At 38.6% G+C, this 288,358-nt stretch overlaps 11 protein-coding genes and 1 pseudogene across 31 annotated transcripts in view; 7 read left to right on the top strand and 5 right to left on the bottom strand.

Annotated features, from left to right (window-relative positions):
* Positions 1 to 7,282: 7,282 nt before the first annotated feature.
* On the bottom strand, positions 7,283 to 11,432 carry OLFML3 (olfactomedin like 3). The gene is made up of 3 exons (XM_027090960.1): positions 9,875 to 11,432; positions 8,883 to 9,168; positions 7,283 to 8,570 (listed from the first exon to the last, which is right to left on the bottom strand). The coding sequence occupies exons 1-3, from the start codon at positions 9,986 to 9,988 to the stop codon at positions 7,750 to 7,752; spliced, it is 1,221 nt and encodes a 406-aa protein (XP_026946761.1). The 5' UTR covers positions 9,989 to 11,432; the 3' UTR covers positions 7,283 to 7,749.
* Positions 11,433 to 11,562: 130 nt separating this feature from the next.
* HIPK1 (homeodomain interacting protein kinase 1) lies at positions 11,563 to 59,553 on the bottom strand. 6 transcript variants are annotated; one of them, XM_027091116.1, is made up of 17 exons: positions 59,003 to 59,306; positions 47,843 to 48,920; positions 40,259 to 40,382; positions 33,973 to 34,092; positions 33,106 to 33,192; positions 32,205 to 32,389; positions 31,699 to 31,861; positions 30,608 to 30,833; positions 26,676 to 26,797; positions 25,596 to 25,730; positions 22,823 to 22,965; positions 22,232 to 22,414; positions 21,533 to 21,739; positions 19,711 to 19,952; positions 17,902 to 18,032; positions 16,327 to 16,818; positions 11,563 to 11,990 (listed from the first exon to the last, which is right to left on the bottom strand). In XM_027091116.1, exons 2-16 carry the CDS (start codon positions 48,916 to 48,918, stop codon positions 16,330 to 16,332), a joined length of 3,633 nt encoding a protein of 1,210 aa, XP_026946917.1. In that variant the 5' UTR covers positions 48,919 to 48,920; positions 59,003 to 59,306; the 3' UTR covers positions 11,563 to 11,990; positions 16,327 to 16,329. The 6 variants fall into 6 exon arrangements, with proteins under 6 accessions (XP_026946917.1, XP_026946916.1, XP_026946918.1 ...); XM_027091115.1 differs by lacking the exons at positions 11,563 to 11,990; positions 59,003 to 59,306 and adding an exon at positions 59,402 to 59,553 and having other exon boundaries at positions 12,020 to 16,818; XM_027091117.1 differs by lacking the exon at positions 11,563 to 11,990 and having other exon boundaries at positions 12,020 to 16,818; positions 22,823 to 22,962; positions 59,003 to 59,308.
* LOC113611700 (basic proline-rich protein-like) lies at positions 56,445 to 59,447 on the top strand. Its single transcript, XM_027091008.1, has 2 exons — positions 56,445 to 56,533; positions 58,565 to 59,447. Exons 1-2 carry the CDS (start codon positions 56,445 to 56,447, stop codon positions 59,445 to 59,447), a joined length of 972 nt encoding a protein of 323 aa, XP_026946809.1.
* Positions 59,554 to 69,893: 10,340 nt separating the features above from the next.
* Positions 69,894 to 75,372, bottom strand: DCLRE1B (DNA cross-link repair 1B). Its single transcript, XM_027090921.1, has 4 exons — positions 75,006 to 75,372; positions 74,221 to 74,386; positions 73,550 to 73,732; positions 69,894 to 71,185 (listed from the first exon to the last, which is right to left on the bottom strand). Exons 1-4 carry the CDS (start codon positions 75,192 to 75,194, stop codon positions 70,104 to 70,106), a joined length of 1,620 nt encoding a protein of 539 aa, XP_026946722.1. The 5' UTR covers positions 75,195 to 75,372; the 3' UTR covers positions 69,894 to 70,103.
* AP4B1 (adaptor related protein complex 4 subunit beta 1) lies at positions 74,466 to 86,465 on the top strand. 5 transcript variants are annotated; one of them, XM_027090916.1, is made up of 11 exons: positions 74,466 to 75,026; positions 76,016 to 76,205; positions 78,462 to 78,686; positions 79,307 to 79,437; positions 80,038 to 80,185; positions 80,728 to 81,224; positions 82,268 to 82,351; positions 83,244 to 83,347; positions 84,088 to 84,295; positions 84,644 to 84,925; positions 85,187 to 86,465. In XM_027090916.1, exons 2-11 carry the CDS (start codon positions 76,093 to 76,095, stop codon positions 85,612 to 85,614), a joined length of 2,220 nt encoding a protein of 739 aa, XP_026946717.1. In that variant the 5' UTR covers positions 74,466 to 75,026; positions 76,016 to 76,092; the 3' UTR covers positions 85,615 to 86,465. The 5 variants fall into 5 exon arrangements, with proteins under 5 accessions (XP_026946717.1, XP_026946720.1, XP_026946716.1 ...); XM_027090919.1 differs by lacking the exon at positions 74,466 to 75,026 and adding an exon at positions 75,587 to 75,695; XM_027090915.1 differs by lacking the exon at positions 74,466 to 75,026 and adding an exon at positions 75,768 to 75,882 and having other exon boundaries at positions 76,015 to 76,205.
* A 2,188-nt stretch (positions 86,466 to 88,653) lies between these two features.
* On the top strand, positions 88,654 to 97,841 carry BCL2L15 (BCL2 like 15). The gene is made up of 4 exons (XM_027090922.1): positions 88,654 to 90,555; positions 90,876 to 90,997; positions 95,144 to 95,368; positions 96,008 to 97,841. Exons 1-4 carry the CDS (start codon positions 90,429 to 90,431, stop codon positions 96,023 to 96,025), a joined length of 492 nt encoding a protein of 163 aa, XP_026946723.1. The 5' UTR covers positions 88,654 to 90,428; the 3' UTR covers positions 96,026 to 97,841.
* A 17,688-nt stretch (positions 97,842 to 115,529) lies between these two features.
* Positions 115,530 to 165,681, top strand: PTPN22 (protein tyrosine phosphatase non-receptor type 22). 3 transcript variants are annotated; one of them, XM_027091001.1, is made up of 21 exons: positions 115,530 to 115,752; positions 128,722 to 128,830; positions 129,096 to 129,172; positions 129,301 to 129,396; positions 129,826 to 129,864; positions 131,016 to 131,087; positions 131,204 to 131,263; positions 131,870 to 132,012; positions 132,512 to 132,578; positions 133,303 to 133,380; positions 135,924 to 136,010; positions 145,887 to 145,963; positions 146,111 to 146,928; positions 148,608 to 148,691; positions 148,841 to 148,887; positions 150,791 to 150,818; positions 153,987 to 154,070; positions 154,338 to 154,453; positions 156,875 to 156,905; positions 160,771 to 160,848; positions 165,215 to 165,681. In XM_027091001.1, exons 1-21 carry the CDS (start codon positions 115,666 to 115,668, stop codon positions 165,277 to 165,279), a joined length of 2,343 nt encoding a protein of 780 aa, XP_026946802.1. In that variant the 5' UTR covers positions 115,530 to 115,665; the 3' UTR covers positions 165,280 to 165,681. The 3 variants fall into 3 exon arrangements, with proteins under 3 accessions (XP_026946802.1, XP_026946804.1, XP_026946803.1); XM_027091002.1 differs by lacking the exon at positions 129,826 to 129,864 and having other exon boundaries at positions 115,557 to 115,752; XM_027091003.1 differs by lacking the exons at positions 154,338 to 154,453; positions 165,215 to 165,681 and having other exon boundaries at positions 115,555 to 115,752; positions 160,771 to 160,836.
* Positions 165,682 to 167,089: 1,408 nt separating this feature from the next.
* Positions 167,090 to 210,141, top strand: RSBN1 (round spermatid basic protein 1). Of its 2 annotated transcripts, XM_027090942.1 has the most exons (8): positions 167,090 to 168,255; positions 179,405 to 179,630; positions 181,168 to 181,285; positions 196,086 to 196,223; positions 196,536 to 196,678; positions 203,334 to 203,501; positions 204,766 to 204,874; positions 205,517 to 210,141. In XM_027090942.1, exons 1-8 carry the CDS (start codon positions 167,571 to 167,573, stop codon positions 205,988 to 205,990), a joined length of 2,061 nt encoding a protein of 686 aa, XP_026946743.1. In that variant the 5' UTR covers positions 167,090 to 167,570; the 3' UTR covers positions 205,991 to 210,141. The 2 variants fall into 2 exon arrangements, with proteins under 2 accessions (XP_026946743.1, XP_026946742.1); XM_027090941.1 differs by lacking the exon at positions 181,168 to 181,285 and having other exon boundaries at positions 179,405 to 180,078.
* LOC113611699 (uncharacterized) lies at positions 208,072 to 212,784 on the bottom strand. The gene is made up of 4 exons (XM_027091007.1): positions 212,491 to 212,784; positions 211,980 to 212,291; positions 210,880 to 210,925; positions 208,072 to 208,183 (listed from the first exon to the last, which is right to left on the bottom strand). The coding sequence occupies exons 1-4, from the start codon at positions 212,782 to 212,784 to the stop codon at positions 208,158 to 208,160; spliced, it is 678 nt and encodes a 225-aa protein (XP_026946808.1). The 3' UTR covers positions 208,072 to 208,157.
* Positions 212,252 to 278,533, top strand: PHTF1 (putative homeodomain transcription factor 1). 7 transcript variants are annotated; one of them, XR_003429540.1, is made up of 20 exons: positions 212,252 to 212,701; positions 213,008 to 213,082; positions 213,715 to 213,771; positions 234,231 to 234,300; positions 234,775 to 234,933; positions 240,568 to 240,724; positions 241,928 to 242,062; positions 243,256 to 243,415; positions 244,297 to 244,470; positions 244,558 to 244,647; positions 246,839 to 247,060; positions 249,909 to 250,037; positions 250,424 to 250,696; positions 251,468 to 251,599; positions 252,115 to 252,201; positions 270,684 to 270,839; positions 271,810 to 271,905; positions 272,606 to 272,731; positions 273,271 to 277,785; positions 278,271 to 278,533. XR_003429540.1 is itself a non-coding variant. In XM_027090943.1 (19 exons), exons 2-19 carry the CDS (start codon positions 213,038 to 213,040, stop codon positions 273,289 to 273,291), a joined length of 2,289 nt encoding a protein of 762 aa, XP_026946744.1. In that variant the 5' UTR covers positions 212,252 to 212,701; positions 213,008 to 213,037; the 3' UTR covers positions 273,292 to 278,533. The 7 variants fall into 7 exon arrangements, 6 of the variants coding, with proteins under 6 accessions (XP_026946744.1, XP_026946745.1, XP_026946746.1 ...); XM_027090943.1 differs by having other exon boundaries at positions 273,271 to 278,533; XM_027090944.1 differs by lacking the exon at positions 271,810 to 271,905 and having other exon boundaries at positions 273,271 to 278,533.
* On the top strand, positions 268,831 to 269,777 carry LOC113611662 (glycine cleavage system H protein, mitochondrial-like; annotated as a pseudogene).
* A 2,513-nt stretch (positions 278,534 to 281,046) lies between the features above and the next one.
* MAGI3 (membrane associated guanylate kinase, WW and PDZ domain containing 3) overlaps positions 281,047 to 288,358 on the bottom strand; it is a 265,111-nt gene continuing 257,799 nt past the window's right edge. For all 3 annotated transcript variants that reach the window (XM_027090938.1, XM_027090939.1, XM_027090940.1), the window contains 2 exons: positions 285,001 to 285,139; positions 281,047 to 283,469 (listed from right to left, as the gene is read on the bottom strand). In XM_027090938.1, the coding sequence (XP_026946739.1) occupies positions 282,373 to 283,469; positions 285,001 to 285,139 (1,236 nt within the window). In that variant the 3' untranslated portion in view covers positions 281,047 to 282,372. The remainder of the gene's footprint in view (positions 283,470 to 285,000; positions 285,140 to 288,358) is intronic.

Below are 288,358 nucleotides of genomic sequence, written 5' to 3'. Positions count from 1 at the left end.
GAGGGCTGGAAAGGACAGAGAGAGGAAGAGAAGGGAATTTCTAGGTCATAATCAGGCATGAGAGGAGAAATCCACATCTGTGTGTTTACCTCCCCTCTGCTGGGAGGGAAAAATGCTCAAGAATCCAGGTCATTGGGTAGAGATTCCAGGGGGTAGAAACCATTGAATCCTCAGTCACTGCCAGCATAAAACATGGAACTGCTTCACAAGTCACTGAGTAAACCGATCACACCATGCTAGAAGGCTCTGGAAGTGTACGGTGAGTTAGAAAACACTTGCATGACTTGAGGGTCCTAGACCAGATGACATTAAGGCCTCTTCCAGGTTAAAACAGGCTATGCTTCTAGTCTGCGGAATACTCTGCCACACTCTTCGTGATGCCAGTAAAGGTACCTGGCCTGTGTGCCAACTTTACGTCTTTCAAAGCCCTTTAACTCTTGTTCTGTCCCAGCCTGAGTGGACAGTCAATTAGAAACAGTGAGGGAGATTTCTCAGAATGGATCCAAAGGCTACAAGGTAAACTGACAGGTGACAGTGCGGGAGGAGAGACAAGACACACAAAGAAGAAAAGCATCATAGCCACATCCTGCACAGCATAATTGGCTCTGAAGGCGCCAGGGCACAGAGGCACAGCACAGTAATTGATGTTGATAACCCTGAGTCATCGAGAGGTTAAATCATAGACATGTCCCTGCGAGCTGATTGCTCAGCTTGTTTACAAAATATTTGTTGGACACCCAGGTTGCGCCTAACTCTGTCTGTATCCCCAGGATAGAGAGATGAATAAGGCATGGTCCCTGCCCTCAAAAGGCTCTCTGGACTTCAATTTCTTCAATTGTGAAATGAGGGAGCTAAACTCAGTGATTCCTAAGATTCCTTCCTGGAGGTCCTAAAAGCTTTATGCATTACGACTTGAACTTCCACAGTCCTACGAGATGGTAATCCAGGTAACATAATCCTATTTTGCAAGTGAGCGCTGAGACTCAGAGAGGTTAGCATCTGACTCAAGGTCACACAGTTAATGAGGAGCAAAGCCAGGACACTCACAGCCACATGAACCAGTCACACTGAAATAGAAAGGTCTTCTTCCTCCCACCCCTGTGCTCTCTCCACACTGTCTTCCTTCCTCCAAAAGGGCAAGCAGAGTAGACGGAGAACAGCTCATGCATTTGACAGCTGCCTGAATTTACAGGCCTGGAATACAATATTCAGCAGCCACAAAACAAAAATCATGTGCAACTGGACACTAATAAATATCTGTAAGACAAAGTGCAACCAAAACGGCATCGAAGGATCTGGCAAAGTCAACAGCAAGATCAACAGCAAGATAAATCCTAAAAGTCAATAGTAATGGCTACTAGGGACACATGCTGAACAACCAGAATATCTCTGAGAGAGAAAACGTGGTAGAAGGAAAAAGGCAGCTTGGGAGCACTATATTTAAAAGAAAAGAAAAGAAAGAAAACCAAACACCAAACACACACAGCACTGCTGGTGGAGTTGGTACAGGCACAGAGAAGAGGTGGGGATGTTCCCACACAGCCTGCTTTCTTCCCTCACCCCTGGCACAGGACACCTGTCAACCCCTCTGTTACTGATAATGTACAGATTACGGTGGGAAACATGTGTCCTGCCTTCTTGTAGACAATGTACAAGTGGAGAGGGAAGGCTGCCAGAGAGCCACTGGATCAAGACAGAGGGTTGATCACCAAACAGAAAGAATCAGCAGCGTACTGTCCAATATGAGACAGCAAGTCACAGTCCTGGGAATGAGCATGTCGTGAGCAACTTTATTGTTCTGGATGCTCTGCTAGATATTTTACACACACTAGTCCACCCATCCCTCACAACAAGTCTTTGACGCTCAGACTCTCAGAGGATTGGTTTGCCCAGGATTACCTGGCCAGCGAGCGGCTGAGCAACCATTTGAACTCAGCTTGTGTTCAGAGCTCCAGTTCTCCCCGCTCCTCCACACAGCCTCCAAGACTAGGTTCTGGCCCTACTACCTTTATTAGCTCTGCAACCTTAGACGAATCATTAAATCTCTTATAATCCTCGGGTTCCTGAGAATTGCCTGTCTCACAGAATTGTTGAAAGGATCCGAGGAGATAAAAAGCATGAGCATTTCTTAATCTGAAAAGACTCCTGCAATCAAGATGATATTGATAACAAGACAATACTTACTGAGCACCTACTATGTGCCAGACACCGGTTTACTGCTTTACAGGGATTACCTCGCTTAATTCTCACAGCAATCTGTGGAATTGGTATTCTCTACATCATACATAGATGAAGAAACCGAGGGTCACAGAGAAGTAACTTGGTAGCAATTGGCAGGGCCAGGGTGGGAACAGACTTAACTACTCCACAACCCCTGCTGTGAACCAGATGCTGAACAACAAAGGTCTTCCCACTGCCTTCCTTCCGTAGTTTTATTGCCTTCCTCCCCCGTGGCCACAGGGCTTAGCTGTGTTGGCCTACTTCTAGACGTTCCCCTTAGATGTAGGAGCTAGAAATCGCCACTGTGGGAAGGCCAACACATTCTGCAGTTGAAGAGAGACTGCTTTCTGTTTTTATTATTTTTTTAATTAATTCATTAATTTTTTTGGCTGTTTGGGTCTTCGTTTCTGTGCGAGGGCTTTCTCTAGTTGTGGCAAGCGGGGGCCACTCTTCATTGCAGTGCGCGGAGCTCTCACTGTTGCGGCCTCTCTTGCTGCGGAGCACAGACTCCAGATGTGCAGGCTCAGTAGTTGTGGCTCACGGGCCCAGTTGCTCCGCGGCATGTGGGATCCTCCCAGACCAGGGCTCGAACCCGTGTCCCCTGCATCGGCAGGCAGACTCAACCACTGTGCCAGGGTAGCCCTGCTTTCTGTTTTTATCTGTAGCTTGTCTTTGTCCAGCTGAATTGAAAAATGCCACCAAGAACATTTACTGCTTGCTGGTCTGAGTTAGGCCCTGAGTTAGGAGACAAATCTGCCCAGAGTTCCAAGGGTTCACAGTCTCCTGGGGGAGCACGATACAAGTATTTACTGAGTCCCCTCTCTGAGCCAGGCTCTGGGTTAGGCTCTGGGGACACAAAGATGAGCAAGACACAACACACTGTGGTATCGGCTCCAACTGGGATGCACACAGGGTAAGTCAGGGCCCAGAGGAAAGGCCCCTGACCCTGCCAGGTGGGATTGAGAACAGCCAGAAAAGCGTCCCAAAGGAAGTGGGGCTTGAGAACTACATTCTGATTGTCTGCACTGCCAAAGAGCTGGCATATACCATCTCTGATCCTCACAGCAACAATCCTGTTGGGCAGATATTATTACCTTATAGATAAGGTATTAAATAACTTGCTCAAGGTATCAGAGCAGTAAGTAGCAGAGGCAGACTCTCACCCCAGGAGCTCTGACTCCAAGCTTGCCGGACCCTAAAGTTATGTCAGGTTGCCTCAGAGAACACTGTGCTACAAGCTACAATGGAGAAAGAAACGCCACACCATGAGACGCCAGAACAGGAGAGGGTAAGTGAGCTGCGGTCTGTGGGGTGTCGCGGAGGATGAGTGGCGTGGCGAGCCGTGGTACAATGATTCAGGACAGGCCTGCACAGATTCTTCATCACTCTAGTGAGTCCTCTAGGTCATGGGCAGGGAGAAACACTCTAAAGGCTGAAGGCCATGTGCCCGGCCGTCCAGCGGATGGGGTGATTTTTTTGGTGGGAAGGTAAGGTGTAGATGAGGAGTTGGATCTGGGTTGTAGGAAACAGAAACCTACTCATATTAACTTGAGCAAAAAAATAAACACGAACAAACAAGAAAAGGGAGTATTTAGTTTAAGGATTCAGGCATTTTGTAGAACCCAAGGGCTAGCAATGTACTGGGACCGCAGGAGAGCTGGTTTGAGATCAGACATGCACACTGGCCCTGATCAGTCACCCCTCACTCCTCTCCTGTCTCTGCTTCTGTCTGGTGTCTCCGTATCCTTTTCCCTCTGCAGTCTGGCTCTCACTGTCTCTCCGTAGCAGGGCAAAAGATGCTTCCAGACACTCTCTCAGACCTAACATCTCTGATCTGCAATTCTAAATCCCCAGGAGAGAGAATCTGATTTGTTCCCATTGGGCCACACGGCTATGGATGGGAAGGAAGGGTGTCCGTTCTCAGAGAAGGTGGAGCTGGGGAGGCTGGAGGTCATGACCCCAGAGGTCAGGCTGGAGTGTTCTGGGGAGATGTGTCCAACTCCAGATATCGTCAGACCCATGTTCTGGAGAGAGGGTGCTGAGAGGTCTTCGTTTTTACCTTCTCATTCTGCCCTCTAAAGTAATACACTGTCTGCCACATTTATAATTCTTCTGTGGAGTTATTAAATCCATAAATAAAGATTTAATCTTTTAAGCTCTGCATTGTGAGAGCAGAAGTTAAAAAGCAGGCAGAGGAAAGCTTACCAGCCTTGGTGGCCGGGGGTAGCAAAGGAAGACGCGTCCAGGCTGCTGGGGCAGAGGATCAGGAGAGGCTGCAGCTGCAGAGCGGGGCGAAGGACGGCCCCTGACCTCTGGCTGAAGGTCGAAAACAGCCCTCCTGGGGCAGAGACCGCATTGCCGAGGCAGCCACAGAGAGGCTCAAGAGACCAATCCTGCAGGCTGGGAGAAATACCAGAACAGTTTCAAGAGCTCTCAAAATGGGCATGTTTTGACCTAACGCAGGTAGAGAAATGTGGAGCAGTAGAAGGGGATGCTTCCAGGCGTCTCGGGGAAGGGCGCCTGTACAAGGAGAGGGATGAGAAGGAATCCAGAAAATCTGAGACTGGAGGAGGAGGAAGAGGGAAAGGCCTCTGCTTCCTGTTTAGCTCAGAGCCCGATTCCAGAGGAAGCACTGTCAGCTGAATCAACAACTTCATTCCTTATATATCTCTGCCCTCTCCCTCCGCCACCATCTGGGGCTCTGACAACACTGGCTCAGGTTCCCTGATGAAAATGACAAGGTGAACACGTTCGTTTCTCTCATGGGCAGACACAAAGACCAGCACCAGGGAGGAAAGGATATTGAGAACAAAGAGGAGAGCTGGGAAGTGAGGGTGGGGAGTTCTGAGGGCAGAATAGGGGTAAAGGGAACCCTCTCAACCCTGCCTTGTGATAGAGAGGCAGTGCCTGGACCAGAGATCTGGCAGACAGCTGTCCCCACAGCAGCGGCCCTTCCTACTTCTTGATGCTACTCCCACAACCCCATCCCTGGCTTTTACTGTCTTAGGGCCGGGTGTTGGGGACACACGTGGAACTTCTCTTTGGACTCTTAGCGCCTTTTTACCCCATAGGGCCTCTGCTTCCCACTGTCTTCCCACTGTCAACTCAAACCAGAGGTCATAACCCGTTTCTGTCAAGTGACATGTTATGGAGGGTCTGAGAAGGAGCAGTGAGGCTGCTTTTTGATGATAGGATTCAGCCACGGAGGCTCTGTCCTTGAGCAGCAGATAATTAAGCTTAATGAATTTGGACAGTTCACTGGATCTGCCCACACAGTTCCACTCACAGTCTAAAACGCTTCCAAAATAGCACTAGCTATTGTACACACGCCAAAAAAGAAAAACAAAAAGGAAAAAGTAGTAAGTGACAAGGCCCCAGAGATTTCTGCCCTTTCAGAAAAGTCTGAGTGAACTTTTCCAAAGAAACTTTAAGCAAGAAAAAAAAAAAAAAAAGCTGCGTCTTCCCTCATTGAGGAACCAGGGAAAAAAAGATGCCACAAAGACAGGCACACACACGTTGTGAGGTGGAAGGACCCGGTGTTGGTACTCACTCCTCACACTGCTGTCATCTACACACAGAGTCTCCGAGCTATTCCCTCCCCAGGGTCGTCAAAAAGCCATTTCTGTATCAAGATGCCTCTACAGACGGGGCCTCACCCTCTCACACAGTGGTGTCACACGAAGGAGATGAGCTCCCCCCATGTGTGCACGTGCCCACACACCCCTCCTCGGGGCCCGGCCCCCACCGAGAACTCCCTCCCTCCTCCACGCCCTCCTCAGCGAACCGCGCGCTGCTAGAGCCAGATGTTCCGTGGGCAGACCCCTCTGTGGGCTGACAGGCGGTGATTACTGCTGCCAGCCCCATATTATAGAGAACTGAATGGGAGCGAGCCTCCGCCCGCCCAGGCTCCCCACAATAGCGTCTTTGTGAGGTGCTTCACTGCCTTTCATTTCCCCTGCCTCGCCAACCTACGTCAGGAGCAGCTCTGCCTGGGGAGGAAAGAAGGCAAAAGGAGGATCACAGGGTCCTGACTGATCCACCCTACCCCGGGGGTGGGGGAGGGGTGGGGGGAGAAGACCGGGTCCCTTTCTCCTCCCCCCGCAAGGGGTAAATAACCAGGAGGACTCCCAGGGCTGCTTGAGGTCAACTTCACAGTCTGAGCAGTGGATCTTGTCCATCAGATGGCCTTGCTCCGGAGAGTTGGACATGGGGATGAGGCTGGAGCGGGGCCTGGTACAGAGCTCAGCAGATGCCTAGAGACTGGAGTCCGAAACCGGGGTCTCCTCCTGTCCTTTCTCCCTTCTCCCTTCCCCAGATGGCCTTCTGCAATTGCAGCCCAGAGGCCAGAGTGCTAGGCAGGAAAGGGTTAAGTTTCCGGGACTTCTGGACAGACTTCAGCCAGGTTCCAGGACTGGGGTAGGTAAGTGGGGGTGAGGAGGGTGGCGGGAGGGATGTGTTGGGAAACTGGTAAGACTAACATCTGGGACGTGGTCACTGCCCCTCCTCCTCGCTCAAACCGCAGACGCCATGGCAGCAGGAAAATCAGAGCGGTTCAGACCAAGCGCGATTGTGCAACCTGGCCCTGGTGATGAGCTTGATGCTGGAGATGGGAGTGGGGTTCCGGTCCTGGGGGCAGAGTCCATTTCAGAGGTGAGGCTTAAAGTTCTTACAGAACCCACACGCATTCAGGGCTCTGGTTTCCACATTCGACTAAACCCCACTGTCTGCATCAAAACCTCGGAGAATTGGAATTGGAAGCTGTGCCCCTGGGCCCCAGTCTCGCAGCCGGAGGCGTGGTGCCGCTGGTGGTTCTGGGAGGGCTGCTGTGGAGGACGGTGGGCACCGGGGGCTTTTGCCCCAGCCTCTGGAAGTGCTGGGATTCTGCCGCCTCCCCAGGCACCTCCCAGTGAAGTCTGAAACTGGAGAAGCCCCTCTCGCTAGGCAAGGGAGCCCAGCCAAGTCCCTAATGCGGCTTAAGGAGCGGGGATGTGGCAGAGGAGAAGATGGACGATCACGGGGAGAAATCTGATCTGAGGACTACCCCAAACAAACACAGGCAAGGAGCAGTGGATTTTCCTTTTAATGCAAAACGCTGCAGTACAGAACGAGTCCCATCCTCTAGGGCACTGAAGGGAGAAGGGAGAGAGGGCAGAGTCTAACATCTCCTCCTAGCCCTCTCTCTCCCCTGACTCGCACTGAGGCGAGAAATATTCTGTTGCCTGTTCACTAGGGTCGCCTCCATATGTATAAGGGTCAGAGCTCTGGAACTGGCTCATCTTTCATCGGCCTGAAATCTGCTGACATGGGGCAAGAGAGGAGTGAACATTTAGGGCTTTCTCTCTTTTAGCTCTAAAAGGATTCCTCGAGATCTGGAGTCCCATGTGAAATGAAGGGGCAATGAGAATTTGGCTTCCATTGGCTGAAAATATGAGATGTGAATCACAACTTGCCCTGAATGACGAGCAGGAAATTTAGTCGGGATATAAATGTATGGAGGTGAAAGAGATTCAAAACACAAGACTAGCTCCCTCAAACTTCTTCCTCTTTCTTCCTCATCTCCAGCTTATAGACAATCTGGTAGCCATCATCCCAGGCATAAAGCTGGCGCTCTCGGGGGTTATAGCGGAGGCTGGCATGGGCACCATATCGGCGGGGGAAATAAGGGAGTGCTGCTCTTTCAGGGGTCAGGGTGCCACTGGCATCAAAGGAGCACTGGATGCGGGCCCGACTGGCAGGGCGGGTATTATAAACAACGTATAAGGTCCCACAGATGACAAAGGCAGCCTCAGCATTCTCTCTGGGACATGGTGTGTCCCACTGCTGCTCTGTGTCCAGTGTCTGCGGGTCTAACTTGGCCAGACACAAGTGCCTGTCGTCCTCCCGGGTGGCATAGACAGCCCAAAGGCCTTCCTCATCAGCCGCCAGGTCTATGTACGTGTCTGCCGTCAGCCCGTACGGGGGGATCAAACCCTCTGCTGGGAATACTGAACTGTCCACCACTGTTCGGTTTGCCAGGTGGAATTTGATGAGCTGCAAAGTGTTCTCCAACTCACCGCCCCCTCCAGGTCCTCCAGGGGGCCTCCGGGCATAGTAAAGAAAGCCACCATATACCAGCTGGCCCGTGCCTACCCAGGGGAAGGGCACCCGGACTCGGGAAGCTTTCCGGGCAGCCATGGCAAGGGTGAAGTCACGCAGCCTTGGGAAGACAAAGGCTGTGTCATTCTGGGTCCCATCTAACACGTAGATCTTCTCTGCTGGCCCCAGTGGATCCTTGGTCCACAGACCAGCTGGGCCACCAAACCGCTTCAGGATCTTCATTGATCTCACCTGAGAGATTGCGTAGCCACAGTCTGGTGGGAAAGGAGAAAAGCACAGGACAAGGAAAAACAGGCAAGAGTTAGATGCTCACTGCAGGAACCCCCCAGGGTGGGCTATCTGGAGAACAGTTGGGCCTTTGCCCAGTGGACGCCTCCACTCTCATGGAGGATTGGGGCAAAGAGCACCACAGAGGCCTGGGTCCCCAGAAACTCTCCTTAATGAATCTGATAGTACAGAGATTTCCCTAAAACAGATTCTAGAAGACAGAGCCAAATGGACTGGGATAAGGAGAAAAAAGGGGAAGAACCAAGGAAGAATACAGGGGTCTGTTTCAGATTGCTTACCTGTCACCATATCGTACTTTTCGTTTCTTCTGCCCTTGCCTTTGGCCCCAGGGCCTCCAGTCACCTTCTCATCAACCTCTACACAGGGTAGGGCTGGGTTCTGGGTCTCCAGATAGTCCACTTCCCGCTCCAGGCGGTCCACTCTCCCAGAGATGGTGTCAGCCTCAGTTCTGAGTGCCTCCCGCTCCTTCTCGGCCACCTCCAACAGCGGCAGCATCTTGTTCTTGAAATCCCGCAGCTCAGCAGCATGCCGACTACTCTGGTCCTGGCACTGGGCCAGCCGTTCCTAAAGGGATGGGGCAGCAGGAAGGAAGGTCGAAGGGTTACAACTCTCAGGCAGGGAGAGGCCCAACCAGGGAGTCAGGAATGGGAAAAAGCAAAACTCAGCCAGGCATCAGCATCCCCTTCAACCTCCACAGAGAGAAAACCAAATGTTCAAGATGCTAAAATGCGCAAAGAGCTCAGCTAAGGTCCATCTAGGCCCCCATCCCGACTTTGCATCCTCCGGCCGTGCTGTGAGCAGTGCCACTGACTTCTCTGAGCCTCTAGGGCAGTCTAAGTGCATGAGGGTGAGAAGGGACCTCTGCTCCATTATACGATCCTCTTCTTGGGAATTAGGATGCTACAGACTCCAAGCTGTTAAAAAGGCAGAAAGTTGCGGATTCTCTGAGAACTTCCAGCTTTTAAAAGAATCATCAGCTCATCCTGAGATGCATTCCCATAATTCTAGCTCTCAATTTCCACTCTCTTTCCTTATCCCATCTAAGCCCAGGGGTGAAACACAAAGGTCTATTTGCTTTGGAATTGCTTTCTGTATGTGGGGAAAGAGGAGGACTTGCAATTTTGAGGATCCTCTTATTAAAAGATGGAGTTTTCTGGAGGTTCTTACGAGAGCCCTAATTTGTCATCCCCATATCCCTGACAAACTGGTTGAATCAACAGGAGATGTGGAATCCTTCCAGGCTGGGCCAGAAGAGAAAGGAGACACCTACCTCTAAGGCAGCTAGTCGGCGTTCCATGTACTCCACAAGGTGGTGCTGCTGTCCTCGAAGGGGTCCCGACCAAGACAAAAGGAACAAGATAAGGAGCGGGGTGCGGGGCCCCATGGCTGCGGGAGAGTAGGGCCAGGGTAGACCAAGTGTGTAGTCGTGTGCACACGGCCTCTTCCACTCAAGCCGGCGGGTTAGCTTCGGAGGCCGGGCTGGGGGCGGTGCCTTCTCTCTTGCAGGATCTCGGGGCTCTCTCACTACTCTGGAATGCTTTCACAGTCTCTTTACGGGCCCCACCCCCTCCTTTCCGCTTGGATTGATCAAACACAGATGGCCCTATTGCAGAGCAGCCAGAAGGCTTAACCGCCTCCCGCCTAGGCCGTGGGCTCCCCAGGAGAGGAGAAGGAGATTGGAAACCCTAGGGCAAAGGCCTTCTGGGCAGTCACCCAGGAAAAGGAGCTAGCAGGGGGAGGCAGAGGCCCCGGAGGAAATTTAACAAACTCTATTCCTGCTTTAGAATGCTTCCAATGCTGACTTAAGAACCATCCTTCGTTAATCCTTTCCTTTCCCAGCAATAACAGCATGGATTGTTTTCTGCCTTTAGTGGAAGCTGGAAGCAGGGGAGATGAGGTTTGAGGGGAAGGGGTGGGAAGAAAGGCCACAGTGGTCAAGTCTGTAGTACCTTCTTCTACAGCTCACTGGCGCCATCTTGTGCTAAGCACCTGGTGTCATCTCAGAATTAATAGGGAAACCAAGTTCACCTCCAGTGGAAAATTTCCCACAAAGCAAGCCAAGTAGATTGAATTTACAGGGGTTTTCATGATTAAAATGCAGCTTTCCCCACGGACTATCCAATTACTTATGGGGCTATCCCAATCTCTCTCTGATTTAGCCTAAGAAAGAGAATGTATCTGAGATTAAAACTAAAAAACAAAAACCAAAAAACCCAAAACAGGTCATTGAGAAATTAGTAAATTAATTCTTGATTATCTGGAAGTGAGACTGACTGCAGTCTTTCTATATACAGTTTTCCTTTGCCTGAAAGTTTCTAGGCATATTCTCTTACCCAAACTGGGGAGTGTTCAGTGAGTTCACACTAATTTTACATTCATTTATTTAGGAAAAAAAAAATGAAAAATATATATGTTGCAGTCTAAATCAAAATAAACGTACTCTGACTTCCCTACTAATGGGAGAGAACAGACTATTGATAACTTCTCTTGGTTATGGCCCAAAAGGATGTTTCTAAATGTTTCTCATTTCCATATCCCAACTATGACTACAGGAGCCCAAAAAATTAATGGCCACTGTAAGACAGACTTGTCCTGAAACACATGCATCAAAAGAAGTCAAATGAGCATAGCATTTATTCAGAGCCCCACAGTGATGAATCTAGACAAATCTCTAATTCTTTATCAGGAGAAATTTTACTTTAATCACTCACTTAAGAGAAATCTGAGCCAAAGTCCTCCTCTAAAGAAAAAAAAAAACTACTCCTTGGACTTGAGGACATGGGGAGGGGGAAGGGTAAGCTGGGATGAAGTGAGAGAGTGGCATGGACATATACACACTACCAAATGTAAAACAGCCAGCTAGTGGAAAGCAGCCGCATAGCACAGGGAGATGCGACCATCTAGAGGGGTGGGATAAGGAGGAGATATGGGGATATATGTATATGTATAGCTGATTCACTTTGTTATACAGCAAAAACTAACACACCATTGTAAAGCAATTATACTCCAATAAAGATGTTATAAGAAGAAAAAAAAAACGATTCTTCTAACAGTGCAGCTTTCTGAAAGGAGGGGAAAATAGCATCGTCTTGTGGTTATTCTTATTTGCATTCTGGTACTTTAGATGTTTGGTGGAACATGCTAGGAAGCAAAGTTTAATTAGCCTGTGTCAGAAGTTTCTGCATCTTTCAAAGGGCCAGATCCAGATGATCTTAAGTTAGGGCCCTGGACACTCCATTCTTGGGAAGTATTCCCTACCGACCCCTATTTATTTCTGGGGCGGAGATTTGTATGAAGAATGAAGTTGTCTCTAACACTCTATTGGCGTTCAGATGCAATGTCTTTAGTCACTCCAAAGATGCCAATTGTTGATCCCCTTTGTACCCCTATAAGAGAAGTCAAAAACAGCCACATGAATCAGAAAATTTACCCATTTTATTGATGCATGGCAATTGCTCTACATTTTACCATATTATGTAGAAAATACTGAAAATACAAGCTACTTTGTAAAACCAAAGACAAACATTGAATCCAAAGATAAACTATGTTTTTACACAATGGACCCTTTTCCCGTAGTTAGTATTAAATTTTAAATATCTATTTCTTTTTGTTAAAATGATTATTTTACATACTCCCTAAGTACATCTGCATTACAAACATAGCTCAGTAATTCTCAGAAACTGTTTCTAGAGGCTTGTCATAAAAGGAAGCGCACAACCAGAAAAGGGAGAAAGCAAAAAAAGTTTAAATCGCACACAATAACTAGCATATCAAATACATTTAATAAACTTGGAATTCCATTGCAATATCAAGGATTCAAAGCAGAAATACTAACGTTACATATAATGTACATAAAATGTACTGCTACATGTAGTGAGATTATTTTTCAAGCTGAATCAAAACCACGTATTATATAAAGTTTAGCAACGAACAACCATGTAGACATGCTGCACCATCCATCAGTTAAAAAAAAAAAAATTGAAACAGGAAGCAGGCTTGGGTCATTCCTGTCACTGAGAGGCAATTTCATTTCCTATCCTAAAACAAACCATCCTAACCAGTGGGTTTTTGCATAATAATGCTGAATAAAACACACACTACTGCGCTTGCCTGGCTAAGGGCAGTCAAGTTTAGCCCCTCTAGTGGAGGACGATGGATGGTCAGAACTGTTTAAATGAAGTTCTCATTCCTGGGGCTGGGATTTTAGCTGAGCACTGACCATAGTATCACTTCCTGGAAGCTACTAAAAACTCCAGAGTGATCAAGTGTCCAGATGAGCCTAGAGTGGCTGTACCTAACCCTTCCCATTTTCTCTCTCACCCTGAAGGGGAGAAGCTGGAAATACAAGTTCTGACAGGACTTAAAGCCTTAAGCTGGTCTGAGGTCAGGCCACTGTGACCTGGGCCAGCTGCTCACTTTATTCTTGGAGCTTCCCCCATCCTGTCAGGGCCAGCAATGTTAAGCCCCAGAGACAGAATCTAAAGCCACACTGAGCACATACACATTCAGCAGACACAGATAGATTTTTATCTTGGTAAATCTGAAATGCCAATTTGCAAAACTAATACTGAAGATCTCTAAAATTCTTAAAGCCACACACTGCTAGTAAGGTGATTATGGTAACAATATAAGCTCTTGGTATTGTCTTCTCCCCGTGAAGACTCCTATCTTAAGTGGTATCCACTTACTGGACTGAGGGTGGGGGGGTAGGGTGAGCAGGAGTGGAGTGTTTTTTTCCTGCATCTCATTTCTTACAAAAACAACAAATCTTATCCCTTGTAAAGATAAGGAACAAAAAATATTTCCATTAGAAACTAGATCTGCCTTTGAGCATGAAAATGAGAATGCGCTTGGCAAAAAGAGACACAAAGATTGCACACACTGACCAGAAAACTGTATAACACTAGTGACAGAAACTATACAAACTGCTTGGGTATCTTGATCAATATAATGCTGAAAACACAAAATAATGATAAAAAAAAAAAAAGTAGAAAACACCAACATGTTCCTGGTAGGCTATACTGACTATCTGCCCCATCTTGAAAGCCCTTCCTCCTTACAATGAAGAAATTCCAAATACCTTGACAGCTCCTCGGTGTTCAACCTGGTACAGAGCTTGCCGACCAGGCTCCATGAAATCTCCCATCTCCATCCTGCACCTCCTTGACACCATCTCTACAAAGAACCAGTCCTAGACTTATCCCTCAAATACATAATTTTCAGTTCAGATGGAACATGTCTACATCTTAGGGTTAACCTTCTTCCCCCAAATCTTTAATGGGCAGGAACTTTGCCATCCCCAGTACTCTCTACTTGACCCAGATCCGTGTAGGAGCTGAGAGTACAAGGACACTTTCACAGTTTGAAGGGCCCCAAGAATACACAAGTTGTTAAAAAGAAACCTCAAAAGCCCGATGGCTCAACAGGCTTTGGTTCCTTCTAAATATTCTTCACCGGCTAAGAAACCTTTCTTTGAGTTCCCTGTCACCAGCGGCTTCACAAAACTCCTCCTCATAGTATTGGGGATGTGGGAAGCAATACAACAGGCTCTTTGGTATAAACACATCTGTTACATGTTTTTTTCAACAAGCAAATATTTTACTAGGAATATCAACTATTTGCAGGAAGGACTGCCACATGGGAAAAGGAAAAAATAAATCTCATCTAAAAGTGATTGCACATACTTAAAAAAAAAAGAAAGAAAAAAAATGCATATTTAATATTGGCTTGACTCCTCTCACCTGCTTCCCGAATTCTCACAGAAGCAAGGTAGCAATGCACAGTGAGAGAGCCACATGGGGAAAATGCTTCTGTGAGAACTCGGCTGAGAATCCAAAATGGAAAGGGGTAGAGGTGGCAGTAAAAAAGAGAAGCTGCTGTTTTTATTTTTCAGTGTCGGCAGGGAAACTGAGAACAATGCATATACACAACACAGCTATTAATCCTGTTCTGATAAATCCCAGTGAACAGCTTAGGGTCCACGGGGGCTTGCTGGTCCGTCCTAAGGCAAGCTCACTGTAAACTCTATTAACCACTACATTATCATATAAGGCACTACAATAAGGGAAGGAGGAGAAAGGGAAGGAAGAGACACACACTGAACAACTCCTCACCAGACACACCTGTGCAAAACAATTCCAAGGGTCTCCTCTCCTTGCAGGCAATGCCCCTGCTCACTCAGCACTACAGTAATATGCTCTAATATAATTGCAATTAGTTCACATACATTCCAACAAGTATCAGTTCATTTTGGTTTAAATACAATGGAGACATCAATTCCATCTCCGGGGTAACACTGGAGGATCAGAAACACACTAAATACACAATTCAAGTGTAATCACTACACATCTGATTACAAATAACATTTTGGGTTAGCAGGAAAAATTGCTTGTTATAGTCTTCTAATCAATATGTACATATTTAATTATGCAAAATATTAAAACACCACCATTACAAAACTTCTAAAATATTTTTAAATTCAGTAATAAATTTTTAAAATATTTTTTGCAATTCCTACATGCACTTATTATATAAGTCTTAATAAGAGAGCATTCAATTTGCTGCTGGCATACAAAGAAAGCTACTTTAAAGTATAAAAGCTATACACAACGTTTCTTATCCGGTTTCAGATCCTTTAGCTTTCTCCCCAAATAAATCACATAGAATGAAGGGAGAGCTGAGGCAAAGAGAGAAAGAGGTGTATTATTGAAAATTCATACTAATATTCAGGCAAAGCTCATCGATGCCAACAACCTTTAGGCAAAGCTCATCAATGCCAGTATCGCATAATACAAAGAGATTTTGCATATAATAAAACAACTACCACCATACAATAATAACCACCTTAATGGCTTTTCCAATAATAAAATTTAAGCTAAATCAGAGAGAGAAGGACTTTTTAAAAATAATTTAAAAAGAATGCACAGGGTTCATTTAGAAAGAATACCTGGTGCTTTCACGGTAGGTATGGATTCTCTCACACTAAGTTACCAGCAAATGGTGAGCTGCCTTTTTAACACTACTTTAATAATAAACACAGGAGCAACTGAGAGAATCCCAACAGTAACAGAGAGTAGTATGTAACCAGTTTTGCAAAAATAACAATTTCCCACTAAATATAACATGACATGAAAACAAAATTGAAACACTGTAAGCTTAAACGTCCCATTAGCAAAGGTAAAATTTTGAGGAGAAATGCAAGATAGTAAAATACAGACTTGTGCAAGCTGCTCTTAAGATAAGCAATTAAGTCTTGGTTTTTAAACAAGCAGAAAGTAATGATTTTTCTTTTCTTGTTATCAGATTTCAAGTCCTTCTATCAGCATTTTTCCTCTGACCAGCAATTACAATAAAATAAAGTTAAATAAAGAGGAACTTCACTTGTTTTTAAAAGCATTTATAGAAATCAAGTCAGAGAGAGAAAATATTTTTCAAAGGTTAACTTCAGAATGATCTCTCTTCCTTGGTAACTGCAGATGATGGGCATCTGAACTCTTCCAAATACCAAAAATGCTGTCACAAAAATAAAGAATTAAAAAATAGGGCAGACTTTGGGAGACTACAACAATGCAGTCAACACTGAGACAGGTTCCCCAGAGAAAAGCCGCCTGCTTCAGTGGGCCCCTGCAGAGCAAGTTGCTGGCTAAGGAGTTTCAGGAGAGGGTGAGGGAGGAGCTCATCACAGCCCATTAAGAACTCTGACCCCTCCTCCCTCATACTCACCAACTACAAGTAAGAATACTGGCTGATCTTGGTAGGGCTCAGTGGGTATCCAGTGTAAATGGTTGAGCCTCGGGAAGACCCAATGTAAGACTGGGTGGCAAATTGGTGTTGGTACTGAGCAGGGGCCACGCTGGCAGAAGTGAGGAGACTGGGCCCAACACTGACAGGGACCTGGTGCACCAGAGTGCTAGGGTGGGTGGTATACGCTGCAGCATGCCTTGAGGAGCCCTGCGGGGAGAAGAGATGAGCAATGGAGCTGGTGGAGCCCAATGCAGCAGCAGAAGTGGGGGCAGCATACGTATACAGGTGAGGCTGGCTTGGCAGGTGAGCAGGGGCTGGGGCCAGGTGTGGGTGCCCAGTCGAATGTAGTGGGCTGCCATGCTGGAAGGCGTAAGGGGCTTGGGAGAGCGGGGCCACAAACGCCTGCTGCCTGCGGGGGGCAGGGTTGCTGCTTCTCTCTTGCGAGGTTGGAGCTGATGATGATTGCTGGTTCTGGAAGGAGGAAGAAGGAAGTGAGGAATCTTGAGGTCACCCTGGCTCAGGGCACCAAAGGCCAATTTGAGAGTTGAGGTTCTAACTCATACTGCTTCTGGGCTGCCATAGCACAGAATCTCCCAGACTGGCAATGCTGTCAGAAGTCAGCCATCCATCCCTCTGCCTCCTGGCAGAATAGATCGTAACCCAGCCCAGACAGCAGCAGTTTGCTCTCAAGTATGACAGAGGAAAGGGGGAAATCAAGAGTTCATAGGGTTACTCACTCCTGCAAGTAAATAACTGTCGACTCAACTCACCCTATTCTGGCATCAGTGACTGAATTTTTCCTAACCTTTCTTCCTTGCCATTGTTTTCTCTTGCTCTCCTCTAAGTTTTTCATATCCCTCTTGAACTGTGGAGCCCAAGACACATGCACTAACTCAAACTTACATTTGCACCTGCATGTGCTCTCTCTCTCTCACACACACACAACCACACAGTTACACCCTCATATTTACACTTTCTCACTACTAGTAGACATCATACAAGCACCAGAATTTCAGCTGAGGAAAAAGTGAACACAAATAGAATAGTGACCCTCCCCACCCCATCAGAGGATCAGATGGGGGAAAAAAGCCCCAAATCCCAGACTCAAGCACCATGTAAGACTAGAACCAGTTGATTAAGTATCCAGAAAGCTTTTTCACTGTCTCTTGCTTCAAGTAAACAGAGTAAGGCTCAGGTTATTTATGACCCAGGAGATAAAGAAAGAGAATCTAGTCTCAATGCATGTGGTGGTGCAGAACGAGGCAAGAACTAAAGCATCCTAGGCACTTTCTAAATTCCACACATTTCTCTCATCTTCCAGGATAGACTACGGAGGTCTGATGGAAAACCTGGAACGTACATTCTGAACACATTTACAGAGGGAATGAAGAGACACAACACATACAGATATGACACAGGCCATGGAACACCAAATTGTTTGACACAAAAGGGACTTCATTTGGCTTTATTCAGCAGTCCAGCCAGAAGCAGGGTTCTCCAGAGAGTAACAATAGCGGGGGCCCCAAACAGAAGGCAGCAGCCCCTAGTGCTTACCTGGCTAAGGTTGAGTGGCTGTGCTGCGCTGGTCCCCCCGCGCTGAGCTCGATAACCTGTGGGGGTGATACAGCATCCAGATGACTGCCCGCTCACTGAAGCCACTGGCTTGGTCTTACTGCTCAGGAGACCTAAGAAAGGGTCAGGCTTTAGTTATGAGCAGACGTGGACTCAGTATCACTGAGCTAAACCTCAGATGGCATCATATTAATCAGTCCATGTTTGTATGAGGTTTGCAAGAGTTAAGGTTTCATGTGTATCTTATTTCCTCAATTACATTTACACTAGAAGAACAAAAACTGTATTATCCATTTCTTTTCTGTCTTTCTACAAAGCTCCATAAAGATCTTCAAAAGGTTCACTTCAGTAAATATTATCTAATCTCCAGTAATGTGAAAGGTACTATTAGAAATATAAACACAAGTAAGACATGGTCCCTGCTCTCAAGGAGCCTAGAGTTTATGTAGGAAGGGATTAAACAAGTACAGAAATGACAATGTGAAGCTGAGTAAGATATTGGTAATATTTAGGAACATTTAGGTGTCAAAGGGTTTAAAGGAAGACAAGATTATATCTTGTTGGGCATTCACTGTCTTCAAATTCTAAGAAACTGCAGAAAGTGCAGCTGAATATAAGCACGATCAATTTTCAAAATTTTGCTTCCTTCTGTGGTCCCACTAGGAAAACTGGAGCATTTATTCAGTGACTTGTGGAGCAACCTATTTTCTTTGGACCCAATAGTGGACAGAGCTCCTAATAATGTTTCTCAGTAGCCTGGCATCAGGAAGTTTTGCCCTGTCTGCAATGGACAGTTGTCTACTTCTCAGGAGGAGAACCACACGTCACCCTCAAACTAGAACACTGTTTATGTCTTCGGCAGTATTATAATTCATGGTAAAACACTAATTCATAAAAGTACGAAGAGATGGCTATATCGATGCCAAAATTTCACAGTCCTCGCCTTTGGTGTATAGAGTTGCCACTGGAAAAGAGCTGCCTAGACAAGGACTACATTTTTCTGGGCCCCCTTGCCTCTAGGTGGGGCCATGTGATGAGTTTTCACTATTTCCGGGGCTAAAGAGGTTAAAAACTGTGTGTGCCTCCTCCATACTTTCCTTCTCCTTCTGATTGGATGCTGAGGATTCCAAGGCTCTGATCCTTAACTCGCTGCCAGGCCCACCAACCAGGAGCACTTGCACTGGGAACTCACGTGACTAAGAAATAAATTTCTATTATGTTAAGCCACGAAAACTGGGGCTTGTTACTGCAGTTAGCATTTCATTACCCAATAACTGAACCCGGGAACCTAAACCCAGCATCTCACAGAGCAAAACAGATGGAGGTAATTTGGTTGACAATACAACCCACAAAAGCATCACTGCTATGCCACTGGGCGAGAAAAGATCTAAAGTACATATTGTTTTCCAAAAAAACTTTTGCAATCACTTTTAATATTATCAGTTCCCATTCATTTCTGGATTGTCAAATCTGAATCACCTGTGGCAAAAAAACCTGCCTGTTAATTCTCCCTGCCATCTAACAAAAGTTGTATCTACCTTCTCCCATCAACAGTGAGTGTATTACTGAGTCTACAAACTCACTTTTATATTGATCCAAGCAAAATAAACACAGGAAGATAAACTGAGGGCCAAAAACAATTTCATATCACAAGGAACTGATTTCTGAACTAGGCAATTTTTAGGAAAATCTACACCACTGGTCTGTACCATTGGCAAAAGCAGATTATAGCAAAATACTAAAGATACACACATCGAAGGAGCATTCAACTCCAGCTGTGAACAAACTCACCTGAGGCCTGGGTTGCTACAGTGCAGTCACCAAGCTGAGTTTTCAGTGGAGGTACAATGATGGTGCGGGTGCCAGCGCCATCCCCCACGACTCTGCCGGGACCCTCCGGAAGGGGTCCACTATTGCCCCGGAGAGCACTCAGGGTATCAGTGGAATATGGGCTGCTCAAGGAAGAGTCAGAGTCTGGAGAATCATTGACAGTGACATAACTGATGACATTAGACCTTGCCTTCAGGCCAGAGCTGAGGAGAAGAAAATACATGAAAATTCAACCCCCTTTTAGCAATGTTTCTTTGCTGGTCTCTGGTCTTCCCATAATAAAAATGATGATAATCATGATGATAGTAATAATAACAACAGTAGCAGCAACAAATTTCTGAGTGCTTATTATGCATCAGGCACTATTCTTACACTCTACACATATCTCACAACACTTCCATGAAGTAGGTACTTTATCCCTGTTTTGCAGATAAGGCAACTGAGGCAGAGGGAGATGGAGATTAAGAAACTTGACCAAGGTCACACAAGTGATAAGTTGTGAAGACAGGATTCAGATCCAGGACAGAATGACTCCAAAGTACACACCTCTAGCAACTATTTTATGTTGCCTCTTAGCCATTCCCATTCGCAGTTATTTCAACAGCATTCTTCAAACACCACTTTATTTTCATATCACCCTGCTAGACTATAAATGGTTCTTTACTGTATCTAATCAAACTTCTCACTATAGGTGTTTTTAAAAAAAGTTTCTTCACAAAATGATCCCTACCTTACTAACTTTACCTTTTCCTTAATTTTTAATAGGCTTGCCTCCAGTCAAAGCAATCCTGCTGGTTATATAATTTTTGCCAGTACTAGGCCCCTTTTCTTCACTGGAAAGTTAACTTTTTTCTTCCCCAAATCAGTTCAATAACCACTTTCAAAACTTAGTTTCAAGTCTATTTACCATTTGTAAATAGCCATTTGTAAATACCATTTGTAAATAGCCCTTTTGAAGTATTTCATTCTAAATTTACTCTTTCAAGTTCATTTAAACTTCATTTACACGTGACTCTGTTAAGTCTCCTAAGTTACTTTCATGCGTGAATCCTTCCTCCTCAGGTAAAAGTAGAGTTATTGCTTCTTCTATATGCCTAACACCAAAAACACAATGAAGAAGAACACAGAACAATCAAGGCAACTGACTATGTTCACACCAAGAGAGGTGTGTATCATAGTTCTTAAATGTATCCTATCTCTCTTAGTTAACTGCCCAATTAAGGACTTGGATTAAGGTGCTGGGATAAGAGGAAATAATCTGGTACTTAAATTCTTAAACTGAATGACCATATAGCAGAGGGGGGAAAAGAAGGTAGCCCTACTTAAAGTTCTACCTCTTCCAAAGAGGTCTGTTCAGATTAAAAAATTACACGAATTTCATATAATCTCATATCTACCAACTTGTTCCAATTAATTGTTTTTTACATGCTTCTGTTACAGTATCTGTTTTCAGACTCTAAAGTTCCTTAAAGGCAGGGGATCATGTCGGTAGTACATAATGTGCATTCCAAGCCAGAACAGCCTGACAACGTAATCTATACCTTCCATCTAATGTATCTGAACGACTGATTTAACTGATGAACATGTATAATATTACAGAAAACTTGACAATGCTCAGTTATGGAAACTTGAGTGTTCTGGCTCACTCATCCACGGCCATGCTTCCTAAATACCCCTTTTTAGTCCTTCCTTTCATAGCCAAAATTGAGCCACTTGTGTGAAGCCAACAGACTAAGACCAAGGGCAGGAGCCCCAGAGCTAGGGAACCATTCACCTGTCTTACCTATTGGGCTTATATTTGTTGTCCTCTTCCTCATCAGTGTCACTGCGGATAGTGATGACACTCACAGGAGGACTGGGAGTATCTGGAATGATGATTGGCTGATGCTGATCTTGTACAGGGACTAGGGAATTATAAGAAGATGTGGTACGGAGGGGGCTGCTCCCAACCAGAGAATAGACTTGAGAAGGCAGAACATCCAGAGAGGACCTGTAGGAAAAGGTCACAAGAAAGATCATTCAGTGCTTGGTCCCCAAAACTAGATATCTTTTCCCCAGAACTCTTTCCAATTTACTCTTTGATTCCTTCTTACCAAATCAATAAGCCAATACACTTAACTATAAAAGTCCCAATAAAAAATAAACTAACCACTCTAGCCAGGGTTTCCAGGACAAGAACACCAAAATTAGAATATAGATTTTATTTTTGTATGCCCTTTACCCCGTGGTTAAATTTCACTCTGTGAAGTGGGCAGAAAACTAAAAACATCAGCCAAAAGAAGGCTGGATTCAAAGTGGCAGCAGAGAGAAAGGATCAGCATAACCAGAACACCTCTGCGTGCATGCCCGAAGGTTAGCTCTTTTCAATTTGGCAGCTTCTTGCTGCTTCATACCGAAAGTGTCTATACTCCAACACTCTAAATGCCAGGCGACATATCTTTCAAACTGGCAATTTTAACTATCAGCCCTAACAGAGACTTACTTAGAAGAGACTGGAGCAGACTGCTTATTCTTCTTTGAAGGGAGGGAACTGGATTGTTGTTGTCTGACAACATGGGCAACGCCAACATTAAGGGGCTGAGCAGTGGCCAATGTCACATGGTTAGTCAGCAAGGATGGCTGCTGCATAATAGTGCTGTACTGGTTGCCATGAGAGTGGGCATTCCTGTATCATCAGAAAGAGAAGTATGAATGCTGAAAACACTGGGAAGTCAGGACCAAATAGGTACTAAAAGCAATTAAAACAACCAAATAAAGCTGTGTTTTATTTTTATAGTTGGGCACCTGGATTATAAGGCTTTAGGGGTTTTCACTGTATGGTTTATTGCATAACACTTTCTTTAAATCTGAAGTAAATAATTTCTGAACTTAGAACCTACTGTTTTCCTGCATTCAAAGTTTTCTTGTAACTCCGTCTCCTAGCCTGATATGGATTCTTTTCTTCAAGGATTTCACACAGAGATAAATCTCTCCTTTCCTTTACCTTCTTCCTGTCTCACCAAATCCTCAAGTGGTCCTTCCCTAAGGGACCTGTCCTTGCAAATTCTCCCAGAGAGGAACACAGGGCACTTGCCTCCAGTCTGTGAGCTGCTGGCCACTGCCCATGGCCTCTGGAATCACTGCAGTGGGCTGGACTGAGTTGTGTAGAGCTACCCCAGGCAACTGTTGCCAAGTTGAAGGCAGGAGAATTTGTTGGGTTCCTCCAGGCCAAGCCTGCTGTAAGGAAACAAACACAAAAAGATCCAGACTTGACTCACTCTTGGCTTTTTCTTCTGTTTTTTAGATGAAAGAAAAATTAATAGCTTAAAAGAAGTTTCTTGTAGATTGTTAACTTGCAGAGATTTAAAAAAGGAAGGTCAGAGGGGCTCAAGGTTACAAGTCTTATGAACGGGGAAAAAGAACACGCTGCCTTCTCTTGGCCACCTCCATAACCTGACCACCAGGGTATTAAAGAAAAGAAGATCCCTGTGGTTAAGAGTTTCTATTATACTGCAGAGTAAAGGAATCTGAAAGTTCAGAAGTAAGCTCTAGTTAAATGCTGGAGTAACATTTTTGCAAAGAGTCTAAAAACATCCCAAGAAAGAGTTAAGACAACTCCCTTGAGATTAAAAATAGGAATTTAAAAATTTGAGTGCCAATCAGATAAAAGACATCAGGTCAATTCAACCCATAAAACAAAGAGGAGAATTGTTCCTTTTTAAAAGGGTAGTCCTTGGAAAATGGAGCCAGATGTGGATGACCAAAGGCCAAAATCCTTTGGCAAACAAGCTTAATGCCAGCAAGAGAAAGCTAACTTCATCATTTATAGCCATGTGATAGCATTTTTAAAAAATGCAATAAGAAAAATATTTAAGAAATAGATGCGGAGAGTACCATATTTTGTTTTTAGTAGTTTCCTAAAGATGCATCATTTGTAGAAACATAACTCGACATAAAAACTAATCACTAAAAGAAAATATATTGTTTGTAGTTCTTAACAAGCCATGCCACTTGCAATAAATAGCAACAAATATGTTTTCTGTACTTCTTACGGAAATTGTGGCATTTCCTAGAAAAATGGGAACAGATTTGAAAGTCTGCTTTTTAAACCTGAATTCCACAGTACAATCACCTACAATGCTTGGGTACATATGGTTCTGTTTCTGGAATTCCAAACTGCAAGGCCATCAACACACTGTTTTAAAAATATTTCTGCAAGTAACAGATCCACTTGTTACAAATACCGGTTCCAAACAAGAAGTCTTCAAATCAGAGAAACTGCAAACATGTCTGCTACCATAAGCAGAATTCAAAACAAAACAAAACAAAACAAAAAATAAGAGAAGTATGTTAAGTCACACCATGCGTCTTTCCATAAGCCAACACCTGCACAAGACAAAGCATGTAGTTTAATACAAAGCAAGAAATAACATTTCAACGTGAGGCAGAAATCTGGCGTTCCAAGCGACGAACTGTTTTGACAGAGGAAGAACAAAAATATGCAAAGCTTAGCAAATGGCTAGTGCAAACTTAAGAGAAGCAGCAAAGGAGAAGTGTCAACTAACATTCCCAACCTCAAAACTACAGGTGTGCAAGTTAAAACCAGTGGCTTGGATCAATCAAGTTGGAAATATATCTGACTCCCTCACACTCAGGGCTTATGCTTATGATGTAATTAATTTGGCAGTGACAAAGACTCTTAAATTGAAAACCAAAGAAATTCCAGCAACTAAAGTATGTATTCTGAAAGTGTTTTTCACTCACACGAGTCCTTGAGAAACAACAAAAGAAATTTAAAGCCACTCTGAAAGATGAACAAATATCAGGGGTCAACAGTATCAATTAGGTTTTCGAATGCTTATCTAATTTTAAATTTTAAATGATAAAATGCCAGATGTCAAATAAATAATTCTAACTCCCCCAAATAAACCAAACACATCCAAAAATCACTATTAAGGTTACAAATGCTGAAATATACCTCGAAGTCCTATTTGTTTGTTTTCCTATCTCTAAAACCCACACTACATTTGCTGCTATATTTAATAAATTTTCCCCATGACTTTTGATAACAAAGATATTCTTACATAAAGTTTTTCAGTATAAATAGGTCTTTTGTATAAAGACCTATTTGTAAAATAATTAATTTCTCCAAAACCCCTATAAACGAGTTCACCTTTGATTTCAACCAACAAATGAAATATGATCTAAAAAGGCTCTAAAGGGAAGATGTTTAAATGGAAGATATTAGCTGTCACTGATTGTAAGTGGCAAAGAGTTATCTTCATGTGTTCAGAGACGGAAAGTTAATGTCAACTAATAAGGAAATAAAGTAAGAGCATCTTAAACACTTCTACATACACAAAAGTTTTAGAAGCTTAAAACAGTCAATAAAGAAGGAAGCTAACTTGCCAAGGAGTTCCAATTTTGGCCATCCGGTACCTGTAGCAGAGCCAAACTAAAGGCCATTTCCTTCATTCTCAAGGTTCACAGGGTAAAAGATAGGGCAGAGAAACAGATAACAGTGTTGAAGCTCTTCTGAGGCTACACCAAGAGCTTTTATCACACTAGGCTGGCAAAGAAGAATCAAGGGGTCTGACCCCTTTCAGAGCCACACTGAACATCAGAGTCAAACAGTGCTTCAGCAAATGTTGGGGAGGAAAACAATGAGACATTAAAGATGTAGCAAGAACACAGCCACAAGATGGCACATGCTTCCATGCCCTCTGTAAAGACTAAGTTAAAAAAATTTTTTTGGAAAAATGAGAAAACCAGAAGAAAACAGAACAAAAACAAACAGGAAAAAGTAAAAAAAAAAAAAAGAAACCAAAGAAACTCCGTTAGTAACACAATCAAGTGAGGGGAATTACCAGTACAGCGGCAGTCTGTTCAACCAGCGCCGGCCGGCCGGCTGCGCAGCTCAGAGTAAAGGGCACCGCATACTGCGGTGTGATGGTGGCTACTTGAGGGTGGAGAGTTGCTACCATTAGTGGTGTACAGCTTCCCTGAAATGTAGATTAGGCAGGTGAGTGAAACAAACACGGAGGCAGGTTATCTGGATTCAGAAGGGTTTTCATTCCCCCCAAGTTATTACCAACAATAAGCAGTAGTTTCATATCACTTAAAATGCATGTACCAAACACAACTTTCCCCTTCAACTCCGCACAGCATTGGACCACTAGGTCAAATGTCAATGGCCTAAAGCAAAAAAGTATGGGAATCCTTCTTGGGCTGGATTCAGAGGATCAGTTCTAAAAAACTCAGTTAACAAAGGCACGTATTAAGAATTCTTCCTCTTCCTACTCACAAAATCAGGGTTTTGGATTTCAGATTTGCTATGTGTCACAGGCCACAAACATTTATACACAGAATTAAAAATATAGTATTTGTTGCTTATATGAATATTTCATGAGTTTCTTGACCATCTTAGCTGCGTTTTGCATGGCAGGGATAAAGTTTTAAACCTTTCTACAGCCTAGTTAAACACAAGGAATGAAGGAATGTAATACTCGAAGAGGCATCCTGATATAATCCAGCCTCTCATCTGTGATGAAATTCTCAAGGAGTGAGTAATGGGGACACTAAGAGAGCAAAAGGGGAACCTTTTACTTTTAGAATCAAAGTGTTGTTACATGTGTCCTATACCTTTAAGAGCATCAAGATAAAAAATTAACTTCATCCCACAAAATTAAGTTTACTCAGTAGACAATTTCTCAAAGTCTGGATATTTATGTCTCCAAGTCTAAGGAAGTCACTGGCAGAGTTGCAATAGTGTTAGGAATGAGTATGTCATTCCATTATAGATGTTTCATTTTAAGTCCACTGAATCGTGACCAAGAAAGATCTTACAGTCAAAGCAAATATCATTTTCTAGGACAAAATATCTGATTCTCAACAGTGCTTCAGAGAACTTCAGCACTATTGAGTATCCAAGCTGCTCTGTCTTTTACCTGTGTAAGAACTCCCGACTGTATCTGTAGTGGCTGAGCAGCTGGTGCCTGGGGTACAATTGGCACAGCATTATCCATCCTCACAGGGAATCCAGAATGCTTTGTTGTTGCTTGTAGTCCAGCTGTAAAAAGTAACATCACAGTTATATTGCTTTGCTAGGTCTGGGGATACTGCTTGTTTGGGGGTTTTTGGGTTTGTTTTTAGCTTTTTGGTTCGAAAAATCTACCACCCAGGTTTTAGTTCTAGACACTTAAGACAAAGGCGTTTCACCAAAGTCTGGGAAGTTAAGAAAAGGGAGACTTGATTCCCTTCAGGTTGGATTAATGGAAAGATGCCTGACAGAGGGAGGGCTGGCTTCAGGAAATTCAAAACTTTTTTTTTTTATCCAACAAAGCTTAAAACACAACACTCATCCCACTCCCATTAACAGCAGAGGCAAAAACAAACAAAAAACCTTCACTTAGTAAGTTATGTTCAGCTTTTAATCCTAGAGGGAAAAAAAACACTTAAGCATTTAAAAAGTGTAATCTATTAAAGGCAAAGACTTTATAACTTCTGGTTAATTAGATAAGAAACATTATGAAAAGCTCAATAATTTATTATCTTGGTTACCCTTTTATTTAGACTATTTTAAGGGGATGTTTTTACCCAACTGCTCAAAAATATATAACCTAGTTCACAATTTAGTCATATATTTTATCTTTAACCAGTATGTGAACTGAAGGAATTATGCCTAGGATAAAAATATTTTAAAAGCAGACATTGTGGTTTACAGAAACACTTTTTTGTACTTATTTTAGAAATCTGCTCTCGTCACTGACAGCTTTCTAAAGCTCTTCTCTAGCTAATGGAAAGCTAGGAAAATTAAGAACTTTTTGCTGCCTTTAGAACAGTGACCATGTCTCTTTATCATTTTATTCATTATCCTCTGGGCACAAATGTTGAATAAATGTTTCCTGCAATCAGGAGTATCTCATTCTGGGGAAAAGAAGGGCTCAAGATAGTTCTCCCTTTTGCCAAGACTTGAGAAGAGAACCTTCAAAACTTTCTTTTAAACCTACCCTATCAAGGCTTTCAACGTAAAGAATTTAAGTTTCTATAATGCCTCTTGATTCACTGATGCTTGCATTTTGTTCAGTGAGGATACAGCCATTTTAATTAGAATATTCCTTCAGTGACACTTTCTAGGCTATCACCAACTAATTTCTCTGAATATTACTATGGAGGTATCAAATGAGCATAACTCATAAACTCTAATATTGTTGTTTTCAGCAAGCTAAGTCTTCCAATTTTGCATTTCAGTAATTTAATTTAGTAACTAATTGTCACATAGGAAAACATAATCCAGAAATGTACAAAGTAAAAGAGACTAGTAAAATCAGAATTACAACACTCTAATAATAACTTTTTTAAAAGTGCTACTTACATAAAAAGAAAAGGAAACAAATCCAGGTATCCAGATTAAAAAAAAAAAAATTGCCAGCCATTCTTCCTAAGGCAATGCTATCTAATCAGAAAGCTAAGTAACATCAAGGATTCTTGTCTATATTTCCATGGCTAACTACAAGACAACATTATTGCAATAGCCTCCTACGGCAAAATTTAGGAAGAAATGTTCACTATAGAAGCTCATCTTTGTGTCCCAGGATGATGAAATAAAAGAGGACAAAATTACAGAATTATAGTTTCCACTGAGCAAAATGTCTATTTTGGTCAACTGGAATACTATAGAAAGTAGTATTTATATACTGACCCACAAATGTGACTCTAAATAAGTATTAGATTGCTATAGTAATTTAGGCTAAGCCACAGCAGTCAAGCTAGTTTAAAACTAGCTTTTGCAGGGAACCCCAAGTGGAAACAAAGAATTAACAAAAGGCAACCCTTTGGGAAGGTTCTCCCTGAACCCTGAACTTGGATTAAAGTTTTGTTTTTATTATTTGTTTTGTTTTTTGTTTTTGTTGAACATAGCCCTTTAAATTAAAAAAAACATGAAAGTATGGCAAGAAGAGTAAAGCTGTCAAATGGATGAGGGTCTATTCTCCTCTAAGTGTAGGCATCTTGTGAAAGAGCAGATGGTGAAAGAAAAGTAGGCAACCTGGTACAGAGGCCTGCTGGGCAGAAACCAGCATATGGCTGTGGTTGGCAAATGAACTGACAACTCCCTACAGCTCTTTGAGTTTAGACACTGAAAGGCAGTACAGAGTATAACACTTCAAGATGTATAAGCTATGGGTCCACTGCCTGGGTTCAAAAGCATGGCCCTACCGCTGACTGGGCATAAAAACTGGGCAAATGAGGGAATCACGATCAGTTTTCTCACCTATAAATTGGGCATAATGACATTATCCACTTCCCAGGGTTGTCTGTGAGTATGAATACATACATGTAAAAGCACTTAGAACATTATCTGGCATGTAGTAACTAATACATATCAGTTTTCATTACTGTCATCACTTTCATTTTAAAACTCCCTTTCATTTGTAAATTTTAAAATTTGCTCTATCTAGCTCCTCAGGTTATTTAGACTTCCTAAATAGGAAAAAAATTTCCAAAGCTTATACTTCCCTAATTATACCAAAAGGGGTTAAACCACTTTCCCCCTCTACCTCTTCTCCTCACATTTTGTTTTGTTAAAGGAACTAAAAGTTCTTCTGCCTCATCTCTTAAATATCATCTGAGAAGAAGCAGAAAACTTCAGTTGCACACCTGAAAAGTATTCCAATGGAACTCACTTTGGGAAAGGTGAAGGGGAGAGGGGTGGCTATTTGCTAAGTTCAGTAGAAGAATCACTCAACATATGACAACCCAAAGTATAGAATTTACTATTATGAAGCATACGAAAAAAATAATTGGGTAAATTAGGCTAAATTTGCATTTACGGGTTTTGAATCTGCTCCTCCTCTCTCCCTGTGGTTTCTCCCTGATTTACATTGCTATCGCTCTCCTGTACTCCCGGTAATCTCTCAATCTCCCCTAGCCCCTCTTTTCCTTCTGTTTGCTCTGACTCTGTCAGAAACCAAACAAATAAGAGTCACAGTCAATAAGTAGCTGAAGTAAAAAGATAAAAATGCTAACTGCTTCTGTGTGAACTGCTATGAGAAGCCTGAATCCTGGTTTATTCCCAGAGGGCATGACATTGACTTTCTATAGGGAAAGTCAAGATGTCATCAGAATATATCCTTAAAATAATTTATTTAACCTTTTAAATAGCTCACCAGATCAATAAACACGGAACAACGAGAAAATGAGGAAGGATGGAAATGTAAAAATTAAAATCTTATTGCAACACATCAGGTGAGAGCCCCCTTCTTCAGCTATTCTGTTCCTCTACTGATAGGAGTTTGCAGGAACAATATAATTCATAAGCTGAAGCAGATAATCTTAATGCCTTACCCACACAAATACCTCAGCTTGTAGAATTTTTCAGTTCAATAATGATCTTTACTTCTGAATGTAACTTAAGAGGTTTCTACATTCTTAAACATGATTTTTACATTTTTTAATAGAATTACCTTTTATTTGGAATACTAATTTTATTTTATAATGGAATGATACAGGGAATAAGATTCAATATATAGCAGTTCTATTTCCAACAAGTTTTTTTCAAGATGTATATACTCTGAACATTGAGAGATACATGTTTATGCTAGATATAGGACATCAGTACAAGGTCTCAATGGGCAAGAAAACTGGTTATCAGGCAGTTCAAATAAGGAAACATTAATTGAATGCCTATGTGTCAGATAGCATCATAATTAGACAAATAACCAACGTAAAAAAGATCAACCTACTTCAGTTATCTTCATAATCAAAGACTGAGTTTAAACTTGTCAAAGATCAAAACTAAACAACTAGATACTTACTTAGGATCTGCCTAAAGCAGGTAGGTCTGATATATACCATATGATATAGGAGTTTCCCCACTTACTTTGAAAAGCAGGTGGACATACTATAAATGTTTGTTGGAATGGATCTGTCTGAGTGCAAATCTGGGTGGTTCCAGGCTGCAAGGAAACACCCTGCTGGGCAACTCCAGGAACTGGTGCTGCAGATGATGGGTACAAAGCCGACTGGTAGTTTAGCAGTGAGACATCTGAATTAGCCAGAGAAAGAGTAGCAGCTGCTGCAGTAGAACTGGAAGCTAGAACACTGGCCTAAAAACAAAAGGATACTGGTATAAACATTTTTACATACATAGATTCTATCCAGAAAAACTAACAATGAAGTTTTAAAATGTAATGTTAACTGTCTTTGAAATAACTCTCTGCTTAAGAAATTCTTCCTATCTGTTAAATTTAAGGTAGATTATAAAGCTGAAAAAGAAAACAAAGAATAAAAAAAAAGTCCTGCTCTGGTTGAGGCTATATAAATAAACCCCTACTTCTTCTTTCTTTGCAAAAAGTTACTGGATGTGAGATCCCACCAAATCTCATATGATCTTCCATTTAGAAAGTAGACCTAGCTAAGAAATTAGGAAACTTCCATCTTCAGAAACAAACTTAAATGTAAATATCACTGTTTGGCAAACAAATGCAAAACCACTCTTAAAGTTAATTATTGGAATTCACAGAAACAAAGAGTAGATCAGTAGTTGGTGGGGCAGGGTAGGAGATGGCTGGAGAGGTGGTCAAAGAGTACAAACTTCCAGTTATCAGATGAGTAAATTCTGAGGACCTAATATACAGCATAGAAAAAAATGATTGGGAACACCTTTCGATACATGTAATGAGAGCTATCTAACAAAAAGAGAGTCATTTGGCTGAAGTCAGTATAATCAACAGCAGTAAGTAGTACAGAAGCCAGGTTCCACTTATTTGGCTATGCTAAGACTATGAGGGCATGGATTAGGCCTTTGTTTTTAATTTTTGTCAGCACATGATGTGTAGGTATTATCAGTCTGAAAATTCTTACGAAGCTACAAGACCACCAAAGCAAAGACTGGTTTCTCTACCTCACCCTGTACTCTTACTAGTTTTTATCCCACTTAGGTCTGAGTTCCCAAAATCATTTACTGAATACCTGATTGTGCACTGTATTGAGTTGGTTGCTGAAGCTCATGGTTAGATTTGTGCTTGTATTTGGGGCAACATGCGTGGTGAACGGACTCTTGATCTGACTCACTGTATCATACATGTGAACCCTCCGTTTGCAGATCTCCATGTTCTGAAAACAAGACTTAACACTGAAAAAAGAGATTAAAAATTCAATGAAAAAAATGCCAAGATTTAAACAGATAGCAAATAACTCAAGATAAATACAGATTAATGGTTTTTTACCCCTGAGTACTTTCAGAGCAAATGAACCAAGAGTTTTTATAACCATAAAAAGGAAAAATACACATCTAATTTTTTTTTACACATCTAATTTTTAATTTCATGATTTTTCAATGAGAAGGAAAAGCATCAGTAAGCCAAATATGCAAGTATCAAAGCCACTACTCTTGTGATACTTCCATTTATCTGTAAGATGGTAACTCAACAGAAAACCACATCATGGCAAAATGCCCCAGACCATACTATACTCACTGATTGCTATGTGGAAAATCCAGAAGGTGAGTCATTGTCACAAACTGATGGTTAAGAGTTTTCAGAGGAGTAATTCTCTTATCCGCATCAATTGTTAGCATTTTTTTTAACAGATCTATGTATTCTCTTCGATCTGCCTTCTCTGCCAACATATCTGTTCCCTCTAAGTCTGTGGACATGTTCACCTTACAAGGAAAATTTAGAAATATTATACTTCATCACTCAACCTTTAATGCTGACATTTAACATGTGCACTATGTATACATATTTATATATATAATATTCATATGTATAATATGTGTGTGTGTGTGTGTGTGTGTGTGTATATATATAGCTCAAGAGAAAAACCTGAGGAAATTTTTTCACAAATGGAAGCTCTTCTTATACTGTCTAATTAAAATCTTCAATTTGGTACAGTTTGTTGGTAGAATAAAGCTGAATAAGCTCTTTTCATTCAAAATCCAGATCAAAGAAGTTAAGTAAAAATGATTGTTATTACTTAAATATAGTTTCTATTGCTGAAAAGATTAAATGACATAGTATGTGTTTAGACAGAGTTTGGAACAAAAGCACTAAATAAATGTTAGCTCTTATGTAAGTATTTATTTAGTAGAAAAAATGGACAAGAAAGGAACCTTCGTAAATAATATTTCAAAATACTGACATGCAAAAGACTAGTTAAGCAAAAGCAAAGGAGAAATATATAAATTCTAAAAATATCCTTTGCTAGGATTCAAACATCCTTTTAATATGTGGAAGAATATTAATGTATTTATGTAAAAAATGAAAACATATATTAGACGATAACAAATTGAATCTATCTTTAATATAACCAATGGAAGTGTATCTCTGATTAAAGAGATACATAAATGTCTGGCTTTCTGAAACTTTCCATGCTTACCTGAGCCATATCATCTAAACAATTAAAAATGTACTTTCGAGCTTCTTTTGATTTGATCCCAGTCTCCAATTCATGTTCTTCAGGTGTCTACAAAATACAGATTTTTAAAAAATTCCATCTGTATGTTTTCACCTCTTATTCTAAATTAAAGTCAGAATACAGAGATACAAGTGTTGTCACCTTGCCAACCAGAGATCACAAACGTGGAAGTAATTTACAACAAGAAAATCTTCCGGTAGAGAGATGGGACCTTGATACCTGGCCACCCTTTCAACAATGATAAAATAAATGTGCAAGCAATGATGTAGCACAGTTCCTGAAGAATGTCAGTTAAGAAGAGACATTACCATTTTTCTCTAAAAGTTACTTTCAAATGAAACAATATTTCAAATACTAACTATTCAATAGGCTCAGAGACAGAGTCACTGGGTTAATCAAATTACTCAGACATCTATTTGTTTTAAGAAAATAAGTAAGGTCTTAATATGGGCAGTTATAAAATTGTGTTGTTTTGTCATATTTATTGAGAATTCTCTAAAAAACAGCCACTACTAAATTACTCTAGTTCTTCCTATCACTTAATGATAAGCACTACTCTCCATACCCCCTTCTTAGCTGCTGATTCAAATATATAAAATAACCTCAGCCAATTGAACTGGCATTTAATGTTTTGTTTTTTTAACTAAGGATAAGGCCATACGGGTACAATGATATAATTTCTCAAAGTATTTGCTCCTGCAAACGAAAATTCCCACTGTCCCCCCTTTTGCCCCCCTCCACCTCAAGAATTTAATAACTAAATTTTGAATTCAAATTGGAATTAAGGAGTACAGGAATGAATAGTATAGTATAGCAAGGGAGTCAGACCTTAAGCCTCCACAGTGGGTACCCCAAATTAGGATCTCTGTTGAAAAACCTGGTTGTTTTTGTTCCGGCACTGAGAAGATATTCAGCTGGCAGGCCTTGTGTTTGTGAAATGTAACGAATCTGAAATGTCAAAACCATCAAAACATTGATTTGGAGTGAAAAGGTAAATTATTAAAAACTTTTACACTAAAATATTATAAATATTAGCTCTAGTCAAAAAAAAAGAAAGGTACTGCAAAGAAATTAACTATTTGATCAATACAAATGAAATTTATCTGTAGATATATATGCTAACCCACTCACAGATAATTCCCAAATATTTATTCAGTAACTTCCTTGTTACTATACCTATTATTTACAAGGAAAACTCAGTTTTGAAAATTTTCTGTGTGACCTTTTTTTTTGGTAGATTTCTGATACAGAGTTCAAAAAACTATAAGAAATTTCTAGGACAGAACAGAATAGTTTCCAACAAACTATTTCATGGATTACCAAGGTTTTGTTTGTTTGTTCATACATTATCAAATTTAAGAGATTAGGAAAAAATTTCCATAAATCTCTTCCTTCCTTGGCTACTCTAGCTCTTGTCAATTGTCCCCACTCTAAATTGCTCATACCATAAAATTAAACAATTTAGTTTCTCTATCCCCCCATCAATAAAAGGCAGGTACTATGTTCATTCATTCAATTTTTATTTTTATTTTTAGTTGCATTAGGTCTTCATTGCTGTGCATGGGCTTTCTCTAGTTGTGGAGAGCAGGGGCTACTCTTTGCTATGGTGCACGGGCTTCTCATTGCGGTGGTTTCTCTTGTTGTGGAGCACAGGCTCTAGGCGCACAGACTTCACTAGCTGTAGCACGCAGGCTCAGTAGTTGTGGCTCGCGGGCTTACTTTCTCCGTGGCCTAGAGAAATGTGGGACCTTCCCGGACCAGGGATCGAACCCGTGTCCCCTGTATTGGCAGGCGATTCTTAACCACTGTGCCACCAGGGAAGTCCCCATTCAATATTTATTGAACACCTACTTTGAACTAGACCAGCAGTTCTCAAAGTGTGGTCTGGGGAACACTTAGGGGTCCCCAAGATCCTTTTAGGGAGTCTATGAAATATAAACTATTTTCATAATAATACTAAGAAGTTATTTGCCTTTTTCATTTCTTTCTCATGGGTATAGAGATTTCCAGAGGTGATGTGTGATGATGTCACTGCTCTGATGGCTAATGAGACATGTGCCTGTATATTCTTGTGTTTTAAAAGTGTCCCAGTTTTGGGACTTCCCTGGTGGCACAGTGGATAATACTCTGCGCTCCCAATGCAGGGGGCCCAGGTTTGACCCCTGGTCAGGGAACTAGATCCAACATGCATGCCACAACTCAGAGTTTGCATACCACGACTAAGGAGCCCACCTCCCGCAACTAAGGAGCCTGTGTGCCACAACTAAGAAGACCACCTCCTGCAACTAAGGAGCCCACGTGCCACAACTAAGGAGCCCACCTGCCGCAGCTAAGACCCAGTACAACCAAATAAATATTTTAAAAAATAAAAATAAAAGTTTCCCAGTTTTATTGTTCACATTTCTGTTTGCTTTCACAATTCTCCCTATCCAAAAAAGCAATCTGCTTCTTTCCTGACCTACTGAAAGTAAAACAAGAGGTAATTTTTTTAACCATCCCCCCCTCCACATAAGAATGGCTATATTTAATGACGAAATTAGAAAGAAACTTTTAAGCAAGGAAATCTTACTTCTCACCTCTCCTCCCCAAAAATTTCAGTTTTAATTTCTAATGCAATATATATTAATAGATATAAGCTACATAAACAGGGCTCTTTGGGGTCCTCAACAATTTTTTAAGAGTGTAAAGCAGAGGTCAGAAAACTATGGCCTACAGGCCAAATCTAGCCGGCCGTCACAAGACAATTTTAGAAAACAGCAGGATATTACTCTGAATCTGTGAGAGGTACCTAACTGGAAGCCAAAATACAGCATTGGCAAAATAGAAAAAAAAAAAAATTGATGTGGATGAGAACATTTTAAATGTGAACTTATTTTCCATACAAAAAGGGAATTTAAAATCCAGGATAAAATCTGTACAATGAAATACTATGCAGACATTTTAAATGATAGGGTAAAAGTATATTTATCGACATTGTAAAGAAAGATATTTCATAATATACTAACTGAAAAAGCAGATTACAAATTAAATATGACCTCACTTAAAAAAATTACACTTCACTGATTCTAAGAGGCACATTTTTTCACATTAACATCTCTGAAATTAGGATATGTCTTAAAACTGATAGCCATGATAAATCATGGTTTAATTGGAAGCATTCTTTCTTAGAGGTACAGAAAAGTAGTTCATCTCTCAATCAACAGTGTCTTAGATTTGATGAAACACAGTATATGTATTCCTCTATGTCCGTAAGTTTATATATGAAACATAACTATATGTAGCACATATTCATTCTTTCAGTAAGTACTTATTAAGCCAGGCAGTGGTGATTGTTAAAATAGACATGGTTCTTGCTCTCATAGACTTTGCAGTCAAGTGAGGGAAACAGACACTGAATGCATAATTCAAACTGAATTGGCATCCTGAAGAAAATAAACAGGCTTCTATAAAAATACATAACAAAGGAACCTGACCTAGACTGGGGACTGGTGAGGAAAACATACTTGAAGAAGTGACACGTTAGCTAATAAATGAGTAGGGACTGACTAAACGAAATGAATGGGTGGTGGAGAAGCATTCCAGACTAAGAGAACAGTATGTGTGAGGGCCTGTGCTAGAAGGAAACATTCTTAACCAGTGCTGAAATGATGCCAGTGGGGCTAGTGCAAGAAAAGCAAGAAGAAATGGTATAAGATCAAATCCTGAAAGGAAGAGAGGAAGAGGAGAACAACCCAGGTAGAGGCTCAGAGGCCATATTAAGGATTTAGCCCTTAATTCTAAATCATGGGAAACCACTAAAGAGCAGGGGAGTGGCATGATCAAATTTGTGTTCTGAAAAAAAAAACACTCTGGAAAAAAGACTAGAGGGAGGCCAGAGTAGGTAAAAGGGAGGTTGTCTAGTAGCCCATGTAAGTGATGAAGACAGCCTGGACGAGGGTAATAGCAATAGGAAAAAATGAGTATAATCACGAGGCATTAGGACATACATGGTCAGGAGATACATGCATGTCCATACATGCATGTGCACACGTGTGCGTGCATGTCCACTCTCTCTCTCTCACACACTCTCTCTCTCTCACACACACACACACACAAACTGCAAAACTACATTTCCCTTCATAGAATTTATCTCAATTGTACTATATTATTATTTGTGTGATTTACTTAATGTCTATTTCCCACCACCAAACTATAGCCTCCATGAGGGCAAGGACAATGTTTTATTCAGCACTGTATCCCCAGTAACCAGAGTACCTATGACAGTAGTCAATAAATACATAAAGAAAATTAATAAATTAAAATATATAAATAAATACAAAATATACCAAAACGTAACAGGTTACCTTTGAGGGGTAGAACCACTAAAGGTTGAAATTTTTGTCTCTTGGCTTACTGCATCTTTTCTAATTTCTCTACAATAATGCACTTACAATATTAAAACATTAAAAATGTTTAATATTATAGAATGAAAAGAGTTAAACTGTGAAAGTAGAATGGGAACTATCATACAGATACTGCTTTTCACATAGCTTAAAATAATGCAACAACAAAGGCCCCACCTTACCTTTATGCAAACAGAAAGTATTATTGTCTTTGTTTGTTTGTTTGTTTTTTGGGGTTTTTTTTTGCGGTACACGGGCCTCTCACTGTTGTGGCCTCTCCCGTTGCGGAGCACAGGCTCCGGACACGCAGGCTCAGCGGCCATGGCTCACGGGCCTAGCCGCTCCGCGGCATGTGGGATCTTTCCAGACCGGGGCACGAACCCATGTCCCCTGCATCGGCAGGCGGACTCTCAACCACCGTGCCACCAGGGAAGCCCTCCCTTGCTGCTTTTAATGTTTTTTCTTTGTGTTTAATTTTTGACAGTTTGATTAATATGTGTCTTGGCGTGTTTCTCCTTGGATTTATCCTGTATGGGACTCTCTGTGCTTCCTGCACCTGCTTGACTATTTCCTTTCCCATGTTAGGGAAGTTTTCAACTATAATCTATTCATATACTTTCTCAGACACTCATAGAATTAGCAAGACACTCAGCGATTCTACTTCTAGCTTTATACCCAAAGAAATGGAAAACAGGGACTTAAACCCTGGTACACCAATATTCATAGCACCATTATTCACAACAGCCAAAAGGTGGTAACACCCCAAGTGTCCATCAACAGATGAGCACATAAAAAAACGTGGCATATATACATATACATACACACACACACACACACACACACACACACACACACTCACACATATACATATAGACATACACACAATGAAACACTGATCAGCCATAAAAAGTAATGAAGTTCTGATACAGGCAACAGCATGGATGAAAAACATCATGCTAAGTAAAAGAAGCCCAGCACAAAAGACCACATATTGTATGTGATGAATATGCTATGCTAGCATAGGCAAATCTATACAGACAGAAAGTAGATTACTGGCTCCCAGCGTGGTGGTGGGGTGGTTAGGGAAGAATGGGTACTGACTGCTAGTAAGTACTGGGTTTCATTTTAGAGTCATGAAAATGTTCTAAACTGATTATGGCTATGGTTCACAACCTGTGAACATACTAAAGACCACTGAGTTGTACACTTTAAATGGCTGAATTATACGGTATGTGAATTATATCTCAATAAAGTTGTTTTTAAAAAAACTCAGCTGTAAGAACAAGGATCCTGCCACAGGAATCTTTCTATATAAGCAAAGATGCATCAAGATAAAGTATTCCCAATCCTGCTCTACAACAGCAACACCCTATTTATTCATTATTAAGCATGGGAAAAAAACAACTTTCTCCTACAACCCATTTTCACATCTGTGCACCAGGCAAAAATTCTCAAAACTACTATATCATTTCTTTACAAGGTAACCCCCCATTGTACCTTAGCTTCTAAATCTAATTTTATTTGGTTCCACTTCCTAGGAATATTTACAATGCAATCTGTTTACTAAGGCTGAAGAGATGCCACAAAACATTTGGCCTAGGAATGGCACTTTAGAGGCTATAGTTGCTCGGAGCAAGTTTTCTTAATCGGGGGGTCCACGAATTCCCTAACTTTGTATATAAAACATTGTGAGCATATTTTTCTGAGAAGATCCATAGCTTCATCAGATTCTCAAGAGTCTAAAACCGAAAGAGGAGAATCAATGGACTGGTTCAAGTAACTGTGGTTTTGCATCATTTAATCTCCCTCACACTTCTTTGTTGTTGTTGTTAAAATAAGGAAGGTGGTTCACGTCTCACAAGGTGGATGAAAGACTGAAAAATTACAAAGCTCAATGTAACTGGTTACTTATCATATGAACAACTCATTTTTTATGTCTCACTCAGAGACAAATCCAAAGAGTCAAATTTTTGGAAGTTGGTAAATGTTACATCTACTGTAAAATGGACTGAGGAGTCAAAATGCCAGGTTGAATAGGGAAAAACACTGTTTTGCTCTTTTCTCTTTTAATGGTTTAAAATAACCATAGAACCATTTTTTTTTAAGAACAAAAAATGAGAATTCACAATTTACTTCCATGGCAAAACTTTTTTCCTTAGGACCAGTTTCTTAGGAAGTTGTAGCATATCTTCTAAAGCTTGTCTGTTTTGAAACATAGATAATTTGTTACAATACTTTTCAACTCATAAGATTTCCCTCCTAAATCCTATGTTACAGAGACCTAATACACATCACAACTTCTAGGGTCCAATGTGTTTCGGTATGCAGATAGTAATTACTTCAGTGTGTGTCATGTATAAAAAGGAATAAATAGCACTAAATGAGCCAAAGTTTGCTCTTAAAATTCCAACTTCACATCCTTACTCTACTTTCATATCCTAATTCACAAGACATATTGGCTGACAAGTTAAGTCTCTAATAAATCATTACAGACCTGGAAAAGTAGCAACCTAAAGTAATATAAAATAAAATCCTTTTTAAAGTTTAGAATTGCAAATATAACTTCAGACTAAGAAGCAGGTAGAGAAAATTCTATTCTTTAAAAAATTATTTTTAATTGGACTATTCTTTCCCTACAACCTAAATAAATACTTCACTAGTACTTCTATTCCTCTAGAACCTTTCATCAGTAACTACTTGCTTTCTATTGCCATCCAAATAAACACTCTTACCTGATCATATTCTGAAGCACCAGGATAAAGAGGCCACCCCAGGAACAGCTCAGCTATCACACAGCCCAATGACCACATATCAATAGCTTCACAAAATGGTAATCCAAGAATAATTTCAGGGGCTCTAGCAAAAACAAAAATAGCAAATTAAAAAAATTACACATTATTTTGGGAAACTAACTATGTTGATTAAGTCTTGTTTTAGTATCAGGTAAAGGTACATTGATTTAATGAAAATGAAAACAATCTTTGGTATAAAATCCATAATTCGAAACTCTTAGCCCCAGATGTGTTTTGAAATTCAGAGCTTTTTGAATTTCAGAAAGGTACTACCCATGCATAAACTACATACTTTATAATAATCCCAATGGAGTGTAGGGAAGCATCCCATAATCAAACACATTAATACTTCTGCAACAAAACATATGAGCAATCACACTAAGTCAGACAAATACTTTAAACAGCCTTACATTGATTCAAGCCAGGTCTTGCCAATAAATAAGTTTATACCAAACTTAGAAAAAGATTTTTAGCTTTGAAAGCTTTCTGAATTTAGAAATTACAGATAAGGGATTATGGACTTAATTCTTTTTATTCTTAGAAACTTTTTAATTACAGAAAAATCAATTAAATGGCCTGATCAATAAATACCCCTTTATGACAGAAATGCCTTCTGTAGAGACACAGTGGTTCAAATCCTAATTCCATTATTTAACATCTGTAGGCAATTAATCTTTCTGAGCCTCAGGTTCTTTTTTTTTTTTAACAACTTTATTGGAGTATAATTGCTTTACAATGGTGTGCTAGTTTCTGCTGTATAACAAAGTGAATCAGCTATACATATACATACATCCCCATATCTCCTCCCTCTTGCATCTCCCTCCTGCCCTCCCTATCCCACCCCTCTAGGTGGTCACAAAGCACTGAGCTGATCTCCCTGTGCTATGCGGCTGATTCCCACTATGAGCCTCAGGTTCCTCATTCATAAAATGGAGATGAGTACCTCTTACTACATAAGGTTGTGGTAAGGTTAAAATAAATAAGTAAAAAATAATGATGATAATGATGTCGTTCAAATATTAAAGCTCTTGACCAGTGCCTGGCACATGGTGTGTTATGTAAGTGTTAGATAAAACAATGACTATTATTATTATACCATCATTCTTTTAAAACTTTGAACTCTCTGTGTGCCTTCAGAAATATTCATTTCCACTAACGCTCCATGTGAGAAACCCAACCCTACGAAACCTTAAAGAGAAAACTATGGTAATACCATAAACTAAGAGCTCTCTCTATATGAATATATCCAAGGCAAAATTATTATCCCCTCTATGTTATACTTATAGAGGAGGAAACAGAGGCAAATAGATTAAGTAATTTGCCCAAAATCACACAGTTAATAAGTGGCAGAGCTAGAATTTGAATCCTGGTAGCCTAGCTCTGAAGTTGAGTACATTATACTGTCTCTAAATAAGTAAAAGTTAAATACATACCTATCTATTTGGCATGGTGGTATACATGGTATTTTTCAAATTGTAACTAAAATTAAGAGATAAATGGATTCAAAAGGGGGATGATAATAATAGGTTATATTAATAATAGATGACATTTATATAGTACTTAGTATGTGCCATGCACTAAGTTCTTTAAAATGTGGGGTTCACTTAATTCTTACAACAATCCTATGAAAGTATATCTTATCACTGTTAAGTCATCAATTATAAGGTACACATTTTTCACATTTTAACATCTCTGAAATTAAGAAGATTCCTGCAAATGATGATATATTTTAGTTTAATGGCAGTGCCTTTACTTTCTTATTGGTACATAAATAATATTATATTTCATCTTACAATCAATGGCACCTTAGATTCTATGTAAGAAAGTATTATTTCCATTTTACAGATGTAGAAACTGGGCACTGGCAGGTTAAGTAACTTGCCCAAGGCTGGAGCCCAGGCAGTCTGGATCCAAGGTCTGAGCTCTGAAACACTTTATCATCTCCAAATAATTTCCTTTTCTTCTTACAAGTCACAGAATTTGAATCTGTAAGGACACTCCAGATCCAGATCCCTCATTAATCAGGAGCTAAATGGAAAAGCAGATCTCTCCATTAGGAACCACTGGCCATGGCTCCTCATGAAGTGCCTAGGTTTCCCAAATTTTATTCTTAAGTAGTATGTGCTTATTGTTGTGTTGTGTGTATGGGGGAGGGGGGCAGACAAAGACTGAGTGGGGAGGGTATAAAGATATTTCCCTAAATAAGAATATCCTCCCAGAGTAATTTTCTAAGTAGCCCCTAGAAAATGGTAAATTAGAGGACTCCAAAGGGTCTAAAAACTTTCCTGATCCTTGCACAGAAACAGCAGAAGATCCAGGCCTGCTGGGACTTACACTATTTGACAGCTAAGGGTGGAACGACTAATACCATCAGTTTTGGGGCTATTTAATGTGAACTGTGGTTCTGTTAGCCAAAGAAAATAAAAAAGTGATATTCCTATTGCAGGTGGCTAGAGCCCCATATTACTGATGGAATTTCAGAGTTCAATTAAATACAACCACTGTGGCATGTTTGATAGCATTAATAAACTAGAGGGTAAGAGTACCCAGAAACATAAAAGCCTTTCTAAAATTGAAAAGGAACACAATTTTTACTTTCACTGAGCAGACTCATTAATTTCTAAGTTCATGACAGTGCCAAAAATAGCTGGCAGGGAGAATGCAAATGGCTTTGTGCCAAAATAAAAACTGGGCTTAGAACATTCCTAAACATCAACTGAAGAGCAGCAGATTGATTTTGCCATTCCTACTATACCAGGAAGACATTTTAAAATCCAAAAGGCAGGTCACAGGGAGGGGCCAGGCCACCCAATAACTTACTTCTTTAAAAAGGTAGCCATAAGATGTGATAACTGTTAGGCTTCTAAGGCTTAAAGTTTAAGGGAAATTAAGAAAAACACTAATTCCATCTCCCAAGCCCACTAAACAAAAAAACCCTGAAGACTGACTGGAATCAGTTTTTCCATTTGGTCTTGCTCTGCTTCTGGAGTAACAAAAGCAGCTAAGTATTTCAAGTAAAAGCTCACCCAAAACAGTTAACTCTACCACATCTACCATGCAAAAAGGTAAGTATCAAAAGAAAAACAAGGAAAGCAGTAAAAATAAAGTAAAATAAAATAAGGCTGCTCAGTCTATTGAGGACTTTTCACTTTCATTAGAGCCTAAAAATGTTAGACTGATGTAAACTCCAGGAAGCAAAAAGACTTAAGTTATCTTCTTTTACTGAACATCATTTAGAGCAGGTTCACCTCTAAAGACTGAATGTTTTAACCTCTGAATTCAAATCAAGATTCTTGATAATATTTTCATTACTATATCATCTTTCCCCTTGGCCTCCAATATTTCTCAATCCCTCAATATAAACTATACACTGAAATTCTGGTTCTACTTCATCTATATAATAAGTTAATTACTCTTCTAGGTCCCTTTCCAGCTCTGACATCCTAACAACTGGGCAGTAAAAAAGATTACCTATTAAAGCACAGGAAAAAGGAAAACAAAACTAGCAGTCTTCCCTTTAGTAGGAAAATGGCATTAATTGTACTTTGGACATGGTGACTCTCCTCTTTGAAGATACATCCCATCCTTTGAGAACAAATACTAAACAGGCTCTCACTGCTATAACCAGGAGGTAGAAATAGCAATCCTTGCATTTTGATTTCCCAACTTCAAACTCCTTTAAATTGAAAACTTCCACCTAAGTCATAAAGCTCTATTTCACTGGAACCCAGAGCAAGCTAAGGTTGGAATCACTTAACAGCACAAATCATTCTCTGCTCATCTTCATGAACACTCTTGTTTCTTCCCACCCATCTCAGAGGCATCAAACCAAATAAGAGATGTTACATAAAGTCTAACTTCCTACATCTGTGGCTTAGGTGTTAACTGTGGTTTCAGTGTCAGATGAAACTGGATTGTTTGTTTGTCTAGGATAAACTGAAAATATGTTTTCCTTATCTAGATCTTGTCCTTCTGTACATAACAAAGTGACCTCAGCTTTAAGGCCAGCTAGCCTGTTCAGAATGGAAAAGCATTGAGCTTGTAAGCATGACAAACCTTTGTGCCTAAAACTCAAGCCCCAAAGACAGCAACTTTTCTTGGAATTAGTCTACATTTACATTTACAGTGGGCTAGGAAATAAAGTACTTTATTTTAACTGCTTGAATCATTTAGCTGTGCCCATGGCCAACAGAGACAGCATGGTGGCAAAAATTTACGTCAACTGATAGTACTTTGGCATGTTATCAGCAAGATGAAGCAATGTAAACAATGCAATGTAAAAAGGAGGGTAAGAGGAAGGCTGGCTCTGGAGCCAGAATGCTTCAATGGTCAAAAGGATTTCAGAGAGGTTTTCTGAAAGACAAGAGGGTGAGGATTTAATGGACTCTAATAAAGCAACAATGCAACATGCACAGGACCACTGTGGATAAAATTTATATAAAGAAGGAATGCCTGAGCTGCTATTCCACTTGCCTTAGGCTCATCAAGTATTACTGTGATAGAGCTTTAGAAAACTATAAAAAGAATAGATAAAAACAGATTAGGGTGGATTGGAAGACAATGTTGTTAAGACGTCAACACTGCGCAAAGTGATGTGCAGACTCAGTGAAATCGCTATAAACACCAATGATGTTTTTTTCAGAAATAGAAAAGTCCATCCTAAAACTCATATAGAATTTCAGGAGACTCCAAAACAGCCAAAACAATCTTGAAAGAAAATAAAACTAGAGGTCTCACACTTCCTGATTTCAAAATTTATTACAAAGCTACAGTAATCAAAAAAGCATGGTACTGGCATAAAGACAGACATTTAGAACAATGGAACAGAAGGGAGACCCCAGAAATGAACCCTCATATATATGGCCAAAGGATTCTGACAAGAGTGTCAAGACCATTCAATGGAGAAAGGACAGTCTTTTCAGCAAATGGTGCTGGGAAAACTGAATATCCACATGCAAAAGAATGAAATTGGACCCATACTTTATACCATACAAAAATTAATTCAAAATGGATCAAAAACCTAAATATAAGAGCTAAAGCTATTTGAAGAAAACATGGGGAAAAGCTTCATGACATTTGTTTGACAACGATTTCTTTTTTTTTTTTTTTGCAGTATGCGGGCCTCTCACTGTTGTGGCCTCTCCCGTTGCGGAGCACAGGCTCGGACGCGCAGGCTCAGCGGCCATGGCTCACGGGCCCAGCTGCTCCGTGGCATGTGGGATCTTCCCGGACCGGGGCACGAACCCATGTCCCCTGCATCGGCAGGCGGACTCTCAACCACTGCGCCACCAGGGGAGCCCTGACAACGATTTCTTGAATATACCAAAAGTATAAGCAACAACAAAAAAGACAAATAGGACTTCATCAAAATTTAAAACTTTTGTGCTAACAACACTATCAATATAGTGAAAAGGCAACCCCATGGAATGGGAGAAAATATCTGCAAATCATATATCTGACCAGGGATTAATACTCAGAATATATAAAGAACTCCTACAACTCAGCAACAACAAAAAACAATCCAATTCAAAGATGGACAAAGGACTTAAGACACTGCTCCAGAGAAGACATACAGATGGCCAATAAGCACATGAAATGATGCTCACCATCACTAAACATTAGGGAAATGCAAATCAAAACTATATGAGATATCATTTCACATACATAAGGATGGCTATTATCCAAAAAAAAAACAGAAAAAAAAGAGAGAGAAAGAAAATAACAAGTGTTGGTGTATTGGTGAGGATATGGAGAAATTGGAATCCTCATGCATTGCTGGTGGGAATATAAGATCATGCAATGGCTGAGAAAAAACAGTTTGGTGGTTCCTCAAAAAGTTAAAGAATTACCATATGACCCAGCAACTCTACTTCTAGTTTTATACCCAAAAGAATTGAAAACAGGGACTCAAACACTTGAATGCCAATGTTCATATTACATCATTATTCACAATAGCCAAAAATGTGGAAACAACCCAAGTGTCCATCAACAGATGAATAGATAAATAAAATGTGGTATATACATGCAATAGAATATTATTCAGTCCTGAAAAGGAATGAAATTCTGATACATGCTACAGAATTTCAGAGATTAACCTTGAAAACATTAGGCTAAGTGAAGTAAGTCAGACCCAAAAGGAGAAATATTGTATGATTCCACTTATATGCAATATCTAGAATAGGCAATTTCATAGAGACAGAAAGTCAAATAGAGGTAACAGGGGTAGGGGGGTAGGAGGGTGGAGTAGTTACTGCTTAATGGTTACAGAGTTTCTGTTTTGGGTGATAAAAAACATTTGGAAATAGTGGTGAAGGCTATACAACACTATGAAGATACTTCACAACACTGAATGGTACATGTTAATGGTAAACTTCATGTTAGGTAGGTTTTATCACAATTAGAAAAACAAAAATATGTAGATGGCATATTTTCTGAGTCCCTATACAGGTTAAAATGTCCTTACATTATTTTCACACATAATATAAAATTCTTAGTTCAGAATTTCTATTTCCTCAAAATTTATTATAGGCATTTGGCATGTTGGACATATCTCTTGATAAAACTTATTTTGTGGGTTATCTTTTTTTATTGTTTCACTTCGTGATTGGGTGAGTGTACAATCTGTGTTTAATGCATGACCATTAAAATAAGTATCAGATTCTTTAAAATTAATAACTAGACAGATAAATGACGTACTGAGAAATAAAAGCTCATTTAAAGACTTTCCCGTCTTCTCTTTCAGTAATACTCCTTGATTACAGTACAGACAAAATTCTACATACCAGCATTTAAGTTCTGTCCCAATAAATATTATATATTGAAAAGGTAGCTTTATTAGAAGTATCAATATGGAAATATAAATCACTAAAGTATAAGGTGTTTGGGTCAAGGCCATTTTAGGATAACCAAATAAGTTCATATGCAAATAAGTTCAAAGGACTATGGAACCAAATAAGTTCATATGCAAATAAGTTCAAAGGACTATGGAGAATATTAAAACGAGAAGAGACCTTAGCAATCATCTAATCCAATTCTCTCTATTATGCAAGAAAGAAAATGTAAAATAATAAAACGTTGCTAGAGTTAAACTTGGAATTATTCCCAAGGCATCTTACCTGCCAAGAGAGGAACCTGGGAAAAATAGCAGCATATGCCCAAATTCATCACATATAAGTAAACATCTTATATATTTAAAGATACTTTAAAATGGGAAAATTAGGTATAACGGTAGTAAAGAAGGAACCAGATGCTACTATAACTCAACTAGGAACAACCTTCAGAATCAGACTGAATTAATTTTTCTAGAGTTAAAATTTCAGAAATAAAATAATGTTACGTATAGGAATGCCACACACATGGAATATTAAATACTAAATATATTTAGGATAATACTAAAGTATATTATCCTATTCTGTGTTGAAATCTGTAAATAAATTCATTGTTATACGTAGCCCTTTGTAATATATGTTAAATATAAAGACAGATCTCTAGTTGAAGACATGCTCTTTAGCATTTGCCACTTGCCTGTAGTAACGTGACTGTAAGTAGGTTGAGCACACAGCTTTGGAAACGTGACTAGCAGAACCAAAGTCAATGACCTTCACTCGGTAGGGTTGGCGCACTGGATCGACCAGCATTATGTTTTCAGGCTTAAGGTCAGCGTGAATTAGACCAAGGCTCTTGAGCTTCATCAGGGCTGTGGCCACCTGCTGCAAGATTGGTCTGATGTACTTGAGTGGCAGTGGGCTAAACTTGTTCTGCTTTAGAAAATCATATAAGTTCTGCTCCAGCATCTCAAACACAAGGCAGGTATGATTCTTATGCTGAAAGCACTCATAAGAACGGACAAAATTATACTCATCGGCATTTTCACTGCTTAGGCGGGAAAGGATGCTCACTTCAATCTGTCCTTGTCTGGCATAGGAGGGGTGGTTCTTCAAGATTTTAATAGCCACAATTTCCTTGGTGCTCCGCTTCCAGCACTTAGCCACCTGTCCAAATGTTCCCCGGCCTAAGAACTCCAAGACTTCATAGCTGTTTGTCATAGAGCAAAGGATCTCATGCTGGACCAGCTGGTAATCCCCTTCTCCACTGGAACTGCTACTCTTTGTGGTCACAGTGGTGGTCGTGGCAGCGGCACCCACCACAGTCCTGTTTTGCAGCATGAGAGGGGGATGTTCTTCTATGATTTGCACGCTACCGTTGCTGTCAACTTCCTCACTTTTTCTTTTCAATCCACATTTTTGATATGGCTCAAGCAAAGAAACGTTGCTTCTGTGAGTCAGGGTCTGGCTGCTTTGGAAGGTTGATGTAGCAGCACTGGCAGAGCTATCAGCAGCTGTTACAACAATATGCTCCACTGCAGGAGCTGGGAGGAGGAGGCCCTGGTCGTAAGCAGGGATGTTGAAATTTGCTACCTGGTGAGAAGAGTTGGCTTGCCCTTGTGTGGCTGGGAGGGTTTTGCTGTGGGTATAGTATTTGTCGTTGCTGCTCTGTCCAGAAACATCCCAACCAGAAGGCTCTATTTTCAGTTTCTTTGCACTGCAGAAGGCACTCGACGACACTGATGGGGGGGAAAACACCTGCAGCTGTGATGCCATACCTACATCAAGAAAGAGGAAGAATTAGGCCCTCAATTTTATACAACCCCTCAATTAGTATATCAGAAAACTTTCAGTTTAGAAAAAAACAAGTAAACGTATATCTGGCTGAGGTTTTATTTTATACATTTTCCAAAACATGTTTCCTATTATAGAAGGATAAACTTTTTGGTCTAATTACACATCCTGAATCACTTTTTTGAGACTCAGCAATAATAGGACATACTGTTAAAAGAGTATGAACATCTAAGATGGTTTATAAGATAAAAACAACAACAATAGCTTAGATGATTGACCACTTAGTATGTGTCAAGTGGTAGTCTAAGCACTTCATACACATAACTCATTTAATTCTCACAACCTTTTGAAAAACATACTATCATTATTTCCATTCTACAGATGAGGAAACTAAGACACAGACTGGTTAAAAGAATTTGCCCAAAATAACACAGTTCTTAAGTGGCAGCACTAGAATTCAAACCCAAGCTCTTTGGCCCCAGAGTTCATTCCACAGCTGTCTTCATTCCTGCCCTGATTAGCTCTTAAATCAATTATTTAAAAGTAGACATAGATGACATGCTTATAAAATTCATAGATGAACCAAATTTGGGCAGGATACTCAATATTGCTAAGTAACAGGTCCAAAAAGATCACAAAGAGCAGAAACCATAAGGTAAATCTAGCTGATGACATTTAACACAAATATTGACTTCCTACTTAGGTCCAAAATCTGGCTAGCACAAAGCACAAGGATAAGAGATACAAGGTTTCACAGGATCATATATGAAAAACACTTTGTTAGCAAGAGAAACATTATGTAATAATGTTCCCCTCCCCTCAAAAGCTAATTCAATCTTAAACTATATTCACAGAAAAAGCAGTGTCCAGAATGTAGCAAAGTGAAGGCAACCCACTCTGCTCAGATCACAAATAAAACAGTGTCTAGCTCTGCCCACTATGTTGTAAAAGGACCATTGATAAACTGACCAGAAGAAAGTAATCAGGATGAGGCAAAGCCCAGATGGGATCTTCTGAAGAACCTAGGGAAGTCATCCTTAGAAAAATATGGGGAAAAGTAATAAGAACTGCCCACCTTTCTGTCCCTGAATGTCCCACAGACACCTCAAGCTCAATAAGCCCAAAGACTAATCCCAAAGCTAATATTTTCAGAATAAAGTCCAAACATTTGACCTAGCATACAAGCCATTTCATATTTATCTTCTTCCTTCTGAATCACATAACCCTCAGGTGCCTCGGGCCTCCACACTAATCCCTCTTCTCTTGCTCCACATGTTCCCTCTTTTCACTACTTCCCAGCATTAGTCATCTGCGAAAAAGTAACAAATTTCCCTCTCTAACCCAGACTTCTCTCTTGAACTCCAAATCCTTATTTTCAAATAACCACTCCACACTTCAACTTGGATATCTCAGAGACATCTCAAATTCAAGATGTCCAGAATTAAACTTCTGAGCCTCCACCCCACGCCCAGTTTTTTACCTCAATTATGAGACACCATCATGCATCTAACACCTCAAGCTAAAAAATCAGGGAGGCAATGAGTCTCAGTTTCCTCATCTATAAAATGGTGAATTAAATGATTTAATACACATGACATGCTTAGTGCCAAAAATTCACTTAATATTATTATCCTGACTCATTCCCCTCCCTTGTTTCCCTCTCTTAATCCCCATATCTAACCTATAACAAATCTTATCTACTTCCTAAGCATATTTCAAATCAGCCATTTTTTCTCTACCCTTATTGGAACCTTTCTAGTTCAAACTGCCAGGAGCCTCCAAACTCATCCTGAATGCACTCACGGGACCTTTGCTTTTAAACTATGTATTATATATTGGAGGACTGCTCTTTGTTAACCATCTCCCTCCTTCTGCCTCCAGGGTCTTTCATTGCTTTAGGGATAAAATCCAAAATCCTCAACTTGCTTTAATAAGCTCCCCACAAATCTAGTTGCTGTCTTCCAAAATCTCCCCACCTCGATTCTTCCACCACTCCAGTCATACTGCCCCTTCTTTCAGTTCTTGGGAGGCCCTCTATGTTGGAGACTCTCTGCTAGGAAAACTGTTTCTTCCCTCCCTCCCTCCCTCTCTCTCTCTCTCTCTCACACACACACACACACACACTCTCCCCACAATCATCACCACCACTGCATTCCCACAACACCCTGTACCTATCTTATAACATTATTTATTTAATGTTACATCCCCAGATACTGTAAAGGTTCCATGAGAGCAGGTACCATATCTGTCTTGTTCTTTTGCTTTTATCACCAGAACCTACCACAGACTCTGACAATATACAGACACTCAGTATTTGCTGGGTGATTTGACCCCTGCCTACCAACTTCATTTCTACTCCCTACTACTCATGTTAAACTGCAGGATTCTCAAATGCTTCTTTTGTTTTGGTTTTTTGACGTCCCTCTCTTTTATCTGTGCAGTCCTTGAGATATGGGGGAAGCCTCCACTCTAGTACACACAGTGTAATTTTATTAGTCATAAGAGAATAAACACACACAACTAGAAAGGAAGGAAACATGACAAGGGATGTTACAGAACATAAAAAAACAAAGTGTACGTTTCTTTGTGCTTGAATGCAACTAAAAACCATCTGCACTGGACAAGATAGCTAGAAGAAAGAACAAACCCTCAACCTTCAATTTCTAAAATGCTGTCTGGATTTACTTTAAACAAGAGTTTCTATAATTTATATGAACCTTGAAGAGAAAAAAAGTATAAATTAAAAGAATGTTATTGCGGGACTTCCCTGGTGGCGCAGTGGATAAGACTAAGTGCTCCCAATGCAGGGGGCCCAGGTTCGATCCCTGGTCAGGGAACTAGATCCTACATGCATGTCACAACTAAGAGTTCACATGCCACAAGTAAGGAGCCCACGTGTCGCAACTAAGGAGCTCTGGAGCCACAACTAAGACCTGGAGCAACCAAAATAAATAAATATTTTTTTAAAATGTTATTGCAATTTAACTCCTAGGTTACAGATTTACAAATCATCTTATTCTACCTATATCACTGACATAATACCAAACTATAATGAGAGAAAAACTGAAATCAAGTAGTGCCTTTACAAAATTTACCTATTAATATATGCAAAAATATTTCTTGTCATAATATCAAACCAATTTCTGAACAACGAAAAGGAAGCAAATGTTTGAAATTTGTTTTCCATCGTATATTTGTTGAGTTACTACTTTTAACAATCTATCAAAATACATAAGCACAACCTTCATGTACCTAAAAGTATTTAGTAAAAAATTTGAATACTATACAAAATTTGCAGTTTGTAGCTATGTATAGGAATATGGGGGCTTATACTGAAAAGAATTCATGAAATGTAGCTCCAAGTTTTTAAAAGTATGATGATCATAACTGGACACTTTTCAAAAGTATTCTGTTTACCAGAGGAATGTTAATGACAACCTTTCACCCAGTGAACAAAATAACAGATACTGATGGCTTCAAATTCACACTGAGTACTGCAAAAAGCACAAGTTCTAGGAAACTGCTCCAAAAGTTTAAGTATATAAATAAATATAATAATTCTTACTCAGTAAGACAAACTTAAGTCCACCCATAGGGAAATAACAACCCAGAATTTCACTGGCCTTCCCCCCAGCAAGGGTGTATGGTACTGAAGTCAATGTCATGCCACCAGGACTCTTACAGTGTGGCTGAGACTCAGCCTGACCTCAACAAGCACTAGGTGAGAAGCAAATACAGAATCAAAATTGCCCAGAAAAATCTATACTCTTATTTATATAACACTCTGAAATTCCGCTAAAAACAGCCATTTCTAAACACGAAATAAAGATACTATGTCCCCCCAAAATTTTTTCTTTTTTTTTTTTTTTTTTTTTTGGGGGGGGGGGGGGGGGGGGGGTGAGAGACAGTTTTCTCCCTAGGCTGAGACTTCCCAAACAAAACCATGGAATAGAATTAACATCTGTGGGAAATTTACAATGTATCACACTCCGTTAAGCACATTACACTATTTTCAATTCACATGAGAACAGCTCCCAATAAATTAAAAGCTAACTTCCTGAAAATGTTTCCCCTCTTGACTCTAGCAATAAACTAGTCTTTTCATTTCAAACCTGACTTTCCAAGGATTTAACCGTCTAAATATAATGACAAACTTTCCCACTGCATTAATCCCAAACTAGAACAAAAGGCAAAAGGCTACTGGTACTTGTACGTATTGCTAAAAAGAGAATTGAGTCTTGCTAGACTCCAAGGCTTTCAAAAACAATCAAACTAACAGCTTCTCCACTCCCTGCCATGGGCACATCTATTTAACAACATTTACTGGGTGCCCCATCCTCTGGGCACTACAGTTAGATAATCTTACCATAAAGAATTCAAATATTATAACTATGAATGAAATAGCTGAGTATGACAATGGAGGTAATCATTTATCAGTGTTTTGCCCTTAGTCTTGACTCACTTCCATCTTTTCCTGGACATACCAATAATAAATTCCTAATGCTTTTGCTTGGAGTCATCTTTGACTTTTTGATACAATTTAACAATTGATGATCTAAATAACCTACCATCAGTACTGCATATTGATTTCTTCCTCTAGCACTTGTCCTCAGCTGACATGTACACAGATGTACGTATTCTCCAGCACACTGATATATAAAGAGTATTCATATCATTAAAGTGGGTAAATAAGAATACACATTCTGGAAAAAGATAAGATTGGGAAGAAAACTCTCACTGGAACACCAAATATCTCCCACCTACCGCACAATCCTGCACTACTTAGTTCAACAGCCTAACTTTCCCCAAATGGTACTCTCTAGCCCTTCTCAATTCATTCTTCACCTTACAATTGAAGGGTTTTTTTAAAGGTCCCTTCTCAATTCATTCTTCACCTTACAACTGAAGCTTTTAAAAATGCATTATCTATCCCTCATTTAAAACTTTAGGATAGGGACTTCCCTGGTGGCCCAGTGGTTAAGAATCCGCCTGCCAATGCAGGGGACACGGGTTCGAGCCCTGGTCCAGAAAGATCCCACATTCCACAGAGCAACTAAGCCCCTGCACCACAACTACTGAGCCTGCGCTCTAGAGCCCACGAGCCACAACTACTGAGCCCACACGCCCCAACTACTGAAGCCCGCACACCTAGAGCCCGTGCTCCACAACAAGAAGCCACCGTGATGAGAAGCCTGTGCACCACAACAAAGAGTAGCCCTCGCTCGCAGCAACTAGAGAAAGCCCGCGTGCAGCAACGAAGACGCGACGCAGCCAAAAATAAATAAATAAAATAGCAAAATAAAATAAAAACTTTAAGATAAAGTCCAAAATCTCTAATTTGGATTGTCAAGCTTTATAAGATCTGGACCCTGATTATTTTTGTAGCCTCGTTTCACTGACTCTTTCCCCCAGGCACTCTCTTTTCTAGTAATTCGAAATGTTTCTCCTGCCCCAGTTCCTTCATACATAACATTTTCTCTCTGAACTTCATTTTACCCTGTCTTCTCTTCTTTTAACTACTACTTATCCTTTTAGCCTTTACTTAAAGCTCACTTTTTCAATGTGGCACAGGCTGTTGGTCTGGACCACAATCTACTTTCTCCTTCATCCCAGGCACAAGGCTAGACAACATTTTACCAGTCCCTCCCTCCAATAAAAAGTGACGTATGAGCCTTTAGTGTTCCACTCCCTTTCCACCAGGAGGAACCCATGGAGATCCAGTTTCTGCCCTGAGACAACACTCAAGGGTTGGCAGAGCAGCAAGATGGAAAGAACATGGGTACCTGAATGATCATGTAGAGCAGAGTAACCTGCCCAGCAGGAATGCTCACTTCAACCTGGAACATTTACTTGAGGCTGTTACATGAGAGAAAAACAACTTTCCTTCAGCAAGACTGTTTAGCCAGCCCTACGCTGACAAATACATTCAGGAAAGCCTTCTCCAGACCACTAGGTTAGATTTCCTGATAAAGGCTCCCACAGGATCCTCTACTACAGAAGTAGTAGCACTTACCACACTTGTACTTATTTATTTCATTTATTCGTTGAACAAACATATTTTGAGCATCTAGTATGTCTGCTGGCACTGTTCTAGATCCCAGGGATAACAGTGGTTCCAGATGGACAAGATCCCTTATCTCCTGGAGTTTACTTTCTACTGGGGAGATAAACACCTCTTCTCCAAGAAAATGGCAGCTAGTGATAAATGTTATGATGAAAACAAACACAATGACATGATCGAGATGGTGGGAGGGGGAGAGATACTCTTTGGTGGTCAGGGAAGGCACTGTAGGATGGTGGCACTTAAAGCTGAGACCTAATTGACAAGAAGAAGCCATCCCAGTGAGAGAACAGTTAGTGCCAAGATACATTCTTGGTCTATCTGAAGAAGAGACCAGAATGGATGGAACGGAACAAGGGAAAAAATAGTAGAAGCAGAACACAAAAAGGCAGACAAGGGCCAGAATACATACTGACTTGCGGTCGCTCTGGATTTTTATTCTAAGTATGACTATTTGTAGTCATACTTAGAATAAATAAATAAATACTTATTTAGAAGTTGACTTCTCTTCTAAACTGCAAGTTCCATGATGGCAATTCCCAACAGCAGAATAGGTATCTTCTTCTTTTGTATCATCGGCATCAATCACAATGGCTGGCACACAGCGTGTGTCAAATGTTTGCTAGAATGAATGACTATAAAGAGATCACATTACTGCTCCATATATAAATGTAAGGGGATCTCAGAAGTCATTCTGGCTAAATTAGAGAAATACTCACATGAGATAGAAATTATAGTCTGTTGTCTACAAGAGAATACTTATTCTAAGTATAGTGATACAGAAGGAAAAAATAAGCTTGAAACCCTGATGACCGCATTTGAATCAAAGTTCCCCACCCCCTTTCCTGTAGCACTTCCTTCACATGGAACCATGTGAAAGAGCCAGTTCCTCAACTAGTATGCAAAAATAGGGTGTGGAATAGGTGGTGGTAGCTGACAAAGAAGGAACTCTACAATTCTATGTAATTTACAGCCATTTAAACCAATTCTGTAATATTTTGGTAAACTGGCTGAGTGGCGTTTTCCTTCTAGGCAGGATATTTTTTCCTAAATTTCAATTGCTCTCTTAGATTTATTTGGAATGAAGAATCTATAGCAACAGAACAAAAGAAAAGTGTTTTTTGTATTTGGTAAAATGGCACTATCTTAGTATGTGCACAGGACAGTCTATAAGGTCTATAAAGTTTAGAATAAAGAAAACTATACCTCGGAGTTTCAATCATAAGAAAAATGACAAATTAACAAAAATGACAAATTAGCAAATCAATATGAAACATAAACACTAAGATAGAACCCTGTTTGGATCAGCCAGAAAAGGCCTAAGGAAAACAGGACTCAACTAAGGTAACGACAGTTTGGCAGATGGAAGGTAGAAGATCTTAGATGAATGAGATAACTTTTGCCAGTATGCCAGGGGATATGGAAAAATGAAAAACCATTTAGAGTAATGCATTTGATTGGAGCAGAAGACACTGGCAAAAAAAGTACAGGGATTCTAACGGCTAAAATGGACCTTAAAAGACTTTCTAAAACCCTGTAATTCCAAGATGAGAAAAAGTAGACCCAAGAAAGCCAAACAAGTTTTACACAGAGCTAATGAGTAGTAATGCTGGCAAAGAATTCAGGTTTTCTGATTCTTTTTCATTAAGTATGGTGGGAAAGCACTGTACAAGGCGCTCTTAAAGAATCCAAAAGAAATACACCTAAGTTTCCCTATCTTCAAAGAACTTAAAATGTTGCTTAGGTGATATGACACACAAAATATATATATAAAAACAGGATGTAAAAATTTTTAAGTGCCAAATTATGCTCTACAAAAATACATAAGGCATTTAGGGAGATAGGAGATTAGGAACAAAAACTAAAAAGCAAAAAAGGAAGCGAAAAGCAAATCAGTGATTGTTGAAGTGGTACTTGAGAGAAAAATTATTTTGATGACTTGTGTTCAGAATGGCATAACATTTAAGGGAAGAAACTGGGGAAGAATTAATAACTGTAACTTTTTAAAAAATGGATTGCTTTATATAGTCATGAAAATGAAAATAAAGGGCCAATCAGGAAGTTCATGTTTGCAAAATTACTTCAAATTACAAAAGAACCAGTTACGATATATAACTAACAACAAGCTGCACAAGTTCCAACTGTAAGAAGTTTATAAGGCAGTTTTGGCTCACTGATTTCTACCAACACAACCACTGACTAAGCTGTGCTTATGAAAACAAAACCAGAGAATAAAAGAAGTCTATTTTCCAGAGAATTGTGAATATTGAGATTATCTTTTTTTCTTTTAGGAGAGAGTTCTGGCTTGGTTTTCAATCTCAAATTACCAATCAACTTGCTCTGCAATCCATAAAACTACAATGTCCAAAGACAGGATAAACTATTCATGAAGATATCGCCAGCAAAAGTCCTACTTACTAATCAGACTCAGTATGTTTACAACATCTCATTCACCATTCTACTGGTAAGATGTTTTACTGGCGTGGCTGCCTCCAGTTCCAGCCACAAGTACTTTACCAAAATATCCTTCAAGCCTGGAACAGTGTCTTAAAGTCAGTGATATCTTTCATCATACCATCGTACCAGTTTTATAATACAGAACCCTGAGATTATTACAGGTATCTCCAAAATCACCAGCTGAATTAACAACTATTATATGACTTGTTAGTAGATTTTTAGATGTTTTACAGAAAGCTTTAGACCTACATATGAAAAAGAGCTGGTAAAGATTTGCATTCTCTATAATCTTAAAAAAAAAAAAAAAAAGAACCCACTACAGACCAGGAATCAAAAATAGCTTTACACACAAACAAGAGCAAAACTGTAGGTTCTACTGAGGGCATCAGCCACTTAATTTAAACCCCACTTCATCAGAAGAAGGAAGCCATGCTGCTGTTTTCATCAGTTACCAGGAAACAAATAAGATAAAGGATAGATTGGGCAGAAGATTCTACAGCTGAAATTAGTATTTTGATGCAATGACTGAAAATTCCCAAAGTGTCACTAAGAAAAAGCATCTAGGGCTGCCTCAAAGAGTATCTACAACTGAGTCAGGGGGTTAAGTGGAGTAAAGACACTGGAGTTTGGGGTGGTTTTTTTTTTTCCCCTCCTCTAGCCCCTCCTCCCTTCCCCCACCTAAACAGAAAAGAAAGCGCGCCGAGCGTAAACACAGGCCAGAGCTCACGGTTTGTCACCACAACAAATTGGAGGTTAGACCAGCGCTCTTGGAGACCGAGCCCCAAGTCTTGGTTGCTAGGCACAAAAAACGGCCTCTTTCCCACAGACCTGTGAACAGCGGGGGGCCTTACCAAGAGTTTTGGTTGTTTCCCCGCCCCCCTCCCTTTTTTTTTTTTTTTTTAAACGAAAGCTTTGGGAAAGTGGCGTCAAACAGCAAAAGTTTCCCTTTGAGCCAGACATCTAGATCTGCCTTGCATAGATATACATTAGGTGGGCCGGTCCCACGCAGTCTCCACCATCATTACAATTTACCAACCTAACGATTAAATGACAGCAGTGGAGAGGATAGGAGGACTCCCACACCCACATCTCCGCGGCCGTCCGTTCCAGACACCGCTTCCTGGTCCCCAACAGCACAAATAACCCCAAACACGGCACTAAGCAGAGCTGTGAAATTCACACGCACAAGCCACACACTGGGAACCGGCCACGACAGCCGAGAAAAAACCGGCCGGGTGAGAAAACGCCAGGCGGTCCCCTGTCATCTGAGGACAACAACACGCCCAGGAGAGAAGTGGCAGGACACGGGGGAGTTGCCCCGAAAACAAGCCCGCAGCCTCCCCACTTTCCTGGGAACGCTATCCCCTCCGCGGCCGTCACCGGCCGGGGCGCAGGGCTCGGCGCCTGGTCCCGGGTGGGGGCCGCTGAGGGAGGCTCCCCCCGCAGGCCGGGCGCCCCGGAGAGCCCGTGGCCGGCCCGGCCCCGCCGCGGGAAGCCGATGGGAGGTCGCTCCCTGCCAAGGCCACTGCCCCCCCCGCCTCGACTCACCGCCGGTGTGTCTGGTTCTCAGCCGCGAGCTGGGGCTGCAGTGAGGAGGCGGCGGAGGAGACGAGATCCGGGGCCCCGCCGCCGGATCATCATACCCCCCGCGCGAGCCGGCCCGGGCCCCGGCCCCCGCCCCCCGGAGCCGTCCCCGCGCCCGTCCCACGGGGGGAGCCCCCTCAGCCTCCCCCCAGCTCCGCCGCCCGGCCTCTCGCCGCCGCCGCCGCCTCAGCACCGCGCGCTCCCGCCTCAGCCTCCCGCTGCCGTCCGGGGCCACCGCCGGGCCCCTGACTCCGCAGCCGCCGTTGTCGCCAGACTCGACGAGCTGAGCGCCGAGCGGCCGCCCCCATCCGGCCGGCCCCTCCTCGCGGGAACTAGTCCCCAGCCCCGCGCCATGACACCTACTGAGGCGGAAGTGTCGGAGAGCGGGCGGGTTAGGATGACTTCATAGTACTGGTGGGAGGGGGAGGGGAGTGGGAGTGGGAGTGGGGGGGCCTCCGTGGGGAGCCAGCGTGGATCGAGTGCGGGGATCGGCTCCCCGCCCCCTCCTCACGGCCGACTCCGCGGTGATTTAAAGGTGCTTGGTGGCGGTGTGGCGGTCCAGCTTTAAAATGTCATCCCCGCCAGTGTGACATCACCACCGCCTAGCGTGACACCCCCAGAGATTGGACAGCGCGCGGGGAGGCAGTGCTTACCGAGGAAGCCCCCTGCTGGTGAGGAATTACCTCAGTTTAGGCTTTGATGTATCGTTGCAATCTAGGGACGTTCTAGCTGCTTGACAGCGGTGTATAGGATCTGTAAGCCTCCACACGCATTAGGAGCCCCTGAGCGGGCTCTAACCTTGCCTCCTTGGGAACCTGGATTTGCATTAGGAGGTGAGAAAGAATAGCTGTGCTCTGAACCCAACCCCCTCAAATCCTGCAGTGAGCTAATACATAATTTTCTCTCCTCTACCAGGAGATAGCAAAACCGGGTATTCAGGAAACGGAATGCGTTGGGCACACAACATTCTGGAAAAATAAACACTGCGTGAAAACTAGGTTATCCTAATAGAAAGACAGTTGCCATCTCCCTGGGCCAAGAAATTCTGGAAAACTTCAGATATACCTCTTGCTGATTCCTAAAGAGTGGGACATTTCTAGGGAGATGGTAATATATTTTTTTCCATCCCGCAAGTGCTGGAGGCGACAAGGATCTGTGCCCTAGAAAGTGGCTGTGCAGCACCATGGGTATTTATTTGCATATACGCTTTAAGGAGAGGGCAGATGTGGCTAAGACAAGATTCTGCTATCAGGTTATATTTCTCAGATGTCATTCATTATACATCCTTGACCTCTTTGGATGGAAGACATAATTTTTGTGAAGATGTGCTAAAGTGGTTATGCTACCTTTGGGTTTCTCTCCTGGCTTAACAGCACTGGGAGCAGTTCTGTTTTGTTGGGAACAGGGAACTTTATTTCCCTAGAAGACCAGGGTTAGCAAGAGTATTCAATCCCACAGGGCAGGTTTGTTTGCTTATTTTCACAGAAACTTAGAGAGCATGAAGTCCTACGATGGACTGACCTGGGAAACCTCAAGACATGGAGAGTTGGTGAACGTGCCTGCTTGGGGAGCTAGGAAAAAGGCAGAACTTGAGCTCTGGGGTAGAACAGATCCTGCTTGAAAAGCAGGCTTCCAAAACATTAATTGCTTACCATGCCTTGGTTCAACCCAACTCCATGACAGGCCTCTAAGCTCCTACTCTCCCACATTATGTCCCTTTCCTCTTTTCAAACACATCTCAAAATTTGCCTTTAGGAAGACTTTCCTCTTTGACTCCCACTTGATTCTGGTTATTCAGTTCTGCATCATCATTTGACTACTTCATTTACTTCTTGTACCTTATTTATTTTACTTGTTGATCTCTATTTTCATTGTTCTTTGGTCATTTCCTCAGTCTGTCTCACTACATTGAGACCTTCTTAAAATCTAGTATTTTCCTCTCTCCAGTATTCGTATATCCATCCAACAAACTCTCCCTGCTTGATGCCAGGTACTCTCCTACACATTGAGTCAGATGCAAGATGAATAAGTCATGATCTTTTCCCTCAGAAAGCTTACAGTACAGTCTAGTGAGGAAAAAAAAATGCATGGGGACATATATCTAAGATTTGAATGACAGAGTCAGGGAACGTCTTCAGAGAAGGAGATGTTTAAACATGGTACGCTTAAAGAAATTTCAGAGTTTAGTGTAACTAGAGTTCATTTGTTAATTCAGCAAGTATCTATTGAGTATCTTCTGTATGCCAGATACTGTGTTAGAATTAAAGATAACAAAGAAGAAAAGGGTATGGTCTGTGCCCTGAAGGAGCATACAGTTCAGCAGAGAAGTGGCAGAATATGGAAACAGTAAGGTAGGCCAAGTCAGATTTTGAAAGGCAATGCGGAGCTAGTGGAGGTTTAATCAGACAGGTAATATGAAGGAATCTGTGCTTTAAAGAGAGAACTGGTAGCAGTGAGGAGGATGGCAGGCTGGAGTGGGCAAAGACTGGACAAAGAGAGTCTAATTAGAAAACTGTGATGAGGGTTTGATCAAGCAGGGAACATGGAGAGAAGGGAGAAGATATGTGAACTATTTCCTCCCAAAGTCGGGCAGCTGGAGAGGGAGATGGAGCTGTTGCCAGTTGGAAGCATTGATGTGTCATCTAGGGTGTGATATCCCTCTAGGGCCTAGATTCAGCGTTGTAGACTAGAAGTCACTGAGGAGCTGAAGTGTTTAAGGCCAAGTAGGAGAAGCTGACCAAAAGGCTGTGTCTTGAGAGAAACTGAGTCCGAAAGCTAGGCAAACTATCCAAACAAGTAGTAAATCCAAGGGACCCAGAAGAAAAAGAGAATTCAAGTAGAAACCAACAGTTCTAAAACTGGGAAAACCAGATGAGAGTGAAGGCCTGAAGTAAAGAATAGGAGGCAGAACGTGGGCAAATCCTTTGAATCAACAAGAGAGAATCCTCACTGATTTTTCAAATCTAGACTCCAGGAAACTTTTTATTTGGAAAAGATTTCACACTCATAGAAAAGTTGCAAGAATAGTAAAAGGAGCACCCATATACCCTTTACTCAGATTTACTTATTAACATTTTGAGCCTGTTGCTTTAACGTTTGCATTCTCAGCCAAATAGATTACACACACATTTTTATCTGACCGTTTGCAAGTAAATCGCATACGTCATGCCCCTTTATCCCTTAATATTTGAATGTCCTGAGAATAAATACATTCTTTTACAGACACAATATGTACAATTATCAATTCCAGGAAACTTAACATTGATAAAATACTTTTATCTCATCTACCATCTGTATTCCAAATTTGTCAATCCAATAATGTCTTTCTTACCATCTTTTCCTCTTCCAGCACAAGATCCAGTTTAGAATCAAATATTCCACTTAATTGTCAGTCTCTTCAGTCTCTGTTAATCTGAAAGAGATCCTTAGCCTTTCTTTGTCTTTGATATTTTTGAAGAATACAGAATCCTTCTTTAAAATAACACAATGCTCCTCATTTTAGGTTTGTCATTTATGTTTATCTCATGTTTCTTCATTACTAGGTTCAAGTTATCCATTTCCGGCCAGAATAATGACACTGCGTTCTTCTCAGGGTATCACACCCAAAGTTAGATGAATGTCTCTGTCCCTCATTGGGTGATAATATTTTTTTTAATTGAAGTGTAGTTGATTTACAATACTGTGTTAGTTTTCAGGTGTACAGCAAAGTGATTAGGTTATATATATATATTTTTTCAGATTATCTTCTATTATAGGTTGTTACAAGATATTGAATATAGTTCCCTGTGATATACGGTAAATCCTTGATTCTTATCTATTTTATGTATAGTAGTTTATATCTGTTAATTCCATACTCCTAATTTATCCCTTCCCCCTGCTCTATTTCCCCTTTGTTAAACATGTTTGTTTTCTATGTCTGTGAGTCTGTTTCTATTCTATTCCACAGGGACACTTCCTTGACCTTTATCTGAACTGCACTTTACCCCCATTAGCCAGTCTTATTTTCTTCTTAACACGTATCACTATCTGATATTTATTCATGTATACTGCCTGTCTCTCTCTTTTAGAATTTAAGTTCCATGTGGGCAGGACATTTTCTGTCTTGTTCACTGTTTTATATCCTCAATGTCTGGAACACATGCCTGGCACATAGTAGGCATTCAATAAATATTTGTTGAATGAACAAATGAATGAAGGGATTTATGGACACTAGTTTTCACATAGGGTAGTTGCCAGTTATAGAGATAATATTTATACAGCATCTGCCGAACTAAGCATTCAATGGTTGTCAGCCCCTTGAGGGCTATGAACTCTGCTTTATTCCCTCTTGGAGAGAAATAGTATTTATTGAGGAAGGATTGCCTAAAGGATGTGCAATCCATCCATTCCTTCAGATTGATTCATTTATTCATTCACCCGATGTTTATCATTAAGAACGTGCTATGTGTTCTAGACAGTAGGGATGAAATAGTGAACAAAACAGACAAAAAAAAAAGAGTCCTGGAGTTTACATTCTAGTACAGTGAGGCACACACTAACCTCAATAGGTAAATGATATCATGTGAAGTGCTCTATGGAGAAAAAGCAAGGCAGGGAAAGAGGGAGTGGCAGGCAAGGTGGTTGTAATTTTAAATACGATGACCAGGAATAGCCTCACTGAGCAAAACCTTGAAGGAGGTGAGGGAGCCATGTGGGTATCCTGGGTGGAAAAGATGGTAGGGAGAGGGAAGAAGTGAGGTGAGTGCTTACCGGGCACATTGCAGTAACTGCAAGGAGGTCAGTGTGCCTGGAGCAGAGTCAATGAAGTGTGGGAGACGAGGAGGAGAGGAACCGGCAGATGGTGGGCACCATTCAGACCACCAGGAGAACTTTGGTTTTTATTCTGAGTGAGCTGGAAAACCATTGGAGGATTTGAGCAGAGAAGTAACATGCTATGATTTATGTCATGGCTGCTGTGGGGACTCTACTTGTGTATTTGGAGAGGAGGGGGGCAGTGTTGGAAGCAGGGAGAACATTTAAGAGGCTATTGAAGAACTCGGACAAGAGACAAAGGTTGCTTGGACAAGGGTGATAGCGGTGAAGATGGTGAAAAGAAATAAGATTCAGGATATGTTTCAAGGTACAGTCAACAGGATATACTGACAGATGATAGTGTGGGTAGGAGGGGAAAGCAACAGGAAAGGGAGAATAGGAAACCAAGCTTACTAGAGACACATAATAGGGTTACTCAGCAGTATGGAACGCCATTCTGGTGTATGAGATCATGACTTTAAAATGAAACCAGTCAGCCTGGTTGAATGATTTCTCCAGCAACATCTAGCTGCTCTAGTGCAGGCAAAGAGTAGATAGATATTATGATTTATCCAGAATTGGAGTTTTTCGAGGCAAGTTTGAGTGAAAGAGAGCAAGGGAGTGATATTATATTGATGGATTGTAGCATACAGTCCAGTCAAGGTAGGAAGTGAAGCTCAGAGAGAGCTTATGAACAGTAAAACATTGGCAATGAGGGTACTTGAGCAGATAAGCTGGGAGAAAAGAGGGTTTAAATTTGAGATTTCAGATGTAGTACAACTTATGATAATGACAGGGTGGTAAGGTAGAGAGAGGGAAATAAGGTCTTTGGAGATGAGGAGGTCAAAGAAACTGAGAGGCCAGAATGTTGAAGTCATCCAGGATGAAGACAGAGTTCTGAAGGAGGAAGTGAACAGGTGGAGATATGGGGAGAGTGGCACTCAGAGTGGGTGGAAACTCCTGGCCCTTTCCCACATCCTTTGCCCTATGCATCGCTTCCATCTGGCTCTTCCTGAGTTACATCCTTTTATAATAAACTGATGATCTAGTGAGTAAAATGTTTCTCTGAGTTCTGTGAGTTGCTCTCGCAAATTAATCAAACCCAAAGAGGGGGTCATTGAAACCTCCAATCTATAGTGATCGGTCAGAAGCACAGATGATAACCTGGACTTGTGATGATGGGCATCTCAAGTGGTGGCGGGGGCAGGCTTGTGAGACTGAAGCCTTAGTCTGTGAGATCTGATGTCCTCTCCGAGTAGATAGTGTCAGAACTGAGTTGAATTATAGGACACCCAACTGGTGTTAGAGCATTGTTGGCTGGCAGGGGAACCCCTGCTTGCAATTTTGGGTGCTCAGACCTTTTAGCAGGTTTTCTCCAAACCTTATATTCCTGACTCCCTAAGCACCAGGTGTCTGGTCTCACCCTCATGCTTTGTTTCTACAGAGCCTGGTTAGTAGGGTGAGTGAGCCTGACCCAATTTTCTTGGCTTCTTAGAAGCACACCTTTCAGTGAGCACATTAAGGATGCGGTTGTAGCACTGGAGACAGACTTCATCCTCCACTCCCCAAAGTTATTATAAATTGATGGGAGGAGTTAGGACTGATTAGATAGCCCTAATACAATAGTGTTTTAAATATGTGGATACTGCAAGGGAAACACTAACCCAAGGCTAACCAGAAGTTTTGTGTGATTGAAAGATGATTCAATAAGCTATCCGTTTAGGGAAAGAACCAAGCCCAAGAATCTGGGAGCTTTCTGTGATCTGGTGGGTCCAGGATGTGGTCAAAGAAGAGAAAGTTACCCAGGAATGAGATAGTCAAGGTGGAAGGGTGTATCTAAATAAAAGCATTGTGGCCAAAATAAAGACAAGCTTAACCATTCTGAGGATGAGAATCCCCCACGGGCAGCTGTAGATACAGATACTAATAAGGGCAAGCAGAATCATTCTGTAGTGATGTAGGTGGGATACCTTATGGAAGAGAAAGGGAGAAGTGCCATGAACCCAAGACAAAACAGCTTGTGGTGGTGGTGGTTAGAGAGGGTGAGAGGTGGGAACAGGTTACGGACTGACAGTTACTCACTAGTGATAGCATCGGAAATATGTGCACATACAGGGAACTATATTCAGTATCCTGTGATAAACCATAATGGAAAAGAATATGAAAAAGAATGTATATATATATGTGTATATATATATATGTGTGTGTATATATATATATACACACACATATATGTACATATATATGTATATATACATATATATATGTATAACTGAACCACTTTGCTCTACAGTAGAAATTCACACAACATTGAAAATCAGTTATAGTTCAGTAAAATAATTTTTCTTTTAAATGGACCTCCAGATGGAATTTCTCCTGCTTATGAACCACTCCAAGAATGCAGAGAGAACTGTCTCTTTGGGGGTGGACTTGAGATAGAGAACCCAGGTCTAAATCCCTTTTCTTGAACAAGTGGATTCACTTATCTTCTATTTCCTACCACAAAGGGTAGTCTGGATCAGGAGTAAGAGATGGTTCCCCAAGGCCAGTCAGGCAGATTTTCTTCCCTAAAGGGACTTAAATCACTTTCAGTCTCCTTGTGGAAAAGTACAAGTTTTCCCACAGATCATGAAGCAAATAACTAATTGATCTCTAGGGAACTTCTTGTCTCCCAGTAACTTCAAGCTTCATTGCAAGATCTTCATAGATCTATGGGGTCATCCTTAAATTCTAAAAATAAATTAAATTGGCTTCTTAAAGTTGTAGCAAAGCAGCATGTTTATATGAGGGAGTGTTGAGAAATGAAACAAATAAGACAACTGCCAATCTCTATTATAAACCAGACAAATTTAATTTAGAATAGTATGAAATCTTCCCATTATTTTTTTTTTAAATTTTATTTATTTATTTATTTATGGCTGCATTGGGTCTTCGTTGCTATGCGTGGACTTTCTCTAGTTGCAGTGAGTGGGGGCTACTCTTCGTCGTGGTGTGCAGGCTTCTCATTGCAGTGGCTTCTCGTTGCAGAGCACGGGCTCTAGGAGTGCGGGCTTCAGTAGTTGTGGCATGCGGGCTCAGTAGTTATGGCTCGCGGGCTCTAGAGCGCAGGCTCAGTAGTTGTGGCGCACGGGTTTAGTTGCTCCGCGGCATGTGGGATCCTCCGCGGCATGTGGGATCTTCCCGGACAAGGGCTCGAACCCATGTTCCCTGCATTGGCAGGGGGATTCTTAACCACTGCGCCACCAGGGAAGTCCCTTCCCATTATTAATACAAAAACATGCCACCAACAACTAAATTCCTCAAAGCCCTTTGCTTCTACCTCCCACCCCCCCATCTGAATTCATATAGATCCCGCTTCTATATGGAAGGTATTCTATAGGAATACGTGTGACACAGCATGTGCCAAGAGTTGACAGGTTTCCTTGTTGCTAGAAGATAACTCCCATCTGGGGGCCCTTGTACTGAAGCCTACCTTATCTCTCCCAGCCACCTTCGAGTAGCACAGAAGTGAGACAGCTAGAGGCTCCCAGGTGAAGTCAGGCTAAGCCTTGCCCACACAGCTTAGTAAATATTAATGTAGCACACAAGATGATTTTCTACGTACCATTCTAATGACACCATTTGAACTTAATGAGTCTTCAAGGTATTTTAATGCTATCCTCTTCTGCAGAAAGGATAGTAAGGAAACCTTTCTGGAGGGCACTGGGCACTATTTGCATCAAGAACTTAAGACTGTTGGGATTAGCAGATACAAACTACTATATAGAGAATGGATAAACAAGGTCCTACTATATAGCACAGGGAACTATATTCAACCTAATGGAAAAGAATGTACATATATTTATAACAGAATCGCTCTGCTGTACAGTAGAGATTAACACAACACTGGAAATCAACTATACTTCAATAAAATAAATTTTAAAAACTTAAAACTGTTATCCCACTTCCAGTAATTTACTCCAAGAAAATAAACACAAATGCCATGATATATGCATAAGAATGTCCATTGTAATATGTGTAATTGTGAAAAAAAGAGCACACAAAATGTTGAATAAAACAGAAATAGTTTTAATTAAGGTATACCCATATGATACGGTATTATACAACTATTAAAATGACATTTTGAATAATATTTAATGATATGAGAAAATGCTTAAAATATTAAGAGTAAAATGCAGGATATAAAACTATATACAGTATTACCCCAATTTGGAAAAAAAATTATATATTTAATATATTTACATGCACAGAAAAAGACTAGAAGAAAATAATTGATCTACATGGAGGAATTCTGATTTTTTCTTTATATTTTGTATGACTTCCAAAGTTTCTTATTTTATATAGAGAATAATTTTTTTTTAAAGAACCAGAGGCTGAGAGAACCAATATTTAAAATATCCATCATGTGATAGGCACTGAGCTAGGAATTTTACCAATTCTCTAACCTCCAAAGCAATCAGGAGAGTCCCTGGTTTACAGATGAGAAACTGAGGCTCTGCTATGGAAGCCTGATATCTCTATTTGCCCAGGTACCCTGGATTCAAGCCCAGGACAGTGCCCATGTCCCCTGCTACCCCACATGCCTCACCTGCTATTGCTCCTAGTGGGCCCATGGGAGGCTTACAGTGAAGGTCACTGACAAAACAGAGCTGTATACAGCTTGCCCAAGAGAAAGGCCTTATTTTGCTTTCTAAACTCTTTATATCTTCCTCCAGAAGTAGACAATTTCCAGCCCCCTGGACAAGAATCAGAGGCTTCTTCATTGTTTTTATCCATGTGCCCAGCTCCACATGCCTGTGCCCCCTGTGACTGTGGTATCTGCTGTCCCTCATATTGGTTTGGCATTTTGTCAGGCTGTGAGCAGAAGGTCAGGGCAGAACTGCACACCCTCACCCCTTCCACCAGCTGGCTCCTTCGTCTCTGCCCTGGTTACTGAAACAAACAGGCTATGTCCTCCAGCTCCCTACTCAACCCAAGGATGGAAGGGGGGGATACTGGGTGGAGGGGGGCAGCAAATATCCCAGCTGTGTGAACAATCAAGACGATCTGGCAGCACATTTGATCTTTTGTAACCTTATTTCAGCCAAATAGTCAGGGCCTCTAGGCAGCTGGGAGGCCCATCTTACTCTAAGCCTAATGTTTGGCTGGGTTCCAGATACTGCCTTGGTGAGGGGTGCCCAGTCCCCCAGCTGGCTGTCTTCCAGGTAGGTCCTCAGGGACACTAACTGCAAACTCTCACGGAGGCAGAGGTCGAAATTTTCTCCAGTTTTTCAAGGATCTTCATCACTTCCTGTTCCCTCCCAGAGGCAGAGACAGGAAGTGACTTGGATGGGGTCACAGCAAATCAGTGACCTTCAGGATTGGAACGTGCTGCCTGGGTCACTTTATCCTCCTGCACCACAGTTCCTAAATTAAAAAACAGAACTACCTAGGGACTTTTATCTAGGAAGAGACAGAAGGGGACATGGGGAATGACACATGACACACAAAACAATGGGAATAAACTGGTCCTTTTTGATCAGACTCTATCTCTTTCTGCAGCCACACAAGAGAACTACATGTTCACAAAGTCTGCAGAGTGGTTAGGACTCTGCTTCCACTGCAGGGGGCGCGGGTTCGACCCCTGATCAGGGAACTAAGATCCCGCATGCCACACAGCCAAAAAAAAAAAAGTTTGGAGAAATACTGGGTTAAACAAAGTTAAACAGATTAAATTACTGCAGGACTTCCCAGAACATTTAATGTGCTCACATATACTGTAAAGGGGTTATAATGTAAAGTGTTTCTTAAACACAAGTCAATTATAGAACTAAGGATTCCATAGACGCTAGGATTCCAATGAACACGCTTTGAGAAGTCTTGTTACAGGGTGGGCATGTACCACAGAAAAGTAAGGCCCCAAATAAGCCATCAGCCACTATCTTCAAAAGTGCAGTGTTGGGCTTCCCTGGTGGTGCAGTGGTTGAGAGTCTGCCTGCTGATGCAGGGGACACGGGTTCGTGCCCTGGTCCGGGAAGATCCCACATGCCGCGGAACGGTTGGGCCCGTGAGCCATGGCCGTTGAGCCTGCGCGTCCGGAGCCTGTGCTCCACAATGGGAGAGGCCACAACACTGAGAGGCCCGTGTACCGCAAAAAAAAAAAAAAAAAAGTGCAGTGTTGATGTGGCACTGCCCATTTGTTAGTGGTAGAAATACAAAGAGTGCTAACTTTGAAAATAAACAACTCTTGATGAATTTTTTTTAAAAAAGTGCAGTGTTGGATCAAACAAGGTTGTCATTCTGTACTCTCCTGTCTGTACTTGAGCAAGAGTTGATGGTATTTTTCCGCTTGCTGGTCAAAGCCCCTGGAAGAGAACCCTACCTGGAGAAAGTTCACTGGAGTCAGAAGGTATTTGAGTGCCAGGCCCCTGTACTCAGGAGCCAGAAGAGGGGTAGCCTTGCTGCTGTGAGACTGGGGAGAATCCTGGCCCATCCAGGCTCTCTGGTTCCCTGTGGCTGCTGAGCCCGCATTGTCTCCCCTGGGTACCAAGTAGGGCCCTACACTGATTTCCTCCCCAGTTTCCGGAGAGGAAAATTCTTTATCTGTAGACCCTAAGTGCACTGAAAAACCCGAGGGGGCAGTCAATACAGTCACCATCTTCTGGGACTCGGAGGAAGGGACTGCACCCTCCCATTCTTTGTTGCGGATGTCCGGGAACGGCTGCTTCTTGATCTTCAGAGGATGGTGGGAGGTCCGCTTCTCAAGCTCCCCAGAAAGGTTCTCATTCTTGGTCTTCTTCAAGTCCCTGTCAGCTTGCGAGTGATCAGCATTTTCCTCAAGGGATTCAAACACGACACCCTGGGTTCTCAGTCTCTTTAGCTTCCTTTCTAACAATAGCCAGAGAAAACTTGGATTTCTAGAGGAGGAACTCATGTATTGCTGTACAGAGTCTGGAATCAGAGGCACAGAGAGCCTGGGGCTCAGGCTGTCCTGAAAGTAGTCCCTACAGGGTTGTCGCCTGACAATGGGCACCACCTGGCAAGGCCTCAGTGCTTCGACAAAGGCACGGAGCTCAGGGTAGGAGGAGTGGTCAGAGTAAGGGATGATGTGGATATCGGGGTGGGAACGGTAGATTTTCCGGCTGGTGGGGAGGATAGCAATGGTAGGGTGGGTCTGGTTCCAACGCAGCATAGCCGAATGGCAGATCTCCATGTGGTCCACGGCATGGATGCGGCCAGCCTTCTCCTCCACTGTGAACACATCTGCCAGGCCCAGTAGCTGCACTAACTCCAGGCGCCGAGGACTCAATACCACCCAGGTCCGAAACTCCAGGGCCAGCTGCTCCAGCAGTGACTCTTTTCCCAGGCTATAGAGTCCTGAATAATGTTCAAGGGATTGGGGAAAGTAAGAGAAGGAAGAGGATGAAGCTAATAAGTCAACCAAATGTTTAATAGAAATACACAAAATTAATGGGACTACCCCCTGACTGTCTATCGGGAAGGAGGTGGCATTTGAGCTGAGGTATATGGAGGGTGGGGTAGGGAGAAGTTTAACACAGAATCCACTCATTCATTCAGTTCAACAAAGGAAAGCATCTATCAGGTGTTAGGCACCGTGAAAGCAAACAAAAATCTCAGTCCTCAAGGAGTGTAATCTATTTGGGGACCCAGAAACAATGCATGCTACAGACATGCACAGAGTATTATGAGGGCACAGAAAAACATCTACCAGTTGATAGAGTTAGGGATAGCTTCCTGAAAATGACAACTTAGATAAATCCTAAATGATGGGTGCAAGTTAATCTGGCAAGGGAAGGGGATGGTAGAGAACATTTTAAGAGAGGTCATTTCAGGGTTACTAAGGTACAAAGAAACTGGTAAGAAATGACACTAGAGAGGTGAGAAAGGGCCATATAATAGGGGGCTTTGTATGTACTGCTAGGGAGCTTGTTTTTAATTCTGTAAATGAAGGTGTCATTAAGGAGTTGCAAGCAGGAAAATGGCTAATTCTAATTATAGGATTCATAGGATCAGAGCAGGGCTTTCGAAAAAAAAGTGGCAGCAGTATTATTCAAAGACCTGCATGAGAATATACTGAAAGCAGAAGTACCAGTTAGAAGGCCCAAACAGTACGTATAGAGAAAGAAATGGAGACCTGAATTTGGGTAATGGTTATGGTAACAGATATGGGAGATGTTGTTTAAGTAGTTGTTCTCAGACCTTTTCTGAAGGTGTATTTCAAGTCTACAACCAGACTGTGAACGCCTTTAAAGAATCTATATTTCCTTTATATCCACCTTATTCCTCATCATGGTTCAAAATCTCACTCTTTGGGCACAAAGGTAGCTGATTTTCTTTTCTCTCTCCCTATCCTTCCCCCTTTTATTTTACCTCTTCTAGGCCCTTTACTACTAGACTGTAAGCCCTCATATTTTATTCATTTTTTTCTATTCCCACTGCCTATCAGAATACTTGGCACACAGTAGGGGATTATTGTATATCTGCAAAATTAATCAAGCCCTACTACAGTACCCTACTCGCCAGCTGTGCTTCTCTGGGAAAACTCTGCATTGAAAACTCCAAGAATAGTTAGCACTGATATTTCTTCATGCGTAGTCAAGCAATCCTGAAGGGGAAAATCTCTCCATCAACTTGATAGTCACTCTGGAAGGTACATAATTTTTTTTTTTCAATGCCTTTGTTTAAACCTATTTTGAAACTCCTTTCAGAGTTGGGGCATATCCTTTTAAAATGTTCATCATGGTGGCAAATTTTTTTCCTTTTGTGGATTTACTACAATTTTGGAAACAATCAAAAAAAATCATTTGGAACTAAATCTATTACATTTTAAAAAATAAAAATGGATTTTCATCAACTATCCCAAAAGGCAATTTCAAGAAGCCCAAAATGTTTTGTACTGTTGTGGAGTCACTAGAACAAGCAGACAGCTGGGTTTTCAATGTATCTAACTGCAAGAACAACACTCACCTGAATATCTACATTCTGATAAACTTCATTCACTTGCTAACAAATATTTACCGGATGCCTCTATCAGACATTAACCTAGGCATCTGGGATATATCCATAAGTGAAACAAAGAGCCTGTTTATTGTGAAATTTACATTCTAGCACAGGGAGACAGATAATAAAAACTAAATACAATAAATACATAAATTATGGAATACACTGTAAGGTGCTAAGGGCAATAGTGTCCCTCTCCACTTAAAACCCTTCAATAGCTCTTTGTCCTAAGAGCAGTGGTTGCATTTAGGATCAAGTTCAAAATGGCCTATGGGCACTTCAGCCCCTCCAGCCTTTCCAGCCTCCTCAACCACTGTGCACCTGTCATACTGCCACTTCTCTGTTCCACAAACACATAAGACTTCTTCCCACCTCCATCCACACCCTCAAGGAATGTGTGTGTGTGTGTGTGTGTGTGTGTGTCAGAGAAAGTGGAGCTAGACAATCAACAATAAGCAACAGTATATTAAAACATATGGAGTATATGGGAAGTTGATGAGTGCTATGAAAAAATGAAAAAGTTGAATCGGTTTAGGAGATCAGGAGTTGGGAATGTGGGAGTGCAGATGGTGGGCAGATTGTAATTTTAAATAAAAAGGTCAGGGTAGATTTCATGGAGAAAAGGACATCTGCACAAAGACCTGAAAGATGTGAGACACTCCAAAGAACCTAGATTCACTACCTCCATGAGTGAGAAAAAAAGGAAAGGAAAGCCCTCACCAATCTTTATGTTATGTTGTGGGTGCTTTCGAATGAGCTCAACAATCTGGCGGGCAGCTTCTTCTTGGGAAGGAAGAACCAGGGCTGGGTTGCAATTGGTGTTGTCTAGGTATAAGGTATGGATCTGTTTCCCCAGTCTCAGGGCTGGCTCCTTCAGCATGGACGGTGTATACCGAAAATCCCCTGGAAGAAGAATATATGGGAGGCAGACAGTCAGAGACAAAAGTATAGAAGACAAGCCTCTCCCATTTCCAACAATGGGCATTTGCCTACTGGCCTGTTGGAAAAAAATAGAGTCTAGCAATGATGAATGTAGTACAGCTTCTTTGTGGAAACGTCTCCATCGTGCTCCTGTTTTTTCATGATTCTCTGCAAAGTTCATACCCTTAAAGAGTGGGAAATCAGTTGAGAAAGGGTCACTGTGCTCATGTGGCATGAAGCTAGGAGGTCTCCAGACTTCTACCATAAGTCAAAGATGCTCAAGAAAAGTCGTGTTGGGAATTCCCTGGCGGTCCAGTGGTTAGGACCCCGCGCTTTCACTGCTGAGGGGGCAGGTTCCACCCTGGTTGGGGAACTAAGATCCCGCAAACCGCGGGGCTTGCCCCCCCACACACACACAAAAAAGTAGTGTCTAGGCTGGGAAAGTGGAAAGGACCCCTCCGGAAGCCCACCTGTGTAGAGAATGGTTCCAAAGTATCCTTCAAACAGAAACATGACAGAGCCAGGGCAGTGATTGGCATCGATGAGGGTTACAGTCATGGTCTCTCGCCCAACTTCATCTAGAGGCAGGACATGGCTCTCACCAACCTCCAGGGCTCGGATCCACTGCTTAGATACCTGAGGAAACAGTTGGTCATACCAGGGAACACTGACTCCCCTCCCTGATACCTCCCTGGATCAGAAGCTGTGATGGGGATTCCCAAACAATCCTCCCTTCCTCTTCCCACCCTCTACCTCACCCTTCGTACAAGTTTAAATTAAGAGTGCAGAAAACAAGTCTGGTCAGCGATTCTCAAACTTTCCAAATCATAATAATTCTTTGGGGGGCACCTGTTAAAAAAAATTCCAACCAGATTTCCACAACCTGTGCTAGCTATGTCTACTGAATCAGATGGGGGAGAAGGGAGGCGCTGGAGAATCTGTATTTTACTCAGCACATTGGGTGGATTCTTATGATGAGGCAAGTTTGGGAAACACTGGCCTAGCTTATGTGAAGAGGTAGGAACAATTTCCTTGGCTGGACTAAAAGTCCTCCCCAATTTATCACTGAAACATCCCAAGCCAGCCAGTTAGAAACCACACTCCTATTCTGGGCTAAAGATGCATTCTGGGTTCTCGCTTTTGTAAAAATCAGTCTCCCTGGCCCCAACTCTATGACTCCAAGGCTGTGACAGATCGTAAGTCCCCACCCAGCTGCCGGGACCAACTCTCGGAGGCCGACTCCAGCCGCCCATACCTGTCGGTGACGGTGCAAGAGGTAAGCGGTGATTGGGGAGCAGTAGAGGGGCCGGGTCCAGGTGCTAGAGAGACCCACGGTGTGGTCCGAGTGCATGTGGGACAAGAAGAAGAGCCGGGCGGAGGCAGCCCGGCGCAGGCTCCAAAAGTCCACAGCGATGGGCGTTTGAGGGATCAAGACCCCGTTCATGGTGGCGGGGTTGGAGAGTCACCAGTGGGATCTTCATGGGAACAGAGCTCCTGCGGGAGGCTCCTACAACGGCGCCCTGAAAAAAGTCATGCTGGGGCAAGAACAGGGCCAGGGGCCGTAAGGAAAGCCAGCTCAGTGGGGAATGAGTGACTAGACTGGGCAGAAAGAAGGAAGTGACCGTGCTGTGGGAGTCTCGGGGTGGAATCGCAAACCACAGAAGGCGCCCAAAGGAGCGCCACTCCCCCAAGCGCGCGGGACCAGGGGCCGAGGCCCTGGTCTCAAAGCGCGCGCTGCTGGGCGGAGACAGGCGGAAGTAGCCGATTTCCGATTGCCCGCCACCGCTCTGCCTGAGGTAGCCGCGCGGCGGCGCCGGGAGGTGAGAGGTTGGGGGAAGGGCACGCTAAGGTCGTGATCCGGGCTGCGCTCGGCGCTCACTGGGAGAGGGTGATTGGCAGCTGCTCTGCGTGGTCCCCCTGGAGGAGGCGGGACTTCCGCAGAAAGGTTGATTGGGCCTCTTGGTGACGGCAACCGCGTGGAGGCGCAAGAAAGGCTGGAACTGGAGAGGGAGGGGTCCACGGACTGTTGGCTGCCGGGCTGGAAGTCGGGCCGAGGGCCTAGAGGTTGCGGGAGAGCTCTGTGGGCGGAGCGAAGCAGCCTGCAGGTCCCCGGAAGGATCCGCAGAGCCTAGGCTGGGCCTCGCCAGGGAGCGAGAGGGTTGAAGTTCGAGTGTGGTAGGGCCCGGATGGCGGCCCTGGGGGAAGCCAAGGCTGGGCCAGATCGCGCCTGTAGTCTCTTCACTGACTGACGTTTCCTTTACCCAGGTCCCCACATCAGGGCTAGAAGGAGCCCACGAGTTACCTAGGGATCTCTGGGAACTGCCCCGTGACTGTTCGAGAAGATGCCGTACCTGGGCTCCGAGGACGAGGTGAAGGAGCTGAAGAAGGCTCTGTGTAACCCTCACATTCAGGCTGATAGGCTGCGCTATCGGAATGTCATCCAGCGAGTGATTAGGTATCGCCTAACGCTCTAACTCCCCCATTGCCATCCCCATCAGGGCTCTCTACCCCTGGCCGCTTAGAAAGATTAAGTGAACTTGCACCCATGGCAGTTGTATGATTTGGTCTTCCTGCTTCTCTGGACTGCCGTCTAAGTCTCCTTTGTGGGACATATTTTGCTTCTTTTACTCAGCTGGGTGGTTTCATCCATGTCTTGAACTTGTACTGCTGACTTCCAGATCTATGTCTAGCACAGACCTCCTTTTTTTTATCGTCAGACCCACAGATCCTACTGCCTGCTTGGCATTTCCACCTGGATATTTCTTCAAAGACATGCAAAATAGTACCTACATCCTTCCGCCCTCCCCAAACCTGCTCTTCCACTTGTATTTGTGTTGATGAACGTCACCACCCAGCTGAGCAAATGTGGGAGTCAGTCTTGGTGACACCTGATTGTCACTGTTCAAGTCAGATGGTATGGATTCATGGTTCTAAGTATCCATCCTCTTTTTCTTTTTTTAGCATCTTTATTGGAGTATAATTGCTTTACAATGGTGTGTTAGTTTCTGCTTTATAACAAAGTGAATCAGCTATACATATATCCCCATATCCCTTCCCTCTTGCGTCTCCCTCCCATCCTCCCTATCCCACCCCTCTAGGTGGTCACAAAGCACTGAGCTGATCTCCCTGTGCTATGCGGCTGCTTCCCACTAGCTATCTATTTTACATTTGGTAGTGTATATATGTCCATGCCACTCTCTCACTTCGTCCCGTGTCCTCAAGTCCATTCTCTATGTCTGCATCTTTATTCCTGTTCTACCCCTAGGTTCTTCAGAACCTTTTTTTTTTTTTTTAGATTCCATATATATGTGTTAGCATACGGTATTTGTTTTTCTCTTTCTGACTTACTTCACTCTGTATGACAGACTCTGGGTCCATCCACCTCACTACAAATAACTCAGTTTCGTTTCTTTTTATGGCTGAGTAATATTCCATTGTATATATGTGCCACATCTTCTTTATCCATTCATCTGTGGATGGACACTTAGGTTGCTTCCATGTCCTGGCTATTGTAAATAGAGCTGCAATGAATATTGTGGTCCATCTTCTTTTTTTTTGATTGGCACTGCTGTTCTGGTTCCCTTTTTAAAGCAATTGCAGTAGCTTAGTAGTAGGTCGCCTTAGGCCCTCATTTCAGCCAGATTGATTTTCCAGCATATGAATTTGACAATATAACTCTTGTGTATAGCTGTGGATCACAAACTTCAGTATGCACAAAAGTCCCTTGGGGTGCTTTGTTTGTTTGTTTGTTTGTTTTTGCGGTACGCTGGCCTCTCACTGCTGTGGCCTCTCCCGTTGCGGAGCACAGGCTCCGGACGCGCAGGCTCAGTGGCCATGGCTCACGGGCCCAGCCGCTCCGCGGCATGTGGGATCCTCCCGGACCGGGGCACGAACCCGCGTCCCCTGCATCAGCAGGCGGACTCTCAACCACTGTGCCACCAGGGAAGCCCCCTTGGGGTGCTTTTTTAGAAAATGTAAATTTTTCATCCAATTCAGTAATTCTGATTTCAGTAGGGTGGGATGGAACCCAGGAATCTGCATTTTAAACAGACATCCCCTCTAATTGCTATAGGAGATCACAGTTTGAGAAACAGTGATCTACAGAATAAAGTCCAAATTTCTTATCATAGCACCCAAGGAACACCCAGTTAACTACCGGCATACTCTGAAAAGAATGTACCATTCTTGCTCATGTCCACATGCATCACAGTGTGTATCGTTACCTATCTACTACACCTGCCTGGAGCTCCTGCTCATTCCGCTCAAGTATTTCTTCCTCTGTGGAAACATTTTATGACTTTTTGGCAGTGTTAGACCTCCTGATCCTCACTGCACCTTGTCTGTTACTTCTGTTATAACACCAATCTATCATTCTGTAATTAGCGGTGTTCTTGTCTGCCTCCTTGGTAGACTTTTGAGTTCCTTGAGATCTGAGACCATGCCTTCTTCAAGATTATTCCCCAGAACATATCCCTGGAATGTAAAATCTGAATGTGACTGGAATGTACTAGTTTGTTGAATGAATAGAAGAATGTTTATTGCAGGCCCGTTGTGAAGTATTGTGTGATATGATAGACAAAGTAGACCTGGTTGCTCCGCTCTAAGAGATCACAATCTAGTTGGATATCCAGGGCATATAAGTAAAAGGCTTTCTGTTGTAGGTTGGGGATTATGTATTTTACTTTTTTCCTGCTGTGTGTGTTGGTTTCAGGCACATGACTCAGGGCTCGGACATGTCTGGTGTTTTCATGGAAATGGTGAAGGCCAGTGCCACTATAGATATTGTTCAGAAGAAGTTGGTTTATCTCTACATGTGTACCTATGCCCCCCTGAAACCAGATCTGGCTCTCCTGGCCATCAATACACTGTGCAAAGACTGTTCGGACCCCAACCCGATGGTGCGAGGGTTGGCACTACGGAGCATGTGTAGCCTCAGGTAAGCACTCTCCTCCCTTCCTGTATCTCAGTGGCTGATAAGTTCATGTGGTCATGGGGCAGGTTTTTAATGACGACAATTTATTTGAGCTCCTTAATAATGGGGAAGACACTGTTGTAACCTGAACTCAGGTTTTCGGCCATTGCTTTGGTTTAAAAAACTATATATGTGATTTCATTAAGGAATTTTTCTATCCTTACTCTCAGTGAAATAGTTAAATATTTATTTATTCATTTATTTGGCTGCTCTGGGTCTTAGTTGTGGCACATGGGATCTAGTTCCCTGACCAGGGATCGAACCCAGACCCCCTGCATTAGGAGCGCGGAGTCTTAACTGCTGGACTACCAGGGAAGTCCCTGAAATAGTTAAAGATTTCTAAATGTGTGTGTGTGTGTGTGCGTGTGCGTGTGTGTTTTTTAACCTGCCTATGTGGCATTATTCCACGTGAAAAGTCAAGTGAGGCTTTTTATGTTTGGCAGCAGCTTTCTCCAGTTTGTTGGAGAAGAATCTGACCAATGCGTATTCAAACATCTACTAAACCCTCTGTTAAGTGAATAGGGGCTAAATTATGTCAAAACTAGTACCCTGGGATCTGACTGACTCTAGGATGTGTTGCTTAGGTTGCCTGGTGTGCAGGAATATATCCAACAGCCAGTTCTCAACGGTCTGCATGATAAGGCTTCATATGTCAGGAGGGTAGCAGTCCTTGGCTGTGCCAAGATGCATACTCTTCATGGAGACTCTGAAGTGGGTAAGTTTCAGTGTAATCTACCATGATCAGTATTTATTTGTACTTCCATTATATGACTTTGTAGAAGAGTATGTAGCTTTGGTAGAAAATAATAATGTGACCCTACTTCTGCATGTCGCTTTTTTTTTTTTTTTTTTTTTTTTTGTGTTACGCGGGCCTCTCACTGTTGTGGCCTCTCCCGTTGCGGAGCACAGGCTCCGGACGCGCAGACTCAGCGGCCATGGCTCACGGGCCCAGCCACTCCGCGGCATGTGAGATCTTCCCGGACCGGGGCACGAACCCGTGTCCCCTGCATTGGCAGGCGGACTCTCAACCACTGCGCCACCAGGGAAGCCCTGTATGTCTCTTTTAAGTAGGATGCAGGGCTTGGTATTTTCTGAGATTAGAGAAGTCCTTTCTTTGGGGCCCACGTGAGATCCTTTGCCTTAGCTGCTTAGAACAGTCTGGAAATGGCCATTGTTTTGGCCTTGCACTTTGTTACTGCCTTTGTTATTTTTGTGGCAGAGAAGTTCAGCTTTGTCTGCCTGGAACTGTTATTCTGGCTCTATCACCTTGACTCTGAAACTTTTCTTTATGTGAGATCTTTGTTCCGTTTTATAGATGGTGCCCTGGTAAACGAATTATATAGTTTGCTGCGTGACCAGGATCCAATTGTGGTTGTGAACTGCCTGAGGTCTCTGGAGGAAATTTTGAAACAGGAAGGAGGTGTTGTCATCAATAAGCCCATCGCCCACCATCTCTTAAATCGGTTTGGATGCCTCTGTGCTCTTTTATCATGATCAAATCTACATCCTAATGGGATCTTGTTGATGTATTGAATGAAGGAGAGGTCTTGAACAACTTCTGTAGAGTAGTAAAGAAAGTTAACTGTAACTATTAACTTCCTCATGTTTCATTGAGAGAATTTTTTTTTAATTTGTCTTAGTTTCTTTTGGTGATATAGAGAGATGGCAGAAGGATCCTTCAGGGTTCTGTCCTCTGCAGTCGTTATGTCCTCCAAACTAAGCCATTCATACTATCTTAAAATGTAGAGAATCTGGATCTAGGATATGGTGATCTTGTCTTTGGCCTTCGATGAGTGTGCATTTGTACCGTAAACTCATCTTGGAATTTAAAGCCTTATTTTGTGTAAACTTTCGTACATCAGAAGAATAATTTGATTATGGCACAACCTATTTTCAAGAATTCTCCCCTTGTTGTGATGAACAGATGACTGGTGACATGGCAGTAGCATGGAGGTGGTCCTAATTTTGTTGCTAGGATAGCACTTCTGTTTTCTTTTTTGGATAGAATGTCAAAACTGGACCAGTGGGGCCAGGCTGAAGTATTGAACTTTCTGCTACGCTACCAACCCCGCAGTGAGGAGGAGCTGTTTGACATTCTCAACCTGTTGGACAGTTTTCTCAAGAGCAGTAGCCCAGGTGTGGTGATGGGAGCCACCAAACTCTTTCTGATCTTGGCAAAAAACTTCCCCCATGTGCAAACTGACGTGCTCATGCAAGTCAAGGGAACTTTGCTGGCTGCCTGTTCTTCAGAGAGCCGCGAGCTCTGTTTTGCTGCCCTCTGCCATGTGCGCCAGGTCCTGCACAGTTTGCCGGGTCACTTTAGCAGCCACTACAAGAAGTTTTTTTGCTCCTACTCGGAGCCCCACTACATCAAGCTCCAGAAGGTGGAGGTGCTGTGTGAGCTGGTGAACGACGAGAACGTGCAGCAGGTGCTGGAGGAGCTTCGCGGGTACTGCACTGATGTGTCCGCCGACTTTGCGCAGGCTGCCATCTTTGCCATAGGTAGGTATCTGTTGCTTTTCCTTTGTGAGAGCCTAGACCAACCAGCTAGAAAGCTGTGGAACCACAGAGAGGAAAGGGAGTGAATCTTGCTTCAGAGGCAAAGTATCTTGCACCAAACAGTTAGGTCAGTGACTACAAACAAGGTGGGGAGAAAGGTTTTTTTGGTCAACATATCTTCTTCTATCTTCTAGGTGTTTCCATATCTTCTAGGATATAGACTATAGGTGATGCAAACTGTAACACAATTTATATTGCCTTTTGTCGTCTGTTATCCAAAATGCTTTTCTGTATATCATCTTCCCACAGCCTTGTGAGGCAGTCAAGAAGAGTGGACAAGTGTTATTATTAACTTCGTTTCAAAGGTGAAGAAACTCAGGCACAAAAAGTTTCTTAAATTGCCCAAAGGTCATATAGTTCCTGAACTGGGACTGGAACCCAGCCTTCCTGACTCAAAGTCCTTTGAAAATTTAGCAATCTTTTATCAAGCTTCTGCTCCGGGCTACGCATTATGATGAGTGGACCAGCACAGAGTAAAACATAAGACTTACAGACCTTTTCATGCTACTCTGTCTGGAATTTAAAGGGCTAGAGTGAGTCAAATGCAAGCAGCTGGGGAGCTAAGTTTTGGAGGACTTCAAGTAGAGGAGGAGAAGGAACCCTCGGATGTAGAATAAAGTATGGTTATTTTTAGAGGCAGAGAAGAGGGCACAAAGAGGGGAGTAGAAAGCCTGCAGTCTGGAGGCTGTTGCACAGTGTTCCCAGCAGGAATATTCCTGTACAGGTGTGCTGCAACAAACTGGTTGCCACATAAATACCTTTGTGACTAAAAGTTTTCAACCTTGTTCAATGGGAAATTCATTTTACCAAAGTTCCCTTTATAGTAAACTTAGATTCTTATTTCCTCAAGCAAGGGGTGATTTTCTTTTTCTTTTTCTTAGATATTTCTGGTCCTCTTGGTCTTTCTTTGGCTGGTGGGAAATTATTTTAGAATGAGGTGCTAGTATCTGACCTAACACATTTTTCTGCTTTCCCTTCCTCTGTAGGTAGCATCGCCAGGACCTACACGGATCAATGTGTGCAGATTCTAACAGAGCTGCTGGGGCTTCGACAAGAGCACATTACCACAGGTAATGGCTACCTTTCTAGGATTTTTTTTTTTTTTTGGTCAATTTCCCGACCTATAGTATTTGCTCAAAACATATTTGTTGTTCAATAACAGAGGTTTAAACTCTTCTTTGCATCATCATCTGTTGCCATCAGAGAAACATATAGATCTAACAGAGTAGGGAGTCTTCAGGTTGCCATGAGTCTACAAGGCTGTTGTATAGATCATGAAGGGTGCGAGGGTGACCTTGCTTGTTATTTGCCCACCTTTACCCCTCTTTTTGCTTTATGGCAGCATACTGTAAGCAGTGACTTCCAAGACTGGGACTAGGGAGAGGCAAGCGAATCGCCTAGGATGCAAACATTTAAAGAGGCACTCACTTTTATATAGAGAATGGATAAACAACAGTGTGCTACTGCATAGCACAGGGAGGTATATTCAATATCCAATGATAAACCAGAATGGAAAAGAATATATATTTTAAAAAAAGAATATATATAAAGAGGCACTCGCTCTCAAGTTTGTGCAAATGCTAACTCTGTGAGTCTTCTTAAATTTTACACCCTGGCACCTTGCTTGCTTCACCGTAGCTCCAGCCCTGGTGGCTCCTTTTATACTGTCCTCAGAGCATCATTCGACAGCAGCACTCCCCCACATTTGTATATGCTTTCTGGTTTGCCAAGTGCTTTCACATACGTTAACTCATTTATCCTCATGGCAATCTGATGAGCAACACTTATTAAGAAATTGTTGCCCATGTCAGACATTTCTCAGATAATTATTGACCACCCCACCAAACACCCATTTTACAGAAATTGCCCCAGTAATCTAGCCTGAATATGTGACTTTTCTTAAGATTCTTTCCCGTGCGGAGGCTCTAATCCTGTGCTCTTGTGTCCTGAGCTGTGCTCTAGTGGTTGTGCAGACTTTCCGAGACCTGGTTTGGTTGTGTCCTCAGTGTACAGAAGCTGTGTGTCAGGCCCTGCCCGGCTGTGAGGAGAGCATTCAGGATAGCGAGGTAGGCTGTAATTCTCCTTTACTTCTAGGCAGAGGGGGAGTGCTTGGGACCCTGCTCTGTGAAATGGAATCTAATTATTCTTTCCACCCAGTGTCTGAAGTGGAATTCTTAGAATTGATTGCCACCTCAGATTCTGTTTTGGGTGTAGGTGGGATATAAATTATAAAAACATTAGGATTTAGCTATGGTTTTCTTACAAATATTTTGATACCATTGTTCTTGTGAACAGTTTTGGGTCAGAGATTTAGACCATAGGGTTTTCAGCTGGCATGAAAATCAGACTCGTCTGTGAAATTTTTACAAATATTTGGGCTTCCCGTATCTATTCAAATATTCAAGAGTGGAAGCCCTAGACACACAGAGTTTTAAGAAACTTTGCAGGTGACTCTGATGTGCACACTAGGTTCCCCTAACTTAGGGGAATCTTCCAATAGCTTCCACTGAAGCATTAAACCCCAAATTGGGGAAGAAGCCTCAAAGGTGAGGAAGCCTTATTGCTTAAGCAACATAGGCTGTGAGAGTCTTAAGTCTCCTTTTGTGTGGTAGAATTTCATTCCTATTTGTTGTAGAGAGTTTAGTAGGGGGTGAATTAATAAATGCAAGTGGAAGTAAATAAAATATTATACCTTTTCTACTGACTCTAGGGGAAAAGCAAAACCTGCTGCTATCTACTGCCTGCTCTGGCCTGTGTTCTGGACAGCCAAATGTTGAGCACCTGTTCTTACTCCCTTCTTACCTAGGGGAAGCAGGCGCTTATTTGGCTACTCGGTGTCCACGGGAAGAGAATCCCCAACGCTCCTTATGTGTTGGAGGACTTCGTAGAGAATGTGAAGTCGGAGACATTTCCAGCTGTCAAGATGGAGCTGCTCACGGCTCTGCTGCGCCTTTTCCTCTCTCGACCCGCCGAGTGCCAGGACACGCTGGGCCGTTTATTATACTACTGCATAGGTAGGCTCTTCAGAAGGAAACGGTTGAATTGGGAGATTGGGATTGACATGTATACACTAATAAGTATAAAATGGGTAACTAATGAGGACAGGACCTGCTGTATAAAAAAATAAATAAAATCAAATTTAAAAAAAAAAAAAGAAGGAAATGGTACTTGCCATGACCAGTCATACAGGTTCTCACAGCTTTCATTGTTTGGTGAGCCATCTGGGACCGAAGAAGAAAATGTCAACGTTTTCCAGGGTTTCCTCCCTCCTTCATTTTGTTCTCCTATTCTGGTGGGCACAGGGGTAGAAAGAGTGTTTTCATTTTTGTTTTTAATTAACTTAGTCTGTTATCTTACCTCAGAGGAAGAAAAGGATATGGCAGTACGGGACCGAGGTCTCTTCTACTATCGCCTCCTCTTAGCTGGCATCGATGAAGTGAAGCGGATCCTACGGAGCCCTCAATCTGACCCTTCTCTCAGACTTTTGGAGGATCAGGCAGAAAGACCTGTGAACAGCTGGGCCTCGGACTTCAACACACTGGTGCCAGTATATGGCAAAGCCCGCTGGGCAACCATCTCTAAATGCCAGGGTGTGGAACGTCATGGCCCAGAGCTTCCTAACACTGCATCTTTTGCCACATCAGGTAAAAATAGTCCTTACTTTATACCTTGTCATGAAAAATCTTTATCTTTTGCAATGACTGGTAGAGAGTAGAGTACCCTAGCTAAACCTCAGACTGTTGCCCGAATTTTGTCTCTGTGAGCAAGAAGGAAGTTCATCATTGGTTATTTAAGCCATTTCTCTGAAGATGAGAGTCACATTGTGTACTGCTGGAAATCTAGATTTAAAAATGTAGTTCTACAGATTAAGAGCATCTCTTACACAAGCTTTCTGACTCTTGTAGGACCCCTGATTCCTGAAGAGAACAAGGAGAGGGTCCAAGAGCTCCCTGATTCCAGAGCCCTCATGCTAGTCCCCAATCACCAGCTTACTGCTGAGTGTTTTGAGAAAACTTGGCTGAGCCTCAAAGTTGCTCATCAGCAGGTGTTCCCGTGGCAGGGAGCAGTCCATCCTGACACCCTCCAGATGGCCCTGCAAGTCGTGAACATCCAGACCATCGCGATGAACAGGGCTGGGGCTCAGCCGTGGAAAGCCTACCTCAGCGCTCAGGATGACACTGGCTGTCTGTTCCTGACAGAACTGCTGTTGGAGCCCGAGAACTTGCACATGCAGATCTCAGTAAAACAAAACAAGGCGAGGACAGAGACACTGAACAGTTTTATTTCTGTATTAGAAACTGTGATTGGAACAATTGGAGACATGAAATCATAACAGCTTCTTGCCTATCCTGAGTGAGATGAATAGCTCTCAGAGTTCCTTAGTTTTTCTTATTATAGCTGCTTGTAAGTCCAGATAATATCAAATGCAAAGGAGAATGGGAATCTGGGAATGAGAATTCTTACATTCTTGTCCAAAGATCATTGGTGAATGACCCCATTTTTCCAGGTGATGTGGTAAAGGTTAATGTTGTTGGTAAGGGGGTGGGAATGGGGTGAGAGTAGGATTTGGATTCTTTCCTAATCAGTTTAAAGGATTATTTTACTCATTAAAGATGCCTGATGTGTCTGGAAACTGACTGGGTCATCATTTGTGGGGGTCATCTTTTCTTCCCTGGATTATTGCAGTGAATTCCTGACTGTTCTCATATTTCTAATCATGGTTTTTAGGCCAGAGTTCAGAGTCCTTAGCCTGGCGTCTCAAGTACCTCTTCGGTGCCATGTCTCAGCACCCCCCAGGATACCCTCTGTTCTGGCACAAGCAAACCACTTGCAGTTCCCTGAATACGCTCGGCTCTCTCTCACCTCTGTGCCTTGGCACCTGCTTTTGCTTCTCGCCTAGACCATTTCCTCACCCTCATGTCTTCTTTAAGTAACACCTAGTCTATCTTTCAATGTTCAGCTCAGGCATGAGCTCTTTCAGGAAGTTTTCTGTGACCCTCCTGCCTTCATCAGGGGTCTCATTCAAGCTGTGAAAGCAGTCAGTGCACATTTCTAGCAGCACTGTTGTAATTGTTTTCTTGTCGCTCTTTCTCACGTTTAATTTTATTCATACCTGACCACGTTTTAATCACTGAGACAACTTATGGCAAAAACAGATGTAATAAAATGATGGTAAAGTATAAATAACCAGATAATCCAGCACAGGAAAAATAAAAATACCTGTGAAAACCAGCTGGGTCAGGGATGGGAGCACATACAAATGTTCAGGCTGAAAGGGCCTACATAGTTGATATCGTTGCGCCTCAGATTTAGCTCTGTAAGTGATTTGGCAGTCAGAATAAAGAGGAACGGTCGTATAGTTGTTACCAGAGAGGAAGAAACATTTCAATTCTAATTTCGAAGAGAAATTTACATGTAGTTTCACATGGATGGCGCTGAGTGATACGCAGAAGATTCCTATGGGAAGTTAGTAAAGAGTTTCACATGGTTTTCTTATGGTGTTCTTCAATACAAACAGAGAGCATAGCTTTAGTATAGAGCTTAGTGAGGGCATTTCTTCAAGGACTACAGATACTGTGACCCAAATATCATCCAGCTTAATTTAAGGACTTCTACCTAGATACATATATGGACTGCATATCCTTCAAATAATGCTTCACCATCATTTCTCTCAACCAAGCTTTTAATAAGAGTAGATAACATTGCTGAGTTTTCTGGCAAGGGCCTGGGTTTGTGAGTTGTCTGTCTCAACCAGACAGTTTCTAAGGACAGTGATTATCTTTCTTTCCTTCTATCTCTACAGTGCCGACCACATAGTGATTACTCAATAAATAGCATTGAATGAATGGCTGTAAGTAATTAGATTCTGATGGTGTTTGGGGGTTGGTGTTTGAAGTGTGTTTTATTATGTTGTGTTGACCACATAGAGGACAATAGATGGAATTCCATCTAGACTAGGGTTTCTCAAAAGTGGTACTACTGACATTTGGGGCCGTATAATTCTTTGCTGTAGGAGGTTTTCCTATGCACTGTAGGATAATCATTAGCCATATCTCTGATCTATACCATTAGATGCCAGTAGAACCCCTAGTTGTGACAACTAAAACTGTCTTCAGACATTGCCAAGTCAAAATCACCCCCAGTTGAAAAAGTCTGATCTAGACCATGGATCCCCAGGGACTGGAAGTAGGGGGATCAGAATAGCTTCAGAACTGCTTTCCATGTTTTGACTTGTTCAGTTAAACTGTGAATGTTTAATTAGGTATTAAAACAAAATCGAAGTGCTAAGTGCTGCCAGTTTTAAGTGTTACAAGGGAACAGAATGTAAGTGGTAGAAACTGAGTAAATTGATTGACTTTTTAAAAAATTAAAGACTATAATTGAAATATTGACCTAAAGAAAATTAGGTACAGCTCAGCAATTGAATGTTGCTAAAGTGATCCCAACTATTGGAGCCTTTAGAAGATTAAGCCCCACCTGGTTGCTTTTCTGTAAAGTAGGGGCATAGCAGAATATACAACTGTTGCTTTTGAAAAGTGTAATTTTAAAATGATCTCAATGAAGAACTGATTTCTCTTAACTGTAGTCTGGTTTTACTAATTTACAAGCAAAATGACTAAAGCTTAAGTATACCATGAAGTTAATTATTTAATATTCCTTCTCCCTAGGATCTCTCTAGCTTCTGCAGATATATGGTTTGATGATATAAGTGGATGCTTATCTTTAAAATCCATGAGGGTAGTTGATACTCTGCTTTTAGAAAAATGGCCTTCTAATGTCTGTCTTAGTTGGTAAATAGTAACACATACGATGAGTGCCCGCCAATGACAGTGGTGCTTTGGAACATTACAGAGGCAATCATTTGCATAGTTCCTGATGATCATTTTACTGCTATGGACCAGCGACTGTTAAATGTCTCCATTCCCTCCTCCTTTTTGAATGGGAGTTCTGTTACAATTATTTTGTCCCTTTCTCATATATTGGGTGTTTGGGGGAGGGGAGACAACTTTTTTTCTTAGTTATAGGTCTTCATGTTGAGAGGAGCTGTACCCCAGGATACTCATTCACATGCGGACCTGGTGCAGATGACAAGATCCTGGATTTTGAGCCAATGATATAATGAGATGAGGCTTTGGGAAAGGGATATTAGTTGTTATCGCCAGAACAGCAAGAGAAGCAAGTGATAGTGAAAAAATTCTGGCCTCATTTTTCAGTAATAATTAAGAGTACAATATTTGAACTGTAAGAGTGAAGGGTATGTGGGCTGGTAGGGAGGGGAAGGGGTAGTTGGGAGGGTGCTACATTGAAGGCCCAGAGAGAAATAAACAAAGGAGGAAATTTTACCCCACATTGCTCATAAAGGGTATACTCTGTTTCTGTAGCCTTACAACATTGATTGTACAGATAATGCAAAGGATAGATAAGATTATGCAAAGATTAGATTCCCAAGATGGCATTTGCCCATAAGCATATCAGTAGTGAAATGAGGAAGGTGGTTTATTATTGTGGGAAAAGGTTTATTGTTAATGGTAAGACACACTTGGTTTTAAATTTCTATTCTGCCACTTACTGATGCCACTTACCTTGGGCAAGCTATTTAACACCAGTTGGATAGTATCTTATAATTTTTTGTTTTTGTTTTTTTGTATATTATTTTGGGAGTATGTCATAAATGTACTTGTTGGAATCCTTAAGTTGTCAGTGGCTCACTCTAGTGTGAAAGGAGGTTGACCTAGAATTATCTCTGACATTAGAGGTCTGAAGGCTGTTTAGTAGAAACTGAAGTTTCAGCCCTAATGACTGATAATGACAAATAAAAATGGCCCTTCAGCTACATAATTCCTGTTCCTAGTCTGAAAGGAATTTATGATTTTTTTTTTTTAGAATGGAATAGAAAGCAGAAGATTGGCTCTGATTATCTTGCAAGCTAGAAATTCCACTTTGAACAACTAACTTACTGTTTATGCTTGAATCTCTTACTAGTTCACTAGTTCTGGAAGGGCTGATAGGTTTGAGTGCTGCTTCTGAGATACAAACCCAGAATCTAGGTGTAGTTACATTAAGAAGGCAGCCACTATGAAGTGTCCAATCCTGAGAACCTGTAAAACGACAATGGAGTCCAACCCTATTAGGAAAATCCCAATTAATTCTATTAGAGATATCCCAGATCCCTTTTAATCCTGGTCGTTAGACCTTGGGCTAAAAGGAAGATATTTAACACTTGCTGTGTGTCAGATACTCTTGGGTCATTCCACATAACATTATCTTATTTAATCCTTGTTATTTCCCTGTGAAATACTTTGTGTTGTCCCCATTTACAATTCCTCAAATGCCCAAATTTTTATTCATCTTTTCAGCTTTTATATATCTTATACCCTCCATCTGGAATGGTCTTATTCCTACTCTTTGCCTAATGAATCCCTGCTTGTCCTTCAGAGCTCATCTCAGATGTTACTACTCAAGGAAGCCTTCCTTACCCCCAGGTTTGTTTCCTTATTATACACTGTAGTAACACACTATATCTTAATAAGCACAAGAAATTATATGATTAGTCATTTAATATCTGTCATTCATGCTGAAGTATGACCCCATGAGGATGGGAACTGTATCTGTGTCGTTTTTCTGGGTTATTTATAGTGCCAAGTATGTGTAGTTTCTTACACACTGGTACTCAGTAAGTAATCGGTGTGTGATAGTGGCAAACGAATGCCATAGTCAGGAGTTGAATGCTTGTGTAATAGAACTTCAAAATTTCTTTCTTTAAATTACACCATACCCAGAACCCAGCAGGAAGTTTCTCAGTGTTGCCCAAGAGCTCTTCCTTGACTCTTTCAGTTCTAGATTGGCTATCTAACTATTAAAGTTATTCATTAACCCTAGGTACTGGCTTGGGTGTGGCTCTGAGATAAGGAACTGAAAGTCTTCAACAAACCTCCCTAGCTGTGTGTGGGTGAGCTCTTCAGAGAAGTCCCATCTTTCTGAGCAGCTGTTTTGTAGACAGGTGGTGGGAAAGGCTCCAGGACTCCACGTCCCATTAAGAAACTTTACAAGAGAGACACATCTGGTTTACCAGTGTTTCTGACTTCCTTCTGAGCTGAAAACTGCTTTGTTTTGTAGAAAAGCAAAACTTGGCCATAAACACCTAAAATGAAGAGCCCCCAAACCTTTGAGGAGCAAACGGAATGCATTATAGACTCTCTACTCACAGACTTCTTAGGTCCCACTTGTCAGGTTGCTAACCGGACCCTACGTTGTGCAGACGAAGTAGATTCAGGTAAGGCTCCTGGCCTGAGGTGGTAATTGCAGGTCAACAGGAGAATCTGAATATTCTTACTTATTTCTTCTTAAGTTTCAAAAGGTAAGCTCTAAGCTTTCAGCAATATCTGAAGTCTTTATAGAAGGGAAAGAGATTCTCAGTGAAGGGAGATTTTCTGTCTTCTATTGGTGTTGACAGAATATTGAAGATTTTCTTGGGAGAGAATGATGCCCAAATTGTTTAAAAAGTCTAGAGAACTTTTTTCAACGCCCAGATTCCTGGGACTTGCCATCCCTTCAAGCATTGTGACGAATGTGCCTGTGTTCCCTCTGTTTTAGGAGAGGTCTGCTCTTTTGATGTGGCCATCATTGCTGGTCGCCTTCGGATGTTGGGTGACAAGTTCAATGGAGAATTGGAAGCTTCTGCCAAAAACATCATCGCAGAAACCATTCAGGGACAGGTCAAGTTTCTGCTACTTCCTTCTATTGTTTGCTGCTTTTTTTCTATTTCAGATATCCTTCTCTTACTACTCCTATATGACTGTGACTAGAAATGTTCTGTGAAAGATTTGGGGGCTTAATGCATCCAAGGAGATACAGCAGGAATTCTTCAACTGCCGATTCTTTAGCAGTTAATCAAAGCCTAGGTGGTATTGAGGTGGAGAGCTTTTGGCATAGGCTGATCAGCCTTCAGATTGTTTCTATTTGTTTTTCATCAGAGCTGTGCTTAATGGCATAGAGCATATATATAGCATTTTATTCTTGGTAAAGCATTTTATTCTTTTATGCACCTGTTTTAGTATTTATTTTGCTGGTAGTGGACATCTTTTTTTCCTCAAGGTCCAGCAATAAAATTATATACAGGAAGGATAGGCATTTGACAAATCCGACGCAACGAAGGATAAGTACAGCAGCCACTAGGGCGTATCTGGCTTTTCATCAGTGTCCTGATTCCTGGACTTTGTATGGGATATAAATACCATAGGCAGTGTTCTAGAAGAGGTTGCTGATTAATATCAATAATGACAGCTAATATTAACTCATCACTTACCATGTGCCAGACAGTATTCTAAATGCTTTACATTTATTATCTCATTTAATCCTTACACCACTCTATGAGACATTATAGAAACTGTTATCCACAGTGCAACCTCTCTCATCTGTGTGTAACACTGTGAGAGCAAACATTTAACCCATTTTGTCCACTGCTATATTCACACAACCTAGAACAGAACATGATATACAATAGGCCCTCAAAAAGTATTTTCTGACTTAGTATCCATTTAAGCTGATAAGGAAACTGAAGAATAGGGAAATAAGTAATTAGATTATTTAGTAAGTGTTGAAGTTAGGACTTGAACCCAGACTGATTCCAGAATCACAATTTTTTTTTAAATTGAGGTAGCATTGCTTTATAACTTTACATAAGTTTCATGTGTACAACATTATAATTCCACTTTTGTATACACCACAGCATGCTTGCCACCAAAAGTCTAGTTTCTCTCTGTCACCATAAAATTGACCCCCTTTACCCATTTTGGTTCTTTTTGGTTTTCTAAATTAATTAATTAATATTTTATTTTTGGTTGCGTTGGGTTCTTCGTTGCTGTACGTGGGCTTTCTCTAGTTGTGGTGAGTGGGGGCTACCCTTCGTGGTGGTGCGCAGGCTTCTCATTGCAGTGGCTTCTCTTTGTTGTGGAGCACGGGCTCTAGGCGTGCGGGCTTCAGTAGTTGTGGCCCACAGGCTTTGTTGCTCCGTGGCATGTGGGACCTTCCTGGACCAGGGCTCGAACCCATGTCCCCTGCGTTGGCAGGTGGATTCTTAATCACTGTGCCACCAGGGAAGTCCCCCCTTTACCCATTTTGACCTCGCCCTATCTCCTGGTCACCACCAATCTATTCTCTATATCTCTGTGCTGAACCACACCCTTATGCTTTATCTTCCTACTGAATGCAGCTCAGGCAGAACTGGACTTATCACACCTAATTGCTTGCACTGAAGCTTTCCTAGGTAGCTGGTAGCTGGATCTACTTTTACTTTTTAATTAAAAAAAATTATTTTGGGGCTTCCCTGGTGGCACAGTGGTTGAGAGTCTGCCTGCCGATGCAGGGGACACGGGTTCGTGCCCCGGTCTGGGAAGGTCCCACATGCCGCGGAGCGGCTGGGCCCATGAGCCGTGGCCACCGGGCCTGTGTGTCCGGAGCCTGTGCTCTGCAACGGGAGAGGCCACAACAGTGAGAGGCCCGCGTACCACAAAAAAAAAAAAAAAACCCCAAACAAACAAACAAATTATTTTGGCAACAGCTTCAAACTCACAGAAAAGTTGAATCGTTTGAGAGTAAGTAGCCAACATGTTGTTCCATCACCCCCTTCAAACAAGGACATTCTCTTATATAACCACAGTCTAACCATCAAAACCAGGAATTTAGCATTGATACATTATCATCTCATCCTCAGATCCCACTCAGATTTTCTCAGACTTTCACTTACAGCTGGCCCTTGAACAACACAGGTTTGAACTGCATGGGTCCACTTATATGCATTTTTTTTCAATAAATAGCACAGTACTACACGATCTGCACTTGGTTGAATCTGCAGATGTGGAACCGCGATACGGAGGGCCAACCATAAAGTTATATGTAGGTTTTCAACTATGCAGGGGATTGTTTCCCCTAACCTCTGAGTTGTTCAAGGGTCACCTGCATAGCAGAAGGATCTAGGTCAGAATCAGATATTGCACTTAGTTGTCATGTCTCTTTCATCTCCTTCAATTTGGAATAGTTCCTCAGTCTTTCCTTGATTTTCATGACCTTGACCCTTGACGATTATGGGCCAATTATTTTGAAGAATGTCCCTTAACTTGGGTTTGTTTGATATTTCCTCTTGAATCGATACAGGATATGTACCTTTGGTAGGAATTGCACAGAAGTGTTGCTGTGTTCATTTCACTGCATCCTATCAAGTGGTGCAGATTTCAATTTGTCCCAGTACTGGTGTTAACTTTAATCACTTAAAATAGTGTCTGCAAGGCTTCTTCACTGTCAAGTTAATCTTTTCACCTTTAATTAGTAAGTGTCTTGTAGGGAAGTCCTTTGAAACCATGTAAATGCCCCATTTCTCACTAAAATTTTAATCTATTCATTTATTTATTTTTTATACCAACGTGGACCCATGAATTCCTACTTTATTCAGTGGGTTGTAATCTGTTACTATTATTATTTATCTGTATGCTCAAATTGCCCTAGCTTCCACCTTTCAACCTGGACTGTGTCTTTTTGGCATGTCCCTATCATTCTCTGAGCACTTCTTTAATTTCTGACAGAAGATCTTGTATTTTCCAAGCCCCAGCCTGAAATTAGCCATTCGCCAGGGAGCTCTAGTTTCTTTTAATGGAGAATGCTATTTGGAAACCAGGATCTAGGTACTCTCACCGTGGATGCCCTTCTCGGCTTGTTTAGGTTCTGACACCCTGCTTTGACCACCATGGGTCCCCTACACTACACCACAATAGACCTTACTCAGCCCCATCTAATGACTCTTGGATCGAACTTTTGGGGAAGGAAAGAGAAAGAGGAAAAGCTAATCTATTTTTTACTTTAGAGTTTCCCAGACTTCAGTCATTCAAGCCATACCTTTAGAATTTGACCAACTCTGCTATGATGTACTTGGTATTTTTCTTTCAAATCATTTTGTTTTTCCTTTAATCATTTTGTTCATCCTGAGCAAATCATGGGTTTGATTGGCTGCTTAGGTTTTTTCTAATACCCATTACAATCAATTAAAAATACAAAAGTAAGAAAAGTTTATCCATCTACTTCTTTTTTTCTTCTGTTCTTTTTTTTTTAACATCTTCATTGGAGTATAATTGCTTTACAATGGTGTGTTAGTTTCTGCTTTATAACAAAGTGAATCAGCTATACATATACATACATCCCCATATCTCCTCCCTCTTGCGTCTCGCTCCCACCCCTCTAGGTGGTCACAAAGCACCGAGCTGATCTCCCTGTGCTATGAGGCTGCTTCCCACTAGCTATCAGTTTTACATTTGGTAGTGTATATATGTCCATGCCACTCTCTCACTTTGTCCCAGCTTACCCTTCCCCCTCCCCATGTCCTCAAGTCCATTCTCTAGTAGGTCTGTGTCTTTATTCCTGTCCTGCCCCTAGGTTCTTCATGACCATTTTTTTCTCTTTAGATTCCATATATATGTGTTACCATATGGTATTTGTTTTTCTCTTTCTGACTTACTTTACTCTGTATGACAGACTCTAGGTCCGTCCACCTCACTACAAATAACTCAATTTCGTTTCTTTTTATGGCTGAGTAATATTCCATTGTATATATGTGCCACATCTTTATCCTTTCATCTGTGGATGGACGCTTAGGTTGCTTCCATGTCCTGGCTATTGTAAATAGAGCTGCAATGAACATTGTGGTACATGACACTTTTTGAATTATATCCATCTACTTCTTAAGATTACCTTAGATACAACCAATGTGCACTTGCCACTCTTTGAGAAACACTTGTTTTATTGGATTCCTACACCTGCAGCCTACTGTACTTTTTCAGTGATACTCCACTGATAGATCTCGTATCTTACCCCAGGCAGGAGCTATACTTCAGGACACAGTTAATTCTCTCAGCAAGGCCTGGTGTGCCCAGGATTCCAGCTTGGCTTATGAGAGAGCCTTTCTGGCAGTGTCAGTGAAACTTCTTGAATGTGTGGTCCGTATGACTCCTGAGATGGCAAGACAGGTGGCTACGCCCATGACAAATATGATCATTGGGAACACTGCCATCCGAGAGTATATCCAGGGCCAGGGAGGTTGGGTAAGTATTTTGGGGCCCCTGGCTTTGCTAGACATTTGCATTGTTTTTGTACTAATCTCTGGGACTCCAATTCGTGGTTCTTTCCATCAGTTGGAAACCATGCAGGGAAACTGGCCTTCCAACTTTGCTGAAAATACCGGGATTTTTTTGCCATGGAAAAGGGGAGGAGTCAGAAGCTCAGCCAGTGGGTCTTGGACCCCAGAGCCAGGCTGCCTAAAATGTTGACTGCTTACTTTGTCAAGCTAATTTCCACTTCCTGTACATAATCATCTATGAAGTATATTAGTGGTGGAGTTCTAATCTCAGTGTGACTTTGCTCTACTGGTAAATTTCTGGGTCTTTTTTCCCTAACATCTTTTGGGTGTGTGTTGAGGAAGTTCAGAATCATCTTACTATTATCTAACAAAAAAACAGTTAGTGACATCTGCTGTAGTGGTAACAGTAGGAGGCATTCTAAGTCCATGTCTTAGTAATCATTAGAACATCTGCTCTCTTAGAGCACTCCCCTTCATTTCCAAGATCAGCAGAAGCCTTAGTAAGAGCTCTCTTCCCTGGAGTTATCTGTGGGTCATTCTGGCTTCTTTAGGGAGTTCCTGAAGACCATTCCTTTGACTGTAGGATATTCATTGTCCTTCCTAGGAAAATCTGGAGAGCTGAAGAAGAGGTGGAGCTGTTTTCCAGCCTGAAAAACTTTGATCTTCTTTGACTGATCGGGTGATAGATCTCTGGCAATTAAAACAGAAACAACCAAATCAAAACCTTCTTTCTCTTGGACAGAACTGAACTTAGCTGAATAACCTGTTTTCTACTGATTGTTAAAGTTAGGAGCAGCTCCCAGAGGTCTGTAGAGATTTTATACTTTCTGTTTTTACATGAGTTTTAATGAGGTTTTGTTGAAGCAAAGACCTCCAGACTTAAAGTAGTGACTCATCAGTAGTGGAATTCCAGGCAACAGGGCAGGCATTTGCTGGAGATACTGTGGGGAAAAGGGAACACACAGTAAACCATTCCTTCAGATTTAGTCCTGTCCTCTGGTAAGGATCTTGTCTACTAATTTTGCAGTCTAAAGGGTTTCAGGGAGATCTTTGGTTAGAAAACCTTGTTATTTTAAGTTGAGGATTTTCTTTTAAATTCATAACCTAAATCTCATATTAATTTCACCTGAGCCAACTTATTTTATGTATTTTCAAGGCTGGAAGCAAAAAAAATAGCACTTTGTTCATCTGCTCTTCTACTAGGAAGGCCAAAGAGCAATAAAACAGTTGCTGCATTTTTATTGCCACAGGATGCAGGAAGTGCTGGCCCACTTCTGGGACAGTAGGGCCATCCCAGCTTAGATGAGGCTAGCTACATACCACAGTGTTTTTCAAAGTACAGTTTACATACCACTTGCATGTGACCTTATATGTTGCTGATTTCCAGGCCCCATCCGCTAGAGATTCTGATTCTGTAGGGGAGGGCTGGGGCTCAGGTTCCTAACTTTTTAATCAGATCCACTGGTGATTCTAATATACACATAAATTTTGAGAACTGTCACTTTAGAGCAAGGGTTGGGAAATTAGAGCCCACAGGCCCAATCAGCCCACCGCTTTTAAAATTTTTTTTTGTAAAGAAAGTTTTATTGGAATGCAGCTACACTCACTTGTTTACATATTATTTATGGCTGTTTTAGCATCGCAGCAGCAGAGTTGAGTAGTTATAGCAGACACCATATAGCCTGTCCTGTAAAGCTTAAAATATTTACCATCTGGCCCTTCAAGTTTGCAGACCCCTGCTCTAGAGCTAAATGAACATTTCTCCTTGTGTAATTTAAACTCTGTTGCAATCATGATAATTCCAAACAGAGCTGTAGATAGGGTAACTCCTTTTTCAGAATTTAGTCTGAGTGTTTGTTAGTTTTTGCATAGTCCACACTTTCTTTAGAACCTTTGGCAAAAGGAGCTCTGTGACTCCTGAGAATTCGATAGAAGGTATACATTTCCCTGGCCCTGCCACAAGTGATTGGAGGTAAAACATATGGTTTCTACGGTCTGTGTATCTCATAGCAGTTCTTAATAATCTCATAGATTAGTAAGCAGTCATCAAATAGAGACTTCTTCATCTCTAAGTCCCCAAACCAGACGATTTACCTGAACATCAAGAAGAAAATCACTACTAAAGCATTACTATACCTATTTTTCTAAGAGAGGCGTTAATGGCTTTGGCTAAAGTTTAACAAAGTTAACCACATCCCCTCCCTTCACCCAGCCAGCCATCTGGCTCCCCTAGATACACAGAAATAAAGCTGTAGTGCTGTTAATGTATTCTGACTTTTTCAAGTTATGCTATTTCCTCTATTCTTCGATAAATCACAATTAGGTTAGTAATCCAGAAATGAGATTTCATGTTTCTCTTTAGTAGAAATTATCTGTTTTTGCTACCAATTTAAGACACTTGATGTATTCCTTTGTCCCTTACATTACTGTAAACTCAGCATGGTGAGTTTTGTGGTATTTGACCTCTTAAGTGAAATCATTATTTTCACTTTGACTAATGCTGTTCTGTTCCTGAAATAAAATTCTTCTCTCTATGCATTTGAACTAATTCTCAGCAAGTGTAATCTAAATTGAATGGTATAGAAATAAGGAGCAGATCGGTGGTTGCCAGGGGCAGGGGGGGGGGGGGGGGTGGGGTAGAGGAAACAGGTGAAGGTCGTCAAAGGATACAAACTTCCTATGAGATGAAAAGTTCTGGGGATGTAACGTACAGCATGGTGACTATAGTTAACAATACTGTAATGTATATTTAGAAGTCGCTTAGAGAGTAGATTTTTAAAGTTCTCACCGTACACACAAATTGTAACTATGTGAGGTGATGGATATGTTAACTTTGTTATGGTGATCATTTTACTATATATGTATATCAAATCATTACACTGTATACTTTAAACTTACACAATGTTATAGCTCAATAAAACTGGAAAAAAATAAATTGTAGTATTTTTTTTTTCTGGCCATGCCACACAGCTTGCGGGATCTTAGTTCCCCAGTCAGGGATTGAACCCAGGCCACAGCAGTGAAAGCACAGAGTCTAACCACTGGACCACCAGGGAACTCCCCTATACTGTAGTATCTTGAGATAGAGGATATGGTGCCCCTGGGGAGTATACCAGGCAAATGGGTAAAGCAGCTCTGGCCTGGGTGTTGTGTTTGTTGTTAGGCCACCCTTTATCCTAGGAATGCTGAAGTGATTTGGGCTGCAAGAAGAAGACACTGTAGCCCAGAGATCAAGAAGGCATTTAGGTTGTCTGATTTTAACAACTTAGTTTCACCATAGACAAATCATGTGACATTGGGCAAGTAATCCAATTTCTTTGTGCCTATGTTTCCATAATAGGGTTATTGTGAGGGACAAAAGATACAGTACACTTTGTCAAGGGCTTAGCCCAGTGCCTGGAATATTTTAAGCACTGCTTAAACAATTTGGAGCCCCTGTGGTTTGGAATTCATAAAGTTCTAGCTTGACTTTTTTCTCTCCATTAACTCTGTCTCCCACAAAGGCAAGCCAATCTTACTTTACCTTTCACCTCAATGTGAGTGATTCCTATGTCTGACTTATTTTCCTTCTTGCTAAATCCATATCCACAAACTCTAATTCTTTATTTCTATCAACCTTTCTTATCCCCACACTTTCCCAGATTGCCATCCAACTAGCTCAAATCCTGTCATTTTTCCCTTCTCCCTCCCTCCAGTCCTACTCCCCCAGTTAGTCTTTCTCACTTATTCCTTCCTTTTTGTCCTGACTCTCCCTACAAGAGTTTATAGGGACTCTTGTCCCTGCTTGGACTACTGGCGAAGCCTTCTAGTTGTGCTTTCAACTGATTGTCCTGTTGCAAACTTGCCCCATTCCAGTCTGTCCCATATACTGCCACCAAATTGGCCAAAGCTGTGATTTCTTTGTCCCTTGTTCTGATTCAGTTTTCGATATGGTATAGTTCATTTTGAAATTTTACATGCCACTGAAGGAGATTTTGAGACTTAAAAAAAATGTATCAGAAGGAGGCATTTACTTTTTAAAAACTATCATTTTCCCAAAGCATTGCTTTATCATTCTCTTAAAATCTTTCAGTGGAACTTTTGAAGATAATTGGATATATTCATTACCTTGATGGTGGCAATGGTGTCATGACTGTGTACGCGTGCCAAAGCTTATCAAACCTACACTTTGAAATGTGTAGTTTATTGTATGTCAATACTACCTAAATAAAGTTGTCTTAAAAAAGCAATGGTTTTCCATTTCCCATCAAATACAGCCTGACTTTTCAGCCTGGTATTCAAGTTCCCCCAGGGTCTGGCCCCAACTGCCCTTTCTATTGTTATGGCTCTACATGTGTGTTGAGCATTTTTCTCAGGCTCTACTCACATCTTCAAGACCCAACTCAAGTGGGTTTTTCAAGATGGTGGAGGAGTAGAAGGATGTGGAGTTTCTGCCTCTCCACAAATGCAACAAGAATACATCTACAGGGCTTCCCTGGTGGCGCAGTGGTTGAGAGTCCGCCTGCCAATGCAGGGGACACGGGTTCATGCCCCGGTTCGGGAAGATCCCACATGCCGCGGGGCAGCTGGACCCGTGAGCCATGGCCGCTGAGCCTGCGCGTCCGGAGCCTGTGCTCCGCAACGGGAGAAGCCACAATGGTGAAAGGCCCGCGTACCGCCAAAAAAAAAAAAAAAATACATCTACAGGCTCCCGACGTGCGCAGCGCAGAGGGCGGACTGGAAGGCCTGCAGGTTTGGGCCTGCCCGGCTGCATCGAGGCTCCAAGGGGCGCTGTGAACCACAGAAGTTTCTCGGCTGCTCTGCGCTGCATCTCGGGCACGCTGGCCTCAGCCTCCCCCTGCTCCTGCACTGGCCGCAAGGCCTTGTCGGGCCCGGGGGTGCCTCGCTCCTGCAGTCCTGGGCCCACCTCGAGGCTCGTATCCGGGAAGCACAGCACGAGGAAGCACGGCACGTATCCGGGAAGCACGGCACGAGGCCAGCGAACGAGTCGCAGCACGGCGGGCTCTCCTCCTGCACCGGGCAGCCCACCGGCTCCCCCGTGCCGCTGCCCAGCCCCACCGGACCCTCCTGCGAGTTCTGACTGACGTAGACCACGATGATGTTGCCCTTGAAATTCATCACCTGCCCGCTGGAAATAAACGTGGAGTTACTGTTTCCAGTCACATTTCCTACAAAGGGAGAGGAAGAGAGAACACGCAGAGGACATGATCCAGCAATCCCACTTCTGGGCATATATCCAGAGAAAACTATGGTTGGAAAGGATACATGTCTCCCAATGTTCACTGCAGTGCTGTTTACAAGAGCCAAGACATGGAAACAACCTAAATATCCATCAACAGATGAATGGATAACGAAAATCCATTGTGGTACGTATATACAATGGAATATTACTCAGCCATTAAAAAGAATGAAATAATGCCATTTACAGCAACATGGATGGACCTAGAGATTATCATACTAAGTGAAGTTAAGTCAGACAGAGAAAGACAAATACCATATGATATCACTTAAATGTGGAATGTAAAAAAAATGATACAAGTGAACTTGTTTACAAAACAGAAACAGACTCAGAGACTTAGAAAACAAACTTATGGTTACCGAAGGGGAAAGGTGGAGGGGGGGATAAATTGGGGGTTTGGGATTGACATATACACACTACTATATTTTAAATAGATAACCAAAAGAGACCTACTGTATGGCATATGTAACTCTACTCAATGTTTGCAATAACCTAAATTGGGAAAGAATTTGAAAAAGAATAGATATGTGTATATGCATAACTGAATCACTTTGCTCTACACCTGAAACTAACACAACATTGTGAATCAACTATCCTCAAATATAAAATAAAAATTTAAAAAAAAACATAGACAGGTGCTCATAACATCGAGCGTACTCTACACTACAGGTCTACTCTCTATTATGCCTATGTCTTTCTGCTCTCACCAGTTACCAAGTTAGTTCTAAAGTCTGTTTTTAACTAGTTGAACCTATTAGGAAATCTAATGAAATACAAGCGTAGCTCATTTTCTTGCTCTTGAATTTATTGTGCTTTGAAAATACTGCGTTTTTTACAAGTTGAAGGTCTGTGGCAACCCTGCATTGTCAGATGATGGTTAGCATTTTTGGCAATAAAGTATTTTTAAACTGAAAAAAAAAAAAAGAATACATCTACAGATGGAACAATTCTCACAGAGCACCGGCTGAACACCATCAGAAGACCTTGGACACTGGAAAGGACAGGAAAGATCCCCACATAACCAGGTAGGACGAAAGAAAAAGGAAGGGAAAAAGAGGAGAGGAAGCAGCATGGGGCCTGTGCCCCTTGGTGGGGAGCTGAGGAAGAGGAGAGGTTCCTACATCTGGGGAAGGCCCCTCACCAACATGGAAATCAGTTGGGACAGAAGGGGAACATCTGAGGCTGTCAGAGGAGGGTGAAATGGCTGGTCTGTGGCAGCCAGGACAGGACAGAGTGTGACCTACACAGATGATCTGTGCCACATCCCTGCGTGCCCCAGACTGGGACATGTGTCTGCTGGTGTGCACAAGGGCTGGGAGCTGGAATGTGGGTATTGGAGAGCAAACCCAGGGAGAAGATTGCTGTTGGCTGTGAGGAGACAGCCTGAGGGGACGGGAGGGAGGCAATTGCAACCGGAATGCTTATGGAGGAAACCTGGACTGCCACAGAAGCCAGGTGCCACTGTTGAGTGACATGCAGGGGGTGGAGCCGCCATTGCAGCTTCTCTCTTCCCATGCGCCACCCCCTGTCCCCCCAAGTGCGAGGAAAGGTCCCCACAGAGGCTGCACGCACACACCTGCCACCAGGTGCTAGGAGAAGCCCCTACTGTGGCTGGCTTTCTCGTGCCTACCCCTAGGGCACTAGGAAGGGCCTCCACCAGGGCTGATCCTCTCACAATGGCCACTGAGTGCTGGGAAAGGCTCCTACTAGGGCCAGATCTCTCATGCCCATGGCCACCGGCTTCCCTGGGCACCTCCTCACTGACAGAACTGGGTCTCTCACAGCTGCCAACCCCCCAAACCCTGCGCACCTGTCACTGTCGGGGCTCCCACAACCCCAGCAGCCATGCCACCTCTACATCTTGTCGTCACCAGGGCAGTCCCGAGTGCTCCAGGGCAGCTTCGGGAGCAGACCCCTGTGGGTGGCGCATGTGCAGAGCTGGGACTAAAATCACAGCTGAGCCCAAGGGGCGGGGCACCTAAGGAAGAGGAATGAAAATCTTTACATGCAGCTGCACAAGTCACAGGTTAAATCCCCGCAATCAGCTTGGTAAACCCTGCATATATGAAATATCTGAATGGACAGTGAGTGTTCCCACAACTGAGACTGGGGGCAAATACAAGCGACAGTTGGGCCAGGTCAGAGTCTGAGCTACTGACACAGTGCCCAGAGTGGGTCCAGAGACCTACCCAGAGGTACTGGAGGCCTCCTAGGGAAGTGGAGGTTGCCTGTGACTCACGGTGGGGGCAAGGACACTGACAGCTGAGACCCCAGGAAAATACTATTATTACTATTTTTTTAATGTTTTGTTCTGTTTTTTAAAATTATTATTTTATTTTTTATTAAAATTTTTTTATTATGTTTTTTACTTTTCTGCTTTTACTTTTCTGTTTTGGTGTTTTCTGTTTTTTCCTTGTTATGTTTTGTTTTTAATCTTTTTAAAATCATTTTTGTGTTTGTTTCATGTTTTCTTTGCTTTTTGTGTGTGTGTGTGCATTTGCTTTTGTTTTGTTTCTTGTTTTTTGTTTTTGTTAGTTTTGTTTTTAATTGTTTGATCTCGTTTTTTGGGTTCTCTTATTTGTCTGGTTGTTCTCTTGTGTTTTGTTTCCTTTGTTTTTGTTCCGTTTTTTGTATGTGTGTGTGCTTCTAGTTTTTGTTTTTGTTTGTTTGGTTTCGCTTTTACCATTTGTCTTGGGTTTTATTTGTTCCTTTGTTTCCTTTTTTTTAAACTGTTGTTGTTACTGTTTGTTTGTTTTTGTCTTTGCTATTTGTCTTGGGTTTTGTTAGTCTGTTTTCTTCCCCCCACCTTATTTAATTTATTTTTTTGCCTTGCAGCTTGCAGCATCTTGGTTCCCTAGCCAGGGGTTGGGCCTGAGCCTCTGGGGTGGGAGCACCCGAGTCCAGGACGCTGGACTGCCAGAGAATTCCTGGCCCCAGGGAATATTAATCAGCAACAGCTCTCCAGGAAGTCTCCATCTCAACTCCAAGACCTGTACCCACCTAACTGCCTGCAGGCTCCAGTGTTGGATGCCTCATGCCAAACAACAAGCAAGACAGGAACACAAACCCACCCATCAGCAGACAGGCCTAAAGTCATATTAAGCTCATAGACCCACCAAAACACACCACCTGATGTGACCCTGCCCATCAGAAGGACAAGATCCAGCTCCACCCACCAGAGCACAGGCACCAGGAAGCCTACACAAGCCACTGGACCAACCTCAACCACCGGGGGCAGACACCAGAAGCAAGAGGAACAATGACATTGAAGCCTGTGGGAAGGAGACATCAAAAACAGTAAGTTAGACAAAATGAGAAGACAGGGAAATATGTTGCAGACGAAGGAGCAAGGTAAAAACTGACAAGACCAAATAAATGAAGAGGAAATAGGCAGTCTACCTGAAAAAGAATTCAGAGTAATGGTAATAAAGATGATCCAGGATCTTGGAAATAGAATGGAGGCATGGATCGAGAAAATACAAGCAATGTTTAACAAGGACCTAGAAGAACTAAAGAGCAAACAAACAGTGATGAACAACACAATAACTGAAATTTAAAATACAGTGGAAGGAATCAATACCAGAATAACTGAGGCAGAAGAACAGATAAGTGAACTGGAAGATAGAATAGTGGAAATAACTGCCATGGAGCAAAATGAAGAAAAAAGAATGAAAAGAAATGAAGACAATCTGAGAGACCTGTCTCTAAGATTATAATCGAAAACTTTCCTAACATGGGAAAGGAAATAGCCACCGAAGTTCAGGAAGCACAGAGAGTCCCATACAAGTTAAACCCAAGGAGAAACATGCTGAGACACATATTAATTAAGCTAACAAAAATTAAATACAAAGAAAAAATATTAAAAGCAGCAAGGGAAAAGCAACAAATAACATACAAGGGAATCCCCATAAGGTAATCACAGATTTTTCACCAGAAACTCTGCAGGCCAGAATAGAGTGGCAGGATATATTCAAAGTGATGAAAGGGAAAAACCTACAACCAAGATTACTCTACCCAGCAAGGATCTAATTCAGATTCAACAGGGAAATCAAAAGCTTTACAGACAAGCAAAAGCTAAGAGAATTCAGCACCACTAAACCAGTTTTACAACAAATGCTAAAGGAATTTATCTAGCTGGGAAACACAAGAGAAGGAAAAGGATCTACAAAAACAAACCCAAAACAATTAAGAAAATGATAATAGGAACATACATATTGACAATTACCTTAAATATAAATGGATTAAATGCTCCAACCAAAAGACACAGACTGGCTGAATGGATACAAAAACAAGACCCATATATAAGCTATCTACAAGAGACTGACTTCAGACCTAGGGACACATACAGACTGAAAGTGAGGGGATAGAAAAAGATATTCCATGCAAATGGAAATCAAAAGAAAGCTGGAGTAGCAATTCTTGTATCAGACAAAATAGACTTTAAAATAAAGACTATTAGAAGAGACAAAGAAGGACACTACATAATGATCAAGGGATCAATCCAAGAAGAAGATATAACAATTGTAAATATTATGTACCCGACATAGGAACACCTCAATACATAAGGCGAATGCTAACAGCCATAAAAGGGGAAATCGACAGTAACACAATTATATTTGGGGACTTTAACACCCCACTTTCACCAATGAACAGATCATCCAAAATGAAAATAAATAAGGAAACACAAGCTTTAAATGACAGATTAAACAAGATGGACTTCACTGATATTTATAGGACATTCCATCCAAAAACAGCAGAATACACTTTCTTAAGTGCACACAGTACATTCTTCAGGATAGATCACATCTTCTGTCACAAATCAAGCCTTGGTAAACTTAAGAAAACTGAAGTCATATCAAGCATATTTTCTGACCGCAACACTAGGAGATTAGAAATCAATTACAGAAAAAAAAAAACAACTGGAAAAAACGCAAACACATGGAGGCTAAACAATATGCTACTAAATAACCGAGACATCACTGAAGAAGTCAAAGAGGAAATAAAAAAATACCAAGAAACAAATGACAAGGAAAACACGACAACCCAAAACCTATGGGATGCAGCAAAAGCAGTTCTAAGAGGGAAGTTTATAGCAATACAATCCTACCTCAAGAAACAAGAAAAATCTCAAACAACCTAATCTTACACCTAAAGCAACTAGAGAAAGAAGAAGAAGAACAACAAAAAAATTAGTAGAAGGAAAGAAATCATAAACATCAGAGCAGAAATAAATGAAATTGAAACAAAGAAAACAACAGTAAAGGTCAATATAACTAAAAGCTGGTTTTTTGAGAAGGTAAACAAAATTGATAAACCTTTAGCCAGACTCATCAGAAAAAAAAGGGAGAGGACTCAAATCAATAAAATTAGAAATGAAAAAGGAGAAGTTAAAACTGACCCCACAGAAATACAAAGGATCATAAGAGAATACTATGAGCAACTATATGCCAATAAAATGGACAACCTGGAAGAAATAGACAAATTCTTAGAAAAGTACAACCTTCCAAGACTGAACCAGGAAGAAATAGAAAATATAAACAGACCAATCACAAGTAATGCAATTGAAACTGTTTAAAAATCTTCCAGCAGGGACTTCCCTGGTGATGCAGTCGTTGAGAATTCCCCTGCCAATTCAGGGGACAAGGGTTGAATCCCTAGGCTGGGAAGATCCCACAGGCCATGGAGCAACTAAGCCCGTAACAGCCCATGGAGCCTGTTCCTAGAGCCCGTGTGTCACAACTACTGAGCCCACGAGCCACAACTACTGAAGCCCATGCACCTTAGAGCCCGTGCACCACAACTACTGAGCCCACACACTGCAACTACTGAAGCTGGCATGCTCTAGGTCCCACATGTCACAACTACTGAGACTGCATGCTGCAACTACTGAGACTGCATGCTGCAACTACTGAAGCTGCCGTGCCTAGAGCCCATGCTTGCAACAAGAGAAGCCACCGCAATGAGAAACCCATGCACCACAACAAAGAGTAGCCCCACTCGCCGCAACTAGAGAAAGCCTGCACACATAAATGAAGACCCAACGCAGCCAAAAATAAGAAAACAAAAAACAAAGAGTTGAGTCCTTTAAAAAAAAAATTTTCCAACAATCAAAAGTCCAGGACCAGACAGCTTCACAGCCATATTCTGTCAAACATTTAGAGAAGAGCTAACACCTATCCTTCTCAAGATCTTCCAAAAAATTGCAGAGGGAGGAACACTCCCAAACTCATTCTATGAGGCCACCATCACCCTGATACAAAAACCAGACAAAGATATCACAAAAAAAGAAAATTACAGACTAATATCACTGATGAACATAGACGCAAAAATCCTCAATGAAATACTAGCAAACCAAATCCAACAACACATTAAAAGCATCATACACCATGATCAAGTGGGATTTATCCCAGTGATGCAAGGATTCTTCAATATACGCAAATCAATCAATGTGAGACACCATATTAATAAATTGAAGAATAAAATCCACATGATCTGACTTCCCTGGTGGCACAGTGGTTAAGAATCCACCTGCCAATGCAGGGGACACAGGTTCAAGCCCTGGTCCCAGAAGATCCCACATGCTGCAGAGCAACTAAGCCCGTGCACCACAACTACTAAGCCTGTGCTCTACAGCCTGTGAGCCACAACTACTGAGCCCACATACCACAGCTACTAAAGCCCATGTGCCTAGAGCCTGTGCTCCACAACAAGAGAAGCCACCATGATGAGAAGCCCGTGCACCACAACAAAGAGTAGCCCCCACTCACTGCAATTAGAGAAGGCCCATGCACAGCAACAAAGATGCAGTGCAACCAAAAATAAGTAAATTAAAAAAAAAAACAAACCACATGATCATCCCAATAGATGCAGAAAAAGCTTTCGACAAAATTCAACACCCATTTATGGTAAAAACTCTCCAGAAGGTGGGCATAGAGGGGAACCTACCTCACCATAATAAAGGCCATATATGACAAACCAACAGCAAACTTTATTCTCAATGGTGAAAAACTGAAAGCATTTCCTCTAAGATCAGGAGCAAGACAAGGGTGTCCACTCTCACCACTATTATTCAACACAGTCTTGGAAGTCTTAGCCACAGCAATCAGAGAAGAAAAAGAAATAAAAAGAATCCAAATCGGAAAAGAAGATGTAAAACTGTCACTCTTTGCAGATGACGTGATACTATACACAGAAAATCCTAAATATGCCACCAGAAAACTACTGGAGCCAATCAGTGAATTTAGTAAAGTCGCAGGATACAAAATTAATCACAGAAATCTCTTGCATTCCTATACACTAACAATGAAAGATCAGAAAGAGAAATTAAGGAAACAATCCCACTTACCACTGCAACAAGAAAGAATAAAATACCTAGGAATAAACCTATCTAAGGAGGCGAAATACCTGTATGCAGAAAACTGTAAGATGCTGATGAAAGAAATCAAAGATGACACAAACAGATGGAGAGATATACCATGTTCTTGGATTGGAAGAATCAATACTGTGAAAATGACTATACTACCCAAAGCAATCTACAGATACAATGCAATCCTTATCAAACTACCAATGGCATCTTTCATGGAACTAGAACAGAAAATTTTACAATTTGTTTAGAAGCACAAAAGACCCCGAATAGCCTAAGCAATCTTGAGAAAGAAAAATGGAGCTGGAAGAATCAGGTTCCCTGACTTCAGACTATACTACAAAGCTACAGTAATCAAGACAATATGGTACTGGCACAAAAACAGAAATATAGATCAATGGAACAGGATAGAAAGCCCGGAGATAAACCCACACACATATGGTCACCTAATCTATGACGAAGGAGGCAAGAATATACAATGGAGAAGAGACAGCCTCTTCAATAAGTGGTGCTGGGAAAACTGGACAGCTACATGTAAAAGGATGAAATTAGAACACTCTCTAACACCATTCAGAAAAATAAACTCAAAATGCATTAAAGACCTGAATGTAAGGCCAGACACTATAAAACTCTTAGAGGAAAACATAGGCAGAACACTCTTTGACATAAATCACAGCAGGATCTTTTTTGACCCACCTCTTAGAGTAATTACAATAAAAACAAAAATTAACAAATGGGACCTAATGAAACTTAAAGGCTTTTGCACAGCAAAGGAAACTGTAAACAAGACAAAAAGACAGCCCCCAGAATGGGATAAATTATTTGCAAATGAAGCAATGGACAAAGGATTAATCTCCAAAATATACAAACAGCCCACACAGCTCAATATCCAAAAAACAAACAACCCAATCAAAAAATGGGCAGAAGACCCAAATAGACTTTTCTCCAAAGAAGACCTACAGATGGCCAACAAGCTCATGAAACAATGCTCAACATCACTAATTATTAGAGAAATTCAAATCAAAACTACCATGAAGTATCACCTCACACCTGTCAGAATGGCCACCATTTAAAAATCTAGAAACAATAAATGCTGGAGAGGGTGTGGAGAAAAGGGAACTCTCTTGCACTTTTGGTGGAAATGTAAATTGATACAGCCACTATGGAGAACAGTATGGAGCTTCCTTAAAAAATTAAAAATAGAACTACCATATGACCCAGCAATCCCACTACTGGGCATATACCCAGAGAAAGCCATAATTCTAAAAGATGCATGTACCCCGGTGTTCACTGCAGCACTATTTACAATAGCCAGGACACGAACACAACCTAAATATCCATCAACAGGAATGGATAAAGAAGATGTGATACATCACATTGTATGGAATATTACCCAGCCATAAAAAGGAACGAAATTCGGTCATTGGTAGAGATGTGGATGGACCTAGAGACTGTCATACAGAGTGAAGTAAGTCAGAAAGAGAAAAACAAATATCGTGTATTAACGCATATATGTGGAATCTAGAAAAATGGTACAGATGATCTTATTTGCAAATCAGAAACAGAGACACAGACAGAGAACAAACGTATGGATACCAAGGGGGGAAGGGAGGGGGCGGAATTAATTGGGAGATTGGAGTTGACATATATACACTGTTGATATAATGTATAAAATAGATAACTAATGAGAACCTACTGTATAGCTCAGGGAACTCTACTCAGTGCTCTGTGGTGACCTAAATGTGAAGGAAATCCAAAAAAGAGGGGATATATGTATACGTACAGCTGATTCACTTTGCTTTACAGTAGAAACTAACACAACATTGTAAAGCAACTATACTCTAATAGAAATTAATTAAAAAACAAAACAAAACAAAAACCAAACAAACAGGACTTCCCTGGTGGCGCAGTGGTTGAGAGTCCGCCTGCCGATGCAGGGGATACGGGTTCGTGCCCCGGTCTGGGAGGATCCCACATGCCGTGGGGCAGCTGGACCTGTGGGCCATGGCCGCTGGGCCTGCGCGTCCGGAGCCTGTGCTCCGCGATGGGAGAGGCCTCAGCAGTGAGAGGCCCGCGTACCAAAAAAAAAACAAAAAGCAAACAAACAAAAAAACAAACAAAAACCAAAAGTGGAGTGGAGCTTTAGTGACTAGCTTCTTTCAACACTCACATTGTGTTACAAACTTAAACTGTGTTTCCTACTTTAGCATTCTAATCATTCCATGAGATGAGTCCTTTTATATTTTGTTTGGGGAAAAATAAATTAAAAATTTAAAGTGTAAAGAAACAGGCATAAGGATTAAAAAGAAAGCAAAATATATGGAAATACAGTTGTTGAAGTATTTTTAAATATTTGTGATATAAAAATGCATAGAATTCCCTATTAACAAGTTAATATTAAACCTAAAAAAAAAAAAGACCCAACTCAAATGTCACTTCCTCCATGAAGACTAACCAGGTAATCCAAGTAAGAAGTGATCTTTGCCTTCTCGTTGTTTTGTTTTTCTGACCCTGACCCTGACCCTGACTGCCTTCTCATAATTTTGGTTGCACCACATTTATGGTCTTATCACAAATGGTCTTCAATTATAGTTTTTTGTTTACTTACCTTCCCTGCTAGAATAAAGGATCCTTGAATGAGGACAATTTGTTGTTCAGTACTGTATCTTCCCTCTTCCCCATTCTCTTGCATGTATACAGACCTCATAAATATTCATTAAATGAACAAATGAAGGAAAACTAAATAAACAATCAAATGAAAGATGAGACTTCAGGTTTGATTATATTTTGAACAAGACTCCAAGCCTCACTAAGAGCTCCAACTCTCTATTTAAAAAAAAAAAAAAGGTAAATTGCAAGTATCAGTTGACCTTTGCCTCTTGAGGACTGTTTCTGAAACCAAAGGCAGAGTGTGATTCCCTGTGTGGTATGTGGGAAGCTGACTATGAAGCTCACGACGGGTGGATTGAAGAGCATGATGAGGTCTCAGAATGCTGTAGTGACAAGAAGCCGATTGGAAAATGGGTAGGGGATTTTCCTGTTGTGGATGATGTGAAAACATGAGCAAAGCAAACAAGCTGTGTTAGAAGTGTTTTATAAGCCTCCTCTGTGTCCATTTCTAAAAGGACAAGCAGTCGATTCTGGAGATAAAGGAGGTCATTTTTTCCCAGCCATTGCAGCCCTTTGGGGATGGACTCTGCTTCAGTAATAGCACCATTCCTTTTGTAATAATAGCCCTGCTGCTTGGGCAGCAGCATTCAGGGAAGTACTGTTTGCCAGGTTCCTAGTCCTCCTCGTAGGAAAGGACCATCTGCTCCTGGCATAGCAAAGGTGCCCAGCCAGAGACGAGCAGAGACTGTGCCAGGCGGGAGACCTGGAGTAACTGATGGAGTGAGTCAGAGTGGCTCTCACACCAAGGCCTAACCACAATAGTTATTTATCACAGTAGAGCTATTTTAGGTATGCGCAAAACCATGCGAAGCACTGTGGGTTACACAAATGTTTAGAAGACACTATCATTGCCCTGGATAAGCTTAAAACTGTGGGGGGCATTTTATATGCTTTCTTTTGAATAAATTCCTCTTTTATATAAACTTACGAGAGACAATGAACATGTGAAGAAACTAAGAAAACTTCTATAGCGGAATATAAATATTTATATTGAAGGGATTCAGGTCATAGTGAGATGGAGTTAGGGGCAGGATTTTTGAAGAAAAGAGTAACTAGCTTTTATGGCTTTATCCTGGTGAAAATTGGGGAAATGACGAGGAGTGGCCAAAGAAAAAAGTTCTTAAGAACTTTTATCCAGCCTTAGTTACCAGGAGAGGCTAGATTGGAAGGTACATAGATAGGAAGATGACTAAGAGCTTATCACTGCACGAATCCAGCTGTAAAATGGGGATGGTGGTTAACATGGGAACGGAAAAGACAGGTTGAATTTGAGAGTCATTGAAGAGAAAGGACCAAGAGACCTTGGTAACCAAGGGGATGCTTACAAAGTACTGACTGTTTCACAGATAATACACAAAGGCCACATCAAATCAATGACCGTGGGGATGTAGGGGAAGGCAGGAGTAGTGAAACTGAGGCAAAGATTGGTAAGTGGCTTTCCAAGGGTAAAACGTGCCTCCGCAGGAAGAAGGATGTTCTGAGAAAATTGAATGTCGTTCCTATTAACTAGTTTATGTTGTCCTAATAATCCCCCCACGTTCTTTTTGGTTAAAGATTCTTTGTCATCGAACTCCCAACCTCCATGACACTGATCTTTCCTCTTAAACTGGCACATTTCCCTCTTGCTGGAACAGGTGACAGTGTAATCAGCACTCCTCCCTGTTGTCATCTTCCTCCTGAACAAACACCATAGCCAGATGAGGAAGCAGTGAGATGTTCCTTCCTCACTCTTCTTCAGGTACTACAGTTTTACTTTCCAGTAGAACTCACCCTTGATGGTTCTGATAAAGTGTTTATGAGTCTTTTACTGCATGGAATTGTTGTGTTCACTTAGGGTTTATGTCAGACTGGTTTAAATGGTTCACTGTAAATTCTTCAGTTCTTTTAGGTTTTTGCTAGTCTTTGCTGAATGACTTGTTTCCCTTCCCCAGCTCTTGATCTTCCCACAAGACACAAATGAGTCAACAGAATCTTCATCAAAAAGAAAGAGAAAGACAAATACCGTATGCTAACACGTATATATGGAATTTAAGAAAAAAAAATGTCTTGAAGAACCTAGGCGTAAGACAGGAATAAAGACACAGACGTACTAGAGAATGGACTTGAGGATATGGGGAGGGGGGAGGGTAAGCTGTGACAAAGTGAGAGAGAGGCATGGACATATATACACTACCAAATGTAAGGTAGACAGCTAGTGGGAAGCAACCACATAGCACAGGGAGATCAGCTCGGTGCTTTGTGACAGCCTGGAGGGGTGGGATAGGGAGGGTGGGAGGTTGGGACACACAAGAGGGAAGAGATATGGGAACATATGTATATGTATAACTGATTCACTTTGTTATAAAGCAGAAACTAACACACCATTGTAAAGCAATTATACTCCAATAAAGATGTAAAAAAAAAAAAGAAAAAAAGAAAAAAAAGAATTATGCTCCTATTGTCCTCCAGTATCTGTAGAAAGAAGTGTGAAAAATTAAGTGGTAATTAAACATAAAACAAGTGTTTTGTTTTCACCCTCAATTTGTTTTTTGCTTGCTTGAGTCGTCTGCTCAGGAAATGGCCTTTCAGCTAAGTGGGTTTTTGAGGTTTGGTTATTTCACGGTTTTTCTATATCCTTTGGGTTTAGAGTGGAACAGAATCCTAAGCATTGCTGCTTGCTTTTAAAGAAGATCTGCACTTCTGCTAAGACACTATTTTCAGATCCTCATATGTTGTATCTCAGCAAGTTTTTCTTTCTTACCTAATATCTATCTCCATCTTATCCCTCCCTAAGTTGAGAATAAACTTAGAGAGAGATTGTTCTGAAATATAGGCTTGAGGAAAGTAGACTTGAATTTTATTTTATTAGCTATCTTTTTGTTTATTCATTAGTCAATTTCTTGTTTTGATGGAAGTGAAGACATTCTAAGGTGACAGATTATGAAACTATATGTCTTTTAGTTGTCCAAATATAGAAAATCACTTTCCTTTTAGGGTTATGCTTTGCTACTTTGCAAATAAGTTTGGAATATTTTAATTTTTATCAGTAATTAAGTCTATATCTTAGTTCTGAGATGCTTTATAAACTGGTTAAGAGTGTTTTTCACCATGTTCTGGCTTGTTCATTATTGTATATGCGGCCCCTAACATAGTACTTAGCATTCAGGGGGGACTCAATAAATTTGTTGAACAAACGAACGAATTATTGTAGGTCTTTTTCTAATTAAAAATGGCATAATAATTTTAAAAGAAGAACTTAAAAAATCTTTAATCCCAACCCTTCTGCAATTGATTCTGTTTTGCATCTTTTAGTCTTCATTTAACAATGTGCATACTTTTACATGGTTTTAGTTATTGTGAACTTGAAATTTTGTCTTCAAAAATTTTTTCCCATATTTTGTGCTTTTAAAAAGCCAAATGAAATTGCATTATTTAGAGCAGCAAGAAAATCTCCTAAATTTCATGATAGTTAGGAATAGTTTGAGAACTACTATTCTACTCTCATCAAATATTGTTGAGAATATGGTTCATTTTAATTTATTATGTGGATCGGGATTGAAATTCTTCATTGGCTTCACACTGCCTATAAGCAAGATACCTCATGACCTTCCCTTCCCTGTGGTAAGGTTCAATGAAGTAGATGCAGCCAAAGAGTTCAGAATCATTTCCTAAAGGAAGTTTGAATAATGTTGCAAAACAGAAAGGATTGCTAATAGCAAATAGAGGAAGTTCTAATAGCACATTTCCAAATTTTCTTCATGACCATCTTAGACTAATTTTGTTCTCATATTTATTGAACTTCTGTCCTCGAACAGAGGTGTTATGCTGATTTTTGTCTCGTTCTCACACCAAATGAGACACGCTTGGGTAGGTTTGTACCCATTGAGGAGGGAACTTATGCAAGCTGAGATTTGCAAGCTTTTTCTAGAACAGCCTCCCTATCAGGGCCCAAACGCTACATGCACAGTGTGGCTTCCAGAAACAATGGCCTTTCCTGAGGCTTTGGTTGAAGAGTAGAAATACCTTCTCTAGAAATAGTTCTTCAGGCTTTCTGCCCTAAAAGGTGTATTGTTGCCAGCTAGGTGGTTGATTTTACTCTTTTTCTGTTCCTCCATATTTTACTAGCATTACATACAGGGGATTTTATGCCAGATTCCTGGTCAGGTGCTCTTCTTGGGGGCCACCGTGCCCCTGGATCCCCTATAGACCAAGTGCTCTCAGTCTTTATAGCCAGAACCCAAATGAAGCTCAAAAAGTACTGGAAGGTGGGGGTGGGGTCCTGAAATCACACTTCCCTTAATGGAGGTTAGCACTTCCCGAGCTCTGGGAGAAACCCAGACTCTCAGAAGCAGCTGACTTTGCTTCATCCAAAAGAGAGTTAGGTCTATATGGCAGAATCAAAAGTTCTAAATAAAAATGCCTTCTCTGACGAACAGAAGTTTGCCACCGATCACACTGACAAGAAACCTTTTAGAAGATGTCTTAACTCCAAACAGTGTCTCCAAACTGGGCCTAAATGAACTTTTACAGAGTTCATTTGGGACATGAGGAAACAGAAGGTGTCAACAGGGCCTTTGTGCTCATTGGGGATATGGGGAGAGGCAGAACCATCCATGAGACCTGTAATTCTGCCTTTTCTCTAGGAAGCAAGAAAAATTGTGAACTTTGCTTAAGGGCGACGGAGTGGAATAGTCTCAGAGCTAAGCAGCCCACACACACATTACATTCTGGCTAGCCTCTTGTTTGTTAAAAACTTGAATTGCAACCAGGTTCCTTTCTTGACAAGGAAGGCGCTAGGGCCCAGGAGTGAGGTGCTGGCTTTGTTGTGTGACCACAGAGTCTGGTTACGTACTAATTTCCTCTAGGGCTTGAGATGAAGTCAGTAAACCACAACCTTCAACATGCTCTGCTCAGGTGGCAGCAGTGGCTTCTCGGTGCTGTCTCGGCCATGACACACATCTAATATGCCCTCCCTTAAACCACTTGTAGACTGTCTGTCTTGCCCTGCAGCATGGACCAAAGAGAGATTCTGCAGAAGTTCCTGGATGAGGCCCAAAACAAGAAAAGTAACAAAGAGGAGTTTGCCAATGAATTTCTGGTAAGTCCGATGTGTGACCTTCTCAGGGTAGTTACATAGACTGTTTGATGACAGTGGTCCAACTCTGCTAGACCAACTTGCTCTTGGGATAAACTGACCTTTCAGGGGAAGAAGGTAACCTAAAAGTTTAACTTCTCTAAGTGTTTTTTGTGTATTTTAGAAGTTCTCTCCAAAATATAGTTTTAAATATTTTGTTTGCTAGTTCTTAGAGTTTGACTAGGAATCCTACAGATGATATACAAAATTCCAGTTGTATAAATCTAATATTAATTGAATATCTGTAGTTCCCAGGTATCTGAGTTGTGGTTTAGGCTTCAAATGACTAATTTTAATTAATATCAAGAGGAAAGAGATCAAGATTAACTTTTTATGCTTTTAGCCTCCCGTGGGTTCCATTTGGATAACAAAAACTCTTGAAGAGCACCGAAACTACTTTCCGCCATATTTCTTTTTTCTTTTTTTTTTTTTATGAAGAAAAAAATATGAGAACATGAGTGTTTGCAGTAACAGGGTTTCCTTAATCTTCTTTTGCTTGGAGGGGTGGAATGGCTAGGATGGGGAGTAGAGAAAAGTGAGGGATGGAAAGAAACATAAGCACAAGGTAGCCTGGGGTCAACTGGATTTGATTACCCAGAGGAACACTGCATCTCCTCTGGGGGAACGGTGCTTACTGATGCAGTGGCAGCTGGGTAGGACTCACTCATCCTATAACCCAGCACATCAGATGACGTAGGATGTCTGATAGTACCTATCATGTATTTGGGAATACTTCCAGCTGGTGTTTCAGAGTTATAAGAACTTCAAACTTTACCTTTTCAGCTATGAGGAAATGGGAAAAATAAGGGAATTTAAATATAAAATCTGAAATTAAATCATGACAGTGTCATCAACCAAATTATCAACTACTTGCCATGTTCCTTCATCTCACCAAGTCTCTGTTTCCTGACTTCTGAAATGGGGATCGTAATGAATTTCCTACCTCTCTGCACAAGATTATTGTGATGGTTAAATATCAATAATAATAATACTTAAATGTGGTCATTCATTCAGTAATATTTATTGAGCACCTTCTATGTACCAAGTTTAGTTTTAGGCACTGAGGATATAGCAGTGAACAAAATAAGAACCTTTTTGCCCTCATGGAGCCAACATTCTGGTACCAGATAGTAGATGTGAAAACACTCTGTAAAGTCCCGAGTGATTAGATGTTATGATTGAGTGATTGCATATTATGGTAGAAACCCCTGTGTCAGCTCAACTTGGATAATGCCGTGGTGTCATGAAAAATGCACTCTAGTTGCCACTAGCCAGGCAGTCTTAGTCCTTCTAAGTAGAGTTAGCAGGGAGGGAGGGAAGGTAGAAAGCATGGCCTATGTGTCTTAGACATGTGCCTTCCCCTGGGCTATATCTCCTGAGCCAAATTCCCCCAATGCAGAGAGGTAAAAAGTGAGGTGAGGGGGCAGTGGCAGCCTCTGTTATTTTGGTTGTGTTTTTAAAAATAATATAGACTACATCCCTAATATTTTACCTTTTCTTAGCTCAGTCATTATAGTCTTTCACCAAAATATAGCAGCTACCTCACCTCCTGTTTTCTCTGCCTCTAGCCTTGCCCCACCTTCAATCAATTTTCTGTTTAACACCCAAGTGATCTTTTAATACTACAGGTCTGGTTATTTTTTCCCTGCTTAAAAACCTTTCATAGTTTGTATTTTTTCCAGCTGTTTAAAACTGTGAACTATAATACGCATTGAGAAAAGTACATAAAATGTAAGTGTAACTGTAAAGCAGCCATCATCCAGGTCAAGGGATAGAACCTTATCAGCCCCAGAAGACCTCTACATGTTTCTTTCCCATCAGGTCCTCATCCCCACACCCACCCTGTCCTGCCCTGCCGAGAAATGATCACTATCCTGACTTTTATATTAATCACTTCCTTGCTTTTCTAGCTCCTAATTCTACGGACCTTGTTTTTGGGTGGTGATTAAGTGGAACCTCACTGTTCACTGACTCATGTCCTCCAGTGGAAAAACAGAGTCTTTCCCTCAGCCCCACCTAAAGGTTCAGCTGAAATACAAGAGAGAGTAGCTTTGGGGGAGTTGGGGAGCAGTGAATGAGGCCAGGCTACTTGCTTGGTATTCACAAGGTGAATACCACCCTTAAACTGGAAGGCTTTCCACCTGGTCATATACCACATTCCACCTTCAGCCCTTAACATCTTCTCCCAGGATTTGATGTTTCTGAGGTTTGAGGGCTGATTCTGTGACACAAGGCCACTGCTGGCCTGAATGGTGGTGCCTCTGAGGGAATTATCAAAAGTCATCTCTACTTACAGGTAGACATTCTGTACACCCTGCCCCGCCACTGAGTCCATGGCTTAGATTTCAGTCCTCACTTCCCCCTTGGCCAAGTATCTTTGTGCAGAGCACAAAGCCCTACTATGATAGCTAGAGCCAATACCATGCTGCTTTGGTCTTTTCCCAATGCCAAGACTAAACTCAATAATTCTTCTGTAGTTGAAACTGCCACTGACCACTCCTATAAGGTTTTCATGCATTCATTCAAGTATTTATTGAGTGCTTCCTGTGTGCAAAGCATTGTGCTAGATGCTGGTTCTGCAGTGCAATACTCCATGCTTTGGTGGAGCTTATCTTCTAAGACATTAGAGGACGTCTTAGAGAGACAGACATTAAACAACCAATTACTCTATTAAATATTTAATTATAACTGTGATAGTCTTGGTGGGGTGTCAAGGAAGCATCACATTCATTATCTTATTTATTACTCATTTAAAAAAAACCCTAGGGCTTCTCTGGTGGCGCAGTGGTTGAGAGTCCGCCTGCCGATGCAGGGGACATGGGTTCGTGCCCCGGTCCGGGAAGATCCCACACATGCCGTGGAGCGGCTGAGCCCGTGAGCCATGGCCGCTGAGCCTGCACGTCCAGAGCCTGTGCTCTGCAACGGGAGAGGCCACAAGAGTGAGAGGCCCGCCTACCGCAAAAAAAACCCCAAAAAACAAAAAAACAAAAAACCCTATGAGGTAGTTCTGATCTCTGACTTACAGATAAGGAAACTGAGGCTCTGAGAGGGTAAATAATTGGCCTAAGCTCACTCAGCTGTTCAGCCATAGACATGAAATTTAACCTGGATCTGTCATATCAGAGCCTGTGAAATTAATCCCAATGCAATAGTGTCTTGCTTAAGCCACTAACCGTAGTCCCTCAAAGGGCCTAGCATGAGGGTAAGTCTCTAGATAGCATAGTTTCTATACAGCAGAAATAGCAGTGTGCAACCACACTATTGAAAATTTCTTAAAGTACTTAAAAAAAATAAAGCCTTATTGTTTTTTTTTATAAAATAATATTATTGCAAGGTAAAATAAAATAAATTCACCATAGTACCAACATCCCAATAAATACAGTTTTGGGGGGTGTAGAAATTCTAGTTTTTGTCCATTTATATTGATAGGATGCCTTTTATATTACTGTAATTATAAGCATAGCTAAAATTTTGTATTCTCATATTTTCACTTAGCATTGTAACAAAACTATCATGTTGGTTAAAATCGATATTAATGACTTTTAATGCAGGATAGTATGATGAAAATATAATAATCAAAGTAATAGCTAACACTTCTGTATCTCTTATAGAAACTGTTCTAAACCCTTTTGTATGTCAACTCATTTAATCTATTGAGGAAGGCACTGTTATTATTTCCATTTTATGGATGAGGAAAATGAGACACAGAGAAGTTAACTGACTCACTCAGGGTCACATAACCAGTAAGTGGTGGAACTGAGTTTCCAGTTCCGGCAGTCTGGCTTTACCATCTGTACTTGTAACAACTTTGGAATCATATAAATCTGGGTTTAAATTTTCCTTCTGCCTATAATTAGCTATGTGACCTTGAACAAAGTAACTAAAAGGTGGTAACAAATAATATTCACTTTGTAGAATTGCTGTGAAGATAAAAGAATGAATATATAAAATGCCTGACATGTAGTAGGCACCCAAATAAGTTAATTATTTCTCTAGTTTTGGAAACTGAGGTTATTTCTCATTTTTCCTGATTATTGATAAAACTGCAATGAATGTTTGTCCATGTGGTTTCCCCCTTCGTTTGGGATTATATCCTGGGGCTAGATCCCCACAAGTGTTTGTTATTATTCCTGGACCAAAGAGTATTAGCATCTAATTGGTTAAGGTTTGCCAAATATATTTCCAACAGAGTTTTTAAAACTTGCGATATCTGAATTTATCATCTTCTTTACCACCTTGATAGACTCAATTTAATATCTAAAAAAGATAGTAATAGGTAAAATTTTTGACTGCTTATCATATCCTAGGCAATCTAAGTGGTTTACCATATATGATCTTAATCACTACAACAACCCCAAGAGGAAAGCATTATCTTCATTTTACCCATGAAGTGGCAAAACCAGGATTTGAAACTCCAGTATGTTTGATTCCAAAGCCTCTTAGTCACTATACTTAAACTGCATCGAGTGAAATCATAGCATGTTTTATTTTTCTAATTTAATTAGTGTCAAATTGTACTTTGTTATGTTAATTTGATTTATTTTATTTCTGAGCCTGAAAATTTTCCATGACTATTTTCAATCTGCATTTCCTCATATGAACTTTCGGTTCATGTACTTTCCACAATAGCTAATCATGGAACCATGTTCCAGACTCTGTGCTTGAGTGCTTCACGAACAGAGCCTCATCTAATTCCCAAAGAGCCCTTTTTAATGAATGGCTAACAAAGTCCCACACGGACCAGCAGCTGAGTGCTTCTCCAGCTTCTTACAGCATGTTCATTTTCTTGTCCTTGTCATGCTTCCTCTGCCACAGGACTTTGCACACATGCTGTTACCTCTACCTTGAATATTCCCCCATACTCCTCTTCACCTAGTTAACACTTCATAATTCTTCAGATAACAGTTTGGTGGTCGCTTTCCCAGAGAAGCCTTCCTTGACCTCCTTAAATATATCGAGTAAGTTCTCAGCACCATGTTTCATTTTTTAAAAGCTTCTTCTTCCCCCAACCTCACCCAAGCTGAATTGAAGGTATTCATAGCACTCATTACAATTCCAGTTTTACATTTATTTGTCTGATTATTTGATTAATGTCTGCTTTCCCATTGGATTGTAGCTCCACAAAGGCAAGGCTCAGATTTAGTTCTTATCTTGACATCCTCAGCGTCCAGCATAGTATTTGCTGTGTAGTAGACACTGAGGGTCAGAGAAATTAAACAACTTACCTAAGGTCATGGATTTCATAAGTGGTAGAACTCAGATTTGAAATAAAGCTGTTTAACTTTTGAGCTTGTGCTCTTGTCCCCTCCTGCCACCCCGCTCTATTGCTTCCAATTTATCCATTGGTCTTAACTTCTTAAACTTAAAAAAAATCATAGAATATAACATATACACAGAAAAGTGCTTTAAACGCAAACATAAAATTTAACAATTAGTAATAAAGCAGGCATCTATATAAGCATCACTCAGATCAAGAAGTAGAACATTGCCCACACCCCAGAAATCCCTTGGGTGTCCTTCCAGATCACAACCACCCCCAACACCCACCTGACTAGAGGTAAACACTATCATGAGATTATTTTTTTCTTTGTTTTTCAGCATAGCTTCAAGACATATATATCACTAAGCAAAAGAGATTCATTTTACGTGTTTTTGAATTCTATGTAAATAAAATCATGTTATATATACATTTTTAATATCTTCCTTCTTTCACTCTACGTTGTGTTTCTAAAATTCATTTGGTTGCATGTAGCTGGGTCTTAATTCTTTCTAATTATTTTTATGAATTCTGTCAAGGTTCAATATAAGCAATTACTGTTGTGATCACAGAGCGCATGGAGAGAGGCCAAGCAGTCGCTTAGGGTGGTATTAACTATTTTGGATCACCATAGTCCCGTGTCTTGACTTTAGCTTTGCTGATCTAAAAATTCAATTTTGTCAGTATGCTGAGAGTGATCAGGATCAGGCAAACACATAAGAAATTCCAGAGGGCTTCCCTGGTGGCTCAGTGGTTGAGAGTCCGCCTGCCGATGCAGGGGACACGGGTTCGTGCCCCAGTCTGGGAAGATCCCACATGCAGTGGAGCGGCTGGGCCCGTAAGCCATGGCCGCTGGGCCTGCGCGTCGGGAGCCTGTGCTCCGCAACGGGAGAGGCCACAGCAGTGAGAGGCCCGCGTACCACAAAACAAACAAACAAACAACAACAACAACAACAAAAGAAATTCACCAGAAACAAGAATGCCAATTTATTAATTTTGGGCAGAGAAAAATCACTATCAAACAGAGTAGAAGTTTACATTGGCTGGCCAGCATATTCTCTAAATTTGGAGAGAAACTTACATGAGAAGCCAATGATAATCAGAAAGTTGCTTGAAGAGCATAGTGATTTTAATGGCCTCAACTGTGATGGTATGAAGTCTTCATCTCCCTGTTTGAACCCTCAGGCTGGTGGCCACCACTCTTTTCTGGACAACACTAGGGACTTTACTTTCCTTCTTCTAAGCTTAATGAGGGCCATCCTCTTCCATTAGTGTATTTTTTTTATCCGATTGATGATAATTTACAGAGGAATAGGTATTCACTTTGGTCAACTACAGCAACCGATTGTGGTTTTATGACATGTACATTTTAGCCACTGTATTAAATATGGGTTAAGGCTTGGTTATGTGTTTTTATGCTGGTCAATTTGCTGCATGTCTTTATGTTTAAAACTCCTCAGATGTTTTGTTTTCTTTTCTACATTGGAGGTAGTTGAGGCATCTTGATTTAGAAAGCATGTGTAGAAGTATGAATTGTGTAGAAAAAGTGAGAGCTTAGCTGATGACAAGTGTGCTAAATATGCATGTATGAGCTCGTTGGATGTCTATATGTATGTGTTCAAATGCTGGCTATGAATACAGAGATATGAACACAGCTTCATGTAGGTAGGGTAATTTGAGTACGGTGTATTTTCTTCCTTCTAAAAAATGTTTTGGAGTGAAGAAACCACAAAGGGAAATACAAATAAGAAAAATATCACTAATAACACTTTACTTATCAAAGGCACCTATACTTAAAACATTATAATCCTAATGTTGACCAGCATTCAAAAATATGCCATCTCCTACATTGCTGGTATACCAGTCTCATATATTGCTGGTATAACTTTCTGGAGGCAAAATTTGTAGATGGGTTCTGATATGTATTTAGTAATATGGATCAAAAGCCTTTAAAATGAGCAAGTTCTTTGATCACTCCAAAAAATTCATCTGAAGGAAATAATGAAAGATATTTATATAGATTTTGGCCACCTATTGTAATATTGTTCATAATTATTGTTTAGGAAGATTGGAAGCAACTCAAATGTCCAATAGTATAAAGGAGCAGGTTAAGTAACTCATGTTGCATCTCATACAATAGAATACTCTGCCACCATTAAAAATTATGTAGAATAATACAAATTGATAAGTAAAGAGAGCAAGTTACAAAACCCTATATGCAGTGTGATTCCATCTTCATTACGCATGTATAGATAAAAGTTGAAATGTAATGTTTTGAAATATTAAGAATGATTAACTGAGTAGTGGGGCTATAGGTGATTTTTAATCATCTTTTCTGGGTTCTCTATATTCTAAAATTTCTCCAATTAATATGCATTATTAAAAAATATGTATTACTTTTTAATTTAAAAATCTATATCAAATTTTTCCTTTAGTGTTGTTGGAATCCATTTAAATAATAAAAAGCCAAAAAAAGAAAGGAATTTTATGTTTCCTGGAGATGAGGTGCTTTTGTAGAAAAGGTAAATATCGTATTAATTAAATACAAAGACATATTTATTAAATATGAAGGATTCAATGAACCCTAATAGAAAGAAGGTATCCAGTTGTGAAGGTCAAGTACTAATGACGGTTTATAATGCACTAGAAGTCAGATTGGTATTATAGCAACTTCTGGAGACTTATCATAGACAGACCAGAGAAGACCTGGATACATCTTAGTTCTATAGAGAAGATCTAGATACATCTTGGTTCTATATTTATTTATGGTAACAACACTAGCCAAGCAGTCACGAACACAGTACCTCCTGCCTAGCAAGTGCCCAAACATCTGTTGAATTGAAGTGACTCATTTATGTGAATCAGTCTATCACTTGAACATACTTATCAGCATTTCCTGACTTTTGTGCCCATTAATGTATAGTTTTTTGCTGCTTCCACTGGAATAAATATATCACATTACCTCTAAAGCTAATTTCTCCCAACTGCATCTCCAGTCTTTCACTAGGGACCACCCAGGCCCACATTTTCAGTTATTCACAGGACATTTAAAATACATTTTAAATACATGTCTTGCCATATCCTCACATTGTATTTATCTAAAGCTGAACCTCTTGGTTTACTCACCCCAGTTTAGCTATTGCTACCCACCTGCTCACTTACCTGACTATTGGATGGCCGCCCAATCCCCATAAGTTTGCCTGTCTAGCTGGAGATGATTGTATGCACACTCAGGGCCAGTTCAGTCTTGTCCCGCATTCCTACTAGTGGTACCCTTGTTTACTGGATGTAGAGGCCTGAGCTCCTAATTCCATTTCTTAGCATGTGTAAAAGTATCCCGTCGGAAGCTTGGAATAGATAGTACTGACCTGCAGTTGTAAGGCATTGAGGAACTATCTTGAGAAACTCTGGAGACAGCCCAGCTTTGAGTCCCCTCTTCCGCCTGGCACAGGAGGGCCAAGACTGATTTTTCCCACACCCAAATGTAACTTATGCTGTTTTCTATACAATAGTGTAGTCCTCCAAGGCAAAGGTATTGTGGTATTGTGCTTCCTTTTTCCTTTCTGTTCTCTTTTGGGAGTGACCTTAGTTCATTTACTAGTAATTACTTTTCTAGTCAATAAGATGAACATGCAATAGGTTCAGTCCTGATTCCTAGAGATTCATGGCCAGGACCTCGGTTCTGTTTTCCTATCTTGAAAGGAAAGGGGTAGCATAGCCCACAAACCAAATCAGCTTACTGTTAGCTTATCAAGCATGAACAGAGTCTGGTTTCTCATACATTCCAACTTATCGGGGGCTCAGGAGGCCCCTTTTCTTTATTCCCTCAGCAACTTTTCCTTATTCCCCAATTGTTCTTGTTGGTGCTGCCTCTAGGGAACTCACACCCACTTGGTTGGTAGAGAAATACTTTCTCCCTTTAACCTATCCTTTCTCCCCCAATCCCAGCCCACCCCACATAGCCCTACTTTCTCTTCTATACCGTTTTGCTTCCTACCCTCAGAGTTTCTCTTTTTCTGGTGAGGTTTATCAGTTCTCTGCCCTAAGTTGGCTCTGATTTTTTCTCTGTTGGGGTGTTGGAGCCTGGGGGGTGTAGCAGGGAGAGAAGGGGAATGAGAAAAAGATCTTCACAGTGGTTTGACCTCTAGGTAAGATATCTGAAAAAAAAATCTTTCACGCTTTCCAAATTAACAATCCTACAGGCATTTCCTATGTGATGTTCTGCTAAAAGAATGTCCCCATTTGACATCCAGCCAGATAACTCTGGAAGAAGGAACAGAGTAGGAAATAAAAAGCCATTCTCTCCCATTGCTGAAGGTGGCAGTGAAGACAGCTAAACAAACTTAGGTTAAACACACACACACACACACACACACACACACACACACACACACACAACTTTTATCTGTGAAATTTTACCCAATTAATTTAGGCACATCTTTCAAAAAGAGCTTTGCCTATGGCATTCTCCCTGGAAAGCATTCCGCAAGCAAGCAAAGCAAAACAGATAAAAACAGTGTAACAGGGAGTATGCACGAGGCTCTGTTCCGGAAATTTTTAGAATGAACTGCTTTGGGAGTTGACATCTTTTCAGCTGCCCTGGAATCAATGGCAACCTGAAAATTATCATTCTGAAGGTGCACAAGAGCAGAGAGAGCTGAGAAATTGGTATAACTTGGAAATTGATACCAACTGGAAATATTTTATATTCTTTCGTGTATTTGTGCCACATCCTTAAATTTCCAAACTAGTCCACTTACATCCATCTTGGTGTAAAAATATGTTGTATAATGATCATTTCAGCATCTCTCCTCCTAAATCCAATTCTGAAAACCCACAAGAATTCAAACCATGGTAAGAAATTAGGATTTAAGAACTAACAGTATACCTGTTTTTAAATAGGTTGCCTGTGTCTGATCTAACTCTACAAACACAAAAAAAAAGGTCATTAGAACAATACATGCTGGCATTTGTGGTCCAGCAGATAAACAGGCAGTGGCTGTCTGTTCCATTTGTCATCATTAGTTGGAAAAAGCTTACACTCCTATACTTTGAATTGTTATAATAATTAATGATCTATTTATTATTTGGAAAGTATCACTTTAATTAGATTCTAGATATTTGATAATTCTTTGTATTTTGGACTCCCAGCTAACAAATCTTTCATGACCCCAACTTTTTTTCTCTCCTTGCAGACTCAGTTATCAGGTTATCCTGAGGTAATTTTGAAATCTAATGATGAGTTTAGATGATTTGTTGGAAAAAATTTCTATTCTCAACTACCTCTTTTATCTCTCTGTCTCTCTGTGTCATCATTCCTTTATTTTAGGCTCTCCCTTCCTCACCCATTTTTTTTTATGAGTGTCCTTAAGTAAACTCCTACAGATAGACATACATCCTAATTATGTGAAAACTCTATATGAAATATAAACAACTAAGTAAAATAATCAACAATTCCCTTCTTTTTAAGTTTTTCTTGTTGCCAGTCACATGAGAAAAGTTCTTTTTCTATTTCCTTATTTCTCTCTATTAGTTTACCCTGTGGAACAAAATAGATCATAATTATGGGTGAGAAAAGCAAAAACAGTACCAGGTATATATTTATGAGAAAGGAAAAGGGACCCATAGTTTTAAAGAAGCCATGTTACATATAATTGTCAGTGACATCAGTTTGTACAATCTTGAAAGAACTTAGAAATCAATCTTTGGAAGGCTCATAATTGTGGGACAGTAGCAAATATGGGGAAATTAGCTTGGGTCCAACTGGGGAGAATCTTAAGTACCTGACTAAGGAGTTTTGACTTTTTCCTGGTAGCAAGGGGGATTCACTGAAGTAGTTTTTAGCATGAGAGAGATAAGAAAAGCAATACTTTAGTAAGATTAAGCTAGCATAATTACGCCTAATGGATTTGAATGGGGAAAGAGAAAAGTATGAAGATGAGTTAAGAAGCAACTGTAACAGTTCAAGCTTTAAGGGAAAGGGCCTGAATTAAAGTATCTGTAGGGGTATAGGAAGGAAAGTTGATGCAAAATATTGCATGGGAAGAATCAGTTACACTTGCTGACTGAGTTAGAGGTGGGAATTGTGGGAAGTGGGGAACCTAAAGTAACTCTCAGTTTCTAGAGTATGGTTGCCTGGGGTAAAGATAGTGCCATTGGCATTAACTGTAGGGACGGTGATAATTTTCGTTTTAGATGTGCTGAGTTTGAGGCTGAAGTAAGGCACCCAGGTGGAAATGTCTAGGGTATGGTTGGAAATTCAGGAATGGCACTTAATAGTCAAATCTTAATGAAGAAATTTGAGAGTTATCTGATAGGAGTTGGAATTATAATTCAATTTGAATTAGTTAAATAAATTTTAAAAAACTGGTATGCCTTCTATAAGAGATGATATCTCTGAGCAAATGTATTTAGTGAGAAGAGCAGAGAGTTGAGGACTTAACTTTGGAACCTTGGTTAATTCACAATTAGAAGATAGAAGCAGACATAGAGGCAGTAAGAAAGAATGAGAAGAGGGAAAGAGAAGTCAGAGAAGAAAGAGGAGAACCAAAATAATGTAGACTAATAAGGGCAAAGAGAGGAGGAAATTTCAAGAAGGAAGTTAAGTTAAAGAGAATGAAGACTGAGAAGATGCTGAGGCATCTGACCAATAGGAAGTAATTAATGATCTTCATGTGACCAAGTCACTATTAAATAGTGGGCAAATAATGAAAAATATTTTCCGTAGTTCAGTTCAATAAATATTTATTAGCTATCAGAGATGTTTTTCCCTTATCTTTCTCAAATTGAGTAAGGGTCGATAAAGGTCAGATCTACTAAATGCAGTTTCTTCGAATGATAAGGGAGTTGAAATCTAGGACAAGGTTGATTTATCAGAAGGAGCTAAAGAGGAACCTGAAATTTTGCTCTATACTATAATGTTGGCAAGTGAGAATAATTTTATTTATTTATTGTTTTATATAGTAACAATACCTTTTCTTTATTAAACATGTACTCTGTACCAGTGCTTCACACACGATAACTCACTTAATTCACTCACAACTCTAAGGTAACTATCCCCCCATTTTACTTACAAAGCAACTGAGACACAGAAAGATTAAATAACTTGCCCAGCTTCATTCAGCCAGTAACTGTGGGAGTCAGAATTCAAACCCTAGTTTATCCAACTCAAAAATATACATCAGAATAAACCACAGAGCTGGTTAACAATACAGATGCCCACCCACCTCCAGTGACTGCCATTGACTAAGTCATGGGGTGCTGATCACGGTACAGGTTAAGCCCCACCTCAGGTTCTAGACTACCTCAGTGTAGTTTAAAATAGCCCTGTAATAGCTGTAAAGAAAGTAAGTCAAACTTTTAATATCTGACTCTTTGGGTGGAACACAGGGTGTGTTCAGAAGATGTTATTTTTAAAATATTCACTGGTTTTACCTCTAAGTTTTAGCTATTTGCAACTCAGCTGCATTAAGTATGACCTTTTCACTTCTCCAAATGTCACTAAACTCTGTTGTCCTTATGCTCTGAGGCTCTGTTCTGAATGCAACCAGCCCTAGAGGATACTAAAACAGCTGAAGTGGAATGTTTGGACAGTGGAGAAGGAAAGCTCTCTGGAGATAGCTTCTTACCTCTTTTCTCTAGGATGATTTGATTTAATTACTGTAATTTTATTACAGACGCTGAAAAAACTATCCACCAAGTATAAGGCAGATAAAACCTATCCCACAACTGAGGCTGAGAGGCCCAAGAATATCAAGAAAAACAGATATAAAGATATCTTGCCCTGTAAGTTTCATTTCTCCCTTTAAACTTGTTCCTTCTCTCAAATTCAATCATCTTATCTCTTTTTACCCATTGGTTGCTGTTCCTAATCCTAGACCATGGCTTTGACAAATTAGTTGTACTGTATATGACTACAAAAGAACATTCGTTCATTCATTCAGTCTTCAAACACTAATGAGCCTCCACTATTCACAGTGCTCCTTCCTGACTTACAGAAAGCCCTCTAACCAAACCCTCTTAATTAGTCTGTCTTTCTTTTATATTATAGATGACCACAGTCTAGTAGAGCTGTCCATGATAACCTCTGATGAGGATTCCAGCTACATCAATGCCAACTTCATTAAGGTACACCCAATATTCCATATTTCTCTAGGTACCTAAAAAAATGGGGTAGAGGGAGAAGGGAGGGATACTGGACAAGAAGGAGAGTATGTTATTTGTAGTCACCCCATGTAATTTCTGTTCCCCTTTAGGGAGTTTTGGGACCCAAGGCTTATATTGCCACCCAGGGACCTTTGCCTACAACTGTCCTGGACTTCTGGCGGATGATTTGGGAATACAGCGTCCTGGTTAGTGCAGAGTTACTTTTGTTACTATATTCTCTAGTTTTTAGGAATGAAGGGGATAGGGTGTCAGGATATGTGACTGAAGTTTCCTATGTGCATTAAAATCAGTGCTTTTTGGGGTCAGTCACTAGAATTTTGGTGTTCAGTCACCTTTTAGTCAAAATCACAATGTCACTATTGTTCAAGAAAATAAAAGTTCTCAACTTGACAGTCTCATTCGTTAACAAGAATTTACTGATTTGAATAGAGAAAAGGGAAGTGAGGACAGAGAGAAGGAAGGGTAGGAGCAACATTTTATAATCTATTAGGATTTCTTTTTTGGTTATAAAACAATAAAAGAATAAATAACACTTTTTGACTCTGGGACCCATGTATTAGCTGCTTTTTTAAACTATATCAGTGTTTAAGTTTCCATGTATTTCATCCCCCCAGATCATTGTTATGGCATGCATGGAGTTTGAAATGGGGAAGGTGAGTTGCTTTCTAGTAAACCTAAAGGTAAAGGAAAGAAGAAAAAGAAGAGGGAGACTTGGTAGCAGAACTTTCCTTAACTTAAGTGACTTGGTAAACATTTATGCTCATCTTCCTAGTTTTCAGTTTGGGAATGCCAAATGACTCTCAAGGCTTTTTTTTTAAACCTCTGAGAACCTCTTTCGCCCATTTTCCCAGTAGACTCTGTGTTTTAAAATAAAAAGAAGGTATACTTTTTAAAGTAACAATTCATTTTCCTGTTGTTTTTAATCAGACATTTTAAACTGCCAGTCAGAGCTTCTTTTGTGCCGCCCAGAATGGCCTTTACTAGCCACGTGTGGCTAGTGAACACTTGAAATATGGCTGGTGTGACTGAGGAACTCAATTATTTTATTTTAATAAATTTAAATTTAAAGACTGATATTCAATTCAGTTATTGGAAAACCTTGTTTGGAACAACTTGGGTATGTGAATCTTTTTCAACCATCAATTTTATGAAATCTAAATGGAAATTAAATATTTCCAGTTAAAGTTTAGCATATTAATTGAAATGTGCTGTAAATATAAAATGCATACTAGATATTGATGACAGTTTAAAAATTTCAAATATCTATATTGATATTTGAGTTTTATATTGAGTACATGTTGAAAAAATTTTTAATGTATTTGGCTAAGTAAGATATATTATTAAAATTAATTAAAATTAATTCCACCTTTTAACATTTTTGAATGTGGCTCTTAGAAAAATTTTAATTACATATGTAGCTCGTATTATATTTCTATTGAACAATGCTCTTCAAACCTACTGTTGCCATTCTGAGTTGATACAATTCCAGTTAAAACCAAGGGAACTTGGGGTCTCAGTTAGCTTGTGAGGCTTTGTTTTAATCTTTTTGAAACACTGAAAATGTCAGATCCCTATTTCTACTTTGTCGGACTTCCAGGAAGTCTGCAATTTGTATATCCTTTAGTGTTTGTTTTCCCATCTTTGGAGAATCCAGACATGGGTTGAAGCCCAAGGGGGTTAGAAATTCCTAACCTAAGGAGAAGGATACAGCTGAATTTGCTTCTGAATGAGGCAGGGGGTTTTCTTACCCAGAAAAGACTAGCATATATGGAGGGAAATCACTACATTCTGCTTTGTGCAACAGAAAAAATGTGAGCGCTACTGGGCTGAGCCAGGAGAAATGCAACTGCAACTTGGCCCTTTCTCCATATCCTGTGTAAGTATGATGTCTATTTCCATTATGGCTGAGCAAATGCTCCAGGACCTACTTTATAGAGAGAAGTCTTTGAATGTTAGTCTTTGAAATAACTAATATTTTAATTTACTTCTTAGGAAGCTGAAAATAAAAAATCTGATTATACAATCAGGACTCTACAAGTCAAATTCAATTGTGTAAGTATAGAACGCCAAAGGTAACCTCAAAGCCTACAGAGATCAGGCAAGTAAATATATATGTATGTGATGCAGTCTGGGCATAAGATAATAGGAAGTGGTAGGCCCTTTGATGTTCTGGATAAATCATCATAACCAAAAGAGACCTTTGGTGTAATCTGTGTTCCCCAACCTACTCCACACCAATGGCACAATATGAAATGACAATATTTCTAGGATGAATAGAGGCTGTGTATAGTGTGTAGAGGCTGGGAACCAACTTGAGAGCTCAAGCTGCTTGGTTTCTCTAAGGCAAAGGGATTAGTACATCAACGCACCTGTGACCCATTTGAAGCACACCAGTTGGGTAGTTCTGGTTTGGACCATTTTCATATCTGCATTCTCTTGTGAGTGGGGCAGATAGAGACAGGCCAATAGTAAGTGACCTGAAATTACTTGTAATCGTTCTTAGAGGGCATATGGTCCCAGAGGCCTATAGGGAAGAAATCTCCATAAATTGCAAAAAATATATAGATAGATGCTACTTTGTAGGTCAGAGTAATCTTGTGATAGAATGAGGTGAAGCCCTAATCTTGAACTCTCCTTTTATTCTGGCTATTTTTATAGGAAACTCGAACCATCTACCAGTTCCATTACAAGAACTGGCCAGACCACGATGTGCCTTCATCTATAGACCCTATTCTTGAGCTCATCTGGGATGTGCGTTGTTACCAAGAGGATAACAGTGTTCCCATATGCATTCACTGCAGGTATGATGCTGTTGGATGAACCTTCTACCCAGAATAAACCAAATGTCACCGTCTGGCCAAGACTCCTGCTTTAACTGAAGGAAGACTGACTTTGTTGGAATTTAAAGTCTGCATAAGATGTAGGCTCCTAATTCTAGGCTCACTTCTTCCAGTCAGTCAGAAAGGAATGAAGCTTAAAATTAGAATGATTGAAAGAGAAAAGTCAATAGCAGAAACTATAATAAATTCAACCTGAGCATTAAATTAATATCTTTTCTGATAAATTACTTGTGAACAGCACAGCTCTGGAGACTTTTTTGCTGTGAGAAGTTGCCTAGGATCTGTCCTGAGGCTCGGTGTAGCATGTGGCAACTGAAGTATGTTCTGAGAAATGGTAGGGTTTAGAAAGTTTCATGGGCTCTAGATTTCTTCTTCCTCAAATCTGCCAGTGAAATTTTCCAGCTACTGTCAAAGATCCACTCTCTGCAAATATACATGCTACTGTGATCTTTCATTTCAGTGCTGGTTGTGGAAGGACTGGTGTTATCTGTGCTATTGATTATACGTGGATGTTACTAAAAGATGGGGTGAGTTTCTCTCAACAGGCACTCGTCATTTTCTTAACCTTGCTACTTTTAGACTTAGAAATTGTTTGGTTCTTCAAAACATCTATCTCCACCATTCATCTTTTCTAGAATATTCACTTGTAGATTTGCTTTGTCAGACGATTAATTTAGTTCCTAAGTTGGTGGTCTCAAAATGTGGTCCCCAGACAAGAAGCTTCAGTATCACCCGAGAACTTGTTAGAAATGCAAAATTTGGGGCCCCACCTCGGATGAACTGAGCAAAAACTCTTGTGGGGGGGTGGGCAGGGATGGCCCAGCAAGCTCTTCAGGTGCTTCTGGAGAGAAGTAGTTTTGAGAACCACAGCCCTGAATCACGGTTACCCTTCCTTTAGACACGCTCCTTTAGCAGATGAACTCAATTTACTGCAAATTTTGTGTTCCAACCTGTAAATTTTTTTTTTAAGTCTAACAAGAAATGAGAAGTTTAAAATATGGGCTTTAGACCTATTTGCAAACTTCTTTTAGTTCATTAAATTCTCATACTTACCTACTGAGATTTCTCCCTCATATTTTTAACTTCAGACATTTGATCACCTCATGTGAAATCATTTTGAAGAGTTTCTTCAGTATTTTGTAGGCTCTAAATCATGGTGCAAGTGATGAGAAACCCCATTAGTTTAAAAAATGCATTCGTTTTTCTAGATAGCAATAAAGGAGTAAGATATTTTTTCCTTTTATTTGGTAGATAATTCCTGAGAACTTCAGTGTTTTTAGTTTGATCCAGGAAATGCGAACACAGAGGCCTTCATTAGTTCAAACTCAGGTATGGACTGTGGTGAATAATATAACATGTCTGAGTCTGGTTTCGTCTCTCTGCTTAATAATAATAAGGCATCCAAAAACAGCTGACTACTTTACTATCAAGGGTTTTAGTCCATTTCCATTTCCTCTAACTCTGAATATCCCAATATTTTTCCTGTATCCCTTGCTCTGGACCAAATTCCTTTCATTCCTTATATTTTATAGCCTGTTCAGAAAATATTAAGAAAACAATATAATATTTCTTACAAAGGATGTTGAAAAAATTCAACAAGCTGTTTGACTTATTAGAAAGAAATAGCTGGGTCAGGTTTACTTGAAATTTTGTAGTGGTACTTCATTTCTGAAACCATAGAAAATCAGAGATCTGTAATTTCTTCTTCAGGAGGTGGTAACAGAATCTGCAGAATGAAGTCTATATGCTCATTTTAGAAAATGATAAAAAATTTAAAAAATCATCCATAATCCTGTCGCCTAGAGGGAGTCACTGTTACTATTTTTCTGTAGTTTCTCCTGATCTTTATTCTTTGTATATTAAAAAATATTACCAAAAAAACCATAATTACAATCATACTATATATGTGATTATATAAATGTATCACAGTATTTTAACCTACCCCAGATTGCTCACACTTTTATTCCATTGGAAATGCTTTTCCCCTGTTCTCTCCTCTCCAGCTCACGTTCTACCTCCTAGGTAAAACATTCCCAGCCCAAATCTCTCACTTTCTACAGTATTAATTCCACCCATATTTCTACACCAATAATTTTACCTATATTTCTAAATGGTCTCCATCTTTAGGATAGAGTTTAACATTCACCCATTCATTCTTTCATCAAACATTTATAGGTATTTATTAGGTAAGAGGCATTTTTGCATAATTTGTTAGAACTACTTCGTATTGCTTAAACAGCAAGAAATTAAAGTGTTTAAAGCACTTACAAATGAACTTGCACATAAGTTTAGAAGTAAAACAATTGACAATGGCAGTTCAGATATTTTCATCTAGAAGTTGTAAATTGAGGGGAAAAAATTATGAGCTATTATAATATAAAGCTTCTGTTTGGCCCACACAGGTTTTCCACTAATAGTTAGTGGAAAAAAAGAATTCTTTTTCATCTGTTGCCTGTAGGTGTTTTCTATATTCAATGTGTAGGGGGGAAAGTTTATGTGAAATGAAAGTATTGGCTGGTTTAGTGCTGTCAGACTTAAAAGAAGCCCGATCCATGTAGATGTATAAAGATTCCAGGAAGTATGCAACCTAGTTGTATAACATTAAATTATAATACTGAATCAATAAATAAAGCCATACTCCATTTCAGAAAAAGTCCATTTCAGACCTACTTTTAAGAGTTGGAAGACAGCTGAAACAATTTTAAGTTAGCCTTCACATTTTGGCATTAGCAACAACTATTTGAACAAATCTACCAGCTATAGCTGCTTTTTATGACACTGCTCTAGCCAGGAGATAGATAACACTGTAACCAGATGAGTGCTTCCTGTCTGATTTTTCTCTCGTCTTAAAAAAATTGAAGAGTGTACCAATGGCTGTGTTGGGTGATATAGACTCTGCATTGTTCTCCTCATACGATTATTTTTGGAAAAAATTATATTTTGTTTGTATAAGATTGTGTGAAGTGTCATAGAAGACCCTGAATAGGCCCATTCAGATGAAAAGTAGATCCAAAATCAAGTGCTCAAGCAGGTACAGAGGCAAAAACAGAGTGGTAAAAACCCATGAACCTTGTAGAGGTCTCGTTTCTCTACAGTGAAATCCCTTTATAACCACAAATTTCCAAACTCTATTTGGGGGTCTACTTTTTTTGGGTATCTTTGCTAAGACAGAATTTCAGCAGCTTGATATAAGTGCACTAAAGTAAGAGTCAAAAGATTGAGGTTCTAACCGAAGACATGGAAATTACTTCTGAATGATCTCGGACAAATTGTAAACAGGGATAACAACCTAGCTACTTTATAGATCGATCGTGAGCCATGTTAAATAATACATCTTGAAGCTATCTATTTAGCCATCAACCACGTCTATCTACCTTTTCCCGCAAGAGGTGAATTACAAAAAAAAAAAAATGCATCCAGGATGGAATAAAAAACAATTTTTTTTTTTGGCTCCATGGCATGTGGGATCTTAGTTCCCCAGCCAGGCATCAAACCCGTTCCCCTTGCAATGGAAGCACAGAGTCTTAACTACTGGACCACCAAGGAAGTTCCTGAAATAAAGATTTTAAAGTGTGAGCGAATTAGAGAGATTATGGGTGGAAGGAGAGCTAAGTAAGAAAGTGGGGTTAGAGCATAAAAAGCATGCTGCAAGGTCATTGTATATTAGCTAGAGGTAGATAAAATAGTTAGCTGTTTCTAGCAGCCTAAAAATGCTTTGAAATCTGACATGGGCTACACAGACATAAGGCACTGTAATTAAACTAATGTTTCAGATCTGCTATACTATGATTTGATTGGTGTTTATATTCCTGAAATCTGGTTAGTTCACGAAGTTTTTGTTTTTGTTTGTTCCGGTTTGCAATGCTCTTCAGGAACAGTATGAACTGGTCTACAATGCTGTATTAGAACTATTTAAGAGACAGATGGATGTTATCAGGGATGAACACTCTGGAACAGAGGTACATTTTAAATTTGATATTTTGTAAAACAGTTTTTTTCATGTTTGATTTTGGTCAAGGGATTTCAGATTAGTTGCAGGACAACTTATACTTTATCATCACAACTAAATTGGAGTGTCAGGTGTGCATGGGGCTGCACTATAAATCTCCTGTGGAGGACAATTTAATTGAAGTACTTTAACTTAGAAAATTAATCTCTTGGTTAACCTATTGCATACCATTTTCAGCTAAATTTAGAAACAATAGGAGTGGGTTAAAGGGTAAGCATATATTCTGTTTCCATGTTTTAAACAGTTGTGTGGCAATTTAGAAGTGAGAGTGACAATTACAAAGTGAAATTATAGTTGAGTACTGACGTGATTTTTCAGGTTACTCTAGCCTCATTTTGATTGCATATGTGTCATCAAATTTTGAGAATATTTTAGAATAGCTAAAGGATTCTTAGCTGAAAATGTTAGGTATAAAAACAATTATGATTTGACCAAATTCTAATTTAAAAATATTGAGCATTCTAGATATGTTATTTTGATCTCATCACAAAAATTGATGTCAAATATTTACTGTATAATCACAAAGTATTAGATTCTGAGCAAACCTTAATAAGACAAAATTATTGGTTTACCTTCCAGGGTGTATGTAACATATACAAATTAATTTAATTTTTAATATCTCATTTTTGTATTATGAATCTGAAAATATTCACTGAGAACCTACTGTTTCCACAACATTAGGAATACAAAGTATATAAGACATAACCCTAATATCATAACTCCTATCACTTGAATGATGAAGCACAGGGAGTGAAAGAAAGCCAAAAAACTGTTGAGGTTAGGGAATGAACTAAGCAATCCTATAGTTAATGTCAACTCCGGAGAAACAATGTAGGGGAAGGAGATGGAAACAAGAATATAGTTGCCAGACATTGTTACTTATATCCTGTTCATGCCTGCTTCATTGGCTAGTACTCCCAGAACAAGTTTAAATAATAGAGGTGATATGCATGACCTAATTTTAATGGGAGAGATGCTCATGTTTCACTACTAAGTGTGATGCTGATTTGATTGGAGATATAGTTTTTAATTGTTTAAGAAAGTATTCATTGACTTCTATTTTATTAAGAATTTTTTTTGGAAAGAATGTTGAGTTCTGTCAACTGCATATCTTTGCATTTATAGAATGATCACATGGATTTTCTCCTGTGACATACTGAAACAGTCATATCCTTGGATTTGTTAATATCAAGCCATCCTTGCTCTTAGAATAAAACCTTCTTGAACAAAGAATATTCTCTTAATGTGCTGCTGGAGTACATGGGTTAATATTTTATTTAGGTTCCAGGAAATGTCAGTACTCAGATTTAGCCCAGTAGTAGTGCCATGGCTCCAGGCAGTTGAGTTGTTTGGAGTGTGCCCTTAGTCAATAAATGGGAACATAGGAACATGGTTCAACCTCCCACATAGGGAATTGATTAACACCAGCCAAGGAGGACTTCTGCTTCTGGGAAGATCGAGTAGACATATTTTCCCTATTCCTTCTACTAAATACAACTAGAAACCCTGGACAATATATACAAAACAAATATAAGAAGGCTCTGAAAGATGGAGAGAAGACAGACCACTAGGGACCTTGAGACCTGAGGAATGACATGATGGTGAGTTCTTTTTCCTCATATATCATGGATATGGAACTGAAGGAACCAACAACTTGGAAATGCCAAAAGTGCAGACAAAAAAACCTCAACAAAATCCTGCTCTCTCTAGCCAAAGGACCAGGAAAGGGACAGCCCAGCAAGCCAGAAAATTTTTAGATAATAATTACTCTACTTCAGTCAACACCAAAGAAAAAAATGGCCCCCAACCCTACCTATGCCAGCAAAGTGGAGAACCTAGATTCCCACCCTCACAAAGACTGTGATAAAGAGAAGGTCAGTGGGTCAGATATGTGTATTCTCTGTCACATCAGAAGGACAGTGCTAATGTGTCATTCTTGTGAGCATTCTAATAAAGAAATACATATATCTGTTTAAAAAAAAAAAAGAGAAAAGGTCCAGTAAAGAGCTAGGAATTTCATCCCCACTGGCCTGAAATGAGGTTTCCCTGCAGTGTCAGTAGAGACCATGTGGGGAGCCTGACTTTCCACCTGGCAGTAACCCAGTGCCCCCATGCCACTCCACTGATGGAGTGCCAGAAGAGACCTAGTGGAGAGTCAGGACTTTCACCATCATCCAGCAGTAATGAGGCCACCCCAACCACAGTGTCAGTAGAGACCACATGGAGAGCCTCTCCCAAGGTGTCTCCCTTCAGGTGTCAACAGAGACTGTGAGGAAACTGGTGGAGGTAGAATCTACTTGGCAATAGCAAGGCACTAATGAGGCAGCCTCCCCTCCCTCCTCTTTCCCCTGTCAGAATGGATTTAAAAAGGAGAAGCTAAAAGGGAAGGTTTAACTGAGATCCAGGGATTTATAACAATACAAAAATATCTAGGTTTCATGTGAAAATCACTTGTCATACCAAGAACCAGGAGGATTGTAAACCAAATGAGTAAAAGACAGTCAATAGATGACAACACTGAGATGACAGAGGTGTAAGATTATCTGACAAAGATTCTAAAGTAGCCATGATTAAAATGCTTCAGTAAACAATTACAAGCATGCTTAAAACAATAGAAAGGCTCATCAAAGAAAGATAAAGACCTGCCAAAGAAACAGAAGATATAAAGAAGAAACAAAAGGAAATTTTAGAGTTGAAAAATAACAGTAATGGAAATAAAATAGCTCAGTAGATGGGCTCAACAGCAGAATACAGGGTACAAGGAAAGAATTAATGAACTGAAAGACAAAACAATAGAAATTGCCCAATCTGAACAACAGAAATAAAATAGACTAAAAAATAAAATAAAATAAAAATAAAAAGTAGACAGAGCCACAGGAAACTAAGTGACTGTAACAAAAACCCTAGCATTAGTGTCATCGATGTCCAAGAAGGAAAGGAGAAAAAAGACGTGTCTAAAAAATTACTGAAAGAATCATCATAATTAAACTTCTGAAAACTAAATACAAAAATTCTAGGAAGCAGCCAAAGAAAAATGATCTTAACTCTAGGGGAAAAACAATTAGAATGAAAGTGAATTTGTCATCAGAAACCATGGAGGCCAGAAGGAAGTGGCACAGTATTTTACAAGTGCTGAAGGAAAAAAGCTGTCAACAGAATCCAATACCCAGTAAAAAAAAATCCTTCAGGAATGAAGGGGAAATCAAGACAGTCTCAGATGAAGAAAAACTAAGAGAATTTGTTGCCAGTAGACCTACCCTAAAAAAAAAAAAAAAAAAGTCAGAGGAATTTTTTTTTTTTTTTCAGAAAGGAAATGATGAAAAAAGGAAGAACATGGTAAGCAACATGGGTAAATATAATAGGTTTTCCTTCTCCTCTTGAGTTTTCTAAATTGCTTAATAATTGAAGCAAAAATTATAACGCTGATGTGGTTCTAAATGTATTGGAGGAAATATTTAAGACAATTATACTGTAAAAAAAAGGAAGGGTTAGGCATGTAAAGGGAGGTAACACTTCTGTATTGAACTAGTAAAATGATAACACGTATAGGCTTTGATAAGTTATGAATATATAATATAATAACTAGAGCGACCCCTACAAAAACTGTACAAAGATATATCTTAAAAAACACTATAGGTAAATCAAAATGAAATTCCAAAGATGCAGGAAAGAGAAAAAGGCAGGAAAAAGAAAAGAGAAATGAGAAACAGAGAGAAAAAACAGAAAACAAAATATAAAGTTGGAGACTTAAGCCCTACCATATTAATAATTAAATTAAATGTAAATGGTACAAATACACCAATTAACAGATTGTTAGAGTGTATTGAAAACATGACCCAACTATATGATGTCTATAAGAAACACACTTCAAATATATAGGTTGGTTTAAAATAAAGGATTGAAAAAAAGATATATCCTGTAAACATTAATAAAAGGAAAGCAGAAGTAGCTATATTAATACCAGATAGACTTCAGAGTAAAGAAAATTATCACAGTTAGGGAGGGAAGTTGTATAATGATAAAAGGGTCAATCCCCCAATAAGATGTAGCAATCCTAAGTGTGTATGGACCAAACAGAGCTGCAAGATATGTGAAGCAAAAACTGATAGAACTAAAAGGAGCAATAGAAAACCCCACAGTTATAGTTGGAGACTTCAAAACTGCTCTCTCAAGAACTGATAGAAAACTCAACAGAAAGTCAGCAAGAATATATGAGAACTTAACACCATCGACTAACAGGATCAAATAGATTATTTATAGGACGCTCCACCCAACAATACAAGGATATACATTCTTTTCAAGTGCTGATTGAACATATACCAAGATGGATCATATCCTGGGCCATTAAACAATCTCAAAAATATAAAGAACTGATATCATATAGAATGTATTCTCTGACTACTATGGAATCAAACTAGAAGTCAATAGCAGAAGATAACAAGAAAAGATCCAAACACTTGGAAACTACACCAGACTCTTCTAAATAATTCATTGAATCAGAAAGGAAGTTTCAAAGGAAATTTCTAAAAAACACATTGAACTGAATAAAAATGAGAATACCACATATCGAAATTTGTTGGACAGAGCTCCAGTAGTGCTGGGAGGGAAGTTTATAGCCACCTACATGCATACATTAGAAAACAGTAAATGTCTCAAATCAATAATCTGAGCTCCCACTTTATGAATCTAGGGAAAAAAAAAGAGTGAAATAAACCCAAGAGAAACAGAAGGAAGGAAATAGTAAAGAGTATAAATCAATGAAATTGAAAACAGGAAAACAAAAAAGAAAAATCAGTGAACCAATGATCTGGTTCTTTGAAAAGATCAGCAAAATTGACAAACTTCTAGGAAGAATATAAAGGAAAAAAGGGAAAAAAATAAAAATTACCAATATCAGGAATGCAAAAGGGGCTATTTCTACAGATTTTGCAGATATCAAAAGGATAATAAAGGATATAGTATGAACAACTCAACACATACACATATGACAGCTTAGATAAAATAATGTATTACTTCCTCAAAAAACACAAACTACCACAGCTCACTCAACATGAAATAATTTGAATAGCCTCATAATGATAAAGAAAACTGAATTCATAATTTAAAAATTTCCCAAAAAGAAATATCCAGGCTCACATAGTTTCACTTGAGAATTCTACCAAATCTTTAAGAAAGAATTAACACCAATTTTACACAATCTTTACCAGAAAATAGATGAGGAGGAGACAATTCTCCATTCATATTTTTTATTGTGGTAAAACTACAGTATTTTTACCACTATGGAAAAAATTACCATTTTAACCATTTTAAAATATGAGTGGCATTTAGTACCTTCACAATGTGTGTGACCATCATTACTGTTTATTTCTAGAAATTTTTCATCATTCTAAACAGAAACTCTCCATCCCCTGTACCTGAACCCCTAATAGTTTCTATTCTTTCTGTCTCTATGAATTTGCCTATTCTAGGTACATGATATAAGTGTAGTCATATATTTACTCTTTTTATCTGGATTATTTCATGTAACATAATGTTTCAAGGTTCATCCATTTTGTAACATATATCAGAATTTCATTCCTTTTTATGGCTTTATAATATTCCATTGTGTATAATACCACATTTTACTTACCCATTCATCTGTTGATGGACACTTGGGTTGTTTCCACCTTTTGGCTATTGTGAATAATGCTCTTATAAAAATTGGTGTACAAATACTTGTTCAAGTCTCTATTTTAAATTCTTTTGGGTATATACCCAGAAGTGGAATTGCTGGATCATGCAGTAATTCTATATTTAATTTTTTAAGGTACTGCCACACTGTTTTTCACAGTGGCTGCAAAATTTTACATCCCCACCAGCATTGCACAAAGGTTCCAATTCCTCCACCTTCTTGCTAATGCTGGGTATTTTCTGGGTTTTGTTTGTTTGGTTGGTTTTGGTTTTTAAGATAATAGCCATCCTAATGAGTGTGAAGTGGTATTTATGACCTTGATTTTCATTTCTCTAATGATTAGTGATGTTGAACAGCTTTTCATGTGCTTACTGGCCTTTTGTACATTTTCTTTGGACAAATATCTATCCAAGTCCTTTTGCTCTTTTTTTCTCTAGGTTTTCTTTGTGGTAAAATATACATAAAATTTACTACCTTAACCAATTTTAGGTGTATAGTTCAGTGATATTATGTACATTCATATTATTGTGCAACCATCACCACCATCCATTTCCAGAACTCCTTTCATCTTGCAAAACTGAAACTTTATACCCATTAAACACTAACTCCCCATTCCTCCCTAAGCCCAGCCCTTAGCAACCACCATTCTGCTTTCTCTCCCTATGAATTTGACTACTCTAGGTACCTCACCAGTACTTGTTAGTTTTTGCTTTTGTTTGTTTTTTAGATAATAGCCACCCTAATGGGTGTAAAGTAGTATCTCATTGTGGTTCTGGTTTACATTTTCCTGGTTAGTGATGTTAAGCGGACTCTCAACCACTGCGCCACCAGGGAAGCCCTCTCTGCATGAATTTTAAGATGAGGTTTTCTATTTCTGCAGAAGCACCTTTGGAATTTTTATAGGGATTGCATTGAATCTGTAGATCACTTTGGGTAATGTTATCATAACAATATAATGTCTTCCACTTCATGAACATCGAATGTCTCTCTATTTATTTTATTTGTCAGCAATGGTTTGTAGTTTTCAGTATATAAGTCTTTCACTTCCTTGGTTAAGTTTATTCCTTAGTATATATATATATATATATATATATATATATATATATATATATTAGAATTGCTTTCCTAATTTCCTTTTCAGAATGTTTATTGCTAATAAACAATAATAAACAGTATAGTAGTGCAACTGGCTTTTGTGTGTTGATTATATATTCTGCAATTTTGCTGAATTGGTTTATTAGCTCTAGCATTTTTTTTTTGTGGGTGTGTGTGGAATCTTTCAACATATAAAATTATGTCATCTGCAAATGAAGATAACTTTACTTCCTCCTTTCCCATTTTGATTACTTTATTTGTTTGTTTGTTTGTTTTCTTACCTAATTGCTCTGGCTAGAACTTCTGGTATTATGTTGAATAAAAATGGCAAAAATTGGCATCCTTGTCTTATGCCTGATCTTGGGGGAAAGCTTTCAGTCCTTCACCTTTGAGTATGATATTAGCTGTGGGGTTTTCATATATGGCCTTTATCATGTTGAGGAAGTTCCCTTATATTCCCAGTTTATTAAGTATTTTATCATGAATTTGTCAAATTTTTTTCTGCATCAATCGATATGATCATGTGGGTTTCTTCTCCTTATTTCTATTAATATGATATATTACACTGATTAATTTTTGAATGTTGAACCATCCTTGCACTCTGGAAATAAATCTCACTCGGTCATGGTGTGTAATACTTTTACTATGCTGAACTCAGTTTGCTAGTATTTTATTGAGGACTTTTGCCTCAATATTCATAAAGAATATTGGTCTGTGGTTTTCTTTTGCCTGTAGCATCTTTGTCTGGCTTTGGCAACAGGGAATTACTGTCCTCATTGAATGACTTAGGAGTGTCATTCAAGTTTTAGGAAGAGTTTGTGCAGGATTGGTGTTTATTCTTCCTTAAATGTTTGGTAAAATTCACCAATGAAGCCATCTGGTCCTGGACTTTTCTTTGTTGGGAAAATATTTGATTACGGATTCAGCCTACTTACTAGTTGTAGGTGTATTTAGATTTTCCATTTCTTTCTGAGTCAGTTTTGGTTGATCATATGTTTTTAGGAATTTGTCCATTTAATCCAGGTTATACAATTTGTTGGCATACAATTATTCATATTATTATCTTATAATTTTTGTTTCTGTGAAATTAGTAGAAATGTCCCCACTTTTATTTCTGTAATTTGAGATTTTAGCAATTTCAGTCTTCTCTTTTTCCCTTAGTCAGTCTCTAGCTAAAGGTTTGTGAATTTTATAGATCTTTACAAAGGATCAAATTTTGGTTTTGTTGGTTTTCTCCATTGTTTTCTCTATTTCATTTATCTCTGCTCTAATCTTTTAATATTTCCTTCCTTCTGCTAGCTTTGGGTTTAGTTTTTTCTTATTCTAGTTCCTTAAGGTATAAAGTTAGGTAATTAATTTGAAATCTTTCTTCCAGGCATTCACAGTTGTAAATTTACCTCTAAGCACTGCTTTCACTGTATTCCATACGTTTTGGTATGATGTATTTTCATTCATTTCTAAGTATTCTCTAATTTCTATTGTGATTTCTCCTTTGACCCATTGGTTGTTTAAGAGTGTTTAATTTACACATACTTGTGAATTTTCCAGGTTTCCTTCTGTTATTGATTTCTAGTTTCAATCCATTATGATTGAAAAAGATACTTTGTATGACTTCTCTCTTTTAAAATTTATTAAAGCTTGTTTTGTGGCCTAACATCTGGTCTATCCTGGAGAATGTTCCATATATGTTTGAGAAGAATGTATGTTTTGTTGGGTAGAGTGTTCTATGAGTGTTTATTAGTTCTTATTTGTTTACATGATTGTTCATGTCTGTCCTCTGTCTCCTTGTTGATCTGATTTTTCTATTCATTATTGAATGTGGAGTATTAAAGTCTCTGTATCAGTTTACTAGGCTTGCTGTAACAAGTACCACAAACTAAGGAGGGCTTAAAACAACAAATTAATCTTCTCACAGTTCTGGAGTCACAAAGTCTAAAATTGATGTGTCAGTAAGGCCATACTCTCTCTCATAGCTCTAGGGGAAGAATCTTCCTTGCCTATTGCTATTTTTTGGTTTTTCCAGCAATCCTTGCTGTTCTTTGGCTTGCAGATACATTACTGCAGTCCAGTCTCTGCCTCCATCATCACACCACATTCTCCCTGTGTGTCTCTGAGTCTCTCTTTTCTCTTTTTGTAAGGACACAAGTCATTGCATTAGGGCCCACCCTAATCCAATATGACCTCATCTTAACTAATTACATCTGCAAAGACCCTATTTCCAAATAAGGTCACATTCACAGATTTCAGGGATTAGATTTCACCATATCTTTTTGAGAGTCACAATTAAACCCACTGCAGGTGGAATCTTATAATTGCTGACTTTTAAAAAAAACATATTGAAACATCCCCAAAGGCCAGATATATTGTACAATTGATGGTAGCTTGGAGCCATAGTAACAAATTTCATAATGTGATAATTCCTATGAAGAAAATAAAGATTGAGAATGTTTGGGCAAGTGGGTGGGAGTGTGATTTTAGGTTGAGTGGTCAGGGAAGTTTTCCTTATGTAGGTGACATTTAAGTAGAGAATAATTACTTAGAAAGAGCCAGCCATGCAAAATCTGGAGCAAAAAGTATTTCAATCAGAGGGAATAGTAAGAGTAAAAGCCTCAAATTGGTAACGAGTTTGGTATGCTTATGGAATGGCAAGAAAACCAGTATAGCTGGAGCACAGTAAGGAAGAAAAATGTAGAACAAGATAAGTATGAGGACATAACATAAAAGGTTGAGATGATGAAAGTTCTGAAAGTAAAGTGTTCTTGAGAATAAAGTTATATTTTAAATAAACAACATTTTAGAACTTCCACATATGAAAAGATGATGCTATAAGCAAATCCTTCTTAATTTCTATAACATTGTTTAATCCTTTATTTTGATCCTTTTGATTTCAGTATGTGACTAAGTTATTGCTGGGTTCAATATTTTGGAAACTCACATGACTCTTTCATGAATTATTTTAAATCTTTATATTTTCTGAAAAATAACTTTTTAGTCTTATGAATGTTAAAATCTCTCATGGTCATTGCTTCACTAAAAAACAATCTCTTACTTCTCTTGAAGATTCAAGCAAAGTATTCAGTTTCTAAGCAAAATCCCAATCTAGAAGCAGATTCTTATTCTCCTAATTTACCAAAAAGGTGAGTATAATTTTACACATCTAAATGTTGTCTAATTGTGTCTGGGAGGAAAATCTCATGCGTATGTCTCATTGTGATGCTGAGAAGAGGATATGGGAAGAGACCTCTTTGGGATATGGTATCATCATTACTTTCTTTTTGTTTCAGCATCGTAAAAGAAGCAAAAGTGATGAACCAGCAGAGCAAAGGAAGGATAAGGGTGAAAAGTGCAGAAGCTTCTTCCTTTGACCTCAGGATTTCTGAAATAAATGAAAAGGAAGGGTTAGTAATGCACCCTTCTAAACAGAGCAGTTCTTTAGAGTTTTTGGAGCTAAATTGTGGTTGTAACAAAAATGCTGACACAATCATGAAATGGGAGAGAAAGGTATTCCCAATAGCTGGGGAGCCTCTTCAGAAGCATCAAAGTTTGGACTTGAGCTCCATTTTGTTTGGAGCACGTCCTAACTCTAAACCTGTAAATGCAGCAGGAAGATGTTTTAATTTAAAGAGGCCAATAATGCGGACCAAATCAACTCCCTTTGAATTGATGCAACAGAGAGACACCCAAGAGTTGGACGTCGAGGAAGATTTTTATTTGGAATCTCACCCACACAATTCTTGTCTTGAGCAGGCTCAAAAAGTGATGCATGTTTCTTCAGCAGAACTGAATTATTCACCATCATATGACTCTAAGCATCAAATGTGCAATGCCTCTAAAGCAAAGCAGCATGACTCTGGTGCTTTTAAAGTACTTTCTTACATGTCTTTAGTAGAAAATCCTTATTTTTCATCATTGTCTCCAAGTAGTGCTGGTTCTAAGATGTCTCTTGATTTACCTGAGAAGCAAGATAAAACTGTTTTACCTTGTTCTTCACTGCCAAAATCTTCTACAGCCCTCTTTCCTTATTACAATTCACATGATTCTTCAGCACTGAATCCTCCGACCAATTTCCCCCCACCACTGAACCAAGAGACAGCAGTAGTAGGTAAGTTATTTTAAAAGGTTTGTACAGCATTTTAGATTTGACTTTGTTTCTGTAAGATTTGGTTTTGTCTTACCCCCTCTCACCCTCTTATCCTTCTCTGCTTCCTTCTCCTTTTTCTCCTCAAAAAAAATAAATTCCATGAGTGTTTTGATGATGTGATGAGTTGAAAATAGCAATAACAAATACATAACATTCCATGAAACAAGCAATAGTGGAGGCAATCAGATCTGGTACAGGACCTATGCCAGCCGGCGTGCTTCTAAAGGCAGCAGTCCTCATTCCTAGAAGTGTCTATCAAATGTCCACAATTTTGTTATACAGCAGAAACTAACACAACATTGTAAAGCAATTATACTTCAGTAAAGATGTTAAAAAAAAAAAGTCCACAATTTATCCTTAGCATGCAGAAGCAACTTCCAAAAGAACATCAGAAAAGATTTGATCAACAGCACCACATGGTCACTCAGAATTTTTGTTGGAGAATCATGTGTCTATACTAAATTGAACAGATTGCTAAGAATTGAATTCTCTTCCCGCAGGAGTTGGAAGAGGAGGACTTGATTTCCTCTTGTCCTTTTATAATAACTTTATAGATGAGGATACATGTTCAGTATTCTGTATGATATTTTAATCTTATATGACTTTAATTTCATATTTTATCTCTTATAGTTCTGTATTTTTGCATATTATGCATATTGTTTCATATTACTGAGTGGTTTGAAAGTAGGAGTAAATATTTGGTTAGATAATTATAATAGTTTGATATGAAAGAAGATGCTGTGAAAGAAGAGTTAAAGCAAGTTTAACTGTCTTAGATATGTCATCAGAAATTTATAAAGAACGGTCCACCTAGGTAGGAAGTAGAGAAAGCTTTTTCTCTATGACATTATTTACTGTACAGAGTTCCTCAATAGATACGTAGATGCATAGTTTTGTTATAAAAATATTCCATCTGGATCTAGTTTCTTCTTTGGTTAGAAGGAAGGATTACATACTTTGATCTTGTTTTATGATTTAAAGAAATTTTATTTTTCTAGATACCTATAGTTCCTTAAACTTCCCTGAGTGTCAGCATTAGGAACCAAATCCTTATCTTCAAGGATTGTAGCAACATTGACATGTGTGCCATCTGGTGGCAGTCTCTCATAATAGCATTTAAATTCTATAAAAATTCTGAATACTTCTATAGAAATACAGAAAACCTTGTTATACCATTTTTTTGTAAACAGGAAAAATATCAATATTCTTAATTCTATAAGAATGAAGAAGAGATACTAAAACCTTTGTGATTTTTACCTGCTCTGTAATTGAATCTTTGGCACGTCAACGTGCTTTATGATGTTGTATATTCAAACAAAAGGCAAGAGTTACGGAGAAAACAATCCAAAGCTTCCTAAATTAATATAAGATGTTACATTATGTTAACTGATACTCAGTGACTTAATCAAAATACCTTTGAGCTTTTAAAAGAAACAATAAATCTTGAAGAAGAATCAAAATCCTCCTGGGTTTCCAATTTAGGATTAGAGAATTTATGTTGTTTTCTCCTTGAGTGAACAGATACCAGCTTAAATATATTAATGATGCTTGACATAATTTGTATCAAGATTAGAATATAAGAATTTTCTTTGGATTTTTCTAATTAAACATTTTGATTATATTTCGGGCATTTTGGATAGCAACTTCTCCAAGAATAGATGATGAAATTCCCCCTCCACTTCCTGAACGGACACCTGAATCTTTTATTGTGGTAGAGGAAGCTGGTGAGTACAGTTCAGTAAGTGTAAAATAAAGTGTGAATTAACTATATTACTTCTTAGGTCCTCTCAATATTCTGTGTGCTATTGCTGAGTAACAATTGCTCTCTAAAACTACAGCACTAAAATTGAAACATATTTACTTTTTTTTACAGGAGAATTCCCCCTGGATATTCCCAACTCTTTAACTTCAGCTGTGAAGGTAAAAATTGGAACATCACTAGAATGTAGTAGAACATCTGAATCAAAGAAATTTGATGATTTGGTAAGACTTAGACCAAGCAAGGTCAATAACATTTTTCTGATTCTACTCACTTGGATTCAACGGACTATAGTCCTATTCCTTATATATATATATTTTTTCATAAATTTACTTATTTATTTATTTTTGGCTGCATTGGGTCTTTGTTGCTGCGCGCAGGCTTTTCTCTAGCTGCGCTGCGGTGAGCGGGGGCTACTCTTCGTTGCGGTGCGCGGGCTTCTCATTGCAGTGGCTTCTCTTGTTGCAGAGCGTGGGCTCTAGGCACACGGGCTTCAGTAGTTGTGACACTCAGGCTCAGCAGTTGTGGCTTGCGGCCTCTAGAGTGCAGGCTCAGTAGTTGTGGAGCACGGGCTTAGTTGCTCCACGGCATGTGGGATCTTCCTGGACCAGGGCTCGAACTCATGTCTCCTGCACTGGCAGGCAGATTCTTTACCACTGCGCCACCAGGGAAGCCCCTTCCTTTTATTTTAAACACCTATCACTTAGTAAATCCTAAGCGGATACTATTTATAAAACAATGTGCTAGAGGATGTGGGGGATAAAAAGATGTATAAGACACAATTATTGCCCTTAAGAAACTTATAGTTCAGTAATGGGGATATAGCATGTGTACACAAGTCTTTATTTTTGTCTGTATTTATTATAACAAGGCAAATATAATCAGTGCCATATGGAAGATAAGAACTTTGAAACTGTGAGAGATCCCTTCAGGTTGGAAGTGATCAAGGAAGACAGTGAAAGAAGAAACATTTGACTTTATTCTTTAAGGACAGTTAAGGCAAAAATAATTGTTTCATAAGTAGATTGCTTGTTCATAGCAGTCATCTGGTAGGCTGTTTCTTGTGAGCTGTGATAACACAGAGAGTAGTTTTTTAAAAAAAATAACAGATGTCTATATTATTTAAGATAAACCTTTTGGAATAATGTTCCCTGCTTCTAGAAGAAAAACCTATACCTTTAACAATCTGTTATTCATTAGTATATAATTCTGTGAACCAACTATCTTAAAATTTCAGAGATCAGAAAAGTAATTAACTAAAACATTTAAACACGCTTACAATTGCAGTGCTGGTGGGCAAATATTCCCTGCCTTTTAAATTACACATTTAAAAAAATTATTTTATTTATTTATCTTTAGCTGTGTTGGGTCTTTGTTGCTGCATGCGGGCTTTTTCTAGGTGCGGCGAGCAAAGGCTACTCTTCGTTGTGGTGCATGGGCTTCTCATTGCGGTGGCTTCTCTTGTTGCAGGGCATGGGCTCTAGGCGCACGGGCTCAGTAGTTGTGGCTTGCAAGCTCTAGAGCGCAGGCTCAGTAGTTGTAGCCACACGGTCTTAGTTGCTCCGTGGCATGTGGGATCTTCCTGGACAAGGGCTCAAACTCATGTCCTCTGCATTGATAGGTGGATTCTTAACCACTGCGCCACCAGGGAAGCCCTTAAATTACACTTTTAATGTGCTAGTAACTGTTACTATTATCGCTAATGGTCTTTATCTTAACAACTCCCAGAGTAAAGAACAATCACTACTTTTTCAGTGTCATGAAGTAATTTCAGTGGCAACAACCTTACCTGGAATTAAATTTTCAGGGAAATGTTCTGAGTAGGAAGGAAATAACTATAAAAAGGATCAATTTAGGACCAATATTCATGACATATACAAATCACTGTAGGAGTGGATGATTCTTCACAGTTCAGCACATTTATAAATTAGGAAAATTAGGGTCAACATTTCATAACTCTCTCTATTGGTATATGAAATATAATTTTAAAATGCTATTTATTGCTTTGAGTTTATAGATTTCTATACATGTTCTTCTTTCACTTTGACTTTCTTTCTTTTTCAGAGTGTAAAACCCCAGAGTCCTAAATCAGGTAAAAAATTTTCTTTGGCTTTAGATGACATTTAGCCCTAAGAATTTGTACTGCAAGAATGGCTCATTAAGTTTAGAGTAATTCACCTCAGGAGATGGCTTGGTTTCCATAATAGCTTCCACTATTTATTGATTTATTTCTGGTTTTCCTAGGCTAGTAGTTTTGTTTTGTCAAGGGCAAAAGGAAGACAGGATTTTAGAATTCTGCTCCTTGATATATAGCCCTGAAAAAAAAAAAAAAAAACCCGAACTATTTTAGATACAATCTCTTAAAACTTTACAGCAGTTCCATTTTACTGGTTTTGTCATTGCTAACAGTGTGATTCTAAAAAGTTATTTCTGGTCACTTAGGTCTTTAACTTGTCACTGCTTCTTAGTACTTTCTTGCTTGTTTTATACATTGAATAACAGCATCAACAGCAAACATCCTTTGAACACTGATAGGTACTTTACATACATTATAACAGGTAGTAGTTGCCCTTAACACATTTATTCATATTAACATATTGCTCAAATACGTAAATAAGCAGTATAACATAGAGGTTAAAAAGCATGAGCTTTGGTGTCAGGTAGACTTTCATTCAAATCCCCAGCCTACCAATAGTTATCAAAATCTATGACCTTGGTTACATTATATACTTTATCGATTTTTCTCACTTATAAAATGAGGATAATAGAACCCCCCTTCTAAGAGGATTTTTGTGAGGATCTAGTGAGATAAAGCATATAAAGCTTTTAGCACAGTGGTTGTCAAATAATAAGCTCTCATTAAATGTTACTTATTATAATTTTTATTAGGTAATTATTAAATGAACATTTCCTAAGCAAGTTCCGTGTGCCTTATACAGTGTTAGAATAGGCAGAATATTTAAGAAAGGGCGCTGCTTAATGATTCTATATGTATTCAAATTGGGTAGACAAAATTAACACTCACTTGGAACCATTCAGTGACAATCTATGTGGCACTGATTATCATCACCAGGAATCTGGAATAAAGAAAGGTATCACTGGAGTGGTTAGGAAAGGCTTGAGTAGGTGAAAGAAATTTAAGAATATGGATAGAGGAAAAAAGAGGGAATTCCAGGAGAGGGATCCGAGTAACAGTGACTCAAAGGTAAAAATAAGCATGATGGGTACAGAGAAATGGTAAGTAGGTTAATTTAATTGCAACAGAGGTTCTATTATAGGGAAATAAGGAAAATAAATTTGGATAGATAAAATGTGGGAAAATTCCAAAGGACTTAAAAGCTAGGCAGATGAAATGTCCACAACAGACAAATCTCTGTATAGAGAAAGCAGATTTGTGGTTGCCAATCTAATCTGGAGGGAATGGGGAGAGACTGCTAAATGAGTGTGGAGTTTCTTTTCAGGACAATTAAAATTTTGGAACTAGATTGTGGTGATGATTGCACATCACTGTGAATGTACTAAATGTCATTAACGGCAAATTTTGTTACGTGTATTTTATCACACACGAAGCTTGGCAGAAGAATATAAATTTAATTCAGTAAGTAATAAACATTGTAGGTTCTTCGTCAGGGAGTATTAAGATGAAAATGGTGTTTTGGGAAGGTATTTGGCAGGATATCGTTACCTGAAAGTTATAGTCTCATAATATTTCCTAAAATCAAACGGGAAGGTGATAAGCTACTTCAGAGTAGTTATCAAATATTTATCAAATGCCTACTATATGCCAGTTATTGTATTAGGTGATGGAAATAAGTATTGCACTTAATTTTTGCATATTACCCAGCATATAAGGAATAAACAAGAGAACTTTCTTTATAGGTAAGTCCTAAGACGTGAAAAACCCAATGACCAAAGACAGATAAAACTCTAGCACTTAACCACATACTCATTTTCAAAAGACATTAATAGGGACTTCTCTGGCAGTCCAGTGGTTACAACTTTGCGCTGCCAATGCAGGGGGTGCGGGTTCGATTCCTGGTCAGGGAACTAAGATGGCACCTGCCACACGGTGTGGCCAAAAAATTAAAAAAAATAAAAGACATTAATAAAGTATATAATTATACTTAGCGCTGTATAACGAGAAGCATACAGCAATAGAACACCATTTGTGTCTTAGGACTTACATTATGGGAAAATAGCTCCATTATTTAAAATTCTTTATCATGGAAATTTTCAAACACACAGTTTAAATCTACCATAATAACAGTAATCACACTAATAAAATTAATAATAATTCCTTAATATTATCTAATATCCAGACTTTGTTCAATTTTCTCAAACTGTCTCAAACATGTCTTTTTACAGTTGGTTTACGTGAAGCTGGATTCAAACAAAGTCTGCACATTGCCTTTGGTTTATATGTTTCTTAAGCCTTTTAAAGTTTGTAACGGTTCTTCTTTTTATGTTTTCTCATGCCATTTATTTGTTGAGGGAATGGGCCATTTGTCCTTAAGATTGCTAATATTCTGGATTTAGCTGTTTGTATCCTCATGGTTTTATTTAACATGTTCCTTTATCTCCAGGATTCTCTGTAAAATTGTAGTAAGATTAGAAGCTTGACTAAATTCAGGTTCAATTTCTTTTGAAGAATACTTTTGTAAGTGAGCTACAAGTTTGTGATGAAGCATAGGCTCATTGGTGAAAGAGCTAGAATAACAAAGTTCTTGAGGCTCCAGTCAATGTTCAGATAATTTTTTATTTGGCTGTTGTAGGTTAATATTGAAAAATTGGAAAGGTTATACAAAACCAAAAAGGGATTTTTAAAAATAATTTTTATTGGAGTATAGTTGATTTACAATGTTGTGTTAGTTTCAGGAATACAGCAAAGTGAATCAGTTATACATATACATATATCCACTCTTTTTTAGATTCTTTTCCCATATAGGCCATTATAGAGTATTGAGTAGAGTTCCCTGTGCTATACAGTAGGTCCTTATTAGTTATCTATTCTATATATAGTAATGTGTATATGTCAATCCCAGTCTCCCAATTTATCCCTCCCCCAACTTCCCCTTTGGTGACCATAAATTTGTTTTCTACATCTGTGATTCTGTATTTTGTGAATAAGTTGATTTGCACCATTTTTTAGATTCCATGTATAAGCAATATCATATGATATTTGTCTCAAAAAGGGATGTTGACTTAGGACTTTTAATTGATGAATTATTTTTTTTTGCTTTGTTGTATACTCTTTTCATAGATAGACACCAAGATCCTTCTTCTTCCCTGCCACCTCCACTGCCAGAAAGAACCTTAGAGTCCTTCCTTGTTGCTGATGAAGATTGTAAGTGGCAGTGCTTTCTCTCAAAAAAGTTATAAAAATGAGACCATTAAAGGTTAACAATAAAGTAGGATCTAAATGGAAAAGGTACAAAGAATGATTAAATAACATAAAAATAATACATTTAAAAATCCCATAATGCATTGCAAAATGCATAAACTAATGCATAAAAATAATGCATAAAAAAGTCAAGCAAAGAATTACTGAATATATACCTGTATACAATCTGAAGGCTTAAGAAGCTATGCAACAAAACACGTTTTTTTTTAGGTATGCAGACTCAACCTATAGAGACTTATTCTACTAGCTGTCCTAACACCATGGAAAATTCAACATCTTCAAAACAGACATTGAAGACTCCTGGAAAATGTTTCACAAGGAGTAAGGTAAAGAAGATAAGAGTTTATGGAAATATGCCAGAGGCTTTCCATTACTGAAAGTGTCCCTACCCCTGCCACTCCAACCCCAGGCCACCAGCATTAAGATGAAAAATTAGACTAAATATTTTCATTGATATTCACTGTTGGTCTCACAACGATCAAAATTAATGGAGGGAAACCAAAAATTTAAAATAACCCAACAACTTAAAGCAGACCCAATAAAACTACCAACTTTTTTTCCCTGAAACTAGACAAATTGATTCCAAAGTTCATATGGGGGGAAAAAAGAGCAAGAATAGTCAGTAAACCGAAAAAAAAAAAAAGTAAAAGCAATGAAAGAAGGGTAGCTTTATCAGATATTAAAACATCGTAAAGCCTCAATAATTAAAATGGTATGATATTGGTGTATGAAAAGAAACACATACCAACAGAGCAGAAGGAAAACTTCAGAAATAGATCCAAAAATGTATAGGAATTTAGTATATGATGAAGGGAACCTTTCAAGTCAGGGAATAAAGATGGATGTTTTAATCACTGTTGTTGGTTCAACTGGATAACAACCTAAAGGGATAAAAAGGTAGGATCCATACCTCACAGCTATACCAGGATATATTCTAGTTGGATAAAAGATTTAAATGCTAAAAAACAAAAAACCAACCCATCAAAGTACTAAAAAAACCTGGAAAGATTACTTTACAACCTGGGAGTGGGAATGAGCTTTATAACTATGATTCAAAATCCAGAAGCCATAAGAAGGGAGATTTATAAACTTAACTAAATAAAACAGAAAATTTCTGCATGGTAAAACAACAACAAAAAAATTACCTTAAAAATCAAAAGACAAAGAACAAATTGGAGAAAAAAATATCTGCAACTGGCATCATAGTCAAAGGACTATATTTCTTTAATATTATATATTTCTTTAGCAATTCATAGAAAATAATAACCCTAAATGTGAGCAAAAATACATGATCTGATAATTCAAAGTAAATGTGCATGATCTGACTTTTAAACATTTGATATGTTCGACCTCACTCATAATAAAAGAAATACGAATTAAAACCAGTCACATACTGTGTTTCATGTTTCAGAAGGGCAAATTCCAAAGTCTGACTACATTCTCTGTTAGGCAGGCTATGGGAAAATAAGCACACACTTGCAATCTTGGTGGTAATGTAAGTGGTATAACTTCTATGGAGGACAATTTAGCAATACCTATCAAAATTACCAATGCATATATCTTTTGACCCAACAATTCCACATTTAGGAATTTATCCCACAAATATGCTTGCTCATACGTGAAATGAAATGTATACCAGGTTATTCATTATACCATTATTTATAAGGGTAGACAATTGGGAACGTAAATGTTAATCATTAGGGGAACTGATTAAATAAATCATAAATAATGGTATATGCATACAATGGAATTCTATGCAGCTGAAAAAAGAATGAGGACTCTCTCAATATACTTTTATATATTTTATTAAATTTTGCTTAAAAGGGTGAAAATATGATCTATATTTATATTATATATTCATAAGTAACTTTGGAAGGATACATAAAAACTAACAACAATGGTTACCTGCAGGGGGAGGGTCAGAAACTAGGTAGATGGAGAACAAAGATGGGAGCATTTTTACTAGGATATTTTGAATTATAAATAATCTATATTTAAAAACTAAATAAAATTTTTCAAAAAAAATTATTAAATACCTATTATATAGAAGATTACATTTCTAAGTATTAGGAAAATAGAAATGTCATAAAGGACATCTAAATGTCCTTGAGAAGAGTACAGTTGATCTACTAGAATGCCTATATACGAAACAACGTGAAAATTATCAAAAAGTAAAATACTATGGAACAAACTGAAAACATACACCCTGAGGAAATGTGAAGAAAAGGAGAAATCTGGGTAGATTCCTAGAAGAGGTTAAGTTAGAGACTTCACCATAAAGGAGGCAGAAGACATGGGTTTGCTGAAAGAGGGAGAAGAAAGTAGCATGGTTAACAGTATCAAGTGAACCTCAGTAAACTGAGTACAGAAAATGACTGGCAAAATTTTTTGGCCTGAATGGGAACGGCAATGTATCACAGCTATCTTCAGAAGCCATTGTGGGTCCTGGAATGGTCGCCTAGTAAAGAAGACAAGTAGGAACTCCATCTTTCCCCCTGACACAACAAGAGCACTATTTCTAAATAAATAGTGTGATTCTTATATGGGTGGAAAATGTAGCAAGATAAGATCAAGTGGAGACTTTGCACTGAATTAAAAAATGGCAAGATAGAAAAATAATTTTGTACATTTGATATCCATTTTTAAAGAAATTAATCCTTTTGACTGAAATCTATATTTCTAGTTGATTAAAGTATTTTGGATTTCACAGGGAAAAAACTCACTTTTTCCTTTTCTTCATTTTGTAGAGTTTGAAAATTTTGCGAAACATGAAAAAGAGTAAGTTTCTTTTACTTATTTTTGGAATACACATTCCACTTTCAATATTATGTAATTTTTCCTTATATAACCACTCTGAAAAAATGAACAATATTATTCCTAAACAGAACCTTGTTACAGTCCTACGTATCAGAACAATCACCCCTAGGCCTTGTACTCTGCTAGGTTCCACAATGCTAATACTAGGTAGGGAGTAAGGGGAAAGTTTGTCTGATACACAGGAATAATAGTATGACGTTTGGCATTTTCTACCCATGCTAAGATGCTGTCATACAAGTGTGTTATTTGAAATTCCCAGCAGTCTAACCTCAGATGTACTTTCTTTGAAAGTAGTCATAGCAAAGCATATTGTGAAACAAATGTGTTGATTTAATAAAATAAGCAAAGTATTGACACATTTCCATTTTTACCAAGTATTATTAGCAATAAAAGTCTGTTGCTTACTGTTTTTCCTATATTGTAATGAAAACAAAACCCAGACTCCTGAAACTGTGGGAAACTGATTATCTTAGAAATCCTATTTATAACTACAAAGTATATAAAACGTGGTGGTATAGTTTTTACAAATTTGATCCATTGGGTTAGTCATCAAGGACCAAACAGCTATTTGGTACTATACTGGTATTGTAGGGAGAAACAAAGAGCACTGAGAAAACTTGATTTAAGGTATAATCTAAGTAAGAAGGTTTATAGCTGAATCTTACTCTTTTCACTCTATCTCCCTTTCCATAAACTTGTGCTAGTCTCCTTTCATTGCCACCACACCTGATCTCTGAAGTGAACTAATTTCTTACTTATGATGGGCTAAAGCATGACTGGAAAATATACTCTTTCCTCTAAAGTCAGTCAAAAGAGAATTTAAACACTGCAAGAAGAAATTATAGTATATAACATAAGAAATAAAACAGCTAAAAGCAAAGAAATGAGTGACTTGAATAGCTAGCCAAAGATTGATTTGATCAGCTTAGCTTATGAAACACCCAGTTTTCTTTTTTATTTTCAAATTATTTATTTATTTTTGTCTGTGTTGGGTCTTTGTTGCTGCATATGGGCTTTCTCTAGTTGCGGCGAGCGGGGGCTACTCTTGGTTGCCGTGCGCAGGCTTCTCATTGTGGTGGCTTCTCTTGTTGCGGAGAACAGGCTCTAGGTGCGTGGGCTTCAGTAGTTGTGGCACACGGGCTTAGTTGCTCCTCAGCATGTGGGATCTTCCCGGACCAGGGATGGAACCTGTGTCCCCTGCATTGGCAGGCGGATTCTTAACCACTGCTCCACCAGGGAAGTCCCTACAGTTTTCTTTCTCTAAAAAAAAAGCAGAAAACAAACCCAAAAAAGTTTCTTTCTCTAGCTCCAACTCTGTCTTGGGGATATCAAACAAAGATACAGAAACTTCAGGAAGATTTAGGTTGGCATAGATGTGAGATATGTTATGACTGTCTGAGACTCTGAGACTTATTTCTAATTTCTATTTCTCAGTTGCCTTCACCCTCTGGTCTTCTGTCCTTAAATTAAGAACAAAATCTGGCCCCCAAAGTTGATCCTGAAGCTTTAGACTTATCTGCCTTTACTTGCATGTGTTCTCTTCCCCTTCTAGATGGTCCATGCCTCCTGGGTTCTATATGTTCTCCCTTTAGCCTGGATGCCTTACTGGTCCTACTTTTAAGGAAATTAGGATTCTTCACCTGTTGTTTTAAGTTAGCATCTAAGCCTGGTGTCAGGCTCTTTCATTCATTCATTCATTCAATGAATATGTGTTGAGTGCCTCCTATGTGCCAGGCATTCTTCAAGGCAGTGGGCATGTGATGGTGAACAGAACAGTGTGAATTTGGTGTGTTGTAGGCACTCAAGGAAAAGGAAGCCATCATAGCTGCAGGGTATTAAGAGGAGAAAGGAGTAAGGTGTGTCCAAAAGATGGTAGAGATGAGAGGTAGTTAGATCCTTATGGGTCATGTTAATGGCCCAATGGAAAGTCACAGAAGAGTTTTAGACAGAGATGTTACATGACCTGTCTTTTGAAAAGATCATTCTGGCTGCTGGTGACAAGAGTTGAAGCTGTCAGCTATGACACCTGATGCCTACTTTTGGTGGGAAACTTTAGCTGCTAGGAAATCTTTCATTTGCAAGTGACAGAAAACCCAACTTTAGCTTAAGCAGAAAAGGGGAATTTATCAGCTTATGACCAAGAGTTCAAATGATGGAATTAAAGATGTAAAGTCTCATTCCATATCTCCTTTGTTTCACTCTGTTAGCTCACTCATAGGCAGGCTTTTACCATGTGATTTCAGGCTTATGATGAAAAAAATGAGCTCTTTCCTGGTTGCTCAAGCAACAGCCTGACTGATGACTAGTGTTGACTGGGCCTGATTGTCTTGGCTAAACCTAAACCAATTATTGCCAGTATATTTAATGCTTGGATTAAGAAGATAGTGTCATACCTAACATTCGACAATTGTTACATGTGGACGCTGACCAATAAGGAATGAGGTCAGACCTAAACAACTGGTGTGACCATGGCAAAGTACCAACTGACAGCCCTAGTCATAGGTCAGCTCCTTCATCTAAGGGTTGAATGAGCTCCACGAGAAGTATGGCCATTGAACATTGGAGAGGGATGGTTTCTTAAAGGAAAATTCAAGTTCTGTTATCAGAAGAAGGAATTAATGCTGAGCAGACAGCATAAAAGTATCTATGACAAGCTAGATGCAGAATAGTAGTTCACTATACATATATGCAAAATCTTTGTCTCCAGTTATAAAAAACCAGTATTCCCTTTTGGGACAATTGTTTTCTTTCTGAAGGATGTATATACCTCTTAGCTCATGTGCAGTATAGAGATGATTGCTATCTCCTGAACTTTCTCACCTTCACCCACTTGTTTTCCATGTCTCTATCATCAGTGGCTAGCCCAATGCTTGCCACATAGTAGGTATTCAATAAATATATATTTTAACTGAATCTGATTGAAATTCATGATTTACTCTAGTGATTCATACTCAAGTAACTCCAGGAAGGGGGAGGTCTTTCTAGAATCTTAGTATTAGGTATGTGTGTACAAACATAGATGCAGTCCTCACACTACATTCTGAAAATGATGAGAACAAAAAAAAGGTGAATATTTAGTAATTTCTCCCCAATTATGTACTGCTTCTTAGAAAGTTTATACAAGCCTGAAATTATCCTTTTTTGCTGCTAGACAGTGCTTGTGCAAAATATGGACCATGTTTTCAATGGATTGTTTTCAGAATTGGGCAGATACTGATACGTGAATATATTAAGGTGCTGGGAAGAGAAATATATTTTTAAGTCTGCCTATAGGTAGGTAAAATAGCAAAACAAAGCAACATAACAGTGCTTTTGGGGAGATTCTGGGCCTAACTAGAATCACCCATAATGGGAAAAAAGTAGGCTGGAAAGTGAAGAAAGATATTCCAGGCGTAGAGGATGGTGGAAGAACTATCACCGACTTGCCACGGTTGAGCTAATGTGGAGAATAAATTATTTAAAAGTGTACTTAAGAGCGATCAGAGTGCAAAGTAAGATGCAGTTGAAAGCCAAAAATGTAAATCCCAGAAAAAGTTGATTCACAATAAAATGGATTGTATTCCTGAATCCTTTGGTGATTCTCTCTAGTGTTGGGTTTATTATACAATCTGTTTGCAAAGAAAAGAAAACTTAAAAAAAATATGCACAAAAAAATGAGAAAATTATAGTGTCAACCCATTTGTAAACATCTATATTTTGTTACATTTGATAGTGATATGTTTATCTGGAAGTATTAATTAATTTGGAGGGAATGTGTAATCTCAACAATTATGTGGTCTGAGTCTGTATCCATTCTTTCCCTTACATTTTTTTCTTTTGATTCTAGGTATCTGTAATTCTTCCCCATCAAACAATCCTGCAGACTCTGTTCGGTCAAATAACTCCAGCTCCTTTTTGAATTTTGGTATGTGTGTTACTTCCCAGAGTTAAAAAAATATTTATCTTAATTATTCATTTACAGTATAAGAGATACAACTTTAATATGATTTAAGTTTGCATGTATAAGTCCTTATGTGTATATTCTTTTTCATGCCATTTATCTTTTTATTTTTTACCTCAGCTAACTCTTACATCTTACATAGGCCTGAATTGCCTAGCATATATGGAAAATAAAACTAGGTACCAAATGATCATGTTGGCATGTAGTAAATGAATGTGAAAGCCAAATGAAGAAATTCTGAAATGCCATAATACTCTAGTTCACATCTAAGCAAAGTTATAAAAAATATACAAGTGTGATGAAAAGAACGGAAGATGCTGCTATCTAATCTTGTGCAACTCATGCAACATTAGGCGCTGAAGCACAATTCTGACAGTTTAAAGGAACTGTTTGCCCAACTGCTCTTTAGTATAAGCTATAAATTTAAAATAATTTTATATTAAGCATTCTATTATTCTATATAACATAAATTCATGATACTATTTAAGGTAGTATTATGTATACTATAATTTTTGTAAGGAGTATAGCAAATAATGTAGGATATTACTACTAAAAATTATTATTAACCAAAAAGCAGACCCCCTGAAAAGGTCTGGGGGACCTCCAGTGGTCCCAGGGACCACATCCTGAGAACAGTTGCTCTATGGTATTGTCCTTATCTGAATGATCAGAATTGTTGCTGCCACGTTCAGATTGCAGGTGGCAAGAAGATGAGAGAAAAATGTGGAAGAGGTGTGGCCTCCTTTTCTGGTCTTAAGGCACTGGCCTGGAAGAGGCAACATTATGCCAGCTCACATTCCCTTGAAAAGAACTTATACATGTGCTATATCCAAACTGTAAAAGACACTGGGAAATGCAATAATGCTGGGCAGACAGTTTCCCATATACTATTCTATTCCTGAAGAAGCAGCAAGGAAAAATTTTAGTGGACAGGTAGCAATCTCTGCCACATTGGGGTTATGGTTCCTATCTCACCATGGCAAAGTATTCAACTAGACTCTCTGGATCTGTTTCTTGGGCTTTAAAATTTTACTTGGATTACATTAACTCTAAGGTTTAAAATGTTATAATTAGAAAAAAGTTATTCTTATGAAATCATTTAGTTAAAAAGTTCATGTAGAATATTATATAACCTATGAAAAAAGCACCAAACTTCACCTAGAACACAAATGTTCCTTGCTTCCTTCTTTTCTCTCAGTCAGAGACACCACTTGAATAACTCATGGCCCATCTAACTTTACAACAGTCTGTGATATAATACGAGGATAAAATATTGTACAGCTGCCTCCATGTTGTTTCTTCTCAAAGTTGAATATTTTATCTACTTAAAAAGCAGCACCTAATTTTTTCATTGGTTCTCTTTTATAAAAGAGGCATTATAAGGGTATTTTACTCAAAAAGTACTTAAATGTGAATGAAAAAATTTTGTGGTTTATAAACATTTTTATTTTTATTTTTCCTGAATTGTCCTACATGCAAAAAAGGTAGCTCACTACTGTTCTAAACTATTGAGTATTGATCAGTGAAAAACACTGAGTGTAGCTATTCCTCAAATTTCAGATACCTAGTACTTATGTGTTATGTTCTTACTTCTATTCTCAGTCCACTTCGGTTACAATCAAGCTATCTGGACTGAATGGATAATTTTGTGACTATTGTGTGAAACTATTGAACCTGGAATATATTTCCTTCTATCTTCTTATTTACAACTCAGAGGAATGAAATGTGCAGGAACTAGGCTGTGTGCCCCCTCCCCCTAATTTTTTTTTTTTTTACCACCACTATTAATAAATTTTAGAGGATTTCTTGTTTTTATCTTCTTTTCATTCCCTCTTCCCTAATCTCCTTGTCTTCCAGTTCTGGCATAGTTTTTGGTGTTTCAGATTTAGGCAGTACTTGAGTAGTTACTATGTGCCAGGCATTGAGCTGGGTGCTTTAACAAATATCTGATCATTTTCATCAGTTCTATAAGGTATATAATTCCCACAATTTTATAAGATGATGAAATTAATCATCTTTGAGTTTTCCATTCTCTGTTTTCCCTTTGTATTTTGATTCTTTCATTGCTCAATTTGAGCCCTTAAAGTTGCTAAGTGTAAGAGTACCTTGAAAATATAGCGCTATCAAAGAAAAGTCATATGCTGCTAAAGTGATTAAGAACCTACGTCATCAACCTGCATATATTCTGAAGGCATCCAGAAATAGCCTTCATTGGTTATGCAAAATTTCCTCATCCTCCTTCTGTGTGTGTGTGGGGGGCGGGCCCGGAGGGGAGTGTTTGAGGAGAGAGAGAAATAAAAATAATTAACCACTTAGTTTTATTATTAGTTTTTCAGGATTGTTTAATAATTTATTTTTTCTAATCTTTTCAAACGTAATCTCTGAGTAAATTGAGGGCTTTCTGGGTCAAAGTAGAAGTACAACTGAATTTAATACAATAATTTTCTAAAGCAATAGCGCTTATTTTTCTGAAATTTAAATTCGCCAGTTTTGTTTTTCTGACAAATGGGTGGTGGGTGAAAAGACATAGATAAAGGATATTATTAAACAACCCACCCCAACAATCAGCTTAAAAAATGGGCAAAGGAGTTGAATAGATATTTTTCCAGAGAAGGTATATAAATGGTCAACAGGTATATGAAAGGATGCTTGACATCAGTAATCATAAGGGAAATGCAAACCAAACCCACGAGATATCACATCATACCTATTAGAATGGCCATTATCAAAAAGACAAGAGACAAGTGTTGGTGAGGCTGTGGAGAAAGGGGAGCCTTATGTACTGTGGTGGAAATGTAAATTGGTACAACCGCTATGGAAAATGGTCTGGAAGTTCCTCAAAAAATTAAAGATAGAACTACCATATGATCCAGCAATCCCACTTCCAAATATATATCTGAAGGAAATGAAATTATCTCAGAAGAGATATTTGCACCCCATGTTCATTTCAACATTATTTACAATAGCCAATTCATGGAAACAACCTATGGATCCACTGACAGATGAATGGATAGAAAAGATGTGAGAGATATATGTATACGGTTGACTCTTGAACAACACATGGGGTTAGCGGTGCAACCCCCTGCACAGTGAAAAATCCTCGTAGAGTCGTACCGGTCCTAAAGGGGATTGGTCCCAGGACCCCCGTGGATACTAAAATCGAAGGATGCTCAAGTCCTTTACATAAAATGTCTTAGTATTTGCATATAACCTACCTACATCTTCCTGTTTACTCTAAATCATCTCTAGATTACTTATAATACCCAGTATAATGTAAATGCTATTTAAATAGTTGCTGATGTGTGGCAAATTCAAGTTTTGTTTTTTGGAACTTTTTGTAACTTTTTTTTCAAATATTTTTGATCCACTGTTGGTCCAATCCACAGATGTGGAATCTGTGGATGCAGAATCTGAGGATAGGGAGGGCTGACTCTATATATACATACATTACTATCCGAATTATTATGTATATGACTGTGTGTGTGTGTATATATATATATGAATATTATTCATTCACAAAAAAGAAGAAAATCCTGTCTTTTGGGACAACATGGATGTACCTTGGGGGAACTACCCTAAGTGAAATAAATCAGACAGAGAAAGACAAATACTATATGTTCTCACTTACATGTGGAATCTAAAGAAGTTTAGCTCATAGAAATACAGAGTAGAATGGTGGTTGCCAGGGGCTGGGAGGTGGGGGAAATGGGGAAATGTTGGTCAAAGGGTACAAACTTCCAGTTATAAGATGAATAAATTCTGGAGATCTAATGTACAGCATGGCAACTGTAATTAACAGTACTGTATTATATACTTGAAAGCTGTTAAAAGTAAAATCTTATATTGAAAAGAAAAATCTTAAAAAATCACCACACACATTAGTAGACAATTATGTGAGGGGATGTAGGTGTTAACTAACCTTAATGTGGTAATCATTTCACAATATATACATGTATCAAATCACCATGCTGTACACCTTAAACTTACATGTCACATGTAAACAAACATATGTCAATAATATTTCGATAAACCTGGGAAAAAAGAATACTATATGCTGAATTACCAAAGGCTATTACAATCATCTAATTATTACTATTATTAAATTTGTAAGTGTTCTACAAATTTAAAATGTTATTAGTATTCTATTGTTATCATTTAAGCACTAACATAATTACCAGAATGCTTTTACAAAAAAATTACTAAATTGATCAAAGATGCTGTGAAAAAAAATCCATGTATTTGCACATATTATAATACACTCTAAAATCCAAGTGTTCATTTCTGTATAAGAAATCTTTCTTTTTTCATTCAATTTTATTTTTGTTCCCAGGTTTTGCAAATCGTTTTTCAAAACCCAAAGGACCAAGGAACCCACCATCAACTTGGAATATTTAACACAACTTTGGAAAATCAGCTGCAAGTGAATCTGCAAATGAAACTACTAGAATACTGCTAGCTAGAATAAGTGCTGTATATTCATAATATCTACCATGAAAATATGGTAATGTGTTAATAGCATTTAAAAGCAATATGCAAATAAATGTCAGAAGTTTTACATTTTCATCTCATTTACACTGGGTTGGAAAGCACAAATAGGAGTTTGTCATTTAAGCTATGTATAGAGAATGCTGTATGAGAAAGTTTTACAATGGACTTATTTTTCATTTTTGGAAGTTATTTTTAGTCTACTTTACTTTCCTACATAAATATAAACTTTAAAAGATTTGTAAAAATTGGATCTCAATTAAATGTCTATATTGTCAGAAGTTATCATAAAAAATGTTTTGAAAAATCTTACCTTGTGGTTACAGTACAAAATTATTGCTTGTGACAATGATTATTCCCTGGGAATTATTTTTGCCTAAACGGAGATACATCTTTCCAAGTGTTGTGGGAAACAAGAGTAGTAAGAAAAAGAAGTTATATTTAAAGAGAATACAATATATATGTAATGACAGGGCTTCCCTGGTGGTGCAGTGGTTGAGAGTCCGCCTGCCGATGCAGGGGACATGGGTTTGTGCCCCGGTCCAGGAAGATCCTACATGCCGCGGAGCGGCTGGGCCCGTGAGCCATGGCCGCTGAGCCTGCGCGTCCGGAGCCTGTGCTCCACAACGGGAGAGGCCCCAGCAGTGAGAAGGCCGCGTACCGCCAAAAAAAAAATAAATAAAAATAAAATAATAAATATATGTAATGACAGTAATCAGTTTTTCGTTTGGATATACCAAATAACAAGATATTCAAGCACATTCTTGACAAGCTTTAGCCAATATTATTCATTTACCAAATCTAGAAGAATAATCAACAAAGTAGCTATCTTTTGGTGGCATTTTTTTTCATTTCAAAGGTCCTATATAAACATGTACAATTTATATCCAACTAACTAAAGGCACTACTAGTTAAAATTTTTTTTCTATATGAATATGGATCTGCCTTATCTTAAAGTTGATCTTTCAAATCTAATTTTATGTAACAAGTTAGTAGGTAATTATTACAAAGGATTCCTCTGACTTATCCTAATGACTTCACTTAAGAGTTCATAACTTTCTAAAAAATGAAATACTTAAGCAGCATTTGTTCTTCAATATTTTTCATTAGGAATCCCAATGAAGGCACACACTGGATGAAATATTACCTGTTTATTGTAGTGTAATGTACACAAGAGGTGCTCAATAAACTTTTTGGTTTTTAAACTAACTTTATAGTATTCATCGAGCTGAGTACTTTTCCAGGTACTAGTGTCATCAAACCACAGAGATTTTATCTGAGTACTTCATTGTAAACAATTATTTCCAAATATCTTTATCAAGGCGGTAAAATGTAAAGTGACGATCAAATTGTAAATAAATTTCTGGGCGGAAACCTTGGTGAGTAGTGACGATTTCTGGAGTGTTCTCTGGTAGACACACTTCTCAAATTTATGCAATCGTATACATACGATTTGAAAAAAATCTTATTAAGAAATTTCAAAACATGTTTTTCCATCTAGAATTTTCCCGTAATTGTAGGGAAGGATTCAAAATAATGGATGAACTCTATACATTTCCAGGCACTAGAGGGGATGTGGCTCGACGGCGAGGTGGGCGGCGCTCACCAGGCTCCCAGGCAGTTCTTGCACCTGCCTTGTCGCGCCTATACTTGTAACCATGGCAATCAGTGGCCAGGAAGAGGTTCAGAAATGTCTGATTTGCAGCTCCGTTCGATTTTAAAGCAAAATCGCCCTCATTTGACATATTACCAAGTTCCTTTTTCCTCTGCATCTCATCGTTTGTCCAGGGGTAAAAGGCCGGGGATTCTTGTACCTCACAAAGGTTATGAGAGGAATAGGAAATTGAAAAGTAACTATGGAGACCAACTCCTCCGTGTAAAATGACGAAGGGGCACACGGAGACGATAATGGGAACGCGCCGACAGACTGAAAGCCATTAACATTGTTTCGGCCGTTAAGGCGGTTGGCGGCAACTCTCCGCCCAGGGGCGGTTGCGTCGCAGCCCGAAGCGTGACTCGGCGCACGCTCCCTTTCGGCTCCTCTGCTCACCGAGCCAGCGACGCGGCGGGGGCACGGAGAACTACCGCTCCCGTGAGGCTCTGCGCGGCCCAGAGTGCTTTACAATAGAGCTCGGTTGGAGGGCCCTGCGGAGAAGCTCCGGTAAGTACTGCTTCCGGCCATATTCAGCGCTGGACGAAGAATGGCCGAGAAGTGGAGAGTAGGGGAGAGACTCCAATGCCCAGCGGGCCGTGCGCGGGCGGCGCTTGCGCGGTACGCGGACGGGGGGGCGGTCGGGCCATTTAAATGTGTGTTTGTGGGTGAAATGGCTGCGCAGGTCGGAGCGGTCCGCATAGTACGGGCGGTGGCGGGGCAGGAGGAGCCGGACAAAGAGGGGAAGGAGAAACCCCACGCTGGGGTCTCGCCGCGGGGAGTGAAGCGGCAGCGCCGAGCGAGCAGTGGGGGGTCTCAGGAGAAGCGGGGGCGGCCGAGCCAGGACCCCCCTCTCGCTCCCCCTCACCGGCGGCGTCGCAGCCGCCAACATCCCGGGCCGCTGCCGCCTACGAATGCAGCCCCAGCCGTCCCAGGCCCTGTTGAGCCTCTGCTCCTGCCTCCTCCGCCGCCACCTTCGCTGGCACCCGCCGGGCCCGCTGTTGCTGCCCCGCTCCCGGCCCCGGGCACTTCGGCCCTCTTCACCTTCTCGCCCCTGACGGTGAGCGCGGCCGGGCCCAAGCATAAGGGCCACAAGGAGCGGCACAAGCACCATCACCACCGCGGCTCTGATGGTGACCCCGGCTCCTGCGTTCCGGGAGAGCTCAAGCACAAGGACAAGCAGGAAAACGGCGAGAGGACTGGAGGGGTGCCTCTAATCAAGGCCCCCAAGAGAGGTGAGAGCAGCCGAACTGCCCCGAGCTTGGGCTCTATCTAGGTCTCTCTCTGTTGCGATATCCCGCCCCTTTAGCCCTGAAAGACTCCAGCTCCCTGCTTACCTCCTGCTGCTCTACTCCCCTAAGCCCACTGGGGTGGATCCTGGATTTCAAACCGTTGACACCGTCTGACCTACTTGAAGCTTCTCGCTTCGAGGCCGAGCTGTCAGTTACTAACCCCCTTACCAGTTCCCCCTCCCCGAGCCTTTACCAACGTTTGTTTTCAAATTCGCTAGGGTTTCCGCGCCGCGCGGTCCTTGGCGTGGGATTAGTAGGTGGGGTATTGAAAACTGCCTGTCTAAAGTAAAGGCTTGTCGGTGAAATCCCTTTTTTCCTTGTTTTCTTTGATGGAAAGCTTGAATATTCACTCTCCTCTGCTCCACAATATTCACGAGTATGGTTTGGGGCTTTAAGGAGTTTGAATTTGTACCGAGATTAGGCTCGACTCACTGGTTGCCTTAGCTTCTTCAAGGTGAGATATCAAACGCAGTTTATCTTGGTTCTTTTTTTATGTGGAAGTAAAACTCATTTTTAATTTTCATATGAAATCTTAATTTTCAGAAAAGGGATGGGGAAGGTTTTCTCTCCCCTTTGATCCTAGAAAATAGGACCAACCAAGCCTCTGAAAAGTTCAGTAGGAGATAGTAGAGACAAGAATTCCAGTTGCTTTTTCATCTGCCCGGTGCAACAGATTGAGAATTTATTTATTTCCAGTAAACTCACTAAAGTCAAGAATATTTAGCCCAGAAAATGTAGGACTATCTGAGTGTGGGTTCTAGAGAAGTTAGGTTGACCAAAATTGCAGTTTTCATATTCCCAAGTACCTGTAGCATTTATTTACTTTCTCTTTAGAAGAAGGGTATGGTGGGGGGAGGGATAAGAATTTTGATTATGCCATGTGTTTGTATTTTGTATATGATTTTATATAATTTGTTAGAGTTGTCTCCTCAAGAAGAGTTTAAAATACTTTTATGTTTCTTAGTACTGGGGCAGTTATTACGTGTTAATGAACTAGTCTTTCAATCTCAAGTTTGGTGAGTCTTGGATTTCTTCAACATATTTGGTCTTAACCTAGGCCTAATTAATTTGTGTGTGTGTGTGGGGGGGCTACTTCCAGATAGTGCAGTTTGTTGCAAATAATTGCTCAGTAATTTTTTTATTGAATTGAACTAAATCTTTCTTCCTTTGGTGGTATCCAAGTCTTATCCTCAGGAGTAGAATTTGTGCCAAACTGACAGGAATGCCAATTTCCACCACTAATATGCAATGATCTTGCTCTCTTTTATTTGTGCTTTTATTTCTCACCTTCTCATTTCATGTGTGTATGTGTTTTTGTGTGTTTCAACTGTACAGAGCTAGAGGGAATCTTAGAGATCATCTAAGTCAAATTTGTATTGTTGAAGAGTGAAAACTGAGGCCTAAAGTAGTGAAGAGACTTGTCTAGTCACAGTTAATTAGTAACAGGTACCAAAAAAAAAAAAAAAGATCATTGATCTAATAGGGAGTAGAACCCAGGTCTCCTGAATCCAAGTTCAAGCTTCATCCTCCAGCTGCATGATGTTGCTTTCTCTGTTTGCTATTCATGTTTTCCACTTTTTTGCTTATCTTTTCCCTGTGCCTTGGCATCAGAGTGACAGTAGCCAGTCCTATTAAGAATTTCTGTCCTAGCCCCCTTTTATGGGAGGATAGCGGCAAATACATGTATAATAGTTCATAACACAGTGTGCGTCTCTGAAAATTGCAGAGGCCATGTCTTTAAAAAACAAACAAAAACAAACTTTTAACCCAGTGCTGCCTGACAGAACTTTCTATGATGATGAAAATGTTTTCTATAAATGTGTTGTCCAGTATGGTAGCCATTAGTCATATGTGGCCCTTGAACAAATCTTGAAGACTTGAAATGTGGCTAGTGTGACTGAGGAACTGAATTTTTAATTTTATTTCTAATTAATTTATAATTAAATAGTCCTTTTGGCTCTTGGCTACCACAGTGGACAGTGCAGTCCAAACATTTGTGGTTTGCTAGTATGTGAAGGAGGAAAGTGGGTTAAGATTAGGTCATTTAAACATTTTAACTTTTACAAAAATTGAGATATAATTGACACATATTATTTTTAATATTATAATGATTCATTATTTGTATATATTGCAAAATGATCACCACAATAACTCCAGTGTAAACATTTTGACTTTTGAATGAGAGACTGTTGGATTATATATTCTGGAGGGAAAGATTCCCTTGCCAAATATGTTGGGGAAAAAACAATAGCCTCCTAGCTCTATGACACACACTGGCATTTTAAAAGTTCTGAGAATCTTACAGAAAATAAACTGGTTTAACCTTTGTTTAATCCACGGTTTTGCACTACACTTTGATGGATACCTTTTGTTTTTCCACTAAATATCTTTATACTTATTATAGTGATGTGCTGGAGGCATGCCTCTGGAGTCAATCTGAGTTTAAATCGTGGCTCTACCACTTACTGTGTGACCATGGACAAATTACTTTAAGCTCCCTCAGTTCCAGTTTTCCTGTCTGTAAAATGGGGTTGTGGTATTTCTTTTATAAGATTGTTTATGGCTTAAGTGAGACAATATGTGGAAAGCACTTAAGTGTCTGGCTGTTATTAAGTACTGTTAAAACTGCTTTTTGTTATTTTATCATGCTTGATCCTTGAAACAACTCTAAGATTAATAAGGAGAGTGGCTAGACCCTTGTTATTTACAGAACTATGTCTTCCCTTTCCTTATCCGCAGGTTTTCAGAAACTCTTTTAACTTTTTATTTTGAGATAATTATATATTCACAGGAAATGGCAAAAATAGTACAGGGAGGTCTTTACTCTTCACTAATTTCCTCCGAAGGTTACATTTTACATAACTATTGTATAATATCAACACCAGAAAATTAACAAATTAACATTGGTACAATGGTGTGTGTATAATTTTGTGCCATTTTAACACCTGTAGATTAGTTTAACTACCACTGCAGTCAAGGTACACAACTATTCCATCACCACAAAGATGCCCCTTGTGCTATCTCTTTGTAATCTTAGAACTTCCTGTGTCTCCCCACCCTCCCCAACCCCTAGAAACCACTAATTTGTTCTCCAACCCATAATTTAGTCATTCTGAGGATGTTACATAAATGGAATATATATGGTATGTGATCTTTTGAGATTTTTTTCCCGCTCAGAATGTCCTTGAGATCTATTCAAGTTGTATGTATCAATAGCTCATTTTTTTTTCATTACTGAGTAGTGTTCTATGGTATCACAGTATAGTCACATTTTAGTCACCTGTTGAAGGACATTTTGGTTGTTTCCAATTTGGCCATTATGAATAAAGCTTCTATGAACATTCATGTTCAGGTTTTTGTGTGGATGTAAATTTTCATTTTTCTGTGAATGCAATTGCTGGGTCATGTGGTTAAGTATATGTTTTTTTTAAATTTTTTATTTTTGGAAGATATCGCCAGACTATTTTCTGGAATATCTGTACCACTTTACATTCCCACCAGCAATATATGAGAGATCCACTTTCTCCACATCCTTGCCAGTGTCTGGTATTGTTACTATTTTTATTTTATCTGTTTTAATAATGTGTAATGATACCTCATCGTGGACTTAAGTTGCATCTCCCCAATGGCTAGTGATATTTAACATCTTTTCATGCCATCATTTGCTGTCCATATAGTCTCATCAGTAAAATGTCTCTTTAGTTTTTTGCCCATTTTCTAATTGAATTGTTTGCTTTTTTACTATTGAGTTTTGAGAATTCTTGATATATTACAGATATGTATATTCTTTATCAGAATAATGGTTTGCAAATATTTTCTCCCACTCTGTTGTTTGTCTTTCCATCCTCTTAACAGGGTCTTTCAGAGAGCAAACATTTTAATTTTGTTAAAGTCTAATTTGTTGATTTTCTTTTATAGATTATGTTTTTGGTGTCATGTCTGAGGTCCCAAGACCTAGGTCCCATAGATTTTCTCCTGTTGTTTTCCCAAAAGTTTTATTTAACTTTAACTTTTACATTTGAATCTCTGATCCATTTGAGTTAATTTTGTATAATGTGTGTGGTTTAGGTTCTTTTTTTTTTTTTTTGCCTATGATATCCAACTGCTCCAGCTCCTTTTGTTGAAAAGACCATCCTTCCTCCATCGAATTACTTTTGTACCTTTTTCAAAAATCAAGTTCCACTACCTATTTTTGTACAACCTTTGAGCTAAGAATGGTTTTTACATTTTAAATGGTTGGAAAAAACCCATGACATATGAAATCATATGAAATTCAAGTTCAGTGTCCAGAAATAAAGTTTTATTGGGACACCACTCCACTCATTCAATTGTATTGTCTCTGGGAGTTTTTGCACTACAGCAGTATAGCCAGTAGTTGGGTGGGATAGACGATATGGCCTGCAAAGCTTATGATCTGGCTCTTCGTAGAAGAAGTTTGCTGATCCCTGAGATAGATCATTCAGCTGAGAGACCTGTTCCTGCACACCAGCCCGACAGTACTCAATCCAAATTCATGTATAGGTTAATTATAAATTTTGATTCCAGACATTTGGAGTTGCTCATAAATAGTTGAAACAAAAATTTAATCTGTAAATGCTAAGGTAAACTTGCTTTGTATGTAAAATGGGAAGTATAGTGACTTTTGAAGAGCTGAAGTGTCACACTTTAGCTTTTCTAGTTAGTATATCATAGAACTGAATCTAGAACCCAGTTTTTTTGACTCATGGTCCAGTTAGCTTTTCACTTTCCACTAAGTACATTTGCATCGTTAATAAAGAGATACTAAAATATTGATTGATTCTTGCAAGCAACAGGCTTGAATCTTAATTAAATGATAGTTACCTGTGTCTTTTGAAATCTTAATTTTTTCTGTCCCTCTTATTGCTCATAAAAGCCTAGAACAAACTTCCTCAAAAAAAACTCCATCAAAAAAAGTAATGCTTCTTCTTAATTATTCTTGGCTAATAAATTAATGATTTTAGTAGTATTTTAATATTTTTTTAAAAAAGGAAAGGAGGAAGTTGATTTCCATAGCTCTCTTCTCCACTGTCATTAAAATGACAGGATTGCTCTTATATACTCTAGTGAGGCAGGCTTCCTTTCTCACATTTTTCATCTTTGACCAACTGCCCAACTGCTCTCACAGGGAAAGAGTCCCTAAGTCACACAACAAATTGAAATTTTCTGTGATGTCAAAAAGCTATTGGCAGGAATTTTAATTTAGAAATAGTTTATTGTTTTCAGTGATAGGAGTGGGGAATTATTGGGGGATTATACAGAGGACTGAGATAAACAGATAATCTCATTTATCAGAGCAACACCTTCAGGGACTGATATTTTACTTTACCTGCCTAGAGAGAGGCAAACAGGCCTTTAAGGACATTTTTTGCATAACCTAAATAATGTTATTTTTGTGATTATGTAGGATTATCTTGTCGTGGGCACTCAGTAAAATATTTGTTGAATGTAGTGATGCTCCATTTATTGGAGGTTTTTCCAAGCCACCTCAAGTCCATTAGTTGTAATTAGATAATTTTAGTTGATCATCTAAGGGGAGTAGATAGAGAAGGCAGAAAGAAGAGTTTTGGAGTCAGGTAAGAGTTTGAATCTAGGTTGTCACCTGTTACCTTTGTGACCTAATATAGGTAACATATCTTGTTTCAAGCTCTGTTTTTTTCTCCGTAAAAAGGATTTATATATCTACTTCACTGGTTTGTTTGGAGATTAAAATGAGATAACATACATGATCCCTAGCAGACACTTGATGAATAATAGTTTTCTTCCCTCTTTCAGAGATTTTTCCCCTTTTAATGTGATTCTCTGTGGTCCACCTCATTGTACTCTAGGTTGATAATTTCTAGCTCTAGTTTTTTTTTTTAATTAATTAATTAATTTGGCTGTGTCGGGTGTTAGTTGTGGCATACGGGATCTTCCTTGCGGGGTGTGGGCTTCTCTCCAGTTGTGGCATGCAGGCTTAGTTGCCCCGCGGCATATGGGATCTTAGCTCCCCGACCAGGGATCGACTGAACCTGCGTCCCTTGCATTGGAAGGCGGATTCTTTTCTTTTTCCTTTTTCTTTCTTTTTTTTTTTTTAACGGTACGCGGGTCTCTCATTATTGCGGCCTCTCCCGTTGCGGAGCACAGGCTCCGGACGCGCAGGCTCAGCGGCCATGGCTCACGGGCCCAGCCGCTCCGCGGCGTGTGGGATCCTCCCGGACCGGGGCACGAACCCGTGTCCCCTGCATCGGCAGGCGGACTCTCAACCACTGCGCCGCCAGGGAAGCCCTCTTTTTTCTTTTTTTAAAAAAAATTAATTTATTTTTGGCTGCGTTGGGTCTTCGTTGCTGCGTGTGGGCTTTCTCTAGTTGCGGTGAGTGGGGGCTACTCTTCGTTGCTGTGTGCGGGCTTCTCATTGCGGTGGCTTCTTGTTGCGGAGCACGGGCTCTAGGCACACAGGCTTCAGTAGTTGTGGCACGTGGGCTCAGTAGTTGTGGCTTGTGGGCTCTAGAGCGCAGGCTCAGTAGTTGTGGCACACGGGCCTAGTTGCCCTGTGGCATGTGGGATCTTCCTGGACCAGGGCTCGAACCCGTGTCCCCTGCATTGGCAGGCAGATTGTTAACCACTGCGCCACCAGGGAAGTCCCTGGAAGGCAGATTCTTAACCACTGGACCACCAGGGAAGTCCCTCTAGCTCTAGTTTTGATATCCCAGAATTATTGCCAATTATTTCAAGAAATGTTATCAAATATTATTATTATGAAAATGATAAAAATGGTGAGGGAGGACTTAGTTGTGTGTCAAATACTGAGATGAGGGCTTTATATTCATTGTCTCATTTAATTCTTACAATAACTCTGAAATAGATACTAGCATTAATAACATTTTAGATGGTAAAAGTTTAAGGAGATTTATGCGCTTGCCCAGAGGTCTTAGTGAGTAGTGGAGCTGGGACATTAACCTGGGTGTGTCTAACTGTAAAAGCATCTGCTCTTCAATAACATACTCTACTGCCTCTACAATTAAACTTTTTGCAGTAATAATAGCAGTTAACATGTGTTGAGTATTTGTCATGTTCCGGGACTATTCTAGATACTTAAATGCTTTGTTTCATTTACTCTGCACACTGATTTTATGAGGAGGTACTGTTGTTTTCCCCCATTTTACTAATGAGAAACAAGGTACAAAGAAATTAACTTGCAAAAGGTAATACTGCTAGGAAGGGGTAGGACAGGGATTCAAATCTAGCCAATCACTCTTAAACACCATAATTAGAGGGGTGGCAGGTAAAGTAAGGCAGTGTTGTAACTGTACAGTGATTTACTAAAATGATGGCTTCCAGATCTGCAGTTTTTTGTTTTTCCTTTTTAGTCAGGATGTTATGTGGAGCTGGAAGAACTTTTAATAAGACCAAAGAGAATTTACTTTCAGAAAATAAAACTTTAGCCTTTATTCTTTATTATGATTAATAAAATATAAAAAATTATAATTGTTTTGCTTTTGCTCATCCACCATAATTTTTAGGAAGTGAGGATATTACATATTTTTCAGTTCTAAGCTGTAATTCAAACATAAGAATGGTGTTAATGAACTTAAGTTTTGTAATGTGGAAAGGTAATTTCTTTTTCATTAATGAAAGCTTTCAATAGTGATGTTAAATAAATGATACTATTTAATAGCTGATAATATTAATGGTATTAGCACATATGAGGATTTTATTGATAGTGTCATGTATTAATCTATAGTTATAATGACCTTTTTTAAGACAGCCAACAATTTATCTCTCAGATGTTTGTATCTTCCTCTGTAGAGTTACATACTTCTTTTTATATTTAATTTCACAGTTTGATATGTGAAAGCTTTTCTTAATCACAGATACAGTGTATCTTGGCTCTTTTTCTATAAAAGAACTGGTGTCAATAAATATTCACTTCTGCACTGTAGGGAAATACTCAAATTATTACTTCCTGAATACATTCTCTGGAAAGCTAAAAACACTCTACCAGAAATGGAAAGATTGTGAAGACTTGAGACATTGATTTTTTTAAAAAATTGATATATAATTGACATACAACATTATGTAAGTTTAAGGTATACAACATTGATTTGAAATATTTATGGCAAAAACTTTCTTTTAAATAACATTTTTAATGCTAGGAAAGACAACCCCAGTATCATTCTTCTAAAGCACCGGTGACTAACTTACTGTAATAACCTTTAACAACTTTGTGTATGTATGCCATTCTCAATTAGTTGCCATCACAATAATTCAAAAATAAATTTTGTTTATTCATGGAAATTCATTAGCTAGTGTGATACAAGTAGTCTCAAATTTCTGTATAAACAAAGGCAAGTTTTATCTCAGCCTTAGATAAGAATCAAAATTTGAAAAATAGGATTAGTGAGGAGATTGAAATTTATTTCGTATTTTAGACTTTTATGTTGAAATATGAGATTACAATCAATTTAAGGCCCTTTTCATTTCCTTGTGCAGTGTGTTTTTTGAGATGGGTTGTGTTAGACTAATTAAATCGTTCTCATATAAATGAGTTTTGGAATGAAACCCACAGAGCCTTGGCCATGATAGAAATACCATTGGTAAGCTGATAGTAGTATAGAAAATGTGTTACAATCAAGGCAGCTCCTTCTTGGTGTTAATTTCAGTGGCAGATCTAGGTCACAATTCATCTTCTGCATACCAAATACCTCCTCTGAAGCTTAAAATAACCTATCTATTCATAGGTATTTTTTCTTTTTCTTTCTCTTTCTTTTTCTTTGCTTTTTTTTTTTTTTCCCCTGTGAAATTGCCAAAACATTTAGCAGAGGGTAATTAGATGACTATTTTAAAATTGGTCTAACCTTTATATTTAATGGCATTAACATTTAGTTGCTTGGGAGAATTGCCCAAATTACTGATTTGATATATGGGAAAAGTATTTAGATTAATTTTATCTGGTAAGAAATACAAATTACTGTTACTACGTATTTTAAGAATTCTCAAAGATTTAGTTACATATAAAATAAAAGATTGCTTTTCCTCTTGCCACTTTAAACAATCTAATTACATTATATTTTGGTATATGATTTCAGTTTACCTATAAGTGATGCTTGCAAATGAAGGGCTTTCTTTTTGTTGTTTAAAATCAAATATTAAACAGAATGAAAGTCATTTGGTATCTGTACACTCACTTTAAAGTCTGACTTGTACATTTAAATATTTTCCTTAGAAGGTTTTATAACTTCTGTAATATCTGGTGACTTGGAATGATTTTGTATTGAGTGGTGCAATTTGTCATATATTTACACATTATACCAAGTAAATTCTTTACTGTAAAAGTTATTGAACTTGTTCTTCCCAGATGTAGTAATAGGATTAATTGGAGTATCTGTCTTAACACTGAATTACTTGAATCATGTCAGAAGTACTGTTTATGGGTGGATAAATTCTATACAATAAATACCACACCAAGCTTGAAGGTTGGTCAGGACTATACCTGTTATTTAATCCTGAATATTTCTTGCTGGGACTATTTCCCAACTAGTAAATAAAGATGCTGTTCTATTTTTGGTTTATCAATCTGTGATACTCCTTTAAAAATTAAAAGTAATATTTTAAATTATAAAAGTAATGTATGTTTATTGTAGAAATTAGAAAATATAGGTAAGCAAAAAAGAAGAAAGCTAGACATTTATAATCCTATACCGGCCTAGATAACTAGCATTAATACCTTGGTGTATATTTTTCCAGATAGTTTTCTGTGTTGTGTATATATGAAATATATATAGATAAGTCATACGTTTTTCTCTTTAGGTCCTTTGCTTCTCTCTAGAATATTTTTCCCTAGAAAACATTGCCTGGCTTGTCTTATTATTTAGGACTCAGCCTAAATGTCATCTCCTAAAGAGAGCTTCCCCAGCATCTAGAGTAGCATACTGATACTTTCTCTTTGAAGTCCAAATAGATTATAAGGTCCAAGAGGGTAGGGATCATATCTGTCTCAGTCAACACTGTATCTCTAGTGCTCAGCAGTGTCTCTGGCATATAGTAGGTACTTAATAAATGTTTGAATGAATATTTAATATTATAAAAATAAGATCAGATTATACATATGTTAGATGCTCTGGAAAGAAAGGTAAGATACATACCACTGACCTTAGATTGCTTACAGTCTAGAGGAAAGGTGGAAAATTAATGTGTTAAGTGCTGTAATAGGGGAAGTACAGTATTAAGGAAGCACATAGTAGGAGTAGCTATCCAAATTGGGTGGGAAAGAGTTGTTAGAGAAGGCTTTCTGGAAGCGTGACAATGTAAACATTTCATAACCTTGTAATTTGTCAGTTCTTTTTACCTATAATATAATTTAGAATGGCTGGGTAGTATTTTATCAGTATGTAAGTACCAGAGTTTAATCCATATTCTGTTTTTAGTCATTTAGGGGATTCCCTAAATAACACTGTCGTGGATATCTTTATGTTAACTTTTCTTAGTTATTTTCTTGGGTAATTTTTACTTGGGGGTGGAATTTATGGGACCAAGAATTATAAATATTTCCAAGGCTTTGGTGCATATTCATTTTGGGGGCACCAAATTGCCCTCCATGAAGGTTGTACCAGTTAATATTTCTAGCAACAGTGTATAAGAATTCCCTCCCACCCCCAGTCTTGCCAATTTGTTAGGCAAAATGGTGTCTTAACAGCTTAATTTGTCTTTGATTCGCCTGTATATATCATAGTAACTTGTAGACAAACAGCAAAATATGGCGAGCTTTAATTTAGATTTTACAGTGGTTCCTGAACAGATATTCCATACAGTATGGCATATGTGAAATTATTTGGATATTATCTTTAGTTTTGATTGTAAGTCATATTAAGTTATATGCTTACCTTTGCATTACCTACTTTTTAGCATAATTTTCAATCCAGAATATTTTTGTATTTTAAGATCTTTGTCTCATTCATTTTATAAACATGTAAATTATAGTGGCAAATTCAGAGAAACTGAGAATAGGCTATTTAATTTGAGATTGCATACCTTAAGAAGCTTGTATGTTGACATTAGGCCTAGCAACTAACTTCTTTTTAATTATTGTGGCCAGAAACACCAGATGAAAATGGTAAAACCCAGAGAGCTGATGATTTTGTCTTGAAGAAAATAAAGAAGAAAAAGAAAAAGAAACACCGAGAAGATATGCGAGGAAGACGCCTTAAAATGTACAATAAGGAAGTACAAACCATCTGTGCTGGCCTGACCCGCATCAGTAAGGAAATCCTCACCCAAGGACAAATAAATAGCACTTCAGGAGTTAATAAGGAGTCCTTCAGGTATCTGAAAGATGAACAGCTGTGTCGATTAAATTTGGGCATGCAAGAATATCGGGTACCCCAGGGAGTACAAACACCTTTTATGACTCACCAGGAACATTCTATTCGTAGAAATTTCTTAAAAACAGGTACTAAATTTAGCAACTTTATTCATGAGGAACACCAGTCCAATGGTGGTGCTCTTGTCCTTCATGCTTACATGGATGAACTCTCATTTTTGTCTCCAATGGAGATGGAGAGATTTTCTGAGGAGTTTCTTGCTTTGACATTCAGTGAAAATGAGAAAAATGCTGCTTACTATGCTTTAGCAATAGTGCATGGAGCGGCCGCTTATCTCCCAGACTTCTTGGACTACTTTGCTTTTAATTTCCCCAACACTCCAGTGAAAATGGAAATTCTGGGCAAGAAAGATATTGAAACAACCACCATTTCAAATTTTCACACTCAGGTAAGGTAAAATCATTGTTAAATTATTTAGTAAATACAGGTTACAGTATCTCAAAAGTTTTAACTTCATTCTGTTGCATAGCACATACCAGAACACTTTTGATTAAAATTCATGGTGGTAAAAGTGGTTAAAATTGTTTTTTTATAACTCTGATTGAAAAATCTTAATTCCTGAAGTTCTTTGGGATGTAGCTTCTTACTTGCTTGGTCTAAGAAATGTTTTATACATGTTTTATGTCATTTTTTGTGAAACAAATTTTTGTGGAAAATCAGCTTGAAAACCAATTCAGTTTTTCACAATTTGGATAATGTTTAGTATGGAGGATGTGATTTCGATCTGATAGCCTCAAGGTAACTTTAGTTAAGACTTACCTTTTATGTCATAATAAAACACATGAGGGCATTGGCCTGTTTATTTGTCAGGTTTTTGCTGTTCTTGTTTCTCTTCTTTCAGTAACTTGTTGGCAGTCTGTCCCAGAAACATACCCCATTTATGTGACTTGGAAGTGTCACTAGGAAGACCGCCATAGCCTCTGCTCCTTCTGCCTTTGCACTGTTGTAGGTGAAGACATTTTCTAAAGCCTTGCTTAGGCAGCTAGGCTTAAGTCAGCAGGGAAACCTCTCCTTCCTAACCAGTGGTTTTTAACCAATCATTTTTTCAATGAAGTTATTTTAGGGCATGAAAAGTGGTTGATAATGTGTCCTAGTTTTTTTCTTGCTTGCTTTTCTCATAAGGATTATGAACATGAATGGTCAGCTGTAAGTTTGTATTATAGATATAAATTCTACACAGGTTTAGTGGAGAATATTTCCTCTTTAGAGATTTATGATTATATAACCTATTTTTTCAGGTTACCTAATAATTTGCTGCCATTCTTTTCCTTAAGATTTTTTTTTTAGGTGAATAGACTTGCATAATAAGACTCTCAGCTGCCTGCATTATAGTGGTTTCAAGCCACTTAGATATATATGAAACCTTCTCTAATTTGAATCTTTTTAGTGATTCTTACCATCCTTACCTCCAATGAGGGGAGTATCCAGTTTAGATTTACGAGCTTCAGAATTTCTCTAATTGAAGTTCTCTCTGCAGTAGAGAGAGCAGGAGCAGCCAATCTGGAGAGGTCGCAAGATGGGGCTGCCCAAGATGTTGGAACACGATGTGCAATAAAGGGCTTCGTCTTGGATTTTGGCCTTGTTACCACAATCAGGTACCGAAGTGCTGACTTTTGTAGTAGATTTTGTTTTTTCTTTTTTTTTTTTTTTTAAAGGAGTTTTGCCCTTTGAAAGTTAAGGAATCCTATTTTTATAAATATTGGAAAAGGGACTGAAAACAGTGCTTTTATTATAGTCCATAATCCTCCTAAGTCCCTATTTAACAAAGAAAGATACTGCTGAGAGCAGAATTAACGTGCTCTATCATTTTTTTAGTTTAGAAAAATGCAGCAAATTTTCTCTTCTAATTGATAGACCAGCAAGCATATCTGAGAAATAAGCCAGAAACTTGGGGGGAAAGAAAGTCTTGGTTTTGTAATGGTGACTTTTTAACTTTCATATTAGTCTCTAGAGGATCAAGCTTATATGTCAATAGACAGTACCCAGTCTAAATAGTTAATAGAAGAAAATATCTCTAAATATTCCCTGCTGATTTTTGTCCTCCAATTAATTTTTTTAATGGAGCTGAAATTTAAATGACTGTACCAACAACTTACCTTGAGATTTACTTTGAGATTTATAAAATAACCACTTTTTAAGAACATATCAGTTTATTATTAAGTTAAATATCATTAATTACTTCAACCACATAAGAATATTGAGGACTATTAAGTAAGTCTTGTGCTCTGGTGATCCGGTAACTTAATTTTATTTATGAATTTTCAGTCATTGGAGAGACATACGGGGTGCGTATAGGAGGTTGTCGTAGCCCACGAAACTATTTTGCAACCAGAATCTTCGGCATACGTTGGGATGGAAGCTAATACAGTAGTTCAAATTTGTTTAGCACTTCATGGTTTATAGAAATGCTTTCACATTCATATCTTAATATTTGAAATAATCTGTGGGGGTAGGTATGCAATTTTTATCTGTTTTCCATTGAAGAAACTGAGGCTTGGAGATGTTCATTGTTATACAGGGTCACGTAGCTAGTATATAGAAATGGGGAATTCCCTGGCGGTCCGGTGGTTAGGACTCAGAGCTTTCACTGCCAAGGGCCTGGGTTCAATCCCCAGTTGGGGAACTAAGATCCCACAAGCCGTGGGGGTACACCCACCCCCCAAAAAGAAAAAGAAATAGTATGCAAACCTAAGCCACCTGAAAATTGATACATTGTTTTACCATACTCCTTCCCTCATTGGAATATGAGACTAGTGCTTTTATTTGTCTAAACATTGGAGAAGAGACTGATGTTTTATTTGTCTAAACATTCTGGTCAGTGAAATTAAAATAACTCAGTTTAACACAATATTCAGAAAGCTATTCTATTATTTTTCACAAATAACTTTAGATTGTTGGGAATTAAGTGAATACGTTAGGAATTCTGTGTTTTGTGAAGTCTTATGAAGTTCTGTTAAGCCTATAAATAAAGCGAGGTAAGTTTATTACGTTATAGACACAGTTAATAGAAGTTATTTATAGTTTAAATATGTAGCCATGATAATTATTCATGACTATAGTTCAAGACAGTTTATTCAGCAAACATGTATTGAGAGCCTACCATGTACTGCACAATATGTTCTTAAAAGGACTAATTGATGAGCTCAGTCTAGTGGAAGAGATGAATAAACCAGCAATTATAATATAGTTTGATAAATACTAGAATAGAGGTATATACAGGCAAAACCCTATAATAGAGGGAGCAGTTTGTGGTGTTACCTAACTCAGACTTGAAGTGATTGGAAAAGGCATTTTAAAGATTGTGATGCTTGAGTAGAGTCTTTAAAGAAGATTACTTAGCATAATAAGTGCATTTTAAGCAAAGCAAATAATGGCCTATGCAAACACATGGAGTCATTAGAGAATATGGCACTTTCAAGGAGCTGCAAATAGCTTGACATGCCAAGAGTACATGCTGACTGTTAAGGGGAGTTAACACGGGAGAGATAGACAAAATCAGAATTGTGAAGAGCTTTGTATGATGTGCTAAAAAAGTTATTACTTTTTCCCAAAGGTAATGGGGAATCATTGGTGAATTTTAATAGGGAAAAGCTATCAAGTTATGTTTGCAAAGATTACACAGTAGTCTGAAGGGTGAAATTGAGGAGGAAAATGAGATTGGAAGCAAGAAGACTGGTTAAACCAGTTACTGTGGTAACTAGATCGGAAATGATCCATGTCCAGACTGATATTGACATTAGAGAGGAAGAAATGAAATTTGAGAAATAATTAGAACATGGGATTAATTGCACTTGATGAGAGAGAAGGATGGAGTCTTAAAAAAATGTGGTTTGGACAAATGGGTGGATGGTGGTGCTGGTCACAAAGTCAATACAGGGTTGAAAAAGTTGGTTTCTAGGAGTGTAAGGTATTGATGAGTTCATGAGATATTTTATGTTGAGGTACTTGTGAAGACTAACAGAAATGTCTGTCAGGTAGTTGAGTAAATGGATCTAAGACTGGGAGACATCTAGGCCGGAGATGCAGAAGTTGGACCATTAGCACGTAGGTGGTCCAGGGACCGCGTTAGAAATGGAAGAGATGAAGCTATGAATGGAATTCTGTGATGCACCCACATGCATGGGAAAAGATCAAAAAGAAAGAGAGGTAGAAGGAAGGTTACGGATAAGTTTTCTAGATATTAAGAATGATGGAGGGCTTAAATATCATGTCCGTATTACGGGTCAAGTAAGATAAGGACAGAAAAGTGTTAGGTTGCTTAATTAGGAATTTAATTGGACACATTATCAAGACTGGTGCTTTGCAAACAATGACCATCTAAATACTGTAAGTTACGCTTTTTTTTTTTAGAAGCTTGCTACTTGCTCTATGAATAAATTTGATATCACTAGGGAGCTTACTAGAAATGCAGACTCTCAGACCCCTACCCAGATCTTCTGAATCAGAATCTGCATTTTAACAAGCTCCTCAGGTGATTCATATGCATATTAAGGTTTGAGGAGTACTACTTGAGAACTCACCTGTTCTATCTGGAGGAAGTAAAATGTAAGTTTGTTTTGTGAAAGAAAAATTACAGTTTCTGTTACTTTTATATTTTTAAATTATTGTAGTGACAAAGCTAGGATGCACATAGAGGTGGTTTTTTTTCTTCTTTTACCGTTCTATAAAACTCAGTTGTTTTAACACCAAAAGAGGTAAGTTCATGATAAATAGCAATTGAAGCACCGAGCTGATCCTCAAATTTGATTTCTTCTCTCTCAGCAGTTGATACAGGATAACTTTGTAAAGTTGTTTCCAATCTAAAGGACTACATATGTATTGATACAGTATGGTATTTTTATAATTCTGTAGGATTATTCAGGTCTAATTAAGTTTTAAATAGTCATTGGTTAATAACAATTTTGACCAAAAAGTTTTAAGTGTTTGTGGAATCTTTTGGTCAGTTAATAGAGAAAAATTAGTGTTCACTTAGAAATTTTTTTTTTTTTGCTTAGCTGTTATATCTTGTAATTATTGGCTACTTGAAAACTTTTTTTAATGGTTTTCAACTTTGAAGTGTGATAGTTCTGCAATAAGTATGCAATCCTTAGCTCTCCTTATAAAAATGCTGTGGCAGCTGATAAACGGATTGAAAATTCAGATATTCTTCTGGTGATTTTATGGACTAAAAGGATTTTAGAGCAAGTGGGGGCCATTTCCAAGCCTTTGTTTTATAGATGAGGAAGGTCACATTTTGGTTGACCTTTCCCAAGGTTAAATAGTGGCAGATCTTCAAAGAGGAATTGTTTTTTCCTCTGTCTCTGGATGGTGTTTAATCCTGTAGGTGAGGGTTTAGCAAATTTTAACGTGCCTATAAAATGCACATTTTGATTTTGTAGGTCTGGATTGGGGCTTTAGAGTCTGCATTTCTAACAAGCTCCCGGATGATGTTGCTGGTCCAAGACTCAGCAAGGCTATAAGTGTTAGATTCTATACATGAATTGCAAATAGAAGCAACAAACGACACTAAAATATATGTGAAGTTAAATGGGGAGTTGTTTTAAGTATCACCATCTGAGACTTATTTCACCTTATAGTATCTTAAGTAATTGAAGGTCGTATATGGAGATGAAGGGTATGTGGTAGGGGAGGGAGGGGATTGATTTTACAAATATGTCTAGCATAATAGGATTTTGTTCTCTTTATCTGGCAGATGTGCGTATTTTAAGTTCTGCTTTTTTTAAAAAAAAATTTCTCCATATGTATAATATTGAAGTCTTTTACCGAGGATCATACTCTTAACTTCAGGTGGTAGTTGAAGTTCTTACAACTGTTACTGTTACCGCTATAAAATGGTAATGTCTACTGTTCCAGAGAAAATCAGCAAATGTTATTTCTTCATTGTGTGTTGTGGTAAGGCTTAAAACGGGCTTATTAGGTGTTCCCCATCTTTGAGTATCATAATTAACATGTTATAGTGTACTGCTACTACTAATTAAGAGAGTAGAACTAGTAGATGCTTTGTAGCTTGGTAAATAACTTCGAAACTCTTAAGGAGCTGCACATCAGTGTGTTACATAAAAGGAGAAATAAATATTTTAGGTAGCTGACTTTATAAAGCAGTATAAAAATGGTAGGTTCTGGGTTTTTATTTCTCATTCTAAGTACAGCTTATAATAAACTCATTTTGACTCACACTGCTATATTTTTAAAGTGGGAATGTCTTTCTGTTCACAGGTCACAAGGTTAGGAAGATTGCTGGCTAGCTTTTTCCTTTCTGTTTTTTAAACAATCAGCCCGAAAAGCCTTCTTCCTGAAACATGAGTTCTGCGCAATAATTACTAACCCCCCACCCCCACCCCCGCCACCTGCCACTCCCGCTCCAGGGTTTTTCCGTATTGTGTATTTCTAGCTTGGTGTTCTTCTAAGTTTTTCTTTTTTAAAAAGAAGTTTTGTTTGTTTGTTTTCTAGAGCAGTTTTTGGGTCACTGCAAAATTGAGAGGAAGGTATGGAGATTTCCCATATACTCCCTGCTCCCACATATGCATAGTTCCTCCCACTATCAACATACCCCCCCTGCCAGAGTGGTACATACATTACAATTGCTGAACCTACACCGACACATCGTAATCACCCAAAGTTCATAGTTTACATTACAATTCACTCTTGGTATTGTACAATCTATGGGTCTGGACTAACGTATAGTGATAATGTGTCCATCATTATACTAACATAAAGAGTATTTTTACTGCCCTAAAAATCCTCTGTACTCTGCCTAATTCTTGTCTTTCTCCCCTTCTCCCAACCCTTGGCAACCACCGATGTTTTTAGTGTCTCCATTGTTTCAACTCTAAAAGAATGTCATATGGTTGGAATCATATGATATGTAGCCTTTACAGATTGGTTTCTTCCACTTAGTAATACACATTTAAGGTTCCTGCATGTCTTTTCGTGGCTTGATAGCTCATTTCTTTTTAGGGCTGAATAATATCTCATTGTCTGGATGTACCACAGTTTATTTATCCATTCACTTACTAAAGGACATGTTGGTTGATTCCAAGTTTTTTCAATTGTCAGCAGAGTGGCTATCTTAACTGATTTATGGCTATCCTTATTAAAAGGTGTATTATTGGGAGCACAGCTGAGCTTATTTAACACTCAGCAATTGTTACAGGATAACTTTGTAAAGTTGAGTTTCTAATCTAAAGGACTACATATGTATGGACACAGAGCAATATATATATTTAAATTTTAAACTTTTATAGATATTATAAATAAATTTAAAAATTTAACACATGCAAAGCTAATGACTATTTTCTTACAGGCATTATCCCCTTATGTACAAATTGTCCTCCCCTACCCACTGTACCTTTTGATTTTACTCAAGATTGAGTTTTCCCTGTTTGGCATTATGTCTCTTGCTTCCACAGCAGCCTTACTTTTTTTGTTTTTTGGTCTCTACTTACTTCCCTCCAATCCTCATTACACTTACTTCTTCCTCCACTGTGCCCCCAACGCATTCTTTGGGAAGTGGTAGAACTCAATTTGTTCTTTGCTTTCAGTGCCATTTCCAGGCCAGAGTTTCTCAAATATGCCAGATCCTAAGAATAATCTGGGGTTGCTAGTTCCAAACACATATTTAGAATCTCAGGTTCCATTCCTGGAAATTTTGATTCATTAAGTCTGGAGTGACGCCTGAGATAAATACCTCAAGTGATTCAATTCCTCTGATCAGGCAAGTTTAAGAAACACTGTTTTAAGCTGTATGCCATCTACCAATACTCACATTCCCTTCATTTGACCAGTAGATACAGTCCTCTTAGAATTTCATAGAATCATAAACCAAGGGCTTTTGGAGATAATCTTGTCTAACTTTTACCTAGTGCAAATGTTTTTGAAAATCAGTTTTGGATTGATATTTATTCAGGAGCTTGTCTCTTCATAACGTTTCATAAGGCCTCCAGTGGGCCCTCAACATTGTGTAGGAAACTTCTTTTCTTTGGTCAACTTGCTTGCCTTTTCTTCATGATGATTGTTTAGACTTTTTGTCTGTATACATGTTTTCTGCATTCCCTCCTGTTAACGGTAGAGAAGCTATCTCACCTCCTCCTCAGAAGTTAATCCTTCTGCCTGTGTTCTGGATTCTATCCCTCACCTTGTTTAGGATTTTAAAAAAATTGTCACAAAGTATACATAGCATGAAATTGACTATTTAACTATTTTAAAGTATTCACGGGCATTAAATACTTTTGCAGTGTTGTGCAACCATCATGACTATCCATTTCTAGGACTTTTTCATCATCCCAAACAGAAACTCTATACCCATTTGCTTAGGACCTTAACTCACCCCCATCCCATCTTTACCCCTTCCATTCCCATACAAAGAAAATTGCACATGATTTTAAGTGAATTCCTGCTTTGTATGTTTCCTTTATTTTTATTAAAAGAATGGTTTTTTTCTCCCCAGAAGTCAGTCTTTATTCTGAATATGAGGTTTATCATTTCTATATATCTTCTAATAGTTTGCTATGCATCTATGAATGTATAAACTGTATATAACAATTTTGTGTGATTTAACACTTTATAAATAGTATACTGCATGTATCATTCTACAGATTGCTTTGGTTCAACATTGCTTTTGAGAATTATGTTGATACATGTAATTCTAGTTAGTTCATTCATTTTAACCACTATATTTTTTTTGTTGTTTGACTATATCACTTTATTCTCCTGTATTTGGACATTTAACATGTTTACAGTTTTGTAATATTACTGCGTTGAAGTAAGAATATATCTAGAGGTCTATCCTGAGATGTATTGGTATATCTTGTATATATCCCACGTATCCTATACATGTATATCCTGGGATTTCTGTTTGCCTTTTTCTCCTCTTCTGGGATTCCATGACTATTCTGTTGCCTCATTTCAGTGACTCAGATGAGACCTCACATGTCTGAAAAGACTTTCTTCTACCATTACATTTGATTGGTCGTTCAGATAGGTGTGGAATTCTAGGTTGGAGGTCATTTTTCTGCAGATAAAAGGTGTTACTCCACTGTCTTTATTTAAGCTTCTAGTGCTGCTACTGAGAAATCCAATGTCAAGTTGTCCTGTTTTTTTCTCTCTGGAAGTTTCAAAATCTCTTTCCTATAAAATTTCAAAACACTGAGAATAATGTGTCTTTAAATGGGTCTTTTTTTTGTTGTTTTTTAATTTATGAAATATTTCAGACATATAAAGAGGGGTAAAGAATAATAACAAAAACCTGTGTTCTTGCCTCCTGGCCCAAGGTATAAAGCATCACCAGTGTAGTTGAAAGCAACTTGCAACCTCTGTGATTTTCTCAGATCTCATTGGAATGAGTCCTTTTTTAATTCACTCTGTTGAACGTTTAGGTTTTTTCAACGTGGGAATGCATATCCTTCCATTTGGGTAAATTTTCTATTATTTCTTTGTTAATTTCCTTACCTCAGTTTTCCTGTCTTCTTTTTCTAAAACTTTTGAGTTGGGTGTTAGGCCTCCTGGCTAAACCTTTAATTTTCTTATCGTTCCTTTTATTTTTCTTTGTCTTTTTATTCTACTTTCTGGGGAGATTTTACTATCTTCTTTTTCTCCTGTTGATTTATTTCAGCTGTAATACTTTGAATTTAAGAGCTTGTTCTTATTTTTTGTTTTTTCATTAAAAAAAGTAACTTTCCTGTTTTTATTTCATGGATGCAATGTCTTCTTTGATCTCTCTGATGATATTAATTATTCTTGTTTTGAAATTTTCTTTTATGCTCTAAGGTGTCTCTGTTTCATCAAGTTTGTTTTTGCTTGTCTTAATCTTCTGTTTATGTTAGTTATTTTCTTCAAACATCTGGTGATCTGTTTATATTTAGATATGAGTCAGTACAAAACTGATTAGAAACTCTGTAGGACTTACAATAGGACTTATCATTTGATGACTGGGTAGGGAATCTGGCCATATCATTGTAGAAAAGCTCCCAATATCAGCATTTAGAGGTCTTTTCTTTGGGGCTTTTAATTTTTTACAGCTGAGAGTCCACCACATTTTTGCCAGAGGAGCAGAGTAGCTTATATCCTTGTCTGCTAGAATTCTTGGAGCTGAACTATGAAAGTAGGTAGGTGATTTCATCGTTAAAATATATGGAATTTTAATTCCCTCTTTTCAGTATACTGGGTCTCTTCCATACTTGTGCCTGGTATTTTTGTTTCTATAGTCTTCTGGTTAACTTTCTCCACAAAATAGGTAGGATAAGAAAGAGTATAGGAGGGGGAGGTGGAAGGTAAGTAAGTGGAGGGGTCTGACTGACTCTTAAACAGATTTCAAACCCATCTCCTTTGTTTTAGTTCTGTGCCTGGTTACCCACCTTCTGTGATACTTAGCCTTTCCATGATTTTGCAGCACGAACTTGCTTTTTGGGTATCTTCTATACAGGTACTCAGTGTTCAAAGTTCTCCATCTGCTAATTCCCCTGTACGTTTTTTTAACCTTCAAAAAATGTTTTGATAGCTTGTATCTATCATTTTTGCTTCTGTTCTGTTTGAGCTTCTGGAATTTATAGGCTTTCTATTTTACTCTCACTTGAGTGGGGTTTTGATAAGGAATATAAATAAATCATATGTTCCGTCTGCCTTGTTTAACTAGCAGTCTTCTTCACCTTTACCAAACTCTTTGTGTTAGCATTAAAACATCACACAAGAGAATACATAAATGGAAAGATATAGCACATTCTTGGACTAAGAAGAACCAACATCAAAATGACGATTTCCCCTAAATTATAAATTGAACATAATCCCAATAAAAATACCAGTAGTTGTTTTGTTCTGGGACAGTCACCTGACTTGGAAGTTTGTATGAAAAAATAAACAGACAAGAACAGCCAGGAAAACTTTGAAAAAGAAAAGCAATGATGGAGGAGTGCCCTATCAGATACCAATACATTCTAAAGATTTAATTATTAAATAAGTGTATACTAATTAATGAACATTGTTCAGTGAAGCAGAAAAGTCCAGAAATAGACCCAAATACATATAGGCATGTGATATATAAAAATGATAGCATCTCAAATCATTGGTGGCAAGAGAAGGTAGTGTTGGGACATCAGGATATCTAGAATTTATCTTAGTATTCATATCACTGTATACCGCAGTAAATTCCAAATGGGATCAAAGATTTAAATGTAGAAAATGGAGACATAAATGTAAGAAAACATGAAGGAATTCTTTTACAACTTTTAAGTGGCAAAGGTCTTTCTAACTATGACCAAAACAAAAACAAAAATCACTGTAAACAAGGTCAAAAGATAAATTCATATCACCTGACAGATAATTAACCTTCCTAAACTGTAAAGAGCTCTAGAAATAGATAAGAGAAATACTAGCAACACAGTATAAAAATGAGCAAGCATTGTAAATGGACATTTCACAGAAAAAGAAATACAAATGGCCCTTTAATCCTCTTATCTGAAAAGACATACAACTTCATTCCTAAGAAAATGAAATTAAAACTACTAAGATGCCAGTTTTTACTTATTTGTTAAACTCCAAAAATTTTATAACATCCTGTCAATGGGGTTATGGGGCAATACATACTTTCTTATATTGCTGGTGAAAGCTTATACAACCTATGGAGGGTTGCACAGTCTTTCCATCTTAATTCTCCCTTGATCCTATTTCCCCCTCTAACTACAAACTCTTCTTACTTTCACAGCCAAACTTCTTGAAAGAATTGTCTACACTTGCTGTCTCCATTGCCTCATATCTCCACATCAGTTTGGTTTCTGCCCTCATAATTTATCTGAAACATCTCTTGCTAAGGTCACCAGTGGGCATTTTATATCTGCATCATAGTAGAAGTCTCAGCAGCATTTTGACCAAATTCCTCCTGAGGTATTTTCTTACTTTGACTTTCATGATACTGCGCTCTCTTGGTTTTCTTCGAACCTCTCTGACCACTTAACAACTCCTTTACATTGCTTTTTTGTCAACTTTTCTTTCCCTTTTTTTTTTTTTTTTTAATTTGGAGCTTTCCAAGACCCCTGTTCTTTGGACTCCATATTTTCTCTAGTCAGGTCTCTCTTAAGAGTAAAGTTCCGATTACTGACAATGACTAGGATTTGTAACCTCAGTACCCATCTCTTCTGATTTCAGCAAATTACCACAAACATAGTACCTTAAGACAACAAAAATTTAGTCTCTTACAGTTCTGAAGGAGAATCTTTTTGTTTGTTTGTTTGCTTGCTTTTTTGTTTTGTGGGGTTTTTGTTTGTTTGTCCCCCCCCCCCCCCCACTTCTAGTGGCCATCTTTATTTCCTGGCTTGTGTTCCCTTCCTCCATCTTCAAAGTGCATCAATACAGTCTCAGCTTTTATCACCAAGTCACCTTCTCTCTGTGGTGAAATCTCCCTCTGCTTCCTTATGACAACTGTGATTACGTTTGGGCTCACCTGGATAACCCAGGATATCTTGCCATCTCCAGATTCTTAATTTATTCACAGCTGAAAAGTCCTTTTGCCGTATAAGGTAACAGTCACAGGTTCTAGGGATTAAGACCTGGATATCTTTGGGAGCCGTTATTTCGCCTACTACACACTTCAAGCTCATTATGTCCCAAACTGAAGATACCCCCTCCCCACCCAAACTGGTCCTCTCCTCTAGTAGGAAGAGTGCTTTCTCTATGTGGTTACAAAGGGCAGAACCTGCAAGACATCCTTGACACTCCTTTCTTTTCTCTATCATATCTAACTTTCTCCAAGTCCTTACAATTTTATCTTATAGTTATTTTTCAAATCTTTAAAAAATCAACTCCACCGTTATTAGCTTAGTTGGTTGTTTCTTATTTGGAATATTACAGAAACCTCCTAACTAGTCATTTCTCTTTCAGTGTCCTGTTGAGAAAACAAAAACAACTCCCAAGCCCCCCACCCCCCCTAAAAAAACAAAGGCAAATCTATTAACTTTCCTTTTACTACTTTAGATCCTTCAGTGATTCCCCCAATTCTTAATGTGGTCTTCAAGGCTTTCCATAATCCAGCCACAGCTTGTTTCTCCAGTCTCATCTTCGTTTTTCTCTTTTGTTTTCTGTGTTTAGCATCACTAGCTTTTTTCTAGACCCTGGAAAGGGTGATGCTTAAGGGATTTTATTTCTGTTAAACTTGTTCTACAAATTTTAATTCAGTGTTACTTTGAGGAACAGTTTATCCCCTAGATCAGCATCCCGTGTTCTCTTTTATAGTGTCCTACAAGTGCCTGAAGACTTGTCACAGTTTATAATTAAGTATTTGTTTAGTATATGCCTCTCTCTACTAGACTGTAAATTTCCAGGGGCCAAGGATGGGTCTGGTTTGCTGTATCTGTGTTTAGGACAGTGTCTGCATATAATATACAGTAAACTTTTATTAAATGAATGATACTGGCTTTCCTGTAATTCTTGTTCTTTATTTAAGGCTATATAAGTCTACTCTTCTGTGATAAGCTTCCAAGTATTTGAAGATTATTGTGTCCCCACTTTAATCATTTCAAGTCAAATACTTTTGAAATATTTTTAATTTCATCACTCTTCCTCCAATCTGTATGATTTCCAAGTCACTAATCATCTTGATTGTTCTCTTTCGGGTGTGCTCTTGTAATAGACTTTTTTTTTTAGCCCAGAGCAGGAGATAATGCTCCAGGTGTCATCTGTGCAATATGGAGTATTGCCTCCCTTAGTACAAAGTATACAAGATATAGGCTAAACCACTGTAACAAAGAGATCACACATACAGTAGCTAGGACAAAATAAGTTTCTCTCAAGTAACAAGCCCAGAGGTAAGCAGCTCTGTTCCATGATGTCATCTTGGATTCTCCTTTCCTTCTGTCTTTAAGTTTTGCCATTTCCTTTGGTGTTGTCATGTGCATGGTTGAACTTGGCCCTCAGAAGAGAGAAAGAGGAAATGGAGAGCAAGCCACTTAATTACATATGCTCTAGAAATTGCATATGTGACTTGTGCTAACATCTCATTGGCCAGAACTTAGTCATAGACCACACTTAGTTGCCAAGCAGCTATATGCCCAAGAAGTTCTGTTACTTAAAAAAAAAGAGGGGGGGTAGAATAGATACTGGGGATAGTTAGTAATTTGCTTGTTTGGCATTAGTGTCACACAGTTGGTACATGTTGAATTTCTGGCCATAAATGTTGTCCATCTTCTAACTTGTGCTGTTAGTTTTTTAAATATATCACAAACATTAACATTTGTTAAATTATTTTATACAAGTGATAGATACTGTTAATCAGCTTTACTACTATTACCTTTTTTTTGGCCACAATTGAATGGCTGATTATTTCTAGACTCAGCAAACATAAATTCAGCAGTTTCTCCTCTTCAGGTTTACTTTCTCTTTCCAAATAGGAAAGGATGCTTTATGTTTATTCATGTCACATATTAATTATCCTAGGTGTTTGCATTTTTACGTTGTCTTCGAGTTCAGTGCTATTGAATTTAGTGGTACTTAAATTAGGTAATCTCAGAGTACTGTATAAAAATGCTTATTCAGTCTCACTTTGTGTGCAGAATTTAATGTGAATTCCTTCAAATTAATAATGCATTAAGAGTTGTATAGTCTCAAAGCTAGTAGGCCACATAAGTTGGTGAAAACTACCACATGGCAGTGTACTTCTTAAAGATTGGTCTCTTAAGTTATGTGAGATTTAAATTGTGACACATCTTTAGGACATTTACCACATAGCTTGAAAGCCTTTGTTGGAAGGAATTTCTGATAATTGGGAATAGTTGGGGGGAGCTATTTGGAGGAGAGTGGTATTTCTTTTATTAGCCCTGAAAGCATACTATTCCTAGAACTTGTACTAAAGTTAAATTCTGCTTGTTTTAGGGTGCTTGGCTTAGAAAGGTTACAATAATGCTTACTTAGAAAAGCTTCCTTATCTCTGTATCCCATAATCATCCTCTTTCCCAGACTGCCTCCCCTGGCTTTTAACAGCATGATGATCATACAAACAAATGGAAGGTAATTCATACAAATATATGCAAGGTAATTCTGGCCTGGGCGGTTGCTGTTTAAGGATCACCTAAAGAGATTTTTGGGGAAAAATTTGTAAGGAATTAAGAAATCTCTGCTATTTGATAACAAGATCTCAGACCTCTTTTTGGTGTGAGTGTATGTGTGGGATGACATTAAATTGTCTATGGAAAAAAAAAAAAACAGTGGGATGATTCTGAAAATGCTGCTAAAAAACTAGCACTAAAGAACTGTGTAAGAAATACTAGACAGTCATTTATGCTTTCTATTGAGGCAAAAGAGGTGATATTTGAAACAATAAGAAGTGATTCTTAAAAAAAATTTTTTTTTGACTCTTCAATAGAAACCCATCATTTAAATGTATAATTGTATGTTAGGCTTTTCAACCTAATCTGCATCTTACCTGAGGTAGAAAATGCTAGGTTACTGATCCAAGGTGGAAATCCTGGTTAGAATCCAGCATTTTTAGTCTAGTCATCTGTATGCACAGGATCTGTCTCTACATTTGAGAAACATTCATTCCGAATTGGAGGTAGGAATATTAAGAACATACATGAAAATGACTAGAAGAATAATATCAGCTTGTATTGAATCACTTGGTAGATTCTGTTTGAAAGTTAAGATTCCCTGGGCTGCAAACTTGTATAGAATATGCCCTAAGTTTACTAGAGTTGGTACAGAGAAAATGTCTATGCTTGCAGGTAACATTAGATTATCAAGGGAGATCAGGAAGGCTTTCAGAAGAAAAATCTTGAACTCATCTTTGAAAGTTAAGATTTAGGTTGACAGAAAAGAGGACATTCCAAGAAGGGCAGATTCAGGAGAAAAATCACTACAGATAGATACAAGTATGGCATAAGTTGGTTAGAGAAAAATATCAGCCTGCCTAGGGTGGAGGATCTTATATGGAAGTACTGGGAGATTGGATTTAATAACAGTCAACCTGGTATCTGGCCTGATGTGAAGGCTTTCAAGCTAGGGAGTACAAAATGAATATGGAAGATTAATTTGACAATAGTCTATTTTTTTCCCCTGCCCTGTCAGTTTAACTGTTTATTTACTGATTTTTTTTCCTTATAAAGATCACTTGAAAGTGTTTACAAAGTTCAAAAATCATCATTCTCAGAGAAGTTTATCTTAATGTTTTCAGTATTTCCTTGAGACGTTGGACCATGGACTAACTTTCACCTTGAAATTTCTGTTTATGGTTCATATATCAATGTATTTGTCAGTGTGCTAGGGTGCCTTTCTGTAACTATTGACTTTATCCAAGGTACTGACCGTTGAATTCTTAGTATGTAGAAGAAATAGCAACATTGGAAATAATACCCTATCCTGATTCTTATGTTATAGTGTACTTCAGTCCTTTCTCCCCCCTCTTTCATTTTATCTCAGGTCAACAGGACATACTGCTGTGGCACCTACCGAGCAGGTCCTATGCGGCAGATAAGTCTTGTTGGAGCAGTAGATGAAGAAGTTGGTGATTATTTCCCAGAGTTCCTTGATATGTTAGAAGAATCACCATTTCTGAAAGTGAGTGTTTTTCAGGTTATTAAAGTTCTGATCGTTACTTAAATGGACACTTTCCATTAAAAAGTTTTAAGCTAATCTTATCTATTAAAATTTTTTTATCCAATGTTTTGAGTAGAAATGTTTAGAAAATTATTGGTATTAAATACTTAACTTCAATTATTCTTTTTTACATATAAATTACTGTCTAATACATTTTTTTCTTCATACACACACACAAAATAACCTCCTTAGAGCTTTCTTTTGGGTGTGAGGGGTTAACTTGTAAATAGTCTAAAAATTTTTTTTAACGTGACTTATTCTTCTGACTTCCAGATGACTTTGCCCTGGGGTACGCTTTCTAGCCTTCGACTCCAGTGTAGGTCCCAGAGTGATGATGGGCCTATCATGTGGGTAAGGCCAGGAGAGCAGATGATCCCTACAGCAGATATGCCAAAGTCACCCTTCAAAAGACGACGGTAAACATTTATTTTTCTCAAATAAACAGAAGCACTTTTTTTTAGTTGGTTGCTTATAGAGATGATTGAGACTTGAGCACAGTTTCAAAACCATTTTTCTAAATTATTTGAAGAGCTATCTTAAGTAAATCTTCCAGCCGTCAGTTCCTTAGTCCAGTGAACTCATTACACAGTTACCAGAGTGAGGCAACTTTCCAAAAAAACAAATTTAATTTTCACTTCTTTTCTTAAAACCTGGGTCCTAACTGCCTGTAAGATAAAGGTCTAAACTCCTTTGTGTGGATTACAAGGATCTTTTCTAATCTGGCCCTGACAGTATCTCTTCTAGGTATATCTGCTTTTAGTCTGGTCCAGTCATGCTGAACTCAGTTTCCAAACCATGGTCTTTCACAACTCTGTGCTTTTGCACTGCTCTTTTTACTTGGAATGGCATCCCCTCCTCCATCTTCCTCTCTACCTGGCAAACTCTTAACGAATTTTCAGAACTTATCTTGGATGTCACTTCCTTTGTGAAGCTTTTCTTTGTTCCCTTAGACTTAGTCATTCTCTTCTCTGTGCTCACACATCATTCTGTTCATTAATGATCTGTTTACATGTTTTTGGTTTTTACTATAAATTTTAACCTTTTTGAGGACAGTCTAATTCTCCTCTGTCTTCATTAACATAGCAAGTGATCAGTATTTACTGAATGAAACCAATGATGTATTCTCCTACAGCAATTCATATTGGCCTAACATTGTTTCAGACAAATTTATTTTGTTTAAACAAATGTAGATTAACTTATTCTAGGACTATGAAAAAAATCTCAATTTAATGGGACTGAAAATTAGCAACTCAAAAAATAGCAACTCACAATAAGTACCCAAAAGTGAGTTTTAATGGACTAGGCTAGACCTTACCTTAAAGCTCATAGGAGAATAAATACTAGAGCTAAGTATGGAATAACCTTAGGTACTTGAGATAATCATGAAAATACTTTGTAAAAACTATTTATGAATGCAAGGTGGTGGCATGGTAGAACATGGCAGTAAACCAAAACTTCTGTACATTGCTAGACCATAACAGTTTTTGTACATCATGATGATGAATGTTGATATTCTAAATTCTTAAGTATTGCATACATTTTTTATTCTATAATCCTTTCCAAAAGGAAATGACCATTGTTTGTTTCCTGATTATTATAAACTTAAAAAAAAGATAATAGAAAAAAGTAAAAAGGCAAAAAATATCTATAATCCCACCCATTTAGGCACATTAACCTTTCCAATTTTGGTCCATATATACTCATAAATTTTCTTTTTACACAGATTAACTCATTCTTTATGTGATGTTTACTTTAAAACTTGTTTTTTTTCCCCCCTTAGGTTTACATGTTATATTAAGATGCAGCCATATCATCATTTCTAAATGACTATGTAGTTTTGACTGTATGGTTGTATCAAGATTTATTTAACCAATTCTTTATTTTTTTTAAATAAATTTATTTATTTTTGGCTGTTTTGGGTCTTCATTGCTGCATGTGGGCTTTCTCTAGTTGCAGCGAGCGGGGGCTCCTCTTCTTTGCGGTGCATGGGCTTCTCATTGTGGTGGCTCCTGTTGCAGAGCATGGGCTCTAGGCATGCAGGCTTCAGTAGTTGTGGTGCGTGGGCTCTAGAGCGCGGGCTCAGTAGTTGTGGCGCAGGGCTTAGTTGCTCTGTGACATGTGGGATCTTCCTGGACCAGGGCTCAAACCTGTGTCCCCTGCGTTGGCAGGCGGATTCTTAACCACTGCGCCACCAGGGAAGCCCTAACAAATTCTTTATTAGTGTAAATTGTTTGCATTTTTTTCAGTATAAATGGTGTTTTGACAGACATGACAGTGGTATGCTGGAGCCAGTTTGTACCAGCTTACAGGGCATTATTAGCCTCGCAATTCCACATTGAGTGAGGTCACATTAGTAACTTGAAATTGGCCATGTTGTGAGTATTTATACCACACAAATCAGCGTATCAGCTACAAATGAGCCATCTCCTCTGCTAAAGCCAATTGTTAAACATGTATGGCACATCATTGATTGTGGCCAGCTGGGTGGTTGGTTGATAGGTAGGTAGGTAGATAATATCTTTGTGCCATGTGCATGTTTATTTCTTAGTGGAAATTACTAAAGGCTCAAAGTGTATATACATTTCTAATTGACTTCCAGAAATGTACCAATTTATATTCCCACCCATATAGTAAAATAGTACCCTTTCCCCCATACTCTCCACTAACATTCTCTTTAACTTTGTTGATCTGATTGGACAAAAATGTGTTATTCTAATTTGTTTTTCTTTGAGGCGTTTGTATTTCTTCTTTTGTGATTCCCTCTTAATTTTCTTTACTCATATTTCTGTTGGGATATTTTTCATTTGTAAAAATCCCTATGTATTGTAACTATTAACTATTTTTTTCTTACGTTATAGGTTTTTCTCATTTTTTTCTTTTAGCTTATGTTTTTTCTTTACTCATAATTTTTTTCAGTTTCTTTCTTCTTTACTCACAGAGTTTTATTTATGTGTTGTCAGATCTGTCTTTTCCTCTGAGGTTTCTTTTTTAGTGGCAAACTTAGAAGAGCCTTCTCTCATTTAGTGTTATAAAATACCTACATTTTCTCCTAGTACATCTGTGATTTCAGTATTTACATATTTTATCTACCTGGTATTGATTTCAGTATAGAGGGAGAAATTTAGTTTAACATTCTTTCCAAGTAATTAGGCGGTTGTAGCAACATCGTTTGTTTAATAATTTATTATTTCTCAACTAATCTGAGGTGCTATCAAATTTTATTTCTGTTGGGATTAAATGTTCTTAAGAGGGGCATTCAAAAGCACTTTGAATTAGAGTGAATACATCAAAACTTAAAAAGTAATGTCATCTTTTTGCATTAATGAGAATGCCCTGTTGCTGAAAATGATGGAATTAATGTGAGAAGCTGTCTATTTATCCAGGGCACTGCTAATGAAGATGATCTTTAAATTTATGAACTCTAGAGTTAAAGAAATACATGCACAGGGTTTTAAAACATCAAACAGTATAGTAGGGTTTATAATGAAAAATCCTGGCCACCTTTCTCTCCAGAAGCAAACACCTTTTTACCAGAGGCAAAAACAATTTCTGTTTTTAATGCCTTTTTTGGTTTTGTTTTAAGGGTTTGACAGGAAATTTGTCAGTTTCTTGGTATAATAGATAGGGATTTATTCCCTTTATGGGTTCTCCAAATAGTTAAATGAGCCTTACTTTATCCTCTTCCTCTCCCTTCTACTTTTTGTCAGCTGTGCTTATACATTGTTGAGGCTAATTCATATTCTGCTTTAAAACCATAATTAGGCTTTATATGCTTTGTCAATAGATGTATTCTAATATTTGAAAGCCAACAGATGGCATTTAAAATATTATGGGTAGGTAAGTTTATTGCAGATCCATCTAGTAGGCTAATATTCATATTCTAAGGTTCCAGTGGTTTGTTATCACTCAAAGGAATAATATACAAAAGGATATTTCTTTTCTGTATTTCACCTAGATACTGAAAATCATGCCACTTTTTAGCTTCGTTCATATTTGGATCATGCTGATTTTTTTTTTTAATTCTGTTTTTCCTGTAGTTTCCTTTGTTTTTTTCAATATAAATTTATTTATTTATTTTTGGCTACATTGGGTCTTCGTTGCTGCGCGCGGGCTTTCTCTAGTTTGCGGCAAGCGGGGGCTACTTTTCGTTGCAGTGCGCGGGCTTCTCATTGCAGTGGCTTCTCTTGTTGCAGAGCATGGGCTCAAGGGACGCGGGCTTCAGTGGCTGTGGCATGTGGGCTCAGTAGTTGTGGCTCGCGGGCTCTAGAGTGCAGGCTCAGTAGTTGTGGCGCACAGGCTTAGTTGCTCTGTGGCATGTGGGTTCTTCCCAGACCAGGGCTCAAACCCATGTTCCTTGCATTGGCAGGCGGATTCTTAACCACTGTGACCAGGGAAGTCCTTCCTGTAGTTTCTGATTGCCTTTTTTTTGAGGTGATACCATACACTTCTCTTGACCATATCCCTAATTATCTTCTATTCTGTTTATTGCTTAAGATACATTACTTTTTTCTAGAATCACACTGACCTTCTCCTCTATGACTTTGGCGATTGCTTTTTTTTTTTTTTGGCTGTTGCTTTTTTATATAGCCTCCTTTTGGGGAGAATGTTGGTAGTTACATTGCATTCTTTGCTTTTATCATACCCTCAAGAATGCAGAATTTCAATCATACTGTCTGCTCTAACTCATCACTTTTTACCTGGAAATCTTTTGGAGCTCTGTGTTTTCTTACTTCAGTGTGAAAAGCTTATTTCACAGTTATCTACCATTTGATGTTTTTTCTGCCTTAACCTGTGGTTGTCTTCTTTCTGGGTTTATTTCTTTACCTTGCTTGACCACATACTCAAGTTATATTCTACGAAAAGGAAGGTATTGAGTCATCATATGTCTGAAAATATCTTTTTCTGTCATTAAATATGATTGATAGTTTAGCTGTAGTCCAGAGGATGTATTTTCTCTTAGGATTTTTTTTAGCATTGCCCTAGTGTCTTCTGGTATCTAATATTGTTTATGAGAAGTCTTAATGCCAGTGTAATTATTCTTCTTTTGTAAGTAACCTATTTTCTTTTCCTCTCTGGAAGCTTAATTTCATAATGATACGTCTTTGGGCCTTTAATTCTTATTTTTTAATCCTTTTTGTTGTTTGGTGGGTACCTTAAACTGAAAGATTCACATCTCCTTTCATTTCTGGGAATTTTTCTTGCTTAGTTGCTTCAGTAATCTCTTCATTTTCACTATTATTTCTTTATGAAACTACTGTTGGCTGAATAATAGATCCCTCAGTTTGATTATCCTCATATTTCTTATTTTTGCTTTCAGTTTCGGGACATTTACTTGACTTTTGTCTTCTGACAAAAGCCTTACATTTCAGCATTGCATTTTTTGGTCTTTGTCAGGCTGCTGTAGGCTGTTTTCACATATCTGGTGATTCTTGGTTGACCCGTTCGAATTTAGGAACACAGCATTGGGCTTACTGGGCATTCTATTTATATTTCAGTGAGGCTTGTCAATAGATAGGTTTCACTTCAGAGTTAACAGGCATAGAAGTGGGCATTAAAGGATATGTCCAAATACCAGAGGATTACGTTAGTACTATTCATATATGGTAAGTTCAATGTGTTTAGAGAAGAACATGCAGGATTTTTTTGGCTGAAAGTTTATCAGGATGCTTTTGGTTACAGGCAACAAAATTGATTCAGACTGGTTCATAAAATAAAATGTTATCCTGTATTTCAAGAAGTTCAGAGGGGTTGACTCTAGGCACCATATAGTCAAATGGTTGAGTGCTGTCATCAAGGAAACATCTTTTCCTTTTCTCTCCTCTGTCATTCTCTTTCCTAGGCTTTGTATTTACAGTGGCTTTCATTATGGTTGCTGGATGGCTATAGCAGTTCTAGGTATCACATCTGGATCTGGTTATATCTAAAAGAAGAAGAGATTGTCCTTTACTTCTTTTTTAGGAGCCAGGAAGCTTTGCAGAATTCTTAGCAGATTTCCTCTCATATTGCTAGCCAGAATCGATCAGTTCATGCTCATTCCTAAATCATTCACTGGCAAGGGGAATGAGTTTAGTGTAGTTTGCCAGAACTCATCAGGATCTACCTCTGGAGCTTGTGAATGAGGTTCCATATAGGGTAGGAGCAGATACCTAATAAAAATCAGAGTTCTTTCAGAGAAATTAAGATGAGAGATGGATGCTGGTGGGTCACCCACAGTCTTCTGCATGAGGGTAAATGCCTGACTGTCCAAATTTCTACCACTAGGGTGGCACGTGACAGGTTTATGTGCAGATTTCACTTTATTTGCTCCCTTCTCAACCTTACTTCCTTTCTGTCCATTATCATCATACTAGCCTCTTTAGCTGCCATTCCCTTCTTGTATAGTCTAGGCCTGTGGCTTTCTCTGCTCAGTTTCATTAGTCCAAGACACTTTTAATCATTTTTTCACCTTCCAGAAATGTGTTGCTCTTGTTCATTCACTAATGCCTTTCATTTGTTGCTTCATATTCATATTATATTTGAGCACATAAAAAAGCAGAAGACAATATAATAAACTCCCATGTATTCAGTATCAACAGTTATCAATTCATAGCCAGTTCTGTTTCACCTATACTCCCACCCATTCTCCTACTATTCTCCCCCACCCCTACCACATTAGTTTGAAGCCTTTTACTTCTCTTTTAACGTGAAAGGAGATCATGTAGATGCTCAGGTTGCCATCTTGAATTAAGTCTAGTAGAATGTTTTGAGACTTAAAAATGACTCAGGGTAAAGAGACATACAGCCTTGAACTCTGAGTTGTATTTTCTGTTGCTAGACAACTAAATTTTATATATTCAAACACTACAATTGTGCCAAATCAAAGATACAGCTTCTATATTATTGTGACATACTGAGAGAAGAAGGTAATCACATTCAGCATTACACTATAGCATGTTAAATGCTGATGATCGAAATCATTGAACCCTTTTCAGCCCTCATCTTATTTAAAATTTGGCATTTTAGTAGACTTCTTGCCTTACTGCTGTTAATACTTCTTTTCCCCTCTTTGCTTCAAAACCAAATCAACTACAGATCAATGAATGAAATTAAAAATCTCCAGTACCTACCTCGGACCAGTGAACCCCGTGAAGTCCTCTTTGAAGATAGGACAAGAGCTCATGCTGATCATGTAGGTCAGGGGTTTGACTGGCAGAGTACGGCTGCTGTTGGGGTTTTGAAAGCTGTACAGTTTGGTGAATGGTAAGTTAATGGAACTCAGCTGCAAGATTGGTTAATGTCTTAAGAAAATGTGGACTCAATTTGAAAGGTTGGGGACAGTTTTTAAAAAATTACGGTAAAATGCACATAAAATAAAATTAAAATCTTAACCATTTTTAAATGTACAGTTCAGTAATGTTAAGTATATTCATGTTGTTGTGAAACAGATCTCTAGAACTTTCTCATCTTGCAAAACTGTAACTCTGTACCCATTAATCAATAACTCCCTTTCTCCTCTCCCCTAGTTCCTGGTAAACATCATTCTACTTTCTGTTTCTATGAATTTGACTACTTTAAATACCTCATATAAGTGGAATCAAACAGTTGTTGTCTTTTTGTGATTGACTTATTTCAGTTAGCATGATATCCTCAAGGTTCATCCATATTGTACCATGTACACATGTACCATGTGTCATAATTTCCTTTTTAAGGCTGAATAGTATTCCATTATATGTATATGCCACATTTTGTTTGTCCGTTTATCTGTCAGTGGACACTTGGGTTGCTTCCACCTTTTGGCTGCTATGAACAAATATCTCTTCACGTCCATGCTTTCATTCTTTTGGATATATACCCAGAAGTGGAATTGCTAGATCATATGGTAATTTGTTTTTTAATTTGGGGAGGAACTGCTATACTGTTTTTCATAGAGGTTGCACCCTTTTACACTCAGTTGGGGCCCGGTTTAAACAAGGCTCAGAACATATTTAAAAACTGTATTTTACTTTGTTTTTATGCCTTCAGGGCCTTCAATATTACTGTAGAGTTTGATCTGACGTTAGAGTTTGATTGAATTATAGTTCAATCACAGGTTAAGTATTTCAAGTTAATGATCATTTAGCTTTTTTCCCCCTCTCTACTTTGAAAGCTGGAAGGTGTGACAGTTGTGTGGCTGAGATGTATTCTGTCCATTTCTTTCCATCCTGATAATGACATTATAGGGTGGCATGGAGATGGTGGGGCAAAGTGGTTAGAGGATTCAAATGCATCTAGTTTAGAATAAAACTGTTTTTAGTCATCGATGTTTTAGTTTTATAACAACTAATTTTAATTTTGAAAAAAAATGCTTTATTGGTGTTTTATTTTTTTTTAAATTGACTAAAGAAACAAATGTATACTTTGTCCTTAGGAGTTATGCATCTATTTCTTTGCTAGTATAGCAGTTCCAGGAACGGGAAGATTGAAATTTGTCACCTTTTCCCATTATGAGATGCTTGTTTCTAAAGCTTAATTTTGTTAATCTTAGGAGTGACCAACCTCGCATAACCAAAGATGTGATTTGTTTTCATGCTGAGGATTTTACTGATGTTGTACAGAGACTTCAGTTGGACCTTCATGAACCTCCAGTTTCCCAGGTAATAACGTTTGCTTTTTTATTTCTCTTTGAGTGAGATTTTGGAAATAAGTATCCGTACCTATTTAATTTTGCATTTTATCTTATAGTTGGATACATGGGATAGTGAATTTAATTTTATTACTATTAAAGGCTGTTTGTGGAGGGTGTTGAAAATCATTGAAACGGAGCTTCCCAAGCAGAATGCTTAAGATCCTTCAGTCTTTGGGATGCCAGGTGGGCCTGGGATGGTCAGAGGGCCCAGGATAACTCAGTTCTGGCCATGAGCAGTCTCAGCTGTTAATCCCATTGCCCTGCGTGTCCTCACCTGCAAAAGGTTGAAAGACACTGAAGGAGCAGACAAATGTTGCCCTTATGTGGGTCAAAGAATATTGATATTTAGTTGCATTTTGAAATACTTACTTAAATGATTCCCTAGGCCATCCTAATTTTAACCTGTACTTTTTTTACTAGAAATGTAGTAAAATATGAGGAAAAATGTGTCTCAAGAATTGTAGGAAATTTTAGAAAGTTGTATATCATACAGTGTTGTTTAGCTTTAATTTGATCCTACTGTTCTCCTGTGCTAATTATAATGTTTTATTTGACTGCATCTTTACATATTTTACTTTAAAATCTCATGCAACTTTTTTCCTCTCTTCAGTGTGTGCAGTGGGTGGATGAAGCGAAACTAAACCAAATGAGGCGGGAAGGCATTCGTTATGCTAGAATTCAGCTGTGCGACAATGATATCTACTTCATCCCTAGAAATGTCATTCATCAGTTCAAAACAGTGTCAGCAGTGTGCAGCTTAGCCTGGCATATAAGGCTTAAACAGTACCACCCTGTTGTGGAAGCCTCTCAAAACACAGAAAGCAGCTCTAACGTGGACTATGATTTAACTGGAAAGAGAGAATTAGAAGTTGACTCCCAGTGTGTGAGAATAAAAACTGAATCTGAGGAAACATGCACAGAGATGCAACTTTTGACAACTGCTTCATCATCCTTCCCACCTTCATCTGAACTTAATCTACAGCAAGATCAGATGACTCAGCCTATTCCAGTTTTAAAGGTGGAAAGTAGACTGGACTCTGACCAGCAACACAATCTACAGGAACATTCAAGCACTCCTGTGTGATATGTACATATTCAAACACATTTTTTAACTTTTTTAAATTTTGATGTGAAGTTATAGTTTTATAACTGGCTTAAGTTAAGTTTTATTGGAGAAATCTTGCCTATAATTCTATAAAGAGAAATGACATTCCACAAATGTCAAGCATATCTTTTTTACACAGATTATGCAAAGTTAAGAGTTGTATCTTATCCCGTTAGTACAGTATGTAATAGTGGGTCTGCTGCTACTTTCTGTTTTAAGGTGTGAGGTAACAATTCAATCTCTTCTTCAAATCAAAATGAGAATTCTCTGGAATAACAGATTCTTATTTGGTAAATAATTCACTTCCTTTCATTTTATCTTGCCTTGTCTCTTGCCATATTTGCTGTTTTTATGATAGAAGATCAGATTTATGGTTTAGTACTTGTGCTTTTATGGCACAGATTCAGTTTCTACAGTAAAAAATGGCATAGGTCGCAGGAAAGAATTCCTGCATCTTGTACATGGGCAAGTCAGTTATTTAGTTCCAACCATAAAGAACAGATAGTTTCTAAGGAATTCAGTGGCTCTCTGATTTCTTAACAAAAGAGAAAGCACAGCACTTTCTGATCCAAACTGTCTTTTTTTGTATCTGTTATTTAAAGCCCAGTGGATATTTCAATTAAAAATATCTAAAGATGAATAGTCCTTGGTCATTCATTCTCCATGGTTCATTAATCTCTTCTAGAATACATGGTAACTGTGGAAGATATTTTGGGTAAAATAGATAATGTTGACATGATACTCTATTGTTCTGCTTCCTAGCATCCTCACATTCTGTGTGGATACTTTTGCTTCCTAAACTGATCACGAGTATCAAACTTAGAGAATGATACCTATCTTTCAGATGAGGCTGCCATATTTTGTGCATGAAACTTAGGAAAAACTATTTTTGTCACTTGGCATCAACCTCTTCATCATAAAGATCTGTTGAGATACTTCAGTTCAGAGTTTCAACTGGTGAATACCTGGGTTTATTTATTATTACTCTGTGTTGCTACTGTCTAATAAAGAATATGGCACTAGACTTCATCCTAGAGTTTCAGGTAGCCTAATCCTTATTAGTGCCTGAGTATTTAACCATTTTTTTTCGAACAGGCACAGTTCATATAGCTAGTGTAGTCTTAACTTTCTATTATTTTAGAATGTTAATGGGATACACATTTCACTTTCTCTTAGTTAATAATACAATAGGCCTTTTGTTTATTAAAGGAAGAGTACTCCCCACACCTAAGACCAGATTCTTGTATCTACCTGGTTATAGTGCAATTTGGAGATTTTTTTTTCTGGAGGTTGAGATTTGGAATATTTACATTAACATAGGCAAAAAAAGATGCTGCTTTATTATGTCTGTCACCATGAAAACTTAGCTGCATCTTTTGAAATATCAAATATGAATTTTCTCTAAAATATTCTGAAATAGGTTAAATCTTATATAAATATTACTTTGTGCAATATTGTTGTGTAGTTAAATGCATATTAGCAAAGTATAGAGGTCACTGTGTAAACCGATAGAAAAGTAACCATCAGCAAATACTGCAGTGATTAGTTAGAATCTGTATTATTCCTTATATATATGTATATGTATGTATTCTCTGTTAAAAAGGATGAAGACAAATAGAGAAACATTTCAATGTAAACCATTTATGAATTGGAAATGATGTTGGTTTTAGTTATCTTTGTAAATAAGGTAATTAGAATGGTATGAACAGTAATGTGATTATTGCAGGGGTGTTTTAAAATCTTGGGTATAAATTTTAGGGTAAATTCTGGTTTATCAAGGCTAATTTTTAAGGGACCTGCCTTTGAGGGTGTTTTTTGTTATTTTGTTATTTTAGGGGGAAGGGGTTAATCACAAAGTATGTGGGTTTGGGTTATTTCTTATTTTTGTTTTTCTGTCCAGAAGAATTTCATAGAGCTTTACCAGGCTGTGCAAAGTAAAATTCTTCTCAGGCAACATTTGCTTTTTAAAATAATCATGAAGAACAAGGTTGTTAAAGCAAAAACTTTTAATTTTTTTTCTTGTCTTCCAAGATCCGATTTCCCCATCTCCCACTTGCCATCCAGCAGATGCCATCTGTCATCTAAGCTGGTCATTGCTAATAAACAAGGAGACTGTCTCCTGACAGCCATCACTGTGTATAATCACTCAGGAACCAGCGGATCTGCAAAGACCTACAATCAAAAGCAAATCCCCATTTTCTTTTTATAAAACATTCTACCCTCAACTCCAATATAACATATATTAAAAGAATATAAAAATGTTTAAAATCATGTACTAATAAATTCATTGTATGTTAGAATTGCAATAGAACTGAGAGAGAAACATTTAGCTAGTAATGTATCTGGAAACTGAATGTCTTATGTGAGTATTAGATTTTAATAGCATGCTTTAAAGACTGATGAATATAAAAGCGCAAGTTTTGAGTTTCTTACTTCTTTAAAGCTGTATCCTAGTTTAGTGATACAAATGATAGCAACTTTTCTAAAATCATTAAATTATTTGGTTTGGTGGAGTGAGGCATGGAACAATCTGGCGTCTTCTGACTTGTAAAGTAGTGATGGCAGTGAAGTTGTAACTGAAATGTAAGCTGATCTTCCTTTTTTGGTATGTTACCTGTTGTGCCAGCTCTTTGAGATTACTTGCAGAATGTGGCTATAAGTTTTAGTATTTTGTGGAGCAGAGGGATATTTTTTAAATGTGCTTATGGAAAGGACCCAGTAAATGAGTAAACTTAGTAACTAGAACGATTTTATGGTATTCACTAATCAGGAGAAAAGTCTTCCCCCTGCCCCAGAAGTCATTCTATAATTACCAAGATACACTAGGAGTAGGATTATGAAGTATCCCAAATTCATAAAGCAATAATAATAAAAACTACATATTTCTTTCCCCTCCAAAGTTTTTAACTCTTTAAAAATGAATTCCTAGGCTTAATTGTACTTCTAATTTGCTAATTTAGTACTTAGAATTTGTTTCACTGGTACTTTATTATTTTGAATTTAAAGACTTTTGAAAGGTACCCTTTCCCCTTAGAGATAGTTGGAATTACAGTAGACTAATATTAAAAGCTCTTGTAGGGGGAAAACGGGGCTTATCATATAAAATTATTTACTAAACCTTAGGAAAAGGTGTCTTGCATCAGTCTTAATAGGCATAAAGTTCATGCTTAATGACTGGAGAAACCTTTGCTTATTGCCTTTCCCTCTATAATTATCGTCTAGAATGAAAGCTAATTTAGGAACAAGATACCAAAATTCAAAAAACCCCTTAGTGCATGTATTCTTTATTATTATTAGTTCATTATTAGATCATTTATTTTCATCTATATTTGCCATTAAAAATTTATTTGCATTTATAGCTTTAGAATAATTGAGTTTGTGTCTGTAAATCTGTTTTATCATTGCTACAAGTTTTTTAAAAAAAACTTTCACTAGTACATGCCAGAGGTTCATATTTCTGCTAAGTATTATTTTTTAAAAAACAGGTTGTAGCTGTATTTATTGGTCATGCAGTAAGTAGAGGAAATGTACAAGACAGATGTTTTTCTTTAGCACATAAGGGACCTATCCTCATCCTGAAAGTTTGTTGCTTTAAAAGCAAGTATCTCTCCATAAATATTATGGCCTTCCATTTTCTTCATACATCTTTTAGGATTCACTTGTGCATGTAGTTGAGACCACTGTCTCTTAATATAGCACTTTTCAATTCTCTCTAAAGAAATACTTAATGTACTACTTCTATCACATGTTGTAAATTTTCATGTAATAGTGTTTTCTGTGACTAAACTCCATTTTGATTGGCAGCTAAGACTTTTTTTCCTGTGGCTTTAATTTATCTAAGAGGTCTTTGCATATAGATGAAATGTATAATTTGCCTGGCGGACTATTTGCGTTTTGTGGCCTTAGTTTGTTTATTGACATTAATGAGTGTTTTAAAAAGGTTTTTAATGAATAGTCTTAAATCTAAATTTGTGTGAATAATAATCCTTTTAACACAGTGCTTTTTTGTAGCTGTCTAAGTGTGTTAAATTGTTAAGCTATTTCTTTGTAAAATAGGACAATGGAATGCATAGAGTTTTTTTTTTCCTGTAAAGTATTTTTTTAATAAACAAAGTCTGATTTGTCCTTTACTGATGTTTCATGACAAAATGAATAGCACATGTGAATTCTAGCTACCTGGAACCTGTTTTTAAAGTATTTGTCCCTCCCTTCTCTGTCCCCTATTATTTTTTACTATTAGAGATTACAAAATTAGAAAATCTTGACTTTCCTAAAGAAAGTTCATAGATACTGGGGGAAAATTTCATCCATATTGAGAGGCAGTTAGTTTGAGGGAAGAAGAAAAACTATGCTTGGCATTTGTGGCAGTTAACTCCTCGCTGCATAAATTGATTTATGCCTATGAGAATAATCTTAAATTTTTGTTCTGGGGATGCCGATATTTTTGAAAGTACATGCATACAGTGTTAGTTAATGAAGGTGGTTTATAGACGTTTCAGATACCATTGATGTATTAAGTGACATAACTCACTGGATTTTTTCCTCATCAGTTTTTATTTGTGTGAACTCTTTAATTGAGGTACCTGTCCTAAGCACTGATAGCTCTTGTTTATGATTAGGAAAGGAAGAGGGAAGGAACGAATGTTTTTTGAGTAACTGTTGAGGGCCAGGTGCTTTTTATGAAGGTAGCTCATTTAATTCTCACAGCCTTGAGTAGGAAGGTAACAATACAATCTCCATAATACAAGTGAGAAAACAGGCTTGTTAGGTTGAATAAATTACCCGAAATCACATAGCTTTTAGTGGGAGCAGGGATTTGAATGCAGTTCTGGGTTCAAAGCCCACACTTTGCTCAGTGAGAGCCTTACCTGATTTCAGTTCTTCCAGGAACTCCCCCCAAGGCCTCTTTGTGTGCTAAGCAATGAAGTAAAATGTTTAATTAGTGTTATTTACGTCTTAAAGCAAATATTTAGATATACAAAAAATGACTTTTTCATTTTTCCAGTGTTGTTTTTGTTTTTGTGTGTGTGTGTGTGTTTTAAAGTCAGCCATTTGTGTTGAAACCAAACAGAATTGTCATGTTCAGCTCTAAGGATGGGAAAAGCTGTCAAGAAGCAAAAGCAGAAAGGAAACCACTGCCAATGTGTGGAATATAAAAATCAAGCCTGGGTGAAATAATTTTAAATTAGTTCTATGGGAGTTACTTTTATCTTAGTCGATTTTCCTCATCGGTAAAACGGGGATAATAACTTCCACCTTATGTCGATTTGGTAGATAATCAAAAATAATGATGTAAAACATTTAGAACTGCATTTAGGCTTTCTGCAGTGGTCTAATCGTTATCTCATTAGCTTTAACTGACCCAAATGCTACAGTGCTGGGCAAGCAAGGTCAATGCTTCAAGTGAGGTGAGAATGGCCGTTAGGGGTGTTCCAGTAATGGCCACAAAAGTATAGAGGAGGAAAGAGGCCTAAAACCTTCTTAATGTATCTTTAAATATTCATTTGAGGTCGCTACCGTTCCTTTCTCCTGACCTCTATCAGCCTGCTTGAATTTTTAACCTAGAAACAGTTCTTCCCGCCGCTACCTTCCCCTACCCTAATTTGGGAAAGTGTCCTGGAACCTGCCCCCCAAGCCTTGGCCCTCTTCTTCCTTTACCCTTGAGCACCCAGAAGGCTTAAGTCCCAGAGCTGCTGAGGGACGGGAGAGGAAAGGAATTAATAAGGCGCAGCCTGCCAGGACTTTCGTCCCAGGACGGCATAAATTCATGAAAACATTCGTTCATTAAGCAAAGGTTGAGAACCTGTGTGCCAGGCTCCTGCCAGGCCCTAGTCTCTGACCTCATGGAGTCTCCAGCCCATTGAGGAAGACCGATAGGATATAATGAAGCACAAAGAAACAGAAAACACAAGGAAAGATAAGCGTTGCAAAGAAATGAACGGGGAACTATTGGAATATCTGGACCGACCTCCTTTAGATGAAGGGCTGGGAAAGTCATTTGTGAGAAAGTGACCTGAAAGGTGATCTGGGGGAGCTGCTCTTGGCCTTGATCTCCGTGTAGCTCCCCAGCCTCTCGGTCCCGAAGCCTGGCGGAGGCTCGGCGGGAAGGCCCCGGGCCGGGGGCGGAGCCAACTTCACAGCGAAACACGGAAAGCGGAAGCCGCGGCCCCGCTGCACCGTGGTCTGCGGAGCTGCTGTTGCTTAGCTCTCGGCCGGCTGAGTCACGGCCCTTCCAGGCCCGGCCTAGCGAGGACGCGTGCCCGCCGCCCCGAAGCAGCTGCTACCCGGGCCTTGGGACCTCTGCACTTGACTTTTTTCAGCGGAACAAAGCCGTTTGCCGTTGCCGTAGCGACTGGCAGCCTAGCTAATACCGCCTTCACTTTCTATCCCCCTCCTTTCCTAGCTCATTCTTTGCTTATTTTAGGGTCTGTCCGATGACCCTATAGGTCGGGCTTGGAGGGCGCCGGCTCTCTGGCAACAGACTGCCCTCCTCTGGGCGCTGGGCGGCCGGCTGCCTCCGAGGCTGGGGCGGCCTCCGCAGTCTCCATGGTAACGGCCCAGACGGCGTCTCCGCCTCGGGGGGAAGATGAGGCCTGCGTGGCCCGCCGCCTCGCCCCCGGCCTCATGGCCGGGCCGGGGCCACTGAGGAGGAAGGTCCCGGCCACCGGACTGCGGGGCAGCGTGCACCAGGTGAGAGCAGGACTCCTGGGAGCGGAGGAGGTGGGGTGCAGGTCAACTCCAGCGACCTCCCCTCCTCTCCCAGTTCCCTGCATCCCTGAACACACTCGCACAAAATTTCGCAGAGAGGCTTCTCCGGTCGCCACTGCGCCAGAGTTTTTTTGGTATGCTTTTGTTTTTTTCCCTGGCAAACAGCAGGGGAACGAGACGGTCAGCAGCGCATGGAGAGGCTGAGAGAAGCGTTTTCTGAGTTCTACCCAAACTGGGAGAGTACCTTTCAGCAACTGGACTCACTGACTGGTTTTCCTTCATTTTCAGTGAAATCCCATTCTCTGGCTGGAGACACAGATGGCCTCAAATGAGAGAGATGCTATATCGTGGTACCAAAAGAAGGTAATATCAATGTATTTTTATTTGTAAAGCATGCTTCCTGCAAAAAGGTCCCACAAAGAATACCTATCATGTTAGTTTTCCCTGAGCTTGGTAGTGCAGGTATTCTTACATGATATCTCTCAACATAAATGGAAAAACTGATGGACAAGGTCATTAGGTCTTTTGAACTCAGTTCTAGGTCCCCGAATAAGATTTTCAACCTCCCATCTCCAGGCTGCATTCACAGTGTCACAGCAATGCTTTGAGAGTTTGCTTCTAATCAAACTGCTGCTTTTTCAGGCATAAAACTTTATCTGCACAGCTCAGATTGGTACTGTCAATTTTAATGAGCTGTCCATTACCTTTTATTTCTCTAGTTTCCTACTGATGTTTTTCTTAAGTGGAAGTATCTTTTAAGGTGATATTTAATTTGAAATATTTTGGACATTGCTTTTCAACTTACTTTTAGATCCAGCTAACTTGAATTTTGAAGGAAATAGTCCTAGGAAATAATAATTTATTCTAGCCTCAGAGAAGCACAGAAATTTCCCAGGTATCATATGGATACTTAATAGTTTCATGACTTTTGTGAGACTTGACTGAAATAAAAGGATTTCCTTTGCATCACTTAAATAGCCTGCTTCCTATTTCAGATTGGAGCATATGATCAGCAGATATGGGAAAAGTCAATCGAACAGACTCAGATTAAGGTAAATTGATTTCTTTGGTTTTTTCGCTTTGTTTTACTGCTTTAATATGAAGAGTGAATTGTATTTACTTTTTAAAAATTCTGCACTTATCCACGAAATATGGCGTTCTTTGTTCTTTGAAGTGAATAATGAAAACAACACTGCAAATGGGATGATAAATGACAATTGACATTTGGCCTCTGTATCAGGGAAATAGAAAGGGGTGGTTGGTCTATGATGAATTTGAAAGCAAATGTCCCATATAAATGGGGCTATGGCTAACTCTGGCGGTAGAGTTAGTTGTGGTAACACAGGCCCAGTATTGCCACAGCTTCAGGGTTCTCAAGAGAAGCTGTGAATATGCATTTTTATGTGAAATATCCAGGTTTTTTAGAGCATCTCCTCCTCCTCCTTCCCCCCTCTACTTCCTATTCTCCCCCTCCCTCTCCTCCCCCCTCCTCCCCTATCTCCTCTTCCTCTTTTTCTTCCCTGCAAGTCAAATAAAATCCATTTGTTGCCTGAATCTCTTTTTCAATTACTGGTTTAGAGTATGGGCCTAAGTATTTCAGGTTCTTAAACTTTTTTCTACACTGCTTTTGGAACTGAGCAGATTCTTGGAGTTATTGCATGCTAGCCAGGCAACCAAAAATTGATGTGTAATTCAGAATGCCAGGTTATTAATTTATAATAGGGGAGGGGAGGGTTAAATAATCTAATGTTCCAAAATCAAGGTTGTGGGATCAACATGTTTGGGGGGGGATGCAAATTAGTCATGGAAAGGTTGCTTGGTAGCCAAATGTAATTGCCTAGTCTTGAGAGATGGGGAAAATCCTAAAGAGCATCCTGCCCTTACAGAATGTCTCTCTATTGACATTAATACTTAGATCTACAGATTCCAGGGTCTTACCTCCTTGGAAAGTACTGAATAATGGCTGGCAGATTTTTGTTTTTGGACCTTTCTTTTTTAAAGATTTTTCCATAGACCCTCTATTAACATTAAAAAAAAATGTATGTATGGGTGTAATACAACTTAATAGTTCTATTTATCTCCAAGTCAGATTGATTGGACTGGGATGTTTAAATCTCGGGTGAAATACTTTTAGGGCAAATTCTTTTTGTAAGCCACTCAATTAGAAAGTTGTTTGAACTGCATGGTACTTGGCTAGCTTTTCATAATTTTGTACAGTCCTTGACGTTTTATATTAATAGGAGATGGGATTAGGATGAATAAATACCCCAATTTTATTTTGTAACTCTCTAAATCCTGTCCTGTTATTTTTTTGTGAGCTCTGAAAAGTATGGGTAGTAGTAAGTCTGGTGTAATGGAAAGAGCACAGAACTGGGCATTGGATCTCCTTTTGTGACCTCTGTCTAGCCTTGTGATCTTGAACAAGCACTGTAGTTTGTCTGGGTTTTGGTTTATTTATCCTTAAAAGGATTTTACTTCCTGCTATAGAATTTCATTACCTACCTCCTTCCCGTACCCAATTTAAATATTTCCTCAACCCTTATTTCCATGCCATTTTATACATACCTTCCTTTTGGTACACCATCTCCTGTGTTACTTGTTAACCTGTGTGTTTTCATGGACCTCAAGGGCAGGCATTGCATTTGTATCCCACTCTTAGAACATTCTGAGTCATACTAGGAACTCAGTGTTTCTGTATTTGATTAAACTCCAACTATTATGTATATTTTTATTCATTGTTTTCTCAAAAGGTAATCTATCTAATACCTCCTTAATGTATACTTTTTAATTTAGCAGTGGAAAGAATAAAATTAAAGAGAACTCTAAAAATTTACTGAGTTAATGTACCAAGGCCTCCCAGGTGCGAAGGATACAGTCAACAAGACACACATGGTTCTTGCCTTCATGAATTTTACAGTCTAATGGTAGTGGGAGAAAAGCCAAGTTATCTTTTTAAGTATGTTTAAGTCTTAGATGGAAGCTGACCAAAGTATAGGACACAAAGAAGTATTTAATGCAATTTAAAACAGATTACACAAATATACATGTTTTTGAAAACAAATTTAAAAAGAAAAGGAAAGAAAATTAAAAAAACAAAATGAATAACAATATTAACATCAGATCACAATACAATAAAATTAGAAATTACATAATAAAAATATAATTCAAAATTATAAAAAATATAAATTAAAAAAATCTTAACTTGGATCATGAAAAGTGGTAGGAACTGTTCTACAAACATTTACTGAGCTACTATGTTTAAGACATTTTGCTTGGTGCTGAGCACAGAAGTAGAACGCTTGTATAAGGGAAGATAAGTAGCCCAATCCGGTTGGGGTATAAGGTAAGCAGATGAGATGATAGGTCATAAATCAGTTTAGAGCTGAGCTGACTGCTTTACTAAGAACTTTAGATACTGTACTATATAAAATGAAAAAATTTGTATTGTTTTTAAGTAGAGGGAACACATCATATCTGTTTTTTTGAAGGATAGAAATAAAAACGTAGATATAACAAAATTTGTAGAATGCTTCCAAAATAATACTTGATGAAATTATATCACTCTAAATGTCTATATTAACAAAAAATGTCTAGATTGACTAGGAAGAAAGAGTTACAATGATTCAAGTTAACATACGAAGAATCTGAGAAATAAAACAATAATAAGTCAAAGTAAAGAAGGGGAAGAAATATCAAAAATAAAACTAAAACAGAGACTTCCCTGGTGGCACAGTGGTTAATAATCCGCCTGCCCATGTGGGGGACACGGGTTCGATCCCTGGTTGGAGAAGATCCCACATGCCCTGGAACAATGAAGCCCATGCGCCACAACTACTGAGCCTGCACTCTAGAGCCCGTGCGCCACAACTACTGAGCGCACGCACCGCAACTACTGAAGCCTGTGTGCTCTAGGGCCTGTGCTCCACAACAAGAGAAGCCACCGCAATGAGAAACCTGCACACTGCAAGGAAGAGTAGCCCCTGCTCACTGCGACTAGAGAAAGCCGCGCACAGCAACGAAGACCCAGCACAGCCAAAAAAAAAAACCCCAAAAAACAAAAAAACCTAAAACAGTGTTCATGTATTCTTCATTTAACAAATATTTGTTGAGCACTTACCTACCACGTGTCAGGCAGTAGGATGGGCACTATATCTATATAATGATGAGCAGAAACACTCAACATTTTTTGGAGCTTATGATAAAGTGGGAGACAAACAATAATAAAATTAATCCTACTAATGAATAAAAATTACTTTGTGATAAATGCTAAGAAGGAGAGCTACTATTTGCAAGCTATTATAACAGGGAAATGGACCTAGTCAAGGAGGTCAGAGAAGCCTTCCCTGAAGAACTGATGCTTCAAGTGAGATCTGAAGGATGAATAGCAGTTAATTAGGTCAAGAACAAATATACTTATCTGACAAAAACTCTTTCAGAAAGCAGAGGAGGAAGTATGCTTCCCAGCTCATCTTTTGAGACCAGTATTACCCTGATTCCAAAGCCAGACAAAGACAGCACAAGAAAATTTGTCATAACTGTACTACAAAGCTACAGTAATCCAAACAGTATGGTATTTGCACAAAACAGACACATAGATCAGTGGAACAGAATAGACCACCCAGAAATGGGCAGTGTATTATATGGGCAATTAATCTACAACAAAGGAGGTGAGAATATACAGTAGGGAAAGGACAGCCTCTTCAGAAATGCTGTTGGAAAAGCTGGAAAACTACATGCAAAAAAATCAAACTGGACTACTCTCTCACATGATGCACAAAAATAAATTCAAAATAGATTAAAAATTTTAAATGTAAGACCTGAAGCTGTAAAACTTCTAGAAGAAAACATAGGTTGTGCACTCTTTGACATTGGTCATAGTAATATTTTTGGATATGTCTCTTCAGTCAAGGGAAACAAAACCAAAAATAAACAAATAGGACTATGTCAAACTAAAAGACTTTTGCACAGCGAAGGAAACTATCAATAAAATGAAAAGACTGCCTACTGAATGGGAGAAGATATTTGCAAATGGAATATCCAATAAGGGGTTAATATTCAAAACATACAAAAAATTCATACAACTCAACATCAAAAAAGCCAAACAACCCAATTAAAAAATGGGCAGAGGACCTGAATAGACATTTTTCCAAAGAAGACATACAGATGGCCAGTGGGCACATGAAAAGATGCTCAACATACTAATCATCAGGGAAATACAAATCCAAACCACAATGAAATATCACCTCACACCTGGCAGAACAAATTACAAGCATTGGTGAGAATGTGGAGAAAAGGGAACCCTTTTGCACTATTGGTGGGAATGTAAATTGGTGCAGCCATTATGGAAAACAGTATGAAGATTCCTCAAAAAGTTAAAAATAGAACTACCATATGATCCAGCAATTCTACCGCTGGTTATTTATCTGAAGAAAACAAAAACACTAATTAGAAAAGACATATGCACCCCTATGTTCATTGCAGTATTATTTACAATAGGCAAGATATGGAAGCAACCTAAGTGCCCATCAACAGATGAATGGATAAAGAGGATGTGGTATCTATATACAATGGAATATTACTCAGCCATAAAAGCATGAAATCTTGTTGTTTGCAGCAACATGGATGGCCTTAGAGGATATTATTCTAAGTGAACTAAGTCAGACGGAGAAAGACAAATACTCTATGATTTCACTTATATGTGGAATCTAAAAAAATAGATGAACAAACATAACAAAACAGAAAGAGTTACAGATAGAACAAACAGGTGGTTGCCAGAGAGGAGTGGTGAGGGGAAGAAATAGGTGAGGGAGATTAAGAGGTACAAACTTCCAGTTGCAGAATAAATGAGTCACCAGTATGAAATGTACAGTGTGGGGAGTATGGTCAGTAATTACGTAATATCTTTGCATGGACAGATTATATCTAGACTTATATTAGTGGTCATTTTGAAATGTATAGAAATATGGAATCACTATGTTGTATAACAGGAACTAACAGACTATTTTAGATCAATTGAATTTCAAAAACAAACTTATAGAAAAAGAGATCAGATTTATGGTTAGCAGGCGGGGGGTTTGGAGGAGGGGGAATTGGATGAAGGCAGTCAAAAGGTACAAACTTCCAATTATAAGATAAATAAGTACTAGGACTGTAATGTACAACATGAATATAAATAACGCTGCTGCATGTTATATATGAAAGTTGTTGAGAGTAAATCCTAAGAGTTCTTATCACAAGGAAAAAAAATTTTTTTTCTCTTTCTTTAATTTTGTATCTATGAGATGGTGGATGTTCACTAAACTTATTGTGGTAATCATTTCATAATGTATGTAAGTCAAATCATTATGCCATATACCTTAAACTTATACAGTGCTATATGTCAATTATATCTCAATAAAACTGGAAGAAAAAAATCCTACCTGAGGCATAATATGGAGCTTTTAATAAACTATCATACTGATTTATTAAAAAGAAAGAAAATTTGTCCTAAACATAACTGTAAAAATCTTTAATAAAATATTAACAAACCAAATTCAACAACATGTAAAATGGATTATCTACCATGACCAAGTGGGATATCTGAGAAATATGTTGTTGGTTTAAGATAAATTAATGTAATATATCATATTAATAAGGGATAAAATGCATGGTTTTTTCAGTAGAGACAGGAAAACCATTTGACAAAATTCAATGCCCATTACTGATAAACTGGTAATTTCTTCAATCTGTCAAAGGGTGTCTATTAAAAAACCTGTCATTGGGATTGACATATATACACTAATATGTATAAAATAGATGACTAATAAGAACCTGCTGTATAGCAAATAATAATAATAAGTTATCATGTATTTAAAAAAAAACAAAAAACCTACAGCTTACACTATAGTTAGGAATTAAAGACTGAGTGCTTTGTCCCTCAAATCAGGAATAAAGCAAGGATGTCTGCTCTCACCACGTCCATTTAACGTTGTACTAGGGATTCTAGCCAGTGCAGTAAGACAAGGAAAAAGAAATAAAAGGCATTGAGAAAAGAAAATGAAAATTGCTTTTATTCATGGTGACATGATCCCATATTTAGAAATTCCTAAGGCATTACTAACAATAAATGAGTTTAGCAAGGCCTCTAGATTTAAGATCAATATACAAAAATTATTTGTATTTCTATATACCAGCCATGAGTATTCCAAAAATGAAATTAAGAAAACAATTCATTCACAATACATCACAAAGAGTAAAATACTTAGGAATAAGTTTAACATAGTATGTATAACCCCTGTATACTGAAAACTACAAACATTGCTAAGAGAAATTAAAAATCTGAAGAAATGGAGTAGCATTTCACACTTGTGATCTGAAAGACTTAACATTGTTAAGATGGCAGTTCTCTCCAAATGTATCTATAGATTCACTATAATCCCTTTAAAGTTCCAGCAGACTCTTTTCTTTTGGTAGAAATTGATAAGCTAATTCTAAAGTTGATAAGGAATGTAAAAGACCTAAAATATTCAAAATAAGTTTAAAAGGAATAGAGTTAGAGGACTTACTGGATCTCACAATTTACTGTAAAGCTGTAAGTAATTCAGATAGTGTAGTATTGGCATGAGTAATAGATCAATGGAACAGAATAGAAAATCTAGAAATAAATCCTTACAGTTTTGATAAATTGATTTTGACAAAGATGCCAAAATAATTCAATGAAGAAATGATAGTCTTGTCAACAAATGGTGCTGGAACAATTGGATAGCTACATGTATAAAAATGAACTTTGATTCTTACCTCACACTGTACACAAAAATTACTTAAAAAGGATCATGGACTTAAGTGTAAGAACTAAAAGTCTAAGGTTTTCTAGAAGAAAATGTAGAAGATCTTTGTTAGTCAGGATATGGAGGAACCAGAACTCTCATACACTGCTGGTGGGAATGGAAAGTAGAAACATTTAAATATATATACTTCTCATATGACCCAGCATTTCCACCCCTAGTTATCTACCTAAGAGAAATAAAAACATATGGGCACATGCAAATATTCATAGCAATACTATTCATAATTGCCAAAAACTAGAAAAAAAATCCAAATATCTATCAACTGGTGAGTAGGTAAACAAATGTGTTATATCCATACAATGGCACATGACTCAGCAATAAAAACTATTAATACATGCTACAACATGGATGAACCTCAAAAATGTTATGCTAAGTGAAAGGGACCAGACACAAAAGACTATATTCTGTGATCCAGTTTATATGAAATTTCTAGGAAAGGCAGGTTTATAGAAATAGAAAGCAGATCAGTGTTTGCCTACAGCTGGGGGATAGGAACAGAGATTTATTGCCATTCTTGTTTTTCTGGTGATGGAAATGTACTAAAATTTGAGTGTGATGATGGTTGCACAACTCTATAAATTTACCAGAAATCCACCAAATTAACTACTAAAACTACACTAAAAATAAGTGAGTTTTACAAAGTATTAATTATACCTCAATATAGCTATTTTCTTAAATCACATCAATAGAAAAAAATAGGAGAAATCATAATGTAGTACACAACAAATTCATATATATTCCCAATGAAAATTGTCTTCTAAAATTTCTTAATTGAGAAAATATATTAAATCTAAGGTCTAACATTATTTTCAGTAATGAAGCTCAACTTAGTCCCCCCCCACAAAAGAATAAAACAAGAATAACCCCTATTACTATTATTTAACATGCTGTTTGAGATATATTTGCTAAGATGAGCAAAACATTCTAATTAATATTATCTTTGCTTTTAAAATATTTGTTCTTTTATTTTTCTAATTAATATTAGAATAACAAAAATCAGTGTTTGAAAATGATATGATTTTACACCTAGGAAATTTTAAATGGCTAATCATAAACACACAGGTGATTTCAGCTGTATTTGTAACCTTTTATTTCTTGAACTGGATAGTGGGTACATGATAGATGAGACACCTCATTAAAGATGACAGTTGGAATATGTGCATTAATCTCCATCTGATTTCTTCTGAAAATTCTCTAAAATTATAATAAATAAGAAAAGAAATCAGCCTACAATAGGAGTGAAAGAATGCGAGAGAAGACTACTGTAAAAGAGAGCTGTTAACACAATTTTGAAAGTTGGAAAATGGATGTAAAGAAAGTAAAAATGTTAAGTGTCTATAGTAGGGGATGCCAGTGGGAAACAAGTGAATTCCCTGTTTTAAAACACCTGTATTTAGTGGTTACCAGTGGGGAGAGGGAAGTGGGGAGGGACAATATAGTGGTAGGGAATTAAGAGGTGCAAAGTATTATCTATGAAATAAGCTACAAGGATATATTGTACAACACAAGGAATATAGCCAATATTTTATAAATAACTATAAATGGAGTATAACCTTTAAAAATTGTGAATCACTATATTGTACACCTGTAGCTTTTATAATATTGTACATCAACTATTCTTAAATTTAAAAAAGATTAGAGGAAAAAGACCCCTGTATTTAATTTCTGAAAGACTCAGGAATTAGATGCATCAGGTATATCTGCAGATATGAGGTAGAACTGGAAATAGGATTGTTTGAGCATATGTATAAGGGGCAATAGACCTGCCCCCAGATCCTCCACCTTATTCTACACAGCCTCATAGTTACCTTATCTTCCACTGACAGAAGATTGAAGTTTGCTCTCTGGAGAGGCTGAAACAGAGAAGTTCTGGATTCTGGAATACCATACACAAATGAGAATGGGGTGAAATACTGTACTCATAAAGGAGATTAAGTAAAAGTCTGGTGGCCAGGCTTATAATCTCTAAACAGAAGACTGGAATTTCTTTTTGCACAAGCTGACTGAAAAGACCTAAGGATACTGGAAGTGAAATGGCTGGCTACTCTCTACAACGAGACCACTGTTCAATAAGCTTCCCCTACTGCACACTGAATGGGCATTCAGCATGTTAGTGCCTCACTCTTAAGTATAAATGGATAATTGAAGATGCTCAAATATTTGAGACCTAGAGAAAAGGAAGGAAAGAGATTTTAAAAAATGATACAGGAATTATAAGAATACTATTTTAAAGATATAATTAATATATTTAAAGAACTGTGTACTATTTTTTAAAAAGTCTATAGATGAAAAAGTAAGAGAACCAGAAAATAAAAATAACCAAAGTAAATTCAGTAGGAAAGTTGGAAGATAAAGTTGAGGCCATTTCCCAGAAAAATAATATGAAAGAATGAGGAAAAAAAAATAGAGGGCTTCCCTGGTGGCGCAGTGGTTGAGAGTCCGCCTGCCGATGCAGGGGACGCGGGTTCGTGCCCCGGTCCGGGAAGATCCCACATGCCGCGGAGTGGCTGGGCCCGTGAGCCATGGCCGCTGAGCCTGCGCCTCCAGAGCCTGTGCTCCACAACGGGAGAGGCCACAGCAGTGGGAGGCCCGTGTACCAGAAAAAAAAAAAAAAAAAAAAAATAGAAAAGTGAGTGCAGTTCATGTAGGAAGCCTAAAATCCAACTAATAGGTGTTCCAGGAAACGGAAATATGTGGAGAAGAAATTATCAAATAAATAATATTTTAAAATTTCCCAGAGCTGAAATACACACATTTACAGATCAAAAGGATCTTTTGAGTGATCAGCATTATTATGAAATTTCAGAACTAAATTTTAGAAAGATTCACTTCAGTCTGCCTCTTGTGTTTCTCCTGTGAGTCTCCTTTATTCACACAAAACACCACTTCTGGTCACTAAATGTGTGGAGATTTTTCCCTACACCAGGCAGTTCTCTGTGACACCAGCTGGGTATCCTACAATTCAACTCATTTCTGACACTGTGTACCTGGAGGTAGTGTCAGCTCACACAGGTTAAGGGCTTGGTCCCACAAGACTGCTCCTTATCCCACTTTGGATGCCAACTGCAAGAAGTAGGTCCTAGGTTACCCCCAACTTCTGTCCAATTCGGCTACAAGTCAGAATTTCTCACAACCTTCTCCTCAGGTTTGATTAATTTCCTAGGGTGGTTCATAGAACTCAGGGAAACACTTCCTTAAACATTTACCAGTTTATTAAGGAATATGATAAAAGATGCAGATGAATAGTCAGATGAAGAGGTACATAGGGTGAGGTCTGGAAGGGTCCAGAGCACAGGAGCTTTTGTCCCTGTGCAGTTTGGGGTATGTCACCCTACTGGAGTGGATGTATTCACAAAGCTGGAAGCTCTCTGAACTTCATGGAGGCTTCATCTAGTAGGCATGATCAATCATTAACTCTGTTTTCAGCCCTTCTCCCTTTGCAAGAGAATGGGGGAGAGGGAGGGCCTGAAAATTCCAAGCTTCTAATCATAGTTTGTTCCTTCTGGTGACCAGCCCTCATGCAGGAGCCCACCTAGAGTTGCCTCATTAGAACAAAAGGCACTCTTGTCACCCAGGAAATTACAAGGGTTTCAGGAGCCCTGTGTCAGGAACTGGGGACAGAGACCAAAATAAATTTCTTTTTACAAATCACAACATCACAATAACATTTGAAATCAGAGCCTGTGTTAAGCAGGGAATAGAGAGAAGGATCAAAACAGATCTTATACAAGATTGGGAGTCAGAATGACATTGGGCCTCTCAGCAGCAACTTCTGGCTCATTGGAAGTTAGAAGACGATGGAACCTTCAAAGTTCTCAGAGAAAATGGCTTTCAATCTAAAACTTTATGCCCAGTCTAACTATTAACCAAGTATAAAGGCATCACATGAAGATATATTCAAACCCTCAAAGTCTAAAAAGTGTGTCACTCATGTCTCCCCTCAGAGGAGGACATGTACTGTATACGAGTGAGTAAACCAAAAAAGAGGAATCCATAGTATCAGGAGACAGGATGGCTGACGCAGAGAGAGGTAAAAAGAATTCTGGATTCTTAAGAGATGTCCCAAGATGAAGTTCATTTATTAGGCTAGAAAATAACAAGACCAGAAAGGAGCAGGCAGACAGGAAACTGTGGTATGTAGACATCTTCAAGGAGGAAAAAAAAGAAACCAGTGTTTGTTGTGTTTGAGCACACTGGGAGCAGATTTGTAACACTTATAGGGAGTTTCAAAATGAATTAGTAATCTATATGTAGAAAGTTAAGTGAATGAAAAAAATGAAGCTTGTCATATATGGCCTTTCTTATGTTGAGTTTCTTTCCCTCTATAGTCACTTTGCTGAGTTTTTATCATAAATGGGTGTTGAATTTAGTCAAATGCTTTTTCTGCATTTATTGAGATAATAATATGATTTTTATCCTTCGTCTGGATAATGTGGTGTATTCAATTGATTTGTGGATGTTGAACAGTCCTTACATCCCAACATAGGAGCACCTAAATATATAAAGCAAATATAAACAGACCTAAGGGGAGACATAGAGAGCAATGCAGTACTAGTAGGGGACTTCAGTATCCAACTTTCAACAATGGATAGATCATCCAGACAGAAAATCAATAAGGAAACGTTTGGCTTGAACTGCACTTTAGACTAAATGAACCTAACAGACATATACAGAACATTCCATCCATCAGCAGCACAATACACATTCTCCTCAAGTGCACATGAAACCTGCTTCAGGATAGATCATATGTTAGGCCATGAAACAAAGTCTTAACAAATTTAAGAAGATTGAATTTATATCAGATAACTTTTGACCAGTGTTATTAAACTAGAAATCAATAACAGGAGGAAAACTGGAAAATTCAAAAATATGTGGAAATTAAACAGTATAATCTTGAACAACCAATGGGTCAAAGAGTCAATTAAAAATTTTGAGACAAGTGAAAAGGAAAAATTTTATACACTTACAATGAACTGTCTGCAAAAGAAATTAAGAAAGCAGTTCCATTTACAATAGCATCGAAAAGAATAAAGTGCTTAGGAATAAATTAAACAAGGAGGTGAAAGATCTGTACACTGAAAAATATGGAACATTGATGAAAGAAATTGAAGAAGACACAAATGAAAGATAGCTCATGTTCATGGATTGGAAGAATTCCTACTGTTAAAATGTAATGTACAACATGATAAATGTAATCAACACTGCTGTATGTTATATATGAAAGTTGTTAAGAGAGTAAATCCTAAGAGTTCTCATCACAAGGAAAAACTTTTTTTTCTATTTTGTTTATTTTGTATCTATGTGAGATATTGGATGTTCTCTAAACTTGTAATTATTTCATGATGTATGTAAGTCGAATCACTGTGCTGTACACCTTAAACTTATACAGTGCTCTATGTCTTTATATTTCAATAAAACGGGAAGAGAAAACAAAATCTATTATTTGGAAAAGGAAAAAAATATTGTTAAAATGTCCATACTACCCAAAGCAATCTACAGATTCAAAGCAATCTCTATCAAAAGTCCAATGGCATTTTTAACTGATACAGAAAAAATAATCTTAAGATTCATATGGAACCACAGAGGGACCCCAAATAGCTAAAGCAATCTTGAACAAGAAGACCAAAGCTGGAGACATCTCATTTCACTTTCTGATTTCAAATTATATTACAAAGCTATAGTAATAAAAACAGTATGGTACTGGCATAAAAGACACATAGAGCAGTGGGACAGAATAGAGAGCCCAGAAGTAAACCCATGCACATAGGGTCAACTAATCTTTGGCAAAGGCACCAAGGATACACAATGGAGAAATGACAGTCTCTTCAATAAATGGTGTTGGGAAACTGGATATCTTCATGCAAAAGAATGATATCAGACCCTTATTTTACACCAAACACAAAAATAAACTAAAAATGGATTAAAGACTTAAATGTAAGACCTGAAACTGTATAACTCCTAGAAGAAAACATAGGGAAAAATCTCTTTGACATTGGTCTTGGAAATGATTTTTTTGAATTTGACACCAAAAGCACAGGCAACAAAAGCAAAAATAAACAAATGTGACTATATCAAACTAAGAAGTTTTTGCACAGCAAAGGAAACATCAACAATATAAAATGCAACCTGATCCAATTAAAAAATAGGCAAAGGGCCTGTATAGACATTTTTCTAAAAAGGACATACAAGTGGCCAGCAGGTATATGAATACGTGCTCAGCATCTCTAATCATTAAGGAAATGTAAATCAAAACGACAGTGAAACATCACCTCATTCCTGTTAGGATGACAATTATCAGAGAAGTCAAAAGATAATAAGCATTAGTGAGGATACAGAGAAAAGGAAACCGTTGTATACTGTTGGTGGGAATGTAAATTGGTACAGCTGTTATGGAAAAGAGTATGGAGGCTCCTCAAAAAAATAAAAATAGAACTACCTTATGATCCAACAATCCCTCTTCCTGGATATTTATCCAAAGGAAGTAAAATTACTTTCTTGAAGAGATATATGCACTTCATATTCATTGCAGCATTATTCATGGTAGTCAAGATATGGAAACAACTTAAGTGTCTGTTGACAGATGAATAGGTAAAGAAAATGTGCCCTATTTCTCTGTCTATCTTATGAGGTGGAATATTATTCAGCCTTTAAAAAGAAGGAAATCCTACCATTTGTTACAACACAGATGGATCTGGAGGGTATCACACTAAGTGAAATAAAACAAGCACAGAAAGCAAATACTGCAAAATCTCACTTATAAGTGGAATCTAAAAGAGTCAAACTCATAGAAGCAGAGAGTAGAATGGTTACCAGGGGCTGAGGTGTGGGGGAAATGGGGAGATGTTGGTCAAAGGTAATAGACTTGCAGTTATAAGATGAATAAATTTGGGAGATCTAATATACAGCATGGTGACTATAGTTTATAATACTGTATTGTATACTTGAAATTTGCTAAGAGAGTAGATTTTAAATGTATGCAACACACAAAAATGCAAAAAAATGCTAACAATATGAGGTGATGGATATGTTAATTAGCTTGATTGTGGTAATCATTTCACAATGTATATGTATATCAAAGCCTCACATTGTATATCTTAAATATATACAAGTCCTATTTATAAAGGTAGGGGGGAAAATGAGGCAATTAACAGTTTCAGGGCAAACAGCATTTCCAAGAAAGGAAATATAATCATTGGTTACTACTTGACTTAGGTGGGAACATGTTTTACGTAATCATAATACTCTAAACATCAAATATTGATTTAACTAAAATTGTGAGAAAACTATATGGGGGAAACTATAGTGCATGCAGGAGGGCATGTGTATGTGTTTTTGGTGGTGTAATAATAATAATGATAATGAGTATTTAGAATGTGTCTTGTATTATTTTAAGAACTTCTCTTTCTCTGTCTCTGTCTCTCTCGCTTTCTTAATCCTTACAACAATTCCATGAGGTAGATGTATTATCATTCTCATTTTACAGGTGAAGTAACTGAAGTGCAGAAAGGCTAAGTTAGAAGGCTATCTCCTCATCTTCAACTGTTAAGAAGATTGTTATGTCTTCACCTTTTGTCATGTGACTCGCAGTGCCTTCCTGTGGGAGGAGAGTCCTTCCTTGCCCCACAGGTTTCCAGCTTGGCCAGAGGACTGAGCAGAATGTGAGCTCCCCTACTTTGACCAGCCCTGTGCCTTCTCTCACCTTTCCTACTCAGTGAGCAGTTAGAGTGCTCAAGTTGGGGTTTGGAATTCTTCTGTGGCCTCACTTTCACACTGATCCCACATTTTTAATTACCAAGACTTCTGGATTCTACCTTCTTGTATTTTTTGACTATGCATACTTTTCCTAGGTCATGCTTCTGATGGTCTGGACTGACCTGTTGTCTGCACTCATCTGGTCCACAAACTATTGCCTGCAGCCAGACTCGCTGGAGCACTGCAGGCTTCATGTTTTACATGTTTATTGTCTGTGTCTAAGTCAGCCTTCGTGCAACAGTGGCTGGGTTGAGTACTAGCACACACGTGGTACAGCTCACAAACCCTAAAATACCACATGCCCTTTACAGACAAAGTTTGTCCACTCCTGATCTAGGTTACTGGAGTCACTTTTTTAACTTTCTGTTTTCTCTGCCCCCGTTTCCCCCTCACCCCTCAATAATCACTGAAGCCAGCTTATTGTTATTTTCTTTTTGTTTTAACACAAATCTGACTTTTTCTCATATTTAAAACTGTTCTCTGACTTCCTGTTATCCTTATGATAAATGCACACTCTTAGCATGATTATAGTCTTCAAAATCTGGCTTCTGCTTACCTCTCCAGTTTCTCTCTTTCATACCTTAACCCCTTTTTCACTTTCACTCTGCTTTAGGTCTTCTTGAACTTTAGTTTTTGTCATGCTATCTCTTATTTCGAGGTCTTCTCATATACTTTTCTGGGTTTTTTTTTGTTTGTTTGTTTTTTTGCGGTACGCAGGCCTCTCACTGTTGTGGCCTCTCCCGTTGCGGAGCACAGGCTCCGGACGTGCAGGCTCAGTGGCCATGGCTCACGGGCCTAGCCGCTTCACGGCATGTGGGATCTTCCCGGACCGGGTCACGAACCCGTGTCCCCTGTATCGGCAGGTGGACTCTCAACCACTGCGCCACCAGGGAAGCCCTCATATACTTTTCTTAATTTCCCCTTTTGCTACAGCCCATGTCCTTCTTTGCAAATTCTTATACACCCTTCAGGTCTTGGATCAGGTATTATTTTCCTTTGGAAATCTTTCTTTGACTTCTTAAATCTGAGTTAGGTGTCCTTCACACATATTCCTATAGTGCTGTACTTGCCTTGTAATTGTTGTTTTGTTGTTCATCATCTGCTCTAAATCAGGTGACTTCTCTCTTTGTGCCCGACTACTATACAGTAGTATAGAATCAGTGGCATTAAAATGGACATTTCAGCACACTAAGAGAGAGAGATGTGTTACAGGGTTTCCCTTGTCTTTTATTCCCTTTTAAACATGGAGTCCAACAGTACTGCAGCAGTATTTCCAGTGCTTTAGTCCCTTTACCTAAAAGTAGGAACTACATCAGTCAGGTGGTTCTGAGCTTTGAAGATATTACACAGCTCTGTGGGGAGCAAACATTAGAGAGGGCTGAATACAGCCAGTAGCTGGGCTCTGCAGAAAATTTCCAGACCACTGCTCTAGCAACTAGTGCAGGGGTATCCCACTTTTCTCCTACAGTTTTATTGTGGGCTGCTAGGTTGTGGCCCTGGGTTGTGGCCAATAAGGAAATTCACTCACAGCTCCCAGGGTTTATTAATCCCATGGAACCTTTCAGAGGCATGCAATCTTGTTTATCTCAAAATCTCTCCCTACATTGATTAGGAATGCATTTTGTACTGTATAGTGAGAGACAGGATGTGTAGTGGTTTGTAGTGAGAATGAACGAGTTAGAGTCTCTGTGCCTTGTTTTCCTCATCTGCAAAGTGAAGATAATAAAGGTGCCTGTCTCACAGGACAGTTGTGAGGACTAAATGAGTTAAACAAATTAATGTAAGTTTATGTAAAGTGCTTAGAGTAGTGCTGTGCACATTTTGCCTCTTACTATACATACTGTAGAATATGTAGGATCAAGCAGAAGGATCCTAAAACAAAAGCATGGCATGTGTTTTTTATTCTTCCTCAGCACAGACACATATAAAAGTATCTAGCGACTGTCTTATCTGGCTCAAGAACGGTGGTCATAAATTTCTTAATGATTTTTGTCCAAAAAATGGTGAGGGAAGTTCAGGGGGTGTTTTCCTGAGGAACCCTCAAACATTTGGCTTTATTGTCTGTTTTCCCTTCTGTGCGTGCACACTCTGAAGATAGAGCCGTGCTTTGACTTCCTTAGTGCTCTGTGCTTAGCTCAAGTAGCTTATCTGGCATACGGAAGAAACGTATTGCATATTTGTTGACTAAGTGAATGAATGAATGTGTTTCTATTGCTGAGGGAGGTTTTCCTAATTTGGTGTTTACCTTTAGATAATGCTAATTCTGATTCTGTAACATTGTAGGTGAAAAGTCTAGAAAGCAAAGAAAGTAGAAAAATTAATGTGGCTTTAAAGTTAAGGCACTTTAAGCTTCTTTAGTTAGAATAGTACTGCTGCAAATGTCCACAAGGCCTATGCCTGTTAGAATATAATACAGTGATATCTTTACTTTTAAAATTTTCATTTCTGATTTCAAATGTAGTACAAGATCATTGTTATTTCCATGAATATTATGCATATTTCAAAAATTAGTGCACATATTTTTTCCAAAGGGTTATTTTTGCCCCTGAAATGTCTAATTATCAAAATTTGATTCCTTCTTAGATTTAATTTTATTACATTTAGAGTTTTAAAACTTTTTTTTTGTTTTTGTTAAAATCTACAGTTTGTAGTTAATTGGATAGAAACATAGGGTTCACTTTAAAGAAATTGTTTGGCTGCATCTTTTAGTTAAACAGAACCAAAGATCAATAGTGCCTCAATATCTAGACTAGAGAAATAGCAAATTACTCTAACGTTTAATTTTTACAATAATTTTAATGGTTAAATATCTAATTTTAAAAACTTGATCAGGAACTAGCATGTACAAGTGGTGATTGAGCACGAAATTAAAATTCATCTTTTAAAACAGTTATACTTATTAATCGTAATGAAACAAAACTGTTAGGCAAACCAGGATTTTTAAACACAAAAGATAATTCACAAATTTGCTTTTGAGTCATAATATACAGCAAGGTTATCATGACTTTCAAATCCCGAGTTTTTCCTGTAAAACCATTGTCTATGTGTTAATAAAATAAAACATATTCAGTGAATATGAGTTACCAGGTTTCCCCCATTATCCAAAAGTAGAGTGTTCCTATGAAACTTTTCGTAAGCTGAAATGGCAATTGTGAAGAAGCAATTACCATAGGACACATCTTGCTAACAGATGCACAAAATACATCAAAATGCAGCACAGATGCTCACAGACACCTTTCAAAGCTATGGGGGCTTGATGCTGAGATGCTGAGTGTGTTCCTGGGGAAGGAGCCTGATGGTGCTGCTCTCCCTGCTCGGGTGTGTGCTGCCTCTGTAAGAGCTCCCTGAGATCACTGAACATTGTTTATGCTCTTCATCTTTGTTTGGAAAAGTAAAAATCCTCTTTGGATTTTTTTCGGTTAGCGAAGACAGATACTAATGTAGGTCTTTTGTAAAAACGAAATGGTGTAAAGCAAACTTTTGAAAAGTGGGGGACTTCTACTCACACCCACCCACCCCAGAATTATAAGAGTACAGCTTGAGGAATTTTCACAAACTGAACATAACCATGTGATAAACACTCAGATCAAGAAATAGAACATTAGGAGTAACACAGAAGCTCCCCATCACATGCTCTTCCAGTCACTGCTACCAACAGAGGTAACCTGTATCCTTACTACTATAGCAGCACCATAGGTTAAGTTTTGCCTATTTTGAGGCTTACATAAATGAAATTATACAATACATACACTTTTGAGTCTAATTTCTTTTGTTCAATGTTACGTTTCTTTTGTTCAATATTATGTATGTGAGATCCAGTCATGTTGTTGCATAATTGCAGTTTATTCACTATAGCACCACAATTATTATCTGTTCTACTACCGCTGGGCAATTTCTAATTGTTGTTGATAGGTAGTTTCCAATTTGGGGCTTTTATAAATAATTCCTCTAGGAACATTTTGTACACATTATTTAGTGAAATTTATATATCTTTCTCTTGGGTATATACCTTGAAATAAAATGTCCATCAGGTTTTAACTCCTCATTCTAATATATAAGTGGACAGCCAATGATTACTAGATATTTGAAGAAATCTTCCAGGATGAAAGAGAAGAGAAAGGAATGAACCCAAAGAATCAAAATGAAAAATGTAATAGAAGAATTTGAAGAAATTTCTAGAAAGCAGAACAGAAAGACAAAAGAGGTAGAAAATAGGAGAGAAAAGTCAAAAGTCTTAAAAGGGAAGAAATTTAAATATAAATTATGAGAAAACTTCCCTAAAACTGAAAGACATGTATTTCTATATGGAAGGGATTCTCAGCACAATAGGTGATAAAAGACTCATAATCAAGGCATATAATTATGTGATAAAACAAAATACATGTTTTATCATAAATGTCACTTCTGTCAAAAAAAAAGGCACATCATTCTGAACACCATGAATAAAGTGAGGATTAAGAGGAAGGAAACAATTCACATTCAAAGGATCAGGAATCAGAATGGCATTGGAGTTTGCAACAGCTACATTGGAAGCTAGAAAACCATGGAACAGTGTCTCAATTCCTGAGGGAAAATTATTAACAACTTAGAATTCTGCATCTAGGGTAACTTTTAATCAAGTATAAGGGTAGAATGAAATCATTTTCAGACATGCAAGGATTGAAAACACTGTCTTCTGTGACCCCTTTCTCAGGAAACTACGGAAGGAATGTGCTCCCAGAAGATACGGATACAGCAAATAAGGACTTACCACAGAGAGGGGGGAAGGGGATTGTCAGGATGAGAGTGAGCAGTTCTGGGATTATAGCCATGCAACAGGCCCAGAGAGCAGCTAGTCCAATTCCAGCAGCAAGATAGAAAGAGGGTCCTGGGAAGGGGGTTTCCAGGATTTTTTTTTCTTTAAGGAAAAAAAAAGGACTTTGATTAATTTTCTGGCATTTGAGTATTTGGAAACTGATAAATATTTTCACTGACCTCATAGAATAAAAGGAAGCATATAAAAGGAAGCATATAAATAGAGTGAACAAGGAATGATATATTTCATAGTGATCATACTCTACTGATTATTATTATATTATTATTGTCACAAATTAATTGACTGTATTGTGAGGATATATGTTTTTGGGGTGGAAGTGAGGAGGTGAGAAATAGTAGTGTAAGAAAGCTAAATTCTCATATACTATATTAGGAGTTCATAGGTGATTTTTTTTTTTTTTTTTAAAGAAGATGTTGGGGGTAGGAGTTTATTAATTAATTAATTTTTGCCGTGTTGAGTCTTCATTTCTGTGCGAGGGCTTTCTCTAGTTGCGGCGAGCGGGGGCCCCTCTTCATCGCGGTGCGCGGTCCTCTCACTGTCGCGGCCTCTCTTGTTCCGGAGCACAGGCTCCAGACGCGCAGGCTCAGTAGCTGTGGCTCACGGGCCTAGTTGCTCGCGGCATGTGGGATCCTCCCAGACTAGGGCTCGAACCCGTGCCCCCTGCATTAGCAGGCAGATTCTCAACCACTGTGCCACCAGGGAAGCCCCATAGGTGATTTTTAAAATCAATAAATTGAAAAATAGCAGTATAAACATATTATTTAGACCTATGTAAGTAAATACCAAGAGAAACAGCTAAAAAAAGATGAAAGCATTTGTTTTTAATGAATGAAATTGGGAGGAGAGGTAAGGTGGGTCAGGGGACTACCTGTTTTTCACTTACTGACCTTTTGGTACTGTTTGATTATTTTTAAATTATAATCAAACATGCATTACTTGATAAAACTAAAAACTAAAACAAATATTAATGACAGGTTCCTTTAAGGAGCATTAGGATTAAAGTGTACTCAGTAAAAGGGAGTCAGGTGTAGAGAAAAAGAAACGTAAATTTAGCTTTTGTTTTAAAAGGGCTTTTAAAATGCTGTTTATTTCTGGTTTTTGTTTTGTTTTATTCTAGGGCTTCAAAAACAAACCAAAAAAGATGGGTCACATAAAGGCAGACTTGATTGATGTTGACTTAATCAGAGGTGAGTTCTAAAGTTGGCTTGTTTCTTAGGTATATCATTATATTATTTCATAGTGGTACTAAAGATTCTTTTTGGATATCTTCCCTATATGATGGTATACTTTAATTTCCCAAAGTAGTGTTCTTCCTGCATCATTCAGGCTTTAGCATTTTTTCCCCTTTGCTTTATACTGTGTGGCTATGTAAATTACATGGTTTCCATGAGGGTGAAAGAGATGAACTTGGAGACTTGCTGCTGTGTAATGAAGAAAAATATATTGTATACCGTTCAAACAAGCCTGACTTATTTTGAGCTCCTGTCCTAGTGATTGAGGCAAGAAGTTAGTATATATAATGAACATCGAAGAGGATTCTTTTTCACTGAACAGGTTATGTGCTGATTTTTGCTCTCACCTGTTTTTAATATAGTGTTACAAGTGGGCATTAGTCTAGTGTACATAAATGTTTGATGTTTTGTTTTATTGTATATTTAAAGGCTCAACATTTGCCAAAGCCAAACCTGAAATTCCGTGGACATCTCTGACTCGGAAGGGGCTTGTTCGAGTTGTATTTTTTCCCTTTTTCAGCAATTGGTGGATTCAGGTTACCTCTTTAAGAATCTTTGTTTGGCTGCTACTGCTTTACCTCATGCAAGGTAATTGGAGGAGTTGGGATAAACTATGACAGTTTCTTTTTGCCGCTGTTGCTATCAGATCATGCAGACCTTACTGTTCTTACATTTACCCTTTCATTTGATGGTTTCACGTACAAAGAAACGAAGGGACATACACCATTTGGAGATCATCTCAAATTTATTTGCTCAGAGAGAGCAAACATGATTTTCTAACTCTTCTCTCTTGAATTTCTTTCTGCCTGTCTCACTGGCCAGGCCTTTTCAAGCTTTTCCTGTGTCTGACCTTTGAATATTGGGTTACCTCTAGGTTGGATCGGGATTCTCTTCTCTTCTCTAGGTACTCTCATCAAGCCTTGTACCTTTAAATATAATTGATATACTGGTGATTCTCAAATTTATATTTTCGGGCCAGATCTCTCTGCTGAACTTCAGACTTGTAAATACAACTGCCTGTTTGACATTTCCATATGGAGATTCCATAGGTATCTTGAACTTAATCATATCCAAAATGGAACTCCTGATTTTTTTTTTTACAATCTTTTCTTTTATACGGTCTTATTCCCCTTTAGGTTTTATCCCATTTCATTAAATGATGCCATCAGCTACCCAGTTTTCAAGCGAAAAATTGTCTTCCTGTTCTACTCTACCATCAACCCTCATATTCCATCTGTCACCAAGTCTGTAAGTTTGACCTCCAGAATATGTCCTGGCTACTTATCCCAGTCTCTGCTGCCACCATCATAGTCCACAGCACCACCATCCCTTCACCTAGATCACTGGAATAGCATCTACTCAGAGCTTTCTTTCTGCCCATCACTCTTTTCACAGCAATTAGAGAAATCTTTTGAAATGGAAACCCTATCATGTCATTTTCCTGCTTTTTTAAGTCGCTTTGGTGACTTCTCATTGCCCTTGGAATAGAAACCCAAACTCCTCACCAGGGCCTCCAGTGCCCTACATTATCTGTCCCCTGCTAACCTGTCAGATGCCATGTCTTACCACTCTCCTCCTTGCTTACTCTAGGCATAAGGCCTTTTTCTATTCCTCACCCAGGGCTTTTCTTTCTGTTTGAAACAATCGTAAGGCTTTTCATGTGGCTATCTTTTCTGTCATCTTTAGGATCTGTGCTCAGATGTAACTTTCACAGAAAGGCCATCCCTGTCTATACTTTCTAAGTAGTTGTACCACCCCTCAGTCACTGTCACAGGAGTCTGTGTTAATTTCTGTGTTACACGTCACTACCTGATGTTTTTTCTCTTTTCACTATGTGCAGGGGCCCAGTGTATGCTCTTTAATATACTCCATTGCCTACAGGAACACTTTCTGAAAGAGGGCAGCATAGATATGGTTATACCTGAGCAAACAGACATGACTTAGAACAAAGAGTAGGTGAAAGGTGAAGGTTGGGTTAGGGTGAAAGGATTTGGGGTGATTTTTTTGTTTTCTTTTATCTGTGTCAGTTTTTTTGAATTGTTTTCATAACTGTCATTTAGTTGCTGCATAATATTACATCATGTGGACAAACCATCATTTCAAACTATCATTTTAATGTCTGTATGAGTCTATCATAAGGATTTAACGTAAACACTTTTTATAACTGCTTTATAGTCCATTATATAAAAGTACCATAATTTACATAACTCTTCCCATGTAATGAGCATTAAGTTGTTTCTAGTTCTTTCTTAATAATACCATCATGAACAAAATTTTTCAAATTTTGTATTATTTCTTTGGAATTTATTCTCTGGAATAGAATTAACAGATCAAAGAATGTAAACGTTTTAAGGCTTTTAGTGCATATAGTGAAATTGCTGGTGACATAATTCTTTTGGAAAGTAGTGGATTCTGTTTTACCACAATCTTAGCATTATCATAATTCTAAAAATTGTTACCTAATTTGATATACGAAAATTAGTATTTTACTTGTTTAATGTGCATTTCTTTGGTCACTTGTAAGGGTGAAGTTAAATATTTTTCCACATGTTTGTTATTAAAGAATTTCTTACTGAGATAAATTATATATATTAAATTTGCGTGTACACCATGGTCTATTTCTGGACTATATATTCTGCACCATCAGTTTGTCTGGTTATTCTCATATCTGTGTCACATTTCTTTAATTACTGTAGCTATTTAATGAGTAGTAATGTTGAGCAGGACAAGTATTCCTCTATTATTCTGTGTTTTTCAACATTTTCTCTTAGGTGTTCTTACTTGCTTATTCTTTGCAAAATAATTTAGAATTATTTTATCATGATCAAAGACCAAAAAAAAAAAATTGGAATTTGGATTGGAACTCCGTTCTCACCACTCCCCACTACAAAATATAGATATAGATATATTTGGAGGGAATGGGGAGAAAATTGATATATCTTTCCTTTTTAATTAATTAATTTATTTTATTTATTTATTTTTGGCTGCACTGGGTCTTTGCTGCGCACGGGCTTTCTCTAGTTGCGGTGAGCGGGAGCTACCCTTTGTTGTGGTGTGCGGGCTTCTCATTGCGGTGGCTTCTCTTGTTGTGGAGCAGGGGCTCTAGGCACACGGGCTGCAGTAGTTGTAGCATGCGGGCTCAGTAGTTGTGGCTTGCGGGCTCTAGAGCACAGACTCAGTAGTTATGGTGCATGGGCTTAGTTGCTCTGCGGCATGTGGGATCTTCCTGGACCAGGGCTCGAACCTGTGTCCTCTGCATTGGCAGGAGGATTCTTAACGACTGCACCACCAGGGAAGCCTGATATATCTCTCCTTTTAATCAAGTCTTCTGTTATATCTTTCTGTAAAGCTTTGTAGGAATTTTTTTTTCTTATAAGGCCTGCATAGATCTTGTTAAACTCAATATTTTTTTCATTGTGGTAAAATATACATGAAATTTACCATCTTAACTATTTTTAAGTGTACAGTTCAATGACATTAAGTACATTCACATTGTTAGGTAGCCATCACCACCATCTATCTCCAGAACTTTTTTCATTTTTCCAAACTGAAACTCTGTACCCATAAATCAATAACTCTCCAATTACTCCTACCCCCAGCCAACTACTCTTCTACTCTCTGTCTCTATGAATTTGACCACTCTGAGTACCTCATATAAGTGGAATCATACAGTATTTGTCCTTATTTCACTTAGCATAATGTCTTCATCCATTTGTAGCGTGTGTCAGAACTTCCTTCCTGTTTGAGGATGAATAATAATCAACTGTATGTATATACCATGTTTTGTTTAAATGTATCATCCATCAGAGGATGCTTGGGGGCTTCCACATTAAAGAAAAATATTTTATGTTTTTATTTTTGTTGCTGCTGCTGTAGGTATGAGGCTTTTTTTGTTTGTTTTATGTGTTTTAACTGGTGATTGCTGTTACATTTGAAAGCCTTTAGTTTATACTTAAGATTGTTATATAACCAGCCACTTTTTAAACTCTTATTATTTCTAATAGTTTTTCGGTGCTTGTCTCAGATTTTCTAATTATACAACCATATTGTTGGCATAATGAAAAGTTGGTCTCCTCTTTTTTCATACATTTCATTTACTTGTATTGCATTAGTCAGCATTTTCAGAGCAGTGTTAAGTGATAACAGTAAGAGTGATCATAATGTTTTGTTCCTATTCAGAATGTTTTCATTAATATGATGCATGTTGATTTTACTTATATATTCTTTAGTATATGTGCTGCCAAAGCGAGCACTACTTATTTATATTCTTTAGCATTTTAAGGACATATTTTTATATTCCTAGTATTTTAGAAAAGATGGGCATTTAAGATTAATTACAAATCAGGAACAAATGTCTATTTTTATAGAATGCTTTTTCACTACTAGAGTTGGACCAGACTTCACAGGTTAAAGGCACATCCCTTCCCAAGACACCAGCCTTACTTTGGGAGTCCCTAGGGCTACCCTTACTCTGACCAGCTGGCTACAGTTTTGAGAGTCCCCCACTCATTCCCTCAGACTTAATAATTCACTAGAATGACTCAAAGCACTCAGGAAAATGCTGTCGTTATAGTTTTATTGTAGCAGAAGGATACAAATTAGAAGGGGTGCATAGGGCAAAGTCTGGGAGGTCTTCAATCAGGAAGTTTTTGTCGTCCTCAAGGATGTGTTACCCTTCCATCCATGAGGGATAGCAGTATGCACAAGGTATTGCCAACCAGAGAAGCTCACCCAAGCTTTGGTATCCAGAGTTTTTATTGAGGGTTTATTATGTAGGTATGTTTGATTGAGTCACTGGCCAAGGAGTTAAACTCAGTCTTTAGCTCCCATTCCCTCCCCAAAGGTCAGGCTGATACAGTGTGGCTCAAAGCCCCAGCCCTCTAATTCCATAGTTGGTCTTTCTGGTGTGGCTACTCCTATCCTTAGTCATTTTATTGGCATAAACTATCCTCTGTGGTCCAAGGGACCCACCATGAATAACAAAGATACTTCATCATTTGGAAAATTCCAAGGGTTTAGGGTTACCTCCCAGGAATCAGGGACACAGACCTTTTACACAATTGGCAATTGAGATGATACATATGCATGCGATCAAAACTACATCGTATTAAGTTATTAAATTACATCAGTTAAGTCTCAGTCAACGATTCCTTTAGTGCCTAACATGTCTGTGCCAGGTACTCTTCTAGGCTCTGAGAAAGATTTCCTACTAGCATAAACCCTATATGATCTTGGTGAATTATTCTTTTGCTGTATTGTCAAATTTACTTTAATAGTATTTCAGTCATTCATTCAACAAATATTGAGTGCTTACTATGTGCCAGGTACTGATCTAGGTACAGCAGTGAACAAAATAGACAGAAATCCCTGCTTTCATGGTGTTACTTTTTAGAGGTAAATTTATATCCATGTTCACAAGTCAGCAAGGTCTATAGTTTATTGTCTTGGTGCTATTGTTGTTATGTTTGGGTATCAGGGTATTAGGGAATGGAATTAATTTTTCTCCACATAGAAAAGTTTGTATAGCACAAGAATTATCTTTATGTCAAAGTCTGAAAGAACGAATCTGTAAAATTGTATCTGGAAGTTTTGGGAGATAATTTGTGATATCTTTCTGTTTCTTTCATTACTTTTTTCTTTGGACATTTCATCCTCACATACAAAGAGGCAACGTAGCATGACAGTTAAGAGTAAGGACTCCTGGCAGTCCAGTGGTTAGGACTCCATGCTTCCACTGCAAGGGGCATGGGTTCCATCCCTGGTCGGGGAACTAAGATCCTGCATGCCACACCTCGGCCAAAAAAAAAAAAAAAAGAATAAGGATTCTGGAACCTGGCTGCCTTGGTTCAAATCGCAGCTGTGTTAATTGCTACATATAACTCTGGACCCTGGAGAATACTGGGTCTCTGAGCAGAGCAGTACTGCAGAGGGTTATACAGTATCTAGTTGTTTTGTGCTGGAAAGTCTTTCAGAATATCTAGATTGTCATATTTCCAGAAAGGCAGATCCTTTGGACACATCATTCTTCACTTGCTCTGTGATCTAGGGCTTCAGGTTTTCACTCAGCTGATGTGCAGGTGGATTGTATTGTAGAAAATTATGTGCTTTCATCTGTATACTTCTTTAAATGATAGATTTTTAGAGAAATAATCTGTAGAGTTATTAGAATTGTTTTTAAAGATAAGCCCTAATGCTTTCCACTTTGAAATCTCTTCTTTTCAGTTATAGCACTCGTGTTCTATTTTATGATGCCTATTGTGAATGTAAGTGAAGTACTTGGACCCTTGTGCCTTATGTTACTCATGGGAACTGTCCACTGTCAAATTGTGTCTACTCAGATAACAAGGCCATCGGGAAACAATGGAAATCGGAGAAGAAGGTGAGATGAGAAATTATACTTTTGGTTGTGTATGTTCTGGGAGAGGCATTGAAGAACAAAATCTTTGAGTGAATTAATACAAAATCTTCCTCTTTTGCATATATTTTTCATTATTTTTTTGGCTTAAAAAAAACCCCAAATGCTTTACTTTTACTTTTCTCCCTGATGCTTAGAAACCTTGTCATGAACTTTTAATCCAAGGGGGATGGGGGTTTGTCATTCAGTACCGTTGTTTAAAAGGAAAATTCCTATACTGTATTATTCCTTATCAAAATTTACCTTAAATAATGATTTTAATGAAAAACATTCTTCTTCATAATTGTCTCAAAATTTGGTGAAAATTCACTATAAGCAAGGATCTTAGTACATTAGGTTAGTGCTACTAAAATTTTTACCTTTTTTCAATAATATGTAAAAAGAATGGATTTCTAAGTGTTCTAAACTTTTAATAAAGATTTAACTTTTCTACACATTGAATTCATGTCTAGTCTTTATTGATTATGTGCCGTTTTGGGGGTTTGGAACTGTTAAAGGTTTCTTAGATATACATGGTATTATCTTACAAAAGTCATCTTTCTCAGAGTATCTGTAGATTTTTGTTCCCCCAAGGAGTTACTATATAAGGTTTTTTCATTTGGTGCAAAGAATTTCAATATATTTATACTTATTTTTGAATGTTATTTTCAAAACTTTTTTTTTCCAGGAAAGAATATTCCTTGAAAATTCAGTTTAATTGATTTAATGTTTTCTAAGGAAATCAAATATTGTGCTATGTCTCATTGGTATTTACAGGATATATCTTTTCACTGCATAGAATATCAAAAAATTGATCACTTGCTATTATTTTGTGTCCCCATGATTAAATGTGCCAAATGGGTAGATTTCTGGCATCCATATTTAAAGAAATTGTTCATTCTTTCTGTGGTTCCTGAAAAGACTGTTGGTCATACATATGAAAATTTTCCTTCTAGTTATGTTTTTGAATGGCATTTCTATTTATTTAATGAATGAACAAAATGGTAACTTAGCACTTTGTTCTGGAACCTGTTTTTGCCCTTAAGTCAGAAATGTTCCTGTATAATTTATCCTCATTATATGAAGTTCATTATACTTAATTTCAGGTAGTAGTCAGTAGGGATATTCTGAGTAGAGACGGAAAAAGGTCCTGAATAATCTAAAGTTGTTGAAATATTTTTTTTTTAGAAAATTACGAAAAACTGTAAATGGTGATGGGAGCCGAGAAAATGGAAATAACTCCTCTGATAAAGCCAGAGGAATAGAAACTTTGGAATCTGCACCCTTTAATGGTGGTTTTTGGGGGACTCTCTTTGGCAGCAGGTGGGAAGTCTTACATTGGAATTTTTACATGATTTTGTGTTCACATTAGTGTTTACATAGTATATAATCTGATTAGGTTTTAGGAATACACAGTGTAAGCATATTATCATTGTGGTGAGATTTTTAAAGGTTCTGGAATGATGTGCTTATTTGCAATGGCGCCACTGTCTGTCATGTTACCCATTAGTCCAGTAAACTACCATAAAAGTGTCATTCTGCTTGATCTTTAATGGTTTTTTAGACCACAAGATTATGGAAATATAAATACTCTTGAAGGGTAAATATTTTAAGTCATATTGGCCAACATCTTGAGAGAATGAAGAATTTCTAAAAGATGAGGTATTTTTCAGTATGAGAGCTGATTCCTCTTTAGATGTGGGGTGCAGGACAGGAGGCTGGTGTCGATGGGCTGTAGGACAGAAAGGGAAGTGAGTCCAAGACACATTCAACCTCCTTCATGATTTTGTCGGTTGTAGCAGCGCTAGTATGACTTGAAGAAATCCTTATTTTATCATATGTTAATGTTTGTGACTCAAAAGTAAAGTGCTTTTGCAGCTTTGTTTTTGAAGACGAAGTATGTTCACAAATTTTTCTAAAGATAAGTTGACACTCTTTAGTTGAAGTGTTTGAGTTCTTTGTGCTGAACATTGTGCTGGGCACTGGGCATTCCTCTTAGTGATTTTACCGTCTAATTAGGAAGGTAAGAGTAGCAGGTATGATACAGTCACAAAAATGTAAAAATACCATAAATGATATCATGCTGACTAAAGGCCATGCAGTTCAGCAGAAGGAGTGCGTATTCTGGGGTGAAGTAGTCAGCAGGAGTCAGGGAGGAGCTGAGAGTTGCTGGGCTTTGAAGCACAGGAGAGGGGAAGACATTCTATGAAGTGGCACAAACAGGCAATGTGAGGGCGGGGTTGGCATTGCGTTTGAGAGGGAAGACTGTGGACCCACTTCCTTGCAAAATCGAAAAGAACAGGCTTCCTCTCAACTAACTGACCCAAGTCTTTGGAGACTAGAGAGAGAACTGGCTTCCTACGCCCTTAGGCAAGCTAGAAGCCTGAAATGTACAATTTCTGAATCTTCTTGATTTCCAGAATAATATATTGTACTCCTCAGAAGAAAGTGACTTCATGAAAGATATTACTTTCAAAAAACTAACTAGTAATCTTTTTTTCCTTTTTTAAAAATAGGATGAAAAGAGTAAAATTAATATGTAGCAAAGGGACAGAGACTGACAATGACTCAGGTTGTCTGCATCCTATCATCAAGAAAAGACAGTGTCGACCAGAGATTAGAGTGTGGCAAACAAGAGAGAAAGCAAAATTTTCAGACGGAGAAAAGGGATGCAGGGTAAGATTTAGATGAGAGTAAGTATTACAAGGTCTTTTCTTTCCTGTGTAAAATTTTTCTATTCTTAGACTCTGCTAGAAACACAAAATAGGTACTAATAGATTTGTGTCATTTGAAATGTAAAACTACAGGATGTGAAAAGGAGAACATCATGAAGAATAACATGAAGACTGTACCTTATTCTTCTAATTTCTAGGACCAGAACCTGTTATCGCCTCTGCCCCTGGTCCAGCCTTAGTAGGAGACTGGTAGATTCAATAAACAGATTAGTGTAGACGCTGCTGTGTCGTCTTCCAGAGAGGCGGTGATAGTGTGTTAAGGTTTGGGAAACTATTTTCCAGGTTTAGGTATAGATGTTTACGTCTGCTTTACGTCTAAAACTAACAACACTCTTACTTTATAGTCTTGAAATATTTTCTTACTTGTTAGACTGGCATTTACGAATTACAAAAAGCTAATATTTTGGAGCCATTACTGCAACCAAGCCCTATTCTAAGTGCTTTACAAGTAGTAACTCACTTAATTGTTTCAACAACTCTGTGAGATAGGTGCTTTTATTATCATCGCTTTTCAGATGAGGAAATTGAGGCCCAGAGAGATTTAATTACCTACCTACAGTTACATAGCTAATAAGTAGAAGAGCTGTGATTCAGACTTGAGTTTGACTCAAGCCTGTGCTTCTAACCTCTACATAAGACTGCCTCATCATTTAAGCTGTTTAGTTTCAAGAAAGTTTAATATTTTTCTTTATTGAGACCAACTAATAGGTAGGTTTGTTCAGTTTTGGTTTGGTTTACTTTTACTGCTTCTTAGTTTTTATACATAGGCTAACTGGAGTTTTTGGGCTGTCCCCTGTGAGGAAACTGCTCTTCTCTTTGTAGGAGCCGTTTGGGCGTTTGGGCAATGGGATTTCAGATGATCTGTCAAGTGAGGATGATGGTGAAGCCCGGACACAGATGATGACACTGCGGAGGAGCGTGGAAGGGGCCTCAAGTGACAACGGCTGTGAAGTTAAGAATAGGAAATCAGTACTTTCAAGGCACCTAAACACTCAGGTAATTTTTATTTTAGCTTATAAAAGTATAGGCATTAACTCCCAAGTCACAAGGTATTTAACACGTTTTCCTGTCGTGTGTTGGCAGGTAAAGAAGACCACTTCCAAGTGGTGTCCCGTTGTGCGGGATTCAGATAGTCTGGCTGAATCAGAGTTTGAATCGGCAGCCTTCAGTCAGGTAACCTATCCCTTTTCAAGGCGTATTCTTGAGTGTAATAACTGTATCCATTCCTTTGTTTATTGGTTGTCCTAAAGTTGTGTGTATATTTGCCTGCCCCTCCCCTGCCCCCAACTATGTGTCTACCTATCTAGAAGCTTTTACATGACTGCTCACCCCCAGAAAGAGAACGAGCTCTTTGTCTTTGATCTAATCTTAAAAGTATCGTAGATGATGCCCAGAGAGAGACTCCTCAATCCCTAGATGATGAGAAGGCTACTTAATATTCACTTGGAATATGCAGTTTATTCTTAAGCATTGTTCCTTTGTAAATGGCATTGGTGCTGATGGGGACAGATATTTGAGAAAGGACCCCTGAGAGATGGGAGCAGTAAATCTCATCATGAAAGCTAATGGGAATATTGTACATTTGGGACATTATAATTCAGAGGTGAGGAGAGTAGATGGTGGTGGCTTTTGTTTTGTTTGACAAGGCAGCTGGGGTTGTGGAAAAACTTTCACATCTATGTTTGTACCGCAGGAGAGCTGCAATGTCCATCCTTTTCTCAGCCTGATTACGCTTTTCCCTGTGTGGCTGGGCCCCGGACGTGACTCGGTCTACAGTCAAGCTCACAACATTTAGAGTAGAGGACACTTGGGTGTGTCAGTAGGCCCAGCCACACCTGCACCCAGAGTGGGCCCTTGGATGTGCTTGCAGAGTCACCCCATCCCAGGGCACCTCACTTGAACAACCCCATGACTTGGCAATAAATTCTCAGAGGGAGTCCTCTTTGATAGTCTGTTAGAGAGTCATCAGAGTTTCACATTTAACCATGAAAATGTGTTATTGTTATGTGAAGCCTTGTCAACATAGTGATCAGTGTGTGAAAGCTTGCCAGCCATCACCATAGGTAACTTGTTTTCATTTTATTTCAAATATATAGTTGTTTTGTTTTTGAAATATAGGTAAATATTTTATTATAAAATACCTTTTAGGGCTTCCCTGGTGGCTCAGTGGTTGAGAGTCCGCTTGCCGATGCAGGGGACACGGGTTCGTGCCCCGGTCCGGGAAGGTCCCACGTGCCTCAGAGCGGCTGGGCCCGTGAGCCATGGCCGCTGAGCCTGCGCGTCCGGAGCCTGTGCTCTGCAATGGGAGAGGCCACAACAGTGAGAGGCCTGCGTACTGCAAAAAAAAAAAACAACACCTTTTACTGCAACAATATGGATGAATTTCAGAAATATAATGTTGTAGAAGTAGTCAAACATAAAAAATAGCTATTTTCAGATTTCACCTCTAACAATGTACAAAATTGAAGTTAATCTATGCTCTTAGTAGTCATAATGGTTGTTTTCCTTGAAAGGGAATAGCACAGAAACAGGGGCAGGAGAGCTAGTAATGCTTTGCTCATTGGTTTTGGTGCTGATTACACAGACATGTTTCAGTTGTGAAAAATTTATCAACCTATAAACTTATGCACACATATTTAAGAACGCTGTCTTTCAAAAACTGTTAAAATAAAAACATATTCATCTAAAACACAGAAATCACAATGAAAAAAACTAAAAAAAAAAAATTAATTTCATGACCCAAAAACTGTCACTTCATTTTTTAAAAAATTTTAAGGCTTTACAGATTTTGTAGTTATAAAATTAATGTAAGGATGTTATAAAAATTCAAATGAAGAAGTATATTTAGTAAAAAGCAACCATTTCCACTTCCTGCCTCCCTTCCCAGTATAATGAATCCCTCACTGTTCCCCACATCCCCAGGTTGAATCCATGCTGTCCAGAGGGTGATTATAGTTCCACATATTTATTTTCCTTTGCGTAAGAGAGCATACTATATATTTAAACATATAACGTATCATTTAAAAAACATAAATAGGAAAATTTGTTCTGAGTGTTTTTTTTTTTTATCTTGTAGGGCTTGCCTTATCAGTACATAAGACAATACTTCATTCTGTTGAACATCTGCAGAATATTCCAGTTTATGAAGGAATTTATTAAAATGTGTAAAATTATGACTACTTAATTTGTTTCCAGTTTTTCATTATTAAAAGCAATTCAGAAAAATCCTTGTAGATAGATGGGTTTATCCACTCAGGTTGCCATAACAGAATACCACAGGCTGGGTAGCTTAAACAACAGAAATTTTATATAGTTGTTTTTAAAAAGGAATATAAAAAAAATTTGTTTTTGTTTTCCCTTAAAGGGCTGTAGATCTGGCATGAGTGGTGGCTCTCGAAGCCTCAACATGTTGAGAAGAGACTCGGAGAGCACCCGTCATGACTCGGAGACAGAGGATATGTTATGGGATGACCTGCTGCATGGCCCTGAGTGCCGGTCGTCTGTCACCAGCGACAGTGAGGGGGCCCACATGAACTCCCTTCACTCAGGGACCAAACGTGACCCCAAAGAAGATGTTTTTCAGCAGGTCTGTAAAGGTGATGATAATAATAGCTGATGTTTACTGTGTACTTACCATGTGCCAGGCACTGTATTATCTCATTTAACTCTACAATAACCCTGTAAGGTGGACACTATTATTATCCCTGATTTAGAGATGAGGAAATTGAGCATAGTTTGTAAGTGAAGATATTGGAATTAGAACTAAGGGGGAAGCACTCTTGAATTCCCCTAACCTAAATGTTTCTTCCTAGGACTTTTTCTCATTATTTTCCTTAGAATGATCCTTAATGTTCATTTTATATGAGCAGGGTACATTGTTTGGCGCAGTAACCTGATATTATATTTTCATAGACATAACAGTATTATATATGAATTACTAGGAGATGGCATTGCTTGCTTCTCTAATAACGTATAAAGCAAGTGATGCTTTTAATTTTAGTTTTTCTGTTAATATCATAAAATCAGATATCCTGGAAATGGGGATTCTTTAGAAGGTTATTTCAACCTTACAATCAATATAGGAATTCATTCTACATCTGCAGAAATTTTTTTGACTCTGCTTTAGAAATTTTTTACTAATAATTCTTTTATGTAGTAACAATAGTTCCTACTTCTTAGAAATATTGTGATATATCTAATGAGATAATACGAAGTGCTTAGCACAATGCTTGGCAAAGTGTAGGCACCCAATACATGTTAGCATGGTTATTACTATCCACATGAGACAATCAGTTAGTCTCTGCTTAAATACTTGTGGAGCTGGAGTGATTGTTAATTTCATGAGCTTTTTCCACTGCTGGATAAATTAAATGATTAAGAAACGGTTCTCATATCAGCCTTTCATATGTTTAATGCCAACGATCATGATTCTTCTTAGTTTTATTTTTTTTAGGCTAAATATTTCCACAATGACTTAATAAATAGTGGATGATGGATATTCATTTGTTTATTGAATTTTCTTGATTCTAAGATACCATTGATTTAGGTTACACATTTTAATGAAAAAAATTCTGCTTCATTAAATGTATACAGTTTTCAAAAACTAACTAGAAACAACATACATTTTATTATTAAAGTTTTAAGCTTTTTCCTCCAATTTTGCTATCAAAGTTTGTATCTAAATATTCTTTGCATTCAGTCTGAAGACTCATCTAAATTACCTTAGCCCTTGGTAATTATGAATAGCATCATGATGATTTTCACCTCCTTTGCACTTTTGGGATTTATAGGATAATTTTAAGGCATATGTAAGAATAACTAGGTAAGATGAAACTCACTATGTTAAACGGAATTCATCATTTCCCAATTCTCCCACCTAACCTATTCTTTTATTCCCCATATTTCTAAATGTCACCACTAACCGCCCACGTTAGAAACCTTGGTGCCATTCTTGACCCCGCCCCCCATGTTTCCAATCAGTCATCACATTGTCTTGATTCTGCTGTATAATACATACATCTGCCCACCTGTGTCCACACTGCTTGGTGCAGACCGCCATCAGCCCTCGTCTGGACCCTTACAACAGCTTCTCTAGGCTTGCTCTGCTTCATTTCATTTTCCACACTGCAGCCAGAATGATCCTTCTAAAATACAAATCTGATGCCATTCCCCTTACAGTCCTTCAATTGCTTTTTTTTGTTTCCATTCTGGATTATTTCTTTCTGTTCCTTTATTTGCTCTGATAACAGTCTTGCATGGTATAGTTTAACTCAACTAAACTTCTTTCAGTTTCCTCATGTACTTCTGGATCTTTACACAAACTGGTTTATTTGCCTGGAACACACTTTTCTCCAATACCTATTCCTTCGTCTCACTCTTTTTTACTTTTCGGGTCTTGGCTTGAGTGATGCTCCCTTAGGAAGCCTTTTCTATATGCTCCTAAAGCATTCTTTCCTTCCCTTATCATGCTGCACAGTAACTTTATTTAATCATGTCTCCATAAGTCTGTATGCTCTGTGATGTCAAGGACTACATCTGTCTTGTTCTTTATTATATCCATCGTACATGTTACATAGTAGCTGCTTAATATTTTTTTGGCTAAATCAATTAATAAATCCATAAATGTGCATTAGCATTATGCTAAGCATTATTGTAGAAGGAGAAGAAATACACCAGATGGTTGTTTTTTAGTAACTTATATATTTGTTTGGGAACAAGATGATTTTATGGGAAATAGAGGACACAATAAAAGCAGCGTATAATTAGATGCAAATTTATCTGATATAGACTGTAAGTGTTTTTGATTTCAGAGAAAGGTAACGTGAGTGAGGCTTGTGGCCATCAGAGAGGACATGTTGGTGAAATGGGACTTGAGTTGGTACTCGAAGAATAAGACATGATACGGCAGAGGAAAATACAGGGCTGTTTCTATCTCGACCTTTTCCTCCTGAGCTTACTATGTTTTCTGTGTCCTGATTAGACCAGAGAAAGGTTTACCTTCTCAGTCATTCCTGTGATGTTAAGGCCTGTTAGTACCTCTCGTGTGTAACTTCCTACTGTCCCTGGTCTAGTCATGATGCTGTAGAAATGCTTTCCTTCTTGATATCCCATTAATACACCAAGCTTATCCTCACTTCCATACATTTAGTAGGGAAGCAGCCTTGGAGATCATGTAATCCTACCTCCCATCATTATAGGAGACACTTAGCCTCTCTCCAGGTAAGAAATTGTTTTTGTGAAAAAAAACCAAAAAAACAAAAACCAGAAACCAGCATCATGGAGGTGGTAATTGGAATGATGAGCTTTGTGAGGGGGAGAATAGGATGACAAGGCCGAACCCTGGCACATGTGGCCCAGGAGCTAGACAAAGGGAAAAAAATACAACGGAGGAAATAAAGAAGGAGTGGATGGAAATATTTATTTTTTCTTCTCAGAACCATTTATTCTGGCTTCAGAACTCAAGTCCTGCCTCTGATCGAGTTAGTGCAATAATCTGGGAAGGGAATGAGTGCAAAAAGATGGATATGTCTGTGTTGGAAATAAGTGGTATCATCATGAGCAGGGTAAGGTTTAATACGTTTTTGGATTTTTAGAAAAATCTATTTAATGATCAGCAGCTATTTCATAGAATGTATTTAATGATCAAAACGTTGACTCTGCTTTTGAAACACAAGTATGTGTATCTTAAATTTTGTAGTCAGTCTTCACTAGGTAGTATATTTTTTTATTTGTTACAGAGGTCTCTGTGAGCATGATCAGGTAGACTCTACAAATATTCCTTATCTCATTCAAGCCTAAAAGTCATAAATCTGTACATCATTTTTATTTGTATTTCTTTTAGATTTAAAGCAGATTTAGTTTTTAATAATCTAAATAGTATTTGATAAATACTGCTTCACAACTCCATTTAGCTGTGCAGTAATGATGGATATTTTAAATTAATTCCCAGGTTAATGCGTATCAGCAAGGAGTAGGTTATCAGATGCTGGGAAATGTCGTCACCATTGGATTAGCATTTTTCCCTTTTTTACATCGACTGTTCCGAGAGAAGAGCCTTGACCAGCTAAAGTCCATCTCAGCTGAGGAGATCTTGACTCTCTTTTGTGGGGCACCACCTGTTGCACCTATTATTATCTTGTCTATAATTAATTTTTTTGAACGACTGTGTCTTACTTGGATGTTTTTTTTCATGATGTGTGTGGCGGAGAGAACATACAAACAGGTCGGTTGACAAGTAAAATTTCTTACCTCTGCTTTTGTATATGGTATTCTGTTGAGTTGCTTTTGTTCCCCTGATTTGTTCTGTCTCCAGAAGTTAACGTGGGCAATGGAGGCTTGATAAGTGAACTTTTGGTATTTGTGGGTTTAACACTTGTGATACTGATTATTCACAAATGACATGCTGTAATCTGAAATTTTGCTGAGCCTACTTGCAGGAATAAGTGGCTGAGCCAGTGAGTGAGCCTAGCTGATTGCTTAGCACCTGCACCTCAATGTGCCCTTGATGTTTTGTGTATGTAGCATATGTAGTAATTACCAAAGTGAAAATGTTTCTGTGAAAAATGGCCAAGTGAGAAATAAACTTACTGAAATTTGATAAGAGTTTGGGATTGAGGGCTTAATGTATTGATGATATGTGCAAAAAATGTGGTTTTTAATGGAAATGTAATTTGGGAGTAAGCTAGAATTTTGTATAAACGTTTGAGTTTGTGAAGGTGGGGATTCACAAAGGTCTCCAAGGTATATTCCTTGAAAATGTCAAGAGTGTAGCATGTTGTGAAGAAGTATATTACTACATAATGTGCTTTGCAAGCGACAGGTTAATGAGCTATTAACAATGTTTTTTCACTGCCTGTCTTAGCGACCACTGATTAGAACTTGATCCTTTTAATATTTTTTATATGCTGGGAATATTGTTTACAATTATGTAAATATACACACAGTGACACGTGTATGTTTCACTTTGTGTTTTTTTTTTTTTAACCTCCTCTAGAGATTTTTATTTGCAAAACTCTTCAGCCATATTACTTCTGCCAGGAAAGCTAGGAAATATGAAATACCTCATTTCAGACTTAAAAAGGTGGAGAACATTAAGATATGGTTATCACTGCGTTCCTTTCTAAAGGTGAGTTTTAGCTGACTAACCATGGAATATCTGCAATGATACGCAGAGAACATGCTCACTGAAATTTCTGGTGGCAGATACTCAGTAGGCAGGGTAGTTCTATGTACTGGACAGATAATCAGTGGCTGACAGACTTGCTGGACACCAGGTTGGGAGTGATCTATCTGCAGAGCTGGTAGAGCTAAGTAAATAAGACCTTAGAAAGGGAAAAGAAAATTTAAATTCCTAGGGCAGAGTGATAAATTGAATGTCTCATGTTTTTCTGACTTTTGGGGGGAATATTCCAGCTGAAAATATGTTCATGAATCAATCACACCCTTAATTTGAATGGCATGGATCTCAGAGCTTAATTAAAGTCAAATATGTCCAAAATATACTAAAATCCTGTGTCAGAAACGTCTTATAAATGTTCATTTTCACGCCAATATAGTAAGATTGGGAGTGTGAATGACCTGAGGGCTGTTGCCGTCTCCGGCGGTGACCTAAAACACTAACCTACGCATCTCACTCCACAGAGACGGGGCCCGCAGCGATCAGTGGATGTGGTTGTGTCTTCTGTCTTCCTACTGACACTTTCCATTGCTTTCATTTGTTGTGCCCAGGTAAGAGTTTCAGATCTATTTCAGTGGAAAATGGAAAATAGAGCTCACTTGCTGTTTTAAATCAGTTCACCGTGTTTAAGTGTGTGTGTGTGTGTGTGTGTGTGTGTGTGTGTGTGTGTGTGTATGTATAGACAATGGACATTTGTATCTCACAGCTCTGGGAACTGGGGAGTCCAAGGTCAAGGTGCCAGCATGGTTATGTTGAAGTATATATATTTTTAATGTGTCTACATTTCTTTTGCTAGTTTGAATACTTGTTAATTTTTCTAACTTTTTTTTTTAATTTTTAAAAATGTTTATTTTATTTTATTTATTTATTTTTGGCTGTGTTGGGTCTTCGTTGCTGCGTGCGGGCTTTCTCTATTTGTGGCAAGTGGGAGCTACTCTTGGTTGTGGTGCGTGGGCTGCTTATTGCAGTGGCTTCTCTTGTTGCAGAGCATGGGCTCTAGGAGTGCGGGCTTCAGTAGTTGCAGCACGTGGGCTCAGTAGTTGTGGCTTGCAGGCTCTAGAGTGCAGGCTCAGTAGTTGTGGCACACAGGCTTAGTTGCTCCGTGGCATGTGGGATCTTCCTGGACCAAGGATCAGATCCATGTCCCCTGCATCGGCAGGTGGATTCTTAACCAATGCACCACCAGGGAAGTCCTCTTCTAACTTTTGAAGTGAGAATAAAGATAATTTTTAGTCCTTTAAGACTCTAAGAGCATGGTAATTTAATTTTAATTGGCAATTTTTGATTGTTAATAAAGCTATATACCACTATGGATACAAAATGGTGATTTTCCAACTCCATCGTTTCTTCTAATTTTATTAGTTGTCACTCTAAAGTAGACTTTTTCTTTTTTCCCATTTATTCATTCATTCATTTACTACGCTATGGACTCCTGTGTTCTTATTTTTATCCAGTGGATTATAAACTATTACTATGTTTTGATTCCTAAATTGTCCCAGATTTGGCCAGTGGGAGACCCTTAAAGCCCCTTCCTGTGTTCTTTTGACAGGTCCCTGTATCTTTATTTATTTATTTATTTTGGTACTTCTGTGTTTTCTTTATTACAAGAAGTTACAGCCTTATCCTGTACTTTTCCATTGATTGAATTTTAACTTAATTCTGCTATGGTCAGAAAACATGCTCTGAATGTTTTCAGTCCTTTGAAATATGTAGAATTGCTTTATTATCCAGTATATGGTCAGTTTTATTAAATCTTCCATCAGCACTTTGAAAGAATTTGTATCCCACTGTTTTGGAGAGCAGCGTTCTCTCTATATAAATTAGTCCAAGTTTATTAGTTGTATTGCTGAAACTTCCTGTGTCCCTACTCATCTTTTTGGTTTGCTTATTCTGTCAGCCACTGAGAGAGGTGTGGTCAAGCCTGCTCCAATGGTGGATTTATCTTTTTCTCCTTTTATTTCTGTCAATTTTTGCTTTATATGTTTTTAAACAGTGTAACTGGGTGCATACAGGTTTAGAATTGTTATCCATCTCCTTGGTGGATAGACGTCCTTTATAGTTATTTTTTTTCTCAATCCAGGATCAGTTATTACATTTAGCTGTTATGTCTCTTTAATCTTCTTTAATCCTAAACAGTGTCAGGCTTTCTTTACCTTTCATGACCTTATAAAATGTCTCTATTTCTAATGTTTCTTAACTTAAAGTCTACTCTATTTGATATTAATTTAACTACACCATCTGTGTTTTGATTAGTTTTTGTATGTAATATCTTTGTCTACCCTTTTTCATTTATTTTGTCTTTGTATAGTTCTATCTCTTATAATCAGCATATCCTTTTTTGGTTGCTTGTTTCTTTTTCTTTTTTTTTTTTTTGCTGTTAAACTATCAAAGTGCTTTAATATCTTTAGTGATATCTTTTTTTCAATGCTGAAAGGTTATTTTATTAATTTATTTTGGTAACAGATCTGTATTTATTACAAAATATATTTTCTTTTTGAGCTTTTCCCCTTTCTCTCTCTCTCTTTTTTATTGAAGTATAGTTGATTAACAATGTTGTGTTAGTTTCAGGTATACAGCAAAGTGATTGAGTTATACACATATATGAATATATATTATTTTCAGATTCTTTTCCCTTATAGGTTACTATAAAATATTGAGTATAGCTCCCTGTGATATATATACCGTATCTTCTTTATCCATTCATCTGTCGATGGACATTTAGGTTGCTTCCATGTCTTGACTGTTGTAAATAGTGCTGCAATGAACATTGGGGTGCGTGTATCTTTTTGAATTATAGTTTTGTCTGGATATATGCCCAGGACTGGGATTGCAGGATCATATGGTAACTATTTTTAGTTTTTTAAAGAACCTCCATACTGTTCTCCATAGTGGCTGTATCAATTTACATTCCCACCAACAGTGCAAGAGGGTTCCCTTTTCTCCACACCCTCTCCACCATTTATTATTTGTAGACTTTTTCATCATGGTCATTCTGACTGGAGTGAGGTGATACCTCATTGTAGATTTAATTTACATTTCTCTAATAATTAGTGATGTTGACCATCTTTTCATGGGCCTTTTGGCCATCTGTATGTCTTTTTTGGAGAAATGTCTACTTAGATCTTCTGCCCACTTTTTTATTGGGCTGTTTGGTTTATTGTTATTCAGTTGTTTGTATATTTTGGAAATTAATCCCTTGTCAGTCTCATCATTTACAAATATTTTCTCCCATTATATAGGTTGTCTTTTTGTTTTGTTTAAGGTTTCCTTTGCTGTGCAAAAGCTTTTAACTTTAATTAGGTCCCATTTGTTTATTTTTGTTTTTATTTCCATTTCTCTAGGAGGTGGGTCAAAAAAGATCTTGCTGTGATTTATGTCAAAGAGTGTTCTGCCCATGTTTTCCTGTAGAAGTTTTATAGTATCCAGTCCTATGTTTAGGTCTTTAATCCATTTTGAATTTATTTTTGTATATGATGTTAGAGAAGTGTTCTAATTTCATTCTTTTACATGTAGCTGTCCAGTTTTCCCAGCACCACTTATTGAAGAGGCTGTCTCTTCTCCATTGTATATTCTTGCCTCCTTTGTCATAGATTAGGTGACCATAGGTGCATGGGTTTATCTCTCGGCTTTCTATCCTGTTCCACTGATCTATATTTCTGTTTCTGTGCCAGTACCATACTGTTTTGATGAATGTAGCTTTGTAGTATAATCTGAAGTCAGGGAGCCTGATTCCTCCAGCTTTGTTTTTCTTTCTCAAAATTGCTTTGGCTATTCGGGGTGTTTTGTGTTTCCATACAAATTAAAAATTTTTTTGTTCTAGTTCTGTGAAAAATGCCATTGGTAATTTGATGGGGATTGCACTGATTCTGTAGATTGCCTTGAGTAGTATGATTATATTAACAATATTAATTTTTCTAGCCTAAGAAACCAGTATATATATATATATCTTTCCATCTGTTTGTGTCTTCTTCAGTTTCTTTCATCAGTGTCTTATAGTTTTTGGAGTACAGGTATTTAGCCCCCTTAGGTAGGTTTATTCCTAGGTATTTTATTCTTTTTGATGCAGTGGTAAATGGGATTGTTTACTTAATTTCTCTTTCTGATCTTTTGTTGTTAGTGTGTAGAAATGCAACAGATTTCTGTGTATTAATTTTGTATTCTGCAACTTTACCGAATTCATTGATGAACTCTAGTAGTTTTCTGGTAGTGTCTTCAGGATTTTCTATGTATAGTATCATGTCATCTGCAAACAGTGACACTTTTACTTCTTCCTGTCCAATTTAGATTCCTTTTATATCTTTTTCTTCTCTGAATGCTGTGACTAGGACTTCCTAGACTATATTGAATATAAGAGGTGAGATTGAGCACCCTTGTCTTGTTCCTGATTTTAGAGGAAATGTCTTCAACTTTTCACTGTTGAGTATGATGTTAGCTGTGGGTTTGTCATATATGGCCTTTATTATGTTGAGGTATGTTCCCTCCATGCCCACTTTCTACAGGGTTTTTAATCACTAGTGCATGTTAAATGTTGTCAAATGCTTTTTCGGCATCTATTGATCATGTGGTTTTTATTCTTCAAATTGTTAATGTGGTGTATCACACTGATTGATTTGTGGATATTGAAAACTCCTTGCATCCCTGGGATAAATCCCACTTGATCATTTAATGTATTGTTGGATTCAGTTTGCTAGTATTTTGTTGAGGATTTTGCATCTATGTTTATCAATGATATTGGCCTGATTTTCCTTTTTGTGATACCTTTGTCTGTTCTTGGTATCAGGGTGATGATGGCTTCATAGAATGAGTTTGGAAGTGTTCCTTCCTCTGCAATTTTGGGAATAGTTTCAGAAGTGTAGGTATTATCTCCTCTCTAAATGTTTGGTAGAATTTGCCTGTGAAGCTATCTGGTCCTAAACTTTTGTTTTCTGGGAGTTTTAAAATCACAGATTCTATTTCAGTACTTGTGATCAGTCTGTTCATATTTTCTATTTCTTCTGGTTCAGTCTTGGTAGATTGTACCTTTCTAAGAATTTGTCCATTTCTTCTAGGTTGTCCATTTTATTGGTATATAGTTGCTTGGAGTAGTCTCTCATTTCTAATTTATTGATTTGGGCCCTGTTCCTTTTTTTCTTGATGAGTCTGGCTAAAGGTTTATCAATTGTGTTTATGTTTTCTAGGAACCAGTTTTTGTTAATAGTTTTATCGATGTTTCCTGTTGTTCTCTTAGTCTCTATTTCATTTATTTCTGCTCTGATCTTAATGATTCCTTTACTTCTACTAACTTTGGATTTTGTTTTTTCTTCTTTCTCTAGTTGCTTTAGGTGTAAGGTTAGGTGGTTTATTTGAGATTTTTCTTGTTTCCTAAGGTAAGCTTGTATTGCTGTAAACTTACCTCTTCGAACTGCTTTTGCTGTGTCCCATAGGTTTTGGATCATCATGTTTTCAGTTTCATTTGTCTCTAGCTATTTTTTTTTAATTTCCTCTTTGATTTCTTCAGTGTTGTTTAATAGCATATTATTTAGCCTGCATGTGTTCATGTTTTTTTCTTGCAGTTGATTTCTAATCTCATAGTGTTGTGGTCAGAAAAGATGCTTGATATAATTTCAGTTTTCTTAAATTTACCAAGGCTTGCTTCGTGGTCCAGCATGTGATGTATCCTGAAGAATGTTCCATGTGCACTTGAAAAGAATGTGCATTCTGCTGCTTTCAGTTGGAATACTCTATAAATATCAATTAAGTCCATTTAGTCTAATGTGTCATTTAAGGACTGGATTTTCTTATTGATCTTCTGTCTGGATGATCTGTCTATTGATATAAGTGGGATGTTAAAATCCCCCATTATTATTGTGTTACTGTCAATTCCTTTTTTTATGTCTGTTAACATTTGCCTAATATATTGAGGTCCTCCTATGTTGGGGACACATGAATTTACAATTGTTACATCTTCTTCTTTGATTGATCCCTTGATCATTATGTAGTGTCCTTCTTTCTCTCTTATAACTGTATTTTAAAGTCTATTTTGTCTGATATAAGTATTGCTACTTCAGCTTTCTTTTCATTTCCATTTGCATGGAATACCCTTTTTTTTTTAACATTTTTATTGGGGTATAGTTGCTTTACAATGGTGTGTTAGTTTCTGCTGTATAACAAAGTGAATCAGCTATACATATACATACATCCCCATATCCCCTCCCTCTTATGTCTCCCCTGACTCTCCCTATCCCACCCCTCTAGGTGGACACAAAGCACCGAGCTGATCTCCCTGTGCTATGTGGCTGCTTCCCACTAGCTCTCTGTTTTATATTTGGTAGTGTATGTATGTCAATGCCACTCTCTCACTTTGTCCCAGCTTACCTTTCCCCCTCCCCATGTCCTCAAGTCCATTCTCTACGTCTAAGTCTTTATTCCTGTCCTGCCCATAAGTTCCTCAGAACCATTTCTTTTTTGATTCCATATATATGTTAGCATACGGTATTTTCTGAATTTCCGACTTACTTCACTCTGTATGACAGTCTCTAGGTCCATCCACCTCACTACAAATAACCCAATTTCTTTTTTTTATGGCCGAGTAATATTCCATTGTGTATATGTGCCACATCTTCCTTATCCATTCATCTGTCGATGGACCCTTAGGTGCTTCCATGTCCTGGCTATTGTAAATAGTGCTGCAGTGAACATTGTGGTACATGACTCTTTTTGAATTATGGTTTTCTCAGGGTATATGCCCAGTAGTGGGATTGCTGGGTCGTATGGTAGTTCTATTTTTAGTTTTTTAAGGACCCTCCATACTGTTCTCCATAGTGGCTGCATCAATTTACATTCCCAACAACAGTGCAAGAGGGTTCCCTTTTCTCCACACCCTCTCCAGTATTTATTGTTTGTAGATTTTCTGATGATGCCCATTCTAACTGGTGTGGGGTGATACCTGATTGTAGTTTTGATTTGCATTTCTCTAATGACTAGTGATGTTGAGCATCCTTTCATGTGTCTGTTGGTAATCTGTATACCTTCTTTGGAGAAATGTCTATTTAGGTCTTCTGCCCATTTTTGCATTGGGTTGTTTGTTTTTCTGATATTGAGCTGCATGAGCTGCTTCTATATTTTGGAGATTAATCCTTTGTCAGTTACTTCGTTTCAAATATTTTCTCCCATTCTGAGGGTTGTCTTTTTGTCTTGTTTATGGTTTCCTTTGCTGTGCAAAAGCTTTGAAGTTTCATTAGGTCCCATTTGTTTAGTTTTGTTTTTATTTCCGTTTCTCTAGGAGGTGGGTCAAAAAGGATCTTGCTGTGATTTATGTCATGGAGTGTTCTGCCTGTGTTTTTCTCTAAGAGTTTTATAGTGTCTGGCCTTACATTTAGGTCTTTAATCCATTTTGAGTTTATTTTTGTGTATGGTGTTAGGGAGTGTTCTAATTTCATTCTTTTACATGTAGCTGTCCAGTTTTCCCAGCACCACTTATTGAAGAGACTGTCTTTTCTCCATTGTATATTCTTGCCTCCTTTACCAAAGGTAAGGTGACCATATGTGCTTGGGTTTATCTCTGAGCTTTCTATCTTGTTCCATCGATCCATATTTCTGTTTTTGTGCCAGTACCATACTGTCTTGATTACTGTAGCTTTGTAGTATAGTCTGAAGTCAGGGAGCCTGATTCCTGCAGCTCCGTTTTTCGTTCTCAAGATTGCTTTGACTCTTCAGGGTCTTTTGTGTTTCCATACAAATTGTGAAATTTTTTGTTCTAGTTCTGTGAAAAGTGCCATTGGTACTTTGATAGAGATTGCATTGAATCTGTAGATTGCTTTGGGTAGTATAGTCGTTTTCACAATGTTGATTCTTCCAATCCAGGAACATGGTATATCTCTCCATCTGTTTGTGTCATCTTTAATTTCTTTCATCAGTGTCTTATAGTTTTCTGCATACAGGTCTTTTGTCTCCTTAGGGAGGTTTATTCCTAGGCATTTTATTCTTTTTGTTGCAATGGTAATTGGGAGTGTTTCCTTAATTTCTCTTTCAGATTTTTTATCATTACTGTATAGGAATGCAAGAGATTTCTGCGCCTTAATTTTGTATCCTGCTACTTTACCAAATTCATTGATTAGCTCCATTGGTTTTCTGGTAACATCTTTAGTATTCTCTATGTATAGTATCGTGTTATCTGCAAACAGTGACAGTTTTACCTCCTCTTTTCCGATTTAGATTCCTTTTATTTCTTTTTCTTATTTCTTTTTCGTCTCTGATTGCTGTGGCTAAATCTTCCAAAACTATATTGAATAATAGTGGTGAGTGTGGACAACCTTGTCTTGTTCCTGATCTTAGTGGAAATGGCTTCAGTTTTTCACTGTTGAGAACAGCGTTGGCTGTGGGTTTGTCATATTTGGCCTTTATTATGTTGAGGTAGGTTCCCTCTATGCCCACTTTCTGGAGGGTTTTTATCATAAATTGGTGTTGAATTTTGTCAAAAGCTTTTTCTGCATCTATTGAGATGATCATATAGTTTTTCTCCTTCAATTTGTTAATACGGTTTATCACATTGATTTCGTATATTGAAGAATCTTTGCATTCCTGGGAATAAACCCTACTTGGTCATGGTGTATGATCCTTTTAATGTTCTGTTGGATTCTGTGTGTAGTATTTTGTTGAGGATTTTTTGCAACTACGTTCATCAGTGATATTGGCCTATGCTTTTCTTTTTTTGTGGCATCTTTCTCTGGTTTTGGTATCAGGGTGATGGTGGCCTCGTAGAATGAGTCTGGGAGTGTTCCTCCTTCTGGTAGATTTTGGAAGAGTTTGAGAAGGATAGGTGTTAACTCTTCTCTAAATGTTTGATAGAATTCTCCTGTGAAGTCACCTGGTCCTGGGTTTTTGTTTGTTGTAAGACTTTTAATCATAGTTTCAATTTCAGTAGTTGTGATTGGTCTGTTTATATTTTCTATTTCTTCCTGGTTCAGTCTTGGGAGGTTGTGCTTTTCTAAGAATTTGTCCGTTACTTCCAGGTTGTCCATTTTATTGGCATATAGTTGCTTGTAGTAATCTCTCATGATCCTTTGTATTTCTGCAGTGTCAGTTGTTACTTCTCCTTTTTCATTTCTAATTCTATTTATTTGAGTCTTCTCATGTTTTTTCTTTATGAGTCTGGCTAATGGTTTGTCAATTTTGTTTATCTTCCAAAGAACCATCTTTTAGTTTTATTGATCTTTGCTATTGTTTCCTTCATTTCTTTTTCATTTATTTCTGATCTGATCTTTATGATTTCTTTCCTTCTGCTAACTTTGGGGTTTACTTGTTCTTCTTTCTCTAATTGCTTTAGGTGTAAGGTTAGTCTGTTTATTTGAGATGTTTCTTGTTTCTTGAGGTAGGATTGTATTGCTATAAACTTCCCTCTTAGAACTGCTTTTGCTGCATCCCATAGGTTTTGGGTTGTCATGTTTTTATTGTCATTTGTTTCTAGGTATTTTTTGATTTCCTCTTTGATTTCTTCAGTGATCTCTTGGTTATTTAATAGTGTATTGTTTAACTTCCATGTGTTTGTACTTTTTACAGATTTTTTTCCTGTTATTGATATCAAGTCTCATAGCATTGTAGTTGGAAAAGATACTTGATACGATTTCAGTTTTCTTAAATTTACGAAGGCTTGATTTGTGACCCAAGATATGATCTCTTCTGGAGAATGTTCCATGAGCACTTGAGAAGAAAGTGTAATCTGCTGTTTTTGGATGGAATGTCCTATAAATATCAATTAAATCCATCTTGCTTAATGTATCATTTAAAGCTTGTGTTCCTTATTTTCATTTTGGATGATCTGTCCACTGGTGAAAGTGGGGTGTTAAAGTCCCCTACTATGATTGTGTTACTGTTGATTTCCCCTTTTATGGCTGTTAGCATTTGACTTTATGTATTGAGGTGCTCTTATGTTGGGTGCCTAAATATTTACTATTGTTACATCTTCTTCTTGGATTGATCCCTTGATCATTATGTAGTGTCCTTCTCTGTCTCTTGTAATAGTCTTTATTTTAAAGTCTATTTTGTCTGATATGATAATTCCTACTCCAGCTTTCTTTTGATTTCCGTTTGCATGGAATATGTTTTTGCATACCCTCACTTTCAGTCTGTATGTGTCCCTAGGTCTGAAGTGGGTCTCTTGTAGACAGCATATGTACGAGTCTTATTTTTGTATCCATTCAGCCAGTCTATGTATTTTGGTTGGAGCATTTAATCCATTTACATTTAAGGTAGTTATCGATATGTATGTTTCTATTACCATTTTCTTAATTGTTTTGTTATTGTAAGTTGTTTTCTTCTCTTGTGTTTTCTGCCTAGAGAAGTTCATTAAGCATTTGTTGTAGAGCTGGTTTGGTGGTGCTGAATTCTCTTAGCTCTTGCTTGTCTGTAAAGGTTTTAATTTCTCCATCAAATCTGAATGAGATCCCTGCTGGGTAAAGTAAACTTGGTTGTAGGCTTTTCCCTTTCATCACTTTAAATATGTCCTGCCACTCCCCTCTGGCCTGCACAGTTTCTGCTGAAAGATCAGCTGTTAACCTTATGGGGATTCCCTTGTGTGCTATTTGTTGTCTTTTCCTTGCTGCTTTAAATATTTTTTCTTTGTATTTAATTTTTAATAGTTTGATTAACATGTGTCTTGGCGTGTTTCTCCTTTGTTTTATCCTGTATGGGACCATCTCTGCTTCTTGGACTTGATTGACTATTTCCTTTCCCATATTATGGAAGTTTTCAACTATAATCTCTTCAGTTAGTTTCTCAATCCCTTTCTTTTTCTCTTCTTCTGGGACCCCTATAATTCAAATGTTGGTGCGTTTAACATTCTCCCAGATGTCTGTGAGATTGTTCTCAATTCTTTTCATTCTTTTTTCTTTATTCTGTTCTGCAGTAGTTATTTCCACTGTTTTATCCTCCAGGTCACTTATCCATTTTTCTGACTTAGTTACTCTGCTATGGATTACTTCTAGAGAATTTTAACTTTCATTTATTGTGTTGTTCATCATTGTTTGCTCTTTAGTTCTTCTAGGTCCTTGTTAAACGTTTCTTGCATTTTCTCCATTCTATTTCCATGATTTTGTATCATCTTTATTATCATTACTCTGAATTCTTTTTCAGGTAGACTGCCTATTTCCTCTTCATTTGTTTGGTCTGGTGGGTTTTTATCTTTCTCCTTCATCTGCTGTGTATTTCTCTATCTTCTCATTTTGCTTAACTTACTGTGTTTTGGGTCTCCATTTTGCAGGCTGCAGGTTCGTAGTTCCTGTTGTTTTTGGTGTCTGTCCCCAGTGGCTAAGGTTGGTACAGTGGGTTGTGTAGGCTTCCTGGTGGAGGGGACTGGTTCCTGTGTTCTGGTGGATGAGGCTGGATCTTGTCTTTCTAATGGGCAGGACCACATCCGGTAGTGTGTTTTGGGGTATCTGTGGACTTATTATGATTTTAGACAGCCTCTGTGCTAATGGGTGGGTTTGTGTTCCTGTCTTGCTAGTTGTTTGGCACAGGGTGTCCAGCACTGTATCTTGCTGGTTGTTGAGTGGAGTTGGGTCTTAGCATTGAGATGGAGATCTCTGGGAGAGCTTTTGCCTTTTGATATTACATGAGGCCCGGAGGTCTCTGGTGGTCCAATGTCCTTAAGTCAGCTCTCCCACCTCAGAGGTTCAGGCCTGACACCCAGTGTTAGACAGAGCACCAAGACCCTGTCAGACACATGGCAAACCTCCTCACTGAGCCCAGGAATTGCTGATCTCTGCTAGGTGACCGAATGTGAGGTGTCCTGATGCCTCTCTTACCTCAACTCTGAGGCAGAGCACCACTTGGACAAGCATGGGAAGGAACATCACACGGACCAAGCCCTGACATTTGCTGGGGCCTTCACAGCAGGCCTGGAGCCTGGCGCTGTTGGTTCAGAAGTGGCTCATTTTAATGTGCTCTGACCTAACGTTGCAGCTGGTTTCTATAAAGGGAAGAAAAAATGCTGCGTTTAAAAACAGCAGCCAAGCCCTCCCTTACCCTTGCCTGATCTCTGGGGAGGTAGTTCTAACCTGGAATACATTTTTCCATCCCCTCACTTTCAGTCTGTATGTGCCTCTAGATCTGAAGTGGGTCTCTTGTAGAAAACATATGTACAGGTCTTCTTTTGTATTCATTCAGCCAGTCTGTGTCTTTTGGTGGAGTATTTAATCTGTTTACATTTAAAGCAATTATCGATACGTATGTTCTTATTGCCATTTTGTTAATTGTTTTGGATTTGTTTTTGTAGGTCATTTTTTTTACCTTTCCTCTTTTGTTCTCTTCTCTTGTGATTTGATGACTATCTTCAGTGTTGTGTTGGGATTCCTTTTCCTTTTTTGTGTGTATATCTATTATGGATTTTTGGTTTGTGGTTACCATGAGTTTTGATATAGCAGCCTATATATATACAAGATTGTTTTAAGTTGCTGATCTCTTAATTTCAAATGCATTTTATTTATTTATTTTTAACTTTAATTTTTTTTGGCTGTGTTGGTCTTCATTGCTGCACGCGGGCTTTTCTCTAGTTGTGGCGAGAGGGGGCTACTTTTCATTGTGGTGCGTGGGCTTCTCATTGCAGTGGCTTCTCTTGTTGCAGAGCACAGGCCTAGGCATGCGGGCTTCAGTAGCTGTGGCACATGGGCTCAGTAGTTGTGGCTCATGGGTTCTAGAGCACAGGCTCAGTAGTTGTGGTGCACGGGCTTAGTTGCTCCATGGCATGTGGGATCGTCCCAGACCAGGGCTCGAACCCATGCCCATTGCATTGGCAGGAGGATTCTTAACCACTGTGCCACCAGGGAAGCCCTCAAATGCATTTTAAATATCCTGCGTTTATACTCTCTCTCCTCCTCTCACAATTACTAGTTTTGATGTTATATTTGTATGTGGATGATTTTGTACCTTTACTATATGTTTGCCTTTACTGGTGAGCTTTTCGTTTCATACTTTTCTTATTTTTAGTTGTGGTCTTTTCTTTTCCATTTGGAGAAGTTCCTTTAGCATCTGTTGTAAAGCTGGTTTGGTAGTGCAGAATTCTCTTAGCTTTTGCCTGTCTGTAAAGCTTTTGATTTCTCTATCAAATATGAACTAGAGCCTTGCTGAGTATAGTATTCTTGGTTGTAGGTTTTTCCCCTTCATCACTTTAAATATATTATGCCACTCCCTTCTGGCCTGCAGAGTTTCTGCTGAAAAATCAACTGATAACCTAATGGGGATTCCCTTGTATGTTATTTGTTGCTTTTCCCTTGTTGTTTTCATATTTTCTCTGTCTTTAATTTTTGTCAGTTTGATGACTATGTGTCTCAGTCTGTTCCTCCTTGAGTTAATCCTATATGGGATTCTCTATGCTTCCTGGACTTGGGTGACTGTTTCCTTTCCCATGTTAGGGAAGTGTTCAGCTATTATGTCTTCAAATATTTTCTTAGGCCCTTTCTCTCCCTCTTCTCCTTCTGGGACCCCTATAATGCAAATGTTGGTGCATTTGACATTGTCCCAGAGGTCTCTTAACCTGTGTTCATTTCTTTTCATTCGTTTTTCTTTATTCTGTTCCACATCAGTGATTTCCACTACTCTGTCTTCCAGTTCACTGATTTGTTCTTCTGCCTCATTTATTCTGCTATTGATTCCTTCTAGTGTATTTTTCATTTCAGTTATTGCATTCTTCAACTCTGTTTGGTTGTTCTTTATATTTTCTAACTCTTTGCTAATAACTTCTTGCTCTGTGCATCCATTCTTTTCCTGAGCTCTTGGATCATCTTTACAATCATTACTTTGAACTCTTTCTCAGGTAGATTGCCTATCTCCAGTTTACTTAGTTGTTCTTCTGGAGTTTTATCTTGTTTCTTTGTCTGGAACATATTCCTTTGCTGTCTCTTTTTGTTTAAATTTCTATTTGTTTTCTTACGTATGTAGTAGAATAGTTAACATTTCTTGACCTTGGAGAAGTGGTCCTCTGTAGGGGATGTCCTATGTGTCCCAACAGTACACTCCCATCTTGTTACCTAAGGGCCAGGGACCATTCCCAGGGTGGGTTCTGACCTGTGTTTTTGGAGTTAGTTCCACAGGCCATGGGATTGCAGTTTTCTTGCTTCTAGTGTCTTCCCCCTGGTGGGTGAGGCTGGTCTAGAGGCTTGTCCAGGCTTCCTGGTGGGAGGGGCCAGTGCCTGCCCACTGGTGAGTGGAGCTGGGTGCTGGCCCTCTGGTGGGCAGGGCCATGTCAAGGGGCATGTCTGGAGGTGGCTGTGGGCTCAGGAAGTCTTCGGGCAGCCTGTCTACTGATGGGTGGGGCTGTGTTCCTGCCCTCTTGGTTGTTTGGCCTGAGGCGTCCCAGCACTGGAGCCTACAGGCCGTTGGGTGGGGCCAGGCCTTGGTGCCAAGATCCCAAGCGAGATGTCTACCTCCAGCCAGAGTTCACATCAATGAACACTCCTCAGTGTGTCAGCCACCAGCTTTTATGATCCTAGAGAGAGCCACAGCTGCCCCCTGCCTTCCCAGGAGACCCTCCAAGACCAGCAGGGAGGTCTGGCCCAGGCTCCTATGAAGTCACTGCTTTTGCCCTCAGTCCCAGTGCACAAGGACCTTGTATATGCCCTCCAAGAGTGAAGTCTCTGTTTTCCCCAGTCCCGTGGAGCTCCTACAATCAAGCCCCACTGGCCTTCAAAGCCAAATGCTCTGGGGCTCCTCCTCCCAGTGCCAGACCCCTAGGCTGGGGAACCTGGTGTGGGGCTCAGAGCTCTCATTCCTTGGGGAGAATTTCTGTGATATAATTATTCTCCAGTTTGTGGGTCACCCACCCAGGCTGTATGGGATTTGATTATATTACGAGTGCACCCCTCCTACCATCTCACTGTGGTTTCTTCTTTATGTCTTTGAATGTAGAATATTTTTTTTTGGTAGCCTCCAGTCTTTTTTACTGATGGTTGTTCAGCAGTTAGTTGTGATTTTGATGTGCTTGTGAGAGGAGGTGAGCTCAAGGTCCTTCTACTCCATTACGTTGTCTCCAGTCCTGCTCCTGTTTGCTTGTTTCTTAATCCAGCCTCCCAGTTTTAGTGATTTGGAATGTCTGACCCAGTTAAACTTAATTACTATAACTACAAATACTATTTGGTTCCTATTTGGTTCATTTGTTAATTTTCCTTTTTCTCTTTTTTTTTGGCCATCTTTTATTAATCAAATATGTTAAAATATTTCATTTAATCCTCTCTGTTAACTTTATATATATATATATATATATATATATTTACTACTGTTGACCCCAGAGATTACAACATACATCCTTAGCTTATTACAGTCTAATAAAATTATTAATTTACCATGCTAGGACCTTACAACACTTTATGTCATTTACCCATTCACTTTTTTTTTTTTTTTTACCCATTCACTTTTGTGTTACACATGTCCTTCATTTTAATTTTACATATATCTTAAACCCATAAGATGTAATTATTATTGCTTTTTGTAGTTAATTATTCATTTATATTTACCTACATATTTACCCTTTCCATTACTTTTCATTAGTTTGTGCATTTCTGTGTTTTTCTCTGGGATTATTTCCTGCCTGCTTGAAGAATCTGCTGGTGATGAATTCTCTCAGTTTTTGTTTGTTTGAAAATGTCTTTTATCACTTTCATGTTTGAAGGATATTTTTAATGGGTAGAGATTTCTAGGTTGCCAGTTACTTTCAGCACTTTTAGGTTGCTATTAGTTGTTACTTTCCTCCCCCCTGCCGCCCCCCACCCCCACCCCTTAGTTGTAAGTAACTTGCTGGGGTGAATACCTGACCCAGACTAAACTAAACATATTCCCTCTTTTGCAAATTAGAAATGAAAACCTGAGGTATCAGTGGTGGACTTTGCAGAAGAAAGGTCAGAAGGGATCACTGGGGCCAGTAGCATTGGAAACAAGTCAGAGTTGGGGGGAGCAGTAAAGAAGGGTCTTGCAAGGCAGTGGAATTAGCTGAGAGGAGTGGAGGGGGGAGCCTGAATGGCCCTAGTGGAAGGGAGATGGGGAGGGCAGCTACCTGCTGACTTCCTGATTTTCAAAGGCCCGCATGTAGTTTCTGTGAGGGGTCTCTGTATATTTACCTTGGGCTTTTGCTTTAGTAAACGTCTTTACATTTCAATCAACAAAAAAATTTTGTAAAAAACAAGAACTTTTACCTGAAAACTTGACACATCATAGGCATTTTATAATTGGTGGCTGCGGCTGTTGTTATTCAGATCCTAAAGTGGAGTAAAGAGCTGATCCTCAGGATTTTCTAGTCATGCCAGTGGGATGGGCCGCATGTTTTAGGGGGCTCTGTTATTCAAATGCAAATTTACTATTGGGTTGGTCAAAAAGTTTGTTCAGTTTTTTTCCATAAGATGGCTCTAGGAGTGCTTAGTTGTCTAACTTCATTTGAAACAATTTCATTAGATTGTATTGTGACAGCTGTCATGTCAGCCTGCATTTAAAAAAAAAAAACTTATCAAAACTGGTGAATTTTTGTGCAGCCATGTTGAATATGGAATATTGAAGGTGGAAGAAAAAAAGCAACATTTTCGGCATATTATGCTTTATTATTTCAAGAAAGGTAAAACCGCAAATGAAATGCAAAAAAGACTTGTGCAGTATATGGAGAAGGTGCTGTGACTGATCGAACGTGTCAAAAGTGGTTTGTGAAGTTTTGTGCTGGAGATTTCTCTCTGGACGTTACTCTGTGGTCGGGTAGACCAGTTGGAGTTGATAGTGTTCAAATCGAGACATCAATTGAGAATAATCAACATTATACCACACAGGAGATAGCCGACATACAATATCCAAGTTGAGCAATGAAAATCATGTGCACCAGCTGGGTTATGTCCATCGCTTTGATGTTTGGGTTTTACGTAAGTAAAGCGAAAAAAATCTTCTTGACTGTATTTCCACATGCGATTCTCTGCTTAAACGTAACGAAAATGTTCCATTTTTAAAACATATTGTGACGGGAGATGAAAAGTGGATAGTGTACAATAATGAGGAATGGAAGAGATCGCGGGGCAAGCGAAATGAACCACCACCAACCACACCAAAGGTCGGTCTTCATCCAAAGGAGGTGATGTTGTGTATTTGGTGGGATTGGAAGGGAGTCCTCTATTATGAGCTCCTTCCAGAAAACCAAACGATTAATTCCAACAAGTACTGCTCCCAGCACCCCTGCGAACATGGTGCTGCGAGTGGCATGGAGAGTGCGGGCCGCGGTCTGCAGCCTGCGCCCAATGCACCCTGCCTGCCGCGGCCCTGGGGACTGTGGGCGGGCGCCGTCCGGGCGCTGCGCACTGGACCCACTCTACTGTCGGGTCGTAAATTCACAGACAACCATGAATGGGTAACAACAGAAAGCGGTGTTGGAACAGTAGGAATCAAACATTTTGCACAGGAATCTTTGGGAGATGTTGTTTACTGTAGTCTGCCTAAAGTTGGGACAAAATTGAACAAACAAGAGGAATTTGGTGCTTTGGAAAGTGTGAAAGCTGCTAGTGAACTCTATTCTCCTCTATCAGAAGTAACTGAAATTAATGAAGCCCTAGCAGAAAATCCAGGACTTGTCAACAGATCTTGTTATGATGATGGTTGGCTGGTCAAGATGACACTCAGTAATCCTTCAGAACTAGATGAACTAATGAGTGAAGAAGCACATGAGAAATACATAAAATCTATTGAGGAGTGAAAATGGAACCCCTAAATAAATTAGTTTGAAACAACTTAATCTAGCATAGTTGTCTTAAATTAGTGGTGGATAGATTTTTAAAAAGCAACTTTTAGCAAAATAAACTACTTGCAACAATGTTGCCTGAAGAAAATACCCCTTAACCTCCTAATGATTTCAGATAAACACATGCATCTTTTTCACAACAGCCTGTGATTTTTAGGCTAGTCTCCAGTTATAATACTCAGAATTCCTGAAATTATCTGTGGTAAAACTAGTTATAAAAATGATGCAATTCAAGGATAACATTGTTATCTTAACCTTATATAATATTGTAACTTGCTTACAGCCATCCCTGGATTTGGGTCAAAATACTCAATGAACTTGCCACTGGAAATAAATGGCAGTGGAGAAAAGTTTGCTAGTTGTATAGTGTCCAGTAAAGAACATTACTATCTTAATTTTGCAATATACTGTGTTTGCTGGTGCTATTTTTATACAGTAAAGCAATAGCCTTGCCGGAAAATAAGAAACAGTTTAATAATAAAATATTCAAATTCTTAAAAAAAAAAATACTGCTCCCAATTAGACCAACTGAAAGCAGCACTCAATGAAAAGCATCCAGAATTAGTCAACAGAAAACGCATAATCTTCCATCAGGATAACACAAGACCACATGTTTCTTTGATGACCAGGCGAAAACTGTTACAGCTTGGCTGGGAAGTTCTGATTCATCCGCCACATTCACCAGACATTGCACCTTCGGATTTCCATTTATTTAGGTCTTTACAAAATTCTCTTAATGGAAAAAATTTTCAATTCCCTGCAAGACTGTAAAAGGCACCTGGAACAGTTCTTTGCTCAAAAAGATAAAAAAGTTTTGGGAAGATGGAATTATGAAGTTGCCTGAAAAATGGCAGAAGGTAGTGGAACAAAAGGGTGAATACGTTGTTCAATGAAGTTCTTGGTGAAAATGAAAAATGTGTCATTTATTTTTACTTAAAAACCAAAGGAACTTTTTGGCCAACCCTACTTTGAAAAATGGTCACCATATAATCGTGAGTGGGCACACTTGTGGTTAAAGAGTTTGGAAATATATTTGTCTTATTTCCCTTATTCTATTATGTTTTCTTCTCTTGTTACTTCCAGACCCTTGCTGTCTCTCATGCAAAGAAGAAAATCTAGGAAACTTAGAGAAATACATAATTACTAATTGAATAGATAATACTTTATGAGTATTAAAAGTCTCCTACTTTGAGTATTAAAATATTGGTATCTTGTAAATGTTTTTAAAGTTCTAGAGTAAAGGAGTAATTACAGATTTTAAGACAAGTGAAAAACTTAACTTTTTTTTGGTCCTTTTCATAGGTTCTCCGGGGACATAAAACTTTCCTAAATGATGCTTATAATTGGGAGTTTTTGATCTGGGAATCAGCTTTACTACTTTTCTTACTGCGCTTAGCCTCACTGGGGTCTGAAACCAATAAGAAATACAGCAATGTCTCAATATTACTTACTGAACAGGTATTGATTGGTCCTTGACAGTTTGATTCAGTGGTTAGAGATGGTATAATAAGATTTCTGCAGAAGATTCAGGGTTGAGTCTAGATTCTGTCACTTTCTAGCTATATGACCTTACACCTTACAAGTCACTTTGCAACTATATAATTGCTTCCTCTTTATAAAATGAGGATATTATCTTTCCCACCTGCTCCCAGGATTGGGTGCTACTTCATAGTATAAAAATTATTTTTTTTGGTGGTAATGGAGCGTGCTTTTAATCTCATATTCTGTGTCAAGTATTAGATCTTTAGAGTACCTGTCATTTAAGGATGTTTAATAAGCTTCTTGACTTTCTTTATCAGTCAAACGCTGAATACATTCAGTGTTTGGAAAATACTTGCTCTTTAGTATGTGAGTAGATATTACAATTGAGAAATGTTTCTTATAAATACAGAGTAGTATAGAGTTGGTTTTTTTGTTTTTAATTTCATGTTTATCCATAAGTTTTAAATAAAAATACCTAATATCATTAGTTTTTTTTTTTTTTTTTGGCCTTAGAATTATAGTGGAGAGTTCTTACCATAAGGGGAAAAACAAGGGATTAGTAAGTTAAAAGCAGCGATCTTTTTCCATTCCATGAATGTTTAAGGAGGATGTTAGATTATTTGGGGGATACCAAGATGAATAAGATATAGTTTTTGAACTCAAGGAGTTTACATTTTAATTGCTATAATTAATATAAAAGTTTGCATTGTTTTGATAAATTGCTTCATTGTTATTTTTTCTTCACTAAATAGCTTTTCTTTGCCATATGTGACTGATTAGGGATGGGGGTTTGGGTAGGTGGCATATGTGCTCTGAAGAAATAGCTACTGGAATTTTGAAATTTATTTTACTTGAAAACATTGACCTCAAAATCTGCCATGTTGAATGCAATATATATATCTATCTTTTCCATGACATTTGCCCTAATCTCTATTCCTTCCCTTAGATTAATTTATATCTTAAAATGGAAAAAAAGCCGAATAAGAAAGAACAGCTTACTCTAGTAAACAATGTTTTAAAGCTATCCACCAAGTTGTTGAAAGTAAGTAATACCCTGTGATACATTTTTACTACCATTTAATTAAATCAATGCTGTACTTCTTGGAGAGGACCCTAGTAACAGATAGATGCTGTGTAGATTCAAACTACCAACTTGATAGTTTGGGGTTAATGACTCTATGAGAAAAAGTTTCCCAACTTGCTACCCAAGTTCTAGTGATTGCTGATGTCTGTCACATTTTAAAATTACATTAAAAAATAACAAATAGCATATTGCTTGAATCCACCTTTAAAAACTTAGCTAGTGGAAAAGTAGGTGAGAGTCCATTACAGGCATTAATTAATTCATTCATTCATTCATTACTTTTTAATTTTAAAATTATTATTTTTAATTGAAGTATAGTTGATTTACAGTATTTCTGGTGTACTGCAAAGTGATATATATATTCAGATTCTTTTCCATTATAGGTTATTACAAGATATTGAACATAGTTCCCTGTACAATACAGTAGGTCCTTGTTGTTTATTTTATATACAATAGTCTGTATCTGTTAATCCCAAATTCCAAATTTATCCCTCCCCCGCTTCCCCTCATTACAGGTTTTTTGAAGGTAGCTATTGAACATTAAGGGAAGAGGTATTAAGCAATCATCCTCTCCCAAGACTGAAAAAAACAGTCGAGAAATCACTGGTGGCTATTATGAAACCATGTATTTCATCTCAGTTCTTTCATGTTTTTGTAGGAGCTGGACACACCATTTAGACTCTACGGACTGACAATGAATCCCTTGATCTACAATATCACACGAGTAGTTATCCTTTCTGCTGTCTCAGGTGTTATAAGTGATCTTTTAGGATTTAATATAAGAGTAAGTGTGATTATCACTTTGTAGCATCTGCCTTGGTCTTAAAACTTATTGTATATAGTAATCTTTGTTCTTCCCACTGTGTGTGTGTGTGTGAGAGAGAGCGAGAGAGGGAGGGTGGAAGGAGGGAGGGAGGGACTGGCATGGAAATAACTCTTGAGGTAGAGAAATAGACATTTGAAATAGACATTCAGCTTAGGTTTTTTCATTTTATGCAAGTACAATAGATCGTGCTCTTGAATGGAACAAAAAAATCAAGTTTGAATCTCATGTCAATTTAATAGCGTGGGCTGGGTTGGCCTCTGATCTAGGGAAATGTACAGAGGCAGAATGAATGAAAACCAAAAACCCGTGAACTGCAGTATATCTTTTTTGATCCTGGAAATTGTTAACGGTTTTTTCTCTATGATGTTCTATGGTTGCTGTTGTCACAGCTGGTACTTTTTTCTTATGTAAACGGTTCTTGGTTTACATGTAAGTGTACCTATCAACCCCACCTATTTGTCATAAAACTAACTATTTTGGTGATTTTCTTTTCTTAGCTGTGGAAAATTAAGTCATAAGCTGAGTCATGTGCCCGGACTTTCTCCCCTTGCTGGCATCAGTGCTTAACCCATTAAGGAGAGAGATGACTGCAAACCCATGAGACACCCACCTGCTTGTTCACACGGAGAGGTGCCCTCAGCTCTACCTAATCTAACGAATGGTGTTTTCAGAGGAACAGAGCCTTTCCAACTGGGTGTGCATGCTAAACACCTGTATTTTCATGGTTTTCAAATAGTATGAGTAGTCAGAAGACTGAAGACTGTGGTGTTATAGTAAGTTAAGGACAACTTTTTAAGTTAGGAAATTTATTCTGGGCATTTCAGTGCTGTGACAGTTATATTTATTGGAAATAGTCTTTCGGGTAACTATGGCAGATGCCCAAAGCATGAAGCAAAATCCTTTATTGGAAATATGCAAATTCAGTACTTTTCTATTACAGTCTATAGAATTGGAGATTTCATTTCTCTAGCAAAGATAGATCAAGTTTAAACTATTTTAGGTTGAGCCTGAATAAAAGAACTTTATTGGAGAATTTCAGTTTCTAGGCTTTTTTGTTGTTGTTGAAAGAAAAAAATAACCTTTTAAACTGTGATTTTCTGTTAAACTATGGAGAAAATTTTACTTAGTTTATAATTTTGAAGTTAATCCTAATAACTGTATAGTTGTTGGTGAAAGAGTCATGCATGTAATATGGCATGTAATCCAGCATGAGAAATTTAAGTCTATGCACACTCATCCGTGTCCACCATAAAACATGTTTTCCATTTAAATCATCTGAGCTATGTTTCCCATCACACTACTAAGTGAAGCGTTCATAGTTTATCTGTTGTGAGACTCAGTGTATTTAACCCTCAGTATAATCTCATGTCCTCGGTGTCTGTACTGAGCCAAGCTATGCCACTGATGATTTGGATTCTCTTATCAGTATCCCCTATTGCACATACATGCGTATACATATGTTAATGAAAACTCTAATAGTCTACATTTAATTCCTGCTCATTAAGTTACCCACTTTGAAGAATCTCTCGAGGCAAATTGAAAGCCCACATTTTAATGACAAGATTTTGTGAATTTTTAAATGGAAATAATTAGGAAACTTAGTTATTACATGTGAAGTATGTACATGCAAAATCAGTGTATCATTTACACATATCCTAATATGCAGGAAGATTTTTGAGGTTTAAAGATGAATTTCTTAAGTCCAGGAATTGAGGTCAGACCTTTCTGGATTCATATCCTTGGCTCTGCTACTTATTAGCTTCGTAGTCTAAGGCAAGTTACTTAACATTTTTGCATCTCAATTTCTTTACCTGCTTCATAAGGATAATAACTACCTAATAGTGTTGTTAAGGTTAAATGAGATTATCAGGTAAGGTACTTAACATAGCATAAAGTACATCGCCCTTAATAAATCCACCATAAACATTTGTAATTACTGTTTAAAACCCTTTAAAAATCTTTTGCTGATAGATTCCTAACTGTGAAGATAGAAACCTAGGGGGCAAGATTGCTGAACTAGAAGTGGATTACCAAAAATTTGCAGCCATTCCAAATACTGCGTGAGAGTTACAATTCTTTTTAAAAAGTAAAACCCCATTATAGTGATTTACCTTTGGAAGGAACTGATCTGTAAAGCCACTTCAGTATCTCAGCAGATGGCTCATAGAAATCATGCTTTAACTGTTTTCCATAAGGGACAATAGCAGCTATCTCAAATCCAGGATTGAACTGCTCAGTGCAGATTTCGGATGAAGAAAGCTTTATCTTTTTCTGTTACAAAAAAAAACCCACTGTTCTATTTTTATTTGAATTTTTTACACAGTGAATCTTTAGCGTAAATGCAGTATTCAGAATAGCTTACTCCTGTGAGTTGTTTCGGTTATAGTTTTGATGGTGTATAATTGGTTTAAATGATTTTTCAGGTGGGTAAAATTAACTGTATGGGTAGTTGCTCATGTCGGAAACTTGGGAATCATTTTTCACTCTTGCCTTTCTCATACCTCACATCGAGTCATCAAGTCTGTGAGTAATTATCTTCTAGATATTTTTCTAATCAGTCCTTTCTTCTCCATCCCCACTTTCACCACCCTCATCTAAGTCAACATCCTTTGTTTTTGAACAAGATTCTGCTTTTCTGCCCCTCTCCCCCATGCCCACCTATTCATCTCAAAAGCTAAGGTGTCTTTTCTGAAATGCAAGTCTCAGTCTCATCGTTTAGAATCTATTAATGGCTTAGTATTACTTTGAAGGTAAAAATCCAAAATCTTTTTAGCAAGGTGTATAGGCCTACCTTGTTGAGAAAGATTTTTGAATCTTTATGTTTGAAAGATGTTTTTTCTGGGCATAAAATTCTAGTTTTAAAGATGTTGCTGCTCTACTGCCTCCTGGATTGCCTTGCTTCTGACAAGAAGTCTGCTGTCATTGTCATCTTCGTTCTTCTGTATTATTATTTTTTTTTAAACTCTGGCTGCTTTTAAGGTTTTTACCTTTTTCAGTGAATTTGTGCTATTTAGTTATAATGTGCATTGGTGTAGTTGTCTTCATTATTTGTGTGTGTGCTTGGGATTTGTTGCACTTACTGGGTCTCTGGATTTTTAGTTTGCATCAAATTTGGAAAAATTTTGACTGTTATTTCTTAAAATAAGTTTTCTATACCCCAGTCTCCCACCTCCTGAGACTCCACATGTTAATTAGGCTGCTTGAAGTTGTCCCACACCTTACTGATGTTCTGTACATTGTCCCAGTCTTCTGTTTTTAATTTCTATTAAAGACAGAAGACTGGCACGACTATTTCTATTGCTGTGCCTCAAGTTCACTAACCTGTTCTTCTGCACTAATTTGCTGTTAATCCTACCCAATGTATTTTGTCTACAGAATTTTGATATTGCTTTTTCAGTTTTTTGTATCCTCATGTCTCTCTTTAACGTGCTGTTTCTTTTCTCTATCTTGTTTTCATAATATTTATAATAGAAATAGTAAATAAGAACATTATAACAGCCATCGTCTGTGTTATTTGGGGGTTTGTTTTTGTTGATTTATTTTTCTCCTCATTTTGGGTCATACTTTCCTGCTTCTTTACATGCCTAGTAATTTCTTAATGGATGTGAATTTTACATTGTTGGGTGTTGGGTCTTCGTGTGTGTGTGTATTCTTTTAAATATTCTTGAGCTTTGTTTTAGAATGCAGTCAAGATACTTGAAAATAGTTTGATCATTTCAAGGCTTGCTTTTAAGCTTTGTTAGGTGGGCCAGAGCAGCCTTTACTCTGGTGCTACTTTTCTCCACAACTGAAGTAAAATCCTCCTGAGTCTACCTGGTAACCCTGTTCATGATCAGGTTTTTCCAGTTTAACTGTGGGAACATGAACTCTTCCCAGCTCAGGAATTTTTGGCCTGCTTCTTTTTGGTGGTTCTTTCCCTGTTGAGTATTTCCTTGTGCTCATCAATACCTGAAAACTTGAAAGGAAACCTCTGCACATTTTTGGAGCTCTCTCCTCTCCGTGCAGCTGTGCTCTCCTCTCTCTGCAGCTGTCTTCTCTCTGGTACTCGGCCTGCCAATTCTAGCTGTCCTGGCCGCCCCAGATTCTCAACTCTCACCTCAACTCAGCAAGGCTGCTTGGTTCAGTTTGGATACCCCCTTCCTACACCACAGCCTAGAAACTGCCTCTAAGTAATCTGGGGCAAACATGGGGCTCACCTCATTGAATTCCACTATCTTTTACTGCCTGTTGTCCAACATCTAACACCCATTTTTTCATATATATTTTTCCTTTTTTGTTTTTAAGTTGTCTGAGGTGGGAGAGTAAATGTTTTTCCCACTTTAGTAAATAGAAAAAAGTTTACTCAATTGCTCAAGCCAAAGGCTTAGGGTTTATTCTTGGTTCCTCTCTTTCCCTCCATATCTAATCTACCAGCCAGTCACGTTGGTTCTGTGTTTCCACCGCTAACAGACTGAGCCTCCTTTGCGCTCAGCTGGATTACTGTGCTGACCCACTGTTCCCTTCCCATTCTTGCCTCTGCAGTCGGTTCTCCACAGCCACGTGAGTGAGCTTAAAAATATGGAGACTATATCATTCCTACTTAAATCCTTCCTGGCTTTCCCTATGCTGGCCTCCAAGGCCCTTCATTATCATTCCAAATTTCCCTCCTCAGTACCTGACAGCCACACTGGCCTCCCTGTGTTCCTCGTTATACCGAGTTCTTTCTTATCAGACTGTGCCTAGAATATGTTTTCTTCAGTTCTCCCCTGAATGGCTTCTCAGCTGTCAGTTCCTTAGCAGGACCTTCTCTGAGTTAAAGTTGTTCCCCATCTTATCCTTGTTATCAGTTATATATGGTCCTGTTCATTTCCTTCACGGCACTTATCAGAACCTGATTATCTTGTTTATTTTTTGCCTACTTGTTTCTGTCCTTCCCCACTAGAATATAAGTCCCTTAAGGCAGGAATTTTTGTTGTTGTTGTTTTTCACTCCTAGGTCCCCAGAATGCAGACGAGTACCTGACCCCATAATAGGTACGTAATATAAATGCATAGAATAAATGAATAGACCTCAAGTAATCTACTGTTTCTGTAGTTTTTTTTTTTTTTCTTCTGTTAGGATGGAAGAGTTGTACTGTCAGTGCTTCATTTATTCCTGTATAATAATTTCTAGGAGATTGGACTTTTGTTTTGATCTCCCAAAAGGAGTGATACCTGCTACTGAGAAATTAAATAAACCAAGATGTAAAACTAGAACTGGATTAGGCCATACATATATTTCATTGAAATAATAATAACCATAGATGGATAAGAAAAATACCTGTTCAGCTACTTTTATAATTTGTATTGGGAAAAATTCTATCTCCTAAAATCGCTATGGAGGTATGACTTCAGACTTCCTAAATATGTACAGACTTCCTAAAAATGTACATTATATGCCTCATGTATAATATAAACACTTTGAAAAGTTGAATAACCAAATACTTGCCTAATTGGGGTATGGTTTTCTTAACTTTCAGAGACAAGTAGAAAAGTTCTAAATACCAGGATGTCCTCCAAAGTGTAAGCTTACGGGTCTGTGTTTTTAATTTTGGTTCATTGTATCTAGAGGTAAGTGAACCTGTGCACTGTAAAAATAACCCTCTTTCAAATTAATGAAATTCATTTTCAAAATTTTTTAGTCTACACACACCATAATGGGCCAAATGGGTCTTACTCCCAAATATAGTGTATGATTTGGAATTATCAAGAAGTAAATTCATTAAACTTCATCTCATCTATACAGCTGTTGACTAGTTTGGTCATTTAAAGTAATCCTTTGCTCCTTGCAGTTATTGGTGCCCATCTTGAATAATGAAGTTTGAATTTCACAAATGTGAAATAATTCCATTCCTTTCCTGCAGCACACCCTGAGCCTATATGCTGTAGTAAGGTATTACTCAAGGTAACAAATAGTTGTTTATTACGGACAAAATAAGCCTCTTGATTTGCTATAAAAATTTGCTAATAGTTCTGCTTGACTTTAATGCAAACATTGTAAAATAGACAAATACCCACAGGATTCTTTGGAAAAATATAGGTTCAGGCTAAATTAAAGCACTTGGCTATGTTTTTGTATTTTAATGTGTATGTGAGAAAGGTTCAGAGTTCTTTGGCAGAACTCTACTAAATTCTACTCTCAATAAGCCTTCATACTCGCTTCTTACACTTAAGGCTCTACTTGCATAGAAACTTTGAAAACAGATCCAAGTTAGTGGATACCTTAAACTAATTCAGTCAACTGAAGCAAAGATTATAGAGTTCATGTCATAATTATGGCGTGCGTTAAACCAGTCATTGTATTGCTGATAAACCTTAATAGCATAAGCAGTAAAGAGCTGCCTAAATAAACAAATCTGTTATTGTTTAAAAAGCACAAGTAGTTCTTAGCACTGGAGCATGCCAGGATGATGTAAGAAGTTGCTCTGATATATTCTTCACGCCAGACTGAATCATCACGTTTCGTGACTGAAGTCTGTTTACACCACTGTTCCTTAGTTCCTGGAGCTCACTCTGGACTAAGCTCGAGCTTAAACACATCTCTGTGGAGGTCGGTAGTTAAGACTGTCACACAGTTTAACTAATTTGAGTAGTCCTTGCTTTCTTAAAACCCAATTCTTTTTGAATGTTGGACACATTAAACAGGAAGCTCTTCATTAGTTCACCTTGAAAAGCATCTGACTTCTTCTACATGAGAATATCTGACTATTAAAAAAGGAAATAACCAAGGTATGCTCAGGTAGAAATAAAAAGCCGCATGCTTTTCTGTGTCCAAGACTTCTGAAATAGGAGTTGACTCTGTGCAAAAGCTACTTGGCCCCAAATATTTAACGTACAGGGGTTAGAAGACAATAGTATAGACTCTTACTCACTAATCTCCCTAGGGAGACAACGTGATAGCATCCCAGAACTTTTTTGCTGTTACGACCAATAAGAAAATATGTCCACTAAAACAGCAACAGAATGATTTTGCTGCCACTCTGCAGGCTTTGCTACAACACACATCTCCATGGTAGGGCTCGGGGTTTGGAGTTTATTTTCAGTGTGAGTTCAGTAATGGCAGGCGGGAATTAATTTCTCTCCTCAAGAGTATTCAGTTAACCATGGTCTTGAGCTAGGTTTTAGGCATTATTCATTCCAAGAATTTCAGTGAAATCAAGTCAAAATACTTCACTCTACCAGTACAACCTAGAGTAAATAAAATGATTTAAAAATAATGTGAAATGCCACAGTCTGATGAAATAGAGTTTGTGACCTTGTGGTAACTGGACTTACACAGCTACGTCCATTAGAAATGTCTGATGACAATTTCCAATAAGACAAGTCCTTTTCTTTCCCTGACAGTGTAAGAAAGGATTTTTGGGGGGGGTAGCAAATTATTTATGCAAAGCTATTTTCCTTACAGTGAAAGGTATTAAGTAGGTATAATGATATTCAACTCAAACTAATTTTGAGCTTTACATATAGATAAGTATAGCTATACAGGTAAAGTCATCATTGTAAGAGTCTTTCTGATTGTAGGACTTTGAATATTTGTTACTTTTGTAGGGATAAAAATCTATTTGAGGACTCAGACCATGATGAGAATTAGCTCCACAAATAGAAAAAGCAACATTACATAAACCTGACAGTAAAAGAAATGCAGGCCATGAACTGATTTTTGTTTTTCTTTTTTTTTTAATATCTATATAAAAAATAACGAGCGATTTACAGGTCTCTTTCTCTAATCAGAACCTCAAGTGTATATATAAAGGTACTGTACAATATATAAACATTTACAACCAGTACATCCATATTTTGCTTAGCATTCCAAGGCCACATTGCTAAGTCAGTACAGAATCAGTACAGTGACAGGTTACTTAGAAAAAGGAAAGAGCCACATCAGACTGACAACAGATGACATCAAAGTTATGTCGCAGTTAACAAAAATTGGATTTTTATCACTAATTGTGGACTATAGGGAAAATAAATCATTTCTGTGATACTAAATTCTTAGCATTTATCAAGCCTTCTAATTCGTCTCTATTCAAGTAGTTACAATAGGTGGGTAAATATAGTTCTGGATGGAAAGGGGATTTCAGAAATCTCACTCCGGGAAGCATGTCTTATCTACAGGGGCTGATTTAGTTGTTATATTAAAGAATTTCACAGTCAGACTCTGAGAGGGAAGGACCTGGACATGATGTGTTTCACAATAACAAGATGAACCCAGGGTGACAGAACAAGTGTGTTCAAATACTCCAGAAAATGGTTTTATTCTGAGAATGTTCCTTTATTTATAGATGCTACTGAATGCTGCTTCCGGGGGCTGAGAAACCCGGATCTATTTTATGGAGCTAAAAACTGTCTCTACCTTCCAACAAACATCTCTAATTAGACTTGAGAAAAGAATTCTGAAAATCTGTACAAGCTAAGCAGATGTTTACGCTCCCTTTCTTCTTTGTAAATAGGTTAATGTAGCTAGATATTAAAATTAAGATCTAGCAAGGACTGTCTACCACCACGTTTGTTCTCACTTGCTTGTGAGTCGGTCTCACACAGGTTCTGCTTCTCAACACTTGAACTTGTACAGCGGCTGCCAGATGAGTTGGTACCTCATCTGGCAACGGACCGTGAAACTGGTTTCATGATTAAGTCCCTCTTCAAATATGTATTATGTATTAATGACTAATGACTTAGTAGTTGGTTCAACCAAAATATCCAGAAAGAGAAATTTGGTAGTTTTTCTTCAGATAGCAATAAGCAATATTTCCATATGCTTCTTTGTGGTTTCATAATAAAATAAATGAAATAAAAGGGTGATCTGAGATGCTATAACACATTAGAGTTGGATAACACAGCAGGAGGTGAACTCTTAATCAATTGAAGTGCTTTCTCATTTGAACATTCATTTGTAAATCACATCTTTAACAGTTATTTGAAATACCTTATCCGGCCGAATTAAAATAAACAGCCATAAGAAAGTCAGTATTTGACTACATTTTTTTTTTCTTTCCAGTAGCGATGTTTGGGAGTTTTATTTTTAAATGGGGACATCATCAGTAAGCTGTTAGGAGAGGCAACTGCCATCTTTAATGATGAGTTAACAATCTCTTCTTCTGCAAGGGCTCAAATATTTCTCTCTGTAAACATGCAACATGCTATTGAGAATATCAACTTCCAAGCCAAACCTAGTTTTTTCATTACTGTGGAAATATCTGCGTGAGAAGGATAAAATAGACATGATACAGTAGATAACTTGGCACAAATATAAAGTGAGTTGTGACCACGTTGTGAATATCAACATGTCATTTGTTCAGACACTCATGAAGACGAGCTGGGCGGCCTGAGCCGGGCGTGTCCGATGAGCCCGTGGGTGCGGCTCCTTCCTGAGCGCAAGGCGGGCAGCCAGCCAAGGGGACAGTGGGTTCTTAGCAATCCTGCAGGCCCTTCATGCAGCCTAGGTAACTTGATGCTCAAATTAAAATGTACTTCTGATGTGTGTTTCAGAATTCCTGAAAAAAATGATTTTGGGGGGGGGAGGGGAACACTGCTTTTTAGTAGGAAAAGATTACAACTTGTTTTTTTGTTTTATACTAAAGGTCACAGTCGCTTCTCGGCCACACCAGTAGTGCCTGTGGCTCTGCTTGCACTTGGCACCTTCCAAGGCCCTGGAGTTATTGGTGTTTTCTTAGCTGGAGAACCGCTTTCAGGTTTGAACCCTCCGCTCTCTTTGTTTTTGTCAGCTGCCTCTAGTTCTTTTCTTTTGTGATCTTCTATTTTGTTTAAAACCATTCTTTCTTCAGGTTCCTGCTTTGGCTTCTTTTCTGATATTTTGACATTTTCTCCTATTTTATCTTTACTAGAACTTGTTTCTACTAAGGTTGCCTTCTTTCCTTTTTCATTTTCTGATATAGCTCTACTAGTAGTGTTATTTGTCTTTTTGGATGGAAGCGACTTTTCATCCATTCTCTTGCTTTTTTTCTCTGGAGACCTGGTTCTGTTTTTTCCAGGCTGACTCTGATTTGTATCTTTCCTGACAACACCTGATCTTTCTTTCCCATCTGACATCTGCTCAGCATTGTTGCTAGCATAGCCCCCTACTCTTTGGTTCACATTTGATTGGTCTTTGCTTCCTTCAGTTTTTTGCTGCTTCTTTGGGCTTGAAGACTGTCCTCTGCTTTTTCTGCAATGGTCTTGTCCAGAAGCTGCCCTGGTGCTGATCTGACTACTTTTATTCTCTCCTTTCCTGGGGCTGAGTGATCGATCTCTGGGTCCTCTTTTGGGGTCATTTTTTAGAGGGCTGGGAATCTTTTCTAAATGTTCCTCTGAATATCGACTGGCTGACTTTTTGGGACTAGCAGATCTGCCTCTTGGTGTGACACCATTTTCTACTTTCAAGAGATTTTTCTTATCACTGTGCCCATGACTGTTGGGTGGATCCCTTTTATTCACATTTTTATGGAGAAGAGACTGATGTTTTCTATCAGACTGATTTTCATTTAAAGTGCTTTTCTTTTCAGGCACAATGTCCTTTAATTCTTCTGCCTTTTCACATATCTGAACTCTCATCAAAGATTCTTCAATTACTGGCACACGAGACTCTTCAAATATGAAAGCAGAATGTGAAGATGGGTGAAATGGTGACTGTTCATCATAAATCACATTGGAAGATGAAGGGTTATTAATATTCCAATCACCTAAAAAAAGTGATTTGAGTAGAACATTATTAAATTTTAGAATTATAAATAGGAACAATTAAGTTTTGAATTTTTTGATAGCCATTTGAATTTTACTGACTGCTTAAACAGCCTGAGTATCTTATAAATAAAGTTCATGTATGTTTAGATCTCTCTCTATAAAGGCAGACATATACAGACAGCTATACTTGTACCTGAAGGGTAGGTTGTTTTATATATACAAAATAATAGTATTCATTTTTCCAATTACTTTTGTATAATAGGTACGATAATATATGATGTGTAAATTCTTTATAAGTAGCAAAAGCCCAATAAAAATCTTAAAAGAAATAAATAATAAAATAATTGGACCAAATTACCTGGTCCAAGCAGCTTACTAATTTAGCTATTATTGATGGATATAGCTTCAGGATTTGCCAAAATCACTAATAAAGGAGACCAAACTGTGGTAACCAGAATGGAGTTCATGGGCATTTGTAAATAATTTTCTTGCTTTAAGCTGTCAAATTTAATGTCAAAAGGAAACTGAAAAGTGCAGAAGATAGAAGTAGATGTATTTAATAGCATCATTTTTAATTAAAAAGAAAAAAAAAAGAAGGAAGTGATTTACAAGACATGCAAATTTACCAAATCTTTTTAAGGAAAGACCAAGAAAAGCCCTGAAAGCCTTAATGTTGCTCAGGTTTCACGTAGGAGCACAGACCGGAAGGAGCCAAACCTGAAGAAGGAAGAGAAAAAGCCTAGGACTGTGTAAAAAAAACATCACAGCGCAGTTAGCAAAGATGTCACCGGGGACGTATGGTTTACAAGCAGATGGTGGAAGGTAATACAGTCAGAGGATTATAGGCTGGAAGGGGACTGTAGGAGGTCATGTCTATACTTATCCCTCAAAAGCTGTATGGGGGGAAGGGAGGAAACTGGAACGGACAAGGACTAAGTGGTGTGGTATTGTACTTCTAGACTAGTGCACTCAGTTGATAAACAGTGATTTTCAAATACTGTGATATTTCAAAAACATACAATGAAACCAAGGAAATTTAAGATCAGTACAGGACTACGGAAATGGTCCCAAGTGCAACTCCTTGTCTCCAGGTAGAGCTAAAGTAACTTGTTTTTGACAAATGACCAGAAAAGCCTAAAGTTCTTATGCTGCTCATTAAGAGAGAAACTCATCTTACTATAAGGAAAAAAATAACATTTGAAGAGATTTCAAATGCTTTTCATGACATTAAAATCGTTTGCCTCTAATGTTCTCATTTTTTATAGGCACTTTTCTCTGCAAAAGCAACTGTGTTTTCTGCTGAAACTAGCTTAACATATATATTCTAGTCTAACAAAAGTTCTGTATGAATCACTTATTTTATAATATTATTATTTATGGTAACTAACTTTAGATGGTTCTGGTGGTTACCTCTGAATTAGCTAGTAAAATATCTGTCCCCTCCAAACAGATATTCCTTTTCCTTCTGCTGCCCCCTCCCTAACAAACACATTCTCAGCTTTTCAGCTACAGGTGAGCTACTTAACTTACCATGGTCAGGTATCAAGCCAGTTCCTGGCCTCAAAAGAAGAAGAACTTTATTTCCACCGGCCTGAATGAGCTCAATTGCTCGAGTATGTGTGATGCCTTGTGTAGGTTCCCCATTGATTTCAACAATCTGGTCCCCAACCTAGACAGGGAACATTCGCAGAAACAACATGAAACTACACATCCTCCTTTGGTTCTGTTTTGTCATCCCTAGAGCCACCCAACTCTGCTGAATGACTCTCTTTGTAAAATATTTAACTTGTGCACAGTGCTATTACACTAGAGTTGACGAGGAGTGGACACGTGGTAGCAATAGGAAGAGAAGATGTCCAGTTTTATTTATGCTATAAAAGTTTCTATGACTAGTAAGCAGGATCTGGGCATCTTGAAGCCAAGAATCAAATTCTAAGTTTTCAACCAAACGTTAAGTGGTGGGAGAGGGTGAAGGCTCTATGACCCACATGATACCACAGAGCTACCTCTGATTAATCCGCCTGTGAAGGGTACTTACCGACTCGAGCTGAATATCCTAAATCCTAGGCAGGTGGCTCCTCATCTTTGAAGCCTATCCTGGCCTCCAGGGAGAACTGCCTACTCCTTCCTTTGTGTTGCTGCTACACCCTGTACATATATGAGGCATTACCTAAATGAAATATTTATAGACTAAAACTCTAAGAAAACTCAGCTTGGAGAAATTCATACTACTATGAATACTTATTTAAAACCAATAGCTGGCTTACACTAAATGACTTTAGTGTGTAGTGATTTCCCTAGAAAACAAACGCACGCTAGGGATCAGAATAAAATGCCTCAGCACCATTGCTATTTACTAGAAATGTCTGTAGTTATGTGAAAAGAAAAAGGAAATGTGAAAGAGTGAAGTATCACTTCTGCAAAGGACCTGGTTAAAGATAATGATGGTAATGATTTAAAAATATATCCAGATTTTAAACGTTTCGAGGTGACAAACAACTAAAGGGTATTGGCTTCAAAACAGAAAAACTGAACAATGGACAATTACTGAAATTACAAAAAGCAATATTTGCAGAGCTTACTAAAACAATGCAGAGATAACAGAAGAGGACGCAGTAATTATTTAACAGAGGTGAGTAGGATTGCTCTGTATCCACAGCTGCAGCAGCGCACAGTGGCTTGGAAGCTGGGCTTTGGAGTCATAATGTCTGTGGTTCACTCCTGGCTCGACCTCGTCCTAGCAGAGTGGTCTCATTTTCCTCTCTGTTAAGTGGGGATAACATTAGTACCTACCTACCTCCTGGGGTTGTTGGGAGGAATTAATGAGCTAAAAACAGGATTATACACCAAGCACAAATAAATGTTAATTTTCAAATGATCTATTTTCTGGTTTTCCAAAAAAAGATTTAAAGCTGGTGGCACAGTGGTTAAGAATCTGCCTGCCAGTGAAGGGGGCACGGGTTCGATCCCCGGTCTGGGAAGATCCCACGTGCCGCGGAGCAACTAAGCCTGTGCGCCACAACTACTGAGCCTGTGCTCTAGAGCCCGCGAGCCACAACTGATGAAGCCCGCGTGCCTAGAGCCCGTGCTCCGCAACAAGGGAAGCCACCGAGATGAGAAACCCACGCACCGCAACGAAGAGTAGCCCCTGCTCACCGCAACTAGTGAAAGCCCACGTGCAGCAACAAAGACCCAAGCAGCCAAAAAAAAAAAAAAAAAAAAAAGTAGCAGGATGAAGATTTAACTATAGACTGCACCCCGTTCTATACAATGCAAAAATTTTTCAAGTAAACTAAGAAAACAGAACAAGTTTTATTGCATATTTATGGGAAAAAAATGAGTGGAGGATATCACAAAATAGATGGAGTTAACACATAAAGTGGAAAAAAAATCTAAAATAAAAACCAAAGTAAGGGCTTCCCTGGTGGCGCAGTGGTTGAGAGTCCGCCTGCCGATGCAGGGGACACAGGTTCGTGCCCCGGTCTGGGAGGATCCCACATGCCGCGGAGCGGCTGGACCCGTGAGCCATGGCCGCTGAGCCTGCGCGTCCGGAGCCTGTGCTCCTCAACGGGAGAGGCCACAGCAGTGAGAGGCCCGCGTAATGCAAAAAAAAAAAAAAAAAAAAAAACCAAAGTAAGATGATAATAAACATAATAGGATGGAGAAAAAGTAATAAACACAATTCATTAAAAAACCCTTATAATCAGAATAGGTATATAAGTGAAATAAAGGTCGGTACCCAGATTTTCTTTAATAAGTGATTATAGAAAAATCATTTTCATGAGGAAACACAGATGACAAATTAGCACCAGATATAAAACCCTCTGATAATTAGAGAAATTACTATTAAAATAGATACTACTTGGAGCATGCTTTGGGTACATCTTGTAAAAACGTGCTTGAGGTTATAATTCATTTCAATTATAGTCTTTGGCTTAAATTCTCTGTCCAAACCTGCATATTTCTTATTCTTTCAGCACAATAAGTAAACTGCAAAAAACTTGTAATTGAACAGATCTGCCACCAGGTGTCATTTTTGTTTAACTTAAAAACTAAATTAGGGTGAAGGAGAGGAAAGCCATGGTTTTAAGATTTATGGTAGAGAGGCCCTCAAAAGGGGAAAAAGGTCTAAACTGGACTACACAAAGCTTAAGATAAAAAAATCACACCTTTGAGAGGGAAATGTAAACATTCTTCTAAAAGTTTGTTACTTTAAAAAATTTAAGTGTGATAAAAATACAAAAAATGGGGAATATATTTTTTGATAAGAATAAAAATTCAAGGTCAGGTTTTTGTATTATTGAAAAATAGAATTGTGGGGGAGAGAGGAGAGAAGAAAGAAATGAAAGGGGAAGAAAAAAATGAGAACAGGAGAACCAAAAGGGGGAAAGTAGGAAGAACGATAGAGAAAAATTGTGTTGCTTTAAAAAAGTCGCTTTTTAAAGGCAGTCTTGCAGTTTTTCAAACAACATCCACTAAAATATTAAAATGACTAAACAATATTTCTAACACATTGCTTACATTATCTTACAACCTCTTAAGACCCTTTATGCCTCCCAAAGGAATTGAGTCCAAATGACATAATCATGGCCTGATGTGAAAGCACACAGACCAGGCTGAGAGACAGTGGCCCTGGGTCCCTCTATGGCTGTGACTCAGTCTCCCTGAGCCTCAGTTTTAATCTGCAAGTGGGGATAATGCCCCCTACCTCACAGAGTTTTTGTGAGACTAAAACTAATACAAGTGAAAACATGTGGTCTGGAAGACAACAGACTCTTAACAGTTTCTAAATCGGATTCTGTTCTTTGTCAAATATTTCAGTCTGACACTATTACCTAATATGGACTTTTTCCATTCAGCTGATTTCTCATTCCCTTAGCCCAGAACC

The sequence above is a fragment of the Aethalodelphis obliquidens genome, unplaced genomic scaffold, assembly GCF_003676395.1.
Source record: "Aethalodelphis obliquidens isolate GAN/ISIS:26980383/991018 unplaced genomic scaffold, ASM367639v1 scaffold70, whole genome shotgun sequence".
Classification (NCBI taxonomy): domain Eukaryota; kingdom Metazoa; phylum Chordata; class Mammalia; order Artiodactyla; family Delphinidae; genus Aethalodelphis; species Aethalodelphis obliquidens.
This window is presented reverse-complemented; position numbering and strand designations above follow the sequence as displayed.

Coding starts and splice junctions, on each gene's coding strand:
- OLFML3 (XM_027090960.1), bottom strand. CDS start 9,988: ATGGGGCCCCGCACCCCGCTCCTTATCTTGTTCCTTTTGTCTTGGTCG. Junction 9,169..9,874: donor GCCGACTAGCTGCCTTAGAG/GTAGGTGTCTCC, acceptor CCATCCCTTTAG/GAACGGCTGGCCCAGTGCCA. Junction 8,571..8,882: donor AAAGTACGATATGGTGACAG/GTAAGCAATCTG, acceptor CTTTCCCACCAG/ACTGTGGCTACGCAATCTCT.
- HIPK1 (XM_027091115.1), bottom strand. CDS start 48,918: ATGGCATCACAGCTGCAGGTGTTTTCCCCCCCATCAGTGTCGTCGAGT. Junction 30,834..31,698: donor TCAATACAGTGCACAATCAG/GTATTCAGTAAA, acceptor TTTTGTTTTTAG/GCCAGTGTTCTAGCTTCCAG. Junction 25,731..26,675: donor AGTCGGGAGTTCTTACACAG/GTAAAAGACAGA, acceptor TCTACATTTCAG/GGAAGCTGTACACCACTAAT.
- LOC113611700 (XM_027091008.1), top strand. CDS start 56,445: ATGCATTTGATTGGAGCAGAAGACACTGGCAAAAAAAGTACAGGGATT. Junction 56,534..58,564: donor AAAAGACTTTCTAAAACCCT/GTAATTCCAAGA, acceptor CGTCCGTTCCAG/ACACCGCTTCCTGGTCCCCA.
- DCLRE1B (XM_027090921.1), bottom strand. CDS start 75,194: ATGAACGGGGTCTTGATCCCTCAAACGCCCATCGCTGTGGACTTTTGG. Junction 73,733..74,220: donor TGGAACCATTCTCTACACAG/GTGGGCTTCCGG, acceptor TTCTTCTTCCAG/GGGATTTTCGGTATACACCG. Junction 71,186..73,549: donor ACAACATAACATAAAGATTG/GTGAGGGCTTTC, acceptor AACATTATTCAG/GACTCTATAGCCTGGGAAAA.
- AP4B1 (XM_027090916.1), top strand. CDS start 76,093: ATGCCGTACCTGGGCTCCGAGGACGAGGTGAAGGAGCTGAAGAAGGCT. Junction 82,352..83,243: donor ACAAGAGCACATTACCACAG/GTAATGGCTACC, acceptor GCTGTGCTCTAG/TGGTTGTGCAGACTTTCCGA. Junction 84,296..84,643: donor TTTATTATACTACTGCATAG/GTAGGCTCTTCA, acceptor ATCTTACCTCAG/AGGAAGAAAAGGATATGGCA.
- BCL2L15 (XM_027090922.1), top strand. CDS start 90,429: ATGAAGAGCCCCCAAACCTTTGAGGAGCAAACGGAATGCATTATAGAC. Junction 90,556..90,875: donor TGCAGACGAAGTAGATTCAG/GTAAGGCTCCTG, acceptor CCTCTGTTTTAG/GAGAGGTCTGCTCTTTTGAT. Junction 90,998..95,143: donor CAGAAACCATTCAGGGACAG/GTCAAGTTTCTG, acceptor ATCTTACCCCAG/GCAGGAGCTATACTTCAGGA.
- PTPN22 (XM_027091001.1), top strand. CDS start 115,666: ATGGACCAAAGAGAGATTCTGCAGAAGTTCCTGGATGAGGCCCAAAAC. Junction 131,088..131,203: donor GCCCTTTCTCCATATCCTGT/GTAAGTATGATG, acceptor TTTACTTCTTAG/GAAGCTGAAAATAAAAAATC. Junction 154,454..156,874: donor AATGTTTCACAAGGAGTAAG/GTAAAGAAGATA, acceptor TTCATTTTGTAG/AGTTTGAAAATTTTGCGAAA.
- RSBN1 (XM_027090941.1), top strand. CDS start 167,571: ATGGCCGAGAAGTGGAGAGTAGGGGAGAGACTCCAATGCCCAGCGGGC. Junction 180,079..196,085: donor TTTCAAATTTTCACACTCAG/GTAAGGTAAAAT, acceptor ATTTTATCTCAG/GTCAACAGGACATACTGCTG. Junction 204,875..205,516: donor ATGAACCTCCAGTTTCCCAG/GTAATAACGTTT, acceptor TCCTCTCTTCAG/TGTGTGCAGTGGGTGGATGA.
- LOC113611699 (XM_027091007.1), bottom strand. CDS start 212,784: ATGCAGGGAACTGGGAGAGGAGGGGAGGTCGCTGGAGTTGACCTGCAC. Junction 212,292..212,490: donor CGCCCAGAGGAGGGCAGTCT/GTTGCCAGAGAG, acceptor AGGCCCGGGTAG/CAGCTGCTTCGGGGCGGCGG. Junction 210,926..211,979: donor CAGCCCTTCATCTAAAGGAG/GTCGGTCCAGAT, acceptor TTCATTGCTTAG/CACACAAAGAGGCCTTGGGG.
- PHTF1 (XM_027090943.1), top strand. CDS start 213,038: ATGGCCTCAAATGAGAGAGATGCTATATCGTGGTACCAAAAGAAG. Junction 213,772..234,230: donor TCGAACAGACTCAGATTAAG/GTAAATTGATTT, acceptor GTTTTATTCTAG/GGCTTCAAAAACAAACCAAA. Junction 250,038..250,423: donor GTGGTATCATCATGAGCAGG/GTAAGGTTTAAT, acceptor ATTAATTCCCAG/GTTAATGCGTATCAGCAAGG.